The sequence below is a fragment of the Camelus bactrianus genome, chromosome 15 (genome assembly GCF_048773025.1).
Source record: "Camelus bactrianus isolate YW-2024 breed Bactrian camel chromosome 15, ASM4877302v1, whole genome shotgun sequence".
Taxonomy (NCBI): domain Eukaryota; kingdom Metazoa; phylum Chordata; class Mammalia; order Artiodactyla; family Camelidae; genus Camelus; species Camelus bactrianus.
Genome location: NC_133553.1, coordinates 59,455,232 through 59,743,589, shown reverse-complemented (window position 1 = coordinate 59,743,589; position 288,358 = coordinate 59,455,232). Strand labels below are relative to the sequence as shown.

The 288,358-nt window shown below is 40.7% G+C and overlaps 1 protein-coding gene and 1 non-coding gene across 4 annotated transcripts; both read left to right on the top strand.

Annotated features, from left to right (window-relative positions):
* Positions 1-89,853: 89,853 nt before the first annotated feature.
* On the top strand, positions 89,854-241,074 carry PELI1 (pellino E3 ubiquitin protein ligase 1). 3 transcript variants are annotated; one of them, XM_074341220.1, is made up of 21 exons: positions 89,854-89,907; positions 97,204-97,455; positions 97,594-97,826; positions 100,886-100,978; positions 102,158-102,393; positions 102,543-103,011; positions 104,878-107,049; positions 110,536-110,672; positions 114,121-114,176; positions 114,987-115,124; positions 119,857-119,912; positions 123,181-123,253; positions 136,098-136,213; positions 142,843-142,972; positions 163,716-163,844; positions 229,936-230,075; positions 231,571-231,700; positions 235,261-235,362; positions 237,621-237,818; positions 237,913-238,101; positions 238,654-241,074. In XM_074341220.1, the coding sequence occupies exons 16-21, from the start codon at positions 230,005-230,007 to the stop codon at positions 239,218-239,220; spliced, it is 1,257 nt and encodes a 418-aa protein (XP_074197321.1). In that variant the 5' UTR covers positions 89,854-89,907; positions 97,204-97,455; positions 97,594-97,826; positions 100,886-100,978; positions 102,158-102,393; positions 102,543-103,011; positions 104,878-107,049; positions 110,536-110,672; positions 114,121-114,176; positions 114,987-115,124; positions 119,857-119,912; positions 123,181-123,253; positions 136,098-136,213; positions 142,843-142,972; positions 163,716-163,844; positions 229,936-230,004; the 3' UTR covers positions 239,221-241,074. The 3 variants fall into 3 exon arrangements, with proteins under 3 accessions (XP_074197321.1, XP_045370355.1, XP_074197320.1); XM_045514399.2 differs by lacking the exon at positions 163,716-163,844; XM_074341219.1 differs by lacking the exons at positions 89,854-89,907; positions 97,204-97,455; positions 97,594-97,826; ... (10 more) ...; positions 142,843-142,972; positions 163,716-163,844 and adding an exon at positions 191,697-192,160.
* A 21,346-nt stretch (positions 241,075-262,420) lies between these two features.
* TRNAA-AGC (transfer RNA alanine (anticodon AGC)) lies at positions 262,421-262,492 on the top strand. The gene has a single exon. It is a non-coding gene; the product is annotated as a tRNA-Ala (tRNA).
* The last annotated feature ends 25,866 nt before the right edge of the window (positions 262,493-288,358 follow it).

The following is a 288,358-nucleotide window of genomic DNA, read 5'->3' as shown; positions in this document are numbered from 1 at the left end:
AAGAAAATATTCACGCAGTAGACCAGCCCTGTCTACTAGGGCTTTTCATGATGATGGAAATGTTTTCTATTTGCTCTGTCCAATACAGTTCCATAAGCCACAGGTGGCTATTCAACACCTGAAATGTGGCTAGTGCATATGAGGAACTGAATTTCAAATTGTATTTAATTAAAAAGAATTTAATGGACTCATGTGGCTAGTGGCAGCAGTATTAGACTGAACAGCTTTAGAGATTTATGGCTACAGAAAAGGGAAAAAATTGAATTTGTATTCATTTTTAAGAGAAATATGATAAAGTGATTAATAAAATATTTTAATCATAAATGTATATTAGGATAAAGTTCTACAAGGGAAGAGAAATGGAAATACAAATTCAGGGAGAAAAAGGAATAATGTAAAATTTCTGACTGTTGAAGTGCGCCTTCATGATATTTTTAAAAGGATGATGGAGGGTATCAGTTGCTTTAATATTTAAATTCTGTTTGGATGCATTTAAATGAATGACAGTAGTTATTTTAAAATGTTTAAACTGTTAAAATATTTCAGATTTACAGTAGACTTTAATTTTTTTAAGCTATTTAAACCTTAGATGAAAAATTTTAGATATCAACACAAAAATGTTTGAGGGGAGTGCATAATGTTTCAGGATCATATTGAGGGACATGTAGGAAAAATGCTTGAAGACCCCTGAGCTATGAGTTTCTTCATTTTTCCTTTCAATTCTTTAGATTTTGTGAATGAGGTCTGAGAGGTCACTCTGGTGAGTGGGCCCTGTGAATAGCAGGGAAACATCCCTAAGTGTAAAGGTTCTCTTACAAACAAGTGTCCTAACAAAAAACAAAATCCAAACAAACAAGGCCAAAATACAGACTCCCCTGTCTCTCTCTTACATGTATGCATGTACACACATACGCACATACACACACTCTCCTAATAGAGACCCCCCCCCCTCCACTGGTTGTTCTGGTGCAAGCAGTTCATGAACCACACTTTTGAGGAACGTGGGCTTGGTTAGCAGCGTGGGGTGGTCTGGCCACTGAGACATCTCCACAGGTGGGGCGGCCTCAAAGAGGATCATTAACGATCAAAAATTCCTTTTGAAATTGTTTGCATTGCTGCAGCCTTAAACCCCCTTGGCTTGAGCAGCCCTCTGCTACACACACAAGGGTTTCTCATGAGTATTTGGTTTGGTTTTGGTGGAAATGAAGGCAAGGGCCTGAGTTCCTCCTCTGGGTGCAGACCTAGGACAGTGCACAAGGTAGCAAAGTGACTCGAATGGAAAGAATCCAGTGGAAGCAGAAACGGGGAGGCGGAGGTGATCCCAAGAACATAAGTCTTAAGTGGACATGATTGGCATTCATGTGCTTGCATTTGGCAAGGCGTGACGAGCCCAGCTTGGTTATCCTCATTCTCCCGTGGCCGTTCTGTAGTGTTGCTCAACTCCAGGGGTCAGGAATGGCTCAGCATTCCCAGTGGCAGCAAGAAGGCAGGAGGCATGGAGCTGACTGAGCAGGCAGGTCTCTGAGTGACCTCATCATCACAACCAGCAAACCCCCCCCCCCACCACCACCGGTGCTCAAGGGAACGGGGATATATTCCCATGACCCAGTGAGCGCTTCCCACGCAGGTGAGCGCTGAAGGCCAGAGAGGAGGGCTGGGTCCTCCTGGCAAGCGCGTGGCGAGGAGAGCGTCGTATTCATTCCGGACTGGCAGCTCTGACTCAGCCTCTGATTGGCAAAGGTCAGGCCTCCCTTTCCCAAGGGTTTCCACTCTTGGTTGGGCCCTGCCCAGGTCAGGCAGGTGGGAGGCCTGGTGCTCAGCAGCTGGCCTTGGGACCAGTTCCCGGGAGGCAGCAGGGACCCATGCAGCCTTGGCACCATTTTAAAGTCTGGCTTTAGACGCTTATCAGCTGGCTTCTGTGCAAGGCCCAGGCTGAGGTTGCATAAGAATGTGGAAAATGCCAGGAAAGCCAAAATAGCTTTTTAAAAATAAGGCTTAGACCATAGGCAGGGTGCTTCCACACCACTTGGGCTGTAGTGAAGTAAAATGCAAACATTAGTCCAAAGGCGGAGAAAGAAACAGATACCACCCTGTCAGAAGATGGGGGGCTGGCTCCAGGAGACAAGGGGATGCAAAGAAGGGCAGGGTCTGCCCTTCATCTTTTCTTTGTTGTGCTATCTGTCATCTCTGAACGCCTCAGACCCAGCGTCACACCACACGGTGAGTGCCTAGGACAAGCTAAAGAGAGCTGAGAGCCAACCACAGTGTTGATGGCCACTGAGGAAAATTCTGGAGATTTTAAGCTATAATGAGGGACAGGGAGATATTCATGCATTTAACGCTAAATCTCTGAAAAAAAATGCAGAAAAACCAGTCGTTCTCAACCTTTATTTTAATGCAACTCACATGACCTTTACCTTCATGACTCACCTCCTATAGACAGTGCCAGATTTTGACACAACTGTCAAATTTTGTGCAATTCCTGGCTCCCTGGCCCTTATTCCATCTCCTCCTCTCTAGCTTAGCTCAGGAAGAATGCATGTAAGAGTATTGTCATTATAGGATAAACTTGAATTGTTCGATTTACTAAAACAGTAAATTCTTTGCAAACTGAGAATGAAATGAAGTTGCATCTCTTTTATCAGTTCCATTGCTTTGGCTCCAGCTTCATCCCTGCTATTGCAAGGATGGCCTTGTCTCTTTCCCAGGATCACTTGTCCTGTGATGAGCCCAAGAATTCCAGGTTCCCAGGATGATTATCTGAAACCCAACAGTCACTCTGGGTCTCTTGGGCCACTGGAGCCACCTCAGGCTGGGGGCTTCATGCTTCAGGCTTCAGGCTGGGGGCTCCTCAGGCACTGCCACACCCAGGGCTCCTAGGTGGCCACCCCAGCCGGAGGGGCCAGAGCCTGGAAGTGGCTTGCAGGGTTGCTGCAGTTGCTGCCTAGTTTGAGCCCCAAAGCCTGCCCTGGTTGTTCCCACTTCCTCTAATTCTGACGCTGGGACCTGACTTGTTGCTGATCCTGGAGTTTGTGGTACAGCCAGTAGCCCTGGTATAGGTCTCATTGGCAGTTGTCCTTTGAGCACAAGACAGGACAACCCCTGGCCCCTCCAACACTGTGCTCTGCTAAGGCTGCTGCCCACCTGGAACCACAGGGAGCCACTTCCCCTGGGCAGGCTGGGCCAGGACAGCATGTGGGGACATGTTCCCATGTCTGCCCCTGGCTGACCGAGGAGCACAGTTCCCTTCTCAGATGTGTCCTCAGCCCCAAACCAAGCCAAGCTCTGGAAGCATCCCCCATCTTGTTCTCAGATGACTGCGTTGCAGTGTTATCATCCTGTGACATCAGCCATGCGTATCGGTCACAGGTTGTGTTAGTCAAGGTTCCACTGGCTGCTGTAACAATTAGACCCTGATTTCAGTGCTTTAACACGTTAGACGTCTACTTACAGCTCACATAAGAGTTCACTGCCAGATTCCTAGTCAGCAAGTGGCTTTTTGTCATGTGGCTACTTCCATCCTGGGACCTGAAAGTCCTCTGCAAATAATGGACAAATGTACAGAAGTCACATCCTCTTCTTTTTTTTTAATTGTGCTAAAATATACATTAAATTTACCATTATGAACATTTTTAAGTGTGCAGTTCAGTGGCATTAAGCACATTGTTGTGCCACCATCATCACCATCCATTTCCAAGACTTTTCATCTTCCCAAACTAAAACTCTGCACCCATTAAACACTAACTTCCCATTCCCCACTCTCCTCCAACCCCTGGCAACTGTCATTCTGCCTCTGTCTCTGTGAATTTGGCTACTCTAAGTACCTCATCTAAGTGGACTCATACACTATTTGGCCCTTTTGTGGCTGGATTGTTTTGTTTAGCATAATGTCTTCAAGGTTCACCCATATTGTAGCACCTGTTAGAATTTCCCTCCTTTTTAAGCCTGAATAATATTCCATGGTATGTATACACCACATTTTGTTTATCCATGTATCCATTAATGGACACTTGGGGTGTTTTTACCCTCTGGCTTTTGACACCCTCTTCTTAACCTACAATTTTGACCTACAAGTGACACCTGTCATTTGATCACATTCCGTAGGAGAACCTATTTCACGGCCCAACCTACCTGCAAGGCGAGCCAGGAAATGTAATTCCTGACTGGGAAGCCACTTCCCAGAAATAATTCAGCCTACAGTTTGTTTGGTGGATGACTAGCTGTCCCTGCCATCCCCTCACCTTTGCCCTTTCTGTCACGACTTTTTACCGTGGCCCAAGAAAAATGTCTTTTTTCTTCCCAGTTTCAGTTCGTCACAGGACAAAGGTTTTGAGGTCTAAATGCACTTTCAGTAAATAGCTAGAGCTACCATTTGTGTAGTCTTTTGCAGTTTTCCATGTCCTTTTCATAGGGTGTGTGGTTCTGATTCTGTCTCTCGCTTTCTCACTGTGTGATGTTTGTAGAGCCCTAGTGCTACCACAAATCCAATAAATAGTAATGATTAATTTTCACAGCAAAATGAGGTATGATTGCCTCCCCATCTGTATAGATGAAGGCATTGAGGCTCAGAGAGATTAAGTAACTTGTTCAAAGTTACCCAGATCATAAATGATGACTTCATCTCTCTCTACCCCTTGCCAATGGAGCCATCATCATGGGTTTGGGAAATAACCTTGATGTTCTTCAAAGGGCACTTTGAGCCCTCAAACCGAACTCTGCCCCCAGGACACCCTCCTTGCACTAAAATTGATGGACCATCCCCTCCAGGACCCAAGCTGAGCCCCCTGGAGAATGTGGTTGGGGAGGGAGAAGAGGTCCTGTCACTCAGGAGCCTATCCTGTGCTCCTGGCCCCAAGGAGCTTCCCAGGACCCTTGGAGCACAAAAACAATATCTTCTGCTTCTCTCACCACTTTCTAACAACATTTCTGGAGCCCCTCCTATGTTCCAGGCCCCGGGGATGTACGTACGAATAAGAAATGATCCCTCCCCCCCAAAGAGTGCATTGTCCAACCAGTGAGACAGACACGGGAACAGGTGCTCTCAGATCATATGACAAGTGATATAGACTGATGTACGAAGTGCGATGGGAATTTGGATGAAGGAGTAATTAATTTTGCTTTGTCGTGGCAAGCTACAGCGAGAAGGTGACATCAGAGCTGGGTGTAGATAGCTGAGAGAGGATTGGGGAGATCTGATTTAGATAGAAGGGATAACAAAGCCTCGTTGGTGTCAAATAGCATGGGGTGTTTAAGGATGAGGAGTGGGTATAGTGAGGGCACAGCATCCATGGAGACAGGGTCGGGGGAGAGACTTAGGAAGACTGGGTGGGGCCAGGGATAAAGGGCTGTGATTCTGCAGATTAGGCAAGGAGATTATTGACTGGGGCTAGGAAGACCAGAGCCATCTCATACAAAGCTTCCTCTGGCTGGGCTGAACAATGGGAAACGGAAGTAATTACCCATTTCATTCTAACCCTGGTCATTCCCAGAGGGCAAGCTCACCCCTTATCCTGGGGTCATCCCTGATGCCACATGACAGGGTCATTATGGGCAAAGGCCAGAAAAGAGACCACCTGAGGACACTGTATTCCCATAGTGACACTTCTCCCTTAGTCTGAAGGTGATGAGGGACTAATGATAGATATTCTCTGCCCTTGCTTGCTTATAGGGCCAGACCACACCAAACCCCAGGTTGGTCATCTGTAAGCCAGGGTCTCTATCTGACACCTGCAAAGACAGGATCGAAGCCTGGGGGTGCCAGGACCACTGTGGCTTCTCCCCTCTCCCAGGGACTCAGGGTGAAGAAGGAGGCAGAGGGAGATGGGAAAGAAGGTGGGGGAGGGGACAAAAGAATATGTCAGAACTCAGTTCACCATCCATGGCAGGTGCTCACACGAGGGCTGGCCTCCCCACTCCCTTGACATCAGAATGGGATTCCCAGACATGTTTTCTAAGTAATTTGCAACTAGAGGTGGAAAGCAAAGGAATTTGAGGTTGACAGTGGACCTGTGGTGAGAAATCAAAATCTGAAGGCAGCGGCTACCCCACCCAGGAAGCTAAAGCCCTTCTCTCACGGAGGCTGTGGCCAGAGACACGTACTCTGGGCAGGGCCTGGGAGGCTCGGGTCCTCTCTGTGTGGACATGGGCTGGCCTGGGTTTGAAGCCCGCCCCGCCTCACCTCTGTGTGACCTTGGGAGACAGTCTTTCTCAGCTACAGCTTTATTATCTGAAAAACACCCCACAGAATGGCTGTTCTGATTAAATAACAGCGTTTAAATGTAGATCTCCTTCCCTTGACTCGAGACCTCTTGGATTTGCAACGTTGTGGTTTATATGTTCTTAAGATCTGGGAGCCTGCGCCTTCACGTGCCGCGCTCTCTGGGCTTTGCCCGCCTGGAGCTCAGGGATGTGAAAGGAGCTTATCTTGAATTGCTGAAAGTCCTTCTTTCCTACTTTTCCTCCAGGCCCGTTGATTTGCTGGCCAGCAGAAATGTGGAAAAGATCAAAACGATATCAAAGTTGATCCCTGAATTTGGCAGAGCTAAACTCAAACACATCATTCAGCATGTCCTGTGGTATCTTCAGTAGCTACATGGGATGTTGCTCACTGGTGATACATGCTCCTAAGGATTAATAACCAAAATTTTGTAAATTAAATCTTTTAAATCTTGTAGGGGAGCTTATTGTTTAGAAGGGCTTTGTTCCAAATCCTTTTTTAAAGCCAGTAATTCTCTTGTATTGTAAATCTTTTCCTATCTAGACCTAGGGATTTCTGGTACAGGTGTGTTCACTTGTGTAACAGGTGTGCTGAGATGCACAGTGTGAGGTTGAAGTCAGAACACATCACTGATTAACTCCTGTCACCTGGTATACCAGCCATGGAGTGAAATCCTGTTATGAATCCATTTATACAACGAATATTTGCTGAGAACCCACCTATACTTACCCCAAGGGCACAGGAATGAAGGAGACATGCTTCTGCCTCCGAGGACTTCATAGTCCAGTGGCAAAGGCAGGCAGGCACACGGCTCCCTATGGTTTAGCATCCCAGGTGCCGTGCATTGTGTAAACTAATCTCCTCAAATGGACTATCTAATCTACAGACTGGATTATTTGGCATCCCCTACTGCAAACTGGCCCCCAGTGGGATCCATGTCTAGTATTATGAAAGTCACACAATATCATCATTAATTAATCATAAATGACACTGTCAGATTGAAACAAAAATCTATTCAGAAAAACAATCCAGATTCTGTCATCAACATATGCCACTCTAGTGGCAGAAGCTCTGATTAATTGTTTCATTTTCCTCTCCAATTTTATTCTAGTCTTCAAAATGACTTTGTACAGCAATGTTCTGGATTCCTTAATTCCTCTGACCCCTGCCAGGGCTGGGGCTGTGATGGTGTTCAATGGTGGGGCAGCTGAAACATTCAAAATTCAAGGCAAGACCCATGATTGGGTTTCATAAGAAACCATGAGTCTAAGCTGATAGTCAGCATACCTTAACAAAGCAAGTTTTTTCAGATCCAGTATCTGTGTTGAAGGAGTAGAATTGAAGAAGTTAAGAAATGACATTGGGAGGTATAAGGCTAAAGGGCTCTTTGATGAAAGTTAAAAGAAAGTAGGTTTGGGGTCAGAATAAGGAAGAGTTTATCACAGTTGGAGCCACTCAAGACTGGTGGAGGTAGTGGGCTTTCTGTTGTTGACAGAGGTGTCACAAGCAGAGATGTGATGACAGTCGGGGGTTCTTATACTACGTGGGAGATTGGATAAGATGAGCTCTACAGCCATTTGTGCCGAACTTAAGTCTTCACTCTGCTCACAACTGATAGAACAAACCAGGCCTGGCAATGTCATGTCTCCTGGGCTCCATTTTTATCGTTGCTGAGTTGGAAAAAGGGAGCAATTGTCAGAGCCCTCGATGGTCACTGTGGGCAAACTCCAGACCATTAGCCAAGGACCTCGAAGGTGAGTGAGCATAGTCTTGGGAGTTGGAACTCTAGATCCATCAACTCCATCTGATGACTCGGAAGTTCCTTCAATCCCCAATACTGGAGACCAGCAAGGCTGGTTTGTCTTGTTCTAATTATTATTTAGATGACTATTTGGCTCATTCCTGAGCAAGGCTTAAATCAAGCCAGACCTGTTAATTGAATCAAGGTTATATAATCATATTTGGGCATTTAAATGCAAACCAATTATGTTGGAGCGCAAGCATCTTATACACAAGGAGGGAGTTCTATTAAGTGTTGGGAATGTATGCCAATACACAAAGCCTAACCCCTAAAGTGGAGGGTGGAGCACTCCAGGGCACTCCTGTTTCGATGAGGTTGTTGTAATAGTTATTGCTCTGGGCACATTCTGGGAAGATGCTGGAAATCTTTCAAACAAGTATGACGTGATGTTACCCCAGCTTGTCGAACCCATGACATTTGGAACTTGTCTTTCTGTAACATTTGGCTTGGCTTATAAATGCATTGTCAAAATCTGTAGGAGGCATTTCCAAGGAGCCCTTGGTCTCTCTGGTCATCAGACTTCCCTCCTTCTCTCCCTTGACAAACATATCCCATAGGGCCTGATAAGGCTTTTCGTTTTTCACTTGAACCTCTTTCTAGTTTCCCGTCTAAGTCCACAAGCCTCCAAATGTGGCACTCTTCAAATAATAGCCCCCTCTGCAAAGAGAGAGGAAAACAGGGAGGAAGCGATAGAGAAGTCATTGACAAGTTGAAGAGGGGGACTAGTAACATAAACACATCAGGAAGAAGTCACCAGGCTCGAGATTGAAGTGTTTGTCCCTAAACTCTCTGAGACTCACCCAGCTAACAGCCTCAGGGGGACTTCTAGCCCAGGGGCTCCCCATATATTCTGCACTCCTCATTTGGAAGGTGAGGAGCCAGATGCCCAGTTTGTGTCCAGTGTTAAGAACTCAGGCTGAAAAACAGCTAGATGCCATCACTGGAGATGGCATGCCTCCAGAGGAAGAAGTACTTTCTACCTTCACACTTTGTGTCTCGGACATGAAAGCATCTAGTGCCTCTGAAGAGAAGCATTCTGGGGAGAGTTTCCTCTTCACCACCATCCTGGTTCGGTAATCCTTGCAGACTAGAAATTGCAAAACTCAGGGAGGGACCACTCACTGGAGGTGGAGACCTTGCTGCAGGTTTCATTATAAACACGTGGCTTAAATGTGTCACACGTGGGCAGGCAGGCATGCTAGTGTGTCCCAAATCAGCCTCTGGTCAGAGGACTTCAGCAAGACCAAAGGAAACAGCAAGCTGATTTTTTTCAAATAGGCTTCATTAGACCCATAGAGGACTGACCCTAAACCTAACTTTTTTTTTTTTTTTTTTGAGCTGGCAAGAATATTAAGTTTATTTATTTATTTACTTATTTATTTAAATGAAGGTACTGGGGATTGAACCCAGGACCTTGTGCATGCTAAGAACACATTTTATCACTGAGCTAGATCCTCCCCTACCTAACCCTGACTTCGGATTACCCTTTTCTTGCCAGGAGTTATATTACTTGATTCTATCTGGAACTGAATGTTTTGATAGACTTTGGTGTAGCTTCTCAGTCTTTTGAGAGTCAGCTATCAAGGGCTTATATTTATTCTGGGTCAGCCCTTCACCCCCTTTTCCTCTCCCCTCCCAACCCTGCCCTGGGCATCTGTGACACAGACAAGCCCATGACATCTGGCGAGCCTGGCAAGACTATTAACTTTAGGCGAGAATGTGGGTGTTAGCACGTCAGAGTAGATCTGAGAAAACATTCCAAACCAAACCCTTCCACACTGGGAACTCAGTCCCTAAGAGAGAATCAAGATAAGGGCAACCAGCTCACCTGTGAGAGGGCAGTGCAGGGTAGAGACCACCCTGCTATGTGAAGAGCTCAGGGGAGAGACAGGCTCAGCTGGGCCCTGCTCGTTCACTTGATGGGCTTCCACAACCGCTACTCTGGAGACCAGGGTGTGCGAAGCAGGAAAGAATACCATCCCTGCCCTGAGCTCTGGGATGGTGGCTGTAAGCCCCCAAGATGCCTGCAGGGCTGAATGGTGGCCTTCATGTTGCTTGGCTAAAGGGTAATGGACTCAGGCCTAAACTTACTTGCATCATTCACGCAGAGGGCTCTGACCAGGAGCTATTTTCAGATGACACAGATCCCCACGAGGCACTTGCCTCCTGCTTCTGACACTTCTAAGAGTGACTCTTGCCACATGACTGTAGTGACAAGTGAAGCTTTTCTCCAGTGATGTCATTGAGAATTCCAGACTTCCCAAGAAGGGAGAGGCTATGGCAGGGAATACAGACTTCCCAGCACATCCCACTTCTTAGACTCCCAGATCTGGGGGCATAAAAAGAAACCTTAGAATGATGAGGGTCCTGAAAAGAAAAAGAAAAATACTTTTCAAGTTATGAAATCTGGTTGTTATCATTGCTAGTTTAAATACGTGGTGCTGCTTCAGTTTCAAAAACAGGAGGTGGCAAGATCCAGAGTTCCAGGTATCTAAGTAGTTGTTTGCGAGCAGGTGTTTCAAGGAAGTTTAGAGGAGACTCTTGGGGCTGTAGGTCAGTAGTCACTTTCCTAGCAGTGCTCTGAGGTCTTGGGTTTCATAAAAGATAATCATAATTTCTCCTTTTAAGGAAAGTTGAGTCTAATTGTAGTTTTTGCTTCCTCTAAGTCCTAATTTCCCAATCCTATCCATCCTTCAAGACCCAGCTCAAATGCCACCTCCTCTCATAAGCCTTCCATGATTGACCCTAGTTGGAATTTCCCTCTCCCTTCTGTAGTTCCCATGGCACTTTATCTACACCTCTTTGATGTCCACTTTCCACCTTCTATAAGGTGAGTTATGCATTTATTTTATAGTAATACATTTCAAAAGATTGAAATCTTAGAGTATGTTCTTTGACCACAATGGAATTAAATAAAAAATTAATGATATACCTAGATAATTATAAATATTTGGATATTATATAACATATTTCCAAATAACCATCGATTAATGAAGAAATTTTAAGAGAAATTAGAAAATATTCAAATTGAATGATAATGAAAATTTAATATTCCATTTCAAAATTTGTAGAGTGCAGGTTGACTCAGTGCTTAGAAATTAAATAACCTGATCATATTAGAAAAGAAGAAAGGTTTAAAATTAATTATCCAGATTTCCACTTAAAAAGAAAAAAATAAGGAAATTAAACCCAAAGAAAGTAGAAAAAAATAGTAAGTATAGAAACAGAAGTCAATATATTGGAAAACAAACTAGGGATTTTTTTTAATAAACTTGAAAATTGATTCTTTGAAAAGTTTCATAAAATTGATAAACCCCTCGCAAGACTGAGCAATTAAAAAAAGAAAGATAATATAAATTATACATGAGATGGAAGAAAGGATATCATTACCAATCCTATAGACATTATAACAATAATAGGGGAATACTATGAACAACTTTCTGCCAATAAAGTTGATAAGTGAAATGAACAAATTCTTTGAAAAATATAATTTGCCAAAATTTACACAGAAGAAACAGAAAATCTAGAGTTCAGGGTTTCAAGCACAAGCTGCCTGTTCTAAAAAAAAAAAAAAAAAAGAAAGAAAAAGGAAAGAAAGAAAGAAAGAAAGAAAGAAAAGAAAAAATCTAAATAATCTATGTTTTATAAAGAAATTGAATTCATTATAAGAAGCTTGCCACAAAGAAAACTCTATGCATGGATAATTTCACTTGTGAATTAGATTCTTTTAAGGAAAAAAATAATATAAACCTGGCATAAACTCTTTCAAAAAGGGAGAAGGGAAAGTTTTCTAATTTATTTTATGAGGTCAGCATAACCCTGATATCAAGATCTGACAAAGACGTCTAAGGAAATGTAATAGATGGGTATACCTGTGAACATAGACACAAAAATCCTTAACAAAATGTAAGGAAATGAAACTCAGCAATACATAATAATGCATTGTGATCAAGTGGAAGTTCCTCTAGGAATGTACATAAAATGCATAAAACTCCTCTTTAGTAAACCTTCTTTGAACTTTTGAATGTTATGGACATATTTTATCATATTGGTTTCTAGCATCTGTTAAGAACCAGTCTCAGCAGTGCATAAAATCTCCTTCACTATTTTTATAACTTCCTATGTCTATGCTTATTTCAAAATAGTGAAAAACAAACAAATGAAAAACAACAACCGAGGTCAAGAACATCATACCAAATCTTTATTGCAAAATTTTACTTAAATCAAGTATTACATTTCTTGTTGAAATCAACTCTATTACAAAATTTAGAAACCATTTAAATATGGGTTTGAAATATTTGCATATTGAGCAATACGTATACATGTATGAAATAAGATTATTTTCCCCAAACATGCTCTTTTTCTTCATTTCCCACATTTACTCCTAGTTTTAAATGCTTTTTAATTTCAAAATTGCTCTATCTTTGTGAGATAAAACCAGGAAAATTAGTATTTTAATTTCTTGTTGAAAAATAATATTCAAGCCATAACTCGTGGTGGGGGAGCTCAGAATGCAGGTCCAGCTTGCTGACTTCTGTAAAAGAGGCTCCAGCACAGCATCCCCACCTTGTTCCCCAGGAGACGGGAATGGGTCCTATATTTGTGGCTTAGGAGTTGGACTTCATACTCCAGGCAAAAGAGACTTTAATAATCTCTTTAATCTCTGCTAGGTAGAGAGATTAAAAGGTACAGCATTTCTTCTAATCTCAGGTACCTGACTGTGTAACCCACCATTATTATAAGTACCTCTAAGAAAGAGGGAAGTGTAGCTCAGAGGGGTTAAGTCACTTGCCCAAGGTCACACAGGTAGAAGCTGGACCTTGAACTCAGGTAGTCTGCCTCCTGAGCCAGCACTCTTTACTGCCACATTACTATTCAGGCTCACAAAAGGAGAAGGAGGCTGCCAGTGCTGCAGGGATGTCTAAGATGAGGTCATCCAGCCCTGGCACAGGAACAGTTTGTAAAGGGAACGGTGTGGTGAGCAGAAACCAGACTGTGGCGGGTGTGGAGGGACTGAGTTTGAAGAAGTAGAAACATTACTGTGGACCTCTGATGAAGTGCGGCAATTACAAGGAGTTGGTGGTGGTTTTTTTTTTTTTTTTTTTTAAAGGTTGGGAGGCTTACTGGTTGAGGAGAAGGTGGAGAGAAAATAACCAGGCCCAGGAAGTCTGCAGAGGTAACAAGAATGGGATCAGGAGTGCAGGTGAAGGCTGGATTAGACAGGGGACATGTCCTCTTAGGCTGAATACAGGAACCTGGAGCTGTTTTGAGATACCAGTAAGTTTCTGGGAGCAGGGGTTTGAGGGACTTGTACATTGTTTTCTTGGGGGAACGAGGTGGTGAGACCATCAGCTGAGAGTGGAAAATAGGGCCTTGAAGATGAGGATGCTTTGGTATGGTGACTACGGAAAACACGAACGACAGGAACATGGAATGGCTAGACCCCACATTCCCCCAGGAATGTCCTCTGAGACTTCAGACATATTGTGCATTTCCAACTAATTACACAAAGCAGCCTCTGTCCCCAAATGGCTGACTATTCCTGACCCATCTCATCCTGTGAGTCCACGTCTCATCTGTGGGATTAGCTTGGGGATGTGCTTGGCTGGTCCCGTGGCATTAGTGGAAAGCAGATGTGGTTCCTTTCTCTGGGAGGAGTGATTAGAAAAGAGTGTAGGCTCTAGATTCCTAGATCGAATCCTGGCTCCCATAGGCACCAGCTGTGTGACTTTGAGTAAGTGGCTTAACCTCTCTGTGCTTCCTTTCTTCATCTGTACAACAGGGATAAAAATAGTGCCTATCTTATAGGATTATTGTGAAGATTAAGTGAGGTTATATGTATGAAACATGTTAGAACTATTCCAGCCATGTAGTAAGTGCTCGAAAATATTAGCTATCATTATGAGATCTTACTCTGATCTCTTATCCTAGTTGGCCTTGAAAGAAACAGAAAAAGTTCTCACTGAAACTATAGTGAGCCAATAACTCATGGGAAGGCTCTAGAAGTCATTTATTTTTTCAACCAGCCAATGTAGACTTCTCTCTTGCAAGTGTCCTGTCTGACTGCCTCCCACTAGGAGTCTGACCCTGTTTACTTCAGTTAATCCCATAGCAACCCCTCTAGGTATTATTAGCCCTATTTTAAAGGTGAAGCAACTGAGACTCTGTGGGTTAAGTGACTTTCCCAACAACTGCAGCAGGTATGTAGAAATATGGGGAAGTATAATTAGAAGTTAAAGAAAAGTTGAATAAATTTGTAGATAAGATGGATAATTATGGGTACAGAGACTAGAAGAGATGGATATATAAAAGATTCTGTTAAAGATTAGTGAAATTACAGAAGCTTAAAAATTCTTTTACTATTATATTGAGATTTCAATGAAAAAAGTGATTTGAACAAACACTTGGACTCCTTCATTGCACCTCCCAAACCACCATGCTCAAACCTTGTGACAGCTTGGCCTCCTTCACCTCACTCCCCTTTTCTCTTTTCCATCCTTCAGATCAGATTAGATTGTGTATCTAGTTTCTCCTGTGATCTTACGTTCTCCAAATACACACACACCCAGTTTTGTGAGATGAGGCCTCTTTCTGGAGTGTCAGCTCTTTGCTTAGGAAGCCTTGCTCTGATCTGATAATTTTCTGCTTTATGCTCATAAAAACTACTGGGCCGTTTATGGTTCTACATAAATAAAAACATCAGTGCCTTGTTGTCATGGAGATGGGTCCCTGCCACCTCCAGCCTGTGAGTCTGGCTTGTGCAGCCTGGTACAGTAGTCTTCAGAAATCTCCAAGCTCACATGGAGACAGAATTGGCCCCTTAGCATGTCATAGCTTCTGAGATGGGGACAGGTGGCTGTGCCGCTGGCAAACCTCCACTTTCCAGATTGACTTTGCCCACTGTATCATTACAGATATTGATTCAGCTGTTGTAATTAAGACCTGAAATAATAGAGACTTAAACCAAGCAGAAGTTGATTTCTTTCTCCCCTAAACAATCCAGGATGGATAGAGGGGCTCATCCTTTTGGGGCCCAGGTTCTTTCTATTTTGCTGCTTTGTTAAATTTCAGTTATTGGCATCATCTACTTTCTCCAGGATAGCTCACCACCATATCTCCATCCCAGCCAGAGAGATGGAGGAAAGGCGTAAGGAGGGCATAACCCGCCCTGTAACATCCTGACCACGTACTTCACCCATCAGCCCTTGCACAGGCGGTAGAGCTGCACTGCAGGAACGCGGCCACAGAGAGCAGTGGTTAAGCATGTGGACTCCAGGGCCAGACTACCTGGGTTTGAATCCTGACTATACCACTTGCTGGCTAGTTCACCTTGGACAGATCATTATTCACTCAATGTCTGTTTCCTTATCTATAAAATGTGTATGATGATAATAATAGTACTTTTCCCTCAACATTGTCGAAGCTTAAATTGGCTATTATGTGAAAATATGAGGCTTTACCTTTATATATAAATTAAATATATATAAATGATATAGAAATTTATATATTAAATGTGAAACTTAAATAAGCTGTTATGTGGAAAGTGCTAAGAATAGTGTCTGCCATACAATAGGTACTTTATATGTATATTAATTAGTATAATTATCATGGAAGCGTTTGGTGCACATGAAGTGGTAGTGTTGGGGATGCTGGTGATGATAGTAGAGATGGTGGTGGTGATGATAGTGGTGATGATTGTGGTGATAGTGGTGCTGATGGTGGTGATGGTGGTGCTGATGGTGTGATGGTGGTGATGATAGTAGTCATGGTGGTGATGGTGGTGCTGATGGTGTGATGGTGGTGATGGTAGTGATGATAGTAGTCATGGTGGTGATGGGGTGATGATGGTGGTTGTAGTGGCAATGGTGCAAATGAAGAATCAGGTCATGATGGTCCTCATACACTGTGGTAAAGAGTTTGGAATTTGCTCTGAGTATAATGGGAAGCTGTTGAACCTTTTGAGCAAGAGTGGGGTGAACTGACTTATAATTTTTAAAGATCTCTCCCGCTGCTGGTGTTGAATAGATGGAAAAGGAGGAAGAGTAGAAGCAGGAGGATTAGTCAGGAGGCCACCACAGTGGTGCCGGGTGGGTTAGACCAGAATGCTAGTGGAGGAGATGGTGAAGGCAGTCAGGTTTCACCCAGAATGGGTCAAGCTCATTCTCATCACATGGCCTTTGTATGGTTGTTCCCACTGCCTGGAAATTCTTCACCCAGAACATCTCCTGACTCACCCCATCACTTGATTCATGCCTTTTTTCAAATATCATCCCCTCCCAGAGGCCTTCTCTGACCATCTTAGCGAAAACAATAAATCACCCTACCTCATTTATTTTTCTTTATAGCACTTATGTGAAAGCATGTGATTTATTTTTTCATTTACTTCCTTATCTCTGTCTCCCCTACTACAATGTAAATTCCATAAGAGTAGGGACCTGCTTATTTCCCCTCCCATATGACATACATCAGGTGCTCAATAGATACTTGTTGAAGGAATAAACAAGTGAAAATTCAAAGTGCTAGTGAGAAGGTTGGAAAGCATCACCTCCAAAGGCAGCTGCACTTGCAGGAAGAAGGAGCCGTTCAGCCACCCCTGCTGGGTGGGGGTGCAGAAGAGATGTAGGTTGTTTGAATTTAGCTCCGAGGTAAGGTTTTATGACTTAATTGTTTTTTCATACCCCACCTCATTCCAAAAAGGATTACATGTGGCTTAGGAAATGCACAGTGCATTAGTAAAATATAAATGCAGAATAAAATTAGGATGATGGAAAGGACCAGTCAGAATAGATTGTCTGGATGACAGGGTCTTATATACCTGAGATGTTATGGGGTGGCAGATGTATCTCTGAGTTTGCTGGTGATCAAAAGCAGAAGGCACAAAACTTCCTGTGAAACTAGGTAAGGACACAGAAAGGAAAGTGGGACTGTGGCTGGTGGGAGATTATAGGTGGTTCACTGTGGATCTCTTTTGAGGAGCTCAGTTGGTGGACCCAGTCTTACATTTCCCCTTGCTCCAATATTTTGGGGGTGAAGAGGAAGAGAGGGCTGGGAGGGAGGAATAACTTTGAAAATCCAGCTCTGTAGATGGCCACCCTGTTTTGTCCAGCTGTCTAAGTTGGGCTTCAGCAAACCCAGTTGATGGACCCACTTTGAAAACTCCAGCCTTGTCACCCACCTTACCGTCCTCTTGTGAGAGATACATCACCCATATCTCACTTTCTGGGATAAGTTGGAGATACTCCAGGCAGTTACATTTTGTTTTATCCCCTTGTACTTATGTGTCTGACCTAAACTCCAGCTGAAGCTGAGGTTCCCTTTAGCCAATTGGCCCATCAGTTGGTTCATTATTTTGGAATGTGGCAGACGGTCGGAGTCCAATTCATTTTGCAAACTGTGTTCATTACAGGAGGGCCATTGTTCCAGGAGCAGGGTTACTCACTAGACTGAGCTGAAGGGGCATATCTGGGCAGGTCTATTTGGCAGTCAGTCATCAGGCAGCTATGTCTGCCCCTGGCTTACCGGTACTGACTTAACCTTGGTTGCCTCTCCCTTAGCACGGATGCTGCACCAAGGGCAAACAAGCCAGGGAAGTCCCAGCCCCTAGAAAGCTAATCAGCTCTTTCCCAGCAGGGTGTAACGCAGTGATTTGACCTCTGCTTCAGCGGCTAATCCTAAGTGGACCCTGCATACCTCTGAGGTGCCGCGGATCATAGTTCTAAATCACAGGTAATGCAAACAGCCCAGAGTCCAGGAGAATAAACTGTGCTCATCTATACAATGGAACACAAAAGAATAAATAGAATGAACTCAGCAATAAAAACAGAATGAACTACTGAAATACAGGGATATCTTGTTTTATTGTTCTTTGCTTTATTGCACTTTGCAAATACTATGTTTTTTACAGACTGAAGATTTGTGGCAACTCTGCATTGAGCAAGTCTACCGGCGTTATTTTTACAGCAGTATTTGCTCACTTGGTGTCTCTGTGTCACGTTTTGGTAATTCTCACAATATTTCAAACTTTTTCGTTATTATTATGTTTGTTACGGTGATCTGTGATCAGTGATCTTTGATGTTACTTTTGTAACAGTTTTGGGGTGCCACACACTACACCTGTGCAAAAGAGAAAACTTCATCAGTGAACGTTGTATGTGTTCTGACTGCTCCACTGACGAGCTGTTCCCGCATCTTGCTCCCTTTCCTTGGGCCTCCCTAGTCACTGAGACACAACAGTATTGAAACTAGGCCAATTTATCAGATAATTCAGGCCACACTAAGCAACAGATTTTCAGTGTAGATGAAACAGCCTTCTCTTGGAAGAAGATGCCATCTAGGACTTTTATAGCTGGAGAGAAGTCAATGCCTGGCTTCAAAACTTCGAAGGACCGGCTCTCATGTAGGGGCTAATGCAGCTGGTGACTTGAAGTTGAAGCCAATGCTGATTTACCATCATTTACCGAAAGTCTTAGGGCTTTTAAGAATTATGGTAAATCTACTATGAATGGAAGGACAAAGCATGGATGACAGGACATCTGTTGACAACATGGTTTACTGAATATTTTAAGCCCACTGTTGAGACCTGCTGCTCAGAAACAAAAGACTTGTTTCAAAATATTACTGCTCACTGACAATGTACCTGGTCACCCAAGAGCTCTGATAGAGGTGTACCAGATTAATGATGTTTTTATGCCTGCTAATGTGACCTGTATTCTGCAGGCCATGTATTAAGGAGTTACTTTGACTTTCAAGCCTTATTATTTAAGAAATACGCTTCGTAAGGCTATAGCTGCCATACATAGTGATTCCTCTGATGGATCTGGGCAAAGTCAATTGAAAACCTTCTGAAAAGGACTGAACTCCTCAAAATATCAACATGAACAAAGATTTGGAAGAAGTTAATTCCAACCCTCATGGATGGCTTTGAGGGGTTCAGTGGAGGAAGTAAATGCAGATGTGGTGGAAATAGCCAGAGAATTAAAATAGAAATGGAGCCTGAAGATGTGACTGAATTGCTGCAATCTCATGAGAAAACTTTAACAGATGAGGAGTTGCTTATTATGGATGAGTGAAGAAGGTGGCTTCTTGACATGGAATCTACTTCTGGTGAAGATGCTGTGAAGACTTGAAATGACAACAAGGGATTTAGAACATTACATACATTTATTTGATAAAGCAGTAGCAGGGTTTGAGAGGATTGAGTCCAGTTTTGAAAGAAGTTCTACTGGGTGTAAAATGTCTCTAAACAGCAGTGCATGCTACAGAGAAATAATTCATGACGGGAAGAATCAATCGATGCAGCAAACTTCATTGTTGCCTTATTTTAAGAAATTGCCACAGCCGTCCCAACCTTCAACATCCACCACACTGATCAGTCAGCAGCCATTAACAAGCAGCAAGACCCTCCACCAGCAGAGATTACGACTTGCTGAAGGCTCAGATGATAGCATCATTTAGCAAGAAAGTACATTTTTAAAGACATAATGCTATTATTGCATGCTTAGTAGACTACAGTACACTATCGTTTACACTACAGTATAGTGTAAACATAACTTTTACATGCACTGGGAAGCCAAAGAATTCATCTGACTCACTTTATTGCAATATTTGCTTTATTGCGGTGGTCTGGAACCAAACCAGTATCTCCAAGTTATGCCTGTAATGTGGATGGATCTCTGAAACCTATTCTGTGAAAGAAGCTGGGCCTAAAAGTAAATAATGTATGATTCCATTTATACGAAGTCTAGAACCTATGAAAACCAATCCATGGTGATAGAAATCAGAACAGTGGTTGCCCATAGGGTTGTGTATAACCGGAGGGGGAATGAGAGAGAGAACTTTATGGGGTAATGGAAACAAGATGTGTCTTAACTGAGGTGGTGGTTTTGCCTCAAAAACTGACCACCATCTTGCAGCTATGTAACCTCAGGAAGTCTACTTAACTGAAGTTTCACTTCCCTTTTATGTAATATAAGAACACTTCTCTTTATTTTGTATAAATATTCAGCACTTGAGGGCTTACCAAAGCATTTCAACCACACTTGGTCCTACAACCATGCGAATCAAATATTATGTATTTTCTTCATCCTCAAGGAAAACTTGAGCCCTGGTGTCAAAATGCCACTCTCCTGTTCTGCCCTCTGCCCTACGTAAAGTTCTTGTATTCCTTGGTTAGGAGAAACTGTTTTTCTTCAATTTTACACCAAGCTCAAGAAGATAAATAGATAAAACATCCCTGAAGCCATCTGCAGAGAGAAGAGGTCCAGTAGGACGTGACTAAAGAGATAAATATGTGCTTTGACTTCTTCGGAAGAGAGATGCTCTCTTTTACCAAGATGCTATTGAAAACAAAGTTACACTGTGGTGACAAGGCGCAGTTAGAAATCAGCCCGCTTCTTCATGGGCCTGGCTTCTAGTTGGATCACAGGAAAGTCAGCAAATATTTGCAATAAAAGGAACCCTGGAGGTTCTTCGCTCTCATTTCCCTTGTGATGAAGGTTGACCCTTTTGTAGAACTTGGGCCATTCATCTTGTATAATTTGGGTTTGTCTTATGCTTCTACACAAATAGGTTCATGCTGCGCCTCTTGGGTAGTCAGACCAGAGCAATGGCGTTACGTGCTCTGGGCATTGCTTCTTATCAGCGGGCACACAACTTCAATTGTCCCGCGGCGGGTGGTGTTAACTTTGATCACTTGATTAAGGTGGCATCTATTGGTTTCTACATTCTAAATTATTATCTTTCCCTTTGTAATAAAAAAGTATTTTATATGGAAGTACTTTAAGATTGTGTAAATAGCCTGCTTTTTCATCAGTCAATTTATCTATTCATTTATTAATATCAATATGGACTCAAAGATTCCTATCTTATTAAATGGATTATAATTCATCACCATCGTTATTCTTTTTTTTAACATTTTTTATTGATTTATAATCATTTTACAATGTTGTGTCAAATTGCAGTGTTCAGCACAATTTTTCAGTCATTCATGGACATATACACACTCATTGGCACATTTTTTTCTGTGAGTTATCATAACATTTTGTGTATATTTCCCTGTGCTATACAGTGTAATCTTGTTTATCTATTCTACAATTTTGAAATCCCATCTATCCCTTCCCACCCTCCACCCCCCTGGTAACCACAAGTCTGTATTCTCTGTCTGTGAGTCTATTTCTGTCCTGTATTTACGCTTTGTTTTTGTTTGTTTGTTTTTGTTTTTGTTTTTTAGATTCCACATATGAGCGATCTCATACGGTATTTTTCTTTCTCTTTCTGGCTTACTTCACTTAGAATGACATTCTCCAGGAGCATCCATGTTGCTGCAAATGGCATTATGTTGTCGGTTTTTATGGCTGAGTAGTATTCCATTGTATAAATATACCACATCTTCTTTATCCAGTCACCTGTTGATGGACATTTAGGCTGTTTCCATGTAATGGCTATTGTAAATAGTGCTGCTGTGAACATTGGGGTGCAGGTGTCATCCTGAAGTAGATTTCCTTCTGGATACAAGCCCAGGAGTGGGATTCCTGGGTCATATGGTAAGTCTCTTCCTAGTCTTTTGAGGAATCTCCACACTGTTTTCCATAGTGGCTGCACCAAACTGCATTCCCACCAGCAGTGTAGGAGGGTTCCCCTTTCCCCACAGCCTCTCCAGCATTTGTCATTTGTGGATTTTTGAATGACGGCCATTCTGACTGGTGTGAGGTACCATCGTTATTCTGATGCTCAGATTGTTCCAGACATGTCCAGTGGGAGCTCCTTAGAGCTGGCTTCTGTGTCCTGTTCCCGTCATTCTTTGATTACTTCCTTGCTCTCTGGCACAGGATATTCCAGGCTCATGTATTTTCTCTGTTCCAACCCCAGAATTTCCATGGAGCCCTGATTCCTCTAAAGGAGAATGATATTTACAAAGCAAGACCTGGATCTGTCTGAGCCTTGTCCCCCATCCCTTTAAGCAGTCGTCAGACTCCCAACATGACATGGGAACAGGCTGAGGCCTGGACGTGAACCTGGCAGAGCCCCGTCTCAGGGTACACGTGCTCTCAGTTACTGTAGATAAGCAGGCCAGGCCCTCCTGTGCCATTGGTGAAGCCTGGGGTTGCAGGGTGGACCCAACCCATGGGACCAAAGCAGCTCCAAGTCCTTTATCTGAGTCCCTCAGGGCCCCGAGGAAGGTCTGCACAGCCAGGGGCTCCAGAGTTAAACTTGAGGGTCTCCAAGAACACAAGAACAAACTCTTCATTTCTGCTTCCTGCAAACAGCTAAGGAGGGAAGTTACAAAGGAAAAAGCAGGGGTAAAAGGGATGGCGGGCAGGAAGGGGGCAGTCTGTCTGAGATGTAAGTGTGCCTTCACCACATCAGGCAGACTGAAGCTGGAGAGGGCAGTGTACCTGGCAGGCACTTTTCACAGTCTTTGCTTAAGCTCCTCTCTGTGCTGGGCACGGCCCCCAGCTGCAGGGCTTAGTTCCAGCTCACAGCCTAGCAAGACCCAAAAAGGGGACATAAACATTACATAGGAGAGCAAAGGGGAATTGGGACCAGGCTGATCACGAGCTCCACCTGCCATTTCTAACGGCTGCAACAGGGGCAGGGGGATCTTTTCAAGTTCATCTTTGTTCACCTACCAGGGAGAAAGCCTCGTAAGAAAAGATATTGCTGGGCACTGTGGGAGGAAAAGAAGGAAGACTAGGCTGAGTGGATGGGCAAACCAGTTCTGTCCAGAGTGGCTGAGGCTGCTGTTGATTGGGGATGGAGAATCTGAGAAGACACGTGGGCATTACTTTCTCAATGGCAGGGATAGACTGGTGGTCTCTGATTCTGTTAGACCATCCTCAGACGGAAGGGGAAGAGGTGAAAAGGGAAAGATGTTGTCTTTTGAGACTGCAAAGATGAGAACATGTCTAGGCAGATGAATATGAGGGAAGCAAGGTTGCCAGGTCAGAAGCTAGATTATAGGGAGCCTTTGTATGAATTAGGAAAAGGTGCTCCTTCTAGGTACACAAATCAGTGAGCAAAGAGTGCTTTTGGGCAAATAAAAAAAGGATTCAGTCCCATACCCATGCCATACTCAGTTTGGCAAATAGAGCTCTGGTTGAGTTTCAGCCTCCACACATGCCTTCAGCAGGGTGTATTTGTGCAGTATGCAACCTACACAACTGTCCACAGTGGCCAGAAGGGTCAACTGAATTGTTACTGAGAGAATCTGAATTTGCTGCTTTTCCTGAATGGAGAGGAATACACCACTAGGAACTTTACCTTTCCTGCTGGAGATTTTCTCAGCCCACTTTGAAGCCTGGTTTGACTGTGGGGAGAAGTATCAGCAGAAGTTCTGACAGGGGAGGGGGAACTGTGCATTACCTCAGGACCTTCCCAGACTGAGAGGAGGAAGCACATTCCTGGTTCATGATGGATAAACACCCACAAGTGGAGGATGAACCCCAGTGAAGACCACACCTAGCATCATCCAGGGAGGGAGAATCGCCACAACTTCAGGAATGAGGAAGAAGGCAGGAGACAGCATCCCTTTGGGGCCAAGGGAGAGACTCCTTCTCCCCAGAGGTGGAACAGCTGTTCTTCTCCTGTGACAAGGCTGTGGAGGGAGGCACCTGCATTCCCCAGGCAGCAGGTCACACTCTCTGAGCAGGTGTGGAGGGAAAGAGTGGAGGTGACTCGAGCAGGGGAGGGGCCCATCACTGTCAGCCAGGTCTCCAGGCCCTGAGGTGTTTCACTTTCTTTCTCCCAATCCCACCACTTTTCCTGGGACCTGAGCTGCTGGTTATCTGTGTCAGGCTGCCAGCTAGGGCTTACTCAGGCGGGAAAACACAGGCACCCCAGAGTCTGGCTTTACAACAGGTTTCCAGGCCTGGTCACCGGCCTTGACCCAGCAGGCCATGACTGAGGTCAGCGCATGGATGAGAGGATACAGGAGGAGTGCATGTGTGTGTGTTCGTGTGTGCATGTGTGCGTGTGTGTGTACGTGGAGGGGGAGTCTTCACAGAGGGAGTCCTAATCACTGTGTGTCTCCTCATCGGAGCATCTGTACCTGAAACTCAGGGAACACGGCTCCTCAGGTGAGGTAACCCCTGTGGGAGTCACCAACTCTCTCCCCTTCATGTGCTGTGGTTGGAAGGAGTAGGAGTTACTGAAGAAAGAAAAGGCTCCTCTTCAGTGGCTGTCCCAGCCATGGGGCGGGGGCTGTGCAGCTGGACTAGAGGGTTCTGACCTGCGGTGAGCTGGCTGCAGGGCTGTGGCCGCAGGCCTAGCTCCCCTGAGGAATGGAAGACCCACCAGGACCTCCTCCTCATGGTTCACCTTGCTCCTCCCTCCACGAATATTCTCCCTCTCCCTCTGTCCTGTCCTCCATCCGATTTCCCCTCCTCCCACCCGATTTCCCCTCCACCGTTCCCCATAACGAGCCCCTCGCCTGCCTGTGACAGGGGAGTGAGCAGGGCAGGAGAGCAGAGTCCCATCTCCGGGGGCAGGCGCACACGCCCTTCCAGTAGGCACTCCTGTGGGAGGGTGAATGTCAGATCACATCCCTGCCCTGCTCTCTGGAAGCTCTCTCTCCTTCTTTAGGGGCTCTTTGACCCATGAGTGTCCCCAGAGCCTCAGGCCTGGTGTGGTGACCCAGTCTCCCCAGAGATGTTGCTGGAACTTCACAGCCACACTGTCCGCAGTCTGGTTCCTGGGAGCAGGCCCTGAGAGGAGGTTTGTGCACAGGTGCTTTTGAAGGCAGTGCTCCCACAAAAAAATCGAAGGAGTCGGGAAGTAGGCAGGGTGGGGATGGGGATGTGGATGTGACCTTGGTGAAGTCTGGCACCAGCATGGCCCCAAGGAACTCTGGAGTGGAAATTACACCTCAGTGTCTGTACTGCCTTAAGAGAAGGTTCCTGAGCTTATATCCTGCAGTCAGTCCTTGGCTAAGATGACCCTGAAGAGGCGGGGGTTATATGTTCTCAGGGCTTCCTGCTCCTGAAGGAGAAAGTGGCTCCATTAGCCCAGGGGCGGGCCTCTAAGGAAGCCACGGGTGCAGGTTGTTCAAAGTAAAGCACACACAGCTGGGAGGAGGGATCTGCAAGGATGGGGTGGGGCATCATCAGAGGTGAAGGGATGGCTGTTGGCCCCTGGGAACCAGCCAAAATGGGCTAGGGCTGGGCTGGGAGCAGACAAAGGGCTCCCACACTGGTGGTCAGAATGGCCTGTCAGAGTCGAGCGATTGGGCACAGTTTTTGAGATCATTCCAGGCATCCCCATAAGTCCTTTCAATTTCAAGGTTTTAGTGGAACTAAGGGAGTTTCATAGCAGAGTCCAAGGCTTTCTTTTGCAGAATTACATTTCTCCTTCCCACTGCACTTCTTCCCCTTCCTCTTATCACCTGTTTCTTTCATTTTTCTGAATTCCCATATATTACACCATTTGTGCCACAGCCAGGGCTGCTTATATTACTTGGCATCTGGGTAGGGTTAGCTCACAGTCGTGAGTTCTGTCACAGGCTTTGGAAGTGGACTTAGACTTGATGCTCAGCTTAGCCACTTACCTACTGTGTGACCTAGGGCAGGTTACTTAACTTCTCTGAGCCTTCCTTTTCTCTATAAACTCTCATAATAGCAGTACCAACTTCAGGTGTACTGTGAGGATTAAAATGGGAGGTGCTTAGCAATGTATCTGGCATGATCCACGCTCGTTAAATGCCAGCTACTGTTTTGAAATGATAGTCATTATTTTTGTGTGCAGATACGGTGTGCACACTTTACTGCAGTCTCCTTGAGGGCAGGCGCCAGCTGCGGTACCTTATATACCTAAGCAGGGTGAGGGTGCTGGGGGCAGGAGCTTCCTCTCTGAGGAGATCCCGGTCATTTTGAGTAAGCGGCACAGAGCTGAACAACTCCGGCTGCTAACTGGGATCAGCCAGGCAAATGGGGCACGGCCGCCTGTCAGGTGGGACACATGTGCTCAATGTGAGGGGGACTGCAGGTCACACACTCATACATTTTCACACACGCTGTCTCACACACACTCACACACGCTCACACAACTCAACACACACTCATACACATTATCACATACTCACACTCTCACATACACACTCACACATGCTCGCACGCACATTCTCAACACTTTCACATGTTCTTGCATACGCAGTCGGTCACACATTTTCTCACACACATGCTCACACAACTCTCGACACACTCACACTCTCAGTCTCTCACCCTTTCACACACACACTCACACACACACTTTCTCTCTCACACATTCTATCTCACACATTCTCTTCTCACATGCTGTCATACTCCCACTCTCATACACACACTCTCACACACACTTTCTCTCATACACACTCTCACACACTCTCATACACACTCATACACTTTCATACACATTCCTTCTTACACACTCACACACACTCTCTCACACACCCTGTCTCACAGATGGAGGATGGAGGATGGAAGATGGCCACTAATACGCTCCTCTACCTTCCAGGTTCTCAGAAAAACCAATAACCCATAGTCTCTTTCTGTGTCCGCAGAGGGCTGCTCTAACCCAGATAACCTCATTCCATTTCTTTGTGCCAGAATGATGGTAGAACTCACCTTCTCAAGGTCTTCTAGGAATAGCAGAAAGTTAAAACTCTGGGGAAGACAGTGGGAGGTCGATGGGCCCAAACTCCTGCAGTTTCATGGGCAATTTTAAATATCTGAAGAAAATTAGGGGGCTCTCTCTTTAGAGAACATATGCTTAAAGCCAACAGATGCAATGCCATACACACAACTTCAGGGAGGCAAGGATCCTCCTCCCCAAGACCCATCTACCAGCCCTGGGTAGAGACACCCCATTCTGAAGGATCTGGTCCTAAGCACTAGAGCTGCATAAAAGCAAACACAAACAATGCCAGCAGCACCACCCACCACGCCGAGTCTTGTGCCATATATGATGTCATCTTGCGACTCAAAGAATGGCAGGTGACAATGTCAAACCAGCGACACATCCCAAAGAGAAACTATCCTTTATGGAACGCTTGCTTCCGAGGCCTCCAGGACCTTTCTCAGAACCACCCATTTGGTTCCAGACCTCCCAGCTTTCCGGGAACCACATTTCTGGGCCAATGAGAGGGCAGGCTTGGAGTGGCTGATGACACATTCCGGGCAGACAGTCCCCAGCCATAGCAAGCAGGGAAGTGACCTATGGTGGTGAGCTTCCCCGCCCTACAGAGGAGGCAGCAGTAGAACATTGTAAGCTTGGAGGACAATACCGCACGGAGCGCCCAGCATGGGAACCTGGGGACTGAGGTTGGAATGTATTATGATGCAAACACACACACATTGTGCAGCTGATGGTGCCAGGTCTCTGAAGGTGCATGCCAGGGCGTGGGGTTGGGGGCAGCCGTCCATTTCACCTTGCTTGGGACGTGCCTCTGTGCAGGGAGCTAACATTTACTGAGCTTCGTGGTGTACTGGACACGGAGAGGCAGATTCAAGGACACAGCCCTAGTCCTCAAAGCACTCACAGTCTATTGGGAAAGAGAAATCTACACTGAACATTCCAGGAAGGTGCCATATGATAGACAGACGCAGGCCCGAGGCACTCTGGAGCTGAAATCCTACTGCTAGAAATCATCTGTGGTGAGGAAAGCCCTTGGGAAGCTGGTGCCAGTGTGGCCCCGAGTCGAGCTCTCAACCTTGGCTGTGCGTCAGAATCACCTGGGAAGCTTTGAAAACCAGGCCACACCCCAACCACGTACGTCAGAATCTCTGGGGAAGGTCCCAGCCGTCAGCAGTTTTTAAAGCTCTGCCAGTAATCCCAGTGTGTAGCGGGGTGGAGAGCCACAGCCAGTGCTGCACAGCCCCTCTCCCGTGGTCTTCCTCTAGGGAGCCCCCCTTGTTGGGAAACTTCGTGATTGATGAGGTGGGACCTCAGGGGATAGCCAGGATGGCAGATGGACTACTGAGGAAGTTGACACACAAAAAAAGCTTCCAAATGTTGTTTATGTTCGTGTAACTCAGGAACCTGCCCATTACTAGCATTTTCAACGTCTCCAGGCCTTGAACACAGAGAGGGATTATGGTTTCCCTCATATCTAAGGCCCAGAACCACTCCTCTGGGATTGACTGGCAGTGAGAACATCTCTTTGCTTCAGGGGAAACCCTCTCTCCAATCCCACCTGAAAAGGTACGGCCTGGCCCCGTGGTCCCAGCAAGGCAGCCGTCATAGTTTATAGAGCATTTCCCGACGTTCTCAGGAAATGTGTGGGATGTGGGCTTGTGCTGGTGTTGAGGTATGGGGGCCATGATTCAAAATACCATAGGACTGGTAGGAAAAGTCCAAATAGCCCAACAGAAATAAGCCCAAGGAAAATGACACACAGCTGCCTATCAGGATACTGTGCACACAGTGAGTGGGAATAGAACTCTAGGTCACATACTCACACATACCCAAGCCATACATCACACACACACACAGATTTTAGCAGCTGGCATCATCACCCAGGCTGAAGACAAGAATAAGTTCCTTTAATTCTCAGATGCTCAGAAATGCATATCATTCCTTGTTTTGGATTGGTTGGTTGTGGGGCATCCATGAGACACTGAACCGGGAGAAGCCACATGGACAGGTAGTTCTGTGAGCCAGTCTTGGGCTGGAGAGGTCTCTGTTGGTGAGAGAAATCTGGGAGGCAGCAGCATAAACAGGGAATTTCAGGCCCTGGGCACTGATGAGACAACCTAGGGAGGGTGTAGACCGAGGAAGACAGAGGCTGAGACCAAACCCTCGAGTTGCCCCAACGTTTGGTGTTGGGTGGTGCAGACTGAGGAGCCAGGGGCAGGGAGTGAGGAAAGAAACCAGCAGAGAAGCTGAGCTAGAAGCCAGTCTAGGACCCAAGAGGAGGGAATATTCAGGTCAAAAAGGGTTAGGACAAAAACACGACCATTGGACTTGGGCAGCAGGGCAGTTGTTGGGAGCCTTGACAGAGGTCATTTCAGGGGTGCTGTGAAGGCAAAGGCCTCGGCAGTGGGCAGAGGAGTCATTCTAGGAATTTGGGTATGATGGGGAACAGGGAGGTGGGGCTGAATCTGGGGATGTGAGAGAAGGGGAACTTTTCATTTTCATTTTTCACGCGGATGGGAATGATTCAGGAGAGAGAGGGGTATCAGGGCAGCAGAGAAAGAGGGGCCACCCCAAGGAGTGAAGTCCCTGGGAAGATGAGGGGGCTTGTGCCCTGGGAGGGAGGAACTGGCATTTGGTAAGATGAGGGATATCCAACAGTTCATGTGCGAAGGAAGGAAATTAAAGTTTATTCAACTTTGCTGGGAGAGAAAATATTTCTTGATTCTTTTCCTCCCAGGTGGTTTGTGTTTATGGGGTGAAGCTGGGAGAAATCTCCTTTAACAGCAAGTTTCCTGGCAATGGAATGGAAGCAATTCAAACTCCCCTGTCCCGAGCTAATCAGAATTTCAAAAGGCACATTTGGCTGTGCTGTATCACATCAGGACGGTATGGGTGAAGCGTGAGCCATTTACCGCTATCTAGGTCGAACTTATTAAAATACAGAAATCTGAGCTCTCTTTAATCCATGAGATGAAAACAAACATTTCCAGACAGCAGTAAGAGTACAAAGGAACATTCCATCAGTGCGACCCCCAAATCATAGAGTTGTAGAAAAAGTACAGCAAGTGTCATAGTCAAACTGTCAAGGAAGCTAAAGCAACACCCAAATACTGTTTTTGTCTAACTTTATGAAATGGTGATCTAGTCTTTACCCCAGTCACTGACAGAAGAACAGCCAGTAACCCCTGGGAATGCACATATTGATGATTGTGAAAGTGTATTAGATAAAGGGCCCCTTGGACGCAGCACACAAGACATAGCCTGAGATACAGCGCTGGAGGTGGACTGCTGGTGATGAAATCAGTCTTCCAGAGAAGAAGAGGTTTGGATTTTCAAAACCTTATGATTCTTCTCAAAAATGGAGGAAGGGATATCCAAGGAGACAGGAAAAATGTAGGGAGAAATACATTATTTGAGTTGATTCTTGAGTGCCCATCGTAAAGTAGGTACAGATATGCACTGCACAAAGGAAGGAAGGGAGAGGCGTCCCTGGGTTTAAGGAAACTAGGGAAAGTGCTTGGGCTCTTGCTTCATTGAGTAACCTCCCTTCAGAACCCAACCTGCAGCTTCTCTTTCCTTCACGTGGATTTCCTTCAGCGTTTAAGCCTTTGATCCCTGGCATAGCTCCACTGTCTGTCTTTTAGAGCTCTATGGACATTTCCTGTTCTCTGAACACTGGCTGCCACTCATTGCCCCTCCTCCCCAACACAGGATTCTTACTCTTAAATTTGCCTCCACAGCAATCATCACCTTCTTGAACACATTAATTAACACTAGTTGAACTGAACCAAAAAACATGTCTTCTCTAGGCTAGGTAATGCTGCCCTACGGTGGAACCACAAACTCTGCTTTTTCTTTACCCTGTAATCTCCATGTCCTCCTAAATTCGCATTAGACAGAGGGCCCAGAGAGAGCACGGGGATCCAGTCTGCTCTCCTCGCCCTCCCTGCTCAGAACATGCTGTGCCACCTGGGAGTTCCCACACCACTCAAGTTTTCAACAAAGTTTCCGAGGCCCTGTGAAGGGTGGGAATGCGTGGAGAGGTCTGGGAGGGGCCCCTCGGCTGAAAGCCAGAAGGAGGTGAGAGTCTGCCAGCAAGCCCCAGAGGGTGACTCAGTGGGAAACAACTTTATGGAGGAGAGTGGTGTGTAAGGATGCAGCCAAAAGTGGCATGAGGAGAAGACGCCTTTGGCACATTATAAAGCTAACGTGGCGCGGTGGTTCAGTCAGCACGTCTCCCCTGTTGGGACTGATCTCTCTCAGCCCGGCTGCTGCTGGCACAGCAGCTCTGGGCCCTGGGGGGCTCTGCCTCTAAGGGGGCTCCTTCCTACCACTCTCCCAGTGACCTCCTCAACCATGACTAAGAGAGCAAAGGAAGTCTTTCCCCTTGGGAGCAACTGATATCTTGAGGGTACATGGTGACCACAAAAACAAAGAGTTGTGTTTGTGGTTTGGAATGTCATTCCGATGGCAAGGGTGAGTGTAATCCCGAGTATGCAGCAGCTTGCTTGCGGCTGAGTGGGGACAGATTACCAACTCTGTCGTGTGTTTCTAGGAAACACTGATACCCTTTTCTTTGGGGATTATTATTAGACCAAGATGTCACAGGAGGAAAACCCCAACCATGCTGGTGGCCTCAGCCCCATTCCCTGTTGGCCTGATCCTGGGGTATCCAGTAGCACCGACACTAGGCACTGTGCCCATTTGGAAGAGAGGCCTGGATACCTGTGGCACTGGTGGCACTCAAGCATGACATTGGCTCCGTGTTGCCGGTGTCAACCACACACACACAATACGACAACTCTGCCTAGCCCTCCGCACCAGTAGATAGTCTTGTCCACAAGGAGTTGAGTGGGTCCCAGTCTAACTCATAAAACCTATTTTACAATACTATTTTTAAAGAAGCCACAATTGCCAAGAAAGGACTAAAAGTTATTGCCTATTTGTATGTGGGGAGGAGGACCGTGTGGAACAAGGGTGGGAGAAAGGCTGCTCAATGTTTACCTTTTTAGATCTTTTTGAGTTTTGAACTACATGAGCATATTGTGTATATATATATATATATATTTTTTTTTTAAAGAAGAAAAGAAAAAACCTCATTATCTCAGATAATTTCTTCTAGCCAAGAACTTCCAAACAGTGTTTCTTAAAATTGCCTGGTGTACAGAATTCACAGTCCTAGGTTCTGTATCAAGGATGTGCCCTTGGGCTCAAGGTGACCCCTCCCCAAAGGTCAGAGACTCCAACATGTCAAGCAGTGAGGGTGGGATAATGTTGTCTCCACTTGCCAGTAATCTCATGGCCTCTAGAAAGGTGTGAAATGGGATGAGATGACTTCCTGAATCCCTAGTCCTAAAGGACAACCCCAGAGAAACAGAAGTGTCTTTTGGAGACTGAGGTGAAGAATAATCAGCAAGAATCCCCATGCTTGACACACACACCCCACTTCCAACTGGAGACCATCAGATGTGGTTTATTTACCACCTGAGCCATGTGAGGCCATGTTGGAATCCGAGGCAGAAGGAAAGCTGTGCACCCCGTATGCATTTTTTAGGTTTGTTTGTTTGTTTGTTTATTTGTTTGTTTAATGGAGGTACTAAGGATTGAACCCAGGACCTCGTGCATGCTAGACATACACTCTACTACTGAGTATGTTAAAGTAGTTGAAAAAAATACTGAAAGATTGAAAAATAGATACATTAAAACTCACATTATTTTAAGCTCGAATATTTGATTTATACCCAAATAGAATTGACTATGACTTTAGTTCTGCTTAATTAATAAAAAATTACTTAGGATTGTCACTTAGTTAATAGAAATTGTCAAATAGGACAATTCTCTCAGTTGTGAACAGGAGACGCAAAGAAGTAGATTTGGAGGTATGATTGGTGAGTTGGCTTCCACTAAAGCCAGGGGGTCACATTTTTCTTTTTGCCTCAGGCTCCAGTATGGCTCAGCCCCATACTAGACTTTATTTGAAATTTTGATATTTTGTTCAGCATGAATTTTTTTGCATTAATTAATTTTTAAAAATATGACATTAAAATACTATTTTTCTTGATTACTGAGTTTTTTTGCCATCCCCTTGAATTTTGCACTGGAGGTGAGCGCTCCACCCTCATCCTGGCCTGGTTAACCACAGTGGCCCAAAGGTGGCCCTATGGATTGCTTTCTAGACGGCTAATGTCACACTCGTATCTTCATTCAAATCCTACCCTACCATCAACAGCCCTCTCCGTGCGTGTGACTGAGAAGCAACTTGCTGTCTGAGAACTTGTCTCTGCATCACATCCTCCTGATTCAAAGCACTAAGCCCTGGAACCAGCTTCAGTTATTCTTATGTTTCACGTGTAAAGCTGTTCAGAGACTTGCCAGCCATTGTCCTTCAGCCTTTGGCTGGATGGAGTGTATATATATAAATATAATTCTCTTAATCTCTTGCAAGGCCTTTAATCATTCATAATGCACTTGGCCTGATGCAGTTTGCTGAGGGAGGAAAGAGTAAGACCAACGATGCAGGAACTACTAACACCCAACTCCTTCCAAGCCCCAGGTCCCCAACACCATCCCCATTCCTTCTCCCGATGCCTCCTTGGGAGAAAAGGCATTATAGTGACTCTTTGATTTCCCCAGCTCACTCCCTCCTCCGCACCAGCCAGATGTTTTACAGCTGGAAAAAGAGGGTGGGCAGTTGTTTCCTCTGTAAAGAGCTGCGGTATGAATATATTTTCCACATGCTGACTCATGAGGCTGTCAGTGCCCTTGACTCCAGCACACGGTTCCAACTCCTTTGCTGACATTGAGGGTGGGGGTGAGAAGTGACTTCGATCTAGTAATTTAAGTTACTCCTTGCTTTGGTTTTCCCATTAGGAGAACACTTACTCCCTTCTGCAGGCAGGGGACAGACTCAGTGACCTCTCATAGTCTCTTCCAACCACAGGATTCCTTTGGGCTATTATTAGAATCGTCTGGACAGAGCTGCAGTGTGACATGAGGCTTCTAGGGTGTGCAGAACCAAGTGAAAATGTTTGTGGATGTTCTGGGACACCAAACCATCTCTGACTGACTTTCTGACGTTATTCAGCTTTACTAGGGTTTTTTCTCTGAACATTTATTTCCATTAAATGTCTCTGCTTATTTTCCTTAGTCTGTTCATTTCCTTAGCCTTTCTCTCATGTTTTCCATCTTGACTAGGTTCCACTTACATAAAGGCAGAGAAGCCTCATGCCTGCTGGTACCCACCACTCCCTCCCCTCCCATCCTCTGACCGAAGTGAATCCCAATGGCCAAACCCACCTGGAAGCAGAGCAGGGCACAAAAGGGCAGAGAATGGACCTGAGGTGGCGGAGGGGGTGAGGCAAACAGAAGAGAATGTTTGGGGTTTCAGAGGTGGAGTGAAAGGTAGCAACCTGAGCTTGGGTGGGATCTGAACCTCCCGGCTACACTGTCAGCTCCCTGATACCTACTGGTTTGCGTGGCTGACCTCGGCAAAAGAGCCAAACAAATCTCCAGAATACTGGCCCTCAACTGTTTCCAGGGATGGTAGGCCACTTCCAGTTCCATCTAGAAAAGTGAGAAAGTGCAGGTCACCCAAGAAAGCTTTAGATTAATATACCTGGTACTTTGCTGCAAGGGGGTGAGGGTGATTTTGCATAGTCCCGAGGAACCAGGAGCACAGTCATAAAGAAGTCAAAACCTCTTTTTGGCCTTGCCCTTTGAGATGGACCACTGCAAATGTCAGAGAAGGGGTATCTGGGGAATTAGGGACAGAAGGACACCTTGCTTCTCTTCAGGATCAAAAGTTTGCCAAGCAGAAAGATGAAGCATGCCACCAAGTCCAGGAAGACATACTTTTCTCAGGGGAATGGTGAGCAAAATTTTATCTATAATCCACAAAAGGGAATGAGATGATTAAGTATACTAAAGATTTGTTATCAGCCCGTAGATCAGTGGTGTTCAACCCATGTACTGTGATATCCATTCGTAGGTTTGCCACCACATTTTTATTAATACGTACAGTTTATTTTTGCTAAAACACGGGGTGCGTATTACTAGATTGCTATTTGGCAGATAAAACACTTTGTCAAGGGAATTTTCTAGTGTCACATGAAGTGGAGTACAATTCATTGCAAGAGGTACAAGTCATGCTATGGTAACAACCTAGAATGAAATGAAATTCGTGGATTTACTATAACAACACAGGCTAGAATAACAGTGGTCAAAGGTTCAGGCCCTGGAGCCAGCTCCCTGGGTTCAAATCCTGACTTTTGCTAATACTACCCACCCTGTAGATTGTTAGGAAGATCATAATATTTCTAACATGTTCAGAACTTTCCTGGCACATAAACATTAGCATTATCTACTAGATTATACTATGTGTCACTCACTATTCACCCAATAAATATTGAGTATCTATTATGTTTCAGGCATGATGCTAAGCTCTGAGGATAAGTGGTAAGAAAAAAAAAAAAGGACACCACTTGCCCGCATGGACTGAGAGAGAAATGTTAATTAATAATTATACAAATAATATAAAATTGAAACTGTGATGAGTGGTGGTACTGGGACCCTTGAGAGCTGGTAATGACTATCCGGGGGACAGGCCTTTTTGAGGAAGTGCATTTACATCCTATTTGATTCATTCACCAGGTAAAGTTTCACTAAGTACAGATGGGAGGACAAAGACCAAGTCTATCTTTCTTATTATAAATCACAGTATCATAGGCAGGTAAAGACCTGGGCCAGAAAAATCCTTGAACGGGTTGTAGATTCTGTGGGGGAAGGTGACAGCTGGCCTGGACAAAGATGGCAATGAAAACAAAATTAAATGGGACAGACTGTCTCCCTTCTTGGAAGAAGGAAGGAGATGGACCCTACTGCCTGGATGGGCCACGTCCACAGAAATGCAGTGAAGACCAGAGCAAATCCTCAGCAACATCATCTAGGTTCCGAGCAGGCATCGGAGGGAATGCAGAAGAGAAGCCTGGGTTCCCTGGGTCACGTCTGCTTTCTCTCTTGGGGTGTTTCGCCGGGAGCAGGCGTGCTCTTTATGGTGCTGTAGGCACAGCAACGAGGGTGCAGGCAGGGCCGTGTTGCACAGCCCCATCTCCTTCAACCACGAGTGGCTGTGAGTTAAAAGCCTCCCCAAACTGAGACCAGAGCCTGAACTCACATGCGATTCATTCGGTGAGCTTCTAGCTCCCAGCGAAGCCTCCGCAGAGCAGGGTGTGGCAGCCAGGAGAGAGCTTTTAGGTTGGAGGTAAACAGGGCTAGAATTAATAAAGAATTGATAGTGGGGGAGGAGAGCTGCGTATAGCAACTCCACCCCATCCCGTCACCAGGTGCAGACCTGCTCCGAGAGGGGGCGGTGTGGGCCGGTCCTGTAACTACGTAAACCGGTGAGCACAGACCATCGGCATTTTAGCTGCTACTTACTATTATTATTATTATCTTCTCTTATGCATAGAGCTGAATAATTTCACTTCATTTAAGATCTTGGGTAAATGCTTGTGGTGTCAGCTTTTTTATTTTTTGGAGGAGGGCACTTCTTACCTAACGGCTGATTCTTTCCCAGCCCCTGAGGCCTCAATCAATGCTGGGCTCTCCTTGCCTTGGAGAGAAGTCGGACGGATGCCCCCAGACACCTCATTCTCCCACACACGGTCTGGCTCGTACCTCAGAATAATCATTCTGTCTCTCTCTCCTCTTGCCAAAGCTCTCAGGGCAAGAGAACTGTGAGAACTTGTCAGACTATAAACAATCAGCCAGAGGGGGCACTGCCCCTTCCTGGAGGAGGCTCCTGTCAAGGCTCCCCTAGCTCCTTGCAGGGAACCCCACCCGAGGAGAACCATCCCACCCTGGGTCCACAGCAGGCTTACAGCCTTTAAAACCTACCCTCAGGTGGAAAAAAATTGTCAGGCAGCCAGAGGATAGCAAGTGAAATAATAAGGGCCTGAATATTACTATGTATCAGAGCAGTTTAAACACCTTGCATTCCTGTAGGGGCCCTCTGAGGTGAGCATGATTATTACCCCCATGTTACTGATGAAGAAACTGAGGCTGAAAGAGGTTAAGGACCTGGTCAGTGAACAGAGAAGGAATCTGACATAAGCTGTGAGACTCTAGGGCTCATGCTGTCAGTGCTGTTTATCCTGCTTTCCCAAGAAACCCCTGAGGCCAGCTGTCCCCAGCTCTTCTTTCCCTTTTCCTGAGCAGCTGAGTGCACCTTAGTAGCTGGGGACTTCAGAGTGTTAAACAGGAGAACTGCACACACCTCATTTACTACCGAGCCTGGGCATGGTGGGCACGTAACACACACAAGCTTTCCCTACCCCCAGTTGCTTCTCGGCACCAGGCCTTCACTGTGGGTAACAGAGCCCATCCTTCATCCGTCTTCTTCTTTAACCGAACTTGTGGCTGTTGGTGGGAGGTGGGTAAAAGAAGCATCCATTTACCCATTCACCCAACAATACTGATAGAGCACCCACCCCGTGCCAGGCTCAGGGCCAGACACCGGAGGGAAAGACAGACACAAAACCCTTCTCTTCTTGGAGCTGACAACATGGCCAGGGCTGAGAGACAAGCGCATTTCCTGGAGGATAGTGGGGGTTGGCACCTGGGTTGAGGATGAGGAAACAGGATGGAGCAGGGTGGTCCAAGAAGGCTTCCTGGGAGACAGTGCCTGAGCTGAATGCGGATGGGAAAGTAAGTGGAGGACATTCCCAGCAGAGGGAACAGCACGTATAAACACACTGATGAGATAAATAAGAAGAAACGGGAAGCTATGAAGAAAGAAGAGCAACAAGGAATGGCTAGACTAGTAGTTCTCAACAGGGGTGATTCTGTCCCCCGGGAGACATATGGCAACTTCTGGAAACAGTTTTCTTTTTTTTTTTTTCTTATCACAACTGTGTGTGTGTGTGTGTGTGTGTGTGTGTGTGTCCGTGTCCCTGCTACTGGCATCTAATGGGTGGAGGCCAGGGATGCTGCTAAATATCTTACAATGCGCGGGACACCCCCACAACAAAGAATGATATCTGGCCCAAGATGTCAATAGTGCTGACACTGAGAAATCCTGGACTAGATCAACAAGCATAAAAACTTACTATAGCCCTTTGATAATTAAAAACTTCACAGCATATGAGTGGATAGATAGACCAATGGAACAGTTTAGGAAGAATATAAGTACATTTAACGTATGTAAAGGTGGCATTCCAAATCCAGTGACTCTTCAGTAGGTGGTGCTGAGACTCTTAGGTAGCCATCAAGGAAAAAATTAAGTTGAAGCCACGCTTCACACCAAATACCAGAATAAACTCCAAATGGACTCAACATTTAAATGTTAACAATGAAACCACACAGGTACCAAGAGAAAAGGTCAGCAAATTCTTTTACAGTCTTAGAGTGGGAAAATCCTTCCTAATTATAACTCAAAAAACACAGGCTATAAAATAACAAATTGATAAATTCAGCTAATAAGAGTTAAAAAAAAAAATTAGACCTTGTGCATGCCAAACAAGCAAACCTGTATAAGCACAGTCAAAAACAAATGAAAACCTGCAAAGAATATATGCAGCTCGGCAGACAAGGGCTAATCTTAAATTATAAAGATATAAATGAATCTCTAAGAAAAGATCTGTAAAAATATGAGCAAAGAATATAAAAAGATGACACAGGAAAAAAAATAAAATACAAATGACTGTTAAACATGAAAAGATGTTCAACCTCCCTCATGATAAGAAAAATGCAAATTAAAAGGGCTGAGATGGACTTTGTGTTCTTTTAACCTAATAGCTTGGCAAAAAATCCAAGCTTGAAAATACATGGTTGGTTGTGAGAACACAGACATTCCCATCCATTGCTGATGGGCAAATCCACTAGTCCAGCCTAAAAGGGCAATTTAACAATCTTTGTCAAAATAAATGCATATACCTTCTGACCCAGCAACCCTACGTGTTAGAGCTGACCCTTTGGATAAATCTATTTGCATGCATATGAAGTAACATATGTATACGATTATAAACTGCAGCAAAAGATTAGAACCAATTTAAATGCTCACTAATTGCGAACTGGTTAACTAAGTTAGGGGTCAGGAAACTCATTAAACTGGCCCTCTGCCTGCTTTTGTAGGGCCTGTCGCTAAGATTCATTTTGACATTTTTTAATGGTTGAAAAAAATCAGAATTCTTTTCATGATACGTGACCATCATATAAAATTCTAATAGCGTCCACAAGTGAAGTCATATGGAACACAGCCGGGTCCCTTTGTCTACACACCATCGGGGCTTCTTTTGCACTAGAGCAGGGAGGGGAGTGGTTTCACAGAGAATGGATGGTCCACAAAACCTCAAATATTGACTGTCTGGTCCTTAACAGAAACAGTTTGCCAGATTAGACTATATCCAAATAATTAAATACTACAGAGCTATGAAAAACAATGAGAAAGCTCTTCATGAATTGCTAAGGAAAGGTTTCTCAGATATTATTACTCAATTTTAAAAAAGCAAATGTAGAAAGTGTGAATTATATGTTATAATTTGGATAAAAAAGGGAGGATATAGTTGCCAAAGAAAATGTGTGAATTGCATATAATCATTTGGGTAAAAAAAGGGAAGAATATGCATAAAAATTATGGAAAAGAAATACAAGAAGTTAGTAAAGAGTGGTGGTTGGGGGCGTAGGGTATTTTGTGTGTGGGTCTGGGTGTCTACTCAAAAAAATAAATTAAAAATTATTTTAAAAAACACATTGTACCAGATGAGAACATGGATTCAGGCCACTGTGAGTGCTCAGGCCTGGTGGGAACAGAGCTTGTGAGCAGGGCTGGGGGTGGGGAGAGGGTTGGAGAAGTCCGTGGGGCCCGTAGGCTAGGCCAAAGAGTTTGCATTTTCACATATCCAAGGACAAGGAACAACAGGATCAATTTGTGCTTTAAAAAAATGAGATTCTGGAAAACAGAAAAGGGTGTTTGGAAAAGGCTTAGGCCAGTAGAAAGAGAAGGAGGGGACTGGAGGTGGGGGATCAGTGGCTGCCTCTGGGGGAGGACCTGGGAGGCTGGGGACCAGGGGTGGAAGGGAGATTTACTTTTACTCTAAGTACTTTTGTCAGATTTCTGCATGTGCATTCATTTCCATGTGCACTTATTTCCTATAGAAATCATTTTGTTTATTTTTAAAAGAAAAGCCCTTCAGACCAAGTGTGATGGGGCCTGAACTGTGGCAGTGGTGGTGGGTGGGGGTGGAGAGGAAGGGGAAAGGCAGACGTAGAGTTGTCAGGACTCCCTGGAAGTGGGGGTCATGGGCCTGGAACGGCACCCGTACCCCCAGGGACCTGAGGAACAGATTAGAGTATATCCAAATAATTAAGGACCTTGTAGGGAGGAGGGCTGGAGGGTAGAAGGTTCACCTGCCTCTAGGTGACTTCCCTTTGACTTCCTGGGCCACAACACAAACATCTCATAGGTACAAAACATCACTCAGACACTCGGGGCCTTTGATTCCACTTTGGCCCCAACAGGACATCTACAGCCTGGATATGATATAGGGGCAAGCCCCATGTTATGCAGACAATAAGGTCCAGCCAAGTCACCAGGAATCCCCACCCCATCCCTTCCTCCCCCCTCCTCCCTACCCTGCCAACCCTTTCTTTCCTTAATGCTCTAAAGGGAAGCTCCACACAACCAAGCTAGGATTTTGGGCTCCTACACTTTTCTTAGGACTTCTCTGCATCATTTTATTTTTATTTGTATATGTTATACTTGCCCCAGTAACAGTGCACCATAAGCTCTCTGGAGGCAAAGACTTGAAGGTCTTTGTGACCTCACAGAGGCACACCATTTCTTTTCCAGATGGTAGGTACCCATGAATGTGCTGACCCGCTGATTGATGGGGACTTCCCAGTTGGCTTCTTAACAGCACTGCCAACACACCTGCCCTCCCAGCACATCCACCTTCCAACTCTGCAGAGCCCAGCCTCCCGCCACAGAAAACTCCTGCTTGACCAAGAAGTCAGGGATCTGCTCAGTGCTCACCCCTCTTCAGTGGTTCTCCACACTTAGCCTCCCTTTGCCCAGGTGGTATCTGCCAAATAGAAACCCATAAGCCAAAAGCTGTCTTTCAGCAAGTGTTCTGTTTGGCCTCTTGCACTTGGAAGGGAACACAACAGTGAAAATGATAATAAGCAACAATGATCATCACTGTTTCAAAGGGACATCAGTGCCAGCAGCTCCAGTGAGCCCTAGGGTGTCAGTCACTTTATCTGCAGAAAATGAAACTCACCTGCCTCTTCAGGTAATAAGAGTGCTCCGAATGCTTAGAAAACTGCAAATTCCTTTAAAACGGGCACTTAATATTTATTGTTCATAAAAGCTCAGTGATCTCAGCAATCAGGATCCCAGTATGCTCTTGATGTATGTGAGGGTGTGTACTCTCAGTGCAGTGAAATTAAGCAGGTACTTACTGGCCACCTCAGCCCAGATCCCTGGACAGAAAATAAACCCACAACTCAGCTTCTCGGGGCCACTGATGCTGGATGGTCTCACCCAGAGACGGGGTAGGGCCTGGAATGAAGTGGCCTGGCATCAGGGTGGAAATCCTTCAGCTCTCTTCCCAGAGGGAAGGGCAGATGCTGGGCAGCTCACAAAGGAGCCTCACGGATCTTCCCTCCCCCCACCCCCACCTCCTGAGGGAGAAATGTCTTCTCCTTCCTGCCCCTCTGGGCAGAGCAGAAGTTGAAAAGGGCCACTTGTTCCTAACAAGTTATAAATAGCTCAGCAACTGACCGCTCAATCTCCAGCCTCAGGCCTGGGAACTGCCTTCCAGAGCCACACCCGGACAGTGTCCCAGTTAGCAGAAAAGCCAGGGACGGTCTTCTGGTGGCCCTTTATGCTTGTGGCTTAAAGTGAAACAGCCCCTCCCCAGTCTCTGGGAAGGCGAGGACCTTACTGCAGAAACAATTTTCCAGAAAGGGATGCAGCGTTAGAGCTCCCTGAATAACGTGGGGTCCAGCGCCACCTAGTGTCCATTGTAGGATTTGGCAGGCATCCTGCTCTCCTGCTGGGGTGTTCGGAAACTGGCTCTAACCACCAGAGGGACTTAAATGAGGAAACACATTACCCTGAGCTCAGGGCTGTCCTCAAGCCCACGACGAGGGACTATGATTTTGGTAGGAGAAGCTGAGAAGCTACAATCCTAATGCGTCATAGATGGGGGTGTTGGGTGAGGGGCTGGGGGTGTCTTTCTCTTGGAAGGAAGCTGGGGTGACTCACAAGTAATATTTAGTCTTATTCCCAGAAGATTGGCTTGGGTTTGTCTGCTTGAATATTTTTGCTCACACCAAGGAAAAAAAATACTTGTGCTATTTTATGACTTTTATGCTTTTCAAACTAGTTTCTCAGTGCTCCCCCAGAGCTAGAATATGGGCGATTTGCAGAAGTCCTTGCAAGTTGTCTCATCACTGAACCTACTCCTGCTCCTTGCTAAAACCCTCTACTAATCAAAGTCACCATTTGCTATTTCCTTTACATCATTCATCTGAAACTCAGAACAACCCAGAGAGTACATGTTAGTATTCTCATTTTTCATTCTTAAGAGAAAACCAATCCTTGGGGAGGTTAAGTGACTTACCCAGGATCTGTCAGCTAATAAGCAGAAGTGGGATTTGAACCTAGTCATTTAGCACTAAAGTTTTTGTTCATTTCACCAGAGTAGTCCATCTGCACCGCGAGAGGGTAGCCAGCTAGTGCAAAGGAAGCTACGGTATCCAGGAGGTTCTGGAGGCGATAAACACTCCTCCAGCTCAGAGGACACTTCCTACTCTGTACCATCCCCTGTGACCCCAAGGCTTGGCTGCACTCTTGGTGTAAACACCCTCCTTCCTCACAGCATCAGTCCTGCTCTCCCCCACCCCCAACACAAACACTTCTGCAGACTACACTCCTCCACACTTGGAACCAGTCCAGAGGAATGAGAGCAAAGAGCAGGGACTTGGCAAACGTTCAGAATGCCAGGAGAAGCATGGATTTGTCTGACTCCCTGGGCCTTGGCCTCATCCAGTGGAAAACTGGGAAAATTCCCTCTGGTTCTTCCCTTCGCTTCCCCTCCTCCACCCCCTTCACTATTCTCCACCAAATAGGCACACCTCCAGAGGAAGGTTATGTAAGGCCACTCTCTGAATTCCTCTGAAACAAAATTTTGCTTAAATTTACAGATTCAGAAATAAGGTTTAAATGGGTAACATGCTGCGGTGGGAACCAAATGCTGACCTCCCCAAATGGGGTAAATGTTTAGGCTGCTGGCAGTCCATGGGAGGTGGTTGGGGTATTGGAAGAAGCACAGGATTAAGAGACCTGGACTTAAATCCCCAGCCTGTCACCCCCAGCTGAGTGACTTCAGGCAAGTCACTTAACCTCTCTGAGCCTCATTTCCTCATTTATAGAATAAGGGCAATTCTTTTCTTACCTACAAGGTAATAGATGAACGCGTGCTTTGTAAATCACACGTTCTGGGTGGGAGGTAGCATATAAAGGAACAGCAGGCATTAGCAGGATTCAGGTAGATTTTTATTCACTTTCCTTACTTCCTCCACCCCTCAAAAAAAGCGACTATTTCCTTCTACAGAATGGATTTTAACACACACTCAGTCTTGCAGCCCCTGTGGACTCATCACTTTTTCAGAGCTAAATTATCTTGGAAAACAGCTTTTCCAATAAATACGCAGTGGCCAGAGACTGCTGGATGCACTTTCTTTAGAGGCGGCGGAAAAGCAGAAGCAGGAAGATCTATGGCAGCATCCATTATTTGCAAGAGAAAGGCCATTTCCTCTGTTGCTGGCTAATAAAGACGGAAGCTTGTGGCCCGCAGGGGAGCAGACATGTCCACAGCAGCCCAGCAGAGCTCAAGCATTCAAGGGGAGAGGAACAAAACCCTGATGAGGAGCTGTTAGAGAGCCGGAGGTAGAGTGTGGCATCCTCTTTCCCCGGCAGTGAAGCCAGACTGAAAACTTCTTGATTTCTTCACAGGCTCCATGTCTAATTTAAGGTGTCTCTACCCAGTTTGGAAAACTCTGTCCCTCTCCACAGAGGGAGGAATGAGCTTCCTAAGAGGGGCTCGGGAAGAACAAAAGCTTCATTAGGGTCCATCACTCATTCTGACTACAGTTTCCCGAGAATCTCTATTGATGATCTTGGGGACAAATGAAGTGATAATTAAGGATATAATGCAAATGATCTTCGGCTTAGTAACTCCCTCTTGTAATTGAACTTTACTAAATTAAGTCTGAGATTTTTTTAAAAACTGGGTCTTAAAAAAAATTCCCCCAGTTAAAATACCCACTCTCCTCCCTCCCACCCAGCCCTCCTTAACGTAATTAGTTTAAAATAAGATCCACGCTGCGGATGACAGTGCCCTGCCTACGGATACGTTAAAGTTGGCCCTGGCTCTCTGAAATGCTGAGCTCCAGAAAACAATCCCCAGGAAGCGAATGAGGAGGGTGTCTTGCATCAGTGAGCCTGCTGTTGCATTGTCAGATGTGGGACAAGGAAACTGGACACAGGGCTGGTGGCATTGGCGATGCTGGACACAGAGATTTCTCAGCCTCTCTCTCGGTCCTTTCCTCTAATCTGGGGTGAGCTGAGGACCGCTCAGAGGAAGGAGTAAACGATCGCTCTATTGGGGTAGGAGAGGAATTGGACTCTTGCCAGGGTCCTGACAAGGGTGCTGATATAGGAGGCAGAGAGGTTAGGGGAGATCAGAAACCCATCTCTGTTTTCTCAGAGGTCAGAGAGTCAAAGCTCTTGAATTGGAATAGCCCCAGGATGCCTCCGAATCCTGTCCTCCACCACCTGGTGCGACCACCGCTAGCCTTAGCTGATTTCTTCCTAGCAGAGGGCCACTCCCACCATCCTCAGTCTGTGGGGTGGGAACCAGGAGGAACCGTGAGTCCAGAGACCAGGACCCCAGAGGTGCTCCTGCCTCCCCATCCTCATCCCCAGTTTGGGACTGAGGCTGAAAATTGCCCTGAGGACGTCTGACCTTCCAGAAGACCACACTGGCTGTTTCATTGAACTGAGATGAAAAGACCTGTTTGCCTTTGACATCAAGCTTCAGTTTCCTCAAGCAACCACCGGCATAATTGACGTGTGAGAACAGGGGAGAGCCTCCCACAGCCTGCCTCCTCAATCTCTATCTCTCCTTTCTCAGCCCCACCCTTCCTGCGCACTGCTTCCCAAAACTGTCAGGTAAACACAGAAACACCTACCAAATTTGCCCTCACCTACCAGAGTCCAAGGCCAAGGCTGCAGGTCCATCTGAGAACTCAGTAAAACAGCAGCTCTCCGGAAAGCAGCTGGGACCAAAGGAAAATGCTTCTGCCTACTGACTCCACCCCTTTCTTTAAAAAAAATTATTGAGATATAATTGACATATAACAGTGTGTTAGTTTTAGGTGTACAACATAATTATTAGATATAGGTATATACTGTGAAGTGATCACCACAATAACTCTAGGTAACTTCTGTCACCTCACATAGTTACAGTTTTTTCCTTGTGATGAGAAATTTTAAGATCTGCTCAACTTTCAAATATACAACACAGCATTGTTCACTGTAGTCACCATACTGTACATGATACCCCCAGGACTTATTTATTTTATATCTGGAAGTTTGTTCTTTTGACCGACCCCTGCCATACCTTTCCATTGTGTATATTGTGTGTCTGAGAGCCCCTGTTTTCCCTTCATCAGTTCCCATCGCTAGTGTTTGAAACTTCAGTAAATGTTTAGCTGAACAACTTCTGATGGCAGAGACAAGCAATGGAGTTGTTTCTGGAGAACACAACAGGTATTTGTTCCATGAGTAAGTGAGATTAAAAAAAAAAAAAGACAGACAATAGCAATCTTGTCTCCAGATAAGCCCATACTTAAAATGCTGCCCTGAACTAACATGGGCGTGTTTACTGTTGGGTTCCAGTGCCTGGTGTGGGGCCTGGCACATGGCAAATTCTCAATAAATATTAGTTGGATGAGTGCATGAAGAAATGATTCATGTTCAGAAATTTTCGGTAGCTTCTCAGTGGTATAGGTAAAATGCCCTCATTCTAGAATCTGTTATTTAGGATCCTGCAATCAGATGCCCGACCACCTTGCCTGCCCAGCCCTCTCAGACACTCTGCACACGGACTGCACTAGGCCAGTCCCCAGAATCACCTGGAGGACTTGTTAAAACACAGCTAGCTGGGTCCCACCCCTAGAGTTTCTGAATCAATAGATCTGGGGTAGGGGTGGAGAATCTGCCTTACTCACAAGTTCTGGGTGGTGCAGATGCGCTGGTCAGGAACCACACTTTGCCCACCTCACTGCGTGGCCACAAAAGGCGCCCCTCCCCCTGCATTCCGCCAGTTGGTCCAGGACAAATGCTAGCTTGTCAGCAAAACTGAACATGCTAGTAGAAACTACACCAGGACCCTGCCTCCCCACCTAACCACTGCAGCCCTCTGTGCCTGCCCAGACACTTCTTATTTTAGCTGTTCAGCTGTATCTCCCTGCCCTTGCAGGTCTAAAACTCCTGCTTCCCTTGGCTCATAGCTGCCCAATCTTCCTCTTCATTCTCCACATTATGGAATCCCACTCACCCTCTGAGGCCAGCGGAAACCCCACACTCCCAGCCTTTCCAGCCTCAGTAGAGAGCACCACCCCGTGAACATGGAACCATTTCTCCCATGATATGATGAATTCCTCCAGCGCATCAGTGTTCTCACCTCCCTCTCTCTGGTGGAGCTCCTTCAAGGCAGGAGGCAGAACTCACCCCATAGGGCCTCGTCCAGTGTGGCCTTATAACTGGAGTGAATAAAGACATGCTCCTTTCCTGGTCAGATTCCTTCTATCCACTGAGACCTTAATAGATAACTTAATAAAGTGCCTGGTGCTGCACTCGGCCCAGGCATCCAAAGGTGAATAAAACGCAGAAACTGCCCTGGGATTAATGTCTTTTTCCCAGTTTAAATTCACTGCTCTTTATGCCCACTTTGCTTTCCTTCCAGCCACTGGCCTGGGCTGTGGCTGACCTTCACGGACTGCTGATGTCCTTTCTCATGTAAACAAGGGAGTGGGTCCCATCACTAAGACACAGTTCCAGGTTCTCAGCTTCTTTGTAGTCTCTGAGACACAGCAGGGAAGTGTGACTTTCGGGGGTGAGCCATGTGATGGAACGTACCCAGGACAGGTAAGAGGCAGAGGAAAGGAGTCCTGCAGCCTGTTGAAATGTCATTGACTAAGCCCCAGCGAATGTACTGAGGACATTCTCACTTCTCAGTTGTGGGCACTTGAAAGGGCATGGCCTCATCCCTTCCTCCTGCCGTGCGGGCTTACAGCTTCGTGTCCTCACAGCCTCATGATCCTAACAGGACATTCTAGAAACCCAACTCAAACTGCTTATGTAAAAAGGAACTTTTTGCTCACCTTTGCAGCTTAGCCCAGGGTGGCTCATGGAATTAAATAAAGAGCTGCTGTAGAGGAACCTGGATTTAGGAACCAGAATTGGTCCCAGATATGTCAGGACCCTCTCTCTGTCCACTCAGCTTTCATTTCTGCACGTTTTTGTACGTTGGCCTCTCTCTCGCTGCAGGTGGGAGAAAGGGGACCATGGTCAGGCCAGTCTGGGCTCCACGCCTACCAAGGCCACGTGGAAGGGGAGGGGGACTGTTTCCAAAGGAGAGACAGCTGCTAGGCAGCCAACAGCACACATCCACTACGGATAGTTAGCAAATGTTGTCTTAAAACATGCTGGGCACCATGCTAAGTGTTTTACATATGTAATCTGATTTGATCCCCAAGCTGATTCTATGAGGCAGTTCCTATGGAAGACATTTTCCTTTCTTACAAATGAGAAGACGCAACACAAGCAAGCTAGGACCTTTCTGCCAGCTCCAGTGCTGGGTTGGGGACACTTAAAAATATGATCTGGAAGTGAGAACACATTTTCTTTGGAAATAAACACATTGCTTAGGACCTTATAAACCAGTGTTTTAATTCTGGTTGTCTCTATATCAGTAGCTAAGAGGCTAAGATCATAAATGCTTAGCCCCTTATAAATGTTGTTCTATGTTTCCAGTTGTTAATTCTGGATAATTTAGATCTCTCTTCTAAACTACCATCTCTCTGTGAATCTATATTGAAGGGAGGCAAGTCTCATCATGGAAAATCAAAGGAGCTTCCTTCCCTGTCCCATCCAGTCAAGAATACACATCCTTTGGGATAGCATTTAAGACAATCGGATTAGATCAGGATAAGGCATGGGATTCTCCCTCCAGCCAGAGGATATCTGCCATCAGGAAATGTTTTCATGGGTCCTGGGACCCCAGCCAAAGAAGGACCTCTCTCCTCTCTGGCTTTATTTCTATGACCGGTTCTTGCCTGTATTTCCTCCAAGAAGAAATGGGCTTTGAGACTTGCTCACAGCTTCACCACTAAGAGAAAACAGATCATAACAGACCATGGTCACTGCCTGCCCGAGTGGTCTCCTGTTCCACCAGGAGGTATGGCTCTTTGGGTGCCAGGATTCTCTAGGGCTAAGAGCAGCCTCTCCGGGCTTCCTCCAGACTGTGAACTTCATGCATTTGTAGATTCTCCCTCTCACACTCACCATCACATCCCGACTCCAAGCACAGTGTCAGGCACACAGTACATGTTTGTTGAGTAAATGAATGATATTCCATCTCAAGTGATGCCTCGGGTAACTATTGGAATTAATTGGTGACAATAAGCCAGGGTCATTGTGCTAGAAACTCTAGTTATAAGCAGCAGGGACCATCCTTTCTTAGTTTCGAAATAAGAACCCAAGTTTGTCAAAGACACTTACCCCTGGTTAGTCCTGAGGGTCCTCCTACTTTTGGTTTTCATCAATGCAAATGCCAACTCTTTAGGTATGTATTTTCATAAATTCTCTATAATATTCTGCTGTGTATTTGCTCAATATAAACATACTGGCCACAGACTTCAAATCTGTGGCAAAGAACATCTGACTAAAGTGAGATGACCAGAGTTCTCCAGTTCTATGGCCACTAGCAAAAGCCAATATTTACTGAGCACTTACTATGTGCCTGGTGCTTTTATGCATGATCTCATCTAATCTTCAAGAAGAGCCTGTGTAAATGGTGCTAAAATCATTTCCATTTTACCTATGAGTAAAGTGGGGATTCCAGGGCACAAGTACCTAGCTCAGTGTCACACAGCCACAGGATAACCAGTTCACTCAAGGCTCAGACCTGTCTGACTTCTATGGCTGTGCTCTCAAATCAGTCTGCAGCCTTGCAAGTCCTTTAACCTCTAGAGACTCAGTTTTGCCTTCCTTCTAATGGGGATAAAAACCATCTCACAGGATAAATATTATGTGGATGCATTGTGTAAACTGTAAATCACCACTCGCCTTTTAAGTTAACATTGCTATTGTTCCAAATTCAAAGCAAAGTGTTAGAAGCCATCACGAGATTGATCAATGCTTTTTTCCCGTAGTCATCTTGCCAATGATTCATTCATCAACAAATTTAGCCATATGCCTGCTTTGTGCCATTCACACAAAGACAAATGAGGGTGTTCTTACCCTCAGCAGGTCACAACCTTATGACCATTTCCACTGCTCAGTGAGGTTCAAGGTTGGATTAACACTCACCCCAAGAGTCACCATTGCCTGATGGCACCCTGTTCCTCTGGGACAAAGGCAAAGGTGAAGTCTGAGCCTAATGGTCAGACCTCTGGACACAGAGATTAAGAAGTCAGGTAAGGAGTGGAAATAAAGGCCACTGTGGATTTGAGAGTCACCCCCCCAGGGAGGAAGGAAATGCCATCTCCTATAAATGATGTGTAACAGAGCGGTTAAAGGGTTCAAACAGCTCCTTGCTTTCATAGCCACATGACCTTTGGTAAATTACTGGACCTCTTTATGACTCAGTTTTCTCATCTCTTAAAAGGAGTGATGGGGATAATTTTTTTGTATATATATATATTTTTTATTGACATATAGTCAGTTTACAATGTTGTGTCAATTTCTGGTGTACAGCACAATGCTTCAGTCACACATGAACATACATGTATTTGTTTTCATATTCTTTTTCACCGTAAGTTATTACAAGATATTGAAGATAGTTCACTGTGCTAAACAATATGAACTTGTTGTTTATTGGATTTTGTGAGAATTCTCCTGTATTTTGAAGCGAGAGACACTCTGCCAGAGTTCAGTAGGCGTTCTGTGCAGTTCAGTGAGTTTGCCGATGTAATTCTTGGTGTATTTGTGGGAGAGGGCGAGCTGTGAGTCTCTCTACTCTGCCATCTTGGCACCTCCCTCCCCATAAGTTTTTAATAATATGTGTAAACAGTTTAGTTCAGTGCCTGGCACATAGCACACATTAGCTGACGTACAGGCAAAGGCAAGGGGAACAGCAATACTGGCCACAGTGGGGACGAGTGTATGAGCATATGAAAGGGCACACAGTAGCCATTGCCTGGAAGGAGGGCAGACACTCAGGGAAGGACGGAGGGAGAAGCACCCCTCCTCAGTGAATTGGGAGGGGGCGTTTTCAACCAAGCTTTAGCGCCTTTAGACAGCCCTCACTTACCCAAGGTAGCCAGAGAAAAAAAGGCCAAAACACCAAGTAATAGAACCTGAATGCCTTTCCCACACCGAAAACTATTGTTTGTTTGCAGATAAAGAATATCGGGTATTTGTGTTATGCTCTCAAATTCATCATATCATTAGATCCCCAGAAAAACCTCCTAGGCAAATGAGAAGAAAATGATCATGCTCATTTTACAGTTGGTGAAACTGAGATTCATGAGGTGGAGCCATGTGATTAAGGTCACACTGTTAGGAGTGGTGGAATTAAATTAACATCCAGGTCTCTGTCCAGGGTTCAACACCATCTTTCCAAGCAAGTCTTTGTGGAAAAAATGCAGATGCACATCTGATGAAGCTTTAAAACTCCTCATTCCTGGGCCCTCCTGAGACCTACTAAGTAAGAATTGATGTATACAGCAGCCCAGGAAGCTCCCTAGGAGAGCTGATGCAGTTGGGCTGGCAGGGTAGACTGGCGTCTGGAAACCAGTTGTAGAAGCAGTAATGCTGTGTTTGTGGCTATAAGAGGGTTTGGAGGCACATGCCGGCCCCAGGCAAGTGTCAGGATGCTTTTGCCAGTACCCTTCCTGCAGTAGCCCAACAGCTAGGGTTACACCCATCCACAATGCCACTGTGCACCTTCCAACTGCAACCAGCATGAACATATCTCCACCCTCCACTGACCCACATGTTCACATATCCTGCTTAAACCCTCCTGAGTTTTCCCAGACCCCTAGCCTTGCTGACAAGCTCTGCCTGATTCCAAGGCACTATCCACCATTTTCTATTCCCCACAAACCTTTGGTCCCTAGAACTGCAAAAATCCTCTCCTACCACAGGGCTTTTGCACATGCTGCCCTGCCATCTACAATGCCCAGGGCTCCCCATCGCACTGCCCCACCCTTTCCTCTGATTAATGCTGCCTTCTTCTAATCTCAGCATTATTTCATCAAGGAAGTCTTCCTCAACCCTCAGTCTAGGGCAGAGTCCTCCATTACATCTTCTCTAAAAACTGGCTTCCTTTCCTCAGCAGCTCTCATCGCTGATTATAATTATAGTGTGTGAAGAGTGTGGCCATTTTATTAAGGTCTCTCCCTTTTACCACTGGCCATGAAGAGGGGAGACCTTGGAGGGCAGGGACCCTGTCTGCCCTGCTCATCAGTGTCTTCTCAGTGCTTGGCACTCAGTGAACGTGTGTAGAACCATGTCACATGGTGTATATAGTAGAACAGGCCAGGAGCCTGTGGCCTCCACCTCCCCATTCCCAGAAGGCAGGACATTTGTAAGAGGCCAGTGTGATGAAGCCATTTTGACATTAGTGCCCCATCAAAGTGCAAAGTCACGAGGTTTTATTGCCAAGTAATATGCACAATGAACACTCCTGACTTTGTGCAGCTCATAACCCCCACCCTGACCCTGAGGGACTCCCACAGCCTTCTTGATCTCTATTTTGTTTGAATTTTTATGAGGTGAATTATTTTTATAATCAGAAAAGGCCATAAAGAGAATTTGTAAAGTCTGCCAGAAATGGGTAAGACTCTAAGGCTACATTAGTTCTGGCTCTAAAAATCATAATTTGGAAGGAAGCGTAATGTATTTTATGTATGTCTTTAATTGAATGTATTTAAAGAAGCACTAGAAACTTAATTGACATCTTCCTGGTCATTATTAAATAAGAAAAAGAGATAATGTTATGGTTCAAATGTCCTCAAGGCCCCCTGATACAACCATGTGTTGTTAACTTTAATGGATGGAGCAGAGACTTTGAGAGGCGGACCATTAAGATACAAGTGATCTCTGAGTGAAGGGGCAATTGCTGCCTGTCTGACTGATGGCATCTCCTGAGATGAGCAAATGGAGCAAACACAGGAGCCTGGTTCTCTGTGCCAAGTGGTGCCAACCCTTCCCCCTCAAACACCCCCATCCCTGGTCTTCCCCTCCCCTACTACCTCCTTCCCTGACTCCTGCCTCACCCCTAAACCCTGCCCTGCAGATGGGAAGGCCAGGAGTGGAGTGAGATTATTGGATTTTGCAAAGCGTTGGTTACTTTTCAAAGCCTGAAGTTTTAGTAGATGTTTTGGTTTGGCCCTGTTAAATGATCAGCACGTAAAACGACTGCATTCAGTTTCACTCACCTGAACTGGTGCTGCCCGTCTCTCTGCCATGACACTAGGTTCCAGCTCACTTCTGGCTTCTCACTGGTGAGAATCTCTTTGATTACTCAGTTAGTAGAAAGAAATATCAGATAGCTGTTAAAAATTTTGTGCTTCTGGCTGGGTCCGGGGGACACAGTAAAGGGCTGCGTTGACAGGAACAGTTAAAAATGGCAAAAAGGTCAGGGGACGCAGTCCCAGCTCAGTCAGGTGGTTCTTATCTCCTCTAGTGTCAATGAATCTCACCAAGTGACTTTTCTCCCTTTGTCTCTGGTGGACCAGATCCAATGGGATCCCACCTGCTAACCTGTCATGAAGGTGTGAGTGTTGGAGTGGGGGATAGAAGGAAGAAGTTTTAAGCATAACAGATTTTTGGAGAGTCAGAGAAAGCAATACTTCCTGGATTTATGATTGGGTGGGCTGGGAGACTGGCGAGCAGATAAAAATTAACGTGGTGGGCTAGTATACCCTCCTGGTTCTTCTTGGCAAACTGCTGTACAGAAATCTGTAAGCGTTTATGTGAGCGTGTGACCAGCCTTTATTCTGAATTGTGTGTATCTGCCACTTGGTAGTCATTCAGTTGGATGGCTGGAAGGATGGACGAATGATGACAGGTTTACTCTCAGTGGTCATGCACTGTGGCAGACACTGTCCATGCCTTGCCCGTATCACCTCTGCTCTCACTTCTGCACACCAAATGCGGGTTATCTCATGAACCTGCCTCCCTGGCTCTGCAAGCCTTTATCTGGCCAGAGGAGCACTTCAGGCCTTGGGAGCCAGAAGCAGAGAGTTCAGGTCTAGAAGCAGCCCTCACCCCATGGTGGGTAGGGACGTGGTAGGTAATGAGCCCAGCTTCCTTGCGTCTCAGTGGGGTGATCGAGATGTGTCTGTATGGTGGGATTGAACCCAGTTGCCCTCGGTGGTAACGGTTTGATAACATATCCTTTATAGCCTTTCTTTCCTTCCTGGTCTCCCTCTTCCATTCTCCTTCCAGTGTTTCCTGGGATCACCTTCCAGATGAACTGCTTGTCCTGGAATCCTTGTTTTAGAGCATGCTGCTATGGGAGCCCAAACTAAAACACTCAACTTAACTGATTGTTCTGACATGTGACTGAATAGTCCCCAGGTGTCACCCTTAACCTTCTGTCTGCTTCCTGAAAACAAGAATAATCTAGTTGGAAGAAAAGTAACGTTTAACCTACACCTCATTGGAATAGTGTTAAACACTGACAAAGTATAAAAACACTAGATTTCATTGCCAAGTGATGTGCAGTAAAGTAATAAGGTCAGTAACCCTTCCCTGATCGGAGGCACTCCCACAGCCTTCTTGATCTCTGCTTGGTCTGAGTTTTTCTGCAGTGCATTATTTAACCCACACCTAATTGGGATAGTATTAAACTCATTCTTGATTAATTCTCTCTGGAAACTTTCATCTTATTAAGTATTTAACAGAAGTTCAGTTTCATTACTGAAGCTGATCAGATTCTGTTATTTAAAGACTGAAAAGAGGACGAATGTCAGACCCACAAACCCATTTTCCTGGTCAACCTTCTTTGACAACATAGTTTTCCTATCTCTAAGGCAGTCATGTTTGTTAAAGGAACAGTCCCTTTTAGCTTTTTTCTGACTATCAGTTTCCTAAATCTCTCTAGCTCCTCAGAAAACCTACGATAGTTTCAAGCAACACTTTAAAGTGGTGGTTCTCTGCCCTAGGTGTGCATTGGAATCACCTGGGGAGCTTTTATTTCCAGGGACTCTTAGGTCCCACTCCAGACCAAATTACGGTGTCCAGGAAGCAGTAGTTTTAAAGTCCTCCAGGGGATCCTGATGTGCAGCAGGGGCTGAGAACCACTGATTTAAAGGAGCAGAGCTTCCAAGGCTATGAACACCAGCTGCCTCAGGTGCTGCAGCTCTGGACAAAGCAGGAAGAGCTGAAAGTGTCATGGATGGCAGCCTCAGGTGACGACACATGTCATAACAATTCAGTCTCTGCATTTGTGGCCGGCTCCACCCTCCACCCCACCCTCCACTCACGCTTCGCTCCCTGCACTTGAGCCAAGAGGCCTCAGAAAGCCTCTCATCAAACCACCCACACTCTACTGGGAAAACCTCCACCATGCAAGGCAGTAACCTTTTGTTCCCATCACAGAGCAAGGAACTCTGTGCCCCAAGAAGAGGTTAAATCAGGAATTCTGTTTTCTCATCTGAAAATGTATGCAGTTGAGCCACGTGCATTTTTATTTCTCGTGCATTTCCATTTCCCTATCTTCCATTCTGGGTCATTTTTGCTCCTGGCTGGCTGAACCTTCTGGTATTTTATCAGCCTTGGTGGTTGTGGCTGCCTTTATCCCTGGGGTGTCATTCCGGAGAAGGAGTTCCTTATGTTCCCAGAAACAAATAAATCAAAAAAAGCAAAAGAGAAAATGGAGCCTATGAGCGATGACATCACTTTATGAGTGGCTTCTATTAAGCCTGGTCCTTAATGAGCTTAGGGCCCCAGAAGACTTCTTTAAGCCTGATAATGCTATCTCATAAAACTTGAAGAAACCACAGTGACCATTTGGGACTCCAAGCCAAATGGTAACATAATTTAAATAAATCAGTCCATGAGCTTTCTAAGATGTTTGTAGATTTTGGTGTGTACATGCATTTTTCTGAGGAGACAGTCTCAAATTCTCATCCTAGTATGTGACCCCACAAAGTTGAAGAATTAGCAGTTTCATGCTTCCTCCCACTTCCCCAAGAGCCCAAACACAGATGTTTGACTTGAGGGACTCCTGCTGAAACTTTTACACACTCTTGGCCTCCTCCCTCACCCCTTCGCCATCCAGGGGCTCTGGAAAATCACAGCACTGTAAGTTCCTAGTCCAGAGAGAGGGAATCTAAGGTCACAGAGCACCCAGAAGCCAAGGGTCAAAGGGACAAAGTGATCTGGCTCTGAGGATCCAGCAGTCCTTCAGAATAAAGATGTGGTGTGGGCTCACAGGTAGCCCATGAGATCCCCAGCAAACATTGTCCAAGATGAACATACCTGCAGGCTGGGGGCTGGGCTGGTTATAAAGGATGACCTCTCTCTCTTCTGTAAGTATATGTGACCATGAATTCTTAAAAAGGCTTGAGAATGTGGTCGTCTGTCACTGTGAAGCTTTCCCCTGCATCAAAGCAGGCATTAGTGAGCAGAGGGAGAGAGAAACGGGGCCCCCACCCTGGCAGACACTTCACTCCCTCACCTTGGAGAGGCCAAGTCCTATCTCCTCTTCTGTGATGGGGGAGCGATTAATGATGTCTTCCCCTCAGGGAGGTGACACAGGGCTCTATAACTAAGTTCCACAAAGGGGATGGGGACCGTGAGTGTCGATGGGGACATGGTGGGCGGGAAGAGGGGGACGCACAGGGAGAGAGAACCGACATCTAGTGACTGGCTACTCTGTGCCAGCCCTGTGTTGGATCCTTGACCCATGATATTGCCTGGTGAACAGCTGCAGGGCACACTTATACCAGGGAGAAACCACAGCACAGAACCACGCTGTATGACTGGACAAAGTCCCCAACCCCAAGGGACTTACTTTTGAAAGGGTCGGAGTAAATCTTTATATTGCTGGTGACTTACTGCCAGTTGTGCCCCAGTGTTTCACTTTTTTTTTTTCTCTCTAGCAGCACTGCCCAGTAGAACTTTCTGTGGTGTTGAAAATGTCTTATATCTGCACTGTCCAGTGCCATCACCATGAGCCACATGTGGCTGTCGAGCACTTGAAGTGTGGTCAGGCTGACTGAAGAACTGAATTTGAAATTTCCCCTAATTTTAGTTCATTTAGATTTAAATAGCCACATGTGGCTAGCAGCCACCAGGATTGAACAGTGAATTTCTAGAGTAACCCCAATTTTTAGCTGGGCATATGATCACCAAAATAAAGACTGTTTCATAGCCTCCCTTGCAGGCATGTGATTAAGGCCACTACCGAAGGGGTGTGATGTAGGTGACTTCCGAGTTATGCCCTAGGGGGAAGCAGCCCTTCCCCTCACCTTCTACTACCCCTTGCTGGCTAGAGTAGAATATAGCTGTGTGCCATCTGGACCAGGTGATGAACACACCACCTTAGGGACAGCAGAGCAATAAGATGAAAGGAGCCTGCATCCCTGAGAATGACTTCAGGTAGCAGTGCCCCAAGTCCAGCTCAGACATCTCTGTGTGGAGAAACTACAATTCCATTTCAGTTAGCCACTATTATTTTGGGTCTCTGACATGGAACTGCACCTATATCCTATCCTAACCGATACACTGCCCTCCTGTCTTCTACAGAAATTGTGGGGAACAAATGTCCTAGTTGTGGTTTTGATCACGTGATTGCAAAGCTTCTGCAGCTTAAGGGCAGAATCCAAAGTCAGAGGCCTCTGCTTAGCAAAGTGCCTTGGCGAGCTGGTAGATGTGCACAGGTAGACCTGAATTTTGTGGGGAGAAAGAGGTGGAGAGCTAGATGCTATGCATGAGAAAGAAGTCAGAATTTGGAGAGGAGTGGCCCTTACAAAGGGAAGAAAAGCCTAGAAAGGGGAGGAGAGACCTGAGAAATGGCATTGGAATGGGCCTCAGGGATGGCATGACCGGCAAGAAATTTCCGCAGGTGACAATAACTGATGGGCTTTCACATCAATGACGTCCGATGTCCTGGTTGTTTCTGTAACCTCTCCGTTGCTCCGAACACTGCAACACACCACAGGCTCGTGTCATTGGTGCTTTGGAGAAAATGAAGGAATTAGGGCAGTGTCCAGCACGGGACAAAACAGTGGGGAGAACGGAGCAGTTCTAAGAGGCAAGACACACAGTAGCTCAAGAGTGAAGTGGAAGCAAGGAATCTGAGCAAAAGGTGACAAGGAGACAAGGAAGCTCCCTGAGAGTCCCCTGAGACATTGCAGGGAGGAGCAGTCTGGCTCTTACCACACTGGGGCCGGGGTTCTTGCCACTCTACCTGAACACTAGAGAAAAGTGTCACCCAGTAAGTCTGTGTAGCCTAAGATATCCAGGCCGCTGACCCTGGTTTTGTGGTTTGCCATGGCACTCCCTTTCCTCCTGGCCAGCTGCCAAAAACCTGACAGCCAAGCAGGGAGGAGAAACAAATGTTTCCTTCATGCTTGCCCTGCATGAGCCTGGACTAAAGGAGATCTGCTCCTCTTTAATCTAGAGCACACAGTCATTAGGAAGAGTGAGAAAATCTATAATTGGTCAGAAGACCAGAATGGAATAGTGAGCCTGGTGCTTGGAGACGAAGGGAGCAGAAGCTTGGGAATTCCAGATCTGAGAGGAACCAGAGCCCCGTGTCTCAACTGGCTCCTGAGGCAGAGCATATAACACTTGGGAAGAGTGTTTGCAGTTGTTACTGCTAATAGTAACACTTGTGTTCAACACCCAAATATACTCTGTTTACATTTGTTCAAGTGATGGAATTTTAGGAGCTGTACCTGGGCAATAGAAAGGTAACAGGCGTTTCTATGGTAACCTTCCTGAATCTGGTCCTATCACATCTTCAGTCAGGTTAAGGCAGAGACCAAAGATTGGGATCCATTGGGAAAAAACATTTGGGGATAACAATCATTGATGTTTATTGCCTTCTATGTACCAATATCATGCTAAACACTCTATATTCTATATATTCTTCACAACAAGTCTATGAAGCACATTAACAGATAAGGAAACTGAGGCTAAAGCAGATTAATAACTGGCACACAGTCACAAAGCAAGTAAGTAGTCTGACAGGGATTTGAACCCGGGCCAGCTGCCATCAGCATCCACACACTTAGCCACTACCATTTTCTGCCTCTTTGTTCTGTGGGTGTTGTACTTGGGCCTTGGGTGCAGACAGCCCTTCAGAACCATCAGCAGCCCTCCCAGGAGCACAGAACCTAGAGCAGGGGACTATAACCTCAGATGGCAAATATCCTGGGGTGAAACCACATGGCTGTTAAGTTGCAGCCTAGAAGGTTTTGTTTTTGTTAGTTATGTACATCTGTTTATCACCTTAGTTACTGATCACATCATAAAAATCATAAAAGCAGAATGTTTCCAAAGCATTTCTGTCATTTGACCTTTCAAGACGTTTTTGGATTCCAGGCAAGCAAAGAATTGATTGTAATTTGAACAATAAATGGTCATTTTCAAACTCAGCTTTAACTTTACTGAACATGTAGCTCTCTCATCTTGTTATTTGTTGCCTGCCAAAATAATGACACACATTTTCACTAAATTTTGCATTTAGTAGGAAAATTATATTTCATTTAAATACACATGGAGAGTAGTTCTATTGAGTACAAACCTTAATGAAGCTCATTTAAAAACACAGTAGAGTGTCTGAAAACTGTATACATGGTATGTTTCTCTTATGTCCTCTCTTGGGTTAATAAATACTTAGGGACCGTCTTAACTGTCAGCTTAACTCTTTTATTGCATACCCACCCAAGTATCTAATGATTCTGGAAGGAGACAGTTTCTTCCATTTTGAGGTAGCATCTCTTACCCTGGAATTAGAATTCGAGGTTTATCTGATACTGACTTTGCATTGTCAAAAATACTTTGGAGATTATGACATTAATTTTTAAAGGAGGAGGTCCAGGATGGTCATCCTGTTATATAAAAATCTGTATTTAAAGTTTGTAATGTATGTTCAATTCTGTATCTTGGTGTATATTGGACCCATATCACTCCATTAGTAGAAAGCAAGGAGAAGGTTTTTAAATTTTCTGTTATATCAGCAGTTACATCAGATGTTGTAAAGGAGAAGATGGACTTGAGCAGCTTGTAAAAGCACTGCATGGGGTTTTCATTTATTCAGATTTGTAGAGTGATTTGAGGATCTAACCTTGTCCTGAAAAGGCTCCTAAGGGAGAAGCATGTCAGTTGCATTTGAAAAGTGTCTCAAAAGAGCCTTTCCCTGCAGGATCCAGAACTTGTATGGCATCATCAGCTAGTGTCAGTGCCGCTGGGGAAATCTGGTTTCTCAGATAAAACAAGGATCCTGCGAAATGACATTTGCAAAGTGAGGGTCTAGCCAGTTTGGAGCAAGAATTTGCACATTCGCACTGCAGTCCTCACTGCTGGCACAGACCACAGAACTGTGAACATTTTTAGCACGAATTGCTGGCACTTGGCTCTGACCCCTGTGGCTAGAGCCTGTGAAGAAATAGATAAGGGGTTGTACATTTTGCTCCTAATAACCATGTTCTTTTGATGTTGTGGATTTTTGCACAAAATTACCCAGAAAGCGTACACATGCTCCTTACTTCAGTAAACCCTCCTGGGACTGAAAAAATGTATAGTGATCTTTGGAGAGATTGGAGTTTCCATTTCTGAAGTTTTTGGAGCAGACACTAAGTTTATTCCCACCCAGGAAAAATAGCTACAACACTTAGGGGTAAAAAAGGAAAATTTGTTTTCAATATGAGTTACGACAAACCAAGGGATTAGAAATTTAGGAAGAAGGAAACTTATCTGAGTGAGGATAGTGGCCAAAAATCTCAGAGCAACATTGGGCAGAAGCTCCTTTTCAGGCTTATAGGGGATTCCTGTCCCACACTTTGGGCTCTGTGGTGCCCCAAAGGCTCCCCACAAGTCTCCTTTTAGGAAAAGTCACATCTCCACAAAGGCAAGTAAAATGTTGTCTGGAAGGAGGGATACGTTAATCCAACGTTAATGATTTTCGAATTATCAGAGTCCCTAAGAAAGAGACTAAGAATGAGTAAGTTTGGGATGTGGGTATTGAGTGGAGAAGGATAAGGAGACCCAGAAATTGGTCCAGAGTATGAGATGTGTCAGTGCCAGGCAGGAAGGTGGCCCTAGGTAGCCCAGGAAGCCTGGTGCCTACATTCTGGGAACAGGTGGTGGACAGAAGCAGATCATCCCTGGCTGCATCTCCATTAAGTCCTCATTGACTATGGCACAGGTACACAGACATTTTTTTTTTAAACCAGTTTTTCATCAGCTGTTTTTATGCAGCACTTGTCTTCATCAGTCACGAAGCCTCAAACCTCGCTGTACCACGCAGTGGCGCGACTCTTTCCATCAGGTCTACACAGCTCTGGTTTCAGTGTCTCTGCCAGTCATAGCCATTTCTGGATTGTTTGCTTCCAAGTTGCTCTGAGCACAGGACCAGCCTGAGTGCTTGAAATCCACAGAGGCAGAGACTCATTGCAACCATCAGCCCTCACCTGCTGCCATGGATTCTTCCACCAGAGCTGCCCATAGTACCTTAATGAGCAGGTAACATACCCCCTCTGGCTGCACTCTGCTGCCTCTTGCCCTCTAACAAGGGCGGGAGGTCAGAGGAAAAGGGTCAGTGAGTCTGAATTATCCTCAACTGGGATAATAAGCCCTGTAATAATCAGGAAACATTGGGGTTCCCCTAGATATTTGTTCAGCATTCTCCCTTCATGCTCTGCTTTGCACACACATCACTCATCAGGCCCTGAGTCATGGATAATTCACCAGCTATTTTACCGGCCACATTACTTTGCAGTGGGTGGAAGCTTCCAGTTGGCCTGTAGCCCTCCAAAGCTAAAACAAAAAGCCTATTTTCTACCATGTTGAGCTTTTAGGCTCTAGCAATGAATATACCTGAACCCCAAAAGGCATTCTTGAAATCGGAGAGCTACAGCTAGTAGCCCTGACCCATAGGCCTATCTGTTTCTTGCCTAAATTTAAAAAGTCCCAAGTCTATTTTTCCCCCTTTTTCTGGGAAGCTGACCTAAATAAGCAAGGGTGTGCTACAAATGTCTTTCAAGACTCGACTTGTAGGTTCTAATTATAATTAAGGCAATAATAATACTATTTTGTATTTTCGCTGTGCCTTTCTTTCAAAGTGCTCCGAGCACTCCCAGCTGCGTGAGGGCAGGTATGACAGGTCCATTTGTGTCTACTTGCAGATTCTAATTACACCTTCTTTGGACTTTGCTTCTAAACTCAAATTCCTTCCAAGAATTAGGGCACAAGGGTGCATGACCCAGGCTAACTTTCCTGGGTGTTTGCCTGCCCTCCACCCATTATAGCTGATGGAGGAGCTTTTCACCTTGCCGGCCTCTGGTGGCTGGACCTGACCCTCTGGTGTTTTCAGAAGCTGCACAGGCTCCCCCCAGTCCCTTCCCGCCGGGAAGCCTCTGCGCGGGCGCCCCCACTCCCCAGACTCCCCGGTGCCAGGGAGTGAGCTCGGCTTCCTGCCTCTAAGCCTGGGAAGGGCCCCTCCTCTGAACCGGCTGGAAGCCTGCCCTTGGTGGACTCTACACCCTCCCCTCATCCCAGCTCCAGGTCAGGAATGGGTTTGGGCTTGCTTATGTCCCTGACTTTGTGCCAGTGTGACTGGGAACAGGCGTCATCCAGAAGTTTTGTTTTGTCTTCCAGGATCCCTAAAACCTTGCACGGTGGGCTCTTCCTCTGGCTCTGGAGGGAAACCCAGGCAGACCCTCTGACTTTTCTGGTCCCTCTTAGCTGAAAAAGAGGCCTGAAGTCACTGAAGTCACAAAATAGAGTCTCAATCCAGAAATAAAAATGCCCAGTCCTATGTAATAATAAAAAGTACGAACCGTACTTAAAGTTGAGGCCTCTCCTGGCTTCCAGCTCAGGCCACCCGTGCGAGGGAGGGCAGCTGTGTTTGACTCTCTCCCTTCAACTGCTGACTGCAGTTTCTGACCCCCAGCTGCACCCCCAAACACACACACACAGTTGGAGGAGAAGGGAGATCTGGAAAAGGGAGCAGGAAAGTTCTAGGGAGGGCCTTCTCAGGGCTTGGCCAGTATTATAGTTCAGTCTTCTTCAGAGACACCCCACCACCTCCCTGGCCCGCACCTCAGCGTCCCTGGGTTCTCTCACCTGTGGGTCTCAGGACAACGTGGGTCAGTACATCTAGATCCCAGCAGTTGCTTATACTCCCTTGGTTCCTGGAAATTCAGTGATGTCTCTGCTTCTCTCAGCTGAGGTCCCTTTACCCCACTCCGAGGTGACTTGGGGGACAGCATCCAAGTCCCCAGGCTGGTTCTCTCATCATATGTGGTCTGCTGTCTGTATTCTTTGCCCTACACCCACTCTCCCAGTCCTCTCTCCTTGCTCTGCTTCAAGGCCACCAGCCAGTCCACATGGGTTTTCCGGCCTCCTCCAATCCACTGTGTCCCCCAAACTGAAGGTGACATACATGAAGTTCTTCGTAAGCCTCTCTATTGTGAGGGGAAGGAGGTACATCTCCACCACTTGTGTGCAAGGATGGTGGGGCCCACAGCATACCGTCAGCCTTCTCCAAAATTCTCACTGAAAATCTTGTCTCTAAACTCCCATTCTCATCTCTTCTTTTAAGTTGAATGTTGAGAGGGCATTAAGAATAATCTAACTGGGCTTTTTTCCTACCTCTTTGTAACTAATTTTTGAATTTTGAATGTTGTACCTCATTTTGAATTTCGGTTTTTCTGGATGTAACCCCAATTTGGTAAGAGAGGAATGCACCAGCAGAAATCCTGCCTGGACTCCCTCTGGGATTTTCACATCACATGCTCAATAGAGCCTTGATTGTTTGAACACAGATTTTCCCCATTTCTAAGTTGGAGTTTTTATGAACCCATGATGTTGAATCGCTGAAGGAATATGGAATTAGGGTTTCTCTGTTTTCCTGTGAAAATCAGTATAGCCAGTCCTTGTTGGCCTCCACTAAAATGTACTTAGGCTTCCCAGTAAGGGCAAGAGAGCCATAGTATTTGAGTCCATATTACAAATGCATCTTGTGAATGCCTGGTACCCAGAAGGAGTCTGTCCCATCCAATCTCAATTCACTTCCCTAATTAAGACAGCTATGGTATGTCTTGGAATATCTACCCCTTCTATTAGTATCATCCAGGTGTCTGAAAGAACAACTTGGAAAAGCATCTAGACATTTTGAAAAATCATGGTCAAAGACAGTGCCCAGTATATTACCTAATGTCCCTTCCTTATAAGGGTAACTATTTGATAAAACTCTACTAAAATTCAGTACCAGAAGGTATTTCTGTCCATACTCAATCTTGTATGCTTCCTTTTGTTTGCCATTGAGAACTCTGTAACTTGATGTATTTCTCATTTTGCTTTGCTTTGCCAGGCAGCTCAGTACTAAATTGAATGTTCCAGTGCAGCAACTAATTCAGCCCGGCAAGCAAGTATGTTTATCTCATTTCACTTTTATTTGGTTTCCATTATTTCTTTCTCTCTTTAAATATTCTGTTGTGTTTTTCAATATATCTTTACTCTATAAACCACCTCCAATCCTTTTTTTTTTTTTTGAGGTCATCAGGATGTAAATCCTAAATAAATATGAGCAAAACTTACATTTGTTTATTCCTTCAAAAATATTTCACCCTCTGTGTACCCAGCATTTTGCAAGTCTCTCCGCAGAAGTGGAGAGGAGGTGGTACCCCTAGCTGCCCTCCGTCCGTCCTCGTGGTACTTTAGCCAAACTGTAGAGAAAGAAACAATGGTAAACAAACAGATCTTTCTCCCCTCATAGAGCTCCCAGGGCATCAGGTTCACATGCAGAGGGAGGGGCACTGAAAACTCAGGACAAAGGCAAGAACCTGAGAAGGAAAGTTAGGAGACAGCGGAGTTATGGAAGCCAAGGGAAGTGAGTTGCCAAAGAAAGGAGAATCCCTGATACAAAAAGACCAAGGGAGACAGGAGATGTGTCCACTGAGCAACAAGAAGGTCACCAGTTACTCTGCCCAGAGCGGTTTCATTGGACTGCTTGGATGGGAGATAAAGAAGTAGAGACAGCAAGGGTAGATAGTTCCTTCAAGAAGTCTGGCTGTGGCAGGGAGAGATAGGGTGGATGCTGGAGGAGGGTGTGATGGCTGCACTGAGAGTGGACCCAGCCCCAACAGGGAAGACCATTTTGGTAACTTCAAATGGTTATTTGAATTTCTGTTGAGTTCCAAGTCTTCTTGTGCTTAGGGTCAATACCAATTTCCCAGAAAAGAGAGGGTTCCAGGATGCCTGAGCTATCGGGTCAAGGAGATAAGGAAGGGTGCAGGCACTTAAACTGCTGGCTGGTTGTCTGTCTTCTCTTCTCTTAACTGTCATGGTGGCTGTGGCTGCCATCTTCCCTGAGCACCCTGGATCCCAGGAGCATCTAAGGATTCTATTCTCTACTCTGATGTCTGGCGCAATTGGCTGCCAGCCCACAGCTGGCCTCCATCCCAGCCTTCCAAAATCTGTGCGATCCATTCCCCCACACAGCAGAGGAAAGGGGTTGCCAACAAGCCCCATGAGCACAGGAAATACATTCACATTGCACTTTTCCAGCCCTGGGTTCAAGTCCCACTGGATTTGTGCTGGTTGCTTCCTTTATTTACCCTGCATTAGCTTGATTCATCTTAAGGATGGCTCTGATGACTTCAGAAAGCAGTCTGCATTGTGGTTTTAATGTTGCAAACCTAAGAAAGGGAGCTGAATATCTTCACAGTAGACAGAGGGGCCATGTGAAGCATTTCCAAATTTACTTTCCCAAATGATGAAAGAAAAGTGGTAACTTTCTCCAAAATCACAGTGACTCAATATGTAATAACATGATATTTCGCCTACCCTTGCTTCTCTGTCATGCACTTAACTTGTACATCACATCAACATTCAGTCAACTCTCTCCTACTTTATAATGAGATTTTTACATTGCTTTCTTTGTCTTGGCTGCCAGGAGGATCATATTTCGGTTTTATTTTCAGATACAGCAACCTTCTTGACTTTTTTGGCTGGCGTATTCATTTATCCACTTTCTTTGGCTCTTTTTTTTAACTTTGCCATATTTTACTTGGTTCCTGTATATGGCATTTTTGGAAGCTGCTTTATATCTTTTTTGAAAATGAAGTAGAGAAGAAATAAAAATCAATAAATGGTTATGCATCCCCTTTTTTGTGAGTTCATTCTACTTCCAGTTTACTCTCATTTGTGGTATAGGAGTGATTCTTAACCTGTTTTCAGAGATAAACTTGCTGTTTCACTGAACTTCAGGAAGGGGTGTGTGTGTGTGTAGCAAGACACATTATAGCATCATGGTTACGAATGTGAGCTTTGAAGACAGACTGCCTGGGTTCAAATCCCAAATTTTTACTTAGCGGCTAAGTGACTTCGAGCGAGTTCCTTAATTCTGTGCCCTTCAGTTTTAATTATGAGAATAATACTACTTACCACATAATGTGATTGTGAGGATGAAATGCTAATACATTAATAGATGTAAAGTCCTTGGAAGAGGGGCTCCATTAGTGTTAATGGTTATTGGTAAGGTGGGGTAGGCAGGGAGGTGATGCCAAAAATCTAGGTCCCTCTTCTTGGGACCCTTAGAGAAGAAAGAGAGGACTGGGTAGTCGTAAACGGCTTAGAAATCACCACTCTGTTCAGCAGGCCTCATTTTCCTGGTGGAGACACTAGCTCTACGTAGTCTCATTCTAATTTTCCTGCTTTATTGGTTGGACCAAAACCTCCACAGGGGGCTGTGTCTATTCCTCAGTTTAATCCATTACTTGAGCTTTTAATTCCAGTGGCTTAATTGTTTTATTCTTAGATTTTCAGTTTGGTTCTTTGTTATTATTTGTCAGTCACAGAGTCAGTTTTTATTGTTATGAAGCTATATATGCTCATTGTTAAAAGAGGCAAATAGTCCTAAAGGGAGGTCCTGTGTTCTCCTCCCCAGAGGAGATACTTTCAGCTCTTGCAGCCAGTTGTTTGAGATTTACTGCTCTAAGTGTTGTTTCTTGCAATCCCCCTATGGAAAATAAGAGTTTAATTCTCTTTCACCTTCATGCCCCACCAGTCACCCATGCTGCCCTGAATTCCATCCTTCTAGTAGTTATATTATCATTTAATTAAATTGCTTTGTGTTTCCCTGATGATTAGTGATATTGAGCATCTTCTAGTGTGCCTATTGGCTATCTGTATGTCTTCTTTGGAAAAAATGTCTATTCAGGTCCTCTGCCCATTTTTTAATTGAGTTGTTGGTTTTTTTGATGTTGAGTTGTATGAGTACTCTGTATATTTTGGATATTAACCCCTTGTTGGATATATTGTTTGCAAATATTTTCTTCCATTCAGTAGGCTATCTTTTCATTTTATTGATAATCTCCTTCACTGTGCAAAAGCTTTTTAACTTGATGTAGTCCCATTTGTTTCTTTTTGCTTTTGTTTCCCTTGGCTAAGGAGATAGATCCAAAAAAGTATTGCTAAGACCAATGTCAAACAGCATGCTGTCTATGTTTTCTTCCAGGTTTATGGTTTCAGGTTTTATATTTAAGTCTTTAATCCATTTTTTTAATTGAAGTATAGTCAGTTTACAATGTTGTGTCAATTTCTGATGTATAGCATAATGTTTCAGTCATACATATACATATATATATTTGTTTTCATATTCTTTTTCATTATAGGTTACTACATGATATTGAATATAGTTTCCTGTGCTACACAGTATAAACTTGTTTATCTATTTTATATATAGTAGTTAGTATCTGCAAATCACAAACTCCCGATTTATCCCTTCCTACCGTCTTACCCCTCCACCAGTAACCATAAGTTTGTTTTCTATGTCTGTAAGTCTGTTTCTGTTTTGTAAATAAGTTCATTTCTGTCTTTTTTTTTGGATTCCACATATAAGTGATATCATATGGTATTTTTCTTTCTCTTTCTGGCTGACTTCACTTAGAATGATGATCTCCAGGTCCATCCATGTTGCAGCAGATGGCATTATTTTATTCATTTTTATGGCTGAGTAGTATTCCATTGTGTGTGTGTGTGTGTGTGTGTGTGTGTACCACAACTTCTTTATCCAATCATCTGTTGATGGACATTTAGGTTGCTTCCATGTCTTGGCTATTATAAATAGTGATGCTAAGAACATTGGGGTACATGTATCTTTTCAAATTAGAATTCTATCTGGATATATGCCCAGGAGTGAGATTACTAGATCAAAGGGTAAGTCTATTTTTAGTTTTTTAAGGAATCTCCATACTGTTCTCCACAGTGGCTACACCAAACTATATTCCCACCAACAGTGTAGGAGGGTTCCTTTTTCTCCACACCCTCTCCAGCATCTTTAATCCATTTTGGATGTTTTTGTGCCAGCTCCTTTTTTGATCATCCCATTCCTTTCTTTATCTAGAATACTTTCTCTGTAATGAATCAGGTTGTTCTCATACAGTGAGTTTATTTCTAAGTTCTCTTCCATTCCATTGGAATGATCTCTTTATCTGCCCCACCCCCATCAATTCTCCCCTCCTCCAAGTCTTAATTGCTAGAGTTTTATAGCCAGTTCTTGCCATCTGGTAGGTCAAGTCCACTTCCTCCTCCTCCTGTACTTCTCCCTCTTCAGGATCATCTCTCTTTCTGGACATTTGTCCTTTCATATACATTTTATAAGCAGCTGGGATTTTTCTGTAGAATATCCACAAAATATCCCCATAAAAATTTTGATTAAAACTAAGATAAACTTGGGTAAATTGTTCTTAATGATAATGAATCCTCTTATCCTTGAACTTGATTTATCTTTCATCTTGGGGCCTTTTTAACCTATCTTTTATTGAACTCATATTTTTACATCGAGGTCAAGACAAGCTTTTAACATTAATATCACGGCTTGGGTTTCCATATTCTATAGATAATATGAGGGTAGATCTCACCATATGCACAGTACAACTCCCATTCACCTCTGACTTTTGAGTTCTCATTTTGCTTCCGCAACTTGGTGATTTTCCTTTCTTGACTCCATGCCTAGTTATACATTAAAAACATTTTGATTGTATTTTATCCAGAAGTTCTTAAGTATTTGGAGTGAGTCAAGGGCTTCCACTTGTGTGTGTCTCATCTTTAGCTGAAGTCCTCCCTAATTCTCCCAATTTCACAAATGAACCACAGCTTTGGAAAGTTTGTGATAGAGATGTTACGACTTTCTATCATTGGCCATGTCTGTCTGGGCTAATGTCCATCATTCTCCTTTTGGGCTTCCTTAGTTATATGAATTGTCAACAAGGGCACATCTATTTCTTCAACATTCTGATTACTGTTAAGAAGCATTTGTTGGGTAGGATACAGCTCAGTAGTAGAGCCCATGCTTAGCGTGCACAAGGTTCTGAGTTCAATCCCTAGTACCTCCATTAAAAAATAAATATATAAAACCTAATTGCCTCCTCCTCACCAAAAAGAAAGTAAAAAAAATGTTTAAAGATCTTTTAAAATAGAGAAGCATTTAATCATAGTAGAAATAAACCTTTTAACAGCTGACTGTTAAGTTTGCATATATTTTACTAGTCATTTCCTTCATGGATGGAAAAATTCAGAAACATCCATGGTAAAGCCAATAGCAGAACTTTTCTAACTGCAGATCACAGGTCTTCATCTTCTCCTCTCTTTTCCCTCCTCATTGTAAACAAAAATGCCCATTAACCCCAGAGGCTATCAGATAAATAGCCATCGTGCCAACCTTGCTTGATTCCTTTTAGGACATCTGCGCACCATTAGAAATAATTTGCAGAGCTGTGATCCCAGCCGGCAACTACAATGTCAGTTTTCAGCAAGTTCTTGCTGAGTAAGAAAACATAAGATTTAGCCATGTTGGTAAGAAAGTCAGATGTTTTACTTATAGGCCACAGCATTGTGTTGCTGGCTGCCTTCTGCAGAAAAATCCCAGGCAAACCCTTTCTTGAGAGGTTCAGACTCCACAGACCCGCTGTCTCTCCCCAGAACCCAGGACAGTCAAGTGAAATAACTCACAGATGAGTTGCGAAAGTTCTCTTAACAGCGAAGGGTAAGCAGAGGACATTTCGCAGAGGATGTAAAGCACTGTGCTATCTTGAAGGGAGCAGGAAACAGAATTAGAAAACAGACCTCTGTTTCTCAGTGGATCTGAGCTAATTTTTGCTCTGTGCATTTAGATCCGTTTGGTACCAGAATGAATGGGATTCTAAGGCTGTTCATGACTCTCAAAAGTATAGCAAAAGAGCCCTAAATTCCTGAGACAAGATGACAAATCCTGTTCAAATATAATAATGATACTGGAGTAAAAAGGGAAATGAAAAGGGAAATCTCCCGTGGAGGGAGAATACTTGGTGTTTGGAGGAGCAGAGGCTGAAGCAGCCCTGTCTGGCCCCCTCCTCCCTTCCAGGAAAAGAAGACAGTCCCCAATCCCGAGGAGAGAATGACAGTGGTTTGGGCTCAGGAGTCTGAAGGGCGTTCATACAGTAGAGTCCCTGCTTCTCTGCAGCCACCAGAGAGATGTCTCTGTCTTACAGGAGAATAGCTAGGTGGTAAACTGGAGGGCTGGGGAGGACGGGGCGGGGGCGACCTGGGAGCTGGGGCTTCAGGCCACTGCAAACACTGCGACCCGAGGCAAGGAGTCGAAGCAGCAGAGCAGCCCCGTCTGAGCACCTGGACAAGTTGCACATCATTGAGTGACCAGTGTCACTAGGGGCCAAAGAGTCTGCCGGGAAGCTCTGCTCTGCGTGAGGTTCCTCGGACCCTCTCATGACTTGAGGAGAATACTCCAGCCCCAGTAATGAATAAGATGTAGAAAGTAGAAATTTAGGATAATATGTAATTTGATTTAGAGAGTAATTGGGTAATTTTTGTTCCCAAGTGTGGTATTTGAAAACACATACCTGCCATCAAAGCCACTTTTTTTCCTTTGCACTTAGATGCCAGGTATGGAGCTAGTGTTCACAGCCTTCATTCTTTTTTTTTTTTTTTTTTTTTAAGACAGAAATGGTCACATCTAATTCTTTCAAAAAGCAAGATCCAACTATATGCTTCCTACAAGAAATATATTTTATATGTAAAGATACAAAAAGCAATTATATTTTTATAAACTAGCAATGAACAGTTGGAAGTTGAAGTTAAATGATACAGACACCATAGACATTTTAACTCCACCTTTTATTACCTTCTTGGCATACTGATAACAAATGATTGGAAATTATCATTATCAAGTGATGGAAAAGCACTTCAAAGCTTAAAGAATAAGTTAATTAGAGAAATTACCAGCTGTCTACAAGTGTGTCAGTTCCATATAACCCTCTTTTGAATGAAGCAAACTGCCCTCACAAATAGTATTGTTTGTTATAACATCTCTTAAGTAAGGAGGCACACACAGTGTTGATTAGCACATCATTAATTCTTAAAAAAAGTCATTTCAATGTATGTATTACTATCACTTTAGACATGACTTTGAAGGGAAGCAATGTTGACATCCCACATGCTAAAGGGCAAAAATATTTAAACTGTTGAAAACAAGGCAGTGTGTGGATGTTGTTACGTAAGTAACCTAAACTACGTAAAGTAAGTCACATTTCTACTTGTTCTTTGAGTTTGCAAACATTGCCAGCTTCTCAGGAAGATAAAAAATAAAAATGAAGAAAAACAATGAGTACCCTCATAGGAGAGGATGAACAAGAGTCAGCAGGATCCTGGGTTTTGGAATGAGCATTTAGAATGATGACCACACAGGAACTGCCCCCCATCAAAATCAAACACTCTGGTCATGCGATCCCTAGGATCCTCCCCACTTTACAGATGAGGGAAATGAGCTGCAGAGAGGTTAAGTAGCTGCTTACAGTCACACTGCTGATAATGAAGACAGGAGTTGAACTCAAATTCATCTGATTTCCAAGTGTATGAAATTTTATAGTTGAAGTCAGTCCTTCCCTTTCTCTACCTCCCCATGGTGTTTTGATGACTTTCCTTGAGATTTGACCACTTTCTTTAAGATTGTTCTCCATCAGAAGAACTGCCTCTTGGACCCCTGCAATGACCTTCCAGATTGGAAGCAAGAGAAACAATCGTAGAAGCTGCACTGATATCCCCAGAGTTTTCATTCTGTCTTTCTGGAAGGAAGCTGGTGGTGGAGGCACACAGAACTACAATATCTTCAGCTTACTGTTCCCCAAATGCCATTTCAGAGCCACTTCCATCCCCCTCTCCTCCCCGCAGAACCAGCCAGACGTCCTCCCGCCCACCCACCATGTGCTGGCCATGTGCAGTTAAGCTGTCTGTCCCTAGCACCTCAGCGGGGTGGCAACAGCTCGGTCCTATCAGCAGTCAGCTGCAGAAACCCCGCTGCTCATCAGCCCCCCTGCATCTTGAGCTAGAAATAGCCCTGGAGTTTCCATGTACCATAAAGAGCAGAACAGGGGTGGATGTGGGTAATTTTTTTTAAAGCTATTTGGCACTAAATGGTTTTTCTTTTACGCTGTGTACCTGAATTCTTTCCAGTGTCGATAGACCCCATCCACGTTTGGGGAGAGGAAGCCTTATGCTGTTAGCTAGGACTGAGACCTGGGCCGGCAGGCAGCAGCCCCATTGTTGGCCATCCCAACCCCCTTCATCTCCAGGGAAACAGGGTGGCTCTTTTCCTCTTGCTGACAGTTTGGGTTTTAGATGTCCTCTTACAAATCTCCCTGCTCTTACTAGGAGACAGCCCTTATCACTCTGAGAACTGGATGTACTGGAGTGGGTATAAGGGGGTGGAGAGGTGGGAGGCAGTCAATGGTTCACAGAATGAGGCCATCAGAGTAGGCAACACTCCTCCTCTCTGCTTTCTGATTGAATGCTAAATGTGGGTTCCTTCCACCCTCTCTCATTACTTTATCAGTCTTCCTAAGAACGTGAGGATTCCTCACTGGACTACCTCCATCCTTGGGACCCCTTTGACATAGCCTCTTGTCAAGGTTCATTGTCAGGAAGAAGAGCTTGCCAAATTCCAGTCTCTACTTACCCCCTTGGCTGGGTGCCTTGTGCAGGACACAACTTGCACAGCTGTACAAGGAATGCCTTGTCCTCTCTGCCCACCTCCTCCTGCCAGTGTACAGATAGGCATTTCTCACATCCACTTCTGCTTTCCACGGTCCATTTCCTCAAGGTCAAAGAATCAGCTGCATTCTATACATCCTGTCTCCTGAGCAGTTTTAATCTGAGAGCTACCAGAAAAGGAAGGGTCCTAGACACCGAGGATCCACACTACAAGGGAGAATTCTTGTTACCAGTTTGTTGGCTCAGGCAACAGTCACAGAGCATGCAATTTTCAAACACTGTGGGACATTAGTCACCTAGCTTTCAAAATGTATTCTTGCCTGAGTCGCCTATAAAATCTCCTTTTGCAGGGAAGGATGTAATAAGGGTTAAGGAAAAACAGAAGAAAGACAATTGAATAGACTGAAAGATCTTTATTCATTATTTGTTCACCAAATATGTATCAAGTGCCCATAGTGTGCCAGGAACTCTGCCAGGTGCTAAGATATAAGAAGGAACAAAAAAGACATGATGCTTGCCCTTATAAAACTGATAAAATGGGGAAGAGAGAGATTGAAAAAAGAATCCCACGAATGCATATAGTTGCAAGCTGTAAATTTTCATGAATGAACAGTACTCACTGCCCTTGAGGACAGAGATTATGTCTTATTTGTCTTGATATTTCCAATGCTTGTTCCTCAGTAGGTGCTAAAGAAATATTTGTAGAATCAATGGATGGGTGGATGACCATAGGAAAGAAAGAATGATTGAATAATATAAGAATCATGTAAAAGTGCATCATTAATAAGAAGTTGTGAGGATTGAGAGCCAATATTCCGGGGCAATTTTCTCACCTTGGTTATTAAACTTTCATTGTGATCTGAGATTATTAAATCTCTCTGCAGGTCAGCTGTAAGTTGGAGTGGTACACAGAGTGCTAGGCATGCAGTATCTCCTCACCAGGCCTTGTTTGTTACTCTGAAATTCTCTGACTAAACGTCCATTTCTGGCAACCAAGTAATTTAAATAGTTTTTCAGTAAGGAGGGGCAAACTCTGCTGCAGGTGCTGTGGGATTTCTTTCACCTTTAGTCTTCATAGCCTTCTTTAGGCTTTCCTTTGGGCTTATGTCATTTCAGTTATCTCTGAAGCTCTGATTTCCTACTTGTTTGGTTGAAGACTCTTTGATTATAAGATACTGAAGCACACTTAAAGGAACTTAAAAAATTGGAATTATAAGGAAAGAGAGGAAATCTCCTAGCAGCCAGTTTAGAAAGGGGATGTCACGATTCTGTCTCTCCCTCCCTCTCTCTCTTTCTTCCCCCACTCCCCACCCCCTGAAACCATGATGCTTCTCATCTCTTCTTTGCTCTGCTTATCTTCTCCATTATCTGTACAGGCTGCCTTTCTCTGCAAGGTTCTTGTTAGGATTACATTGAATCTATAGATCAAATTGGGAAGGACTGACATAGTGACAATATTGAGTCTTCCTATCCATGAACATAGATTATCTCTCCATTTATTTAGTTCTTCTTCAATTTCATTCATCAGAGTTTTCTGTATAGATTTTGTGCACATTTTGTTAGGTTTACACCTAAGTATTTCTTTTTGGGAGGAGTGCTAATGTAAATGGTATCGTTTTTGATTCCAGATTCTACCTATTCACTGTTGGGTATATAGGAAAACAATTTTGTATATTAACTTTGTATCCTGCAAACTTGCTATAATGACTCATTAGTTCCAGGAGTTTTTTAGTTCATTCTTTTGAATTTTCTCCATTGATGGTCATGTCATCTGTGAACAAAGTCAGTTTTATATCTTCCTTCCCAATCTGTACACCCTTTATTTCCTTTTCTTGCATTATTGCATTTGTAAGGACTTTCAGTATGATATTGAAAGTAGTGGTAAGGGGACATTCTTGCCTTGTACTTGATCTTAGTGGAAAGCATCTATTTCTCACCATTAAACATGATGTGAACTGTAGGGTTTTTGTAGATAGTCTTTATCAAGTTGAGGCAGTTCAGCTTTTTAAAAAAAAATTCATTTTTTTTCTGCCTTTAATTAAAATTATTTCAGTTAGCATCTTCCCTCCCTTGGCTTAGGCTATTCTCACTGGGTCCAGTGCAAAGGCTGGTTCCTGTCTATTCTTGCCACTCAAGGACCTGCCTACATTCGTGGGGAGTAAACCCCATGGGTAAGAAGCTCTGGAGGCTGGGAGGCTAAGCAGGCAGCCAGTACTGGGGAATGGTGGGGAAGCTGATGCTGAGAGGGGAGTGGGCAGAGCCAAAATTCAAATCAGGTATGGGAGACTGTGGAGCAAAGTCAGAACCCAGAGATGAGGGCCCTATGTTTAGTAAAACATGGAGGAGCCCCAAGGCAGCTCGAGGGAGGCAAAGAACGAATGCAGAAGATCAAACTGACAGTGATCAAAGTGAGGAAGAGGAGGCTAAGCAGGTAGGTGGGAGGGCTCACCAACCAGAGGCTGTTGCCCAGGGCAGATTTCTGCATGCCTGGGGAGGCAGACCGCACTTAATGGGCACGAGTGAAAGAGCAGGTGGAAGGTGATTAGAGACTGACTAGAGCAGTTCTCATTCCTGGCTGCACATTTGAATCACTATTTTTTAATATAAAAGCTCCACGCCCCATGTCCAGAAATTCTGACTTTTGTTTTTGTCCTAAAGGGAAGGAGAAACTGTTCACAATTTTAAGAGGTGGGGTGTGTGTGTGTGTGTGTGTGTGTGTGGTGATGTTTATTTGGATAACAGATTGGGGAGATCAGTTAGAAAGGTATTAGGCATGTGACTGAAGAAGAGGTATTTTGCAAAAGCATCCCACACATTTAAAATATGTGGTAGGGTTGGGAACCACTGTTCTAAAACAATAGTCTTTAATCTTGGCTGCACATTGCATTCATCTGGGGAGCTTTAAAAACTACTGATGCCCAGACCTCACTCCCCGAAATTCTGATTTCACTGGTTGAGTGTTGCCTGTGCATGAGGGCTCTTCAAGACACCTCCAGATGTTTCTACAGTGCAGCCAGAGTTGAGAACCACTGCTTTAGAGACTTGCCACTCAAAGTGTGGTCTGAAGACCAGCTGTATATACGTCATCTGGGAACTGGCTAGAAATGCAGAATCTCATCCAGGACCTACTGACTCAGAATCTGCATTTTAAGGAGATTCTCTAGGGGATTCTTGTATATAAAAGTTTGAGAAGCACTGGTCTAGAGTAGTGATTCGCAAACTGTGTTCCATGCAGCAGCAGCAGCAGCAGCAGCGCTTGAGAACTTGTTAAAAATGCAAATTCATGGGAGACTCTGGAGTGTTGGAGTTCAGGATTCTGTTTTAACAAGCCATCCAGGTGATTCTGGTGCATGCTAACATTTCAGAACCAAAAATCTAGAGGAATAAAGCAGTATTTCAGATTGAGAATCCACTAGGGAATCTGGCCAGCTGAGTATTCTAGAGTCTTGGGGGTTAGCTCAATACCCTAACCTCTGTGTATAACTTTGGCTTCCAAATAAAAAAAAAACTGAGATGAATAACAGTTTCTCTTCTTTGAGACCCACCTTCCTCCCATCTTGGGACACATCCAGTTGGAGTAGGCTTGACATTATTATCATGGTCTGGTCTCTCTGATCTCCCACTCAGGATCCCTGCCAGAGGCTACATCGTCTCCTGCTCAAAGACTGACTTGCTGATGAGTTTCATATGAAACAAAGAAAAGACGGGGGCAGAGCAAACGGGGAAGGGGAGCAGCACAGCTGTGGAGACTTAAAAGTGCAACCCAAGAACTAAGGAAGCGAACACTGTCTGCTCACAGGAAGCAGGTATTCTCTGCGGCCCAAATGCACAAAGTGAGATCTGGGGAAGTGGTCTTGTGACTTAGCCAGGCTTTGGGCAGACAGCAAGCTGTAGTAAAGGTGCAGATTTTGACAAGACAACTGGGAGGGGGCGGGTGGCAGGACTAACATCTCACACCAATGAGATCTAGGGTGGGCTTTCCTCTGTTTTGTGGATTTTCAAGCAGTGTTCAGAAGGATCTGTAAATGTGCTTCAGGGACAGGTTAGAGGGCTCAGTCTCCACTGGAGTATTTAATATGGTACAGGAAGAAGTTTAATGTCCTCATCATGCTCCTCCCCTAGTAGGAAGCGGCGGCGCAGTGGAGGGTGGTCCTTTGGCGAGAGTAAACACACCGATACTTTGTTAGTATAAGAATGTCATGTTAATGGGGATCATATGTTTCTATGATGGGATAATTGAGGTATTATTTTGAGGTTTGTTCTTGCTATTTTTTTCTCCCCAATTCCAAGAAGGTAGCTAGGCCCTATGGGGTTCTTTCTGCCAGAAAATTTTCCAAAACTTGGAAAGAGGCAAGAGGGAGTAGTACTAGATGTTAAATGCAGTGCTGGACTTGACTTTCTATTTACTAAGGCAATTTTAGAACTCTGTAGAGGTGAGATTAACTTACAGATTTTTATTGAGTAGAGACACAAATAATGTCTGTCCAGCTGAACAGATAACCACTCTGCAAGGTTATGATTTATGGCCCTGTTGGACATTAGCCAGTTGTGTTTCTAATCCAGCAGTCTACGAACTTGTGCACAGATACAAGATTCTCAAAAGCTCTTTGGACCAGCCTTATCAGTTCTCTCATAAATTGGAGTTGAATGCAATTCATTTTATGTTTATGTGAGAGTCATGGTTTTTAATCTTTTGAAAATTTTACACTCCTTCAAAAATGGTTTCTATTATAGACAACCTCTCTTTCTGGCTTTTGTTTTTCAAAGGCCTGAGCTGCTTCTGAGTTTATGCAAAATGGGGAGGAAAATAAAGCAGAAGCAGGGAGACAGAGTTGGGGAGATTCCCCAAGGTTATGTTGACCCCGGGCCCACTCTCCCACAGAGTCCTGGGAAAGTAGCAGGATTTCCAGGGGGGAGTACTGAACAGGGCACCTCGGAGGCTGCATCCTAAGCACGGGATTCCCAGCCTCCACAAAGTTCCAAGTATAGAGCGACAGTTCTGATTAAAGTCACTGGATTGAAGGGGCCTTCAAGGGAGACCTGTGTGAGCTAAGCACTGGAGGGTCGATTAGGCTCTTCACACCACCCTGGAGATCTCCAGCAATGACTGAGCTCAAATTTCCCACCAGCCCAGTGGGCCAGAGACAGAATCAGAAGCAAATAAAGCAAATTAATGTGGTATTTCTCAGGTCCCTGGATAGTGTAATAAGATTCCTGCCTGCTACATTAGCGAGAGAAAGTTTTGTCCTATGACTTGAAAGTGTCTGAAAGGCCCCAGAACCCTCCCACAAAGGGGAGAACAGAGCAGCTAGTAGGGAGGTGTCCCTAGTCCCCTGGGGAACCTGATTAGCCTCTTCAAATCCATCACCAATGCTTGAAAAATAGTTCTCACCTCCCTGGGGGGCAGTATCTGGTCTGCTGCAAGGTAGGGTCAATCAAGCTTGTGCATGTGGTCACCATAATTACTCTAGGGTGCTTCAAGAGAATGCTTGGGAGGGTCCCTTGAGCAAAAATACCAACCTCAGCACCTAAGTCAGAGCTTCATTCCTTCAAATCTTCAGATTTTCAGATTTCAGTACACATATTCCTGGGAAACCATGAACCTAAGCATTTGTATTTAGTGTTTCTCAGGTGTGTTCAATGAAAATAGTTCAATGCATCAGAATCACCTGGGAAACTTGATAAAAACGTGTATACCTGCACCCTGCCCCAGACCTGTTGAATCTGCTCCTCCAGGAATGAGAAACGGGGCAGGATGTCTGTACATTTAACAGGTGTCTTAGGTGATTCTGACACCCTCTCCATTCTGAGACTTTCTGGGGTGGAGTTAGGGTAAGGGCAACAATTTGACCATAAGCATTTGGGGCAGGGGCACTATCCTGGGGGGCCAAACGACACACAAGGAGTGAATAGCCTCCCCTGTCTCTGTAACACCCACCTGGTGTGAAGGATCTGTGCGTATGGGCCGATAGCCTTTTCCATGGAAGAGTGGCCCTAACCCCATCAGGCCTTTCAAGCCTTGCTGTTCACAGCAGGGTCAGAACAGCATCAGTGTCAGTACAGCCCTGGAACTTGTTAGAAATGCTGACTCGCAGGCCCTACTCCAGCTCTAGGGACTCAGGATTTGCATTTTAACACAATCCCCTGCTAATTCTCTTGCACATTAAAATTTGAAAAGCACCGGTCTAAGGCCGGGCGGGGACACTGAGTGGTTTTGTGTAATAGCAGACGCCCTCTCCGGGGCTCTTGCAGTTCCAGGATCCCTGGTCTGCTCCTCTGTGCCCTTCTGTGGCTCAGCCAGCCTGGGCCTCCCACCCGGCAGCCAGGACCATCTCCCCGTCCCGCTTCGGGCACTCCACCACGAAGAGGAGGTCAGCACGGGGCTGCAGCGTCTCCCTAGCTCGCCTTCCCGGGCAGCTGGGAGTGATGCCCGTCTGCTCCCACAGCAGGGACAGGCGGCTGCAAGGCCAGTCCCCTTGGAGTGGCCGAACTGAGAGGTGGTAAGAGAAAAGAGTGAAATTGCACCGGACCCCTTTGGCTGCAGGCTGTGGAGGCGAGAAAAACAAAGGGGACGCGGAGGTAGAAGCCTCTCTTCGCCCTGGCCCTGCAGCCTCCCGCTGGGTTGGCTCCCTCTAAAGTCGGTCCTGGCTGCCCTCCCGCTGCTCAGCGCTCGCCCACACCGTCCTTCCTCTTCAACGACGTCTGCCAGAAGACTCGTTACTCTGCTCCCAATATGTGGCTGGCCAGGGTCCAGGGTCTGGCTGCCGTCAGACTGACTAACCGCTTAGCCGGAGCGACGGCTTCCCCTCCACGCGCGGCGGCGGACACCGCCTCTCCGGCCCGTGGGCGTGGCCGGGGCTGCTCCGGTCCCCGGCTTCAAAGGCTTTTTAGCTCCATTCTCTGTGTGTCACCGCTTTCCTACCTGCCCTCTCCCTTCCTCTTCTTTCTTTATCCATCTCTAATTCCTTCTGTTGCTGTTTCTCCCTGCCTCCTCACCTAATCCACTGTCCCCATTGACACAGGGATGCACTTCAGTATCGCCCAGCTATCCTCCTTTAACCCCACGTACCCGTCTAGCCACTGCCTAGTTTTCTCTCCCCCAGCGGGAAAACTTGTAGCAACAATAGGCTTCATGTATTATTTCCATTTGTCCCCTTACTGCAACTTGCCTTTTATCCGCAGTGCTCCACCCAAACTGCTCTTAGAAAGGACCCCGTGCCCACCACTGTGTAAATCCAACAGTCACTCTAGTTTTCCTGCCGTACATGACTTCTCAGCAGAATTTGATACAGTGACACACCCTCGGTCCTGAACCTGTCTCCTCGTGTCTCCCCTGGCATCCAGACTCCGCTTTCTTCCGAGCTCCTTCTTGGCTGCTCCTGTCAGCTTTTCCTCTTCTACTCAACCCATAAATGTGGCAGTTTATCTGCATTCAGCTCTGGGCCCTCTTTTCTCCCTGCCTTCTTTTTTTTTTTTTTTTTCTCCTAAAATGTAGGGCTCAGATGATTTCATTATAGAAAAATAAAGTCATTTTTTTTTTCCTAGAGCGTCTCAGGGAGGCTGACAGTCATCTCTAAAGAACAAGCAAACATAAATCTTCATTTCTAACCTTGATAAGTACTTTGAAGGAATTTTAAATCGAGAGAGCCCAGTGGAGAGCCCAACCTTGCTGAGAAAGCAACATTTAAGCTAACACCTGAAAGAAGAATGGGAGTTGGGCAGGTGCAAAACAAAACAAAATGAAAAACAGCAAGAGCTAATGCTGAGGACACCCACAGTCCTACCTCCAACCCAGACCGCTACTCTGTGCTCTGTTTATACCTTCTGGACATTTCCACAGGGTTGTCTCTCAGATATCTCAAACTTATTATGTCCACAACAGAAATTTGGGTTTCCTCACATGTGCTGGTTTTCTTCCATACTCACCCACTTCAGTAAGTGGCTTCATTTTCTACTTGTTGCTTAAACAGAAAGCTGAGAGCTCTTTCTGACCCCTCATTTCCCCTCACTCCCCAAATCCACCCCAATGACAAAACCTGTTGTTCCTACCACTAAAATATACTAAGAATCCATCCCTATGCTCCACTGCCACCAACCTGGTTTGAGCCACCATCTTCCATCACGTAGATGATGCAGTAGCCTCTCATCTGCTATCCTAACCTACATGCAAGCCCCATCCGTTCTCCATGCAACAGGCAATGTGTCTTTTCAAAGTTGGGAAGTGCTTAAAATCTATCAACAGCTTCCCATGTTACTTACACTACAAATTCTCTGACATACTGCATGCAGGTGTGCATGATCTGGCCCCTGCCTACCTTCCCAACCTCAGCTTGGGCTACCTTCCCCTCACTGACTATATTGCACCATCATGGCCATCTTTCAGTTCCCCCAAGCCATCCCACTCCTATATGCTGCTTGTCACAATTCAGGTGACTAAGACATATCTTTTTCTCTAAACCATTGAGTTCTTATTCTCCAGAGTGGTAGAAACTTATCTAAGCCAACTTGCAGTTTCTTTGGTGGTGTTTATCTTCCTGGATGTTTAAATTGTATCAGGACATTGGGTTGGTGAAGGCCCATTGATCTTGAGTCCAACTGACCACAAGGGTATCCTCTGAGACATCCTTTGTTCTCCTAGTTGTAGGCCATGGAGACCTGCTGGTCATCACTGAGATGAGTTCCTGGTTTCTTTGCCCCTTCATGAGTGGTCTGGGCTCTCCTTGTGGTTTTCATGTCTCATTTGGGAGCCAGGACTTTGCCTGGCTGTGTAATAACTGTTTGTCCAGACTTGTGGCACAGCCATTCCCTAGCTAGGGTCTTTCTTCCTCTTGACCCACCCCTCCACACATGATCTTCAGGACCAGCAACATCTCTGGCCTCCTTATGTCCTGTCCCCCCCACCCCCACCCCCACCCCGCCAAAGCCTGGAGTATCTTTTCTAGTCCAGAGAAAACACTGCTCTTCTGAAACCCCACATCTCCCAAATATTTTGCCTCTGAACAGAGTCCTTCTAGTCCCCTAAGAGCCACTGGGCTTTTGGAAACCAAAGCAAGAAAGATTCATTTCTTTCTATTACATCTGCTGTAAAGCAACCGAGCACCTTGGCTGGAGGAATGGGCAAAGGGGAGAAATAATAGAAACATAAAACACCAGTAAAATTTCAGAAATGTTATCCCACCCCATTTCTTCAATGTCCACCTCTCCCACTGTATTAGTTAGGATTCTCCAGAGAAACAGCACCAATATTGGATGGATAGATAGGTAGCTGATAGAATGATAGAAGATAGATAGATAGATATTCAGGAATTGGCTCACACAATTGTGGGGCCTAGCAAGTCCAAAATCTGCATGGTGGAATAGAGACCCAGGGAAGGGTTGATGCTGCAATCTTGAGTCCAGAATTCCTTCCTCCTTAGGGGATCTCAGTCTTTTCTCTTAAGGCCTTCAACTGATTTGATGGGCAGGGAGAAGGAGGGATTTGTCCTTGCTTCGCTGGTGGCTGAAGCGCATGCTTATTCTGCTTTGTGGTTGATCCTATATGCCTAATTCCATGGTAGTGTGGAGTTAATGGAAAATCTGGCAGACTCCTAGCTCACCTGATTATGGCTGTCATCATAGTTGTGGAATCCCTGAGTCAGTCAGTTGCCAAGTCCCAATTATGCTTCCAAACAGCCCTGATGCCCAGTTGCACATGGATACAGTCTGCATTTTCTAGCAATGTCTTTCAAGCTACAGCTATGTAAGTGTAAGTCACATCCTCAGATCCCTTCTATGCAAAGAAGAGTATCATTTGTATAGCAGTCAGTATATAGTCAAAAGATTAAGAGATTAATCCAAGTAGGAGCTGGAGGACAGTACTTTAATAATCTCTGGAAGCAAAAATGGGAATTGAAGTAGTTAATAAGAGCAAAAGCAATAGCTACCAGAATCCATGTACAACCATATCATTCTCTTCAAGGTCCACTTTGCTTTGAGTGCTTTAACTTAAATCCTAAATGGTAACACTAATTCCTTTTATGTTACACATTATGTAACCAAATAACAAGAATCAGGCAATTCTGGTTTCAGATTTCACTCAGAGTCTCCGCTACCCTGCTTAGCTGGTAGTGAAATGTACAGACAAGACTTGTCTAACACCCTGATGTCTAGAACACAGGCAAGTATGGTAGGAATGGAAAGGTCATAATGGAAGGTCATTCTATGAGTTCTTGAGAAAACAGAAGGTCTGATCAGATGATTATCAGCTCTCTTTCTCCTCCTCCTGAGTTGGAACACTTTTAAAGTGTGTTTTTTAAATTAGTTGTACATTCCTGAATGTTCCAAGCATTGGAAAGAACTGAACTAGACAGATTTTAAACATTCACAGGTTGATGGATCATTGTGTTTTCAACTTTGACCATTTAGGAGCAACAGGTGCATTTGTGTTCTGTCCCGCTAAAAACTAAGCAAGTGATTTTTCCCTTTCCCCTCTCTCCCTCCAGATTTCTGAAGACTAAATCTAGGTTCTATGAAGTAGTGTAGCTCTGATATTGAGATAAAAATTCAGTCAATTTTTATTTCCTGAGGGTAGGTTAGATACTGAACTATTGAATGATCCAATTTTTAAGGTAAATGACTTGTATGACCTAAAGAACATTTCAGTAGTACATCCCAAGTCACGAGAACAACAATAATAAATAACAAAAGACATAATATAGCTGCAAATCTATTTGCTAAGATAATTATAAAACTAGTCTAGAAAATAAAGTATGAAAAAAAACTATATAATTTCTTTAAATGGCACTTTTTTTGCTTGATCAATTGATGAAGCAAATAGCTGATAAATTAATTAGATCTTTAATATAGAATGAGTATTTTCATTTATGTCCCTAAGTTTGTAACAAGTAGATTAATTCCTATTTGATGTCCTTAAGTTTGTAAGTGGAGAATGTATGACAGTGTATCGTATCATGTATATTCTGGCTCTACTTTTAATAATGGGTATGATTAATTCTTTAAAACCATTCTTTTTGGAAGTTTGTAAAGAATGGTCTTCTGTCTCAAACCATGTGACAAAGTCTAATGAGGAAAGTAAGAGTGCTACAGGGTGACATTTGTAATTACAGGTACCAGTTTAGTGGTGATACCTACAAGGGTCCCCATAGTTAGGCAATAAAAGAAATGTAGAACTGAGTAATAGTTTTACTATTTGAAAGTATTTTGTTTGGGACATAGATGGCTTTCCCTACACTCTTCCATCGACATATGAAAAATTAGGGCAAAAGCTATTTTTTCATGCCAGCAAGTTGAGTTTTCTAAAAAATATCAGTTAAATTCCTAATTGTTTGACTAGTACCATCCCCAGTTAAAAGGTAATATTCATAGTTTTCAGTTTTCATCCACTTAGGGAAACACTGGGTAATGAAAACCAATCTCAAAGGGAAAAAGAAGCAACAATAAGAAAGTCCCATTTGAAATGGAGCCAAGTCATCTGGAATTGGGTTGGGTTCATTTTGTGGGTGGGCAGCTCTCCCAAATGCTTTCCTGCCTTCTCCTTTTGCATTCCATAACTCCTGGGGGGGGCTGGAAAGTGGGGATTCTGCCTGCAGGCTAAACGCTAGAATAATCTGTACCACCAAGGTAGAAAAAGAAAACCGCTCAGAATTCATGCTGAGAAAACTGCAAGGTGAGCCACTACTGCTGATCTTCTACCAAAACAGTTGAAGTGTTATTTCTCCAGGCTATTTCTCTTAAAAAGAAAAAAAAAGCTACCTATCTATATCTGTATCTGTATCTATATCTATACACACACAAACACACACACACAAGGGAATATACATATATGAGTGAATGAAATGATGAGGTACAAGGACCACCACCCAGATGCCAAATTCATTAGCCAGTAAGTCTGAGATTGGTAAAAAGTCCTGCTGTTGTTTCCTATATATGCCCTGCCTCAACAGATGACTCACTCAAATTCACACTGGGCCCAGTCACAGAGGAGGCAGTCAGTGGCTAAAAGTGACTAAACGCTTTAGGAAATTAGCATTTTGGTCTCTCAGTTGGTGGGTCCAATTATATTTTTGCATCTTAGGACCCATCTCACTATGGCCCAGCCTCATCCAAAGGGGGAGAGGGGATGTGGGGCAGGCACAAGAGCCTCCATGGCTTGAAAAGTTCTTTGAGAGACCAATTGTCTCTGGAGATGAATGGTTACAGTCACTGGGCTCTCAAAACTGGAATGCAGCTTATGAAGTAGAGCATTATTATTCCCCAACCCACATTCTGCAGAGGAAGTGGAACTTCTCCAGCTGGTTGGTGAGCTTCTCAGCTGTTCACCTCTGGGCTTCATTTCCAAGGGGAGCTTATTTCCTACACCTAACCAGCCACAGGGAAAGAAATCAAAGGTCTAATTCATAAAGAGGTATTTGATTTCAGGCACCACCTGGCTTCCCAGGATGTCAACGTCCACCAGAGCTCAGAGAGGCTGTCTGGTCTATTCCTGCCCCAGGTCTGAGCTTTGTGGCCCAGTAGAAAGGCAGGCCTCCCTGTGGGCCTCAGAAAGCATAGGCCTGCTCATTTCAGATCTATTGCTCTGTCTGATGAACCAGAGACTGGTCCCAACCAGACCAGCTAGAAAGGGGCCAGGGTTGATTCTCATACCATTTTGGGGCCTCTGAGCCCAACCCCTCCCAGTCAGGACAAGTTCTCCATTTCATAAAGGAGTTTGAAGGGTCTCTTCCTTTTTATTCTCCTTTACATGAGGGTCCTAACCCCAAAGTCTAGGACTTAGAGAAAGGTCTTCCTTCTTCTTCAGATCCTTTTTGGAGCAAAACCCTGGTGGTGATCCCTCGGATTTTCCGGGTCCCTGAATCAGGCAGGCAGTTCAGTTCTGGCTACTGCCTTCACTGTAAACAGGTATTAGGTACCCTGTTCATGACAATACTTGCAGTTAAATACAGGCATCTTATTCAAACAGGAAATTTACATTTTTCACATTCTTTAGCCAGAGCTAAGGAGGATGCTACAGAAGCAGCAGTGCAGATTAGGAATTTGTGGAATGTGAATGTTCTTCATGCTTCTCTCTATTGGAAACAATGGTATCTTCTTAATCCTCTTTATCCACCCTGTGTGATAATGGCCCACCTTCCATTGGGCCACTAGAAGGTAGCTCACTCTTCATCTGGTGACAGCTCCGAAAGGACTAGAGCATGGCATGGTGCTTACAGGATCAGCCTTTGGCATTAGAATAGACCCACTTTCAAACCTCCAGGCCACTCCATCATTTAAAGGATAGGACTTGAGGAGGACTAATCAAGAGAAGAGGAGAACGAGAAAGGCCTGGTATCTGGAAAGCCAAGAAAAGAGACAAGGTCTGCTGCAGAGTGGACAGGTAAGACAGGTACATGACGGATCATGAAGGAATGGACTGTTTCCAGGAACTTGGCTGTGAGGCACAGGGACAGTGGTGGGCAGGCTGGGGAGAGAGGTTATGTTTTAAGGGGGAGACCTGACCATGTTTCTCGGCTGCAGGGGAGGGACCAGAAGTGGGGAGAAGAAGTAAAAAGGAGAGAGCAGAGGCCCAGGAGAGATTGGATCCAATGTCCCAGCAGAGGCTCTGGGCAGGAGAGAATCCAGCCTTCCCTTTGCAAAAGCTGGAAGGTGAGTGTGATTGCAGAAGTGCCTGAAGTTCGAGGGTGGGAGTGGAGGGAGTTCATGTAATCGAAGCTGTTATGGACTAAATGTTTATGTCTCCCCAAATTCATATATTGAAGCCCCAAACCCCAATGTGATAATTGTGATAATATTTAGAGGTGGGGGCCTTTGGGCAGTGATTAGGTTTAGATAAGGTCAGGAGCGTGGGTCTCCTATGATGAGATTAATGTCCTTATAAGAAGAGGAAGAAACCAGAGCCTTCTCTCATTCTACCACCTGAAGGTACAGCAAGAAGCCAGCCATCTGCACACCAGGAAGAGGGCTCCCACCAGACACTGGAACTGCAAGCCCCCTGATCTCGGACTTCTCAGCCTCCATAACTGTGAGAAATAAAAGTCTGCTGTTTAAACAACCCCTAAGCCTATGGTTACAGTAGCTTCTGACTAAAACAGAAGCCTTGGTCATCTGCGGAGAGAAGGGTGGCCATTGCTGAGGAGGGGCCAGGGGTATAGCAGTGAAGGTTAAAGACTGCAGCTGGGAGAATCAGGGGAAGAAAGGATGCTGATCAAGGGCTGTGGCTGTGCTGAGAACCCGGCAGAGGTCAGAGGACAAAGGTTTGTCAAACCCACACCACAAGATGGTGAATTCCTGTGCTGCTCTCAGGAGCCCTTGCATAGAAAGAAAGAAGGAAAATGGTCAGGGGTGATCCACAGAAGAGGGTTTGTGGGGCTGACACAGCAGGAGGAATGGGCAAGGAGGTTGGGGCTGGTCACAAGAGAGTGACAGAAGAGTTGTGTCCTGGGGACCAGCCATGGTGTCAGTGATGGGCTGGAAATGAGGGGAGATGAGCAGCAGATGAACTGGGAGAAGGGGGTGATGCACTGAAACTGAAGGAATAAGGGTGAGTGTGACTAGGGAGAGAGATGATAGTAGGTGGATAGATAGACAGATGACAGGTTGAGCAGGTCTGAGTTGCTTAAGTGGAGTAGGGTTGAAGTATTTTGGTAAGATGTTGTCAAATAATCTTCTAGAAGGTTAATCTTTTTCTGGAAGAAAATAGAGGAAGCATACCCCTTAGAAGGCTAATGTAACCATCCAATTCAGAATGCATGCTGCATTTTCCCTCCTGTGCCCATGGCAGTCGGTCACTATTAATGGTCAACCACATTCTTTCCTACTAAACTCAAAATCCCTTTCAACATAGGGTTCCAGTAGCCACTACCAATTAATTGGAATTGGCCCATGAGATGGAAACTGCTTTCAGTTCTGGTCCAGATGAAAGGTAATAAGCCTGGGCGAGGATTTTAAGCAGCAGGGACGAAGTGATAGCAGGATGAAGACCCTTCTTTATCTAGGAAAGGACACCTCACAGCCCCACCTCCTTGGTTCACAGAACCCTGAGAGAGCCAAGGGTAACTCTAGAGACAAGCCCAGAAGTCAGAATTGCCCTGGGGACACATGTAAGACCAGTTTGTACTGAAGCCCCAGAGCTCACCTGGACTGTCCCTCATTGTCCCAGATGGAAACCCCAGGTCGGTTAGCCTTGGCTGGCTTCCAGAGGTGGAGAAGGAGGCAGACCATGGATCTCATGACTCAGTGATCTTCCACGTCGGGGACAGATGAGGGTTTCTGGCCCTGGCTTGGTAGGAGCTTGAGAGAGGATGCAGTTAATTCCCTTTAGTCACTCTGGGTCTTAATGTCCTAAAAGAGAGACCCAGCCTGAGGCTATAATAAAACAGAAGCAGCTTTGGGCTCATCTCTGAGAAACACCTGTCACTTTATTTAATCCATTTTCCCTTTGGGGGAGCAGCTTCAGCTGGCAGGAAGCTTCGTTTCCTTCCTCTCTGCTGGAATTCCTCGATATTAGGCCTTTGTTTTCTTCAGCCATTGAAAAACTGATCTCTGATTGCACAATATGACTGACACTATAGAATCCCATTATGCCCAGTGGTGGTAATAGATCAGATATGCATGTAAAGAGTTAGGAACATTAATCCCTGACTTGTCACCACAACTTCCTTTAGACTGTTATTATTCAAAAGATTAAGTCATCTGTATGCCATCCTGGTCTCCACTTGTTTAGGACTTTTAAAATTGTTGTTCCATAATGAAATGGCTTCAGTATGAAGGCTTCTGGGACTGGTTTTTGCCCTCTGTCTCTTTGTTCATGTCTGTTTCTTCTTTGGCTCTTACCAGGAGAGCCAGGAACTGGAGAGAAAGGAAAACCTCTGCCTGTTCAATGATCCAGAAGGGACTAGGATTTCTTTCTTTCTTTCTTTCTTTCTTTCTTTCTTTCTTTTTTTCTTTAACTTTTTTTATTGAGTAATAGTCATTTTACAATGTTGTGTCAAATTCCAGTGTAGAGCACAATTTTTCAGTTATACATGAACATACATATATTCATTGTCACTTTTTTTTTCACTATGAGCTACCACAAGATCTTGTATATATTTCCCTGTGCTATACAGTATAATCTTGTTTATCTATTCTGCATTTTAAAATCCCAGTCTGTCCCTTCCCATCTCCCGCCCCCGTGGCAACCACAAGTTTGTATTCTATGTGTCTATGAGTCTGTTTCTGTTTTGTATTTCTGTTTTGTTTTGTTTTTCTTAGATTCCTCATATGAGCGATCTCATGTATTTTTCTTTCTCTTTCTGGCTTACTTCACTTAGAATGACATTCTCCAGGAACATCCATGTTGCTGCAAATGGCGTTATGTTGTTGGTTTTTGTGGCTGAATAGTATTCCATCATATAAATATACCACATCTTCTTTATTTAGTCATCTGTTGATGGACATTTAGGCTGTTTCCATGTCTTGGCCATTGTAAATAGTGCTGCTATGAACATTGGGGTGCAGGTGTCTTTTTGAAGTAGGGTTCCTTCTGAATAGATGCCCAGGAGTGGGATTACTGGGTCATATGGTAAGTCTATTCAGAAGGGACGAGGATTTAACCAAAACATATAGATCTATAGAACAAAGGCTTATTGAAAGAGTTACAAAGGAGCACAGCACCAAGATTGTGTGTGTGTGTGTGTGTGTGTGTGTGTGTGTGTGTGTGTGTGTGTGTGTAACACAAGGGCAGAAGGAGGGAGGATGAAAGAGCAGAATGGCCTTGAGTGGGCAGATGGAGGTGTGACTTGAAACACCTATGACCAGACACACACCTAGCTGGTTTGAAGCCTGAGATTAACACACATGCTCCCTGTTACCCATCACCTAGTATTTCCTCAAGGTTGAGCTGTATTGGCATTCAGCCTCCCACACTTTTTTCTGTCATGTCCTACTCTAATTATTAAAAGATTAAGTTCTCCAGAGTAAGTGGCAGAATTGCTTCAGGTGCAGTTTCTTTTGGCTAGGACCAAATATGTAACATTACAGATAGCAGTAGGAATCCAGTAATTAATTTAAAAACGAGTCAACATTCAAGATATATGCAAAAGTTCCTAAGGCTGTAGGCCGTATTCCTAACAGGGCTTTAATAGCTACAAGCAAGCTTCTGGTCCTGCTCCCTTGCACTTTAGCAGAAGGATCTTTCCTTAGATGATAGGTATTAACTGAGCACCTATTGATGAATAGGAAGGATACCTGGATTAAGAGAAGCTGACCTTAGTAAGTTCACAGATCTTAGTTTACAGACTAGTTAGGAAGGAATATTAACATACCTTGGGCAGTAGGTGCCTGCTGTATATATGGACTGATTGTGTCCCCACAAAATTTGTGTATTGAAACTGAATCCCCAGTGTGATGGCATTTGGAGGTGATGGCCTTTGGGAGGTGATTAGGTCATGAGAGTGAAGCCCTCATGAATGGGATTAGTACGGTTATAAAAGAGGCCCCCTGCCCCTTGTGCCGTGTCAGGACACAGTGGCTAGTCAGTCGTCTAGGAAGCAGGCTCTCACCAGACACCAGTGTGCTGGTGCCTTGATCTTGGGCTTTCCAGTCTCCAAAACTGTGAGAAAGAAGTTTCTGTTGCTGGTAAGCCACCCAGTCTGTGGGCTTCTGTTATCATGGCCTGAATGGACCACGGTGGCACCTCTGTGATTCTATCCACAGGCTCCAAAACACGTGCAAGATGTGCTAGAAGGAAATGCGTGAGGTTCAGAGAAAGAAGAAAAGTTTTTGGAGGAGGTGAGCTATGAACTGATTCTAAATACAAAGCAATGAACTGTTTTTGTTTTTAAAATAGCTTTGGAATTTTTAATTATAAGACTAATAACTGTTTATATTAGAAAATACAGGTTAGGGAAAAAAAAGTTTAAACTCCCAACTATCCCAACACCCAGAAGTAACTGTCGGGCGGGCATCACCCTGCAGCCCAGACCCCGTCTTTTTCCCGACCCCCTCCCCGCCCTGTCAACCATTCTGGTCGGATCTACTTCACACCGACAAAGCGTCCTCATTAGATTTCGTTTCACAGAATGTTTTTACTGCTGCAGCAAGTTTGAAAACTACTGCTAAACACCAGGACCGGGTAAATCTCCCTGAATCCTGATTTCCTTGCATCACTCTCCTTCTGATCAACCGCCAAGGGCACCCTCCTTAGCTTCTGCTTCTGGCCACCATCTATCTTTGCACCCTGGTTTCCCATCAACCGCCCCCTCCACCCCAAGACCCTGCTTCTAGAATACGATGTGCACATTCCTACTCCCTATCTTTTGCTCACATCTTTCTGCTACATTATAGGCCCAGCTCTTCTCTTCGAATATTTGCATTCAAACTCTATAACCTGAGTTTGTCTAGCTTTATTGGCCTATGACTCATAGCAATAGCAGCTCCCTACGTTGCCCCATCCGAGTGAAGCAAGATCTCTGAGGCCCTTCAAAGTCACACCCCGAAATTTCACCCCACGTGTTGTTTGACTGTTCCCACTCCAGCCACCTTTATGCCCCATGTTTGTGCTTCTAGCCAAGGCCACTACTCCTTACGTGCCCTCCACAAATACTGTAATGTCTTTTCTCCTGATGGACCCAAGACTCAACCCTCGAGGTGCCAGCACTGTGTCCCCTGGAGTCCTCAAAGCACAGGTGCTAGGCCAGCCTCCACCCTCTGGACTCCAGGGGACACTATTCACAGCTCTATGACGCAGATCCTTCCTGAAAGCAGTTCTTGGGCATCTGCCCTCTTTCCACAGGCTCAGACCAGAGTCCTTCCCAGTCTCCCCCACAGAGGCACCCTTGACAATTTCTCATGCAAATACACATCCGAGAGCTGTTTGTCCGTCTGTACTTGGACGTACTCGGATATACTTGGATGTGTTCTAGTCTTGCTGGTGGAACTAGTTAAGGTTCAAATCAGGAACCCCATTACGTTCCCTTTAAGACCGTCAGACTCAGCACCAACCTTTATAAAATCTTTTTCTCAGGCTAAATAAACATACAAGCCTCTGTAGCAGTCATGGTTGTACAATTGATTTCGTAATTAATCATGTTTTTTCCTTATGATAATGCTCTGTTCTTTCCTCAAATTGGTGTTAAAATTTTTATTGTACCAGAAAAAATATTTTAAAGGAATATCTTTCTGATTCTGAGGATATTAAGCAATGAAGGATATTCCTCTTCTCTGTCAGTCCTTAAGAACATAGGTGTGGCTTGAATATTTAAAAAGCATCAGCATTTCACCTTTATGTCTTGTGTCATCATTGTAAGGACTATGGTTTTCACTGCTTTGCGTTTATAACCATGCCTGGTAGTCAATAGGCACTCATATACCAGTTGGCTTTTTCATTTCAGGGAGGTTTAAGGTCATTATTTGTACCTTAAGATAGCAGAGGTAAAAAGACAAGACAAAATAAAACAAGTTATAAAAAAACATTTTCAGAAAGAATAACCATGGAAGAAAGTTTACGTCAGCATTTTGGTGATAGACTAAAAGATTCCTGAAGTTATCCTCCTTGTAGGCATTGCTTGAAAAGTCACACATTGAGTATCTCATTTGCCTATTCCATAAATGCATGTTAAGCACCTACTGTGTATCAAACAGACAACATCCATGCCCTCCAGAAACTTCCAGGTTAGTACAGAGAGCCAAAGACTAAGCTAGATCCTTTCAGACTGTGATAAGTACCTTGAAGGAAATAAACAGAATGGGAAGTAAGGATGCAGCTCTTTTGGATTAAATGATCAAGGAAGACTTTCTGAGGAGGTGATATTTAAGCTGAAACAGATGGATGACAAGGCACCAACCACAGGCAAAGTCAGGAAAATAATGTTCCCAGGGACACTACATGCAGTCTCACAGGTTGTGCACTGCTCATGAACTCCATTTACATGGACAACAATGGCACCCCCTAGAGATGTGCAGTGCAGCAGCAGCTCAGAGTGTTCCAAGCATACGTGAGTCAATTCACTTGTATAGTTAATTTACTTTTCTCAAGTCAACTTGCACATCTATTGACAAGCACTTAGTCTATCTGGACGCAATGGCAATCAAATTTAACCATGTGCTGATTCAGACAAGTCAAGAAGATGACCCTCAGCAAATTGCAGGCTGAAGTTGATGATCAGCTTATGACAATATGGTCTCCACTTCTGCAGATGTGAGAGTGAGCCTAGAAATTGACACAGTTTAAGTGGGAAAAGCTTGAGATTATTTCAGGCACCAATCCATTGTCTACTATAGTCATAATGCCGGGAAAAAGAAAGATGAGTAATTGCTGCCCAAGTTTAAATCTGGTTTTCTTGGTGAGAAATCCTTCCTCTTCAGGAACGATCAGATGTGAGATTTTGAAAATAGCCTTTATAATTAGAGACTACTATTAAAGGCATACCAAATTAACCATTCGACTCCATGGCATGGTGGTATCCCATAATGACAGGTTAATGGAGTCCATGCTTAATAAAAAAACAAAAGGGACCATTAGACTTCTAGTAAAGTCAACACTAGCTGTTTGCTGGCCACACATCCCCTGTTGAACTGACCTCAAGAGCAAATATACAGAGAAACTTTGAGGTTTAACGGATTTCACAGAAGGATTCAAAGGTAGCTTTCTCATCAACTTAAAATTAGGTAATGGAGACTTAAACAGAACTGATGTGTTGACCTCAGGTTGCTCTGGAAATGAGACATCCAGAAACCAATGTCCTGTTCCCTGCGTCTCTCAGCTGATTCTACTTCCTCTCTGAACTGTGCTCATCAGTGTTTGAATCTGTCCAAGTCAGTTCTGAAGAGGAAGTTCCAGTCACTCCTCCCCCTATACTTCTGCGTGGAGAACCCAACGAGTTCAAGGGAGAGGGGAGCTGGCAGGAACACAGGGCAGGACGGGGCAGAAGTGGTGCTCCCAGGCAGGTGCTGAGAATAGAAAGTCGTGCACAACCAGGGGAAGGAAAAATGCTGGCCAGCTTTGGCAGGTGGGATTACCAAGGACCTCCAGTTGTGGGAATCGGGATGGAGGTGTCCATCCACTAGTGCCAGATGGAGCAGGGTTATTCTGGGATATCTGATTCAAAATAAGTGAAAAGACAGGTCACGATTCAAGACCTAAACAATGAGAATTCAAGAACTGTAGGCTCCACATAGCTACCCAGAGCATGCTTGCAATCTTTACTGTGCATATGAATCACCTGGAATCTGCCTAAAAATGCAGATTCTGATTCAGTAAGTCCGGGATTCTGCGTTTCTCATGAGCTCTCAAGTGATGTCAGTGTTGCTGCTTCATGCATCACAGTTGGATACAGGGGCTCCAGTACAGGGCAAGGTCCCTCCTCCTTTTTCTCCTAAACTTCAGGGTCCCAGTGGGGAGGCCTGGAGATTGGGCAATAACACCACCATTGCCCAGCAACATTCCTGACAAGATGCAGCAGCACAGGGACTGGGAGCAGTCAGAGCCCCTTCATGAATTCCACGAGCAACTGGCTGAGGCTCAGAGCAGAAAGAGCCTGAATCAATGGGCATAAGAAAATGGACAAATTATAAACAAAGGTGGGTTATATTAGTGAATCAAAGGGAAAGCCTTAAAAATCTCTGTCCTTTTTAATGCCTCAAATAAAGGATGCTCATCACTCCCGCTGTGGTTCGTGCTCTGACTGAGTGAGTTCTCTCAGCAGAGTAAAAGTTGTCTAAGTACATTGAACAAACACTGACGCAGGCCAGAGGGTGGGGTTTATGGGTTATTTCTCTTTCATACTAACCTTCTAGGGAAATGCAAAGGAAAGACTTCCTCCAGGGCCACATTCCTGGGCTCTAAATTGGACGCCATGATGGTTAATGTGTGGACTTGGGCTAGATTATAGCACCCCGTTGTTCAATGAAATAACAGTCTAGGTGTTGTTGTGAAGGTATTTCGTAGAAGTAGTTGACATCTACAATCAGTTGACATTACATAAAGGAAATTATTCTTGATCGTCTTGATTGTCAATCACTTGAAAGGTCTTAAGAGCAAAACTGAGGTTTCTCTGAAGTAGAAATTCCACCCATTAAGTGCAGCTTCATCTCCTGCCAGAGAGTTTCCAGCCCCCTCTCTGCCAGTCCCCACAATCATGTAGGCTAATTGCTTTAAATAAATCTTGTTCTATATCCATTTGATCTTCACTATTCACAGATTCTGAATTTTTGAATTTGCCTACTTGCTAAAATTTATTATAAGCCCAAAATTAATACCCGTGGTGCCTCCACTGTCGTTCACGGAGATGCGCAGAGGGGTGAAAAATTTGTCACCTAGAGCACACGTTGCCTTCTTGTCCAGCTCTCAGGCTGCAAACAAGTGTCCTTTACATGGTCTGTGTACCGCCATGATTTTCATACTTCTGTTCTTTTTGTTGGTGATTTTGCTGTTTACAATGGCCTGTAAGCATAGCGCTGAAGTGCTGTCTAGTGTTCCTAATGCCAGAAGGCCGTGATTTGCCTTGTGAGAAAATACGTGTTAGAGAAGCTTTATTCAGGCATGCATTATAGTGCTGTTGGCTGTGAGTTTGATGTTAATGAATCAACAGTGTATATTCAGTCAGATGTCTTTAAACAGAAGTCCAGATAAAACAAGGTTGTATTTTCATCGGTTGATGAAAATGTTGTGACTAGAAGTTCACAGGAACCTAACCCTGTATTTCCTCTAGGAGCAATGGCTCAGTATTTGCTAATTCAGTGTTTGTGGCAACTTTATGGAATGTAACTACCATGAGTAGTGAGAATTGACTCTGTGTGTGTGTGTGTGCGCGCACGCATGTGCATGTGCCCTACTGGCTCTGTATCTCTGGAGGTACCCTGACTGATGCAGGTGTGGTTATCACCCTTTCCTTCAGGGCTAGCTGTGCAAGGCACAGAGGGTGAGGGTCTTCTGTCCTTTCTGCATTCAGATCTCTGGCAATATTCTGCAGAAGGAAGAAAGGGGTTCATGCATAAACCATCTAGTGAATGTTAATAGTCCCCTTTTAAAAGCAAAGTTTTTCTCTTACTAGTCGATATTTAAGGACACAAACTATACACAAGCCCTATAATTTAGACGTTACTCCATCTCCCTGATAAAGTGAGAAGTAGGCTAGATTAGGTAATAACTGGAATGCATTTCAGCATTTTTAATGTAATTTGGATGATGAGCCCCAAATTACTTTTCCAATATAAACCAATCAAGTCTATTCCAGTTTGAGCGACTTTACCAAAAATAAACTTCTTTATGAATGCATAAAAAAGAGAATTAGACTGTCTCCAAGGCATTGGGCCTCTTCCCAAAAGTGGAGAGAAGCCAGCATGTCTCAGAGTGACATGGAAGCACCAATTTAACAACCCACTGCCCTTCCTCTCTTCACCCAACTGGTCAGTTTTAGTCTTCTCAGAGGCTGTGGTTATGAGTCTAGCTTGCCTGGTCCACAGCTGCAGGCTCCACTGCTGAATTATAAATTTGTCATCCTCCATGTCACACTGTCTGATGTAGGAGGGACTGGCAAAAAGGAGTAATGTCTTAGGTCAAATCCCACCCCGCTCCTGGTGCATCAAGCAAGCTCACGCCCTCCGTGGTGAGTCAACAGTGCCGCTCTGTGGGGACCAGGCACTTTCCTCCATGTGCCTCCCCACATCTGAATGAGGCTTGAAAAGACTTCCATAAAGCTCTCTTTTTTCTTGAAGAACATGTCACAGCTAAGACTGAGCACCATGCATCAGCTACCATTGATCCTGAAATAAAATACTGTTTGGACAAAAAAACCCCAAAAAGCTTCTTTCTTGCACAGCTTCAAGGATATCAGAACACCATCCACTTCTCAGACTATCCATCACGTATTTCAAGTGTCAAAAAGTGTTCAGCGTAAACAGAGGAAGGGGAAAGCATAATATAGTGTGAAAGTTTTTTTGTATTCAAGTGTTTCCCTTTTAATGTTTAGCAATTTCCATGATATGACTAGTGCTCTAAGCTGTTAAATGGTAACATGAGAGCTGACTTGCCCTGTGACTACTAAATTGACACACTAAATAAGAATGATATACTAAATAAAGTTGAAATGAATGTCATCCTTCCACCAAATGAAAAAATTGTAGAAATATCTGTAGTAGACAAAGTGATTGAGTCAAATAATTTTGACCAGGAAAAAAAAAAAGTCTAAATGTCTAGACAGGACTAACTCTTACGCAATTTGGCTTATAGGGTCCATCTCTGCCTGTGGCTCTGGGTCCCGCATTTTCACACCTGACTGGTCACCTCCCCTCCCGCACACCAGGTGTCAGGTGCTCTTTCCCCTGTTCTCAGCTGGTTGCTCCCTTCAAAAGAATTCAATTAAGTAAGGGGTTGGAAACTACAGCCCACAGGCCAAATGCAGCCCACCTCCTGTTTTTGTAAATGAAATTTTATAGAAACCCAGCCATGCTCATTCCTTCCGTACCATCAATGGCTGCCTCCACCCTATAGTGACAGAGTTAAGTAGCTACAACAGAGACCTGATGGCCCATAAAGTGTAAAATATTTACTATCTGATCCTTTACCAGTCTGCTGGTCCCTGAAATCAAGTCCTTCACACAAAGGTATTACAGTTTTGATATGTTACTTCTCCAGGAGAAGAAATCCATTACTTGGGTTTTAATAGGTGGTAACTTCTTAATTTGATGAAAGTAATGGCTAACAGCAGGATTTAGGTCATCAGCAGTGGGATACTCAGGAGATATTTTGGGTTGGGGGAATTTCTTAAGTTCAATGACTACCTATTCCATCTACCCATCAACCCAGTTGGAGGGCCACCTACTGAGAATTTTGATAAAGTTGGGAGGTTATGGCTGGTTTGGAGAAAGACTCAAAAGAGAGGTCAGTCTGAAAGGAGTTTGGGATGGCTGCAGATGGCATTCTGGAGCGGGAAACACACAACCCAAGAGATTGTCATTTGTCTCAGTCTGATTCAAATGTTTACTCTTATCGCTTATAAACTAACAAAAATATTTTGAGGTCCATTTAAAGAATCAGATTCTTGACTTTGGTTGTCCCCTAAACTTTGGCCTTTCTACTTTTCACAGATATCTAACTTCACGAAAATAAATCTTTTTTATGGCACAGAGAAGATTTTCTCTCTGAAGTTCCCATAAGCAGTGTTATTTATCTGTGAAGAAGTCTCCTCCCACAAAGCAGCAGCAGTGAGCTCGTGGTACAGCCTGGCTTCCAGAGCACAGAGGCTGGATTCTCATCGACATTCTTAGGCAGACTTCACAAGACTTTGAAGTGGCCGCTGTACGAAATGGGAGCAAGAATATCCAGTTTCCCAACTCGAGGTGATGCCTGGGAGTGATGATCACTCCTAACATTCGTATTTGTTCAGGATATTACATCCCAAAATGTTCTCCAAAAAATTCTCTTGTTTAATCCTCAGGACGGTTGTTAACATGAAAATTGTCACCCCCTTTTTGCAGGCAAGGAAACGAAGGATCTGAAGGGTTAAATGACTCACTTCAGATCAAACAGCTGTTGGAGGAGAAATTCAAACAAAAAATTCAGGTCTTCAGAGTCCTCTCAGGGTAGAAGGTTTATTCTCTGAGCTCACGTTGGAGGGAACCTGGGGCATCATCAAAAGCAGCTACACCAGTGTAGTCATTTATGGAACTCTTAAAGGTCAAGGTTTCGTCGCTGTTCAGGTACAAGAGCGGTAAGTGGCAACCTAAAGAGGTATGGGCTGCTTTCAGGTGTCCCCATGAGCTACCCAGGATAAGTACCAGAATGTCATCACATATGGTTCCTGGACCCTCCTGGGATGGTGCTCACATAGCACTAGCACTTCAGGGGGGCTTTCTGCAAACTAGAAAAATGCAGACCAACTACACAAAGATGTTCCCTTACTCCAGCTGACCCAGCCTTGGGCCAGGGCTCAGCTCAGCAAGCTGAGCAGGCTAGATCCAGCCCCTGCTCAAGTCCTTCATCTAGACAAGGCATCATTGTCCAGGCACAGCTGGTACAACCATCCTGTGCCCACTCAGTTCAGAGAGCTTCCTTTACCAAGAGGGGATGCTAAAAAGAAAGATAACCTTCTTATTTTTTTTAATGGAGGTAGTAGGAGGCCTCCCAGGTCCTCATGCATGATAAGCATGCACTTTACCACTAAGCTGTCCCTAACCCCTAAAAGGTAACCTTCTTGAGAAGAACTGAATCCATCCAGGACAGTAAACAATACACCATTTACGAAGAAGGTGACAGAGTCGAGACTCGGTATGGTTTGGGTAGTGATGACAATCTTTCTGAGCTGGAGAACTCGAGCTGATCACAGTCCAGCTCATCTCACTTCTACCTGCTTCTCCCTCTTGGCTGAGCCCCTCTCCGTGTCGCACTCAAGCCTGTTTCTCCCGTTAATTCACGTGCTGCTACACTGAATGGAAACATCCTTGAACTGGAGGGAACATATGGCTAGCAGAAGGGCGGAATTATTCTTTGCGAGCGGGTGGGTGGCCATCCCCTTCAGCGCATCTCTGTCACTATATGACAGGCAACCCTGCTGGGATAGGACACCTCCTCCAAGACTACACATTTCCGAGAGGCCTACTGCCACCAGAACATGCTGGGTCTCTTCCCGTTCCTCCTCTAAATGTTCTTGGGAGCCCATAGCCTCCTCTTGGCCATGGGGCAAAGTCCAGCTGAGCTCATTAATCACATTACAGCCATCTTTCCTGCTCAGAGATCAAAGGCAGCAAGAGCTCACAATCCTCTTTTGAATTGTGTTTTCATAGGATTTGAAGGAAGGCTTGATTCAAGAGCAAAATGGCAGCTCCAGCTAATCCTGGGAAAGACCAGTAAGGCTAACTTAGGGTGTAGCTACCAAGAAAGCAGGAGGAGAGGGAGCTAGGAGCCACTCCTATTCATGTGCCGAAACCAGGTAGTACTGAGAATAAGACGATAAAGCAGGAGTAGAAGTGGATCCTCAGACTAAAAGGTTCGATTTACACTGAACACATTCAGTTGAAAGGTGCCCTGCCTTGCATTTATCCAGTGTGCCAAGAAGGGTCACTGAAATCATGTCCAGTCTCGTTCTGATAATTACTACCACCGTGGTCCACATAAAAATGGTTGAGCAAGTGGATATGCTTCAACGACTTCCTGTCTCCTTTTCTATACCCCTCCCTTTAAAGTTCTATGTTCTACCATATTCAGATTTGGGTTTTAATTATTCTGTTATAGGGTTTGGGGTGTAGTTATTATTTTCACGATGTAATATTATATGGTGCATATAGTGGCCCTGGATCATCTCCATCAACTTTTGACAAATAATGAGGTGTCTAGAGAACTTTGACATTCTCCTGTGTTTTCCAGAGTATATCCTACTCCAGGTTAGAGTACGCCTTTGCTGTATTTACCTGCATCCGTCCAGCCAAGATTATGTAGGTAAAATATAGCTGAAGTATGTTTTCTGATGACATAAGAGTCTGTTAAAACAATTTATAAGAGGGTTATGGTTTTTGAAAATTATACAGAAACCAACCTTTTGATATTATGTATAAACAGAGTTAAGTCACCAATGGGGGTACACTTTACTCCCCTTCCTGTGGTAAGTGATAGCGGTGCCATAATGCTGAAACTGTGGGGCAGATGAGCTGGTAATATTCAGCTAATCCAGCAGCATGCTATGAATCAGGGGCTATATTAGCAAACAGCCATTACTAGAACATCATTGACTGGCATAGCGCCACGATATGCTGAACAGAGAATTTTGGCAAGGTTGCTGCTTTATAGCCAACCAAAGATAAACTAGAATTTATTGATGTGCTATCGCACAGCACAAAATCCTAGGTAGGAAAAATAGATAAATGTGTGGTTCTGGAAAATATCGATACTAAGAGGAGATCTTAGTCAGTTCAGGCTGCTGTAGAGTACATAAACTGGGATGCTTATAAACGGTAGAAATTTATTTCTCATAGTTCTAAAGTCTGGAAGTCTGAGATCAGGAGGCTAGCGTGATCAGGTCCCGGTGTGGGTCCTCTTCTGGGTTGCAGGCTGTCGGCTTTTCCTTGTAATCTCACGTGGTAGTGAGCAGAGAGAGGAAGCAAGATGTCTCATGACTCTTATAAAGGCACTAATCCCATTCATGAGGGCTCCATCCACATGACTTCATCGAATCCTAATTACCTCCCAAAGGCCCCACCTCCTAACACTATCACATTGAGGGGGTAAGTTTTCAAGATATGAATTATGGGGGTGATGCAAACATTCAGGCCATAGGAGGGGGCATCAAGGAATATTAAAATATGGCAAACAAGGTTTTCTCTCTTCATCCCAAGTACACAACTGGACAAAGAGTAGGTGCTCAGAAAATAACTGTTAAGGTAAACCAAGTTATTTTTTTCTGTAAATAGTGTGATTATACATATACAAATTGAGTAATTTGTATGATTTAGAGGCAGATCATATTTTGCTATCAATTTCTTTAAAAATATGTCAACAATATTCTTAGCCAATAGGCCCTTTCCAGAAGAATGGGTTTATACCACCAAAAAGCCACCAATGGTGCAAAATTACCTAATTTTCACAATCACCAGGGAAGAGGCTTTTAATTTCCCACAATGGAAATACTAAGGAAAAAAAAAACCTCTCTCAAGGCATTTTTTTTTATGTGGGGAGAATTTCAAGAAATAGTCAAACAGGGTAAAGGTTAGGGGGGCGTCCTGCCTAAGACTCACTTCCTGCCATTCATACGGTTCCCACGCTTTCTCTCCTTCATAGATGCCTGCAGGACAGTCCTTTGCATGCGAACCCTGCCGGGTTCCAGGAAATGCTCCTGGCTGTGCTCTGTGGCCGGGTGTCCCACACTGACAGGTCAGTGTACAAAAGCTGTGAGCAAACAACGTGGCCTCCGCTTTTGCTTTCAAGCTGTCTGGGGGAAAATGCTGACGTCTCTCGCTACCTCTCTTCCTGTCTCCGTCTTCCTGTTGATCTGTGTGTGCTTTCATAACTTCCCCACACATGACTCATTCTACTTCATCCCAAAAGAATAGCGAAAAGGAACAATGAATTCAGACAGCCCGTTCGTACCAATTTAGGTGAGCCCTTCTTAATTAAGTCAGTCCAGAGTCAAAATCCCAGATTTAAAAAGATGATGGACAGATTATGAGGTGATTAGTCACACTAAAAACGGTTTTGGAACTCAGAAGGGTAAAGCTGGGAAGGAGTCTTAGAAATCGTTCATTGCACTCACTCTCTCATTTTGTAGCTGAGAAAACTGAGCCACAGAAGGAGAATGACCAGGCCAATGACCTTCTCATCCCTAACTCATACTTTTCAGAAAGGAAAGTTTCACCACAGGAATTTTCATTTTTTAGAGCAATCAAAATATGATTTATTTTGAAAATATTTCTCTCATACAGACATTCTTAGGAAAATACCTATGTAGAGTGAAGGACACGGCTCTTGAAAGGGAGTGTGAATTTGAGTGGTACTACAGTTATATACGCGTTTCTAAACCCGAGGATGATGAATCTAGTTTTCCCCCGGGTCCTAATCTATACTTATTCTTTTGTTTAGTTTTTAAATTGTTTTTAATTGAAGTATAGTCGGTTGATGACACTGTGTTATCCAGAGCAGGTTTCCTACTCCCTATTAACAACTATGTTTGGAATAAATACATATTATGAACAGAACCACCCAAACAGGTAGTTAATGAACATTCGTGGATTATATATTGACATAAATGTATTTTTAAACTTCGAGAGGAGACAGAGGATTAACAACATCAAGGTCACCTCGTTTGCTCTTGATAACTTTGGTGGGCACCCTTTCCGCTGCCTTCTTAGCACCCTCCCGCATCATCTCTACAACTTGCCTGTGTGATTTTTCAGGTAGCATCTGTGTGAGCAACTAGTCATGTGCATGTCCACATGCACACACACACACACACACTCACATGCACATATGATGCTTCTATGAACAAAAGCTGGTGCAGAACATTAACTCAATTCAATAGAAAAGAAAATGCTTTTTTCTTTCTTTTCTTAAAAGCTTGGTGCAGGCACCCTTCTTAGGGGCACGCTGTCAGTCTGGGCTTTTGTCCTGGTTGGCTCCTGGTTTTTTTTAATGCATGCTGGAAGTGCCACTCCTATGAACGTACTCTGCAGAGGCCACTTTGGCTTGCTGCCACCTGCCCTTACTGGATTAAGAAGCGTGGATCCATTGCTATTATGGAGCCTGAAGCAGAGCCAAGAAGAAGTCTCAAAGGGCCGTCTCCCCAGACAAGTGTGAGTAGAATAAAAATGAGACACAGATGACGGCACAAAGCCTCTAGCACTCTTGGGGCAAAGTAGGGGGTGGGGTGCTGTGTTGTAGGCTAGGAGGATGTTCTAGTTCTTGGGAAAGAAATGAAATTAAAGCATGTTTTCCTTTACAGATGAAGATCCTTCAGACCTGTTATCAACAGGGTGGCTCTTTTTCTGTTGTTTATCCTCAGAGAGGGAACTGGAACTATTAAAACAAAGGCACACATTCAAGGCTGGGCAAGGCTGAGTGGAGAAGTGTCTCCATGACTTTCTAGTTATCCAGAGTCCCCATCCTGATGATCAGATAACAGAGGAAGCAATTGAATATACTCATTTATACTAAAGTGTTAAAGACTTGATGTGTTACTTCTCCCAGAGGCACCTACACTCCAGAGGTAATTACTTTCTAGAGGCCAGTGGAGGGCAAAGAATATTTAACATAAATGAATATACAGAACTAATGGTAGAAATTCAGGCACCAGCACTTTCAACTCACCCTACCCAGGAAACCATCTCTTAATACAAGAGTGGATCTAAATATATCTGTCTGATGCGGTGACAAGAAAAAAAGGGAGTGTCATGCGCAGCAAACCTAGAAGGGTAAGTCATGACGTCTGCTATTTTCCCTTCCTCCTTCCTTTACCAATCATTCTAGCCCTCAGAATGTTTCCTGCAATTGCATGCGTCCAATGCCTTTTTGCCCCGTGACTAAACCAGTTCTGAAGAATCAGCAAAGCCTGTCACATGTTTTATTAGCCAAGATAGACTCAGTGCTGAGTTCAGTGCAAAATAAAATTAGAGGTCAAAAACAATGCCATGGAACAGAATAAAATAGAACAAACAATCAAACCCCAGGAGGAAATGTCAGGCCCCACAAGAACTATACAAATAGCGCGCAAAGGAGAGAGAATCATTACTGTTTTTAATGAGAAAGAAGGACACTTAAGCTAATGATGCTTGATTATTTTTCCTTTTTACTATGAGAGTAAGAAGAGAAAAAAATCCATTTGGTCGTATCAGGGTCAGAGAATTTACCAGATATTCGCCCACCAACAGCCTCTCAGTGCCTCTCGGTCATTCCTTCGGACGCCTGCACCATCGCCTTTTACTCTGCTTTGGCTCCAGCAAGACACTATCATGCGATTCTACTTCGTTGTGGTGCCAGGGCAGGAGAAGTGGTCCATCCCAGGAGCAGGCCCTTGAGGGGTGCACAGCCTGGAGAAGACTTAAAGACAATCATAAAACCAGCAAAAAAGCCAGTCTGCTTTCTATTATTGCCAAGGCAAGCAATTCTAAACAATGTCAGTAATAAACTGCTCTCTCCCCACCAAAAAAAAAAAAAAAAAAAAAAAACACAAAACTTTCCTTAGTCTAGGTTCCAAACAATTGCTGCAATTGCTGTTGAGTTTTAACAACATAAATGTAAGCTTCAGTTTAGCACATTTTTTATTGCTTCTCCTTTAGTAAACATAGCCTACATGGAAGTTGATTTGGAGGATTAACTGTGCATTTATTTTGAGAGTAAGTGCATAAGAAAGTTTGCTTTGGGCACAAGTGTCCATCCTCTCTGGTCCTTCAAATCCCAGTATTCAAACAATTAATTCGAAATAAACAATGATAGCACAGTGATTGTAAAGACAACTGAACTCGAGTTATTTCAATACCATCATTCTGTGTGACCACTTAAGGTTTTTAGTTGTGTTTAAAGTTTCTGGGATTTATTATCAAATAGGATTTTCATGCATCCCTGCCAAATGTGTCCTCAAGTTGAAGACTTTTCCTATTTACTTAAACCGTTGCTTCATGTGAAAGAAATCTTCCAGAATTAAAATTAGTGAAAAGTGTTCTTTGATCAAAGATGGATCAGGAATATGGGAAGAATAACAAGTTTGATGAAGTCATTGACAAATTTGCAGAAGTTAATTGCAAAAACAGAAACTATAAAATTACTCTTTATTACTGTAAAAGACCAATAGGTAGGTCTAAGTTTTCATCTCTTTCTTCAAAATAACATTAATGAAATTGAAAGTATTACTTATAACCCTTCCTTTTTTTAGATAGTGACATCTATTGTATTTTTTTTGTTGTTGATATGATACAAAGCTTCATAAAAGAAAATACATTTTCTGGGGCTTATTATTGGTTTTATTGCATGATTATTACTAAAAATAATTCTGTCATATAGAAAGAAGGTGCACTCTGGGTGTCAAATATTAGCCCTAGCACCTCAACCTGTTACCCATTCTGTTTAGGGGCTCCCTGATTCTTTCCTTCCCACCCAGCCTCATTCCCACCCCTGCCTCCAACACCCCCACCCATCACGCCAAGAAAGGTAGATCAGATGTACTTAAAATCATTCATCCGTCCTCCCAGGTTCTTTCATCTTTCTCCTACTTTTTCATGTAAAGAAGGGAGTTAGGTTACAAAAGTAGGATTAAAACTTGTTCCTCTACCCTTTTTTCCCAGTTGTTGCGAGCAGAGATGAGCAGAAGACTGACCCTCCAGGAGCCACGTACCCACATGAGTGAGGCTGGGGAGACCATGGGAGGCAGGATGATTCAGCTAGCACAAGCCCTGCTGGACTCGGACCCCTGTGTCAAGCCATGTCCAGCCAGGAGCACTCAGGGGTTTTCCTCTCCAGAGGAAAGAGTCTGATGACCCAAGTCTTAGCACCCTCCTGATACCGCAAGAACACTTGGTCCTGAGATGTGGCTTTCATCAGCACTGCCTGGAGCCCGCACCCCTCCTGCCCTGCACACCCAGGCCCCTAGCATCACCCTTAATCCCACAGAGAGAAGGGCGTTTACATTTCAATCCACATACATCTCCCTAGCCCCTTCCCAGCTCTGCGCAGCCTGTTGTCCCTAATTCTGAAAAAAAATGTTCCTAAGTCATTTGATAGTGATTCGTTATGGCATTGTGTCACATTTCTTTCATGTTGATGATGGGGAAAACTTATGATACTTATTTTTCATTTTTACTTAAAAAATATAATGAATTCCACTGATGACCTATTTCTGAAATCCACCAATCAAAGGAAATTGTAAAGTTCACCATAGTAACAGCTCAGCTTCAGTCACCCAAGTGAGAACCACATAGCTTAGGAGGCCCCGGCCAATTGCCGGGCAGAGCAGTGTTACCATCTCAAAGCAACCAAGAGATCTGCATGGCAACATCAGTTGCTATGTAAAAGAAAAATTAGAAACAATATTCCCCCAGGGAGAAATAAAGGTATTAACTGTTAAGTCATACTTGAGTCACGGTTGTGAGGACCCATCCTAAAATATCCACCTAAATATAGCTCAGATAATACCTGTCAGATCCAAGTGTCCACATGCTAGGAACCCTCCACCTACCACCACCTGGAATGAACGAGGGGCAACTCTCTATAGAATAGACCGCTTCTGAATAGGAAGGGAGAGAGTCTTTGAATACTAGAAACTGTAAGGCCTGTTAGGATGATAAATTACGCATGAATCATCACGTTTAATCCGGTGAGGGAGGCAGGCAGATAGCATTATTATCACTAAACTCCCCATCTCTCCCAACCCCAAATCTTTCTTCCCTTCCGGCTCCCCCACAGCTTTCCCATCTCCACTAATGGCAACACAATTCTTCCAATTGTTCAGACCAAAAACCTGGGAGGCCTCTTCGACAGTTTTCTTTTTCATGCACAATCCAGTCCATCAGCAGACTGTGTTTTTTCTGCTTTCAAGATATATACGAAATCCACTCACCTCCACAGCTACCCCTTCATCCAAACAACCATCATCTCTCGCCTGGAGGCAGCAGCCTCCTAACCTGTGTCCCTGCTTTCACACCCTTGCCCACCCACAGTCTATTCTTAACACAGCAGCCAGAGAGACCCTTCCAAACATAAGGCCTTGGCTCATGACCCTCCAAGGACTTCCTCACAGTGAACCCAAGTCCTCGACATGACCAAGACTGCACACAACTTAGCTCCCTCTTATTTCCCTCTGCCCCCATATGCTGCTATTGTCTGCTTTCCTCACTGCTCCAGCCACACTAGTCTCCCCGCTCTTCTTCCAGCACATCAGGCTCCATCCTACCTCAGGGCCTTTGCACTAGCTACTTCTTTTGTTTGGAACATTCTCCCCAGCATGTACCCTCAGGGCTCACTCCCTCACTTCCTTCAAGTGTTCACTCAAATGTCACCTTTTCAATGAACACTTGTCTGACCTATTTTAAAACTGGACTTTGTACCCACATCCTTTACCCATATCCTCTAATCCTTTTCTCTGGCACTGTGGGTACCTAGAACCATGCCTGGCACTTACTAAGCACTCGATAAATATCTGATTATGAATAAAGGAAGAACTGTTTTACAGGTAAAGTAATTGCGCTTAAGAAACTAAATGATTTACTCAGAGGCTCCAGAACATATTAGAGCCCAGACTTGAACTTAGGTTTGCCAATGACTCCCCAAAATGTTCCACCCATTCTACCACATTTTGGTTTCCTTTTCCAGATCTACCACCTCTTCTAATAAGTGCCTTGAACACATTAATTCCCTGGGAAGGAAGAAGGACTGCTGGGCTGAGGGTGTGGCCACAGCAGGAGTGAAGAGTAGGGGTGAGCTGGCCCAGAGCCTGAGTGATGCCCGAGGGACACTTCCAGGTGAGTCAGAAAGTGTGGCTGAGGCCATGTCGACTGGACTCTGCCAATGACACCCCACAGGAGATGACCTCCCCCATGAAGCCCCCTTCTTGGGGACAGACCATTCAGCACTCCTATCCCTTTATTCACTCAGGTCAAAAACAAGAATTTAAATGGAATTTTTAGTTTATAAAATGTTTAATCAATTCTTGCTAGTGTATTCTCAAAGAGTCTCAGCGTTGTATTAAGTATACATTGCGTGACTGGTTGAAAAAAAGTTTTAAATCCAGTCACCAAATGTTTTTTGGCCTATACAACAGTTTTAGGGTTTGTTTTGTTTTTTAAACATAAACCACCTAGTGTTACTGGATTATGTGGAATGTTTTTGATTAAAACTATGCTGAAAACTGATAGTTTGCCCATATTTTCTGCCCTAATTCTGATAGTGGATGGTAAAGGGTGGAGGATGAGATAAGTGGGTTCTGGGGAGAGACCACCCAGAAGCAGGGCACAGAGAGGAATAAACTTAAAGCAGGAACATTTTTTCTATTGACGACTAGAAAATGCTGGTATAGACACAAACACAATCAGCAATCTTGTTGGGTACCTGTTAAAGAAAAAAAATCGTGGCTCTTCCACCAAGAAACTAGAAACATGAAAGACAAAATCAAGAATAGTAGCTACCCCTTTTGGGGCAGTCACATCGTGGCAGGCATTTTGCTAAGTTACCTTCATACAGTTTTACTTTTTAACTTCTCAGAAGCCCTGGATGGAAGGAGTTACGTCCCTATTTTGCAGAGTCAGCTCAGAGATATGAAATGACTTGCCCAAGGTCACACAGCTAGACAGTGACAGAGCTGACCCACTTGCCTCCAAAGTCCTTGTTCTTAACTGTTACATGACATCTCTCTTCAATAAGATTAATTCATGTGGTATAAATAAACATGGAAGAAAGAGAAAACTTGAAGGTGACATAAGGAAACATTAAAAAAAAAAAAAAACCCTCAGCGAAATCACTGATCTATTTAAAGCATTCGTGTAGAGAGAGTTAGTCAGGTGTATGAAGGCCCTGAAAGGGCCGTGTCCTCAGTCCTGCTTCTCAACTCAAAGGCAGCGCCATCATCCCCTTCATTTAATGCCACAAAGTTAGCTCAGTACCAGTAGAAAAGGAAATGTCAATGCCTTGCTCAGAAAGGTTCTCATTGCCAGAGGTTGTGGAACACGAATTATTCTGTAATCATTTCCCTGTTGGCATAAAACTCACAAATAAGACGTTTCGCTACACCAACAGCCCGGATGGCCAGCTCTCTCCACGTAGTCAGGTAATCAAGGGTGGGCACCAAAAGTGAATGGAATATGGGGAGGTGAAATGTTCCACTGAAACTGGTGGGGAGGAAGGGGTGGATTTGTGTTAAAGCGACCACTCCTGCGTCACATTCTTTCTAGTATTTTGCCTCAGAAGCAAATCTAAACCTAAACAGAAAAAATTAAAGACCTATTACGGATTCCTTTTTTTTTTTTTTTTAATCTGGCCTAATTTTACTGCTGAATGTGAAGTCAACATGCTGTAGGATCTGGCATTCTGACATAGTCCAGGGCAGTTTCTACCCAGACTAAACTTTCTGACTGTTTAGCTTGAGAAGCAGACGTTCCTCTGTTAAAGGTAGTTGTAGCTGCATTACCTAACATCAGGATCACCTTTTAGCTCCTTTCTACATTTTTCAAGCAGCAGCAGCTCTCACCTTTGCAGTGAAGCCACCTTTGACCACCTGTACCTGAAAGTCCTTAGCATTTGTTGTCTGGACCAACCATTAGGAACTTGTGTATTTACAAATATTGTACAAGCCAAGATGCCCTAGTGGAAAGGGCCCTGGAATCAGACAGCTGGGAGCTCAAAATTCCTGCTCTGAGATTTGCTGGTTGTGAGATTTCGGGCAAGTTACTTACCCTTTCTCTCTGCAGCTCTGTCATTATAAAATGAACACAACGACCCTGAACTTACGGAATTTTTTTTTAGTGAGGAGTAAATATTGGGAAAGGGCCTAGTATAGTGTCTGGAACATAGCAAGTGCTTGATTATTATTTTAAAAGCAAACTACATAAACAAATGAACCAAGAGTTGGCCAAAATGGGAATGTAGAATTCTAACTGCATCTCAATCCTTGCTGAACTATCCTAATTAATTACAGATGTATCCAGTTCTCAGGAGAGAACTGGAGTACAAAGCAACCCCATTTGGAAAAAAGGACACACTCCCTCTTCCCAAGTTTTGAGACGAGTTTGCTACACTTCCTTCGAAACTGAATGATGGTTTTCTTCTCAGCTGACTCAAGGACCAAATCTCTCAATCTAGTAATATTAAATATTCAATTTAAGCTCAACATGTCTCTTCTAATCTTTACAACATTCGACCTCATCTCACCAAAGCCATGGTTACAGGCAGCAGCATCTTTGTCTCAGTCTCCACAGGTCTTTTGTTAACCTGTCTGTCCATAAACAGAAACTACCTGTTATAATCAAAATGTAGATTTCAGGCTATAAATCCTGTTTAAAGGCACAAGCCCAACCCTAGAGTGTGTTGGAATAGTCTTTTGACAGATGAAATCTCAATTTTAAATGACATAAAACAGAGCTATATGTTAGCCCCTCCCTCTTCCTCAGACCGGCTGAATAAATTATTTGGCACAGCTCTCAGGTGAATTGGATGGATGCCCTCCAGGCACTGGAAATAGAAAGGCCAGTGTCTTCCCTGGTGCTCCTGTGAGTTTATCATTAGGAACTTGGGACAGCTTTATGAAGCAGTTGGACCTGTTGTCTGATGTTGTTGGAAAGCTGAGCATAAACAATGGAAGTGGGGGTTGGGAAACAGTAGTGCTGATCTGCAGGCCCTTTCAAGCCCTTGGCTACTAGGGTGGGGAGCAGGAGCCAGGTTTACTTGCTGGAGGGCCCAGTGAGCCCTGAAGGAAAAGAATGGAAAAGAGGACTTTGGAACTGAAGCGACCCTGGGGAATGGGGTCAAGGACCCAGATGCCTGAATTCTGCCCTGGGGGCCCTGGCTGAGTGTTGGTGTGGAGGGATGCTTTTACATAATACACACGTAACGCTACCCAAACATCCTCTGAGCCAACTCCATGTTCCCCAGAGAGAGGCCTACTAGGGAATAGAAAAGATAAGTCTGTCCATTTGGGATGCTAATGAAAGAACCATTAGAAAGAAAATGCACCTTGAATCAGAGCAGCAGATTAAGTCTTCAGACAGCAAAGCAGGGGTGGCCCCAGTGACAGCTGCAAGAAAACTTTGGTGACTTCCAAGGAGAATCTGTAAGACACACTGCCCTTAGAGTCAGGCAAGAGGAAACCATGCTTTGGAGGGCCCCATATGTCACAAACACAAAGAAAAAAATTTAACAAACACATGGACGGCTTTGTCACTCAGGCTCTGGGTTTCAGCTGTGATGCACTAAGACCCTAACATTAAACATCTTCTCTCCTGACTTACTCTGTTCAGGCCCTGGGGAAACGTTTCCCTGCATCTTTTGCCCTGCATCCAAATGCCATCACGGATAGTGGGTATTGCTGCTGTGGACTTCAGAGATGGATACTGCTTCAGAGGGTGGATAGGAGTTGAGTAGCTAAAGCACTTAGGTAAGTGAAGAGCACAAGTAACTTGCCCAGTCTTTCCTCTCAGCATACATGGGATAGATTATTGCAGAACAAAGTACTATTTTGCTGAAAGACAGTTTTCTTGCTTTTTTTTTTTTAATGTTCCAGTTTGTCATTCCAAGAGCAGCACATATTTTAGAATCTGTTACTTTGATTTAAAACATTTTTTAAAAGTTTAATTGAAGTATAGTTAATTTACAATGTTGTGTTAGTTTCTGGTGTACAACATAGTGATTCAGTTATATATATGTGTGTGTGTGTATATATGTCCCTTTTCCTATTCTTTTCCATTATAGGCTGTTACAAGATATTGAATATGTTCCCTGTGCTAAACAACAATAGGACCTTGTTGTTTATCTATTTTATATATAGTAGTTAGTATCTGCAAATCCCGAACTCCCAGTTTATCCCTCCCCAATCCCTTTGCCCCTGGTAACCATAAGTTTGTTTTCCATGTCTGTTAATCTGTTTTATCTTTTTTTTTTTTTTTTTTTTTTTTTTTTAGATTCCACATGTAAGTGATATTACATGGTATTTTTCTTTCTTTTTTCTGGCTTACTTCAGTTAGTGTGATAATTTCTAAGTCCATTCGTGTTGCTGCAAATGACATTATTTCATTCATTTTATGGCTGAGTAATATTCCATTGTGTATATATACCAAAACTGCTTTATCCAACTTTCTGTCAATGGACATTTGGGTTGTTTCCATGACTATTGTAAATAGTGCTGCTATGAACACTGGGGTGCATGTGTCTTTTTGAAATAGAGTTTCCTCTGGATATATGTCCAGGAGTGGGATTGCTGGATCATATGGAAAGTCTATTTTTTAGTTTTTTAAGGAATCTCCATACTATTTTCCATAGTGGCTGCACAAATTACATAATTCCATTGATCCCATGAATGTTAGGCTGGCCCTGTCTGTGAGTGACCCAGGACCCAGCCACAGGAAGGAACAGGATGGGAACACTGGTGGCAGTGATTCTGCTGTCTGGGGATTCCTTAGCTTTGCATCTATCATCTTGTATGTTCTCTCCCAGAGGGTGTGGCCTGAAAAGGCCAGGGTTACCAAACACTGAAACTAAAATCACTGTCTTTGACAAGCATTCTCTTATTTTAACATAGATCCTACCTGCTGGCCTCTTCCAACAGGTCAACTGAGGGAGCACATTTGACAGTTGACTTATTTGAGTAGCAGGAACATTTTCATATAGAACTTTCACTCTCCCCCCTTTTTGAGGAATGATGGAACAGGAACCTCCAATTTCTCTCCCCACTACTTGCTGTTGCTGCCCAAGGGAGGAATGGCTGCTTCTTAAGGATGGTGGGGTAGCTGAATGTCATAATAGGAAAAATAGATTCTTTTTGACTGCTCCTGTGTTTCCTGTCTCCATAGTAGGAATCCAGGAAGGGCCTCTCACAAGGGGAGGCCAACCATCCTCCTTCCCTCCCTGTTCAGCCCTGGCTGGGTCAGTGAGAGGACTTTTGACCCCTACAGCTGGTAGGTTAGTGTTGGAATCTGCACTGCAGGTCTAGTCATGGGCCTCTAGTCACACTTGACACCTGACTTGATGACTCAGCATCAGAAACAGAAGATCATAGGTCCAAGTCATAAAAATCTCTGTTTTTTGAAGTTGGGGCCCACTAACTCAGAGAGAATATGGAAGACCAGGTCTCTTGTGTTTTGGTCTAAGGTGACCAGCTCTGGATTGGCAGACAGCCCTTCTCCACATAGTCATTTGAGGGCTCAGGCTGGCAGTGCCTCTGTCATCTTCAGCCCGTGGCTTCGAAGGCTGCTCTAGTCCATCCACCCAGAAGGGAGAAGAGTGAATTTTGTATTTAACATCCTGTACTAAACTTTCAGTCAAGTCTTACCCCAAACTGCAGCCTCGTTTCAGCTGTGCTTTGGGGAATTCAGGGGAAGAGCCTGCATCAGGCTTGAGATGGAGTAGGAAAGAAGAAAATGTAACTTCCCTGCCAGTGCTGCAGGTAGAGGCTGGCTGGGGTGTGGTGGCTCAGCAAGGTGGCTAGAGAAGAAGCTATTGGTTCTATTTCTAAAAACACACAAGCTCTCACTCTTAGGGCCCCTAAGAAATATCTGGGGGTATTTGATGGGGTTAACTTCCCATGAAGCCTGGCAGAGGCTCAAAGCTATTATAAAGTGGGTGTCAAATGTGACTCAGTTTTGTGGCCCCAGACTACAAAGGTCAATACATGTAGGTCAGATGAGTGTTTCTGTTCCAGTTTACTTTAGTTGCTTAAATTCATTTATTCATGTTTATGGAGCACCTACTCTGTACGAAGCACCCACTGTTCTAGGCACTAAGTATAAAAGACTTAAAAAAAAAGAAAGGCAAATCTGACTTTATGAAAAAGTCTCTGGCCACAGAGGGGAAAACCACATTGCAAGGTACATTGTATATCTCTTAAGTCCTAATCAGGAATAGAGAGAATTATCAATATTTGAATTTTTAAAGCTATGATTTAAATATGCTTTCGCTAAATTATAAGGAAATCTGATCCAGTCCATAAGAATTAGGATGATATAGTAGATGTGGCACATCAGGAGGATTTAGGAGTATATCTTCACCCTAGAATAACTTTCTGAAAAGTGAAAATGCCCTCTAAAGATTTTTAGCTCTTCCGTACCCCAACCCCCAGTAGTAACCATTGAGATTTCCTCTTGGCTCTTGGCCAAAATCTAAATACTATCTTGGCCACTCACATCTGAAAAAAAACAGAACAATGAAGTCCTAGAAACAGACAGTCTGTAGATATTTCTTTTGAAAAGAACACTAGAATAGAGCGTCTAAATCTTCTAACTGCCATTGCTAACGTAGTCTGTGTAAAAATACAATAGTGAAGAGGCAAGGACCAGAAAGTTCCAAGTTGTCAAACATCGACAAGATACTACAAATCATCGCTCTTAAAAAATGTGGCTGTCAGAGCCTGTGATCCTGATTACCAAGACATCTGTGACTAAATAATGCTGGTTATGGAAATTGCTGAAAAGTTATAAATAAATGTTAAATAATACAGTACAGCTCATTCCCCAGGTGTTGTTTCTCTTCTCAAGTAAGGATCTACAAGAACCAAGTGACAGCATATGCAGCTTTGCTGTGGGTGTAAAGCTCTAGAGAGATTGTTCAGTCACATTTGCTTATGTACGTTTACTCTATCAGCCTCAGTAACATTATCATTTCTTGCTTTGTTATTTCTTCTGTCCAATCTACATCAGTAGTCTGTTCTCATAAATAATTCAGCATCTGCCTGGGCATTTATTTGTAATATTATCTTACGTGATGTTATGTAGGAAGAGGGAGGTTAGTAATGCTTCTATATGGGGAAGTAACATTTCTTTCAATCTTTCATATTTGCAGAGTGGTTCTCTCACATCTTTGCCTATGAATTTACACTGAACTTTCTCTTCCAGAAAGCCTGGTTTCATGCACTTAAGCGTGCCGCAACATTTGATACAACTGAAACTTGGTAAGAGGGTCCAGTCTAGTCAAGTATGCCTACAAAATGATCTACCACACATTTAGTGCCTGGTGAACCTGCATCTATTTATATATACAAACAAGCATTGAAGGAAGTGAATCACATCTGCATACACTATGGGGCAAGCGGAAACTTTTTTTCCTGCAGCAAAATAATGGTGATTAAATGCTGTCCCATTCTGAATTAATCTCACTTAATACCAAAAGAAAATATATATATATATAGTTAAAGATTAAGAATGTTGAGGATTTTATGAATGCAGAACACTGAATTTAACCTGAGTTTTTTTCCCAAACAGAATTTGAGGTAACATTATTAAAATTTCTAGGACAAATTAGATCTCAGAGCCAGGTGTTCAAATTTGAGATTTGTAGATTTGTTGAAATCTTGCTGGCTTACCTCCTACAAGATATCCTACATATATTTGGAGCTATTGGGGAGTTCACCATAATTGCAACAGACATCCTCCAGTTTCTAAACAGAGTTAAGGAAGATAAACTTTGAAAACAGAAAGGAGTCCATTTTGAAGGAGGTATACTTACACTTCTCTTGACTGCCAGTGACTGAGTAAGAGTATACTTTTACTAAATTATGAAACCTGCTGGGGTCCAGGTCAAGCGTTCACTCAGAGACCTTTACGCACGCTGTTCCCTCTGCTCTACCCCAACTTCCAACCTAATCTCAATTCACCCTTAGGATCTCAGCTTCCCTCACCTTAGAAGAGGTCAAGTGCCCCCCTATATGCTCACATGGTACTCTCTATCTCCACTTTGTGTCACTATCTCCTCTTTGTTTTAGTGGTTGATTGCTGTCTGCTTCCCCCGACAAACATAAAGAAGCCTTAGGAGAGAAGAACCACATCTCCCTTATTCACCACTTGCCAGCCATGTTCAAGATTGTTGTTCAATAAGGATTTGAATGGATAAATCAACGCATGTGAGTAAAAATAACAATATCATTTATATGCTTGCTTACTATATGTCAGGCTCTCTGCTGAGTATTTCACGTGTGAAAATGAATGAATGAATGACCATCAAAAGTGAGTGCTAAGAATGTTAAAATTATCTGAAAGAATAGTAGATCTCATCTTAAACAAGTTATGTGTGAAGTCTTTTTGTTTACGTAAAATTTAGGGGAACGTTCCAAAGTCAGTATTACATCATCCACCTAACCTGCAAACCAGGGAGAAACAAATTTTATGGGTAAACTGCCAAGGGCAAAGGTTGGAAAAGACCATCCAGGATAAAAGAGTAAGGTGCCAGCCAGTAGTAGCCAGAGAAAAGAGCAGTTAGGAGGCCCAGAGTAAATGTACATTTTCCTCAGATTTTCAGAGAGGTCTGTGGACCCTAGAAGGGTTAAAAACTAATGCTGCTTGTACTATTTTGTGAACTGCATTGTTCATTCAGTTCATCTTGATCATCTTATCACATGATCAAATGTTCTTCTGCAACGTCTTTTCAAGTGGCTACAAGAATTCTGTTGCATACACTTGCCATTGTTTATTTAACTCTTCCTCTGAGATTGGGCAACCTAAACATTAGGTTACCTCCATTTTTTTGCTATTATCAATTCATAGTTAAATCTTTGCCCTTATCCTTATTTACTTGGAGTAAATTTAATATATTGAAGGGATCAAATTATAGGGGCCAGTGTTTCCAATTGTGTTTGAGAAGAAAATGGATTCACACCCAGGCCTGAGATCATATCCTTCCTTTAATTCACAGAGCACAAAGCTAACAACTTCAAAACATTTAACAGCATTAACAACACTTAGCATTTTAATTTACTTTCATTGAGTTGCTTTACCATTTCTTCATCTTGCCTCAATCAAAGCAGCAAAATGTTAGCAATGTTAAATTAAAAGAAATTCTAAAGGAGCCATCTGGGAATGGCAGGACCTTGGTCTATGGGACATTCTTTTCTTTGGAGGGGGGGAGTTAAGTAATTAAGTTTATTTATTTATTTTTAGAGGAAGTACTGGGAATTGAACCCAGGACCTTGGTATGCTAAGCATGCAGCTCTACCACTTGAGCTATACCCTCCCCCTCTATGGTATGTTCTTGACTATGGATATTTAAAATACTTGTCATGATATTTCTTCTAACTCTGGAGAGTTTTTTAATGTGTGAAATTAAGTGATAATCTTACAAAGCAATCGTGGACCCCTCTGCTAAGAAAAATCTCTAGTTTTCTACACTAGTAAGAATTTTTAAATGTCAAAACAGAGTACTTTTGATTTCTTACCTCCTAAAAGGCAAACCAGGCCATTCGGTGGCTTGTGTGGTTCAAAGAGAAAAGAGGTTCTAAAATCAGTATGAAACCAGTCCTACTGTGACATAATAATGAATAGAATCACTGATTTCAGAAATAACAGAACTCAGGGTCTATGAGAAAGTCAACTTGGCTCACATTCCTAGAGGAGTGAAAGTTAATGCCAGAAACTATAGATGAGGAATCACAATGTTTCCGCTAAATGAAACCTTATTGGGCAGGATGCTTTTCAGCAGTGGCCGTTCTTAAAGGACAACTGCTTCTCAGATACTAAAATACAGTACAGCTAATGAACCTCGTTGAATGACTTTGTCTAGGATTGCTATTTTGTGATGCCAGGCCTTCTGGCATGTCAATCATTACCTTGAAAAGCTTTTTCAAATAACTGATCCCAATCTCTGAAAACACTAATAGATTCCCCAGTCTATAAAACTCTCCATCCCGTCTTTAATCTTTCAAACCTACATGTTGTTATAATGGATAAGACAAAGCCCTTAAAATGTATTTGGATCCCTTATAATAAAGATCAGATAATTAAGGGATCTGGGAAGGAAAAGTACAAAAGACAAGAACTTGTCTCAAAAGTTTTACCCCATTTTCGCATTTCTAACAAAATTTGGTTTCCAGGGATGATACCAGAAGAGCTAGAGAAGTGGCCTTAACAATACTTCTGTGGATTTTGAGGTTTTTATTTGTTGTTGTTGTTCTAGGTTGTTTTGTTTCGTTTTACAAGTTTGAGTATTTAATTAATTGTTGTTGTTCTTCCAAAATTGTAGTGTTTCTCCCTTTAGTCCATTACAGCAAGTCACTGGCTATCATGTTTTGAACAACACTTAGCTCGGGTCAAATGCTTTATGAAATGGACCCCACTCAAACTTGAAATGGAACATTAAGACCCACAAGGGCGCTAATGGTCCTCCACTGATGCTTCTCAGGAGTTTTGCTTCTGGTCCACAGGGGTGCTCATTCTTCTTTATGCATTTTTGACTACAGTACAGATACTTTGAAGATCCTCCCCTTGTATCCCTGAGATAACTAAGTTCCTGAAACATTTGCTACATTAATTAACGCCACCCAAATAGTAGAGATTAAATCATCCCAGACTTCCAGCCAAATGGAAACTCCTCCCTCTGGTAGCTCAACAAAGAAGGACTAGAAGCAACTTTTTACACACATGTAAAAATACCCATCAATTCCAGAACTGCTCACAACAGAGTCCCAGAAAGCTGTCTTGTTACTAAAAGATCCCAAATGAAAATATAAGGAAACAGGTTCAGACAAATAGGGTGAAGTTTCAACTTTTGGAGATTCTGGATTTGTTCATGGCATGCTGTTCTCTCTTGGATTGGCACAGAAACTAAGGAAGATCTGACCTGGGAATCTCAAGAATGCTGTATCCAGCTCATGGATGCACTTGGCAGAGAGCGCCAAACACAGGAAAGTTCTGTTGTCATGATCATGATCTCACTGTGGGAAGACTCAATGTTAGGTCCGATGCCATGTTTGAAATCAAAAATAAAAAGTATGCTCCTCTGAGCTAATAGCATAGACCTGTATGGATCATGCCACACTCCAACCTAGAGAAACATGACCAGTTTAGTAGAACAGGAAGAGGTCTTTTTCCAAACATGTGGATGGAAGTAAAGGCATTCTTAGAGATGGGGTGGAGTCTCACAGAGGTGCAAACGAAGGCAATGTTTAGAATAGTGTATCCACATGCCAGGCACATCATACCTCCCCCTGCTCTGCAGACTCAATACATGTTTATTAACTTGAGTTAATATGCTTCTTAGTTCTAAAACATAGTCCAGGGCCTCATTAGCTAGTCCACACAAGCCGTTGGGGAAGAAGGTCATTCTTAATACACCTCCATTTTATATTTGGAAAGCCAGAGACATTAAATGGTTAAGTGACATCCTCAGGTCACTGTTTGAGTTGGAGGCAGAGCCAAGATGATTGTCAAATGCACACCTACCAGCCACCACTGACCTGGTCAACCACTGACAAGGCCACTTGCTACTGAGGGAGGAACTCCACGATAAATGGAATTTGAAGTCTACACTCAGAGAATTCTCAGGTCTCTCAGCAGATGAAGAAATTTGAAATTAACTCAAACTCTCCTAGGGTCTGGCTCAGGAAATTGGAACTTCCAAGTTCAAGTAAGAAGTTATGGAGGAAATCTCTTAAGATGGCACAAAGGGGGACTAACTGAGGCGTGGCAAGGTCCCACAGAAAGGGCATGAGCGCTGGAGGCTCTGGATCCAACTCTACCACCCACCAGCTGGGACCTGAAGCAATTTACTAACCTCTCCGAACCTGTTTCCTCATCTATACAATGAAGATCGTAATCACCATCTTGCAGGGTTGATGTGGAAACTGAAGTTGTTATATAAGCCCCTAAGATGCAGACTAGTCCATAATAGGCACTGAAAGACAAGCCAACAAACAAAACGCTACTACAGCCATGATTCCACTAAGAATTGGAAGGTATCATCCATTTAGAGGACGTGAAGGTTTCCGACGACTTGATGAAAGAAAATCTAAAATCATGAATAAGCACATGGACAGGGCATTCAATCTGCAGATCACAAAGATAATTTTTTCAGTATGAGAAAAATGCTGTCCAGCAGCTTATGAGCAGATGTCATCCTGGACTGGTGCCCTTGACACAAGGCAGCCTGCCTTTCATTGTCTGTTCTCCTTCCTCTCTGTCTCTCAGTTGTGACTTTTAATATATGATGTTCATCAGATACACCACAGACTGCATGGGGGTATACCCAGATGCCATACAGACTGTCAAGATTGAGGGCAGATGTAATAGGCACTTAAATTTGCCTGAAAATTTAAGAAAGGTTTAAATTATTTAATGCTACATCTGATGATAGGATTTGTGACAGAATTGGCTACTGAAAATGCATTTGGGGGTTCTCACCTTTCAACCCCAAACTGCATTAAACCAGTATGGTGAACTGCATTTGGAATTTTATCTGACAATATGATGGATGATAGTATCTATATCTCCGTATCAAAGAGAAACCACCCTTTTTTCACAGGGAACTGATTTCAAAGGGAGTTACACTTCTGAGGGAGAGATACTCCAGAGATCTGGACCTGGGAGCCTCCAAGACTATGGATATTAAATAGTATCAGTGTTGAAAGAACCTCAGTAGTCTGCTGATAGCCTTGAAATATGTACAGTTACACCTCTCTTGTCCCATGAAGATAGTCCTGGTGCCATTTAAAGATCTGCAGCAATACGGTGACCATTTAAAATAATTTAAGAATTACCTCCAAAGAGCAATCGCATGAAGAAAAACAAAACAAACAAACAAACAAAAAAACAGAGGGTAGTGAAAACAATCACTTTTAAATCCTTGCAACTTTCTCACTCCTTTAGGTTGATCTAAGCCAGAAGACTTCAGGTTGAGGAAAGCCAGGAATATAAAAGCTAAGGTAGGCTTTTAAATTAAATTTACCAATTTATGGTTTCCTTTAACATGATCAAAGCTAAACTTTTGCAGGGAAGTTTTCCCAGTAATAAAAGCAAGACATTCCACCTTCAAAGACATTTTCGTGTCTGTTCAACAGCTTTGATTGCACAGTATCCTGTTTTCTTCAGAATTAAGTTTCATGTTTGTAAATTTTGGTCAACAAACTAGTGCCAGTTTCCCAGATTTCATGCTCAATCCTGAATGGCCTAGGGGGACACTGTGAAGTTAGGGAAATTTATAAGGGCTCTGCCTTCTCTGCCTTCCCCTAAATGCAGGGGTTTCACTAAGCTCTGTCTTCCCATCTTCCACCTTCTTATCTTACTTTACAGACTTTACCTGGGTGATCTTGTCCACAGGCTGATGACTCCCAACTGTCTACCTATTCTAGCCTCTTTTCTGAGCTTCAGACTCCAAATGCCTGCTGGACATCTCTGCCTGCATATCCTGTTCTTAAATTCATCATGCACATTAGGGAGCTCTTCTCCACAAAATTTCTCCCCTTCCTCTTTTCTCTTTTTCTTTTACTGGTGCCAAGATCCATTCAATCACTCAGTTCAGAAACCTGAGCACAATATAAGAGCACAGAGGAAACTCCAAAAATAGTAGCAATTTACTGCAGGGTAGGAAATAAGGAAGGCATTCCAAGTGACATTAAGGGAGGCATTCCAGGTGACATAATGTTATTATAGAGACACCCAAATGAGAAAGAGTAGAGCATGTGTATTATTAGTCAGGATAAGATAGGGTCTGCTGAGATAATAAATAAACCCCATAATTTCTATAGCTTTCCTTCTTATTATTTAAAAAAAATTCCAACCCCAGTTGGTCAGCTTTCTTGCAACAGAAGCTCAGGATCCAGTCTGCTTCCGTCTTGCAAACCACTGTCTTAGACTCCTGCACTTCCTGACTTATAGACAAGAGAGAATGACCATGAAGAACTCAGATGCCCTCTTAGTGTTATATCCCTTCTGCTCATGTTTCTCTTGTTAAGAATTTGGTCATTGTCTCAACCTAACTGGGAAATATCTTCTCATCTGTCCAGGAAAATGAAATGAAGTAGTGAACACAAAGCATTGTTTCTAAAACCACATGTTTAGGAAACCATAGGAAGACTGGGATACTGTAGGAAATCAATGAGGTGGTAAGGGTAATAAGTCTTGTGGGGAAAGGGTGGATAGATAGGAATGTAGGAAAAGTCAAAGCCAACATAACTAGGATTGGGTGGGGTTCAGAGCCTGAGGGCTGTGCTGTGGGTAATGGGATTTTAAAGATGGGGATAGTGCAAAGACAAGGAGATGGGGTCAATGGAGGATCCTCGAGCTAAAACTTTTCAGCCTGAGATCCCCCTAAGTAAAGGGCCAGCTCCTGCTCCCAGGGCCAACCTGAGGTTCCTACTGTTTTGAGATTCAGTGGAGTGCAGGCTAGCGTCTGGGACTCAGCCTAAAATCAAACAAAAAGTGTGTTGTGGTACTGTGAACTCTATCTCTGCAAACTGTGTGGTCCTTCTTTAAGTGACTTGGTTCCCATGCTTCCCTGCTGGTACTCCCTTCTATGTTGCATCCCAGCTTTCACTGCAGGCTGACTTCCCTGTTCTCTCTGGATTCAGCTTGAATTTCTTCTTGGTTTCTTGCCTCCTTTGCTTCTGATGGGAGTCCATCTCCAGGAGTTGTACCCTAGCTGACTTCCGAGTTTTACACTCAGCTTTCTGACACTCAGCTGTCTTCTGCCACTCTTGTCCAGTCAACAGACAAAATAATGACAGTAACTAACATTTACTGTGTTTAATATCTGCCTGGCACTTTACAAGCATCTTGTACTTAGGATAATATATGTATGGATAATACATGCAACCACTACATACTAATACGTATTAACATGTATGATTAGTATGTTATATAATAAAATATCATACTTTAAACACCTGTGTATATAAATAAATAAAATAAAATTTCATCTTCACACTGCCATGTGGTAGGTTGTATTATTACCTCCCATTATTTTACAGCTGAAGAAACTGATGCAAAAGCAGTTAACTTGCCACATTGGTACAGATTGTAAGTAGTCAAATTGGAATTTACATTCAGGATATCTGTTTTTTAACCGCTACTGCTATACTACTACTAAGTAAAAATGATGGAGAGGAGAGGACACAGACAAGATGGCTTGATGATCTTTTAAAAAAAAAATGTGAGGAGCAGTTGTGATTAGCCCTGAGAAGGCAGAAGAGTTTTCACTGGGAAGAATTGCAAAGAAGGAGGTGCCGCCAGAGGATAAAAAGCCTCCAATTACTCACACAAGGGGTATTTGTTTTCTTAAAAAGAGACAAACTCCTGGAGAGGATAATGCCAGAATTTTTATCAATGGAATTTCACAGCCCTGGCAGGTGGGTGGCAGGGAGATTTGAGCCCCTCAAATGACAGCTCCCAGGCCCTGCCTCAGAAAAGTCCATTCGTCTTGGCAGAGCCCCTCCCACGCACGTACAATGTGCGGTCTCGAGCCGGCTTGCGGCTGGACATCTTGTCAGCCTGGCGCACAAAATGAGGACTGTTTCCCCTGCACGCAGCTGGCGCGCCCTTTCAGCGGGTCCCAGCTGCCCGGAGCCGCGCACGCCACGGGGCCACGCCCCTAGATGAATATTCATAAACGCCTTGTGCTCAGAGACCCGGATTTAAAAGCCTCTGAAGGGATTAGAAGAACCATAGGGGCTTCCAGATAGGAAGTTAGAAGGAAAGAGGGGGTGGGCTTTGTCAAGGCTTGCTTCTGAGGACTACAAAGAGGAGAGAGCACATGGAAATGGAAGCCCACGGTTGCTAATCTAGGTGAAGTCAAATTTATAAAGGGAGCTGGCTGCTCCTTTTAGTTTATCAAGTCTTTCAGTGTCCCTCCACACCAGCAACGTGCCATTACTGGTGTTTCGTAGACAAGCTCTCTTTGTAGCCCTGGGAAGCATGAAAACAACCCAGAGTAAGTTTTTAGCTGGATGTTAAGTGCTTGCTTCATAACCCGTAACCAGCGCACCCGTCTCACACAGGGTCCTGGCAGGTACGTTAATTTGCACTTTCTAATGATCTGATCTATGAGTTTGTATGGGTGTCAGGCTATGTCATAGGCTAGAAACTTATAAGTAAACTTTTAAAATACATATACTCTTAGATCTAGTTGGGACATTATCAAGGAAACTAACCATACCTGCTAATACTCATATTTGACTCTCTTATTTTTATTAACAGAGAAATTTCCCAGCTCAGATCATCTGAAAGAGTAGATAGTGCCCAAATGCGTTTCACTGACCTATAATACAAGGTGAGTTTGGGGCAAAGTGCATTTATTGTCTGTTGTTGTTGGGGCTGTTAGAGTTCACTTTAGAATCACTTAACAGAATTGCTGGCAACTTTGTTGAGTACATCTATTCCATTAATCCTCCGTTAAGAGAGAGGCTCTGTTTCTTACCTACAAATTGGAAATGGAAGAAATAACATTATTGACAGGAAATTGTTTTGAAAAGACAAGGGAATATGGTATGAAAGCACTTGGCTGCTTTAAAGGAGGGCAGACTCCCTCTCCACTGCACTTCCACCCCAGAGAATGGAACACAGATGCAGATGTGAGGGTGGAGCCACAGAGAGCAGCCATGAGATCTTATGGGAAGTAGGGACCAGACAAAGGGCACAATCTAATATCCCAGTAATCACGGATTCTGGAAATTATAGACTGATGAACTTGCCATTAATCCCCAACAAAGTTCTAGACTGAATAGTTAAGCAGGCAGCTGGTGGGCACTTAAAAAAGAGGACCACTGGGAATCAACTTCACCAGGAACTGGTCAGGCCAGTTTACTTCCTTTTTATTTATTTAAATGAAGTGCTTGACTGGTGCATCAGAATGCTGGAAACAAAGGACATCTTGACGAAAGGACAGGTTATTTATCTCCTCCCACATTTTTTTTTTCTGTGATGGATTCAAGATTTAAAAATTATCAAATTGAGCATTTTGGCACCTAAAAGAGAACAGACTCTAGAGCCAGAAAGAACTGAGTTTGATTCCAAGCTCTGCAACTCAGTAGCTCTGAGACATTGAGCATATCTGTGTCTCAGTTTTCACAACTATAAAATGGGAATAGAATATCTACTTCATAGGTATGGAAGGAAATACAAATAGAGCATGCAGTGCAGGTACTCAAGAGAGGGCAGTTGTTATTAAGATACAATTTAAAAGGTAAAAATTCAAATATGAACTCAGGAAAGAGAAGAACTTAATTAAGTAATTCATATAAAAAATTTTTTTTTTACATTTACTAAAAAGTTCAGTGTGAAATAAGCAAATGACATGTTTCAAGTGTAAACTAAAGCTTGTTAAGTATGTGAACCCAGTAAGAAAGAGTCCCAGTTAATTCCAGTTGGTCAGATCCTGTCTAAAATTCTTTGTCCCTTTCTGAGTAGCATACTTGAAAGGTAGCAAGAAAAAATTAAGTAATATCCTGGATGGTAGGAGCCTCAGAAACCACAATATCTGAAAAATAAAAAACAAAAAAATGGTGATGTTTATCTAGGAGAAGAGATTATATAATAGCTGTCTTCTGATATGTGAAGAGCTATGATGTGGAATAAGGTATTAACTTGGTCTGTACAGCTCCAAATAGTAGAAATGGGACAAATGACTGGAATTTGCAATGATAGATTTTGAACTAAACATGTAAGCTCTTCAACAATGCAATGAGCATTCCTGAAAAATAGCAAACCCACAATTACCAAAAGTACTCCTGCAGTGGATAGAGGCCAGCATTCAAAGATAATGTAGAAGAGATTATTGCACTGGAAAAGAGAACGTCCTGGTCTTAGCTTAGAGTTAGTAATATACCATTTACATGCCACCACCCCCAACCATGGCAGGCATGGCTAATCAGTGAAAGCTCTTTTTCCCCACTGAGCTAAACTCGGCCTGGCAGGCCTTTTCAATGCAGTGCTCCAAAGCCATCACCACCATTTTATCAGAGTTGACAGCCCACCCAACCCAGATGATCCCTCAGAGTCTCTAAGATCCAATAACTTAGAAATTTCCCCCATAGTATAACTATAAAATATGTCTGTAAATTAACTAGAAGGAGAGCCACAGTTAAGTGCAAAATATTTGCAGATATCTATGTATGTGTATATATTAATGTCTGTCTGTGCACCTTTGTGTGTACATAGATATGGGATAGTACATAGATTCCTTGGTCCTACCCTAAAACAGGACTCACATGAGGGAAGTAACTCATTACACCCAAGAGCCCTTAAATAGTGAATCCCAGTTGAGACATGCCAATAGTTAGTGACACTGCTTTGTGAATACCCACCCATTTCTTTTGTACAAAATTCGAAACTTTTCTTACCCTATCCCACCCCTTACAGAATTTCAAATTCATTTTGCAAGTTGTGACTTTGGGGACATCAAGGGCAAGTTGATTAAAAAAGAGAGAGAGAGAGAGAGAATTTAAGGAGTTGGCAGAGATGGGACTGTGTTACTTAGTAAACTGTCAAGAAAAAGGAGAATTATATCACTAATAACCAAAAAGAGGTCAATAAGAGACTAAATTACAATGTCTAAAGATATAGCAAACTAGAGTCCAGGCTAATGGTTGGGCAACGGGGACCTCCTAAAAGGGATAGTAGTTGAAGCCAGGTGCGTGGTAGCTCACAGTTTGGTTCCCCAGCTAGAAATGAAAAGGAACAAACTGGAACTGGGTTCTAGTCCAACTCTCAAGGAGAGGGACAAAGATGCAAAGACAATCCTTTGGAGAAAAGAGAATCTTCTCACTAAATAGTGCTGGAATAATTGGATATCTATATGCAGAAAATAAAATCCCTCAATCTGTAGCTCTCACCGTCTTTCAAAAATTAACTCAAAATAACTCATTGACCGCAATATAAAACTTAAAACTATAAATCTTCAAGTTTTCTTTTTCAAAAGGATTAAGCTATTTAAATTTTTAAAGTGAGTCCATTTAAATCTATTATATATATATATGTATATACACACTTATTATATATTATGTAAATGAGAATATATACAGGTGGGGTACAGATACGCAAAAATCATTAAGGTGGCAAGCACTGCTGCCCTTTGCCACACTGCCTCCAAGGGCTGGGGACCGTAGCTAGCCCCATCCAGGCAGGGTGGTGTTTAGTGCAGAACTCTAGTCTCAGGAGGAAAGCCAGAGTGCAAATAGCGTGTAAACTAGGACATTCTCTGGAACCCTGTTGTGTGGGCGTGGGAAATTCTGTTGGAAGGAGGGTGAGAGGAAGCTGCTGTCTGCAGCCCAGCCCTTCTCAATTCCCAGGATCTGGAGTTCAGGAGACAGGAACATGAATCCTAGATGTCGCTGGTCAGTGCTCATGTGGCTAATTTTTAGCAGCCTGGCCTGACAAAGTGGGCTCAGATGAGCAGGCCAGAACCTGAAACGTAAGCTGTCAGAACCCGCAGCTAAGGGAGCTGAGGAGGGTGTGTGCTGCTCCTCTGACGTCTTAATTCTTGGACGTTAGATTATGACACAGGTTACAACTTCCTTTAGCAGGATCAAACTCCAGTATGTCAAGAATTATCAAGCAGGTATATAACAAACATTTGTGAGGGACCACCCCACCCTATCAATTGATTTTATAAAAAAGTTACAAAACATTCCTTCCTTCTTTACCCATAAAATTCTTATTAAGGCAACACATTGTAAAGCTTAAAAGCATTAGCTATGGTGTCAAGTTGCCTGGGTTTGAATCCCAGCTCTGTCTCCAATTAGATGGGTAATCTTGGCCTCATTTCTTAAGCTCTCTGAACCTCAGTTTCTTCTTCTGCAAAATGTGGATGGTTAAAAAAAGAAACAAAAACAAACAAACAAAAAAACCAAACCAACCACCCTCCCAGAGATGAGACGATAATCATGTGAGGGTGCTTGTTTTCTGGTGCATTTAGCACATAGGAAGCACTCAGTGTTAACAGAGCTGGGAAGGGACTTAAAGATCATCTAAAACCTCTAAAACCTCTTATCTGCTGTACTAGTAGAGCAAGGCCCAGAGATCCTGGTGACCTACTCAACATCCTGCAGCTAAATTAGGGGGGCACACCTGCTTCCCCAAAATTGCAGTACCGTCATTTTTCATTTCGGTTTCCTTTCCTTGGTGGTTGGGATCATTTTCTTGGTACCTCCTCTTCTTATACCAGGCTTAGAACAACTTGCACCGTATTTTACTCTGATTTTCCATGGCTTCACTGTGACCCTACATTCTTTTAGCACTCCTACATTGTGAAAACGGAACGCCATCTGTCATTTGATCAGGGCACAACAGTCCCTCAAGAGCTGAGTAAATGCCTTTTCTATGAAGCATCCTTCCCTTTTAAGCATAATGCAGTGTTATAATTTAACTTTCAAGATCCACTCAGGAGAGAAGGTTGATAAAACAGGTCCATACCATAAACATTCTCCCCCTGGGCAGCGTGACTGTAAATATACCAGGATGTGCCCTTCTTGAGCTAACAACAAATTACCTAATGATCTTCCACTTTCAGGCTTTTAAGAGCCCTTCTCTCAGAAAGAAAAGATGGTGTGTTGGTTTCTACATGATCTCTTCATATAATGAGCCTAAGCTATTATTTCAAAAAGATCATCTAGGCACAAAACTAATCCAGGTGGAAATCTCCTTCGCCCTCATATTTTCTCAAACTCTATAGGGTAGAGTCATAAACTAAGGCAGGTTTTACTAATAACAGCTCACCAGAAGGACACGCTATTTGGAAATTAGGTCACATCTTAGGGCTTTCTGCCAGACTCACACACAGGAATAGTAACATCATTGCCAGAAGTATCTTTGAACACAAAGCACAATGACAGATAATGTTGTTCTCCTGGGAAATGCTGAACGGCTGGATTCCTTATAGGGTTTCTTGGAGTAGAAGTTTCCTGACAAAAATAAAGGGGTTGAATGGAATGCTTTCAATGTCTGCCTTTCCAAAATAGACTACTTCTCTGTCCATGTTTTTTTATTGTGTTTATATTTCCTGTGCCTGAAGTGCCTGGCACGGAGTAGGGATTGAAATGTGCGGAGTAGAAGAGTGAACAATCTATTTTCTTTCTCTTCTCTGTTATCCCATCCCCACATTGCCTCCGAGAAACATAAATGCAGACAAGCTTTCCCAGTGAAGAGTTCAGACTCTCCCTTTGGGTTCTGTTCTTCATGTTTGTGGGATGTTTGGTCAGGGCATCCTGTTATCTGGGGCCTTTGAGTGCTTAGCACCCTGCCCTTGTCACAGCACCTGTCCTTCCTGCCTTGGAGAGGGATGAGTTTAAAATCCTGCCCCAGGTAACACCTGGGAGCATGTGAGAACTGTGGAATCGCAGGTCTCACTCCAGAATCAGAATCTGTGCTTTAATGGGGTCCCCTGCAAACTCATGTGCACATTCAAGTTTGAAAAGCATGAGTATAAAGCCTGCTGGAATGATGGGTTCTCCAAATACTAACTGCCTGCTTGTCTGTTGAGATGGATAGCTTCGGAGTGCATTTCAGGTGGACAGCTGTTTCCAGAAAGGAGAGAAGGATAAGGGGCCCACTAGATTTCTGGTGCTTGCAAATTGACAGGAATCATCAGATCTATGGCAAGGGACAGAGCGTCTGCTTCAGGGGACCGAGGCTCACAGTCAGCACCAGCAGTCCGGTGAGATTCTCTTCTGTACATATCAGCAAGACTTTGAAACTATCCAGGGCCTCTTGCTGTTTTTCTTCTGTGTGTTTCCTAAAAACTGTTGCCAAAGCATTCAAAACTTAAAATTACAACTGATTGCCTAGTTGTCTAAGTAAAAGAATAAAGCTCTTTGGGGGCCACAAATTTCCATTCCAGAAGAAATCAATAGAAAATTTTAATCTGTCAGTGATAAATCATTGTATGTATTGATTTCCATGGCTTTTAGGGCTCTTAACAGCAACAGGGGGAAAGGCTAATCTTTCTGGAATGTGCGTGCACTTGGAGCACAGCCCCCAGGGAGCAGGGAGCTTGCTGGTTAGTCAAGAGTGTGTTATAAACAAATTATAGGCAAAAATTCCTTTAACATGATAGAATTCTCCATTTTGGCTACTCTGTAGCATTTTAGAAGGCAGACGATACCGAGGATGGAACAAATGTTTAACAGCCATCTGCTTTGCATGCACAATTGGTATAACCAATTCACATGCAGCGTGGTACTTCGGTCTTTCTTTAAAAATACTGCCAGCAGCATTGTTCATTGAAACCCTCTCCTTCAATGCAAACTCGAAAAAAAATGTGCCCTACTGCTATTCTACTGGTGATGTTTTTAGAGACTGATAAACAACTGATAACGAATGAGGGAAAATACTGGAAACATCTGTGGTATATGTTCTCTGTAGATTGAATTTTACCTCCATGTATTTGTTCATAGAGTTCCCACTGCCTGCCTGCTTCCCCCACCCACCTCCACTGGTTAAAAATCCTGCTTATTCTTCACAGAGTTCCTCTGTGTAACCTTCTCAGAGCTTACAAATTAGAGTTCTGTTTGCTTCCTCTGTGTTCTCGCAGCCAGTGATGTGATCTCCTAGTACACCATGGAACTCTTTCTACCTTACATTAGAGTTATTTGCCCTGCTTTATCTCCACTGCTCCACTGCATGCTTCTTTAGAGCTACGCCTTATTATCTTGGTGGCTTTCCACCCAGCACAATACTTGATACATTGTGTACAGTCCCTAAGTAGTCTTTGATTTGAACAAATGAGGGTTTATTGAGTTCTCATTATTCAGTATCTCATAGACCAGTGTGACCAGAGAGCAGTAAATATGGAAAAGCAGATATTAGGGGGAAAGCAATGGGGCTCCACTAAGGTCTTAATTCTCTTTGTCAGCCAGTCAACGAATACTTAACTAGCACCTATTGCATATTTGGAAAGAGGAAATTATAAAACAAGGAAGAGGAAGTTACAATCAGGTTATGAAGACAAAATGTTCAGGGCACATACAGGCAGGACTATGACGCAGGCAGTTTTATTCACCATCTATCTACACCGTCTGTCCCCCTCCCTCTGATTTCCTGCTGTCTTCACTTTCTTGTCTCCTTTGCTATGTCCTTATATGTGCATCTAAGTGTAATTCTTATCACTCCGTATTATAATTAAGTCAGGAAATTAAGTTTGAGCCTGGGCCATAGTTGGGGTTCAAGTATGTCGGTTTCTCACCAATGACCCCAGGACCAGGCCTAAGTTCTTAGAGAAAGGAGCTGAGAGAGAATTTGAAAAAGGCTGTGATCACCAAGGACTTTGGAAGAGGAAGGGCATTAGGACCCAGAACACAAAATGTAGCACCAGTGAGGCAAGTGGCATTCTTCCCATTTCTGAGCAGAAGACTGCTGGGTCACAGTGAGATGTGGACTGAAGGGCAAACTTAATATTGGCATCATTCATTCTTTCATTCATTCTATGTTCACATATGTCTTGAGCTGCTAGTAAGTGTCTGGCACTGTTCTGGGCCCAAAGAAGACAACACTGAAGAAAATGGACAAAGACTTTGCCTTCTTGGAGCTCACTGCTGCTATGTGATGACCAAGAGGCACCATCTGTAGAAATTCATGTTCTTTTAAAATCTACCCCAAAAAAGGAGGGGCAAGTAACTGAGCTTGAGAAGAAAATATGGCCTCAATCACTCTCCTGTCTTTTAGCTCTTCGTTTGCTGACTGGGTTAAACTTGCCTCTTCCTTTTTGCTGCAGGGCAGCCTGGAAAACAGTAACAATTTTCTGCTCTGAACTGTTCCAGAGACGCTGGCTTCTAGTCAGGCTGCTACTATATTTATTCCCTGTAAAATTGTTTTCTAGAATTTCTTGAAAACAATGTGAAAAGTCTTAAACTACTATAATATAGTATTGTTTTCTTCCATCATTAAAGAAAAGTTTTGGAAGTCAAAAAACAAAACAAAACAAAACAAAAACAACCCCAAAAACCTGTCATCCTTGGGGCTTGAAAGCAGCAGAGATCAGCAGGGGAGACCTGAAATGGAAACGTATATGTGGTTAGTGTGGGAGCCCATGTCAACAGCCTGGCAGGAGGCTGCGTTCCCACGTAGGTAAGTAGGGCAGAGCTTGTGAAATTTGGGTTATTTGTCTTAGGAAGACCATATTTGTACTCAGGGACTGGTGAAGCCTGCACAAATTTGGGTTACATGATAACTTATTTATTTACTTTCTCCCCTTTCAAACTATGAACACATTGATAATAGGAACTTTATCTCACCAGCAGGTAGAAGAGTTAAAGGTGCATATTAGGCATAGCTTCTCACATAATATATATGTGAGAAAGGGAGGGGAAAAAGAAAATACTCGATGATTGCAAATATTTCAGATGTATCTGTTTTTTTTTGCAAATGGCAAGAATTCATTCAGAGCCAAGCCGGGTGACAGTGTGATAGATCTCCATCAACATCAGATACTAAAATAAGGTGGGGAGATTGGAGGAATTCTGAAGATACTTTGAGAAATGGCCACATTATTGGAATATAACTTTTAGTTGCAACTGCATTTAAAAAAATACATTGGCTGTCTGAGCAGTGGCATGTGTGCAAAAATCTTTTCATTATTTTATAGTCATACCTCCTGTGGCAAGTGCTAGATTGTGTGTTATTGATCATAAGGCCTGCAGGAATTCCAAAAAGAGCTCATTATCAGGGAAAGTTTTTGTCTACCCAATTTTTTAAAAGGATCAGTATTATAATTTTGGCACTGAAATACTGAATTTAAGAAATGAAGAACCAAAAAGAAGAAATAATATAAAACTGATCAGTATCTTAACAACAATAACAAAAAGAGTAAAATGATTAAAGCAGTAACCCAAAATGAAAATCTAAAAAGAATGGTGAAAATACTTTTATTTAGAAATAACAGAAACAAATTCTGGCTGGCTTAAGTAACAAAGAGGACTTAATAGAAGGATAATGAGAGTTTCAGCCAACTCACCCCAAGATAACCATCCTATGTATTTATGGTTGGGTGGTGTTTATGCTGTACCCTTTGTTAAGTATTTCAGCCTTCTGCTCTGGACACTTGAGTTCCTCATAGACTCCCAGGGCAAAATGCAGCTGGCCCTCAGAAATGGACTAGGGCCTGTGTGTCATATATGGTAGTTTGGGCAACAAGGGACAGAAAACTCTGACTCATGTTGGCTTATAACAGGGATTGGCAAGTGACAGCCCACAGGTTGGTCACCTGTTTTGCTGGAATATATTCAGAACCATTCATATGCGTATTTCTTAAGGCTGCTTTAGATCTACAATGGCAAAGTCGTGACAAAGACCTCCTTGTTCATGTCCAGCAGGAGAAAGAGTAGCCTCCCTGCTAGACATCGGATATAAATTTTCAATCAGATTGAGCCAATTTAAGATGCATGCCCATCACTGGGTCAATACAGTTGACAGGGGATTGCCACATACACATTGCCTTAGCCAATCTGCAGCCCCCTCTAAGGACGGGGCATCCAGAGCATCAGCGTTGCTTACAAAGGAGGAAGTGGAGAGTGGATGTTAAGTAAGCAACCAACAGTGCTGAGACAACCAGGCATCAGAGGGGAACCTAGACATCTCTGCCTCCATCCCTAAATCTCTGCTTCTCTCTTTGTCTCTGATTCATTGTTCTTTCTCCTCACAGCTTGTTTTCTTCTACTTCTCCCAACACATGGTGGAAAACAAAGCTTCCAGTAGCTCCTGTGTTTACTACTACAGTCTGACAATTCAAAGAGACTAATCTCTGTTTCTCCTTTTTATTTTCAAGTTCCTGAGGAAAGATTTTGATGGGCCCAGGTGGGGTCAGGGGCTTATCCTTCAATCAAAGGTGAGGTCATGTTCTTGAGCTTAGAAACTCCCACTGTAACCAAGTGGATGGTGGCAGAGAGAGAGTCAGTTCTGGGAAATGGTGTTGGGCAGGTGAGCGAAAAGGTGTCTGCTACAGTATGTTTATTTCTCCATGTCAGATTAAATAGTCCAACATTTTCCATTATAAATGCATATATGAGGATTATTTTTCATTTTGAGAAACATAGACCCAAAAGAGCATGCATTCAGACAGGGGAGTTTATCTTTCTTTCATATAAAACTCCAAGGGTAGGGAAGCTGGTATGCCATTTCTGCCCACCCATCTACTATGTTGCCCTTGTCTTCATGGTCCAAGATGTCAGTTAGAACCCCTGCTAGCATGTCCAGAATTGTAGCAGCAGGATGGAGGAAGGGACAAAGAAGGGGCAAGAGGTACACACCAACTGTCTCTTAAGGAATGTTCTAGAAGTTGCCATATAAAACTTCCACCCAGTCCTTTGCAAGGGAAACTGGGAAACAGCCTTTTTTCTTACTGGACAGCTACATGCCTAGCTTAAAAATCAGGGGCTCTATTACTGTGGAAGAAAGGAGAGCACATATTAAGGGACAAAAAGCAGAGTGATCGTAGTCTCTGTATAGTGATTATTCATTTTTATAATACATAGGCCTTTAAGCTAAAAGGGTTTCTTTTTAACTCAGAAAGAAAAAAATAATAATCCTCATTAAGAAACATAAAGGGGAGGTTAATAATACAACTCATGTCTTGTACTCCCGTAATTGAAATTTGAATGCATTAAAGTAGCAGAAAAATATACAAAATACAGCTATTGTTTGCTTGTGCATGTATGGCCTTTGAATAAAGGCAATGCTGTGTCCTAGTGAAGAACTGTCTCCTAGATACTGACAACCAGTTCATGTCATTTTAGACAAAATTCTGTGGAATTCTGTAACTGTTGTTAAGGATGTGCATGCCTTAAATTCAGACTCAGAAACACGAAGTGCTGAAGAGCTATTATTTAAGCCCAGGAACCTTCTTCCACTGGCTAAGCTATCAAGATGGAAATGTCCAAAATGACCAGCTGTATTTCCTCATCTTAAAAAAAAGCATTCCTGGTTCTTCTTGCTGCAGTCATAGCTTGAGAAAGTTTCACCAGAGGATTTGTAACTTGCCTTTCAAATTATGATCGAAGGGCCTACCCTTTCCATAGCCAGTTTCCTATGGAAAAGAGATTCAAATCATATTCTCCATGCTGCCAGGGTCTGTTCTTAATGGTGACTATATAAGTCTGACTCAGTCCATTTAGATTTAGAAAAATAAATAAATAAATAAGGAAGTTCAGGTCTCTTGCCTGTGAATGAATGGGCCGTAGAAAAAGGGGATTTTTTTAGTACCTGAAAAATTCCACTGAAACCAAGCTTTGCTGCAGAGGGTGTGCCAGCAATCAGGTCAACACCCTTCCCACAGTCAGGGAGTACAAGTGCATGTACTCAACTATTATTTGGTGACAAGAATAGAACACTATTCTGAGCAATAAAGTGTTATTCAGTTTCTACTAAAGTACATAGATGCTGTAACATGGTAATTATTCTAAGAAAGAGTGTTTAATTTAGAAATTACCTAACCTTTTTGGTTTCCATTTTTGATGACATTTGTCATCTAAATTAGCAACAAACCTGTGTCTCTTAGGCTTTTACATCAGACTCCAAACCTGATTCACAATTTTATTTTAGGACTATCAACCCATTTTTTAGCGTTCAGCCTGTCTCAGAGATTTAAGGACAATCCAGACCCAGGTAATCTGCAGACAGAGTAGAGAAGCAAAGGAATTAGTGCCACTGTCTTTAAGCAAGGCAGAAGAGTGACCATGTCACCGCTGGACTGTCATCCCCCAGTATGGTACTTCTAGATTTCTGGGCAGAAAAGGAAGTCACAAAACAGCTGATGGTTGCCAAGTGCTGGGACTTTGGCCTCTTCCTGTGAACCAACAAAATACCCTCAGTGTAGCACAGGGCCTGGTATAGACAGGTGCTTAAAAAATTACTGCCAAATGAATGAATTAATAAGTGGATTTTCAGGGGATCTAAGACTTGATTAAATATAACCAACATTGGACTGATTATTCTGTTGGTTCGCAACTGATCCTAACAGTTAGATGGGGTTACAGGTAATTTTTTTTATTGTCCAAACTTCCTACAGTGTTATCATATTCCTGTAATTATTTTATATTCCTCTAACGCTTTTAATAAAAAATACAACAGTAATATCAAGCCCTAGTGTTAAAAATTGAGTGATAAATTTTGATCTATCCAAAGTTCCTTTAAGTAATAGAACTGCCACTATAAATAACAGTTGCTTTTTAAAAATTAAATCAATTATTTAATCATAATAACAGATTCTATCTATCACATGGATAACACAGTTATAGCAAATCCACTTAAGGCTTCCCTGGAGTAAAGAAAAAGGCATAGGTGAAAACTAGAGAATAAAATAGCTTTTACTGTTTTAGGCCATCTGTAGAGAAGAACATTGAGATGAGTGACCCTATTTTAACCTCTGTACCAACCATGTTATCATTTACTAAGCACCCATCATGCTGTGGTTAGGCTTACCAGGAAACACTTACCAGCAACCTCAGAAATTCTGTCATTAGTACATGTAGTCTACCTCATACTACTGAGAAAAGTACTTCTTGAAATGTCTCAAAAAGGAAGTATTATTATAAACATGTAACAGCTGTGGCGGCCGTCAGACCTGGACCAATGGTGTCAATGCTTTCACCCACAAACCGACTTGCTGTCAGAATCCCTCCCACTTTCAGCGGAGAAAACAGGTCACATGAATTCAAGGCTCCTCACAGTACTGTGAGCACTATGAGTCCCGTCCAGATGGGAACCGTGAATATTATCCTTCAAAGACAACAGAGAATAAATACTGAGGTGTTGTTTTGACCGTGAGGTCTGATAAATTCTATCCTTCAGCTAAATGCCTTTCTGTCCAGCAGAAATAGCCAGGTTATTTGAGTATTTAAAAGGAGGTTTACCAAAAAAAAAAAAAGGGGGGGATAGAAGGACAAGATGTTTTATCAAGTTCTTCAAAACCAACAGTTGAAGTGAACAAACTGTTGTGGGTGCTTTTAACATGTGAATTTATGAAGTTGTATGCTCATTTCTGTCATCAGGAAGCAAGAGATAAAAATCCCTTTTAAAATCACCGAATCAACACAGATATGATCTTTGCAGACTTTTTTCATTTCTGTCATTTCTGTGTCTGAAGATCTGAATTTTCATTCATTCAAACATATTTGCTGATTTCCTGCCAGGTGGCTGACACTGATCTGGAGCTCGGAATACATCCGTGAACAAAATAAACAGATCCCTGTCCTTATGGAGATTACATTATAGGTGGGAAACGGAGAATGAACCATAAACAAAACAAGTAAGTAACGTCAATAGACATTAGGAAGGATAAATGTTATGGAAAATGGAAATATTAAGCCAGAGTAAGATAATCAAGAGTGCTAGGTATGGAGAGGGAAGGCCAGTTCAGTTCAAACAGGTGGCAGAGTGGCCCCTTTAAGAAGGTGAAAACCTGGGGAACATGAGAAGGAGAGGGAGTGGGCCACGTGGCTATCCAGGGAAAGCATTCCAGGCCAAAGGTCTAGGGTGTTTGAGGAACAGCAAGGACACCAGCATGGCTGGAGGGGAATGGTTGAAGGTCAAGTTGGTAGCAATTGGGGCCACAGAGGTGATGGGGTTGTACAGGCCTTTGTGGACACTTGTATTGCTCTGAGTGACACAGAACACCATTGTGAGCTTTTTGAGCAGGAGTGGCATGGTCTGACTCTATTTTTGAAGTATCTCTCTAACTCAATTCTTGAGACTGGCCTGTAGGAGAAGCAAGGAGCAAGGGTAGCAGCAGGGAGGCTTGAGAAGTGATGGCAGTTACCCAAGAGAGATGATGGTGGCTCAGACCAGGCTAGTGGAGGTGGAGGTGGTGAAAAGTGCTTGGATTCCACATGTATTTTGAAGGAGGAGCCAACAAGATTTAGATGTGAGAAAGGAGACAAAGGGAGAGGAGTCAAGGATGACGCTGAAGTTTTTGGTGGGAACTAATTAAGGATCAAGTCGCCATCAACTGAGGTGTAGACGGTGGGTGGAGCAGGCTTGAGAAGGGAGAATGAGGGTTCGAGTTTGGACTTGCTAAGTCTGATGTGTCAAGCCAGCAGTTGGATAAAGTTCTGGAGTTCAGGAGAGGAATCTGAGCTGGAGATACACATTTGGCAGCATGTTTAAGGCCGTGAAATTGGGTGAGATCACCAAGGGAGGGAGTAAGGAAGAGAAGAGGCCCAGGAAGAAGGCCCCGGGGCCCTCCAGGGTTATGAGGTTGGGGAGGAGAGGAGGGACCAGCAAAGGAGACTGAGAAGGTAGAAAGTGAGGAGGAGGAAGCCCAAGAGAGGGTGTGTCCCAGAAGCCACGTGAAGAAACTCTTCCAGAGAAGAGGGAGGAATCAGCTGTGTCAAATGCTGCTGACACACACCTAAGCTGAGGCCTGAGAACTGACGGATGGACTTAGACAAGTGTAGTCATTGGCGTCTCTGGGAAGAGTAGTTTCAATGAGGCGTTCATGGGAGACACACATGTTTGAAGTGAGTTTTAAGAGATGATAAGAAGAGAGAAATTAGAAGCAGCAAGTATAGATATCCCTTTAGAAAACTTTTGCTTAAAAGAGTACAAAGAAATGAGGCTGTGGCCCCCCATTTTTCATATGTGTTTTCTTCATGTATTAGCATGAAAAATTAATAATTGCCAAATGAATGCCCTGTTTTTTTTCAAGCAGGCAAGTATGTCCTAAACACAGTTATTTACTGTGGAGTTATTTAATAAACCATTAATATTACTTTCTGTACAAGGCCATTTCCAGAGATTATAAAATCATCTCCATTATAAAAGATCCTTGAGGCAGAAGGAGGCTTCTCAAATTGATAGATGCTTGGGTGTTTCTCCCATTCACCGGTGATGGAATAGCGCCGTGAAGCAGGAGTTCAGCTCCCTTTGCTCCTTATTCCCAGGACCTTGGGAAAAATCTTGCTTCCAGTGCCTACTTCCAATAAAACAGGGGAAAAGGGAGTGTGAGTCAGTGTGAGGGCACCATGGTGTTGGGAAGGTGAGGGGATGGGAGGAGTGGTGTCTCAGAAGTCAGATCTAATCCCCGTGACTGATTTTGACTATAATTTGGGTGTTTTGTTTTAATAAGGCTACCTTCAGACCCAAACAAATGGGAATCATTTTGTCTACCTTCATAAGCAAGGATCAAGTCAGTTAATGCAGGTAAATCACTCAGCAGCTAGTAAACTCTCAACAGTTGGTGGCTCTCGGAGTTCACTATTTTGATACCAAAGAGGGTATGGTCAGGAGCCCTCCGAGACAGAGCCTAGAGAGGAGGAACTGCTGCAAAGTGTGCGGTGGGAAAGGGGCGTTAATGCAGCAGGTGCATGCCGTTTCTTAGAATCTCCTAGGAACTGCTGCATCAGTCCTGGTGCTGCCCCAACACCCTCTCCTGTGCTAGTAACTTCTCTAGTGGAACTGAAAATACATGGAGAACTTGGCAAATGTCAACTGTGGCTAACATTCTGTCCCACTAAGAAATTCGTACCACAAGAACACACGCACGCACCCATGCACACACAGACGCTGATCTGGCTTCAAAGTAATTGAGAATGAAGGAGATAGAGAAATTCTAAAATGTCATTTTCCCCTAGGTCAGAGCAGGGTCAGAGATATTCTGGGACCTGTTCTCAGGGGAATTATTTCTAAGAACCTTGATAAAATGTACAAAGCTAGGGGGAAAGTAGCAAGGTGAAAAGCAGTGGTTAGATAGAAGGCTTCTCTAAGAGAAAGGACTAATTGGTTTGATTGGAGTTTCTTTTATATATTGATGCCTACTCTCAGGTCAGCGGCATCACTTTCCAGGTGACATGAAAATAGTGAATATACAGCAAAAAGGGCCTGGCAGGTGCACAGAGCTAAGCTAACAACTGTCAACCCTGCCCATAAAATATTTTTACCCCTGATTTTTGGGGGGTTGCTACTTCTCAGTGTCCTCTGCACTACTTTACTGGTAGTAGCACCTAAAAGAGCTCTGAAACAAATCCCAAATTTGGGACAAATTTATAGCTGAATGAATAAAGCGCAGGCTTTGGGATTCCACAAAACTGGAGCTCTTTTAATACCAACCAGGAAAATTTGGCTAAATTACCTAACCTCTCACAGCCTTGGTTTGCTCCTCTGTTTATGGGTCTTAATAAGGCCTGCTTCCCTGGGTTGTTGCCAGGACGGAGTGAGAAATGGATGCAAAGCCCCCAGCACCAATGCATGACACACAGAAAGCGCTCAAGAAGTGGTAAAGTATTACCATCAAGTATTACCATTTTTTAACGATTTCTTTTCACATAGGAGTTTCCATCCATCCCAAATTCAGGAGGGCTATTCTAATAAACCAGTGGTCAGTGTGGTTTGTAATTTCAGTGTCCAGCCCACTTTCCTGAGGAACGTTTAGTGTAATCGAGGTGAAGCCCTCAGCAAGGTCCCTGGGCCGGATCTTCAAGTCCAGTATTACTAATGGCAAAGAACTGGAGGAGATTGTGAGGGCGATCTGGCTGCGACAAATGTCACCCCACTGATCGCCAGGGTTGATTCAGGCGATCTGGCTGGCTAGGCGGGTGTCCCCTTCCTCCCTCACCGCTCCATGTGCGTCCCTCCCGAAGCTGCGCGCTCGGTCCAAGAGGACAACGGTCCCCGATAGAGGAGGACCGTTCTTCTCCGTCAAGCGTATACGAGTAGCTGCTCTCCCCTGCTAGAACCTCCAAACAAGCTCTCAAAGAACTGGAGGAGGGGAGAGGAGCACCACTGTACCAGATACAGCCCCCTCCCTTTTTTCTGAAGCCTGCTTGTCCCTTTCTCTCGAACGCTCTTCGGTTCCCAGAGAGCGGAGGCTCCTGGGAAACAGGAAGTAGCGAGAGGCCTGTGAGAAAACCCCCAGATGAGGATCGGCAATAAATCTCACCCGCCAACAGTTTGGTCAGAAGAGGTAAATTCCCCGCCAGCCCTCAAAAACAGTCCCTCAAGAAAGCTTAGAGAAGGTTAACTTGGGAAATCCCCTCAGAGGCCGCAGAACAGAAACGGAAATCTGCTTCTTGAGAGAAATCTGAAAGCAGCAAGCCAATTAGCGGCCGCCCGGGTAGCGCTCTGTGAGAAGCCGCACTGCTGCTCCCACCCGGCTTCCCCCTTTTCATCCTGATCCTGAGGGCAACCCTAGAGGGACCCGGTTGTCAGAGCCACTTGAGACCCACTCTTCCCAGGTTCCCACCCCAGGGGGCTGAAAGGAGCTCCCAGCCTCTTGACTTGGATGTCTGCTAAGCCAGGCTTGCTTCCCGTTAGGACCCCCTGTAAACCCTCTCCTCCGTACCCTTGGTAGGATCGCCAGCTACCACTGTCATTCTGTGAGTTTCCTTTAGAGGCTTGCAGTAACAAACCCATCAGGTTTTACTGGGTTCTAATCTGAATGTGACCTTGGGGTCACATTTCTTAGCTGCTGCTAAGCTCCAAGAGACTGGGAGGAATCCTTCCCACAAGGAAAGCAAAAAAAAAATCACATAAGCCTTGTCCTTTGAAAGGCTTAGAATGGAATATCCGCCAATGAGTGGTAGCAGAGAAAATACATAAACACTAATGGAAAGAGGCCTGGGGGTGGGGGTGGGGGGACTATTGGCTCTATGGCTTCCTGATTGCTCCATGTATTTGAGGCCCAGGTCACCCAGCTCCCCACACATCATTCCTGTTCACATAGGACTTTCATTGGGTGTTTTTTTTTGATCTGTGGTTTTAAATGACCATTTCAGGAAGATGACAAAAAATAAGATTTTAGTAGAAGAGAGAGGAAAGTAGACAGCTAAAACTTTCTTTACTATATGCTTACCCAAAATAGATGTTGAATTTTGGAAAAGAGAAGTTTTTAAGGGAGTAAGTACTCTAGGTTTAAAGTCCAATAAAATATTATGCTCTGCTGGAGCGTGTGTCCTTTTACATCATAAGGACCTCACCATCGTATGATTCACAATTACACATTCCACTTTAAAATACTTTTTGACTCCTAGACAACAATCCTGCCAAAAATTTCTTTCCTGGTACCTTCAAACAAACATGATTCTTAATAACTTCAATTCATGTGGCTTTGTTAAGATTCTTTTTCCAAAAAATTGTAGATTCTTAGCCACCTGTTTCTCTCCATGCTGGGAATAAGCCAGAAAACTCCTTTTTGGGTTTACATGTTTCCAGGCAATTAGAATAAATTCATTCTGCATACACAAATAATAATAGTTACATTTAAATAACTATCCTACTTGAAAATTCTTGATAGTCTACATACCCTCCAAAGTTATTATTCCATATTTTCATTTGGGAGTCTAGGAGGTGTTTAATTCTCAGTTCCTAGCAAGACCAAGGAATATTTCTGACTTCAGGGTAAACGTTCATCTGTTCTCAGCACTACTGCAGTTATGAATGTGAAATCAATTAAATGATGATACACGTCAGCAATAAAACCAGCCCTTTAATGCAGACGCAGATGAAACAGATTCCAACATGGGCCTGAGAGTAATAAATAAACTAATAAAAAAGGAAACCAGGGAGCAACTTTGAAGGAAGTAAGCTGTTTGCCTTTGCCCTGGAAAGTTTATAGTGTTTTAAACAATTGTAAACATGTCAGTATTCGTGGATACCGTTACCATAGCAGCATAACAACAGTTAAGAGTTTCTCCAAACATACCCAAAAGGAAACTAAAAATAGCTTGTCTTCAATATCAAAACACGTACATATACATATTCAGACAACAGTACACAAAATGATGTGTGATTAGAAGTCCTGCAGACACCAACCTTTTACAAGAGCACATTGCAGTTGACTTTAAAAGCCAATGAGTTCAGTTCCTATAGAAATGGGTAGGGACCAAAGAGTCCAAGAGAGGGAAAGGTGGACACCACCTTGAATTCTAAGTTCAGAGGCTCATGACCCCAAATGCCTCCAACCATTGTTTTGTCTGCTCCACCTGACACTTCCCTGGCCCCCAAGGGCTCCTGTGTCCTAGTCACCTTTGGCTTCTAACAAAACTGGAGTTGAGTTTATGATGCACACTATTATCTCCATTTACTGCAGTATTTTCTCATCTTTTTAAGTTTGCCAGCAGATTTATTTCATCCTCCCAACAGAGATTGAATAGTAGTTGCATTTAAAAAAAAATAATGTAAAACCAAATGCCACACTTTACCAATGAATTTACTTTAGTGGACACACAGTGACAGGAAGAGTGATTCCAAACTGAAGACACAGTATCAGTACACTTTTTGGACCTTCACTGTTTTGTACTTTTTATTTACATTGAAGAATTACAAGTATTTCAAAAACATCATCTAGTGGGAAATATTGCTGGGGCATATATAATTTATCAGCTAAACTGGGACACTTTTGAGAATGAAAGGGGGTGTTATTTATAATTACATTGGGGAAACAAGTGTAAACCAAGATTGCCCCAGGCAGGCCCAGATAAATGGTCACACGATATTATATACTAAGTATCTTGAGGGTGGGGGTGATGTTTACTTATTTTTGTATGTTAGCACCTATTAAGAAAAGAATTCAATAAATGCTTGTTAAGTGAATGAATTTTATAATTGGATTATATTTTTGTAAAGCTTTTAAAAATTATAAAATCAATTTTTATACATAATACTAAGCTGAGTGTATTTCTTTTTTTATTTCAGTCCACAGTCTATGCATTAGGGTTAAATGAAATCCAACATAGCTCTGAAGATGAATCTTCTTCATCCTCTGATCTCCTTGAAAGTAAAGAGGATAAAAATGGAAATACATCTATGAGTCATAAAAAATAATTCTCTCAGTGTGAGATGGTTTATGAAAGCACTAAAGAAGGGTTAGAGTATAGATTCAGATAAGAAGCAATTTCAGAATCTCTACAATGGTTATTATCTTGGTTTCATTTTCTCTGCCAGGAATGTTGGCCACTAGGGAGAAACACCAAACAAGCATTGAATGAGTACCCTCCCACTAGGAAGAAGGCTATTTGTCTTTCATGGTGAGTTGAGAAGAGTACTAGCCATCAGTGAACTCCCAGGAGTAAAGGTAAGAGCCTCTTCACTTTCTACCAGGATCTCCCAGGAGCATAATGTGTGCCTTACACAAGTCATTTTCCCATTTGATGGACCGCCAGCTCTTGGTTTATAAGCTGCATGAAAGGATTGCTGTGGAAAGTAATCATAATACTCAAGAGAAGCACTTAACAGTTCTTCTATGGAAAGCACTATAAATCTCCCTACCCCCACTGTGGAGAGGCAGCAGAATTTGGGAAGTGATATTGCCTATTTCTGGGACCTCAGGATCTCAGTCTGCGTTATGCTGTTTGTTTGGGTTTGCGAGCCAGATTGTCTTATACAGTGTTGCCTAAACTTTTGGGGCTCTGGTTTCTTCATCTTTCAAAGAAGGAAAATAACCATCATACCTTCTTAAAGGGTTGTTTGTGAGGGTTAAATGATGTTCATGTAAAACACCTGGAATATGAAAGTGAGCTATTATTCTTACTCAGCTTAATATTTCTTTGGGCATTTGACAAGAGTTCTATTGGAAAAATTTTTTAATTAAAGGCAAAAATTATGCTTTTATGTTTTTAATTCAAATAAATCTAAATGTGTGTACCTAATGCCAGAAGCTTTTTAGGCCTAGGCCACTTATAATCTCAATCTACATCCTGTTCTTTTATCTCTCTCCCCAGAATTTGTTTGTTACTCTAACACCAAGGGGACTTTGTATTCTATGATTACGATTATGATTATTTCATTAATTCCATAAAATCCAAGCCAGTTTGTGTGCTGGACCATAACTAGTCACTTTATTTCAGGGGAAGCTGAAAGCCTGCACCAAAAGAATGATACCGCTTCTTTAATATCTAATTTAGAGACTAAGAAAGCTACAGAGAAGTGAATTTCTTTACAGAATTATGTAAGGTTTTATATGTAGTGAATTTCTGGTGTCTGAGTGGAGGGGGTTGGGAAATGGGCCCTTTATAAATATCAAACCATGTTGTTATCTGCAGAGAGTGTGCCAGTTGGTTAAATAGAGCCAAATTCTGTTCAGTTTGATAATTACCGAATTTGACATTCACAGAGGTTCTTTTTTAATTCTGGGAATAAGAAATCTACAAACTCATTAAATTATGAAATGTTTCAACCCTGTTATCCGGATACGATTACCCCATGGACTCCACTGTTGCAGGAAGTCTTTGAGACAGCTTCTGATGTTTAGAAAGACTCAACAATGGGAATTTGACTCATATAAAAGCCACCACAGTGTGGTTTAAAATATGAAATTGAACATTAATCCATCTGATTGAGAGTTATAGTTAATGATTCTAAGGAAAGATATTGGGACTCACACGCAACACACAGTCTTCTGTTGAACAAATCTACACTGTATTCAAAGTGAAGAAGGGCAGAGGAAACAGGATCCAAACCTGTTTAAGACTATTTGGAGGGGGGTAAGAGAATTGGCTACAATATCTGTCTGTTTCTTTTGAGTAATAATAGTAATAATTCATATCTAGCAGTGTTACCATTTATTGCTTCCTTGGCCACACCAAGGGAAATCTAATTATTTCCTGTGAAATAGGAGTTTCTAATGAAACTTTTATTTCTTAATGCATTTAATAAACTATAAAGGTCTAAGTGGCACCTAGATTTTCTTAGAGTCTTTAGAAACCCTGGCTTCTTCACATCCTACCTGAAATGTTCACATGCTAATAAATGGAACCAGCATAGCAGAATGAAAGTTCTTGGTGCTAGGAGTTGGAGAAACAGGTTCCTGTCACAATTCTGTGACTTATTAGCTATGAACCTGGGCAAGTCATTTGGCAGTGAAATGTTGTTGGAGAACAGCATGGTCTCAACATGGAAATTAACATGGTCTCCAAATGTCACCGCACAGAGTATTTCTTAGTTGCAAAGGGAGAAAGATGCCTGTACATTGGAGAAACCTGATAAACACTACCTTAACCTAATGATCAAACTCAACATTGCCAATAATTGGCAAACTGACATGATGTGACCCCATTCCAAGACCATAGCAGACACCATTAATCGTTCTCAGCACAGTTTCTCATGGAGCCAGGGCACAGCCTTAGAATCTTTCTTAGGATCATCTGCATCATCCTGGAGAAAGAGTTTGAGAACTGAAACATAATGCTGATGCCTCCCAGTCTGGCCTGCAAGTACTGGACACAATATAAAGTGGTGCCGTCTCTGCAGTGATGGGGACCTCCAGGACATTGCCCAGGTGGCTCTGAGATCCTTAAGTAGATGAAGGACTAAAGATCCTGGGGCCTTGCAGATGGGATAGTTAAGATGGCTCAACCACCTGGGGAGAAAATTGGGTGTGTTTGTTTCATCCAAAAGAAGAAAAGAAAGGGGTGTTCCTAATTGGTCAGGACGACCAAGTGAGATACAGCTTATTTGCTATCACAGATTATTTGTGGTAACTGAGGTATCACTCTCTACAGCTATCTCACTTAGCTGATTAGGGTCACCCTTTCATATCCCACAGAAGGAAAATTTGCTGTGGGAAAGTAGGCTTTGCCCAGTCCAGTCAGGCTTCAAAATTATCTTCCAAATTAAAATTTATTTATTTGAATACTCCTAATGATGGCAAGTAGACATCTTTAACGGCTGAATTTGTGCTTAAATATCACCTTTCCCATTTAACAAACTGGTTTCTTCTGATTATTTCTCTAGCTCAGCTTCTTATCTGTTTCGTTTATACCACTTATCCCCACTGGCAAGTATTTTTCAAATTTGTTACCGTGATATTGTGGGGGTGGTTTTGGTCTGTCTTTCTTATTATAACATCAGCATCAACAGAGCAGGGACTATTTCTGTTTTGTGCATCAGTGAATCCCCAACTTCTAATACATAGCCTGGCACAAGGGGCACCAAGTGGATATTTATTAATTAAATGAATCAATGGATGAATGATTAAATTAGTTTTTTTTAATATCCCAAATTATTTAAGTTAAATCCAAGGGGAAGAAAACAAGTAATCAGTCTTCTGTGTCATGGCTAAAAATTGAGGTAAAATGCTAAATATTTAGCCATAAGTGGTTCACAAACCTTAACCCTGGTTTTAAAGGCAACTCTGAAACAAAAATTTCCAAAATGCTTTGAGCAGTGCTTTGCTAGGATGAGTATATATGTCTTCCAATATGACTCTTAGAAGGATAAAGACTAATTTGAATGTATAAGTTGTGTCATTTTTTTTTTTGGTTGTGTCATTTTTTAAAGCAAATTTTATTATTGCCTCAGAGTCCTGCATACCTTGAATATCTTACATAACACATGGAAAGGAATGTTCTCTCTATAACCCTTGCTTTAGAAAGCTCTCTGGTTGTCAGCTGAAGCTCATGAACAAAGTGTTCTTTCAGTGCTGAGCAAGACCACAGCTGAATAGCAGATCAGATTAACCAATGCCACCATAGCTGTAATGACATCCCTAGAAACTTGAGAGTTCTCACTGAAAGAACAAAGATCAATATTTAGTTTCTTATATCCCTTCTGGGCGTTCCATCACTTTTATGGCCTCCTGTTCTGCCAGTTCCCTCACCCCTAACTCCAGTTTGCTCTTTTGGGAAAATAGACTAGAAATAATAGAAATGCAAATGTAGAGGCACTTTCAACAAAATATAAAGTTTGAATCACAATACTTACGTTTTGTTAACACCAAGATTTGGCTTTTTTAAATCTTTTGCTATTGTATTTTTGAACATTTCAATGTATTTTTAGTATGAACCAGGTGGACTTTACTCTTTACTAACTTCCTTTCAGGTGAAAGGAAGAAGCAAAAATTACCTAATTACTTTATATCCCTGTTGTTCACTGAAGCCTGTAGTACTAAGCATGCCACAGTCTAACTCTTGGTTTCAACTATTCCCACATTTTACACACTGCTGCCAAGGCTTCAACTCACACAATACACCTACCTCCCAATTTTCACACATTTTAGTTTAATTTTTTAATAAAGCAAAGAAGAAACTTAAGACTAGTTTTGGAATAATAAGGCCAGTTTTGTCTACCAGAATATTCTGGAATTGGAGCTGGTGGTGTAGTTTGGGAGTGTTGGTAATAGGCAGGGTAATGTGGTACAGTACCACATTCAGTGAGGAGCAAAGCTCAGTCCTGGTCACCATCTACCTTTTCTGATTACAGTGCATCCATTAACATCACCAAGAGGATGCTAAGTTAAGAAATAGCAAAAGATTATTGCCAGGGTAAAAATGGAAGTTATCTGTCATATGGAATATGTTGAATGAATGACCAGTATCACTGGAGTGAGGCCACAGTCAGAGGATGATGGGACAGGGCCGGTGAGATTTGTAAAAGAGCCAGGTAGTACATAGCACGGAGTATGACAAGACTTCCCATCCCGTGCTGCTGTGGTGGGTGCGAGGGAGAGCATGGAAAATGGCAGATTTAATGGTTGCAAGCTATTGCCTCTGCAGCTTAGACATCACCAAGGACCTTTTCCTCTAGTTTATGAGTAATCATTTTTATGTTTTGTCTTTTCCCCATAAACTTATTGTATGTGGAAATAAGTCCTCTGGTCATGATAATAAGAATCACACACACAAACACATACACAAAAACACCTAACAATTTTTTTCACCTACTGGAGCATATTTTCGTTTTTTTCTTGATAAAATTAATTTTTTTTTTTACTCACTTCTCAGGAGCCTAAACATCCTGTCAAACAAGACAGTTAAGAGTGTCCTGCCCAAGGTGCCTGGGTATTAGGTCGTTGGAGCCTCTGGGCATTTGGATCACTTTGGCTCCATCACAAGCTTTCCTTTCTATCCCTTCCCACATCCTATCCCTCACACCCAACCAGCATGCCCATCTCCAAGGGCTCTGGAACTCCAAAATGACCCTACCCCTTTCTTCCAGCATTTCCAAAAGAGTCCAGCCACGTGAAGGGTCCAGCCTGATGCAAAAACGAGAAGTGGAAATGTTCCTTTGCATCTACCCTATTTGCACCTTTCTGGGGCTCCATCAAGGAAGAGGGGGCAAGCAGGGGCAAGTGGTTCTAGGGTTGTAGGAACATGAGAATCTTTGTTGGATCATCTCTTTCTTTGGACTTCAGCCCACCTCCTGACAACAATTCCATTATGGAGGGAGGAAGATGAATTTGGGGTGATCACTCAGCCATTTCTGCCATGCAGAATTTCAGACTCCCTACCCTGGGTGTGCTTAGGCTTTATTTCTAGACCCACTTAAACTGAGATTGGAATGGCCCCAAAATATTCAGGATCTCATGGTTTGGTTTTATTTTTGTTGTCGTTGTTGATATAGATCCTACTGACTCAAATAACAAGGCATCATCAGCTATTTAGAAAATTGCCCTGTTCCTTGTTTAAGATAGATGTCTACCCCGTCTATCATGTTCCAAAATCCAAGTGTGTAATTTTATTTCTTGATAGTCCAGAAGGGAAAACATTAGAAATGATTTTCACAGGTTGCCTATTAATTTTCCTTTTCCACCTTGGGGTTACACAACCACTAACACAGTTGTGTTTGTCTCCAAACCCCTGAATTTGCACATGGCAATCATTTAGTTGCCTAACTACCCCCGTGAAAAGAACAACAACCGGTCATGTGCAAGCACAGATTTGTGAGTAGGAAGAGGGACCTCACCCAAATTAGGGGGCACATATATAGACTAAAATTGAAAATTGGCCTCAACGATCACAGAAAGCTAGTTGGAAGAATGTAGTTGCTTCTGCAGTCAACTGATAACCCTTTACCACCAAATCTCCCAACTAAACTGCGACCACCAACACCCTAGCACAGGCCTGCTACTTCAGCTTCTCTAAACCTGCTGATAGTTGCCCAGATGCACAGAATGTTGGCCAGGAGCTCATCCACAGCCATAGCCTAGGGCTCCAAGAGAGCTTTCCTGAATTGCGCAGTCACATTCTGTCTTGCACCTTGGTTTATATACAATTCTTCTCTCTTCTTCTAGATAGTAAATTCCTTGTGAGAAGAACCTATGTTATGCTTAATGTCCCACAACACTTACCCAGCACATAATCAATGCTTAATATTTACTTGTTGATTTGAATTAGGTCAAGTCACAGATGAATCTGGGCCCAAACCTGCAACTGAGGCCACATTAAGTTGGTGCTTCCACTAATTAAGCTGCTAGACGCCCACGTTACATTTGCTAGGTCGGGTGCCTCCAGACTGCTAATTCCCTTCCTACGTACCTCCACTTCTGTCTTCCTTTTCACCAGAGATGCTGATGTCATTGAATCTTGCTTCTGCAGCATCATGTGCTAGAAGAGAAACTTGAGAGGGAAAGGGAAATCTTTATCCAGACCTCACCCTCAGCTTCCTTTTTTCCTTGCTTGATTTCCATCTTGGTTGTGTGGCAACCGTAGGAAGATGTTTTGGAGCTCACTGTAAGGTTCCTGAAAATGTGAGGAATCTCTCATAAACCTCTGGGCCTCTTCTGTAGTCTCTCCTTATCCTCACATTCAGACGTCACTTTGTTTCCTCCAATTCTTCAGAAAATTGGAGTCTAAGCCCAGACAGGCCTATAAGATTTCTGTATTGTGAGACTTTACACATCTCGGTAGTGTCTGTGAAGAAACCAGATTCTTGAACTTACAGCAAAGGAAGAGGAAGGAACCATGGGGAGCAGTGATGTGGTGGAAAGAACCAGTCAGGCAGGAGTCAGAGGATCTTAGGTTTGATCTCTGGCTCTATTCCTTTTCATCTGACTAACCCTGGACAAGCCAGGGCACCCATCTGGATCTCACTCCTCAGTACAGAAAGAGTGGGCTCAGTTAGACTCCCTCTAATGTCTTCTCCAGGCCAGGAAGTAGGAGTCACTACTATGGCACACAGTGGTCATTATAATGGAGCCACCATCTCCAGTCGGCCAGAGATGTGGTTTTTCAACCCAAGCTTCCGTGTCTTAAAACGATCACGTTAGCTTTAGTTTCACCTTATCCGCTTCTGTTTGTAATTCCCTCTGGTCATTTCTGTCCTTTCATTTAAAAAATCAGGAGTCTTGCATTAGAGGGGGTGTGGGGAAGTAAGGCCTCCTTCACATCAGCTCCCAGCAGGGGCCACCCAGAGGGAGCAGCTAGAAGTCAGGGGCCCCACTGGTGACTTGCAGTGATGGAATCAAGGGCCCAAGGAAGAGATAAAGGTCTGGGGGTGGGAAGAGGGGAAGGGAAGATATAATGGGGACAATTAAGTAGCTGACAGGAGGCCAGTTCCCTTTGTGGTTCTCAAAGTGTGGTCCCCAGAACAGCCCCACCAGCATCACTGGGAACTTACTAGAAATATAAATTCTCAGATACCCCCTCCAGACCTACTGAATCAGAAACTCTGGGGGTGGGGCCCAAACATCTGTTTGAACAAGCCCTCCAGGTGGGTCTGAAGTTAGTCAAGTTTGAGGGCCACTGAGCAAGCTGAAGGTGACCCCAGGGAGTGAGGAGCCACCCTTTGAGTGATAAAAGAAAGTAGAAAGCGGGGGCTTCATAAACGAAAATTTTCCACTCTAGTTCTTAGTCATCTTCAAAATTTTTCTTTTAGATCTTAGTAGTATAAACATTGCTCATTTTCACAGGGGAGAAAAACAACACAGCAGTCAAATTTGCTGAGTACAAAGTGAAGGGAAGTCTGCACCAAGCTGGCTAATTAAGGCCATGTAAGTAACTAAGGCAGACAGGTCAAGGGCAGTAAATCTCAGACTTGTCTTGGCTGGTTCTGCTATCTTCACCGATCACCTAAAGCAAGCAACCAGCACTCCTTTATTTTTTGCTGTGTAGACACTGTTCATAAAGTATTCCTAATCTATACCAGAAAGATTAAGTTATTTACTCAAGTCCATACGTAGGGAAACTGAATTACCTATTCAGGATTACACCATCACCAACAGGCAAGATCCAAACTCCAAAGTTCTGCCACGAAACTTGCAAAGTATCAAGTTCAACTTCTTCCTCTTTTAATTCTTTCCCTCTTTATGAAACATGGTAATTTAACTTATAACTCTAATTTTTTTCTACTTATGAAGCATTCACAATGTTTGTCCTGAAAACCTAATAAGATAAGAGCAAAATTCAGACTGAACACAAACCCTTGGGTAACAACCCACTTCAGTTAACCCATTTTGCTCCTTAGGCCACTGCCAGGTGTATGAGCTTGAAAAACCCTAGGTTAAAATTGAGTTTCCCTATGATGCTTTTCTCAGAGTTAATTTCCGTCCAGGGACCTATTAATCATAGACTAATTATAGAAGATACTAGACAATAATTACTTTCCAGTAACTCCAGCTCTAGTTCCTCCCTAGGTTACACTATGAAGGTAGACTCCAGTGAACACACACCAAGGATTTTTTTTCCTAACCAAAATTAGCCAAGTTTGTTGTGATTTAAAAAAAATTTTTATTTGAAGTGCAGGTGGCTTACAACATTGTAGTAATTTCAAGTACACAACATAGTGATTAGATATTTTTATAAATTAAACATCATATAAAGTTATTATAAAATATTGGCTATATTCTCTGTGCTGTACATTACATCCTCATTTATTTTATACCTAGTAGTTTATACCTCTTAATCCCATGACCTATCTTGTCCCACCCCTCCCCACTGTTTATTGTGATTTATGTTTTGGATTAAATGATTACACATATGTATTATTCTGGTTTTATATCTCAAATGACCTTGTATCAAGTGTTTTGACTCCCTTGGTAAGATAGGTAGCTAAGATTAACCTAAATGGTTATTGAGTTCCCTCTCACCCCAGGATTTAAATAATAAAAATTAAAAAAAATTTTTTTACGTTGTTATCCCCCTTCTACTGGGCCAGCTAACATATCACATTTACAATAATTTCTCCCCTGTGTTTCTCAAAAGCACATTCTGGCCTAGATCAGATGTTGAATTTCAAGTCCTGTGAAGTCTTGACCATGTAGTTATTTGGAAGCTTACCTCACCTTTCTTCTTCTCATGGGCTTTTTGATCAGATCCTGCTGTAAATTGGTACAGAGGCCTGCCCCAGGCCAGCATGCTCTCTCTCGAAACTCAGATGCAGGCTGACCCAAGACCTAATGAGAAGGTATTCCTGCAGAAGAAAGGAACTGCTCTTGAGTTGTGCACGCTCTTCAGGCTTTGCAACCAAATGTTTTGTAAAGTTCCTTAATTGCCTTTTTTTGAACAAGTGAGAGAGTGAGCCATTAAGCATCCTATTATATTACCAAGTAAGGGCAGATGTAAGGAAAGCCTTTTTTAAGAATTCTTCTTGTTAGTTGTAACACTGAATTAGCCAAATAATTCACATCTAGCGGCAGATGTAATCCTTCTTAAGAAAATTTCTTAGGCATCTCCAGCCTTTCCGAGCACAGACGTACATGATTTTACTCAAACTATTAAGTGATATGCAGTGGAACCTCTATGTTCCATAGTAACCATGTCTTGGTACAAACTGTAGACAAGCTAATCAAATCACATCATAAAAGCAAGCCTGAGCTAGATAATAAGAGCTAATGTTTATTGAGTTTTTTTTTCTTTGGGCCAGGTACAGACTTAAGTGTTTTCCATGTATTCATTTAGACTTCTTAACAACCTGATGACATTTTATAAAGGAGGACAGTGAGACCCAGAAAAGTTAACTTGCCCAAAGTCATACTGCTGGTGAGTGGCCAGGCCAGTTAACAAGAGCCCTAATAAATGGCTTGCAAAGATCTCCCCCTCCCTCACTCTTTTATTCTACTGCCTCCCACCCCCTCTCCTTCCCACACACACCTGCCCCATACATTTTATACTTTGGGGTTAGCCTGGAACTCTGGTTGCCTGCAGATTTTTTGTTTCCCCAAATCCTGTCTTCCCGATAGATAGCCACATCCCTGCCCCTGGCTGGAGTCTCAGAGAAAGTCGGAACATCTGACACGCATTGGTCACGCCTCCTCCCTTTGGGGACTAATTTCACGCTGTGCTTAGTAACGCATGCAAGAGCATTATCTCCTGCTGCAGGCAGCAGCCCTTGGGCTAGAAGTGTATTCTCCACCATGGCTAAAGTTGGGGAGAGCAAAACTTGGGGAAACTGAGACACCCTAACATACAGGAGTAATTTAATTCCTCACATGCTTACATTAAAGATGAGATAAGGACCAGATGAATATATTTGGCTCGTGTTTCAATCTGGTGATTCACCTATCACGCTGCCCACCTCCCTCAAGCCTTTCTCCACCTGAGGTCCTCTTACTGGGGAGTTGCCCAGCGCACACCCAAGCCAAAGCCGACTGACTGGCAGAGCACTAACAGGGCACCAAGCACCGTTTCTGATAAAGGCAGGTGGCTACTGCTCCTTCGTCTCTCCCTTTATCTGAGTGGATCAGAAGTCCGGGTGCCCCACAGGGTACAGGGTGTCTGACCTGTGTGTCCTACCTTGAGGACCCTGTAGTATTAATGAATTACTGTTAGCTTCCAAAGCCTGCAGGATAAAAAAGAAAAGAGCCCATTTGTGAATAGCAAACATACTCTCCTTCTCCACTCCCCACCCCACCAAATACTTGTGTCAAAAGCAACTGGAGGGAGCAATTGTTCCACTCAACATTTGTCCAGCTGAGACCATCTCGGGGTCTGCTTTATCTCTGCCAGCGTCCAAATCCATGGGGAGTTTTAGGATGTGACAATACTAGGGCAGGTTTATCTTTGCCACATGTGACTTGGACCATATCAAGATTATTATCTAAAACTTACTTGAGGGGTGCTTACTATAATACCCAGGAGTTTGGAGATCACTTAGGGAAAACTTTAACTGTAAGAATAAGGACAAAGCTAGGTTCCTGGTATAGCTGAACTGGGGCATAAATAATTTCCCCTTATTCCACAGTCAGCACAGTTCTATGACGCCTGCCAGGTGCTGGGCCCTGAGCACGTAGAGGTGAGTGCCACGGACAGAGGTTCCTTCCCTGGTGAGACTTTCCAGCGGCTTATCCTGGGAGATTCTTGGACATCAACTATTTGCTTTCCAGAGATTCAATGGGAATTATTTAAATTTAACAAATACTCATGACAGCCGGTTCGGGGGCAACTTTTCCAAACATGCTGTAACAAAATTGGCAGTTTTAGCTAAATCACACCCTGTTCTTCAGACACTTGACTTAGAGTTTTCTTTTACTACAGTGGATCTCTGTTCAGAACAGGGAGACTTGTAGGGACCAGCCACTCCAGCTCAATCTTAAAGACAAGTTTTTAGGCTGGACTGCATTTTCTAGAAGAACAAACCCTTTAAATATTTTTATTCAAAGAGGACAGTGATGACAAACTTTCATAGCCAACCTGAATATTTTAGAGGAAGCCTTTCTAGGCTTTTGTATTGGGATAACCAATGGAACTAATAGACTTAGGAAATGCCAGAACTTTTAATAAGGAGAAGGAGAAAAAGAAAATACATTTTCTTAGAGGTTTTCCTCAGACCTAATTAGGCACTGGACACTGCCTCAGATTCTGAGTGGCTTAATATATTGGAAGTTTTATGACTTATCCTTCATGTTATCCAACAACTACCTATTCCATGTTCATTATATATCATGCACTAAGCACTACTTTTTCACTTAAGATCTTCCAAATTTTATAAATTTTATACATTTTTGATGTTGCTATTTCTATTGGTGCCTTAGTTGTGCCTTTAGGTATATTTTTCTGCTACATCACTAGAATTAGTGTTACCAAAAAGTCTCTGTGTATTATACATCCCTTAAATAAGTATACTAATTTTCCGTTTGATCACTGTTCTTATACGTGTTTAAAATAAAAGTTCATCCTTCCATTGTTAACTCTCCCACTTAAAAAAATTCCCAATTATTGAAAACTACATATTTCTTAGGTTCTGTTCTGTATGATTACAACAGCAATAAGTGATTGAAAGGAAAGATATTTTCCTTAAAGTTTTAAGGAAGGCCCTTTTCTATGCAAAATTTCAAAGAAATTTTAATGAAAGTCAGGCAACCCAGCGATTACAAAGAATTCCTCTTCAGTGTCAGATGCCCAAGTTGAAATCTCCAAACCCCACCTCCACCTCTTACTAGTTATGTGACCTTGAATAAGTTACTTAGTTTTCTAGAGCCTGGCTTTCTCATCAACAAAACAGAAATGTCTACACTGTTCTCAAAGTTACTGTGAAGATTGATTAGAATAGTACTTGTATCCTGCTTAATCCTGTACCAGCATATAGGAAGCTCTTAATAAGCAGTTGCTAATAGTATTACCAATGTGTAAGACTGCCAACCATATGACAGGCAGTGCTGGGAGATTTCACATATGCTATCTCATTTAATCTTTCACAATCTTGTGAAGCAAGAAAAAACTCCTTTCGCTTTTGTAAATTAGGAAGGTAAGAGTCAGAGAGATTAAGTGACTTGCTGTACGCAGGGCTAGGCTTTGCAGCCAAGCCTGCCTGACTCCAAAGTCCATTTTCTTCCCCCGTGGAAGAACATTGTCCTTTCCAAGCTTCTCTTGTTGTTCCAAGCGACATGTGGATAGCCATTTTCAAATTTGTATTTTTTTAATGCATAGCTAAAAGAAACCACTGCTTTTCTCTTACATTATCATAAATAACAAATACATCTTCCCACCATATTTAAGTCCTTTATCATTCAAGATAAATATATTTTCCCTAAAGATTGCTTTGGCCATTTGGGAGAAACTCAAGTTCTCTACTTAAGATTTATAAACAGAAGGAGTAAATCACAGATGAAGAGATGTGTGTTTCTTTGATTCCTGGTGCTGGATGTGTACCTATCTTAATCTGAATTTGGATTTTAGTCATTGTGACACATCTTTGTTCATTTCTTCTTTCATCCAACATGTACTTACTGAATGCTGGATGATTTAGTCCTAAGTCCTGCCTTCAAGGAACTAAAGATTTGGTAGGAAAGATAGGATGTACAAAAAGACCTATAATTGCAGACAAGAAGTGATTGGTGCTAGAAGAAGGGTAGAAATAAAATGTTAGGGAATCTCAAGGATCATAGTTTCTTCTCGTTGGGAAAAGAAGAGTCAAAGTGAAGAGTCAAAGTCAACTTTAGGGGAAACGTGACCTCCTCTATTAACTGCTCCATCTAAGTGCAAACTATTCATGAATTTGCTTCAAGATAATACAGAAAAGGGTATGTAGGTAGGGGTGCAGATGAAATAAGACTGGACATGAGTTGATCACAGGGAAGTTGAGTGATGGGAGTACATAGAGCTTTATCCCACTAGTATGCCTTGCTTTCGGATATGTTTGAAATTTTACCTTATAAAAAGTTAAAGTACCCCACAAGATCATTTGCTTATGTAATAAGCTACATACAAAAGGCTACAAAATGTGTAATATAATAGTTTGGGCCTGGATGAGTGACTGGACAGAGAGGGGTTAGTGACTACCAGTGAAATGAACTGAATTCTCCTCCCCAAACTGCTGTTCCTCCTTGCCTCCCCTCCACACACAGAGAATTCTTCCATGTGAAACTATAGATTAGAAAGCCTGAGTGTAGGGTCGTAACAACCCAGGGGTCTCCGAGTAGCTATGCCTGCCTCTGGGGAGGGAGCATGTATTCTGATGAAAACAACAGTCAGTGTTGGTTTTATAGAAAATTGAACTCAGCACAATCAATTAAATTCAGAGGCTTCAGGGTATCTGAATTGAATTATAGAGCAGTGTCCCATCTGTCTCATCACTCATGGAGATCTTCCTTGTTGGCTCAGGGAAGGATATATGTCAATATTTGTAGGTGAGACAAAAGCATTCAACACTGCATTGACTCATGAGTTCCTAGTGGCTCTATCCAACACATACCCCTGAAACGGTCCATAGGTATGTAATGTAGTGATTTCTGTTAATTAAGCAGGGTGTAACAGTGCTATAGGCATGCCTCTAGCCTAACTCAGATGCTCTCAGACATGCCAGGAAAAGGGGGATGGAAAGGGACTAGAGCTCAGCCATCTGGCAGCATTTCCTAAAACCGGACAGATACATGAAGTACTGCACTGGGGGAGGTGCTAGATACACTTTCTTACTCTTTTGAGGATGATAGAGTATACTTCTAGATATTCTGCCTGGATATTTTTACAAAAATCAGAATATTTTGAAGAGGCATTGCCACCCTGACTCCAAACCCCAAATTAAAATTACAGATGGTAAAATTAGAGAGTGTCACATGCTACTTTAATTCTGTGCTGCTGTGCTTTAGTGGCTTCTCATTTAAGAGTACATAATTATTTTCAAATCATCATATATCATTTCATGGTTAAATTAGATTATCAGCTAGAACTTCCAGGGAGATTGGAATTCTACATGCAAACTAGATTCTGATGACTATTTATGCTCCTTTTGGATAGTTTTGTTTCCTGAACCTTCAGAGCGTCTGTTTCACAGGTGACCACCATAGGGCACTGGGAAATATTTCGGTGGAAGAGATCAGTGCTGTTTCACATGGCGTGTTTACAAGAGACGTAGTTTGTCCATATCAGAAACTTACCTAGTATTCAGGACGGGTATAGGTTTCTGAGAACATCAAAATATTTCTTTAAGGAAGTGTAATTTACCTAACTTCTTATTTCTTAATTATACCCAGGCATGCGTGCGTGTGTGTATGTGTGTTTTCTACACCTTACGTCAATAAAAGAGAAAGAAGCACTTTAAAGAGTCTGTGCCTTTATGTGCCTTTATTCACTGTGAGACAGAATGACTTGGAAACTCCCTGGATATACTGTGATCAACTGCTCTACTTTCAGTTTTGACAGCTTTAATGCTTCTAAGCCACCAGGCTCCTGGTATTCTTCCTCTTCTTTCTGAAGAGAAACAGTGATTTTGTTTACACGTGTAGTCAGTCTGATACTTATCTAAATTTGTTTCAACCAGCCCTGCTTGATCTCTGTAGTGTCAAATGATAAAATCTATCCTTTTTCAAAATGCCAAACATCTTTCAGATCCCAGGTCAGAGGTCACTCCCCTGGGGGAAATCAGAAGACTTTAAAGCAGTTGAAAGCCTGGATTTCCTCACAGAAATCAGCCACATAGGATAATCTTACAGCCCTCACATTCTCCTAATTTCCACCAGCTGTGTGATTATTTAATTGGTTTTCATTTATTCCATGAGACAGTATAAGCTCCATGAGGGTAGGGCCCTAGTCAGTTTTGATCATCATATTCTCAGTGCCTGAAACAAGAAAGGTGCTCAAGAAATATTTGTTGAATTAATGAATGTAAAAATATATAAAACATGTGCATGAATAAATGAGTGAACTAAAGAATTTGCTGAAAGGGCCTTTATCATTAACACTCTGGAACTGTACTGTCCAATAAAATAGCCATTACACATATGTGGCTTGTTAAATTTAGCCTTAAATTAATTAAAATTAATAAAATTTAAAATCCAATTTCTCAATTGCCTTAGCCACGTTTCCAATACTTAATATTCACACATGGCTATTGGCTACCATATTTGACAGTGCAGATTATAGAGCGTTTCCATCATTGTAGAAAGTTCTATTGGACAGTCCAGCTCAAGTAATTCTAAAATTCTAGCCCAAGGAGAATATTATTTTTCCAGGCTCAATCAGCTCATTATTTCTGCTGCTATTGTTAATATTAGCTATGTGATTTAAACCCCTTTCCTATAAAACTATTCTCTACTCAATGTTAAGTATAAGCTGAATATTTCACCTCTTTTTCTTCTAAAACATTGACAAATCATTTGGCTGCTTTGATTAATGAGGATCCAAGGGCTTATAGTTCTATACACTTCCCTGAGTGCTCAAAAGAATCTTTGAAATTGAGAAAATCCACTGTTCTAAAAGTGTGTTTATTACACAGGCCAGGCCTCTGTGTACTATGCTTAGAATAAAAATGGGAAAGATATAATGTATTTTAGGAGTCATCATTAGTGTGTGAGGAATCTGGGTTTGTATTAATTTACTCAATTGTGTTAAATGCATGGTTGCACACATTCTGAAATTCTAATTATCTGTTAAACTGGTATAGTTTTCCAAATAAATAATATTCTATACATTTACTGAGATCTTTTTATTTCAGCACTTAAGTATTTTAAAGAATCTGAGACTCTAGTTACAACCATCTAATTCTGTACTGTATAAGCAAGTATTTTTCTTTTGAGAGCAGAGATTGGAAAGTTGCCAGGGGTTAGGAGAACAAAACTATAACATTTATACTTATTTAAAAGTAATGATTTGACTCAAATACCTATATAAGCATAAGCATCTGTAGTGATGTAAGTGTTAGAGAGGATAAGAGAATGGTAAGGATGATATGGTTCTCAGATTCAGGTACATAAACCAGGAAACCAAGCACACCAGGAGAAGTTTGCAAATACAAATCCCTAGGAGGCTTTGCTTCTTGTGATAAACGGCAAGGTTCTATGCCTCCTTGTAGCAAGCTAGACTCTAAAAATTCTATTTTTGTCCATATCTTTATATAAAAAAAAAAGATTCTCTCTAGTTAATATTATGGTTACCTTAACTGCACCCACATGTTTTAAATTACATACCACAAACTTTTGTCAATCTGTATCATACACTACCGAAACCAGCTTTTGGACCAAATGCATTTTACAGAACCATCACTTTCATGTCCCAGGTTTCAGTGACCATTAATAAAAGTGATGACTACCAGCGCTGTTTTTGACAGGTAGCCACCTCAATGCCAAACATGCTTGTTGACATCACTAAAACATTATCATTTATCATATTCTAGTACCTTCAACTTTTCATACCACAGGTGTTCCAAACCATAGGAAATCAAATATTTCCCTAATAGCATACCTTAAAACGTCAAGCCCTACAAACTGAAAGTACACAATTAACCCTTTTTCAAGTGCATCTGCAGGGATTGCACCTGCTTCTACTTACTAGCATTGTTAGAGTTTCTGCTTCACTCTTTCAGTACTTAGTCAGCCCTTATATCTCAGGATTTTTTGTCTAAAAAACGCATGTCACATTTGGCAAAGGTGAAATTTCATGGTTTCACCACTTGGCTTTTGAGCAATTCAGATTTCGCTTCTTAGAAGGTAAACATAGGGGTTGTCAGAATGTCACACAGCATAAGGAATGGGTGGAGCCATGAGGGACCAAATGAGTAGAAAATAGAACTGGGAAGGTCCACGCCCCACATCTCTGCTGATTTCCATGTGGAAATCCAAGACCAACCAATCTCTTTGAAATCTGTGCTCCTAGAGACCATTACTTTGCAAGTGTTGGAAGCTCAAATGCCTTTTAGGTCAAGGCACGTAACATCAATGAGTGAAGTAAGGCTGACAGAAAATAGAGATGAGTGGAAACTGTAAAACCCATCTGAAAACATGTAAATTTTTGGAAAATGTTTAAAAGACTGAAGAAGCCCATTGAGAGCAATCTGTGGAGTTACAGATTTGGAGTTTCTGCTATAGGGAACAGCTTGAGCTTGGGGCAGGGGGAAGAGGGTTACTGGCTGGAATAAACTGACAAACTTTGCGTTCCAGTAAAAGTCATGAGTCCATGTGAAGCAAGTTTTTCAAGTTTTAGGTTGTAAAATGAGATCTATTTAATGAACGAACTTTAACCTTTCTTCAACTTTTTTCCATCCCCCTCCCTAAATACCTCACTTTTCTGTTGGCTTGATCAAGGCTGCTTTGCCCAACGTTGCTGCATACTGAGTTCTTTCCGACCACTGACATTATAGTCCAGACCATGGAGGGCAAGTTTATAACTTGTCCAAATTTTGTGTGAAACGATAACAGGAGTTCTGAGATCCTTTGTCAGTTTTGAAGGTGCTGTGTTTCGAAGATGACCTTCCTGTGGGTGGTATTCCCACTCTTAATGGAAACAGAATAACTAAAATGGGCTTACATTATGCCACTCTCAACTAGTACTGTCTAAATCTTGTGCAATTTGGGGCAAATAAATAACCTCTCTAATTTCCTCATCTTTTACTGTGAAGGAAGATGATAGCTAGCTTATAGAGTTGTTATTAGCATCACATGTGTTGATGCATACAAGAGGTCATCTAGTAAGTACTCAATAAATAATATCTGTTTTGTTATTATACTTCCCACATCATTTACTAATTATCCTGAATATTGATGATACAATGACAATGACATTGAGAAATTTGGTCAGAGTGCTTAGCTAGAAGCATGCAACTTAAAAGGAAGTGGATTACAAAGAGGGGGAAATGACATTGAGCATTTAGTGGATGTTTGCAGTGTGTCAGATAAGTGCTGTGATAAGTGCTCTCCTTACATGTGTTGTCTCTTACTTTTCACATCTCCATGAGTTATGAGCTCTTAGTAACTGCACTTTGAAAATGACTTACATGATGGTTTGTACTATACAAACCTGGGTAAACTAGACCTAAGTTCCCCAGAATCCTCTTCCCTGTATGTTTCTGAGTTTGATTTGGCCAAAAGTGGAATTTGCATGAGATTTGGAAGGCAGAATAAAGCAGCAGCCATTACTCTCCGAAGGTCCTCATGGTTAGATGCAGCAATGGGCATACATGGCGGTGCCAGTAGGTTCCAGCAGTTTGCTCTCCTCTAGTCCACATCCTGCTCTTTGTGAGGACCTCTGGCCCTCCCAGTCAGGCTCAACATCACCAGATGCTTGGATGCCAACCTTTTGAGGCAACAGCTCCCCACAGAGTTCTCCACCAGCTTGTCTACTCACAGGCATGTTCAGGCAGTCGGATATGTCTGCCTTCTCAGATGGACTGATGGGTGACCCCTCTGATCTTCCAACTCCCCCTTCAGACCTTTACTTCCCCAGTGCCTCCCACACTAGGAGTTCTGCTTCCCTAATTGAACCTTGACTGATGCAAAGTAGTGGCGACAAGGCGAGATGAAGTAGCTTACCCAGGGTCACTTAGTGCACAGTGGAGCTGGAATGGGAAGCCTTGATCTGCTTCCAGAGCCCGTGTTCTTCATAACCACAGTGCAGCATTGCCTTGAAGAGGGGGACAAGGAAGAAGGAGGTAGTGAAGTAAGCCAAGACGCGAGGCTTGAGGGTTATATCTAAGGAGGGAGGGAACGTTGAGAACTAGGTGGGGAGAAGAGAAAAGTGAGGAGGAATCAAAGATAAAGGGGGATGGGATAGCAGCATTCCCAGCTCTACTTGCTCTGCCAGTACTTCCTTTTTAGCACAAAGGGGGAATTTTAAGCACAGCTAATACATGCCAGAGGACTGCTGAGCTCAATTGTTTTTTAAATTTAATTATTTTTTAATTTGTATGTATATTTTATTGAAGTATATAGTCAGTTTACAATGTTGTGTCAATTTTTGGTGCACAACATAATGCTTCAGTCATACATGAATATACGTATATTCATTTTCATATTCTTTTTCACCATAAGTTACTGCAAGATATTGAATATAGTTCCCTGTGCTATACAGTATGAATTTGTTGTGTATCTGGTGCTCAATTGTTGAGGAAGCAAATGCCCTTTCAGTTTTACCCTTCTGTTAGAAATTGAATCCAAAGTTTTAGAAAAGGGTTTTTTTTTTTTTTTTTTGGTTTGGTTTTTTTTTAACAGAGGACCTGATAATTTCTTAAATTCTTCACTCTTTTTTTTTAGCCTTTGTTAATCAATTTTTACAACCTTTCTTAAGTCGCTGGTAAATATCAACTTCTAAGCCAACAGCTGTTATTACAGACTTTGTCCATGAGTTGAGACATCAGATATTTTTATGCAACAGAACAATGACTAATAATTTAATTTGGGAGCATCATGTTCAGCTAGGGTAATTATCAATTTAACTATGTGATACTCAGCATGAGGGATGCAGCAAACTTTGCACATAATTCCAGAATAGAGGTGTGAAATACCATTTTCCCATGTGACTACTTGGTTTCCCCTAGATATTTACTATGTATAATATTATACCTGCCAAGGAGGCATAGAAATTAATTAAAAATCTTACTGGGTTTTCTTTTCCACTTTGAGGCAGCTAAGACTCTAAGGCACAGAAAGCCCTCTTCAAATGTCCTGATGTGCAAACAGGTGAGAGGACGTTGTGCTTGACTCTAAGGACAAATCGTGTCATCCCTGCCATCATCCCGGGTGACTGCCCATGCACTGCTCCTGACTTGCATTTTAAGCGTTGGTTAGTATGCCTGTGGCAAGACTATGCCAGGAAAACAGGTTTTACGATAATCTTGCCCCACACTGTTCTTTCTCTTCTTTCACCTTGTCCTTCCTCCAAGCTCCATGATGCCGCAGTCAAGGGGCCAGGCTGCAAATGGATGAGGGGACACCTCACTTGCTGTAACAACCGATTGCTCTCTTCCTATCCCCAGATGAGGCTGAGAGAGGCAGGAGCAACTCATTGTATTGTTTAAAATGTATTGTTTTGCTTTTCTTATGAGTCCTATAAATCTATTGTAATCTAGCCATAGTAGGAGAATGCTAATATCTCACTTTGTTGTAAATTCAAATCTATTTCAGACATCTAATAAAAATTACCATAAAAATGTGGGAAAAAATACAGTTGTTTTAAAAGACTACCTTGCTTCTGGATTCATCTCACTAGATTTTGGTGAGTTCTGCCTCTTAAGAGGTTATCTCGGAATAGAGAAGATGGCGGAGTAGAACAACACTGGAATTTGACACAACATTGTAAAATGACTATAAATCAATAAAAAATGTTAAAAAAAATAAAGATTATCTCAGAAAGGTATCAGAAGGCAAATTTTTGATTTATTATTATTTATGTATATATTTATAATGATAATCAGTATGGTTGTGAATTATCTTATAATTATATATCATTGTATCATAACAGATAATTGCTCACAATTTACTATCACTGTGAAAAGAAGGGGAAATGTTAGTCCCTTGGAGTTTCTGGAACGGGGCCTGGAAAACCGCCTTCAGCCCCTCAAGCCCCACCCCTCAGCAGCTGTCACCACAGGTAACTGGGCAGCGGAGCCCTAACCTTCAGCCTTTGTTCTGTACTTCTTTGTATATCCCAGCTTGCACTACTTTTCCCTGCCAGTTCTGAGCCCTCCCACATTCTGGCCTCCTGGGTTTTCCTTCTGTCTGTAGTCTCAGGCATGACTGCTTACTACCTCCCTGGTGCTGACCTCTGCCTCTCCCTTGTTCACAATCTGGTTACCTGGTGAGACCATGGGCTCCCACTCCTCAGCACAGACCCTCCCAAGCTGCCACTTCCTAGTTTACCCAGCACCAAAGAGGAACTGAACACAAAGGCAGAAAGCTGAGAGACATGGTGTTCCCTAAGTAAGCCTCAATTCCGGGGACAGCCATTAACAACTTATTCTCCAGTCCCTGCTTTGTCACTCTGGGTGACAGTATGGCCATCATGTTATCAATGTTATGCTTGCACTAAGAGTTCCTCCATGTGGCTGTGGGCTCTTTACCTGAACTCTGAAACGCATGGCAGGGCAGCTGGAGAATGTGGACGGGAAACCTGAACAGGGATGTAAAACAGAGAAACGAACATTCAGAGATCAAGTATTTGCCTTGCCTGGGTTTATACACAGGTAAGGCACTCCTGTACCTTGGAGGCAGCACCCAATAAAGACCCAGTTTACTACCTTGTTAATGGCTTCACTTGGGACCTTTTTTACTCGATTCAACTTGTACTCTGCTTCCATACTTGGTCTTGATCAACTGAAATTCTGAGTTTTTGACTCATCTCCTCAATAGTTTGAGTTGTACCCCTTGGGTTAGGGTTAGATACTAATCTTCTCTTACAGGCTTTGATTTACCTTCTTGGGAACACTTCAAACATGCTCTGTGGGACATATGTGCTACTTAGACCAGCCCCAGCCACAATCCCTACTGCCACTCCTATATGGGACTCCAGCCCCCAGCACAACCCGGTTTGTTCCAATCCCCAAGAAAGGGATTTGAACAATTGTAGAGTAAGTATAGTGAGGAAGAGAGGAAAGGGTTACTAACATTTTTGAGTACTTATATAAGCTTAGTGTTCTTCTGGACATTTTGTTCATAGTATCACCTTTAATTTTCAGGATTCATTAGAATGTAAATTCCTGAAGTCAGAGATTTTTGCTGTTGTTATCTCCAGTGCCCAGAACAGTGCCAGACATACAGAAAATGCTCAGAAAATATTGGTTGAGCATCTCTATCACCAAGATCTTGGTTTCTAAATGCCATTCCCCAATAAAAGGAACCAGGGCTCTTTGGAGAGATGGCTGATTCTAGGATGGGGCGGAGAAAATTTAAGATGAGCCCAAAGCATGTTATAGTCCTAGAAAGGCGTGCTCCAAAAAACGAAGTATATGGACATATCAAAGGGACACAGGAACCATTATGAAAGGGCTCCCCATAGCCAAAGCTAGAACAATTTGAATAGCAAAATAAATAACATAGCATTAGATTATTACCTAAAATATAAAATATACATAAGACCATATGAATGAATGAAGCTTTCCCCAGTAACTGTAAGATTGTTTACTATGTCTACGAGTCTTTCTGTTTAGTAGATGAGTTCATAGTGTCTTTTTTTCTTTTTTTTTTAAAGATTCCACATATGAGTGATATCGTATGTTATTTTTCTTCCTCTTTCTGGCTTACTTCATTTAGAATGACGATCTCTAGGTCCATCCATATTGATGCAAATGGCATTATTTTATTCTTTTTATGGCTGAGTAGTATTCCATTGTATAAATATACCACAACTTCTTTATCCAGTTATCTGTTGATGGTGTCCTAAGGTTTCAATTGTAACATATTAATTAAGGGACTACTATGTGTAGGCATATATGTTCATTACTATAGTCCCATAAGTATTATTATCATTCATTTTTACAAATGAGGAGACTGAGAGTCAGTGAAGTTAAATGACCATATTTGACCATATAACCATAAATGACCACTTGACCATATAACTGGTAAGCAGGAAAGCCAAAATTTAAACTTATTCTGATTCTTATGCCTTTATTTTCCCCACTGGGCCATGCTACCTCACAGAAAAAACTGAAAGTCATGTAGATACAGTTTTCCATGCACAAAGCACTCTGAAAACAGGTAAAGCTAAAATTATGCCACCAATTTTGTTTCAGATTCTAGATGTGTGCTGTGCTCTGTCTCTTGCCTGATGATTTACTTTCTGTACTTGCCTGACAGAGAAGGTAACAGATGCAGAGTGTGAAAGCAGAAGGAAAACAAAATGTGTCCTGATGCCAAAGTCAAAATTAACTCTACCAAGAGAGAAAAGTTGAAGAAGGCAATTTTCTTTGTGATAGAGCTCAGTTTAGATCCCCCATGCTTCTATGACATTTTACAAATCATAGAAGATACTAGGACTCTACCTTAGGTTTGTGTTTTTTTTTTTTCAATTGTTTCTTTAATGGAAAGGGTTGCAAAATTTTAATGAATAGATTGTCTAATGTTTCTTATTTGCTTACATGCCTTTCTTTCACTACTATGTTCTATGATCCATGGAGACCTCTATGTCTTATTCATCTGTTTATCCCCAGTGCCTGACAAAAGTAGGGACCCAAAAAATAATGATTGGGTGAAGGAACAAATGAAGGAAGGAACAGGGAAATTGGTATCTAATGAACAGTGATACAAAGGTGATTGGGTCTCCAAGGATGAGGCCTTTTCTCTCCCAACTAGAGAATTCTTTCCAGTCATCTATCAGTTCTCTTGATAGGACAGGAACCTCTTTCCTCAAGTCTACAGGGTGCTTAAAAGGCTGATTCAAATTCAGCTAACACCCACTGAGAACCTGCTATGTGTCAGTACAGTGTCTTACGTAAAACATCTAATAACCCTGTAGCTATTTTTATCCCCATTTTTCAGATGAGAATGCTTAGGCTCAAAGAAGTTAAAGGTTTTGCCCGGGGTCACACAGCTAATAAGGGGGAGGGTTGGAAACGGAACCTGGTGTCAGTGAAAGATCAACACACTTGCCACTCCCTCACTGCAGCTTCCCCCAGTGCACCAACCCGATGTCCACCCTCCACCATATTCCGGTAGAATTTATGGCACACTTCTTTCACAGCTTAACATTCCTGAAATGGGGATGCATTTTGTAAATGATAGTCTCTTAAATTACTTGAGATGTGGTGATAGTTTCTTAAAAAATATTAAATTCACCATCCCAATCCTGTGTCATGACTTCTGACCCAGAGCTAGAGTTGGGGATCTCTCTTCTATTTCTAGTGTCAAAAAGAAACTGAAAGAACCTAACTGCAATAATTTAAAGAACAGGTGGAAGGCATCTCTGATCAACAATGTTTTCTGCATTGTTTTTATTTCATCACTTAACTATCAGCAATTCTTAGCTTAATTTATAGCAGTTTAATTGGCATAGTTCCTTTTAGTCCCAACTGAGATCATCTCAGAGGCAATGAGGATTTTGACCGGGCATGAACTGGAGGGCAGTTAGGGAGTGGAAGCTCTTTGAAGGGTCAGTGAAGTATTTGGGGAAAGATAAGAAAGTGTCTCAGGGGAATGGGGGCTGGGTTAAGGAGTGGAGTTTAAAATAGAATAAACATTTTAAGACGGTAAATAAATACAGTCCAAACAAAGACTAACATACATTAAAAAGAATATTTGTAAGAGGCTATGGCAGGATGATGAGCAGAAGGAAGCTCTTATTTCACACTTATGAGTAAGTTAACCCAATGCTCAGGGTGAAGTGAAATAGTCCTTCATTTATATTTTGATGCCAAAACCATTTTAAAATCACTAATTACTGCACTACTCTAAAATAACGATCACCTTTTGTGTCTATTATCAACCAAAAAATTTCTCAAAATTAAATATCTCATTCTTGATCAACAAGCATCTAGGAGGCCAGAAATTTCCTGCATTTGACCCAGGGTCATTGGATCCACTTTTCCTGTCTCATCTAGGAAGACTAATCAGCTCAACAAAAATTTTTTCCCAACCCAGAAGTCACAGGTCAGTTTCTACATCAAGACCAGTGCATCCAGTTCTGTGCCCAGTGGGCAAAGCACTGAAATCTTAGCCTCTGTCTCACTCACCTGAAGGGTCTGTATCCCAGTTTACTGTGCAAACCAACACAGTGCCTACCATATCTACAGCACCATCTAACAGCACTTCAACCTACAGTTCCTGACAAGGGGATGGCAGGGGATGTGGAGGTCAAGGGAGACCCCAACCTTTTCCTTAAGCGTAGGTGGTCATGTTTTGTATCTCATGACATAATCTCATGGTGTTTGCTAATTGGACCAGAGGAAGGCATCTGACTCAAGGAAAGCCGATTTGAAGACTATTTAGCAGCCTATGAATTCATCTGGTTCAAGAGCACTTTCTGATGGTGTCGAAATGAGTTCTAGCTCTTTGAAAGACGAATGGAACAGGGATGCAATAATGCAGAAAAAGACAACTGGCAATCATAAGTAGGAGGAGACCGACACAGAAAGAGCAGATGCAAAGGGAGAATCTAAGTTACTTTAGTAGTGGAACAGGAGTGATCGACAGCAAGGATCCTGAACACCCCTCCAGTTCTATTTTCTGAGACCGCTGGCCATGAATACTGTTTTTCCTGAGATGTCTTACTTATTCAGATTCATCCTGAGTTTTCCTGAGCCCCAGTGCATTGGTCAGAACTGGCTAAGTTTTGTAACAAGGATGAACATCTCAGTAGTTTAACACAACAGAAGATTATCTCACATTTTGCAGGATCTGCTCCAGGTCGAGGAGACTGTCTAGGGCATATGTCCTTCAGCATTCCAGACTTCTAGCTGAAAACTGATCATTGGCTTTTAAATACTTCTCCCTATGTGTGATCTATTACTGCTACTTGCAGCCATTGGCCAGAGTTTATTACAGGGTCTACTCAAGGAAGATGAGAAATGGGATTTTTCCAAGGACTGAGGAGAAAACTGGAAATATGGGTGAATCAGGTTATTAAATATGGGATACTTGCTACCATACCTTTAACCTTTCCTTCATGCCTTATGTTAATCATTTTAGCCCTTCCTGTGCTTCACTGAAACCCATCAGGTAGTGTTACATTCATGTCATTTACTCACCTTTGATTCACTCTCAAACACACCTTAGCCACACCTCTTGCCACTAGCAAATTTGATGCTTCACGAGAAATAGCAAATCTTATAGCAAGCAGGGACTTTCACTGTTGAGTAGATGCTTTCAGTAACCCTTTTATCCCTTCTAAAATAAGAACAGTAGCAGAGAATGATAGATTTTTGCCATGTGGTAAGGAGGAGGGAGAAGATAATAAGAGCTAATGAGATCATCTCAGTAGAACCAAACTACTGTAATTTATTTCTTTGCAAATTACTATAAAAAGAGTAAGTTCAATCTAAAAAGGAAAAAAAAAGAGCTAAAATTTACTGAGTCTCCATTATGCACCATACTTCACACAGACATTATCTCATTTATTTACCACCAAACAATATCGATGGGCTAGATATTACTATTTCTAAGCTGATCAAACCGAGACATGAAGAGGTTGTATGATTTTCCCAAAGTCACACAGCTATGATGACAGAATTCAATCCGGTCTTCTAAATCCAGATCTCCAAATCCATGCTTTCACAATTTCATGAAGCAGAAGCAGCCGCAAACCTAAAATACATTCTGGGAGAGACATTCCAGATTTTCTGGGGCTCTTCCTAGAAGAAATAAGATTCAGGAAGGATTGAATTGATTTTGGGAAAGCCCCCAAGGCTTTTGAAGATGGTGATCTCATGCATTCACTTATTCAGAAAGATTTAATGAGTGAGGATGCAAAGGAAGTGAAGGTGAAAAGGTTGAAAAATCCTTGTTCTCAAGCTGTTCACTAAATTTAAGCAGAGCCCCACGAGGAAACAGGCAATTATGATATAGTAGGATAAGAGTTATGATAGGATTAAGCAAGTGGTGTTGAGGGTCCTAACCCAATGTTACCATTCAGTTCCCTGTGAAACAGACTTTGAGATGGAGATTTATGTGCGGAAGGCTTACTTTCATGATCAACACCTGTAGAAAGGAGTGAAAACTGGACAGAAGAATAAGCTCGGCTGTGATGCAGTTGCAGCAAAGTCCCCAGCCTTTCCACGAGAGAAATATGGGGCTAGGATGGCCTGCAGAGTTATCCCAATTGGAGCAGTGGGACCAGGCACTTATACCTCTGTATGCTTCTGTGATTAGTCATTGCATATGAGCTGCCCCTAGGAAGGAAGGCATGACCTTAAGTAAGTGGCTCTCTTCAACCAAAGGTAGTCTTCAAAATGAAATCTGGCAGAGATGTAAAGTGCTACCAGCACTCTCAGGAGTTAGGAGAGTGAGTGTTTTCGTCCTGAGGAGGGTAGGGGAATCCAAGCAGCTCACCATCACATCCATCACACCCACCTCCAGGGAAGGTTTCCTGGAGAAGGTGACCCTGGAGCTGAGTCCTAAGGACAAGCAGGAGTTACCCAGGAGAAGGGCATGTACAGAGACGTGGCAGCCTGGGGAGTGTGCATTCAGGGCAGTTTATCAGGCCTGTGGGAACGAATAACACACTAGGGAAAGAAGTAAGGGCTGAGGTTTAGCTGCAGAGGCCAGACCCTGCAGAACATGACCTGCCGTGCTATGGAGTTTGGACTTCTTCCTGAAGGCAATGAGAAGGCATTCAGAATTTTTATTCAGAGAGTGATATAATCAGATTTGCTTTGTAGAAAGATCATTCTGGCAACAGGTAGAGAATATATTAGATGAGGATGAAACTGAAGGAGGGAAGCAGGCTGATTAGGACGCTGTGACAGTGATCCCAGAGAGAAGAGTGATACTTGAACTGCCAAGCAGCGGTAGCAGCGAGAATGGCTAGAAGAGGACAGACTATTCCCAGGGATATTCAGTGGGCAAAACTGAGAAAACTTTAAGACATCAATTAAATGTTATGGGTAGGGAAAATTAAAAAGTCAAGAATGACTCAGAGGTTGGTTCCATCTATTTGCTGATATAAATCTGGAGGGAAATAGGCTCAGTTCAGTTCTGAATATATTGTCCATGGTGCATTCATGTGGAGATCTCCAGCTACAGATATGTGCCCTCCTCTGGAGCTCAGGAGAGAAATTTAGGTTGGAGATAGAGTCGGAATCCACATGTGGATGGTAGTAGAAGCCATGGAAATAGACAAGATCACCCAAGGAGAATATTCTAAAATGTACATCGATACAAAAGAAAAACAGTATTTAAGATGGAGGGGAGTCCACAAAGAAGTGCTAGAAACTGTAGGAGGAAAATCGGGAGACAGGGATGTCTTGCAAGAGAAAAGAGAGGAGAGTATTAAGAAGTTCCAAGAGCGGTGAATGCTGCTAAAAAATCAAGCCAGACAATTTTCCAGAGGAGTGAGTAAGTAGGGGTTCACTGGTGACCTTGGCAAGGCACATTTCAATGACATGGAGACATGGAGGGTCAGAACGAAGAGAATAAAGGAAACAGGGCTGAACCTTGAAGATACTATGCTAAGTGAAATGTCAGTCACCAAAGGACACGTACTGTATGATTGCCCTTTAATGAGGTACACAGAGCTGTCAGAGACAGAAAGTAGAATGGTGGCTGCCAGGGGCTCATGGAGGGGTAGGGGGCAGGAGGAATAGAATTATTGTTGAATGAATATAGAGTTTTAGTTTGGGAAGATGAAAAAGTTCTGGAGACAGATAGTGGTGATGGCTGCATGATAATGTGAATGTACATAATGCCACAGAGCTGTACACTTGAAAAATGTAAAATGGCTAATTTTATGTTATACATATTTTACTAAAAAAAAAAAAGAATAAAGAAAGAATAAAGGAATGAATGAAGGATGAGAAAATGGAGGGACTGAATGTAGCCCTCTCTCAGGAAACTTGACTGGGAAAAGAAGGAGAGGGGTAGGGTAAGAGCTAAAGGAAATTGTAGGTCCCGGAGGGCATGTTTAGGAGAGAGCTAGTAAAAAGGATTTTTGGAGATATCAAAGGTATAGCAAGAAGAAGCAGTACTGTGAGCTGTGCGAGACGGAATGATGGTAAATAGGGACCTTGCAACCTGCTGCTGAATCTCATGCTGGTGAACGAACACGAGGGAAGTAGAATGACATAACCGGAGAATGAATTTTGACCCTAAAGGATGGCAAGAGGTCTTGTTCAGCCCAAATGATGAACTTACATTGAGAAAATTTAGTAAATCACTAATGCTCTCTTTAAGTTTAAAAATCAACATCTAGTTCATTGTGACTTTTAAGCGGCAAATAGTGGTCACACAAGTCCCTGCCAGATAAATTGGTCAATCACATGAAGTAGTGTGTCATATATGATGAATAGACACAATGATAATACCGTGATATATAAGGTTTTATTTGTCAATTACATGTGGAATGATGTTTTATTTAAGAAAGGGCAAAAACATTTATGAATTTTGAGGCTCACCAAAATTTCAAGGATGAGTAGTGTCTAAATTTCAAGAAAGAGTATAGTCTAAAAATTGCATTCTTAAATATTTCCCTATTTAATTAAATTTGAATTCACTATATGTTATTTTTATAGTATGTTATTTAAAATACCTACAAGAAAAATATATTCAAGTCATGGGTTCCCTTGAGTCATAGGGGAAAAAATAGTTAAGTAAAAGAGCAAATTATTTTCTCCAGAGTGAAAAAAGAGGGGCTCTGTTTAGAAGCACCACATTTAATTCACATATTTTTAGTCTGGCTAAATGGCCTCTACAAATTATTATCACACACAGAGATATAGCTCAAACATTGCACTGTATTTGTTTCTGTCTAGACATAAAAGTTTATGAATTACAAAGACAGGAATCTTTGCTATATCTATTCATGAACTTACACATATACTCACAAGTGCTTGTGGGAGATTTGGCTGTTGGCCATGATTATGTGAATTCGTATCATTTCTTAGTTATATAAAGACACAGCACCAGGAAATCAAGTACAAAATGAAGTGTTCTTTCTGTTCTAGTCTCCTGACTTGAATTGAGTCTTGGGCTTTCTGTGGTAGCTTTTAGATCCAATCTATATGAATATGTAGATGGTTTAAGAGCCTCCCTGTTTGGTACATGTGTATGATCTTGTCACTAAAAAATACCTTCAGGGTCATACTATGAGTCAGTAATAAAGACACTGATTTCTAACTTTCTATCTCTATGTATAATTATATATAATATATAAAAATATAATTTTTAGGGGACATCTATATGCATTATCTCAAAAAAGAAGTAAATTTAAAATCTTTATTGGAGATGTAAGAAGTACATCATAACTGTCACAAAAGATATATAATACAAGTATGACACAAAGATAAGTATGTCTTAAGAGCCACCAATATCACATCTATTGTGTATGCATGGACATCAGGAAATTGAGGATATGCTACATTAAAAATGAAAGAAGACATTGTCCCCTGAGGTCTGGAACATGTGAACCAATTAAAAATTGTAAGGAGAAAAAGGAAAGGAAATTAAAAGATTAGTCTTTTCTGAGAAGATGTCAAGCAGGTGGAGATAAGTTTCCCTTTCAACATTTTCTTTAATAAGCAGGAAATAGGTATGTCCTGTCTTTCTACTTCTGCTAAAATGCTTCCTTTAAAAGGGGAGGATACAGGACATTATGTTCTCTTAACGAGCCTACCATCTGAGCCCCATCGAAGTGTGCGAAGTACCATTCTAGGCCAGTTACTTAGTTGTTGCTTTGACAAGTCCTGCCATTCTGATTCAATATTTAAATGATTCCTTAGAAAATATAATTATATTAAATGTTTTTAAAAGAAGTATGTTCTCTTACATGGTTGAAATAATAGATGATAGACTCTTTCTCACGTACGGATTAATCAGTATACATGCACCGTATGAAGATCTAAGCTGGAAGAAAGAAATTTCAGAGTATCTCTAGCATAAGAAAGCTTCGTAAATAGATTTCTCTCTATTGTTATAAACTCAGATCCTATTTCATAAAATGTATGAAGTCTATCGGAAGACCTATTCAAAATCAGTTACTTTCAATTAATTATTTATTCTAAGTTTCTAATGAGTGTGGAACCTAACTTTAGAAACTCTGATGTTCCTAAATATCATTAGAAATCATAGTAAAAGTAAGATTTTCCTAAAAAATATTTAGACCATTATCCTCTATGATCCAAACATTTTGAGACAAAAATCAAAGTGAATGGTGTAACGTGATTTCTAAGCAGAATATGAACGTTGGAACTCTTTTGGAAAATTTAGAAAAAGTGAAGGCTCAGGAAGAAAATGTTTTCCTTTCTCTTGTACTTTAAACTACATCCATTTCTTTGATTAAAAAAAAAACCCACAATTAACAAGAGGGCTGGAACAAAACTTAACCTTTATTTGTAATTATGTTTTTGTCATTGACATAAAGCACCACCTTTGAGTTCACAAATATATGGGTCTAAATTAAGTAATTATCTCCCACACATGGTTTTCTTGCAACACAGTAAAATGTTAAAGCTATTCAGTAACGAATAGTGTTTTTGTTTGTTTGAATGTTGTCTGTGATCATTGACCAATTGAAACAATTTTAGTAGCTATTTTTAAATTATTACAAATTTTTATTAAAAATACGTCAAACACCTAAGCAAACACCTAAGCAGGACATGGGACTTCAAAGGAGCATTCAAGTCAATAAAACTAATATGCAACAGATGAAAACATGGTTTTCTTATATTTCTAGGAATACTTTCCATCAATTCTTTTTTCAAATGCTCCCTTGACATTACTGGAACGTAATGTTTTCTAACTAATATTTGAGTTATCTGAAAGCTACTTGATAAGCAATAGTTGGCTAATTTTTTTAAAAGATTGAAATAAATACATTACACCCAAATTCTGTTGATTGTAGTTTTTAGCTTCTTTGCCTTTCTAGAGCTCAGAAGGCACATTATGGATCATAATTATCATGATGAGACCAACTGAATACAGCCCTGTACATGGGAAAGTGTAGGAAACACAGTTAACATTGCATTTAACACATGCTGTATACACTGTTCTTTAAAGTAAACCCTTTGTTTACTTGGCATTGATTACCTGAATTTTAAGTTCAGAAGCCTTTGAAGAACATCTGGTGTCCTTTTTTTCCCCTCCCAGAAATATGGCATGGCGGGGGGGGGGAAACCCCATTATTTTACCTTTCTAATAGCTTGAATTCCTGATAAATTATAATTTCTTATAACTTGTAGAAACACTTTTTAGATGCTGTATGATTCATTATTAACGCAGAATCCAACTTGGTATTAAAGTATTGGGACTATTTTTCTTGAGCCCTGTGACACAAAAGAGTGTTAACCTTTATTTGTCTATTAGTACTACTTCCAAACATAGAAAACTTTATTTATCTGGTCTCATTAGAAAAGAGATATTCCAAAAAATTTTCCAGACACTTGAAGCTCATCTCTTTAAACCCACAAATTAGTTTTACTTTCACCATGTCTATTTTTAGACTTTGAAAAATATGCTGTACATTTTCTTAAACAGAGAGTAATCAACACAATGTAACTGGTTCTTGATTATTCAGGTCTCAATTCTACACATTCTTTATTGTACCATTTTACACGTAACCGTTTTATGCATTACACAAGACCCTCCTCGCAGGCTGGTGTAGTGTGTTCAGGGCTGTTTCCTTTCATACAGAGTGGTCTAGACTGAAATGTTAAGTTCCTCTGTTTGGAGGGTTTTGTTAGAGTCATGAGGTGGAGGAGAAAGAAATTAAACTTTTAAGTCATGCAGACCAGGATTCCAATCGTAGGTCCACTACTGACTAATTATGCAATTGGGGGAAATTTGTTTAACTCTTTACAGCTTCTGTTTCTTTGTCTGAAAAGTGCTTATGCTAGCTTGCAGAATGGCTGCAAAGAGGGAGTTACATAATAACTGTAAAGGGACTGGTGCTCCCCAGCCCTCAGCCTCCTACCTTGTTCTGCTGTCAGTGTCAGTTCTGGCTCCTGCCAACTTTCTTCTCTTGCATTTCCTCACCTCTTGTAGACTGTACAGCGGGAACCCCCCTGACCCGTTCATCACCTGACGTCTTCCATGAATACCTGACAGTGTGGTCTCTGGGAAAACACTTGTATTTGAATCCTGACCCTATCAGCTTCTACTGTGTGATCTTGGGCAAATTTATCAACCTCTCTCCACCTCAGTTTCCTTGTCTGTGAAATGAGGCGACTCATAACACATACTTATAGGATTGAATTAGCTATATATGTAACTGTCCCTCAGACATAGCTAACACACAGTAAATGTTATGTATAATGACTGTAGTGACTGGAGAACAAAAAACGATTTACTGCTTCTAATCTTCTGTGCCCCCTGAAATGAAATAATCAAGTTTATTTAAATAAGCTTAAATATTAGAAAAATTACTACTAATAAAGTGTGTGCTTTAGTATTTGGCTTTTTAAACCTTTCTTTCTTCCTTCCTTCCTTTCTTTCTTTCCTTTCTATCTTGCTTCTTTCTTTCTTTCCTAATTTTTTTCTTTAGCAGCTCAGAAGTTCTACTCTTACCTTTGGGTTAGGGGGTCCTATTTTGATTGCTAGATAAATGATCTCAAGATAATTGGAATTTTTACCATATAAAATGTGAGATAACCTATGTTTTTCTTTTTTTCTTACTATGTTATTTGATTCCATTTTCTCTGTTACATTTATAGAGATAGATATGAAGTTTCTCCTAAGCTAACCAATTTGCCTGTGTTCTCACGTACTAACGTTTGCCTTTTATTCACATGGTGTGGCCAACCGTGTCAATAGCCAAGGCACAATTCAGCATGTCATCGGTAAAAATTCACAGTAGTTCTATTTCTAAATCTCAACACCTAACTCGTTTCATAATCGTATAGAACTGTCAGATATTTACATTATGCATTCCATTTCTTAAGTGTCACCTATCTGTCTTCAACTCTTAGCTCCTTCTAGTCCTCCAGGTGAATAATCTGTTGGAATTTAGAAATAGAGAGTAAAAACTGAGAGCCGATAGCTATTGCTGAAGAGTGAATAGTAACAAATTGTTGAGGATAGCAAAATAATCTTTTAAGTGGTACACATTCATGGTTCAATTAAATTGAATAAACAAAAATTGAATAAACAAAATTGAATAAACAAAAGTGCTAACTGAACCTCAAGTTATGAAAGGGATTATTTTCTTATTTTGTATCCATCTCACTACTCTATACCTATAAAGCAAGGTATTTATTGTGTTCCTTCTTATGCTTATCAATCAAAACATAACTTGACTGTTGATCCTAACTCAGTACTCTAATGGCAATTTCTTTCCTCTACCTTAAGAGTTACACATTAGCTCTAAACAGGCAGATGTTATCACCAATGTGCTAATTCTCTTCTGTTCCCTGGACATGTTTGGTTACCCATGCGATCTAAGGGACCTCTTGAACCACACACTTGTGAGGTTTGGTTGGCCAGGATCTAGGTGCGGCAAGCTACAGACTGGAAATTCAAAAACTTTCCCATGGAGCAGATGAGAGCTTGAAAGAGGGAGGTATTCCTGACAAGATCAGAACATCCCAGAAGGCATTTGGTATTTGCTCAGTGATTACAACACACATAGCAGACATTTTTTCAAGGGGGAAGGTGAGAGGCAACAATGACTGCCAGTGAAGACCATCCTCAAATCTCAGATCTAACTCTAAATTTAGCATTACACACAATCACTAATCAAGCCCTTTGTTACTCTCACAGCTTTACATGAGGATCTGTCTTCAGAGTAATTTGACCTGTTCTGATTTTACTATTACATATCACCTAGTTGTCTGCTCTCCCTAGCCCAGTCTAAGCCTCCATTTGTATTATCTGTTGAAATTTGGATTGGAGAATAAAAAATGATAGCTTCGGTTGAGGGGTAAATAGCAACAAACTGCTTTGGATAGCAAAATAATCTCATAAGTGTTATTATAGGGATTTTTACTGAACAATGGAATTTAGAAGTGGAGTCAACAAAAGTTAAATTGAACCTGCAATTATGGAAGAGCTTATTTTGTTATTTTATATCAATCCCTCTACTTTGTATGGACAGGACAAGGTTTTTACTGAATTCTTTCACTGAATTTATTCTTCTCAATCAGTAAAACTACTTCTGAGTGGCAGAGCTTTCTTGAATTCTAATCTTCTGGGAGGTAAGAATTACTTCCCCCAATTTTCCTAAATATTGTTAAGTCTGGTCAGCCAGAAACTAAAATGTAGGTGTCTATCATAATAATGATAATCTTATTAGCCAAGTTGCTTTCTTTAAAAGTGTATAACACTGGTGGGCTTTTTCAGCACTATTTTCCCCTCTATGTCAAGGGATTATTTTTTTCACTTCCTATATATAGTCTTTGAAATTCTTAAATCCAGAGAGAAACCAGTGAGTACAAGTAGGATGTCCAGTAAACAAAGGGAGACCCAGGCAAGCAAACCGTGGTTTAGGGCATGCTAATATGAGAGTGTGTAGACGAGGAAATTATAAGGGCTTTATAGGAATTCTGGTTGAGGTTGGAAAGGAGATTGGAGTCTCTCAGCATAGGGATACAAGTGTTGTGGTCAAGGGTAGCAAGATGGCACTAGAATGTCTCTGTGACCTGACTCCAAGAAATGCCTTTGTCTGGCTATCTGACCTAGAGAGAAGTTTTAAGGATGAGTGCAAAGCAAAAGTATAGTGGTATATTTTCTGTTGTCACCTTCTAAGAGAATAGTTTCTGGGGTTAGAGGTGGGAATGGGTAATTGTTATGGTAATGTTTGGAGAACGTGGCCTTTATCTTCTGCATCCCCTCTAGAACGCCAGATAACATTCTTCACTCCAGCATTTGGTTACTAGGTGAAGTAGAAAACAAAATGTATGACTACAATTTACAGATGTCTTGGGAGGAGTAAAATCAATCTCAATACGTAAATCACAGGCATTCAGTTTTATTTATTGTAGTAATTTAATGTCACTAAATTAGTTAATCAGACTCAGAACAAATTGTTCTCTAAGGTTCATGCCAAGATTGAGACAATTTTCTTTATCCATATTCTGCAATCACTTAGTCTATTCTTACTAAGGCTTCCCATATATATATACCCTCGAGTCCAAGTCAGGACTATTTTCCTTTTCATTGGTGAGGCAAAGTCTTTTCTGTTTGTGCCCCACCTCTACGTCTTAGCTCCCAGGTAAACTGATTCTTCTGGCCACCAGACATCCTCATTAGGTAGTATGTCTCTCAATTCCCATTCATTGAAATATCTCAGAACTAGATTTTTTGCCTTTATTAAGTACTCAATCCTCAGTCTTCTCTTTCTTTCAAGTCATATATTTAGCTAGTTTCCTTAGACACTTTTATATTTATCTTTCTAGACCTCATGCCATTTCTGCCTCTATATATGATTTTTTTGTCGTTTAGGCAGGATTCTTTTTTAGTAAAAATGTTAGCATATCTAAAACCCAATTTACTTACATCTTCTCCTATCACAGTGAGTCATGGTTACCCTTAACTCTATACATATTTGGGAGTAGGATACCAAATCAAGCCCAAGTCTCTTGGGATTATAGTCCATCAAGTTCGCTGAAAATAGGAAACCTTTCTACTTGCCCAATTTCTGGGGATTGGGAAGAGGTGAAACCTCCTATTTTATGTATACAACCAATCCTTATTATTCACGAAGTACATATTTGTGAACTTACCTACTCACTAAAATTTACTTGTAACCCCCCCACCCCTGCAATCAATACTCATAGTGCTTTTGCAGACCCTTCATGAACATATGGAGAGCAGCCAAATTTGAATCACCTGGTGCTCACATTATAAGCTAAGACTGAGTGCAGCAATGCTCAGCCTTCTTGTTTCAACTCTCATGCTGTAAACAAGTTTCCATTTTGTGGTCCTTTTAGTGCCAAATTTTTCACATTTTTGTGCCTTTTGTTGGTGATTTCGTTATTTAAAGTGGCCCACAAACATAGTGCTGAGGCTCTGTCTAATGTTCCTAAGTGCAAGAAAGCTGTGATGTTGCCTTCAGAGAAAATATGTATGTTAAATAAGCTTCCTTCAGCGTGAGTTATAGTGTTGTTGACTGTGAGTTCAATGTTAATGAATCAACAATATATATTAAATAAGGTGTCTTTAAACAGAAGTACACATAAAACTTGTTTAGTATTGATCAGCTGACTAAAATGTTGGGACCAGGCACTCACAGGAATTTAACCCTGTATTTCCTCTAGGAGCAATCATTCAGCATTTGCTAATTAAGTGTTCACAGCGACTTTATAAAACATAACTACCACCAATAATGAGATTTGGTGGTGTGTGTGTGCATTTCCGTGTAGTAAAATTACTGCAACTGGTTAATACCTCACTAAACAGCATATTATAGTTTATAATATGCCCCTGAAAGTCCTATAAAATCTAGTGAAATTATATGTACATCTAACTTTTGATTCAGCAATTGTATTTCTAGAAATCTATCCCAAAGTTACAGTGGTAAATAGAAGGACATCAACCACTATGAATCTTCTAATGGAAGTGCACAACACCACCTTTGAAACAGTCTCAACAAAATTGAATATGAATCTGATTATGCCTCTAGATATAACTACCAATTTGTAGAAAATTTAAGGGACAGAGGAACATGTGAAACATATGTGAGTGCAATCAGCAGAATCCAGAATCCATTTGTCCAGAAATTCTATTGGACAAATGACCTGGATTCTTCAACAACTAACAACCTCCATACACACACATATACACACAACTTGAAGCTAAAAAGAGATTTAACTACTGGTAGTTTTATATAAGAATGTTCTTAACAGCTTTATTCTCAATAACCAAAAACTTGCATTAAGCAAATATCCAACAACAGGGGAAAGGATAAACATATGTAGTAGTGATAGTAATTATAAGAAACAAATTAATCCAGCAATATGGATGAATCTCACAGGCATTATATGGAGAAGAAGATGGACGTAAAATAGTATAAAGTTCTAGAATAGGCACTAATCTAAGGTTTAAAAAATATCAAAGTAGTGGTTGCCTGTGAGGAGGTAAGAGGCACAAGGGAACCATCTAGGGAGATGGAAGTGTCCTGTGTGAGAAAAGAGGTGTGGGTTACCCTGGTATATTTGTTTGTCAAAACTGTACCACTGGGATTTGTATATTTAAATATATGTACGTTTTACCTCAAAAAAAACTATAAAAAATTAATGGAATGGAAATTGGAGAGTGACTGGAAGTATAGATGATATAAGAATGATAGACTGTTGATCACTGTTGAAGCTGGGTGTTGAGCCCATTTATTATTCTGCTTACTTTGTATATGTTTGGAAATTTCCACAATACAAACTTGTTTTTCTTTTTTTTACAAAGAGAGAGACTTAAGAGATGTAACAACCAATGGTATGTATATTCCTTTTTGGATCTCAATTCATAAAAACTGTCTGGATATTTAAAAATATTAAAGAAATATTCAAGGGAAAGTATTTTTAGGTGTGATAACTGCATTATTATTATATTTTTAAAATAAAGATACTCACTTTTTAAGAGACACATCTTGTAATACAGATGAAATTATATAGCATCTGGGATTTGCTTTGTAATGAACCAGTGGGGGGAGGTAGAGATAAAACAAGATTGACCTGGAATTGGAAATTGTTGAAGCTGGATAATGAGTCTGTTAGATTATTCTCTGTCATTCTGTGTATTTGAAATTGGGGTTCATTAGACTATTCACTGTCATTTTATGTATTTAAAATTTTCTATAATAAAAAGATTTTCAAATAATAAATTTTTTAAAAATACTCTCATAAATTGAAAAACTCCAGGCTGGCCAAGTCTAGTCAAATGGATGGAACTGTATGTCTACTACTGTGCAACTGTACTGTATCTGAGATGAGTCAGGGTAGGTTGAGGACAGGAGCCTGGGCTGGTAACACTAGAAGGGGATGTGTGGTGACTCAGGTTGGGAGGCTAGGGGTTTTGTCCCATGACACAGTCACGTGAGGTTGTGAAGAAACTGATCTCTGAGAGGCAACTGTGGAGGCAGGACAAGCAGAAGGAGACACAGATGATTAAGGCAGGATGTGAAACTGCATGGGGGAATTACTGGAGAAAATATTAAAGCAGTGGGGTTTAGGAGAGCTAGTTGTGAAGAATCAGTCCTCAGAAAGGCAGAGCTAATTGGAGTCACCTTTCCTGATACAAATATGTGGACATGGTGGGTAAATATAACAACAGAAACAAGAATGAAATACATAATTGAGCTTGAAAGAAATCCCTATTGCTGGGGGAAAAAAAAAGTTGTGTCATGGGGAGGGGACTCGAAACCAGAGACCTGAATCTAGGCCTTAGGGGCTGGGAGTCAAGGTTCAGTGCCCACATGGGGACAGGAGATGTGTCCTCCTGCCTGGAGTACAGAGGTTAGAACTGGGTCTCCTGCTAATGCCAGGAATTTTAAAAAGCTGCACAATCCATGAAAAGTAGCTGGGAGAGCTTTGTCCACCAGACTAGACAAGTAGCAAGCAGTTTGTTTTCTGTTCTGAGCTCTGAGTAGAAATAGAAAAAAAAAAAAAAAAAAAAAAAAAAACCTCCTGGGAGAAATTTAAACCCAAAGCTCCATAATTGGTGAGTGTAGCGTATGAATTTACACTACCTTCGTGATAAGAGAATCCCAAGTTAAGAAACGTGCATGAAAACTAGTTCAGGTGGGTGAAAATGTATATATTTGATAAAGGACCTATAACTAGAATATCTAAAGAACTTCTATTAATAATAAAAGAAAGAGTATACTAGAAAAATGGGTAAAATTTTCACTTATACTTTTCAAAGAAAGGATTCTCAAATAGCCAATATTCTTATAAAAAGTTGCTCAATTTCATTAATCATCAGGGAAATGGAAATAAAAACTACAGTGGGATACTACACACTCACTAGAACAGCTAAAATGAAAGTAACAGAAAATAAAGGTTGGTGAGAATGTAGACACATAAATATAAATAAGCATTTACTGTAAAAAAATGACAATGGCAACTGATTTTTAGGGAGTTAAGAATAAGGTGGAACTAAATACTAACAATAATATGGAAGGTGGGACAGACAGGGTATATCAGAATCTTTCTGAATTCATTGTATTGTTTGGGAGTTGCTTTAAATTGTTGATTAACTTTACACTTTATTAACTGAAGTATACCCTATTAAAAATCTAAGGGTAACCATTGGAATGGTGGGTGTGGTGTGTATAACCATCATTGCAACAGGCATTTTGAGTGAGACAGTTCTCTATGCAGTCGTCTGGGCCCCGCCTAGGAAATGCCAATAGCAGTGCTCAGTCATCGAGAAAAACAAAAAATGCCCTCACATATTTCTAAATACCCTCTAAGAGATTGGTGACCCCACTAATTGAGAACCATATTATGAGAAAGATAAAAGGAGGGAAATAAAGAAAACATGAGCCAATCTAGGGAAAGGGGTGGTGGAAGAAAAACAAGGAAGAATCAATTAAGGACATTGTCACATCCATTGGTTTTATTTCATAGACTCTTAAATTTAGGAGACATCTTAGTTTATTTAAAAGAGCACTCATTTACCATCTGGATTTTCACAAGAATATTTTGTTTTGCAAAAAGAATCCCATTTCCTGTATCACAGTCAGGGTTATTGTCCTTTTCCTGTGAAACCTTGTCTGAAAAACTGAACTGACTACAACCTAATGAACATATATTCCTCAATAATATATCCATTAAAGTGAATAATTAATGGAATATCTCAAAGCTCTAATATTATATGTTAATGATAACCCTTACCTGGTCTGAATCTAGAAAGCATTAGTTAGTTTTTCATCACCATGTAATTTATTGGTTAGACCCAGGTCTAATTTTTAATTTTTTTTCTTTTATCAGATTTTTAAAATCTTGAATAAGAAAATAAAAAATTCTGATAAAATAATATTTCAAAATTTCTTATTTCTTTTCATTGTCAATATTGATATACTTCAAAAGAAACTGCTTTGGAAAAACATACTAGGACCTCTTAGCTGCCATATGTAATAGACTCTTTCAAACCTCATTTTACCCCACCTCCCCTATTCTAAAACACTTTTCTCCTTTAGATTCCTTGATAATGCATAATGGGTTTATTCCTACTTTCTGCTCTTCCTTCTGATTCCTTTATGGATGCCTCTTCCTTCCCCTTGCCAGCCCTTAAAGTTGGTTTTCCTCAAGATTCTTTCTCTGGTTCTAAGGGTCAAGCTCTGAGCTCAGACAACCTGGATTTGAATTCTAGATCCACAGTTTTGTATAGTTGAGTAACCTCAAGCCTATAAACCCTAGTTTCTTCAACTGTTAAAGGAACAAGTATTCTATTAGTCAAGGTTCTCCAGAGAAACAGAAGCAATAGGAGATAGTTACACACACACACACACACACACACAGATTTAGTATAAGGAATTGGCTTACACAATTATGGAAGCTGACAAGTCCTAAGACGTACAGTCAGCAAACTGGAGACCCAGGAAAGCTTATGGTGTAATTCCAGCCTGAAAGTCTCCAGGTTCAAAACTCAGAAGAGTCAATGCTTATGTTTGCATTTGAAGGCAGAGAAGGTGGATGTCCAAGCTCAGGGCAGTCAGACAGGAGGAAAATCCTTACTTGCAGGAGTGTCAGCCTTTTTGTTTTATTCAAATAAGCTTTCAACTGATTGGATGGGCCCACTCACATGAGGGAGGGAATCAGCTTTACTCGATCTACCAGTTCAAATGTTGTTAATCTCATGTGAAAACACCTTCACATACACACCCAGAATAATGTTTGACCAAATAATGTTTGGCAAATATCATTGGCCCAGTGAGGTTGACACATGAAATTGACTATTACATATCTCATAGGGTGGTAGCAAAGATTAAATGAAATATTATATAGCGGATGCTTGGCACAAGTAAGATCTCAGTAATGCAATAAGTGTTAAATACTGTCATCATTATTACTCTACACACTTCCTGGGTGATCTTATCCACACTCTTGGTTTCAGTGATGGGATGAGTTCTAACTATATATCTCATGTTTACTGGTTATCACAGAATTCACTTCAGGCTTAACTGTTGAAAATGAAATTTATCACTATCCTGGGAGGCAGGGGGATGTATAGCTCAGTGGTAGAGCTTATGCTTAGCATGCATGAGATCCTTGGTTCAATCCCCAGTACCTCTGCTAAAATAAATAAATAAATAAACCTAATCACCTCCCCCCCAAAGCGAAATAAATAAAATAAAATATTCTTAAAAAGAGAAATATATCACTATCCTTCTATTCAAAGTTGCTTCTCCTCTAGTGTTCACTCTACTAGTGAATAACTCCAACATGTAATGCCCAGTTACACAATCAGAAACCTCAACATTATACTTCTCTTCTTTTTCCCTCACCTCCCACATCCAATCAGCAATCAAGTCCTGTTCATTCTGCCTCTTAAGTGCCTTTGGTATCATTCTCTTCTTTTCATGCCCCATAGCTACTTAGTTTCTCCCTCATTTCTCACCTGAATTATTGCATATTCTCTCCACTGATCACCATGCTCAAACATAAATATGACTTATGTCACTCCTCTGTTTAAAATTTTTCAACAGTTCCTCATTGCCAAACTCCTTGGCAAGGCATGGCATACAATGACTTCCATGATCTGATCCCAGAGAATTTCCCCAACCTCATCATTCAGGGTGCCCACATCATACCCTATAATCTGGCCGTACTGAACTGCTTGTAGTTCTCTAAACAGGCCTGGCTATTTCATTTTTCCATGTCTTTTATTAGAGTGATAGCTAAACTGAAATGTCCTTGCTTACTTGGTGAGCATCTACTTATTTTTCAGGACTCAGCTCAACTACCAACTACTCTTAGAGGTGCTTCCTGACTGCATTCTCACACAACATTGATTATTCCCGTCTGCATTCTCACTATTCCCTAAACATCCTTCGAGAAACGTGCCCATAAAATTTGATTGCACTTATCCATTTACTTGTTTATAAGGTTTTTGAGGGTTGGGAACATGGCTAATTCATCTTTGTGTCCATGGCCTGGCTCCACAGTATATGCTCAATAAGTATTTGGTGAATGAATGAATGCATGAAATTTGAGGTACAAAAATACAGGTAATTATTCCAAGAGTAAACAAATCAATAGGGATGGAAACACAATCTAAATCCCCTCTTCTTGAGTTTTCCACTTCTCTCATTATTCAGTATTTTTTAAAGTTCCAAAATAACTGTTGGCACACATGTTTGTTGAACTAATGCTGAGAATATATAGGCTGCATTCTTTGGTGTACAAGCGTATTCCTTTAAAACATTAAAATCTTAACTAGCTTGTCTTTGACATTTTCCAAATATATCTGAAATGTCAGAGCCAGCATTTGGGGCCTACAAATCTTTTGAGTGAAAGCCCAGGCCTTCAAATTGTGTGCCATTCACAGGTTTAAAATAGGAACATGTTCCATGTTGACTGTGAGCTATTTGGAGACTTTGAGGACATTAGAAAAGAAAAATTTTATTTTGGGGAGGAATGTTGGAAGGTAGAAGTTTTGAGAGATAACCTATATCTGAATATTAAAATGAACACACATGGGCACACACACACTATTGTTCTCAAATCCAAGAATCTCAGCTAAAGTTTAGTATGCAGTCTAGGGCCTTCCTGATCCCGAAGAGAAGTCTGCCTGCATTTTTAGTAAAAAAAATAATAGTAACTCCAGTATGCGTGAACTAACAGGATATAATCATTTGTTGGTATAAAATATGCAAAATTTGGACTAAACATGAAAAGAAATGTTCCTTTGCAGCAGATGAAACAGTTCCAATAAAAGGAGAAAAATAAGTCTGCAACAGTTCTAAGTCATAAGAAAAGTTTGGTGTGTCCAATTTTCTCTGCATCATTTACTAGTAAATTAGACTTATTGCATGATGTTTTAGAGAAAGGTATTAATATTGTGATTTTTTTTCCTTATGTTCATATCCTAAATAGCATTTTTATATTTGTTTGGGGGAGACTAGAGGCATATTGTTAGTTGATTTTTATATGGTCATATGGTAGAGAGAATGTTGAAATTTACTGATCAACTTGCTAAAATCAAGAGCTTTTTAGAATTTAGGAGATCTAAATAATCCAATTTATCAGTCCCTCAAGATTCACTTTCGTACTAAAATGACTAGATATCTGAATATACCAAATCTGAAACAGCAGATAAGCAACAAAAAGATGACTACTTTGGTCAAGGGAATGTAGGTGTTAAACTAGACAGGTAGACTGAGTAGATGGTAACTGGAAGTGCACTCATTTTCCATGACTGAACTGTCCTCTAGTCAAAGGACTGCAGATTTTGAAGACCGATATGGAACTGTGTGGTGGATACAATGTCAAAAAGAGATTCACAGATTTTTATACATAAGTGAATGCCACTCAGATTTTCCACACCTGACTTTGGAGTACAAACCTCACCATATTTCTAAACTGTGATGTGTCTACCTTATTCTGGTGGCTCTGCTTCAAAGTAATATATACTGACTGAGCATTTACTATATTCCAAGGATTACACTAAACAATTTGCATGTATTTGCTCCTTCAAGAAAAACTGATTGAATTAAGTGATGTTCATACAAAAGATGACCTATCCCTGGAATTCTAGTGACAAATATCTGAACTCCAGAACTTTGCTGATGTTGTAGGCCATGTGACCAAATGCTGGGCAATGTATGGGGCTACCTGATTCTGGGAAGTACAGTTTATTTCTACTTTAGGCTTCTGGGTGTTCTGATTAGATTCAGCTATGCATATCATAGGCTGAAAAATAACTTCCTTTCAACAAGATAGAAGTTTATTTCTCTCTCACTTAAAGGAAGTCAGGCAGTGGAAAGTCTAGAGCTGTATGTCAGCTCCATGGTTATTAGGGACACAGAATTTTCCTATATTTCTGTTTTTATTAGCTGTACTTGTTATTAGCTATACCTGTTTATTATTATCTTATTAGCTATACCTGTTTGTTTTATTTCTGATGGCTGTTTTAATGTTCAAAATATGCTTTTTTAATTTATCACAATTTACCTTCAAATAATAGTATAGCACTTCACATACAATGTAAATTCTAACAATGTAATTCCATTTCCCCCTTCCATCCTTTGAACTGTTATTGTCAAGCACTTTACTTCTACATATGTTATAAGTGTTACTTATTTAATTTTTTAGTCAATTATCTTTTTTTTTTTTTTTCGCTTTAGTCAATTATCTTTTAAAAAAGTCTTTTATATCAACTCACATAGTTACCATTTCTGGCACTTTTCATTCTTTAGTATAAATCCAAGTTTCCATGTGGTATTGGTTTTTTATGCCAAAGATACTGCTGTAACATTTCTTGTAGTGCAGTTCTGCTGGCAACATTCTCTCAGCTTTTGTTTTCTTTAGCTTTCATTTTTGAAAGATATTTTCTCTAAATATAGGATTCTAAGTGAAGCCTTTTTTTCTTTCAGCACTTTAAAAATGCCCTTTCATTGTCTTCTGACTTGCATAGTTTCTAAAGAAGTTTACTGAATTTTTGCCTTTATATCTCTATACATAATCTACCTTTGTTCCACTGGCTGCTTTTAATCTTTTCTTCTCATCACTCGATTTCAACAATTTAATGATGTCTTTTGCAGTGGTTTTGTGTAGTGTGTGGGAATGTGTGTGCTTATCCTGCTTAGGGCTCACTGAGCTTCTTGAGTCTCTGGGTTTAAAATTGTCATCAAATATGCAAGTATTTTCACCTGTATTACTTCAAATAATTTTTCTATCACCTCCTCACCCTTCTTTCATCTGGAACTCCAGTTACACATATATTAGAATACTTGGTATTATCCCACAGATCACTCAGGCTCTCTGATTGTTTTTTCTGTTTTGTTTTGTTTTTCTTCTTTATGTGCTTTATTTTGGCTAGATTTGACTGTTATGTCTTCAAGTTTACTCATCTTTTCTTACGAGTGTCTAATCTGCTTCTGAGTGTCAACCCTATGTAGTGAAATTTTTATTTCAGAAGTTGCAATTTTCATCTCTAGAAATTCTATTTTTTATACATTTAATTTCTCTCTTTCAGCATATAGAACATTTATAATAATTGTTTAAATATTTCAACTGCTAATTTTACCATCTGTGTCATTTCTGGCTTTGTTTATTGACACTTTTTTCCTGCTTATAGATGACATTTTCCTACTTTGTATGTCCCAGTTCTCTCACTAGTTCCCAGACATCCTCATGATTTTCCCACCTACTCTTTAAGTGCAGGTGTTCCCCAGGGTACTATTATTGACTCCTCCTTTTCTGCTGTGCATACACTCCCTGGCTGATCTCATCCACTCTCATAATTTCAATTACTATCTATGTGATGGTATATTCCAATTGTATCTTCTGACTAAAGTCATATATATGACTGCCTACTCCACTTCTCCACCTAGATCCAGAGCTATCTCAAACTCAGCATATCCAAAGTGAACTCATCAAATTCCCCCTCAAAAGCTGCTCAATGTCCTGTATTCCCTAATTCGGTGAATGGCAACACTAGCTCATAATCATACAAGCCAAACATTTATGACTTATCATCCTTCTCCTTCCTTGCAGTAGATACTGTGGTCCCCCCCTTCTCAGCCTTCTTTCTTGTTTTTCTGGGTAGTCACCTCAATTTACATTGGGATATCCAACCTTCTCATCACAGCTTTGGATCTAGGTGCAGGGCATATGTCTTTATCCTAAGATAACTAGCCTCACGCCATCCCCTGGCCACCATGATTCAGTTCTTGAGGCTTCTAGGAAAGGAGTTTTCTCTCCTTATTGAAAGGTTGACTCCCTCTTCTCTTTTTGGGCCTGGATGGTGAAACTTACAGCCACAAGAATTGTTGGCAACCATACAGCCAATGCTAAGGAAGGAAAAACAATGAAACAAGAAAGAAATGTGTCCTTAATGACATCACTGGGCTGTTGAATCATTCAGCCCAATAGCCTGTCTTTTCACTGGACTTTCTATCTAGACAGGTCAATATTGGTTTATTGGTTAAGCCAGTTAGAGTTGGGTTTTTTGCTGCTTGCAACCCAAAGCATCATAATTGATAACCTTCTTTCACCCTTCACCCTCAAACACAGGTAAATTACTCACTAGGTTCTATTAATTCTATTCCTTAAATGTGTCTGATTTCTCTCAGTTCTGTCTCTTGCCACTGCCAGTGTCAGTTCAGGCTCTCATCTTTTTTTAAATGAAATGCATTTCTAAAACGCGTATCTTATCAAAATTTCATCTGCTTCCAATTGTGCTTCCAATTGTGGCATGGTTTTCCATTGCTTCTAAAAGAGTCTGCATCCCTTAGCTATTGTACAAGAGCCTTCATGATCTGTCTCCTTTATCTTTTCGTGCCTCTTATTGCCACTCCCTTCAACCCCATCCTGCCACAAGCAATGCTGAACTCTTTGGTCTTATGCCTCTTTGCTCTTGCTGCCCTCCACTCCTGCCCCCAGTGCTCTCACTAACTTCCCTCTTGTCCTTCCACCACCAAAGCACACAGACACACTAACTCCTAGTCATTATCAAGTTTAAATATTCTTTGAAGCATTTCCTGACCTCGCCTGAGTCTGGAGGAGCTGTGTGTCAAAGCACCTGGTTTACATTCCTATTAAGGTATTTATCACACCGAGTCTGTTTATTTACCTGTCTCCACCTCTGCACAGTAAACACTTTGAAACAATAAATTTCTTTTACATTCTTGTATCTCTATTTCTGAGAACTAATAAAAGTGCCTGAGACATAGTATACTCAATAAATGTTTTTTGAATGAATAATTATGTGGTCTGCAAACATAAAGATCGTTGATCTTGAAACTCTGTGTCTGAAACCTCAACTTTTCCTGTGTTTCTGATTTCTCAACATTAATCTTTTTCTTCCTAAGTATGGGGTTCTAGGTAGGCTGAGAAGGATAACAAAAGAGGTTGGGACAGGCTGCCTTTAGTCCTCTGAGGATCCAGTAACATGTCCTACCTTTCACCACCCTTCTGCACCACCTGTTCACACCTGGGTGCTCTGTATGGGTGTAGACTTAGCTGACCAGCCCAACAGCATACTCAGACCTTGGTTCAGACTTCTCTCATTGCCAAATGAACGTTTGCCAGTGTATATACAGTAAACAGTTCTCAACTTTCCATTTATCTTTTGGACTTATACTTTTAAGAAATTTGTATTTCTTAAACATTGTAGGCCTTAAAATTAAAAAATCTGGATTATTTTGCACCGATCAAGTAAGATAAGTGATCTTAATCCCGAACTTTACCTTTGCTGGCCTTAAAGTTAGACGTGACTAATTGAATGAAGAAATTAACTAGGGGAATCTGATAGTGGTGATATTCCTAACAGTTTTGCAACCTATGTTAAGTTATTGAAAGCAACTATATTTTTACAAGTTTTAGGTTAAAAAACCAAAAACGAATACATAAAAAAAACCTTGAATTTAAGGCATAAAGGAAGGGAGGGATGTGGGTATTTGTGATTTGAAATTTATGGGATAAAATTAAGCAACAGGGAAGACAAAGATATGGTGAAGAAGTCAGATTTCACTGGGCACTTGTGAGTGGTGAGGCTAGAAGTTGGGGGTGGAGCGAAGGAAGAAGGACTAGCTAAGAGCAGGATCCATAATACAAGGAGGGCCTTGTTCAGTCACCAGCAGCACTGAACACGTTCCCTTCCTCGGTGTGTCGGTGACCATAGTAACAGTGGGGCCGAACCTCTCCCCCCGAGCATGCGCAGTGCAGAGCGAGCGGGACGCGTCCTCAACAATGTATCCCTTCTTTTCTCTGGTGGAAGAACTACAACTCCCAAGAGACCACTCGGCGCCGCGACGCCGCCTCCCGCTGTGGCCCTGCCCCGTCCCCTCCCTCCGGCCCCGCCCTCCAGCTAGTCTCCTCCCCTCCCTCGGAGTGTGTGTCAGTGACCCAGAGGCGGTGTGAGGCGGAGGGACCGTCGGGGGGCGCCGCCGCCGCCGCCGCCTCCAGCAGCAGCACCAGCCGCGCGGCGCGTTCGGATTTGCCTCGAGTCCTCCGGGAGCGCATCACAAAGCGGGCCCCGCGGCTCTCCCTCAGCCCGCGGTTCCTCAGTGCTCGGCTCCGTGGCCAACTTCCCCTCACCGGGCTCTGCCGGCTGGTGAGGAAGGCGGCGGTGGAACGCCGGGCTGTCTGCTCGCGCTCCCCGCGCACGCATACTTCACCCCCTCGCTCCACGCCTCGGGGCCGTGCTGGGATTCCGGCCACCAGCAATTGTCCGGTGAGTGTGGCCGCAGCGCGCCACGGGAGGGGTCGCGGCGGGGCCACCGAGGGTCACGGGCCAGGCGGGCGCGCAACTTCCTCGGAGGCTTCCCGGGCGGCCGGCCGCCTCTCCCCGCCAGCCTGCGCGCCCCCGCGCCGTAGGCGGCCCGGGCGCTGAGTTTGCGGCGCCTGCATCCCGCGCCCTCGCAGGAGGAAGCGCCTTTGTCAGGAGCCGGCCCGGCGCGCCCTCCCCCTTCGCCTGAGAGCGGGCGCGCGGCAGCCAAGTCCGAGCCTCGAGCCCCGAGCCCCGAGCCCCGAGCCCCGCGCCCTGCGCCCGGCGTCCGGCCGCCAGCTGCCCGAGAGGAGATCCGCGGGGGCGGGGAGCAAGACAGAAATGAAAAAGAAACAAAGGGGGCGGTGGGCTTTTCTTTTGTTTGTGAGAATCTGGTAACTTCTTTTTCCTTCCTTACGTAACACAGACTTCCAAGTTAGTCATTCTTTTTATTGTTATGATTATTGTCATCATCTCTGCGTGTCCCTCGCGTTTCCTTTCATCTCTGGATCTCACAGCACTTAAAAACATTAATTAATTACACCTCCGGGGCCCCTACGAAACAAGTTAAAACACCAGCTTCCGTAAGTGGGTAAACTGAGGTCCAGAGGAGCTCTCTAATTGATGGATATGCGTGATCTACCACCGCGCCTGGTGTCTGAGGATCTGAAAGCATTTATGAGTAAGAACTTGTTCTCCAGTGCCCCGTGGAAAAGTTAAAGATACTCATTTTACTTACAGGTTAACTGAAGTCTAAAAGAAGTCTGGGTAATTGTTAGGTAGTTCAAATAATAACTCTTATTACATAGTGTTTGAATCTTAAAACCTCAAAGGACTCTTGAAAAATGTTCCGAGTGGGGAAAATACTGTACATCATAAACTCACCTCACTCATCTACTTTTATTTTTGTACATGCAGGTCTCGTAGGAGGCAAGAAAGCCATGATGGGGGTGGGGGAGACGGATTTTTTAATGTAGGTTTAACAGATTTTAAACTCTACACACAAAGAAATGTATCTTGGTTTTAATAGCACCAACAGTCCTCCTATCGTTTAGTCATCAAATAATTGAGTGAACACTATCCATAAGGCGCTGGTTGTGCTAAGAACTGAAGCATTAAGTGTACAAAAAGGTCATCTGTTTGTTTTGGTTCAAAGGCTGTGTACTTCTCTTGCTCTGTAAAATGTTGTTTTGTTCTCATAGCAGCTGATCTTTTGTTTCAGAACTGGCTTTGTCCTTTTCTACATTGAATATGTATTCTATAACTGAGGAGAAACGTTAAAGAGTTTTTTGTTGGGTTTTTTTCTTTCTCTTTTTTTTTTAGTTTGCATAGTAGTGTAAATTTAAAGTTTTGAGTTGTGGAGGAGGTTCAGTTTCTTCAGTTTTTCTGTTTCAGTTTATGACGTTTTCTTTATAACTAACACAGAAAATGTTTTCTCAGAGTGATCAGATTTACATCTCTCAAAACATTGCCCTTGTACAAATACAGCATATGAATTCCTTTTTAAAAAAAATTCACACCAACAACTTCTTCTGGAGTAAAATACTTAATTCTGAGGACAAGTTTGTTTATTTTGGTAGTTGAACCAAACTAGAAGGTGCTGAAAATTTAAATCAAGCATCATTTCTACTAGCTGTTTCCTGAGGTGAATAATGTCAGAACTGCAGTAACAGTACTTTCAATTATCTTAAATTCTCTTGAATTTAATTTTGTATTTTATAGCCACCCCCGGATTTTAGATTCTGGTGATTATATCAAAAAAGAAAAAGATATTTGTTATTTTGGTTTTTTTTCCCTCAACCCTCTAACCTATCCCCTTTCTGTAGTATGTTAAAAGAAATCTTGAGTTTAAAGTGAACAGTTGAAAAATAGAACAGTTAAGTGTATGGAAAGTTGTACCTAATAAAGTGGTTATAATGCTTCATCTAATAAATATAAGGATTTTTAAAGAGAAAACTCACCTAGGTTTTTAGTAGTGTTACAGAAATGCTGTAATGTAATAATAGTAGTGTTTATTGACTTGGGAAAAAAAGAAGTGAGCTGGGAATTATGCCTTAGTGGCAGATTTGTGGGGGAGAGGGGAGAAATCTGTGCTCCCCTTAAAATTGCATTTAAGTGACCTTACAGTTGGTTATATTGAACTTTTTCTGTAGCATTTACAAACCAGATTTACCAGAGGCATTTGTACTTTAAGGAATCTACTAACACACTGTCTGCTCAGTCACTGGAGTCCAAAGGCAGAAATTAGTGTTGACTGTCAAAAACTGGCATTGCAGATTTCCTAGTTTCTTTGGGATCCCTTAAAGGAAATAACTGAAAAAGGCAGAAAGACAGGGCAGGTACTGCTGAATGCTGCTGAACCAAGTTTCAAGGGGAGGCTTAAATATGTTTCCATCCGACTTTGTTTCAGCATCCTTTCAGGTTGTCAAAGTGTCACCAGTATGTTGAGGTCTGTCAATTCAGAATATACCTTATGGTGATTGTCCACTAGGTCAGCTGTTAAGGACTATAGTAATACTGCTTTGTGAGCAACTGTTTTCAGACAGAAACTTCTGTAGCTGATAGAGATTTTCAGCTGGAGGATTTAGAATTGAAAACTATCTTTCTAACAGTCTCACATACATACATTTACTGTGGGACATCTATATAGACCTCTTCTCATATTTATTAAATCACACAGGCTTATATGGATTATTTTATTACGTCTATTTTAACTGCATATCTGAAAACATAATGACACGTACACAATGGCACTGAGAGATGATTCTAAGCATTTCTTTGGAAAAGTTATTCTGTAAAGTTACATTTATGTTTTTTAATTTTAACTGAGGAGAGTAAGACAAATTTAAAAGCCAGTAGAAAGAAGGAAGAAAATTAATAGAATGAACGAAACCTACTGAAGACGTTTTTAAAGAGTACAGTATTACAGATTCCTGGCAACATTACACAGGGGACAAAATTCTAGCTAAACTCCATAAACAGTGAATTCCACTTAGCACTTTCTGTTTATAGATCTCTAGCCATCTTTCCCAGATTCCCTCTAAATACATCACGCAGGAAAAGTAAATAGAAATCATTCTTTCAAGGGATTTTGGTTGTTGGAGATTTGCTTTACACATGTGGTATTGGGGAGGTTATTGTTTTTTCTTCTAAGTTTGACCTCTGCCAGAGAACAATTTCCCCCAGACTAATGTGTGGGAACCTCAGAACAAGAAGTAATGGACACAGAGTTAGATATAATTTCAAGTTATACCACTAGCTATTTTTACGTTCTCTTGAAAGACCACTTCTAATAATTGTTCTTTCCAAAAGTTGAAAATAGTTGACACTTAGTAGGTCCTACTATTTTTGTTGTTTTTTTGTTGTTGTTGAATGAATTTGAAAGTAATAAAGAGAAAGCACAAGATTTCTTGAGTGAATGTCAGGGGATTTCTGATTTTTAAATAGAAGTAAATGAAACATGAACATCTAGTTGGAGCCTTTCAATTAGCATAGCTTCCTTTAGAAGTAAACTTAAGAGGAAAAGAGCTTCATCAGGTAATTTAAGAGAAGTGAATTGTAAACAAGTCTAAGAAGACCTGATTATTTTTTCAGAATGTTGTACATGATGTCTTAGATATTTTTTGCCACAATGAACTCCACTTGAGAGAAATAGTTTTAGATAGTACTCCTTTTATCACCCCTAAAATACTTTTTTGCACCTCAAAATACCATTTACAGAAAAATAGAATATGTTGCTGCTGCCTGTAAATGGGAAAATCCTGACATTAGTCATTCCCCAGTTAATCTTGACCATTCATGTAGTTTAAAAAATAGTTTTTAATGGAATACACATGTAATTTACTTCCTTTTCAAAGAATTTATCGCTGATTTTTATTTTATAATGAACCTCTTGGGATGTTGCTAGTTCTAAAAATATGTAGTGCCCCCAGTTTCCCACCATGTTCCACAGTTTCTTTTTCTGTTAATTTTTTGGCTACAATTTGCTTTTTCCCCTAAATTGTCAAAATAAGGTAAGAAATGTTATACATACTTGACAAGAAATATAGTCAATCAAATAGTCAAATTTATTATGCTAAACTTTAGCTAAATTTCAACATACAAGGTATGTTGAATCTATTTTAGAGATAGATGTATACTTACTTCTTACTTTGCAGGGGGCTAGAGCAAGGCTGTATAGCCAATAGATTTCACCTTGGGTATCAAATCTGATTGCCTGAAAGTGACTACTTGGAGTGTTACGTTTAGAAAACTGGGAGCCCTGGTTCAGACTCAGCAGGAAAGAGTGCTGTGATTAGCAATTTCTGTTGTTGGATGGGGAGTGGGCTTTTGGCATGAGTGCCAAATATTCATTTAGTATTTATCAATGCCTTTTATGTTTCAGGCTCTGGTTTAGATGTTAATATCACCCAGACTAAACTCTCTCCCTTATGGTATTTACATTCTAATAACAAGACACAGGCAATAAAACAAGTAAAACATTTTGTGTTTTAATGACAAATGACCTATTTTTTGCAAGAAATAAGAGAGGGAGGGAGAATATAAGATTAAAAGCAACTAAAGGGGCATATCCACCACCAGATGCATTGTATGGACCTTATCCTGCTTTGAGCAAATTAACTATGAAAAGACATTGATGAAAAATTGGAGAGATTTGGACATTGATGGAATATTTGATAAAAAGGAATTGTTGATTTTGGAGGGTGTGATAATGTATTATGTTTTTTAAACAAGAGTCCTTACCTTTTGGAGATACAATGTATTTATGGAGTAAAATATGATCCCTGGGTTATGTGAAATACTTTGAAGAGGAGAGGAGCAAAGATGAAACAATATTGGCCACATACTGAAAATCGTTGAAAGTAGGTAATGGATCCATGAGATTTCTTACAGTCTCTCTACTTTTTTATATGTTTGCAAATTTCTATAATTAACAGTTTTACACACATACACAGAGATAAAGCAGAGAAGGGAAGAAGGAATCTGTGGGGTGTCAGTAATGGGATAGGAAGAGGATGCAGAAAAGACTGACTGAGAAGGTGATAGATATTTGAGTAAAGACCTGAAGGAGGTGAGGGAGTAAGCCTTGCGGGTAATCTTGAGGCAGGACATTCCAGGCAGAGGGAATAGCAAGTACAGTGGCCCTGAGATCAGAGCTTGATTGAAACGCAAGGAACTGCAAGAAGCCAGTGTGTCTGGGTCAGAGAGACTAGCAGGAGGTAGTCAGAAAGATAAAGGGAAGGTAGAGGAGACCAGATTGTGTAGAACCTGGTTGCCTGTCTTTCCTTTAAAGTAAGAATATTTATTTTATACATTTATCTAAAATAAGTCTTCTACTTTAGTCACCCTGGAAACTACACTTATTTCAGCAATTACTCAATTTGGAATTTTTTTTAATTGCCTTCTAAGCCAGTTTTAGAGCCACACATGAAAATAGCTCATTATTTTCTATTTGCTCCTTGCTTTTAAGGAAAAAGAGGGTATTAGCCACGTGATATCTCATTTTATTTATCAGATATGACTAAGGATTTTGACAGAAAGAAAATAGGAAATAACTTCAGGCTATTTCTAAAAGTCAGATCCACTCTGAGAAAGCAATTACTGTTTTTAAAAATCAGATCCACCTATAGACTAAAAAGGAGTTTTAATAATGTTCTGGACAACTGTTGCACCATTTAGAATAAGGATATAATTTATGAGAGTGACTTAATATGGAAGAGACCATACTTATTTGGATATTTAAGTTCTGTCTTATACATTAAAACACATACACATGTACATAGAAGACCATGTACATTTCCTAATACTTAAGTACTCAAAACAGTCATTGCAGATAAGTTTCATTTGTGTCATACATTCAAGACTAAAGAGATAGCATTTATAATATAATGAAATTGTATAACTTTCTTGTTGCTATGGCATACACTTGGGAACTGAAAGACTAACACACATTTAGTTGGAGAGGAGTCTGGCTTTCAAGTCGTCTTGTATTCATGCATCAGTCCTCAGATTAGTAGTTGTTTCAAGAACATGCTGATTTCCCATAAAGAACTCTTTTTAAAATCTTTATTAAAATTAAAGAAAAATGAAATCTCATCCTCCAAATGTTTGAAAGTCCCCCCAAAACCCCTCCATAAATATGGATTTTTTTCAAAAAAACCTTCTGCTTATAGGACAATATACATGTAGAGATTACTAGTTTTGAATTTTATACTAGTTCATTTTTTATAGGAATAAGTTTTCCAACCTGAGAAACTAAACTTATTTCAATGATTTTTACTCTATTGATAAGATTGAATAAAGAAAACATTCTTTTTCTAGTTAATTATGTGTAATGGAGGGCACAATATTTTCTTCAACCAATAATATGTAGAATTTAATGGGATTAAGTAGAATGTGTGAGATTTTATTATATAATAAATTGCAAAAAGTGACCACTAAGCATATAATATAAAACTGTATAAGGAATACTTTAACAAAGGTTCTGTTTTAAGCATTTTTTCAGAAAATTGTTAGGAATGTAGTCTTTAATTCACTCAAAGTTTTTATCCTATAGGTGGGTAGATAGATAGCCAGACCCTTTCTTCATATATTGCATATACTATCAGGATTAAGCTGATAGGCTGGAGTATTTAATGTGTTTTAAACATTAATCCGTTGGCATGGAACACAGAGCCTAAGTTTAATTTCTGGGCTTTCTGTTACTTCTGAAAGTCTTTAACAAGCTATCTTTGATTCATCTATAAAATAAAATGGTGGTAGTTTTTCAGAAAGGACTTTGAAATCTAAGACGGTGGTCATGCTGATGTGTGGCTCAATTTAGAAATAGCTTTCAGTCTTTCGATTTGGTGGTAGGATTATGAATCTGTTTTTCATTTCTATTTTTGTGGAATGAATAAATAACCTATGATGGAGGAGAAAGAGGGAGAGGAGAGGGAGCAAGAAAAGGAAAGAAAATAAAAACTGGCTCTCACAAAATAGTAAACATGACCATGAGTAAATAATTCTTGTAACTTGGATCTACATAAGTGTCTGTGACCTAATGAGCTAAGACACAAACTTACAAAGTAAAGGATAGTAATGATATTACAGCTTCCATTGCAAGGGGGGAATAGGTTGCTTTGCATAAGGGACATTCATGTTGACTTAAACATTTTGACCATGATAAAACCTATATTTCGTTTTGGAATTAATAATAATAATGATGATGATAATGATTAACAAGAGTTAAGAATTATTTGGAAATTCAGGTTATTACTTAGGCTCTGTAGATGTTTGCAGCATCAGATTCCTTTTACCTTGTGTGTTGCAGATAACTCATATTCCATGTCCCTGTCTCTCACTTCATCTCTCTCTCACTTTCATCTCTCCATCACTCCACCACTAGCTCTGTTTATCTTCCTTTGCCAGCTTGGGTAGTGCCCATTGCTCTTCTGCAATGTTTTTTACATTTGTCTGCCATTTTTTGTACTTATAAAGTGCTCCTGGAATGAATTAAGGGCCTAAAGAAGTGACATGTAGATAGCAAGTATAATTTTCTATTCGTGTCTTACCTACTTAGCTTCTTTTTATTCTCTTTTCTTGCCCCTTTTTTATTTTGGTGTGTGTTCTGGTGGAGAGATGTTATATTCCATCAGCTAGACACTAAGTGATAACTAACCAATGGGATGCAATACTTTTTGAATTGAGTAATGTAGGAAATAGTAATAAACTCATTGATTTGAAAGCCTCTTAAGTTAATCCTACATCCATCTAGAACTTATACCTAAACTAGTGTAGTGGAATTTTAAAAGCTATTTTCAGCTGTTTTCACTCTTGGTGTATGTTGTCTTTTCTGAAAATGTCAAACAATCGGGGACTTCGTCATCACTGTAGTAATAGTCATAAATGGCCTTGGGTAAAAACTGTATCTGGACTTTTGTTGAGCTACTTTTTGACAGTCAAGAGGAAAGGATAAAAAGATCGGTAATGTGGTAGAGTCATTTATAACTTCTTCTTTCCATGGAGTGAATTAAGAGATGACTGGCCCTGATTTTTTGCTAGCTGTAGTGTTCAACATGTCAATTGGCTTAATCTTCAAAAGGCACAATTAAGCTTAATTTTATTTTTTCACAATAAGTGAAAACAATTGGAGATGTATAGTTCTTCAAAACCTTAGTGTTATATTCCTGGTTCTTGGCAGATACTATCCACAGTACTTCATGTTCCTCTGGGTTTATGCCAGATTTAATGAACTGCATGTACTGGAAACACTAAAAGCTGATTTTCTTTGATTTTAGACTACAGTTAATGTAGTGGATTTTTCTTTGAATTGTTTCTCACTACCATACTTTAAATTTACCAGAGGACCAAAACGTACAAATTACAAAACTAGTTAAGTTTTTCATGAGACAGCATGTGAAATATGAGTCTTGAATAAAGTATTGGCTGCTCCTAATTAGAAACCACAGTCCTATAGACAGACTTCATGTATCTGAAAGCTTTTAAAATTTACTTATTGCTGTAATTTTCATTTAAAATGGGATGATTCAGTCTGTAAATTAGTCCTATCAGCTCACTGAAGGAGTAATGAATTTTGAGGTGAGACTCTTAAGCTATACAACACAGAGCAGATCTGTGACTTCAGTTATGCCAGACCTTTTTAAAAAAATTCATCACTAACACTTAACAAAAAGAATATCACATTTTGCTGAAGCTTCTTGATTGTATCTGTTAGAAATGGCTTGCCACTTTATTTGCATATAGTTCAGCTCTTAAACACCAGTCTTTTAAGGCCTTAGCCAGAATTTGCCTCCTGAAGTTGTCTTTAAAATGGCTTCCAAAAAGGATTTGCTAGGTTTCAAAACTAAGTAGGCTGTTAATGATTCAGTATGCCCCCTCATTCTCCTCCTACGTCTTAAATTGAAAGCTCCTTCATAGCATCTAGGTACCTGAGTCATCATGGCTAAACTCTAAAGAAGAATTGTCACATGGAAAAACTCACCATGAAGTAAAATTGTCAGAAAACAAGCTGAGTCAGAGATCATTCATTGATTACAATGATACAACTTAGAGGTTGTAGACTTCATTTAAATCTTTGAATGTACTTATATGTAAGTGTTTATTATATGACTTGTACATTCTGAGGACTTGTTTATTCCCAGTTACATGTTAATAGGGTTTTTTTTTATTATCTATTACCTGAAAAGGATTCTTTAATTGTTATTATTGAATAAATGTACCAGAAAGAAGCAGGATGATGCAAGATAAAAACCACTATACTATAAGTCAAGAGACATAGAGTTTTGGTCCATTTATTTAGGATGTACCTCATATATTTCACTTAACCTCACTGAGACTTAGTTTCCTTTTCTTTACAAGGAAGTTCAGCAACTTAATGAGAGTTCTCTTTGAAACCAACTGATGGCGGATATAGCTAATGGCTGACCCTAAACCAGCTTTAGACTTCTTTTTGGGATGGCACTGTCAGCAGCTATATGGTTGGCCGTCTAGATGAAATCCACCTGTCACCTCAACCTTGTAGGGTCTCTTCCAGCTCTATGATTCCATGACTTTAAACAATTTGTCTATGGGAAGTCTCTTCTTTTCGAGTCTTTACTGTCTTTTTATACAAGTGTTCAGAGTTGAAACTTACTTTGCAAATTTGAGAATTCTTTTTGGTCAGGGATAGCACATTAATGTTTCACATAGTACTACAGACTAAATGTTTGTGTTCCCCCAAAATTCATATGTTAAAACTTCATCCCCAATATGATGGTATTCGGAGGTAGGGCCTTTGGGAAGCAATTAGGTCACCAGGGCCCTCGTGAATGAGATCAGTGATCTTATGAATGACCCCAGAGAGATCCATTGCCTCATCTGTCATGTGAAGACACAACAAAAAGATGACAATCTGTGAATCAAGAAGTGGGCCCTCACCTGACACCAGATCTGCCATTGCCTTGGTCTTGGACTTCACGGTCTCCAAAACTGTGAGAAATAAATCTCTGTTGATAAGCCATCTGGTCTATGATATTCTGTTACAGCAGCCCAAATGGTCTAAGATATGTTGTGATGTTAAGAACAAACGATTGGAGAAAATTTGTGGGGATACTTAAAATTCCAAGTCGAGTGGCAACAAGTCAGAATGATCAGTAATAATTTGAGCAACTCATTTCAACTCTTAAATGTTTCTATGGCAGAAACCTCAGGTTAGTGAAGTTCTAAGTGATGTTGTGTCTGTTTGGAGGGCACACAACGAAGTAGAACGAATACTAAACTGAGAGACAAGAGGCCTGAGTTCTAGCTCTGCAAACTGTTTTTTGACATGGTTAGTGTTTTCATCTCTGTAATGGTATCAGACCTAGTGCTTCTCAGACATTAATATATTATGTAGATTATCTGGGTCATGTTAAGATGCATGTTCTGATTCAGTAAGTCTGGATGGGCCTTGAGTTTCTGCCTTTTTAACAAGGTCCCAGATGTGCTACTGTTATATGCAGTGGACCACACTTTGTTTTATAAAAGCACAATGATAATATGAGGTTCCTTCTGGCCAGGTCTTTAAATCTTAACTCCACGTCTTTCTCCCCAACTGTTTTACATCAAGTTTCATTAAACTTACTCATTTTGAAGACCCTTGTTCCTAGACTCATTCCCTGTTTTCTCAGTCTGACAGCTTCTTTAGTTTTGCTGTTTTTCCCTTTTCAGAACCAACTTGATAGGTGATTATTCAAGTTAGAGAAAGGTAGTGTAATAAAAAGAGGCTTTGATTTGAAAAAAAAAAAAACAAAACCATTCAAATCCCTCCCCCATGGAATAGCAGCCCTAGCGCCTTGGGCAGTTGACTCAGTTTACTTAATCTCTCAAAGCTTTGAATACATTTTGAAATACTTTGAAAGAAACAGAAGTAATATATAAAACCCTCAGCACAGTGTGGGGCATAAAGTAGGTGCTCAAAAATTAGAAGCTATTTTTATTATTCTTATTGGCATCCTGATTTGGTTTTGTAGAGGAGGGAAAAAGAGAGGGAAGTAGTATAGTTTTTTTATTCCTCCCCCTGCCCAGGGCACCCCCACTTACCCCCCGCCTGCCCCATATGCTACATTTAAATCTTCAACTGCCTACTTGACATATTAATCCAAATTCTTTGAACTTACCATAGTCAAAAAGATCTCTTTCTTTTTCTTTCCGTATCTGTTCTGCCTCCTCTAATCCTGATGAGAGTTAATGTTTCACTCTCTACATGTCCTAGCCAGGAACCTGTCAGTTCCGCCTCGCTTCTCAAATACTGCTTTTCTCCATCCTAACTTAAACCATCTTAGGTAAGCTGCTCATCTCCTTTTACCTGACTGCTTTTGTCTGATCTTGCTGATGCTAGTCTCCTCATGTTCCTCACATCCTCCTCCTCCTCCTCACACATCCTCCATACTGCTTTCAAAATTATTTTCCTAAAAATTCTTTCCCTAAAACCACTATTTCTTGAATGCCTACTAGGTAGAAGGCACTGTGCAGGCATTGAATATATGGTGAGAGAACAGAATGAGACAGTTCCTTCCTAATGAAAATCACAGACTACAGAGGAAGATAGATACTAAAAACAAGTAAATACAGGTAAATACAAAAACAAGGTGCTATGAGAGAAAATAACAGGAGGGGATCCTGTGTTATATTCAGTGGTTAGAGAAAGCTTTCTAAGGAATTAACACTTAAGCTGCTATCTCAAGTGTGAGAAGGTGCCAGCCAGGCAAAGAGCAGGATAGTATTGTGCCAGCATGAACAAAGACCCTGGTGGGGAGGAGCTAAGTGTCTTTTAGAAGTGAAATGATAGGGGGGAAGTTACAGCTAAGGTATAGCTCAGTGATAGAGCACGTGCGTAGCATACACAAAGTCCTGGGTTCAGTCCCCAGTACCTCCATTAAAAATAAACACATAAGTAAACCTAACTGCCCCCTACACACACCAAAAAAAAAAAAAAAGTGAGATGATAGGACATGGTGATGGACAGGTTACGGAGGATGACAGAGAGGAGTTATTAAGGACTTCCAGGTTTCTAGTATGAGCAGTTACTGGGCTAATAGTGGTGCCGCTTACTAAAACAGACAGATTAGGCAAAGGACAGGCTGGAGGAGAGGTAGAATCATGGCTTATTTTGTTAAATTTGAGAATCTGAAAAAAAATAGAGTTGTCAGTCCCCTCCCTCTGGTTCCCCATTCCCTACAAGATGTATTCCAAGTTCTATCTTGTCTTATAAGATTCTTAAATAATTGACTCTAACCTACCACTCTAGCTTCTCCCTCAGCTTCTCTTCATTACTGTGCTTAAGCCAGAATGAAATTCATTTTGAACCTTTGCATATGTTATTCCCTTTTCCTGGAATAAACATCTCTAGCTGAGTCGTTTCCATCCTTCAAAGCACATCTTGAATATTACTCTTCTATAGAATGTTCTCCAGCTTCTCTGTTTAGGTTAATGTCTCAACCTTTTTACTGACATTTGGTTAACACCTCTGTTATTTCACTTATCACATTGTATTAGAATTTCTCTTTTAACATATCTGGATATACTTCGCTCAACCATAAGCTGTGTGGGTACAGAGATCTAAAAGCTTGTTGTTTTTGTGTTCTCAGGGTCTAACATACAGTGTATGTAGTTTCTCAGAAAATGAATGAGTGGGTATTGTTCTTACATAAACAGTCTGCCCCTATTCCCTGAACTGAGACAAGTGTTCTTTGCTTCCATAGTGCCTAGACACTGCTTTTACCATATTACATTGACACTGAATTGTTTTATGTAAGTTTCTTAAGAACAAGATTTTCCTTGTCTCCTTAGAACCTAATATGGCGCTTAGCTTGCAATCAGGGAAGTTCCATTAGACCAGTCTCATTGTGGAATAGCTAACCAGTATAGCTCATAGGAGATGGGTATTATGGAGGCTGGAGGGGAAAAGAAGGAAGATCAGTGTAATTACCAACATATCTCAACTGCTAGCTTGCTATTCTTGATAAAAAGATATACACATATGTTCAAAATAAAATAAAATCGTATTGTTCCTTTGAAACAGCTGTGATCACTTACCTCCATATAGTTAAATTCAGTGACACTTTTTCATTATTCATCTTACCTGACTTCTCAGCAGCATTTGTAGACATTGTTGACTACTTCCTACTTTTTGAAACATTTTTCTTCACTTTCAGGACACAGTATACTGCACACGAGCATCTTGATGCTGTTGCTTTTTTTATCTCTTTCAGAAACTGCTAAGTTCTTTCAGACTCCTAAGGTTTTTAATTCCTCAAGGCTGTCTTAGGTTTCCTTCTCTTACTCCATACTCTTTTCATCTGTGTGTTGAAGGTTTCCAAGTTTATATTTCCAACCCAAGCTCCAGACTTGTATATATAATTGTTTCTAACTCTTCCCAAGTATGTCTCAAAGGTAACTCAAATTTGAGTAACTGATGCTCAGGGTCTAATGGGAGCCTCATTAGACCACAGAAGTTTTTGAAGATGATTTGTTATCCTTCGTAAAAATCAATTTCCAGCATTGCACCCCCCCCCCCCATTCTCTTCAGGAGGAAATAATTTGTATATTTAAGTAATCATTTAAAAATAATTAACAATATAAGTATTCAAGTAAATAGAAACTGACTGTGAGAAGAACTGTAATGACAAACCTTTATTGAGTTACTACATTGTACCAGGCATTTTGTTTCATTCTCATAAGAACTCTTTGAGGTAGGTAATACTGTGTTGTTGACAGGTAATAGACTGTAATGTTTACATTATAGACTCTTAACTAAGTCTTCTCAGGTTCCCATGCCAGCTGCCAGCCCTATCACCACTGATTAGCTGTATGAGCTTGGGTAATTTACTGATCTAGGCCTCAGTTTCCTCATCTATAAAACAGATGATATTATTATTTATTTCCTAAGAATGTTAACATCTATGAAGGAGTTAAAAAATTTGAAAAATGCCTGGCACTTATGATAAGCACTGCATGCATGCTAAGATTATTACTTATTATTATTTTAGGATTACAGAGGAGGAAACTGAGCCTCAGTAAAGTTGGTCCAAGTCTCACACCTATTAAATGACAGTGCCAGGAGTCAACATAGGCAGTCAGGCTCCAGAACTGCTTTAACCACTCTGTTTTACTTCATCTCAACTACTAAGAATTTATTGTATCCTTTTTCACACAGACTACAAATTAATGGTCTCATTGTGATCCTAAGAGTATCATAATTCATTCCAGCACTCACACTTGGTGTTTAAAATGTAGAAGATCTAAAATACGCAGGTAAAATTTCACTTCAGTAAGATCTGAGAAGCACAAAGATACACATCTTAATTCCATTTTGCTTCATGTGTATTATTTCTTTTTCTCCCCTTGTTGTTAGGAGTTAAGTCACCAAAATCCCTAGAAAGTGGAAGTACTAATTTTATATTACTCTTAAGTGACTTTAGTTGTTGTCATTTACTTACTCTGTTAAATCCTCTTTGGCTAAAATTTTTAGAATGACTTGGGGGCGGAATAGTATGTTGTATGCCTAAAATCAATAATTTTTTATTTTGATTAATTATTACCTCTTTTGAAATTATGTAGGGATTTGTCTGTTTTCAAAAATCTTAACATCTCAAATTCCCAAGGAGTTTTTCTTTGAATTTTAATTTTATCAGCTGTTTTTTGAATAGGAACTTTGATTTTGGTATTTTGATGTCTTTGTATTAGATTCTAGATGTAGTTAAATCTACTTGTTTTTATAAGCTTTAGTCTCTGACTCATTTAGGCCTTTAGTAAAAAAGCACATCTGGTTTACAATTTCTGTAGATTTATTTACAGTTTCTATAGATGATTTGCTTCCCCCATCCCCCAGTTACTTATTTCTTTTTTCCGTTGTTGGTTTTTTATTCTTACTCAAATTTTTTTCTTTGTAAAGACAGTATGAAGGTGTAAAGACAGGCAGAAGGTATAAAGTCTTTCGAAGCCTTTGAACTGAGTGGGGGGTGGGTGCTTGCAAAGAAGAGTAGGCTTTGAAAAACCAGAATCATCTGTGAAGGAAGAGTGTTTTTACCTTGTTTTTGGAACTGAATTCTGTGACCTAGTGTATTTACTTTTGGTGAAACACTTAAAGTAGTTGTTGTATCAGTTAAGACTCTTTCTATTGTGACAGAAAACTCCACTCAAACCAGCGTAAATGGGGTCGGGGGGGGCGGGGGTAGGGATTTATAATGGTTTATGTAAACTGGTCCAGGATAAGTGTGGTTTCAACAATGGCTCCACCCAAGGCTCAAATAATGTGATCAAGACTCAATTTCTGTATGTTTCTTAGCCCTTCTTCCTCAGTGTTAGCTTTATTCTCCAGCCCTACATGAGCAAAAGATAACTTCAGTCCCTTCAGCCCCTAAAATCCTCACGTGTATCCAGAAAGATTAACCATCTTTTTCCTAGAAATGTAGCAGAAGTCTCACTGCATCTCTTTGGCTCATACTGGCCCACTTTCCTTGTGGCCAAGGGAATGTGAAGCTCAGATTGTCTGGGACAGAGCCATATACCCAGCCATTGAGTTTGAGGGTGTAGTCAGCTCCACCAGATACACATAAACTGTATGTATTTCCAAAAAGGAAATGAAGATATCATTATACCACCAGAAGGGTGAATGTTTGCTAGGCAGTAGAAAATAGATGTACTTAACACTTGATGGTACCTTTTCCATTTTAAGAGTTAGCACTCAACTAGGGAAGACCAGCTTGATTATTTTTTTAACTTAATATTTAGTGGTAATTTGGAATTTGTATGATTTCACTTCCAAATTACTGTTTTAAAGCAATATATAGATAGGAATTGCTAGGACTTTTTACCTCTGAAGAACTTTGAGAATGTATCAAAATTTTAAATTTGGTGCTGCTTTAACAAATACCATACTATTAATTTTCCTATTAGCTGTAGTAATCTGATTTATTGATAGCTGGTTCTTGTGATATAGGGCTGTGTCTTTTATTGGTTTACATGTTTTCTAGGTTAACACTTCTTTAATGTCTTAAACAGACGGGGTTGTTGGACCAAAAAATTCATGAAGAACCATAAAATTAAAGGTTCTCTCTTGGACACTTAAAGCCTTGGGGAGAGGAGGAGTAAGGAGTGATGAGGGACACTAATGAAGGCTTTACATACTGATTTCTATGACTGATTTCAGTCAGAAAATGAAAACTTGATTCTTACTGAAAAAGAAAATAAGATACCCGTTGTAGGGTTACTGTTGCTTTTTTAACACCAGAAATAAAAACTGAAGTGGAAAATGGTATTTACATTTCAGTCCTAATATAATCATTTAGATACCTCCTTCTAGTTCTTATGTCACATAAATATATATACAAATGAGTACACCTATCCCCTTAAGGCTTTAACATTCTATAGTTTCTAGGAAGTTTCAGTTTTTTTCTTTTACGTTTCTTGACACCAGAGAAATAGTCATGATTTATACATCAAATTAAAATGAAGATGCTATGAGATCTAATGTAAATGTATATTTACCATCATCTTTTTCTTTATTGTTAAGTGCTGCAAAATGAACAGAGCAGTTTTTCTCTTGGAGGAGTGTTCAGCTTTAATAGTAGACAGCACAAGGTCATACATAACTATAATGCAAAGCTGGATATAAGGATCAGAGTTTAGGGGTTAAGGAAAGACTTCCTGATTGGAAAAGGAATATCAAACGAGTCTTGAAAGGTTAACAGAATTTTTTACAGGTACATAATGATAACATTAAAATAATTGTTGTTTACTGAGCACTTAATTTATATTTAGTTTAATTTTTGTCAAAAATGTGTGATACGTGTGACACAGAGAGGAACAGCCATGTCATTTTGTACTTGGGGAAAAGTTGGAAAGAATTTGAATTACAGTGGTTCCAAAAGACACATGGTTTAAAACTTAACAATTGAAAGTAATGGAGTTTATTGGGACACATCAAATGGGCTGCTTTCTATTTCAGCCACTACAGTAATTTTTCCTGGTATAAGTAAGAGTTGAGAATCATTTGTAACAAAAATTACATTGTTTCTTTGTAGGTAGTCAGTGATTTGAATAAAAATTTAATAGTGAATACCTTGCCTTAGGAGGTGCTAAATTCATTTTCTAACACTGGAGTCATTATTAAGGAAATTCCTGTGACTGTATATGGATCAGCAGTCTTAGAAATTGTAGACTGTATTCTCCATCTTCTAGAATCAGCAATGTATTAATTTGCTTGGTTTTTATATGGGTATCAGTGCATTTTACAAATAGAGGATGGCTCATTTAAAGTGGTTTTTTCCCACAATATAATGTGATATTAAATGAGTGGTCTTGGAAAATTTATAAATAGCCTAAATATTTACTGAAGAACATTTTCATAAAAACAAAAAAGGGAATAATATATTTCATGGGTTATTAAGAATTTAAATCTTTTTTTTAAGTATTAAAAAGAGCAATTATACAAAGCCTATTCGAATGTCATTCTAATTGTAGTTTATTGAGTTATATGAAAAAGAGCCCAAATTAGTTTAAACAAATAAGATCCGAATTTATGGTATTCTGAGCCTAGTATTTTTTCATTGAATACCAGGGGTATATTAAAAGTGCCTGCATTTATGTTTCTCTACAAAAGATTGTTCTGACAGCATTTTTAAGTCATTTTCACAATTTATTGCTGTCTAAAAATTTCCCTTGACTTCACATTTTGTTCTGAATGTCTTGGTTTCTTTCCTCCACCTACACAATATTGAAGGCAAGTGAAGCAAGAGTTGCAAAGTAACAGTGAATTTAAGAACCCTGGCTTTTTTTCTTCAAATCAAAATAAACCTTTATTATAAGATTGCTTTTTATTGATACCAAAAAAAAAAAGGCTTTTTGGCAGACGTTCAATAAATGTGTGAATAACCTAATTGATTTAGTGGAATGAATAGGAAGCTTTGCTGTTTGTCCTTGTGGATACTTGGCTCAGTAAACACAGTGATAGACCAAATGTTATATGGTCAAAGGTAAAAAAAAAAACCCTCCAAACTTATAGATCCAAATAGAATTTTATATCTATGTCAGGGCCTTCAAAGAGAAAGAGCAATATATTAATTAGAATCTTGTTCATTTCTGTCATAAAAAAATCGTGGTAACTTACAGAAAACTCAATGCTTTGACAAATGTTAATATGTGAAAAATATTAATAGAAGAGATCCTTCCTAAGAATTGTAAGCTGTATGAAATCCAAAGATATGTGTGGAAATTGAAACATACTATCATATACTGTACAATAAAACTCCAGTAAAGGCAGGAAGCATAATTAGGACAAATGATTAAAGATAACAATGGAATCAAATTAAGAATTTTTTAAAAAGCTCATTATAGATGTCATATTAGTTCAATCTGTAGCTCTGGATAAAAAATGTAAAATTTTAGGAAATTTTTAAGGTCCTGTAAAAAAATATTCTTCAGCGGGAGAGGAAAAAAGAAAGAAATGTTGGTGGCAATTAAAACGTACACAGTACTTTTTAAAAGGAACATTTACAAATCTGACCATTTAGTTTTAAAAGCATAGAATTGTATCATATGTAACAGTATTTGTTTATAAGACCATTATATGATTAAAAAGAGAAAGTCTCAGAAAAATTCTAGCAGCAAAAAGTGTTTTTTCTGATATTAATGGCTCATTTAAGATAGGAATATTTTTCATTTAATCTTTATAACTCCTAGCACAGTACCTCTCCCATAGTAGGCAATTCCTAAATGTTTACTGAACTAACCTCAATTTTAGAAATTTCAGGATAAGACAGTATAATTTTTCTGTGTTTTAAAACTAACCATCCCCCGCAACAGACATACACCTTTATATCTCAATTTTGATATACATAGGTTTTCAGTTTTGAATATGAGGAAAACTGATAGTTTTCATTTACCCAGTTTTAGCTTGAGCTGAAGTTACTTAAAAAGGAACTTGATTTAATAGCATTTCTTCTTTTCAGGTATCTGCAGTCTAGGCTATACAGTCTAAATGATATGAATGGGAAGAATCTGTTTTCATCTGAGATAACTGATTGGGGAAAAGGCAATAAATTAAGGTGGAGAACTGGTTTCAAGAAAGGATCTCTTCTTGTCTAGTGGTCAGTCCTAACAGATGTAGTTAGAGGGAAGCTAAATTCTGACTTTCAAATGTAAACTGAGGCAACAGCCTAGATTTTCCAGATTAGTTCCAGTTTCAGGAACAGAAATCCTTGCACAACAAGGAAAAGAGCTATTAGCAAAATTGCAGCATTGCCATCAAAGTCTGATTAGAAATAGGGTTCAAGAAAAACAGTTAAAACAGCATTAAATGGAAAAAAAAAAAAAACCCAGCATATAGTTTTAACACAACAAAGTTCAGAAGGCATCCACTTCCAATTAATTCATCAATGTTAAAAGCCTGACTCACTTAACATTGTTTAGGAAACGTTGCTATGATGTCATAATCTACTAAAGAATAGTCTTCCAACAAGTTTATACAGAATCATAGTCTTTGAAAAGTTTTCAAATCAACTCTTAATGGCTTGGATTTGATGGATTTTGTGCTTTCTTTCTCCCTTGTTTTATTGTTGTTTAATAAATATCAGTGAAAGGATTGTGAAATATCCTGGGCTTTTGCAAATTAATATGCTTTAAGAGAACATTTGTTCTGGTCTTGGTAGTCTATCCATGGTTGAAAAAGTACAGTGTAAAGAGATTTTCTCTATTGTCAAGATGCAAAGAGGAATCAGTCATTGTTGTCATACTTTTTCTTTAAGCTGAACTATTTTTTAAGTGAAGTTTTATATTTTATTATTAAAATATTAAAAATCATAATTAATGAGTGATCTCTTTAGTTTTCTTCCAATCTACCCCACCCAGCTCATCCCTAGAGGTCATCCTTAGTCAAGTTTATCCTGGTTCTCAGTACCTAAAAATATGAAAACTATATCCAATATCAAACAGAATCCTTTTGATCAATTTTGGCCTGGCTAGTTTTAAATAGTTTAATAAGCATTCTTCAGCTTTTTACAGCTTCTTATTTACATACTTGCTTTTCAAAAACATGTGTGCAGTTGATCTCACTTGAGGAGAGAGCCACATTGCTGGTCTGTTCTTGATCCATCAACCTGAGAAAAAGGAAAGGTACAAACCCATCTCTGTGTGGTGATACTGAGGATCTCCTGCCTTCCTTAGGGAAAGCGCCTTTCCTCTGGGAGAAGTTGAACAATAACATACACAAATGCCAAGGGATCCCACACTAGCCTTCTGTATTCATCAATATAGATTTTCATAAATAAACAGTAAAAAAAAAAAAAATCACCAAAACATTGTGAGGAGAATCAGTAACTAGAAGAAGTAACCATGCTGCCTGTGTCTTTTGTGGGCTTTCTGTGGCTTACATCAATCATTTCATCTTAATGCAGTGGCTAACCTAACCCTCTCTATCTTCAGATTAACTTCTTTTATATCAGTTTAACCTGTTTGGAAAGATGACTCTTTCTTTGAGATGACTTCCCAAGAATACCCAAAGTGAATTTGATGTGTTTACTACAGCCTATACTTTGGGTCAGACTATCCCAATGTTCTACCCAAATTTGGCAAAAAGTCATTTTACTGTAATGTTATTCAGTATTAAACATTTATTCGCTACTTGCTGATAGGCATCAAGCTTACAGAAGGTTACATGGTCTTTGATTTTCACAGACTTAGCTGCTCATTGGTCTCCTAACCAAACCCTTCACTCCTGGGAACCTACCCTTTTCTGAGCATACAATATACATTTTTTTCCCCTTGCCTTTTTTATCTTGATGCATGTTGTTTCTTTCACCTGAAATCTCCCCACTTACCAAAATCTAGCTGTCTCCTGAGACCCAACTCAGATACTCCTCCTTCTGTACAGTTTTTCCTGGATCCTCTTCCACCAAATTGTAACACTTTTCTTTGAAGTCTTACATTACCTGTGGTCTTTTGCTTTAATATGGTACCAATCCTATACTAATTTGGGTTGGGCTAATTGATTTATACTTTTTTTTTCATGATTATAAGTAAATGAGTGGTAGTGTAGGGAATAATACCTTTGCATTAGTTTGAGTAGTCCCGTTGCCTCTGGCATTGTAGTGAATGCTCAGTGTTTGTTGGATTAGTAATCGCATTATTAGTGACTCTAGATGCACAAAATTAAAAGCAAGGAGACCACAAGCCTCAGTTTGAAAACTGCTCAATCATCTAAGTTAATTAAAGTGCAAGGAAGCCTGCAATTGCTGCTGTTAGTAGAAGAAATCATTCGTAAGCATTTAATGGAAAATACTAGTTTAGAATATTGGGAGAAGGGTGGCTCTTTATAATCCTGGTGTGGAGAGGTATCATCATCTGGTAACCTAGAAATACTAGTTTTCTAACTATTTTCAGCTGTTTAGCCAAATAAGACCGTAAGTGAATATTTCTAGCTAATATTTCCTTTTATAATAAACTCATAAGTGTAAGTTAAGTGTTTTCCTGAGTTGTGTGAGCTGTACTAGTAAATTATGGGACATGAGGAGGTGGGCTTGGGAGCCCCAAATTTATAGCAGAATGAAGGGTAGTCTGAGACTTGCAACTGAAGTGGGGGGTTTTGTGGGCCTGAGCCTTTTAACTTGTGGAATCTGAGCTACCTCGAGGTAGATAGTATCAGAGTTGAATTGAATTGTTGAATTCCCAGTTGGTGTCAGAGAATTGGTAAGTTGGTTGGTGTTAGAGGAAACACCTCTCATTCACATTCATTCTCATTCATTGAAGGTAATGTAAGATGTCTGCAAAAACATAAACCAAAAAATCCATGTCTGTAATTAAAGGTAGATTGAAACAGAATATGAGATTAGAAATTACAAGCCTAATTGTGAATTTTGTGATTTCTGGTACAAAAAGCAGTTGGTTTGGGAAAGTCTTCAGCTCTGTTTGTGAAAACTTATGTATCTTGTAGAATGTGTCAATGATTCTTTCCCTCAGTTTCTATGGTTCAAAAAGTAGCAAGTTCAAGATCAGTGTTTGAATTCCAGGTGCATGCTAGCATCCAGTGATCTTGAGTCTATGGCATTTTTTTAAAAAATGTGGTAACGCTTTGTTTGTTATTGTAAGTTTTATTAAGATTGTAAGATTTATATACCATACAGTTTAACCAACATAAGGTGTGTACTTCAGTGGTTTTTAGTTATAGTCACAGAGTTCCCCAGTCATCATCACAATCAATTTTTAGAACATTTTCGTCACCTGAAAAGAAAGTCCATAGCATTTAGTCATCACTCCCCAAGCCCCATTCCCCACCCTCGACCCCAGCCCTAAGCAACTACTAATCATACTTTCTGTCTCTGGATTTGCCTACTCTGGACATTTCATATTAATGGGATTATATAATATGTGATCCTTTGTGGTTGGCTTCTTTCACTTAGCATGTTTTCAAAGTTCATCCATGCTGTAGCACATATCAGTACTTTATTCCTTTTTATTGCCAAATAGTATTCAATTTTATGGATGTGCCACATTTTATTTATATTCATCAGTTGATGGACGTTAGGGTTGTTTCTACTTTTTGGCTTTTATGAATATTGCTGCTATGAATATTGGTGGATGAGTCTTTATTTGGACATATGTTTTCATTTTTCTTGGATATATACCTAGGAGTGGAATTCCTGGATCATATGATAACTTTATGTTTAATCTTTTAAAGAACTGCCAGACTGTTTTCAGAGTGCTTTTTGAAAAACCATTTTTACTTTCCTACCAGCAGTGATTGAGGATTTTAACTTTTCCACATTCTTGACAATATTTCTTTTTGATTATAGCCATCCTAGTGGGTGTGAAATGGTATCTCATTGACATTTTGATTTACCTTTCCCTAGTGGCTTTTGATGTCGAACGTTTTTTCAGGTAATTATTAGCCATTTGTATGTCTTCTTGGAAGGAATATTTATTCAGATTCTTTTACCAAATTTTAATTGGATTATTTATATTTTTATATTTAATTGTGAGAGTTCTTTATGTACCTGTATCTGGATATAGATACATACCGTTGTGTGGATTATCTAAGGCAGTGCTTTTGTCTAGATTTCTTTGGTTTGTTTAAGGACACTTCCAGGTTAGCAAAGCCAACAGAGTGGGAATGTGACCAATTCAGGGAAGCAGGACCCAGCTGGAGGATAAAATGAAATAAATCTCCATGGTACACATACCATCAAACTTTTATTTGTCTAATTTTTAGCTTTTTCTTTGTGGTATAAAATAACACACAGCAAAGAATAGAGCTTAAGTAAATACTTGGCCATCTCATGTGATAATACCGTGGTACAAGGTATGGGTTACTTGTTAGCAGACTGCTGTGTTTTTCAGTGTTTGAGGTATTGCCTCCAAAACTCATGAAACAGCCTAACAGAAGTCAAAAGATCTATTAGCTGGCTCTCCTACTTAGCCCTATGATTTCATCAAATAACTTACCCTTTCTGGATATAGATTCTTCTCATCTGTAAAATGAGGAAATTGAAAATTGAGTAAGTTGACAGGATATTCCTTAAGGTTCTTTCCTGCTTTAGTGTGTGATTATATGATACAGTAATACCAGTGACTTTTTTCTTCTTCTTCTTTCTGTCCCTAAAAGGAAAAATTAAGCTTTGTTAAAAATCTTAGGCCGCAAATACCTTTTCCTCAAAAGGATTAGAGTGAGAGCATTTGGCAAGTAAAAAACTGGGCACACGTAGGTATGCAGTAAAAACTTATTGTGGAATATCCAAGGCCATCTGTGTGACTTTGCCTTATGGGTTAGAAGAACATGATCTAAGTGTCACCAGTGAGGTAGGACTAAAGGAGGAAATCATTTACACACCTGCTGTGGGTGTGGCTAGAGGTAAAGGGACTATGAGGAATGAGTCCTTGGTTGCATCCTTGGAAGTATTCAGAGATCATTAGAGGAGAAGCAAGGTCCCAGAGATCAGTTGTGTCCAAAGCTGAAATCAAAGCCTAGACGACAACGGATAGGAAGGAAAATAGGACTTAAGAAAAGAAACATCGGAAAAGGCATAGGAATTGTGAGGTAAGTACACTTTGTTTTGTTTAGTTTTCTTCTGGATGAATTTTTTTTTTAAGTGTTCAGGGTACTGAAGATCTGTCATTGGTATCTGAGCCCACCTGAGATAAGTGCCAGAGGTTCATTTATTGTAAATGAAGACAAGAAAATTTAAGACAAGACAAGCCAGGTACAGAAGGAGAGTGGGGGAAAGGTCATTGAGATTAAGGTCCATTTGCCAAAGTTTGTTGACTTTGATTCCTAACAGCCAAGAAAGTTTCTTAAAGTTTTGTTTTTGTATTTGACTCCATGATGTTATTTAATCAGACATCATTGTAAATGAAGCACATGTGAAAAGCAAAAAGAAAGTTCTTTAAAAAAAAAAAAGTAACTAGTCAATTCAGATTGGGAAAGAAAAGCTTAAAAATTTAATTCTAGCCTTTCTTTCCCTTATGAATATGAGGCTTTGTCCCATTTTAAAATTGCTCATCATGCTCACTTAGGAAATAGGGAGATTTTGTCTTCAGTGTTTTCATAGAGCTCTTTAAGAAAAATATATTACTTTAGGAGATTATTTGGTAGAAACAGAGCTTGAAATATATAAGGAATTTTTATACTATTAATGCTCTATTTTTAATCAGTAAGGTAGTTCATGATGATAGTGTATGAGCTATTATCTTGATTGCCTTAGGAGTTGAGCAGGAAATAAAATTCCAAAAAAGAGTCAGGATATTGTCTGAAGAACAGCATGTCCTCAGGTTTTGTTGTGGAGTCAAGTTTAAGGCTTAGAGAGTCAGTCACAACTGCATTCTGTGTAGTATGAGTATTGGACCTATCATGTCCGGCTTCTTGAGCAGTTTCATCAGCTTAGAATCACATGACATGGCAGGATCACCAAATAGCAAAGTGTTAGAATATCATTTTTACAAATATGTTTCCTGCACAGGACAAAGCAGGCTACCTGAGCTGATTTACCTCACAGTAACCTAAGTGGGCCTGCTGCCAGCCAAATGAGCAAAATAAACATTATGCAGATTTACTCGAATAGCTTCTGGGGATATGACACAGTTACGGAATGCTGGGTAGCAACAGAAGTAGACATGTAGCCATAAGATAGAGGAGGGTTCATTTTGTGACAAGATATTATTAGACTTAGGGCCACCAAAAGTATTTTCATATAAAAGCATATGCCCCCTAGACTCAAGGTGAACACAGTTTAATGGGTGAAGAGTATGGATGGCTTGCATATGCAGCTTATTGAACAGATATGCACCGGCATTTGGTCTTGTGACTTAAATTTAGCATACTTTAAAAAATCTTAAATATAATTAAGCACAAAGCAGATTCGCCCTTAGCAAGCAGAGGAATAGACGAGTTCCATGTACAACCCTTCACCATAAGAAAACATTTTTTAAGAAAAGGTACAGGGGAATTTAAAGAAGCAGGCAGTAACTCTTCAAATGGAGCATACGAGTAGGATAATCTAAAAGCAGCTTAAAATCCGTAAGTAAGGTGCCTTCAATAGCTGTTTGGTGAAGCTTGCGCAGTGCCAGCCCCCGCTGTGTACTGCTGTCATTTCTCCATGTTCATGAGCACCCAGTTGATCTGTTTTAAACTATAAAGCTGGAAATAAGCAAGCATGATCAACTGAAAATGTGACTGAATGTTTACCTATTCTTATGCCTGGGATAATGTAGTATTTTATAGCAAGACCAAAAAAATCTGCTTCATTTCTTAGTGCTAAAAGGGCAATGTTTTCATTACTGTGAGTTGTGTTTGATGCTTTTGTTTTTTATAAATGGATTGTTTCTTACAGATTATAATACTAAATCTGTTAAAATAGGCTATTACTCTATCATGAAAAGGTAGTTCAGTATCTTTCTGACATTTATAGAGCATTTATGTAGTTAATTCATTCAGTCTTTTAAGAAATAGAACACTCCCTTTTGAAGTACCTTATTCCATAATTTGAAATTAAGCCTGTGTTAAAAATTGTTCTGTGCTTTCCTCTTACTTCCGATTCTTCCCTTTTGGGACACAGACTTCCTTAGGGAGGAGATGAGGGAGAAGTGAATTCTCACTTCAGCCAATAGAATCTAGAATTACATCGTGTTTACCTATTTTGCATAACACAGGCCCACCCACACACATTATGAGGTGCTTAAGTGAAAAAACACCGAGCACACTGCTATTCTGTGTGTGATTCCAGCGTAATTGGAAGATGCTTTAGTACTATCTGGATTTTATCCTCTGGTTAGAAGGTTGTTTATCTAGCTGTGGTGATAGCGATGGAATAAAGAGGTAGGTGTTCTGTGGCTTGATTTTAAGTGTCACATTGTCAGTGCTTAACGTTAAATGTAGGGTTGTAAAAGGAATGATTTGAGTCATCAGATGGTTTATGTTTAATTTTTTCACATTCAGTTTTAGAAATGTGTTCTGTATAAGTTATATTTCCTTTCCTCTTAAGAGAAGGGTTGAATAAATCTTAGGCTCCAAGGCTTTTGTGTTTTTAGGGAGGTTTGTACTGTTAATCTCACCTCCCATCAGTCTTAAAGAAAGCATAAGAAAAATAACTACAGGGGTTTATTGCCTGTTGACTGTTGGTCAGCAGAAAACTGAAAGCTCTTCATTTGCAATATTTTTCCAATCCAAGCTCAGTACTTAGTTTTTAACATGCTTTGGAACTCAGTGTTGTCCATTGTTTTCTTTTCCATTATTAAATTTGAGAATTACATTGCCCTCCCAAGGAAATTGTTTGGTAGCCAGAATGATGATGCTGTTCATTGTACTTTGGTTAACTGTTGACAGTTTATTCAGAATCTAGTTTTTCGATCATAAATTTCCTGAGGTCCTCTGAAAGAGATCTAGGACTTTGAGTTGACTAGTTTACTATTTAAACATTTTTACAAGATAGGGAAAAATTATAAAGAATTTTAAAAAAATATTGAGAGTCTTGCTTTATAAGAATTTGGGTAATGTGTCTACCTGAATGTTTTGTTGCTCTTCCTCTGATGTGATAGGAAGAGATTTAATAATTTTAGATCTGATGATTGATTGTAGGGGGAAAGGGCTCTTTCTGCTAAACATTGAACAGTTATAAGTTTCCAGCAGTGTTCTTTTCTGAAGCATTTTATTTTCTTTAAAAGAAAAGGTATAACTGAGATTTTTCTTTTTATAGAAAGTCATGAAAAACAATGTTTTTGCTAGAATACTTACATACTGCTGAGTAATGTGTGTTCATTTTTGATCAAATTTTCTTATCTATTTGTGAGGGAGTAGTATTTACTCTTGTTATGTATACCACAGAAGTTAAGTCAGTGACAAGAGAAAAGTTGCAGATTAGGAGAAAACATTGATCATAATAATTGGGGTATAATGTAATACATATAACAATAATCAAGAGTGGAGAGAGATTTGTAGAAATATCCCAGCTATATGTATGTATTATGTTCCTAATGAAAAAAGTTAAGTAGAAATACCATACTGAGTGATTTAAAATATTCACTCTGCTAAAAAATAGATGTTCTTAGCCTCCCACATATAATGTCTCTGAATTACTGCTATAAAAAATTATGGGAAAAACTATGATTTGGTCAGAGAAAGATCAGCTGCCGTTACTTTTGAGAACTTTGCATGAAGTGAAGAGAAAACTAAAACTCACAACATGAAACTTGTTCATTAGTGAGATTATAGTAGTTGTCATCTTTTAATAATGACTTCTCTCTATAGGTAGCTGATTTTACTGTTAGAAAAAATATTGGAGATTCATTTGTAATTTGAATTATGAGTTGTATTTTTCTTTTCCCATTCCTTTTTAATGGAGCTTATGATGGAATTGTGAAACTATAAAAGAATTAAAGTTAACTTCCTTGTAAGAGCAGGGACTACATATACTGAATCTTATTTGATTTAGATACAGTTTTTTTCACTATTGAGTATCAAACATTTATATAGTATTCAGCCTTGAAACTAATTGCAATGATCTTTGAGGCTTTTGATTATATTTCAGAGCAGTAGAAAACTAGAACTTTCTTCATCGTATCCGAGTGCAAAGAACAGATTATAAACATTTGTTCAGATACTGAGAAATAAAAATGCATCTCTGAGAAAATGATTAAATCTTAAGTGATGAGGCAGCATCACTACAAATTAACAAAGTATTATTAAAACCAACTTTGTATGCCTAACAGTACATTTAACAAACTCTTGATTTTTTTTTTTAATACTACATTAGGTCCTTGAAAATCACTGGTTTAACTCTCATGGTTTGAATAGTTTTAAGAGACTCAGAATTGTGTATCTAGTGAGCGAATCAAGCAGATGGCCCAACATACAAATCTCAGTGCAACTTACTTGTTCTCATTCAGTTCTAGTGACAAATCCTTTGAGGTGTGGAAAATATTGTCCCCATTTCGTAGGGTGAAAGACCGCGTGCTGCAGAACTGGATTGTAAATCTGAGAATTCATGAAGGACTCTGGATGTAGCCCTCATGACGGTCAAGGGCCAGAGTTCTCAGGGTTGACCCTAGACGGTCATAACTTAGTCCTTCACAAGTGTTTCTTCTGGTTTGAAGAAAACACTATCATAATGAAATAATTAGTGAGTAGTTCAGGAAAATATTTGACTTTCTGACTCTTCAAAATTTTTTTTTTTAAAGAAATGTGTCAGAATTATCCAGGGCTGCTTTTCTCCAACTCTTCTTCCTGCCAACTCCCCTTTTTGTTCCCTTTCTTTTTTAAGACTAGAATTCATGTGTATAGGTGGACAGAACTCAAGTAAATTCAAATGCTGTTAAAGGTTTCAGTGCATAGCATTAATTCAGAAGCTATGATACAGTTCCGTATATGAAGAGTTATAGTAGGAAAAGAGTTGGAGGATTTTCTTGTTTGTTGTTTAGTTTCTCAATGTGTTTCTCTCCTCCCCACCCCTCACCCCCATTTACTTTAATTTTAAACTCAATTGTTTCAGCAGTTCCAGAGCGCTAGCTAGAGTTTGAGTTGTAACCTTGGTTTTCTTGTCTATAAAAGGAGGAATATAATAGTTCCTACCTCATAAGGTCGTTCCAGGGATTAAATCAGTTGACATATGTAAAGTGTTGAGAATGGTGCTTGGCACAGAGACAGAACCCAGGAGGCGTCGGACGCTATGAAGAAAGGGTGGCGCAAGCACGAGCTGCCTGCCAGTGTTGGATGCTGACTTGAGAAAAGTATAGAACTTCCCATGAATATACTTTTATACAATGTTGTTTGTTCAAATATCTATCTAATCCCACCGAATTTGCTGCTTTCTGCAGATTTTTGTTCGTAACTTTAGTGGTTAAACCTAGGGGAAGTTCTAATCTTGCCTTCTGAAAAGCATATTATCATTCTTGGTACTTCGGTAATCTAAAAGGGTTGAATGCAGGCCAAGCATTGGCAGAGACAATAAAAATGAGTCCTTAGCTGTATCTTCCCCCTCACCCTTTGTGTCTTTTAAAATACATTTTCTAGATGTGGGGAGTTAAGTGGTCATTTGGGGGTAGAGTGGCAAGGTTGTATTTAAATCCCCTCCCCCAGTTAGGAATACTGCCCTGCAGTTTTCTCTTGGCTAGCACTTTCCTGGGAGTACATGAAGCCTCCTGTCCCTAGGCTATCTGGACTCATTTCTTTTCTTCTTAAAAAAAATTTATTGAAGTATAGTCAGTTTACAATGTTGTGTCAGTTTTTGGTGTACAGCATAAATGTTTCAGTCATACATACACATACATATATTGATTTTCTTGTCCTTTTTCATTATAGATTACTACAAGACATTGAATATAGTTCCCTGTGCTACACAATGGAAACTTGTTTATGGACTCAGATTTCTAATACGTGTTTTTTTCCTTCCTGTTGGGGCCAGGAATTTGTCTTAGTGTAATACCCTGTTTTTCTCCTTGGGTTCCTTCCTCCCCTCCCCATTTTTTAAATAAGCTTGCAAAATCCACTTCATTTACTGATTTTTATTGTTGTTCACTACCAGGAAGCAGGGTTGACAAATACAGTGAGCATTGAGGAAGTGACAAAGGTTCAAATAATGTCAAAAAGCCCTAGTCATAGTTGCACAGTTGTTATTTGTCTATGCTGGAGTGTAACTTGTCTAGAGGTTGTTTTACTTTCTAGTCTTTCTCCCAAATGGTCTCATAATAGGGTCTCTTACTCTTATTTAGGAGTCAGCCCCACCCAGGCTTGTCTGGGGTGTGATTGGTTGGTATCAGAAAACCTAAATTAGGAGTTTGGGATTCACAGATGTACACTATATAAAATAGATAAACAACAAGGACCTACTGTACAGCACAGGGAACTATATTCAATTTCTTGTAATAAGCTATAATGGAAAATAACCTGAAAAAAAATATATGTATATGTATAACTAAACTGCTTTGCTGTATACCTGAAACTAATGTTACAAACCAACTACACTTCAAAAAAAAAAAAAAAAAAAAAGGGACTACTTAACTTCTAGGAGCATCAGTTTTCTCATTTATAAGATAAGATAAATGATTATACTTGATATAGTTGTGATAGAAATTAAATGAGTTAATGTATATTTAATACATGTGTTTCAATTCTGGCTCTGCCAAATATTGTCTGTTTGTCCTTGAACCAATCACTAGCCTTTCTGACTGACAATCTCTGTTTCTTATCTGGAAAATGGAGTTAGTAAGACTTTCCTACCTAATTCACAGGATTATTGTGAGAGTCAAATAAAATAATCTTATGTGAAAGCACTTTACTAATTAACATTCTGTGTAAGTGCTAGATAGACTTTAATCCAAGGTTGATTCAAATTGATACCCCTTTTGATTTAAAAGCATTCCCCCATGCTTTCCAAAACCTGCTTTTAGTTTTTCTAGATACCGGTTCCCTAGGTCATTCCTTATCTGGCCTTCACAGATTAGTCTTTCACTAAGTGTCAGGATTGGCCAGCATTGACCTTAAAGCTACTTCTTTGGGCACCCCAACTCCAGTCCCTTTCCTTCAACCACTTGAGAGAGGTTGCTACAATATTAAAGTATTTCAAATGCACAGAAATATTAGTTATTCATCACCGTCAGGGTAAGATGATAGTTCTCCCATTCTCACTCCCAGCCATTCTCACCAAATGTAATAAAATACTGAAACTGCAGCTACTTTTAAAAGCCATTACCTTCCCTATCCCAAAGCTTAGTAACAACCTTTTAAGACATCAGTATGATTATGGTAGTAAGCAAACGCTTATTAAATACCTTACTACGTACCAGTGTTATGCCAAAAATAAGGGAAATACCCCTCCTAAAAACATTGTCTTCTCCAGCTTGAGATTAGAGCAGTGGTTCTCAGGGTAAAGGATGGGAAGGAAGTTAGGGGGTGGGGGATGGGAAGGTGAGACTTTCTGACTATCACAACTAGGGGTGCTAATCTATCTAGGGAGTGTAAAGGTCAGGGTGCTGCTGAACCTCCTACTATGCATAGGATTGTAGTCAATATGTAGTCAGAATATCAGTAGTGGCAAGGTTGAAAAACCTTACTTTAGAGGAACAAATACTGTCTGTGGGAAAGATGTTAATTGCTTTCCCATCAGGATGAAAATATGCTACCACTGTAGCTGATAGAATATCAGCATGTCATTTGGCCACCCGGAAAGGGGAGGCTGGGAGTTTGTCCAGGAAGTGCCCTGTATCTTGAGAAGGAGAACATGGGCTTCAGTTCCTTCAGTGCAATGCTGAGAAGCTGGAAGACAGCAACAGAAAGTAAAGTAGTAACTTCATACTCCTACAGCTGATACCATTATTTCTCCTATCCCTCCTCTCCTTTTATGGAAAAATGCTGCTTATTATTCCTGCTGATTGTGAAAGAAGGAAGAAAGTGATTAAACTTTCACTCTTACCGAGAAACTGCTATAAATTTACCTCCCTCCAATCATCAGCTAAATTGGTTTCGTAAAATGGCTCCACCACAAATATACCAAAACAGTTCCTTCTGTTTGAATCATCCTTTTGAAATCAGCCACAAGGGAACTCTAGTGTAGATGGAAGTATGTTTCATCAGAGGTAATATATGCAATCCACATTATATTTTTCACCATGAAGAAGCATTGTAACATTTCCATATTTTAAAACATTTTCTTTTCTTCCCCAGCACCCCTTATGCCTACTCACTTGCCTGCAGTGTTCAAAAGATTATGTAAACATCTTCATAAGATCTGCTTTGTCTCTTGCTTACTGTTTGTTTTGCTTCTATTTTTCAGGACAGAATTTTGTACTTGGATTTAGTAGGTAGTTAGTAAAAAGGCTGTGTGCAAGGTAGATAATAAAAGAAAAAAAAAGTGTTGAGGGAGCAATTTGGACAAAGATTGATTTCCCAGTTTTCCCTCTTTAGGTAAAACTGACAATTACATGTTACAGAAAGTCTTTCCTTTGGGAAGACTTGATATGAAAACAGTTGTCCTTCACTGGCCTTTAAAGAACAGATTTTTAGAATGTATCAGTCAAATTAATGAGACTATTTCTAAGAAATATATATTTTATGGCTAACTTTTCATGGTTTTCCAGCCCACACAGAAAATAACACTATTCCAGAATATATTTCTTTTAAAAAATTTGCTTAACTTGGGAAGGTCCCTCCTGATTAGAACAGCATGCTTAATTTTCAAGAATCAGGCAAAGCTTCAAAGTAATAGATATTATAGAAAACAGCCTTATATATCTTACCAAGATTTTCTCTATCACTTTTTTCCAGTCTCATGTAGAATTCATGGTGCCATTTCATGTTTGTGCTAGATCACATTGGGATAGGACTGAATATATGGGGTCAGGCCAAATGATTGAATACCAACAGGTGGGACCAGTAATTGAGACATTAGAATATACTTTATGTACATCTCATTTCATGTTCTCTAGAGCATGACTTCAGGAGTTGATTTTGAAGAATTCTGTATCTTTTCAGAGTTTAAAATACAGAGAATGTATAAAAAGTGAGCATAAGTGCACTGTCCAGCTGCTGGGCTTTAAGATTCTAAACCATTGTGAAGATCATGAATCTTTCTTCAGAACACCCAAAGATTACAGCAACTTCTTTCTAACAGTTATCTGTCAACATGTATTAGAATTGCAGAGAAAGGTTCCAGGAGAAGTAGCTGTCATGGCACATTTTATTCATAGTTTAAGACTGCCAGTTATGTATCGATTAAATGCCATTTTAAATTTAATAGAACTTTATCTTGGGTCATGTAAGTGTATAAATAACCAATACTACTGAAGTGTTTTATTACAGATTTTAGATTATTAGATACAGAAATAGGAGCCAAGTTTGAATGTGTTCCTGTGATTGAAACTTTGAGAACACTGACAAAATGTCCCAAGTCAGGCCTTCTAAGGGACTTAACCAGAGTAAGAATAATTGGGAATATGTTATTTTTCTTGACTAATTTGGTCAAGGGCTCTAGGAAGTATAGAATGGTGGGCATATGCTAGCCCGACTCTAATTCCTTGTCAAAGTTAAAAATTGTTCCTTTGCTGTAGAGGCAATAGGACTAGTAGTTCTATATGCACATTACTTGTAAATTCTTATGTTAGGACCAGATGGTCTCATATATTTCCACCTCCAAAATTCTCTTCATTTTACTTTAGTCTCTTCATTTTTAGAGGTGAGGAAACAGATTGCTTTGTTCAAAGAGAGCGGGAACTAGAACATAGGCTAATACTTGCTAGCCATGCTATAGACTAGTGTCAGCCAAATATGGGCATTCTCGTATCACTTTCAGATTTTTGCCATATCTATGTACTCACTAATACTATTTAATGCTATTGAAATTGGCTTCTTTAAATAAGTTTTTTTAAGGAAATCTTTTGGTACTATAAATGGAAAACCACCGCTTCCTAAAAATAGAAAGTAACTCTAAATAGGAATCCAAATCAAGATAACACAATGTTACTAAAATTTAATTTAATTTTTAAATTTATTTATTATTATTAAAATTTTAATTCTTACTGTCCTTGATCAGAAATGTGTCAAAGCAATGTTTTCATGTTTGATGGCAGTACCTTAATTGTCTTAAGAAATGCACAGTTGAAGCCTCTAATTAAGCTTCTGTTAGGCTTTTTTAAATGGGCTGCTTCTTTAGGGGGGAAGTAAAAGGATATGGGTACATGTTCATATATTGAAATACAGTCTAGTGTAGATCAGAAGGTCTTGTTTTATGGGACAAAAATTATTCTTTGGTTAATTGTTCTTAAAAATACTTCCACATTTTTACGTTGCAGGTTTTTGTTAGCTTCACATCAGTTTCTTTTCCTAAATGGAGAATTTGATCAGTACAGTTTATTTTACTTAAGTGAACATTTCTGCACAAACCTAATGTCTCATAATTATGATGATATACCTAAATACCAGTTTCTGTAAGCTTTGAGCAATCTAATATATTAAAATCTGATCATCAAAAGCAAATTCATTTGGGGAAATGAGAAAATTTTATAGCATATTTGAAAGGAGGAATTGTTTTTCTTAAAATAGTTCTTGAGAATGTTTCATTTCTTTAATTTAGTAAGCAATTTTAAAATTTACCAACAAAAATAGTGTGTTTGAATTGCTGGTCTAAATGTATATGTCAGTTACAAGGTATAAAAGAGGGGTCAGAATAGCTAAGCCTTGTCCTTTTACTTGTTCTTATTCATTGGGCTACAAATATTCTGTGTTGCCATCTCTCCATAAGTGCTGCTATACAGGCATATTTCACTATAATGCAGGAAAAGACAAGTAGGCATTTTTCATTCATGAGTTGCCTGTGAAACCAATTGGTGCAAATATAAAACCAGGAGACTTTGATGGATTAGCTAGAAGAGTTTTCTTGTGAAACCTTCATAATAGGGCTAACAGGAAGACCAGGGAGAGAATAGTTAATAGGAGATACCTGGTCCCATTAAGCTGCTGATAAAATAGACATGATAGTACTGTGGGGATTGTTTATTGTAGTGAGTTTTCTAGCTTATCAGAAGGGCTAGTCTTTTGTTTTTCATACTTGTGTAAAATTTGTATTTTTTAATTAAAATTTTTATTTTGAGGTAATTGTAGATTCACATGCAGTTGTAAGAAATAATAAGAGAAAAAGAGAGATCTTGTGTACCCTTTACCCAGTTCCTCCCAATGGAAATATCTTGCAAAACTGTAGTACAATATCACAGCCAAAATGTTGATACTGATAAAGGTATAGAACATTTCCATCACCACAGTGATTCTTCCCTGTTACCCTTCTGCAGCCACACCCACTGCCCCTGATACTCCCACCCCTCCTCAACCTGTGGCAACCACTAATCTGTTTTCCATTTTTGTAACTTTATTGTTTCAGGAATGTTATGTAAACAGAATCATTTATGTAACCTTTCGAGCTTCGATTTTTTTTTAAACTCAGCATAATTCTCTAGAGATTCATCTGTGTTGTTTCATGTACCAGTAGTTTGTTCCTTTTTATTGCTGATTGCTATTCCACAGTGTGGATGTACCACAGTTTAATCATTCGCTCAGTAAAAAACATCTGGGCTGATTCCAGTTTTGGGCTATAATGAATAAAGCTGCTATAAACATTTATGTACAGGTTTTGTGGGAACATAAATCTTGATTTCTTTGGAATAAAAATGCCCAGAAGTGTAATATATATATTGCCTTAAATAATTGCCTTAAATATTTCCTTTACATAGATTTGGAACCACATCAGACAGTGTTAAAATTTTTGCTTTGACTTTCAGACGCAATGTAGAAAATTCAAAAAAAAGGAAAGCTTATAATGTACCAAAATTTTTACTACTATGTTCTTCTGTTCTGATGTTCCAGGGTTTTGTTTTATTTTTTTTCTCTAATGTTATTTCTTTTCTGTTTAGAGAATTCCTCTAGCCATTCTATTATAGTAGATCTGCCAGTGACAAATTGTCTTAACTCTCCCTCATCTGAGAATGTCTTGATTTCCTCTCCATTTTTGCCTGGTATAGGAGTCAGGGTTGATAGTTACTTTCAGCACCTGAAAAAAACATGCCACTTTCTTCTGGCTTCTGTAGTTTCTGGTGAGAAATCCACTGTCATTCTAATTGTTTTTCCCCTGCAGGAAAGGTGTAGTTTCTCTCTGACTGCTTTCAAGATAATTTCTTTGCCTTTAGTTTCCTAAAGTTTAATTATGATGCATCTTGTCATCAATTTTTTTTAGTTTTATCCTGTGTGGAGTTTGTTCAGCTTCCTGAATCAGTGGTTTTGTTTCTCTTTCCAAATTTGGTGAGTCTCAGCCATGATTTCTTTGAGTACTCTTTCAGCTTAACTCTTTATTCTTTCATCATGGGCTCCAGTGGTACAAATGTTAGATCTTTTCCTGTAGCCCCACAGATCCATCAGGCTCTGTTTTTGGGTTTTGTTTTGTTTTTTTTTTTTTCCAGTCTGTTTTCTCTCTGTTGTTCAGATTGGGCACTTTCTATCATCCAGTTCATTGATTCTTTACTGCATCCCTTTCATTCTGGTGTTGAGCACATCCAGTGAGCTCTTTTGTATCTTCTGTTTCTTTGCAGAGACTTTGTCCCAGACATATTTGTAATTGATTATTGAAGAATTTTGATCATAAGTGGTTTAAAATCTTTGTTAGATAATTCTCAAATCTCTGTCATCTCAGTTGTGGCATCTATTGATTAGCATTTTTGCATTGTTTTAATTCTTTCTAGTTCATGATACAATAAATGGTTTTCTTTTGAAACCTGGACTTTTTTTGTATTATATTCTGACACTCTGGATGTTATCCAAACCTTCTGTTTTCATGGGCTTTTCCAGACATAACTCTGTCAGGGGAATATGGGGAGCCTCCTCATTACTGCCAGGTAGACATGGAAGTCCGGGTTCCCTACTCAGCCTCCATTGACACGTGAGGGTCGGAGATCACTGCCGAGTCAGGATAGAAGTCCAGGCTCCAGGGGTCTCCACTGATACCACTCAGACAGAGGGGGTCACACTACCAGCCAACTGGGTAGAAGTCCTGGCTCTCTACTTGGCCAGCTCTGACACTACCTATAACAAGGGCGGGGGCCAGGGGAGGTCAGGCCTCCTCATTATGGCCTCATGAGGTAGAAGTCTGGGCTCCCCATTCAGCTCTTGCTGCCGTGGGTAGTGGTAGAGTTACCATGTTTTTCTGTGTTGTTAAGCTGCAGTAAAGCAGTTACTGTCAAAAGTTTTCTATCTTGCCAAGGGTGCCCTTTTTTTGTTCCTTTGACTAGAGAGAGCAGGCATTGTTGGGTGTGTTTGTTTTTTATCTCTGCCAGTTGGCATTTCCAGGTTGCTGGATTCTTAAACTCCAAGGCCGGGATATACAGGCAAAAAGAAAGCCCAGATAACTCACCACTGAGTCCTTCCTTGAGCCCTGAGGTCTCTAACTGGTCTGCCTTCTCTCTATTTTTCAGAGTCTTCTTATTTTTTTAATATAATGTCCACGGTTTTTAGTTGTAGTTAGCAGAAATTATAGGAGAAAGTATATCTACTTCATCTTCCTGGAACTAGAAGTCCCCAGATTTACATTTTTAATCTGTTTAAACAGATGTATCAAATATATAACCATTATTGGGGGAAATGTCACACACTTTATATATTATGTGATACTTTACATAATATTGTACTCACGAGAACTGCTAGAAAGGAACATCTTTATTTAAACTGAAATTCATTGTTCATATTATTAATGAGAACTTTTTCCCTCTAGGAAATAATGCAAAAGGTGTCCCAAGGCTCCTGACCAGTGAACAGAGATTTGAGAAAAACAGCCAAGCTCATGTTTTCTCCTGATCAAGAAAATCATCCATCCAAAGCACCAGTAAAATATGGTGAACTCATTGTCTTAGGGTAAGGTCTCCCCATCTGATAAGCATAAAATTGAATAATATATGGTAACTTGAACATCTAGGTTAAAACTACTTTTTTTTTAGAATTTATATCCTGCCTGTTTCCAAAGAGGATTTAAAGCTACAGAGAAATATTACCAAATCAAGAAAGTCTTTTAATTCTCATTTTTATATCATCTTTATAAATACTCAAATTCTGCATAAACTTTGCCTCACTCACCTTCATCCCTAGAAGTGAAGTGAAAAATGTATTTGTCTGAAGTCACATAGCCAGTCCATCTGTCTTCCCTATCCCATCTTTCAGAGAAATTTTCCTCAGCTGACTTTACCAAAAATCCCTCCCTCCCTGCTTAGGTCATTTCATGTAGGTGTTAGTGTTTGTTCGTTCCTCTGCCCTCTGAAATAGTTGTTGCTTTGTGCTTATGGTCCTGTACTTGAGGAAAACAGTTGTATAGACATCATGATGTGATGATTCTGAAGCCCAGGACCTTGCTGCTTGTTTGCTTCAAAAGTTGATTGAGGAATAGATGATTCCGTTATTTCAGTTCATTCATTCTAAACTTGCCACAACTGTCAAAATTAAGACACAGTGTTAGTCTGTTGACTAAGAGATCTCAGAAACTTGATTGTGAAATTTACTTTCACCCAACTGTTTCTCTCCTGCCTAAAAAAAAAGGAGCTCTAGACACGACAATAGGTTTTAGAGTCAGGTTGGTACAAACTTTTGTTTAAGTAAGAATGTGTGTCCATTGTTTCAGATAAAAATGTAAGAGAAACTGGGGAGATAATATAGAGTTAGTGCCTAATACATAGTAAACTCCCAAATGTTTTGTTTTGAACTTTTTCCCTCTTAGTTTGGTCCTTGCTTACTTGCTTACCTTTAAGGTATATATGCGTTATCATGGAGAAATGGTCATAAGATCAACAAAAGTATGTTTAACTACTAGTTAGTTACAGCTCAGTTGGACAGGTTTTGCGAGCATAATGTGAATGTGTACTTGTGAGTAGCTGAGACTTAACAAACAAGTCTAAAAATTCCTCTTCCAAAGTTCAGCTATTTATAAAGTGTTTGGTTCATAATTAAAGGAGATTCTGTTTTAAACAATTCATACATACTTTTAAAGGTTGTATTAGCACATGCAAACACTCACCTTTAAAAGAAAATAGAATGAGTCATAAGAAGTCAGATATGCCATTAATCAGCTCTTGATTATCTTGACTAAAAGAGGGAAGGAAAACGTAGATAATTCAAAGGTATGTGTAACCCAAAGGTACTTCTCTGTGATACTGAATGTGACCAGGAAGAATCTCATTTTGTTTCACACTTAGGCAACTGGTCTAGGGATCAGCAATTGCTTAAAGTTAATTCAAGGTATTTATAATGTGCTATTAGATAATTAACTGGGGATGGATGCTCTAAGACAAAGTAAACCATTTGTTTTAGAATTGTATGGTTCTTAAAAGAGATCACCTAAACTTTTTTTTCCTTCCATCAGGTATAATGGGTCTCTCCCAAACGGCGATAGAGGAAGGAGGAAAAGTAGGTTTGCTTTGTTTAAAAGACCTAAGGCAAATGGGGTGAAGCCCAGCACTGTGCATATTGCTTGTACTCCTCAGGCTGCAAAGGTAAATAAAAAGCTAAACTAAATTAACTTGGAGAAATTGAAAGACTGGTACATGTTGTTTATATTCTCTAGCATTCCCTTCATGTTCTATACCAGAAGTTTCCTTTTGTTTGGATGGGAGAAGATGCTTTGGAGACGTGACGTTTGAAGAGCTGCTATCTGGAAGGGCACTGGACTTTTTTTTCTGTGACAGACTGGGATAAGTGGGTGGAAATTAGAAGGAAACATTTCCTTTTCCTATTAAAAAAAAGTGGGAGTGGGGTAGGGCTGGGACTTTATCTAGTATTTACAATTGTGCAGCTGTCTGCCCTGAGAAGTAGGGTGTTCCCACTATTACTAGAGGGCCCTGCCTGGGCTGGGCAAGGAGTGTGGTGCATAATATATGTATTCAGATACTAGAAGCATGTTTGGATGAGGTAATTTTTAAACTAAGAATCTTTGTCAAAGATTCTATGGATCCTCTTTGTTTTTATTGTTTGTTTTATGACCCTCATACCTTTTAGCATGGTTCCTTGAACAAAGTAGACCTCAGTAATTATCAGATTGAATCAAAGCTATGAAAGCAAATACCCAATTGTCTATAATATAACTTTTCAATCTCCTGGCCTATTTCATGCTTCTAGCCCCCTTTTATTTCCCAACCAGAATCTCCAGAAGCTGGGCCAGCATTTCAGGACATTTGGACTTTTCCCAGAGTGGTAGAAAATAAGGGGAAATTTCAGATCTCTCTGTTTCCTGTGAATTCCTCTACTTCTGATTTTATAACACAGCTGAATTTGATACTTCTATGAGCGAACAAAAATTACAAAGCATTCTTTGACTTCTGAAAGCATCTATATCTTTAGCTTAGCAGCCCCAGAATATGCATTAATACTCCACCATTTCAAATATATCTTTCTAAGTTAAATAAACAAGAAACAGAAATTGGCGTATGTTGTTTTAGTTCATAGCTCCAGTCCTGAAGTCAGATGGATTTTTGACACTGTGTTATATCCAGTGTGGTGTCTAAACAAGACACCGCATGCCTTCAGTAGATCTCCTCTTTTACTATTTGAGAGCCAGTGAGTGTAGAAGAAGGACAGTTTCTTTTAGGTGTTTCTTTCTGTTCCTTTGCAGAGAAGGGATGTGCTAATAATAAGCAGGCAGTGGAAGTGAAGGGCTTATTGATCCAGTCTAAGGAGATGCTTTCCAGTGTTTCCCCACAGAAGTGCTTTGGCATTTGGGATGTGCCAGTTCTTCATGCAGGACTGTCCTACATGTTGTAGGATATTTAACATTCTTAGTCCCCACCCACTGAATGCTATTTAAGCCCTCAAATCATTGTGTCAGCCCAAAAAATGCACCTACGTATTTCCAAGTGCCCTTACACAGCTAATATTACCTCAGATTGAGAACCACTAACAGGGAAAATATATCTGTTCTAATGTTTACTTCTATAATATCCAATTCTGTACTTTTCTTCTTAGTTTTACTGTCATCCTCCTAATGTTTTCATTGTTGGCTCCTTTTCATCTTTACTAGGCAACAAGAATCTTAGGGATCAAAGAGTGACTCTTTCAATTTTGGAGGAATGCAGTAATGAGGTCATGAAGAAAACTAATTGTTTAGTCTGGCAGTCATCTGGGATGAGTGGTTAAACCTGCCTTCCAGTCTAGGGAGAACTTAACTTGACATAATTTCTTATTCTCGATCTAAGAGTAGGGTCTAATAGCTTAAAAAAAACCAGCTAGTGGCAGGGGGAGATTACAATCCCAAAGTACACAAAAAAACCTGTGTTTTTAAATCCCTTTAGCGATTAAGAATTAACTTCCAAAATACTGAGTGAGTATTTCCTTGAAAAGTCAGCTGCTTAATACTGAGTTAAAGTAATTATACATTTTTAAACCTTTAAAACTATTTTGTAATGTTTGTGAACACACAAATGTGTAATAAATCATGTTAAGCACATGCATGGAAAAGACCTCCACTGCACTCTTGAGGATGGATACCTCTGGAGAGGGGGCAGTAGGGAAGGACAGGTCAGCAGCCTCCATTATTTCTGTAGTTTAATTTCTTTGAAAAAATTAAACCAAAATGGCATTAGTAAGCTTTGATAAAGTTGGGTAGTTAGTACCCGAGTGTTTGTTTATCCTCTTTGTATATTGGAAAGTTTCACAATCTTTTTTTTTTTACTTTGTTTGTTGGAGGAAGGTAATTAGGTTTATTTATTTATTTTTAGAGGAAGTACTGGGGATTGAATCCAGGACCTTGTGCATGCTAAGCATGTGCTCTACCACTTGAGCTATATCCTCCCCACCGGAAGTTTCACAATATTAATGATCTTAAAACTATTATTTTAGGGCTTTAGCAATTACAGATAAACTACAAATTGAAACCAAGTAAAATTTTATAATGTCAAAATTTTAATTAAGAAAATTTTTTTCATTTAGCCTCTTTGCTGCATATAATCATTCTTTTGTGCCTTTGTATCTGTTTTACTTTTATGCAACTTATTTCCACTTCCTTTGTGCAGGTTCCTCGTCCCTCCCCAATATTATTTTTGTGTGTGTGTGTGTGTGCGTGTGTGTGTGTGTGTGTGTGTGTGTGTATACACACCAAATATATATAGAAAATGCCTGAAAACAAAACTGAAAAGTTCTTTGTAGCAATGTTTTTAGTTCGGAATAAGTCAGAAGTACAGTCATAGGCATTATATCCTATACCCATTATATCCTATTAAATTTCCTTTGGTAATATTTAGTCATTCTATGAATTTCTCTGTGTCTAGCTCAGCATATAGCAAGTATTTGTCATCTATAGATTCCAGAATGGTTAGGAAAACCAGATAACTCTGCTTATTTGTTAACTTTATATCTCTTTGAGTTACTTTAAAAAAATAAGATTCCTCTTAACTTGCAAGATTTTTGTATTTTCTCCTTATCAGAGCAGTACTGACCACTGATTTCAGTTCCTACCTGGGATTTGGTTTTGATTATCTTATAATTTGAAACACTTAAAAGGGAGACTCAGATTTGATACTGTTTTTAAACAATAAACTTACATTCTTACTCTATAATTGCTTCAAAGTACAGGTATACCTCAGATATTGCAGGTTCAGTTCCAGAACACCACAATAAAGCAAGTCATGATGAATTTTTTGGTTTCCCAATGCATATAAAAGTTGTGTTTATACTATGTTGTTGCCAGGTGTGTAATAATGACATTATGTCTAAAAAGCAGTGTGCATTCTTTATTTTAAAAATACATTATTACTAAAAACTACTAAGCATCATCTGACAATGCAATTGCCACAGACCTTCAATTTGTAAAAAATGCAGTATCTGCAAAGCGTAAAAAAGCGAAGCACAAAATGAGGTCTGCCTGTATTATTCTACATCCCACTCACCTTGAGAACCCACTGTCACAGTTGAGGTTATGCAAGAGTTATTAATCTCTACCCTAAATTTCAGAGGGAAAATACATTACATATGTAATAAATTATGTTTCTTTTTTTAATGAAGAGATTATCTGATTTGATTGACCTGCCTGCTGATTCTTGCTTATTAATCTTTTCTTTCTTAGGCAATAAGCAACAAGGACCAGCATAGCATATCATACACTTTATCTCGGGCCCAGACAGTGGTGGTTGAATATACTCATGACAGCAACACTGATATGTTTCAGGTTAGAACATCTGAATTTTTTTTTTCTTAAAATGCAAAAAAGTTAAAACCCCGTTGTAAATAACTTATGCTGTGGTCAGCTTAAAATACATGTTTTAATGATGTATTTTATTAGCATACATATTGATTTCTAAACCCCATATCTAGACATCCATGTAGTGTGGTTAAGAGACGGGTTCTGGAATCAGAATTCCTGGTGAACATTACTTAGTCACTCTCTGCCTCAGTTTCCTCCTGTAAAGTGCAGATATTAGAGCTTCCCTCAGATGACTATTAGGAGGCTTAAATGTGTTAGTATCTAAAAAGTACTCAGAGCTGTGCCAGGTACCTGGTAAACACTTAGCTATTAATAGTACTAGTATAATAACAACTCTGTTAGCTATTATTATCAGAAAAAGGAATCAAGAGATATTTCGCACAGATTTATGAATTTTTTTGCTATTACTTCTCACCTTCCTCTCTAGGCAACTAAAAGAACAGGCAGTCTCTAACTATTCATATCATATATGTGAAGTCAAACTTGTTTCTCAGCACATATTTGGTCAAAGCTACTGGAGCAGTAAAAGTTTTTATTTCTCTCATTTTTTGTACCAATCCAGTGCTGATGTTTTTATACATTAATAGATGACAGAATAGCCAAACCCAACGATGTAAGCAAAATTCATGATATTCATGATACCTTCTCCCTTAATATTGGGTTTTGTAAAGCCTTGGGCTTTTTTGAAACAAACTTAAATAGGACATAAGTATGTGATAGTGTTGCTCTTAAAATTATTGTCCCAGTGGCTTTTCAATGTTTCTTTATTTTACAAGATTAACTGAAGGTAAAAAAGCCCAGAGGTGTCTTTGCTGTAGTCAATAACAAAATATTTATTTAAAGTCACTGTTCCCACCCCACCCCCAACTTTTTTAATGGAATGCTGAATTTTTTTAGAATAGTGGAAATAATTTTTAGTTCCAAAGTCTGAGACCATTTTCTTTGGATATCATATTCTTAAAAATGGAGAAGGCACATCCAATGTTACATTTGTTAGCCAAACAATTTCCCCCTAAAACTATCCAAACTAAATAAAGACTTTATACTTGATGATAGGTTAAAAACACTGAAGAGTTTTACTTAAAAGTGTGCTCATACAAGGAATTCTTAAGGCTCAACTATGCAAAGAATGACTTTTAAGTGTCATCATTTTTTAAGAGGGTCAGTATTTTTTCTCAGTAACCACATTCTTTAAATTTTATGGTATTACTTTATAACAAATACATTAATAAACTGATTCCTAAGCATTTAAAACTCTGTGACACTTGTCACTTTTGTCATCTAGTACACTGTTTTCCTTTTTTCTTTTCAACTTTGATCTTTCAAAATGAAGTTAATTTATTTACCATCTAGTACCTCTGAAGGTATTTTTGATTCACTGACACCTCACACACCAGAACTTCTTTCTGGGTACCTTGTCTCTGAAATATGGCCAACAACCAAGAAGAAAACAAAAAGGGCATCTAGGCATCTAAGATAAATGCCACAAAGCGAATGCACTGAAATTCCTTTTCCCTGCTCCCTCGAGAATTCCTTAGGCATTCACCATGAACCTTTTGAGATACTATTCTTTGAAGTTTGGTTATTTGATTTCTCAGCCCATAGCAGAATAGAGTAACTGGTTAGAGGAGGGGTATGCTGCTAGAGACAAATATGCCCAACAGCAGGAAATGATAGCTGACAGTCTGATAGAAAAGACACAAGAAAATCTTTGAAATATACATAAGACCTCAAAGCAGGGTTGTGTATGCCTTTAATGTAAGTACACCTTTATAACAGCTGACATCACTGCATTTTAGCTTAAAATCAGTGATATTCATAGTGTAATGCCCTGGAGTCCTCATAAAAGATTTACTTTTATGTTCACTGTATTCTGTTAAGGAAACTAGAGTAATACATGGTAGACATGTTTCTGTCCAAAGGGGTTAAAATTAAAATCTGCTGCCACCTAGAAATCTCAGTCACTCCAAACTCTTCATTCCCTGAGGGTTTCATGTGTTCTGAGTCATAAGTTCCTACTTAATTCTATGCTCTAAGTGATTACTACATCAGAGGAAATCTGACAGATTGATTTTCAAGGGTATAGATGCCCCAGAGTTAAGTATAAGTTTGAGCTTTAGAAATGTCACAGGCTTAATGATTTCACCTCATTGTGCCTTTCTTGAATGGATTTTCCACTGTGTTCCTTTGAATAGGTTTATAGATATTTCTTTTTTCCTTAGATTGGTCGGTCGACTGAAAGTCCCATTGATTTTGTGGTAACTGACACAGTTCCTGGAAGTCAAAGTAATTCTGATACACAGTCAGTGCAAAGCACCATATCAAGATTTGCCTGTAGAATCATATGTGAACGGAATCCCCCCTTTACAGCACGGATTTATGCTGCAGGATTTGACTCATCAAAAAACATCTTTCTTGGGGTAAAAAGCTTCTTTCCTAAATGTTGGCATTATGTTATAGCCACTTTTATTTCCCAATTACAAATAAATGGAAGCTCGATATTTTTCCTACTAGGAGAAGGCTGCCAAATGGAAGACATCAGATGGACAGATGGATGGCTTGACCACTAATGGCGTTCTTGTTATGCATCCACGCAATGGGTTCACGGAAGACTCCAAGCCTGGAATATGGAGAGAAATATCAGTGTGTGGAAATGTATTCAGCCTGCGTGAAACCAGGTCAGCTCAGCAGAGAGGAAAAATGGTAAGTACAGAGATGTAGCTTCTTATTTAACTACAGTAAACTCACAGGGTGGGTTGGAGTGAATACATTACATATTCCTCAGAATGGCTAAATCTTTTGCTGATGTAGAGTACTAAGTCTGACTGTCAACTACTATGCCAGGAGGATAATATCTTAATGTTTCAATTAGGACTCTCTAAAAATGTATTTTATATTATGTTAATATATTTTAAAACTTAAGCTTTCCCAAATTAAACAGCACTCTCTGTATTTTCTACTTACATCTGTATATCTTAGATCAAGATACTTACCAAATTGGAAATATTAAACTTACTTATTAGCCAGATGTTTTAATCATAAATTATCTCTACTATAAGGCTGAAAAGAGTTAATGTTACTGCTCAATATTTTATCCTTGAATTTAAAACATATTTTCATAACTGTCATAAGAGTTCCTTAAATGTTTAGTAACAACAGGAGGAAATCTCAATTCTTGAGTAAGGAGTAGACCAAAACTCTTATGTAAAAATCTAAACACTGCGGTGAATGTTTTTTGATTCTTGTTTCCTCTAGGTGGAAATTGAAACCAATCAGTTACAAGATGGCTCACTAATTGACCTCTGTGGTGCAACATTGCTGTGGCGTACTGCAGAAGGCCTTTCCCACACTCCTACAGTGAAGCATTTAGAAGCTTTAAGACAGGAAATCAATGCAGCGCGACCTCAGTGCCCTGTAGGGTTCAACACACTAGCATTTCCTAGTATGAAGAGGAAAGATGTTGTTGATGAAAAACAACCATGGGTGTATCTAAACTGCGGCCATGTGCATGGCTATCATAACTGGGGAAACAAAGAAGAACGTGATGGAAAAGATCGTGAATGTCCTATGTGTAGGTCTGTTGGTCCCTATGTCCCTCTGTGGCTTGGATGTGAAGCTGGATTTTATGTGGACGCCGGCCCTCCAACCCATGCGTTTAGCCCATGTGGGCATGTGTGTTCAGAAAAGACAACTGCCTATTGGTCCCAGATCCCACTTCCTCATGGTACTCATACTTTTCATGCAGCCTGTCCCTTTTGTGCACATCAGTTGGCTGGTGAACAAGGCTACATCAGACTTATTTTCCAAGGACCTCTAGACTAACAGACAGTTGTCCTCCAGGACTGCATTATAAATTTATAAGCTAAGTGATTTGCGGTTTCCAACCTATTGTCCATGTCACAGTTTTTCTGCTCTGGTCATTTGCATTAAGATGAAGAATTTTTTTAAACATTTATAATAAATAGTAGCAATTTCTGAGCAAAAATCTGAGAAACTCAAGCAGAGGAATTTCCGAAAGTACCAGACTTCTGAATTCTGAGTTTTGAAAATATATTTTGAGGAGAAAAAGACATAGTCTAATTTGATGCCTTCATTTTAGTGTTTTTGAATCACCCATCCTCGGTGTTGAAAATTTGTTTTGTATAACTGAGGGTACTGTTGGTTCAAACTATGTTAGTTTACAGTTTGTTGCAAACATTGTAAAATACAGCAACATGTATATTAACTTTTTTTCTATTTATCTTTATTATGGAAAATATCTTAGAATGTTCTTGATAGAGTAGCATGGTAATGATGGTCTCACACTCTTGGTGTGAATGGTAGTTTAGCAAGCATAGCTCAAGGGTTTGCAAGGTTAGAAAGAAGGACAGGAGAGCCTCTCTCCCCACCCCCATCTAAATATGAAATTTGGTAAATTAGAATACTTTGTAAAATTCATATTAATTACCATTGTGTAAGAGGTGTTTGTTTTTAACCACACTGAAGATGATCGGGAAAGATTTTTTCCTTAATGTTTCTCTTGAGTGTAGTACTATAACAAAAACTTAATGCTAAGAAACATTTTATATGCTCCTTTGAATATGCAATTTAATCTAGATTATCTATTTTTCTCCCAGGATAACTAATCTGTTTTTAGTATCAGCAACATTTGGCAAGTTTATTTTTTTGATATAAACTGTGGTTCATCTGTTCACTGTTTCTAGAAAAAAAAAAAATCATTCCCATGAGAAAAAGCATAAATTAACCAGAAAGCAGAGTGACTTGATTTGCTTTTAGAAAAAGAAATGCTTAATTAATTAACTCCTCTGTATTTGTCCTTATCCCAGTGTTAAGAAATTTAGAAAGATATAAAGGGTTGAATGACAGTGCTCTTTTTCTTCTTCTTCTTTTCTTTTTTAATCTAACAGACCAGCCTTAACTGTGGGCTTGAATCCTAGAAGGAGAGTTGCCACAGTGTGACTCAAGGAAATGTTTGGTTGGCAGATGAGCACCAGTGACAGCCAAGTGGAGGGACATACTTGCATGGTCAGTTTATTCCTTAATCCCAAAAAGTTCTTTGCTTTCAAAAGCAAGAAAACGTTTCTCCCCCTAGCCTTTTTTTTTTCTTAACACACCATAAGGAAAGTATAGACAGTTGCACTACATCAAACCCTTTGTGACACTTGTAGAAATCAGCATACTTTAGATTAGACAGTATCTTTTTTTAATCTTTTGATTTGTTTTCCTTTAGTTTGAAAAGTTGTATAATACTGAATTGACTGTAGCAAATTTTCATATGTGGTAGCATAGCTTTAATTTATCCTATTGAATTTTCTTTTGGTTTTTAAAAAACAAAACCTGTTACTTAGAAGCCATGAACTATTTTATTTTACTTCAACTTGTCAAAATTTCCTTGTTTTAAAAAATGAGCATTTGGGTTCACTCAGGAAATGCATGTCAGGAAACTTGTATTATAAGTTGACTAGTTGTGATGTATCAGTAACTGCTGTTACCCCTTTTTCAAAGAAATATCATTGATTTTGAAGTTTTCTAGATTGTCACATGCTTTGTGACTAATGCAAGGAAATCAAGTCCTGTGTTGTATTTGTTCTAGTCATTTCTATTCAGGCTATATATTGTAGCTATTTTTATTTGCAATTAATTTATTCAAACTAAGTAAATACTTTTCAAAATAGATATTTGAATTTGTCTCTGTGAGTTCATTTTTGCATAACTGAGGATGGGAAACCAGAAGTGAAAACCTGTGGACAAATCTAGCCCACAGTCCAAAAGTATTCACTTGAAATAGATGAGGAGTTTGCTTTTAATGTAGCTGTTAAATCTCCAATTCTCTTGGGAAAGAGTCTCTTACTTATTAATAAAGAGCTGGTTTAGTGGTTAAATAACTGAAATCTTTTTCTAAGTTAAGTCCTGCTAGAGAGTTGGCTCTTTGCAGGTTGCATACTGGACTGTTCAGTGCCACAGTGACCATAAATGGTTCTTCCTGAGGTGCCCGAGTTTCCTCCTACCAACTGAGAAAAATCTGGCTCATCTTCTATCAGATTGAAGTTTTGAAAACTCAGGTAATTTAAATCATTAGTCAGGTGTTTTTCTGTTCAAGTATTTTGATTATTAGTTCTGTCACTTTGCCATTGCCTGATAAAATGCTTTTACTTACTCAGTTGTATTAGGGGAATGTCAGTATTCTGACCAAAGAAAAAAGTTGTATTTAGGTCTCTTGAACGTATTCTCAAAAAAGATCATCTTTATGGCTTAATTCTTTTATTAAAGTGATCATAATATCTAAATGTTCCTAAATTTGTACAGGGAAGTAAATGTCCCTTCATCTAAAGCATTAGGGTCGTGAACCAAGACAGGGTAAATATCTTGAAAGAGGAGTCTTTAACCAGGTTATCTTCTTGAATTTGGGGTTGCTTACCTTCATCAGATAATAATCTTCTAGTGCATGTAAAACAGAAAAGGAATAAATAATAATGTAAATGTATAGTTACATCTAACACGAGTACTCCCACGCCACTCTTCCATCAGAACCATGTGTGATGGGTGGCCTTCTGACACATAGACCGAGTGAGGGCACCAGTGAAAGTCCATCTGTTATTTCTTTAAATTTATAAGATAAATGTAATTCCAACATGTTGACCCTTCATCCCAAGGGATCATCTTGTTCTGCCCCACTTTAGAGACCCCTGGCTGAAAGATCTGTGATCCATTCTTTTGTATTTGTGTTCTAAGCATTAACCTTGTAGCAGTCAGATCACCAAAATACTACATAACTCAGCTGTGTTATTCTATCTCCCATTCCACTTTCAGAATTACTCTTACGTAAGTATACTTTAAAGCCATGCCCTCAAATTTGACCCACACATTCAAACAACAGATATTTGAATATCCACTATGCACCAAGCCCTATTCCAAACATTGGGCGGTGTAGCAGGAAAACAAAAACAAAACAAAACAAAACAAAAAAACCCTGCCTTTGTGGGGATTGTATTCTATGGGGGAAGATGGAAATGAACGAGAAAATTAAAAGATACAGCATGATAGTGAACAGTGCTGAAGGGACAAATAAAGCAGGAAAGGAGATACAAAAGGTCTCATGTGAAGTGTGTGGGTGTGTGAAATGTTTGCAGTATTAAGTAGGGCAAGAGAAAGCCCCACTGGAAAGGTGATATTTGAGTAAAGATCTGAAGGAGCTGAAGGAAGTGGCTACTTAGGAGGCATTTGCAAGGGACCTGACATGGAAGTGTGCTTGGAATATTTCTGTAACTAGTTGTGTGTGTGAAAGGGAAGCGGAGTAGGTTAGGTCAAAGGGGTAAAGCGGCAGAGAGGAAGTGGGGTGTGGGGATGGAGCTAGATCTCTGAGGGCCTCTTGAGACTCTCGGCTTTCATTCTGAGTGAGATGGGGGCCTGTGGGAGGACTTCGCGCAGAAGACTGAAATGATCCGACTTACATTTTAATAGGATCCAAATAGACTCAAGTGGAGCAGTGAGACCAGTTAGGAGACGATTGCAGTCATCCTGGCAAGAAATGATGGTGACTTAGATCAAAGTGGGGGCAATGGAGCTGGTTTGAAAAGTAAGCAGAATCTGGGTATGTTTTGAAGGCAGAGCTGACAGTAATTGCTGGCAGATCAGATAAGGGGTGTGAAAGAAGGCAGAGGAGTCAAGGATGACTTGGCTTAATTAGCCTGAGTAACTAGAAGGATTGAATTGTCGTTCAGTAAAGCAGAGAAGATTACAAAAACAGTCTGGGGGGAGGGTGCACTGGTTGTGGAATCAGAAACTTAGTCTTGGACATTAGATGGAGACTCTTCTTAGACAAGATACTTACCAGTAACTGTCTCTCTCTGCTTATTTTTAAACTGATGTCCAAGTTCTTGTTACCATCAGCATTCTCCATATTCCCTATGCTAGCTTAGAAACAAAGTATTCCTACTGATTAATGCCAGCTTCCTCTCATTGAAATAGAGTTGGGATACGTCTCATGTTTCTCTTTGCTTTGGCTGCACTCTAAGGAAATGAAGTTCTGTTTTCAGCTGCGGTAACTTCCTTGAGCCAACATGTTCTGATACAGTTTTTCTCCCTTTTCACTCAGGTACACCTTTCTCCTTAGCTCTGGCCTTCTTTTTTAAAAAGTTCTCTGTTTTATTGACGCTTAATATTTTGCTGCTTCAGATCCTTTCTGGCAATGACAGAACACAGTTGTGTTTGGTTTTTTCCAAAAAAAAAAAAAATTGAATACTTAATGGAAAATAGAATTCTTAAAACTATTTTGTAAGTCCAGGTTTTAATATCCAGCTTCCCTTAAGGAAATATGCCTGTATTTGATAATATTATCAGCAGAAAATGCAGTAAAGAAGATCAAAAGAGTTTTCCTAGTAATCATTGTAAAATATGTCCAAACATTCTGTTAGATGCTATCATAGGAATGCTGATTTGTTCAGGTTGACATTAGATTGTAAACCCAGCTATGTATGTTAAACTGCAGCATAAAAATTCCTCACAGCTAACATTTGAGTGTTTGCTGCGCAAGCACTGTTCTGAATGCACTATTTTAACTATGCTGCTGATATTATTTAAAACTCAAAACGGCCCTGTGGGTTAGGAACTGTTGTCTCCATTTTACAGTAGAAACCAGCTATGACAATGTCTAGTAATGTGCCAAGGTTTCACATGACTTGTAATTAGAGGAGTCAATTTGAACCTTGAAAGTTTTGCTCCATACCTGTGTACACAGCCACCACATTTTGCTGTCCATCCACTCCCTGCCCCCCACCTTTTTAGTGGAATTTGAAGTCTTTCTCTAATCATAATTTTTCAAAAATGATATCAAGTGGCCTACAGAAATTATAATGAGGAATATGAAACATCAACTATAAAAATCTTTTAAAGAAAAAGAGAAGATAAAGAATTTGGTATTATAAAAGAATGAGGCAGAACCAGAAGTGGTATTTGTACATGAATAGATTTAATGAAGGCCTATAAACTTGCTAAAGGTGAGCCGCTAATCTATTTAGTGCAAAGGTGTTTTGTACATTATTCATAAGAGGAACATGATCAGTTACAAGATCCATGCAGCTGCCTGGAAGGTGGTAACAAATCCACTGCTACAGAAATTCATAATCATTTCTGGTCCTGCAACCAGAGAAATTCACATCCAGGAAGCAGTGCCATGTTTTCAAAGAAGTAGATTCATGCAGTATTTGTGGCTCGCTTATTTCATTTAGCATGGTGTTCTCAAGTTTCATCCATATTGTCACATATTGCAGGATTTCCTTTTTAAGGCTGAATAGTATTCCAGTGTGTAATATATATATGTACACACATATATATATAAGCACATACACATATATACCATATTTACTTTATCAATTCATCTGTCAGACATATAGGTTGTGTCCACTTTTTGACTCTTGTGAATAGTGCTGCAGTGAACAAGGGAGCGCTAGTATCTCTTCAAGATCCTGATTTCAATTCTTTTGGATAAATACCCAGAAATGGGATTGGTGGGTCATATAGTGGTTCTGTTTTCCATAGTGGCTGCACCATTTTACATTCCCACCAACAGTGGGCAAGGGTTCCAGTTTCTGTACTTCTTCACCAATACTTCGTTGTCTTTTGTTTTTTTGATAATAGCCAACCTGACAGGGGTGAAGTGATATCTCATTGTGGTTTTGATTTGCATTTCCCTGATGATTAGTGACATTGAGCATTTTTCCATACACTTGTTGGGCATTTGTATGTCATCTTTAGAGAAATGACTATTCAAGTTCTTAGCCCATTTTTTAATCAGGTTATTGGTTTATTTTACTATTGAATTATAGGAGTTTCTTGTATATTTTGGAGGTTAATCCCTTATCATACATATACTTTGCAAATATTTTCTCCTTTTCTATAGGTTGCCTTTTCATTCTGTTGATTGTTTCCTTTGCTGTGTAGAAGCTTCTTAGTTTAGTGTGTCCCACTTGTTTATTTTTGGTTTTGTTGCCTGTGTTTTTGGTATATTTGCTGCTTTCCTGCTTTAATGATGGAACGAACACATTGAGGGAATTCTTTCCCAAGTTGATGAAAGACTGCCATGGTCTCTGGCATGTGTAGATGCTCAAAAACTACTTCTGAGATAATTACAGAAAACTGTGAGGACTCTGAACCATTAAGCTACCAAAATAGTCTCTGAGTAGGAGCATTAACAACAACAGTCAAAAGATGAAGGTTACAGAAGCGATTTATTTAATCAGAAAATGTGTTTTCATTGGCTGAGAAGACAAAAATGGAAAAGTGGAGATACTACAAAAAGTGACAAGGACTAGAAGGTTGGAAGGGCAACAAGGAGAAGACCCCTGGATGGTGTCTGAGGGGAACAAAAAGAGAAGAAATAGTTACAGCCGAAAAGCACGTCACCCAGAGATTGATTCACGTTTTTGAGCCTGTTACTGATCAGGAAAGGCACAGAAGGACAGCCAAGACTGAAGGGAAAACTAAGATCCACCCAACCTGGAATTTCCCGAAGTTGTACTATATCACTATCAGTATAACTATTAATTAAAATTTAGAATGTAAACTAGAAGAGATCTTGGCAATTAAGTTACAGATGAGAAACCAAGGCCTCATTAGGTAGTAGCTACTGATTGATAAACCTGGTACTGGAACCTCAGTCCTCTGTGTCCCTGTTACCATCTACTTGAGTCACCAAGATTCAGTTAAATTCTTGTTTGTTGAAGCAGAGATAAGTACATTGTACTTCAATGATTTTTATTTTTAAAGTGTCAGAGTTAAAAAACATCAACTCTCGTTGTCAGGTAAACAATGGTTCCCAAATACAGGGGATGGTTTGCTTCAGAATCCTTTTCACTAAAAGGCTACATAGTTTGGAAATGAAGAGTTGTCCAGTAGTTTCACTTATAGCCCTTTGGTCTTTGCTTGAATCATTCAGCCAACAGGAGTGCTCACTCAGTGACAAAGTTCTTATTTTACTTTTCTATTTATTATGAAGTTAGCACAGTTGTTTTGCATACCCCAGCTCTGCAAGAATGCAACACATTCAGATACTCTTCACTTTCCATAGGCTTCTTTGTCAATTGACCTTTGGAAAATAAGTTATTTGAAATGGTGATTGTAATGTCTCATTAAAATGTTAAAATTACTATATTGTCAGGCAACTCAGAATTTTTCTCAATCCACACTGTAATTGAATAACAATAGCAACCTGAACCCCAAGTCTCAAGTGCCCATAAAGTTATCTGAATCTTGAATCATGAGGGGCAGATCTCTCAGTGGAGAGAGTGGAGCTAAACTGGGCCAGGTGTCCAGGCACAAGAGAAGGAACTTCCACAGAGTGGCTGTCAGAGGTCTCTAGCAGGTAGGGGCTCCCAAAGCAGGGATGGGCTCCGGGGGCAGCTGAGGGGGCTTATGGGAGGAATTTCCCACTATGGGTTTGGCTAACATGTTAGGATCCCTAAAGTAATTATTTCCCAAGTTGAGTTTGCACAAGGATTGGGGGTGGGAGTGGGAAGTTAGAGAACTTGTAGCCCCCACCAGAAAAACCATAGTAATTAGCCAAGTGTCCAGGTATGGAAATTACAGGAAGGAATCATAACAGCCAGAGACAGGCATTTTGTTGGACTCCCCCCTCACCACCTCTACCTCTCTGTCAGTCAGTTCCTTTCTTTCCGCCCTCATACACCGTGAACTCCTGCTCCCAGTTTTGGAATAACTATTTCTCAGGATAATTTTTTGAAAGAAACAGTGCTCACCTGAGTGTGTAAATGCTGGTGTCTGTTAGTGTACTTTCTGTATTAGTCACACTGCTGGAATGCAAATGTTAATTCTATTTGTGATTGATTTTATTCAAAGAATTGAACTGTGGCAAGAAGCCCTGAGTCAGGTATGCTATGCAAAGTTGGTATCTAATTGCAGAGGTAACATAATATAACTGTGAAGTGATACTTGTGATGAAAGAAAAGTCAAAAGATATTACTCTTGGGATATTGCCTTTCACAGAGAAGCACTAAAAGAATGTATACTGTGGGGGGAGGGGATAGCTCAAGTGGTATAGTGTGTGCTTAGTATGCAAGAGGTCCTGGGTTCAATCCCCAGGACCTCCTCCAAGAATAAATAAATAAACCTAATTAACTACCCCTCCCCACAAAAAAAATTAGAAAAAAAAAGAATGTATACTGCTTTGGTATATGCTGTAGGAGTTTTAGTTTGAGCATTAACAATCAAGAGTTTGTTCTAAAGTGCTTTTATGGTTTCGTTATTGCTACTAACTTCAAATATGGCCCTATTTATTTACCAAAGTGTTTTAATTCCTCTTTAAAGTACAAAAGAACCATTGAAAGTGTTGTCTGGGTGGAATTTCACAAACACAAGGAATTCTTCAGACGAGGCACGAGTCCAAGCTTTAATCCAGTCTGGCCTCGGATACCAGTCCTTAGGTGTTCCTTTATCAGAGTCAGTAACAATGGGCAGTTATTCATTATAAATAAACTAGAGACTGAGTGAGGGGAGTGAGAAAATATCAAGATATACAGTCCCCCTTCAGAGAGGATCCAGTTATACTAAAGCCAGTGTTTCCTGTAATTTTGTAATATACTTTTTGTTTAACTCCTTGACTCTATCTGTGGTCATGAATCTCATTACCTGCTATCCTATGGGGCAAGAAAACCCAACCCTTTTACATCAGTTAATTAATGATGTAAAACCCAACCCTTTAATCAGTTAATTAATCAGTTAATTAACTCATTCTACCTCATCTTAGTTCCTTAGGACCTTGGTACTGGTCCTATGTATGGAACTAGACTTGTAAGAACAGATGGTCCCAGACTAATAAATTTATGGCCTCTTCAGTTGGGAAGCTCAGTAGCTTCTTTGAAATTCAACAGAGTCAAAGAATCTTAAATGAATTATAGAGCTATCTTTAGTCTAATGACCTTTTTAACTATTCAATGGCTAATAGAAAGGATATTCTAAATTATTCATAGCTGAAAACACCTCTGAAAGGGCATAGTTTAGAAGACAGAGTTCAGGGAAGTGACCCAACATGTCAAATATTTCTAACAACAAATTCCAAGGAACTGTCTATAAGCCTGTGTTGGAATTTAATTATATATGTTGACTTGTGACACGGTTTGAACATCTTTTTGATCTGCAAATATGCTTGGTTGTAGTCGGAATTCAAACAGAAACCTTTTCATGCATTTCTTCATTATGATGAATTACCCCTGCTTACCATTGAGATACACTACAAATTGGGAGAGATATGAGTGAAAGAATTAATACAACATGTACTAGTTTAAATATTTATTCTGAGAATATTGCATTAATTTAACTTTTATCATTTTCATTGCTCATTATGGCTGATACTTTGAGCCACCTATTAACCTTCTGGATTCCCAAATACCCTTGATCTGATTTGTAAGCCACTTGTAACCAGAGGACCCAGCATTCACTAGAGAAGATTTATACACAACAGGAAGCTCACATCTTGTTAAGTGAGAATATTTCCAGAAAATCTGCTTTATGACTTTGTTTCTTTAAAGTTTCTCTTTATGTGGAAAGGTGATTGAAGTCTATTTATTTGGAGAACTTGGTTCAGTTAACAAAATGGAATCGTATACAGTGAACATCACCTTCCTGACTGGCAAGAACACATTGACTTTCAAGCCCTCTTTTCAGTTGCTTCCGTTTGCATGGTTCATTTCCAGCCAACACAGCATTTCTGAAATGCCAGCATTTGCTTTGTGTTTTCTGGTGCTGTATCCAAGCAAACTAAACTTACATGGGTGCCAACAAGGTAATGCCACATTTTATTGAAATTCCAGAAGGTCAGTTCTCCAAATGAAATTGGAGATAGTGGAGTTAGTTTGCTATTTGGTTTAAAATTTGATCTCCTTCCTGGACCAATTGTTTTCTTATGGAGAAAAATTATTCTATGACCAGGGGTTAATATATACTGGAATGAATGGATGAGAAAGTATAAGTTGTGCGATGCATCATGATCAATATGATTAGAAAAATAGCTCAGAGCAAAATTCTCTTTGCTGTCTTAGATGAGTAATGTGATTTGGACCCGTATGGCTGGATCAGAAACTTTTTATGTGATTTCATTCTGCTTCTTAAAGACCAGAGGGCCTTTGGCAGTAGAGTAGAGGCCCCTCTCTTGGACGGAAGTCTGTGCAAGAGAATAAAATACTTGCAGGAGACAAAAATTTTAATCCTTCAGAAAATCTGAAGAGATTGTGAAAAACAAGAGGATGTCTTGCATATAGTCAGCCTTCAGTTAAATATTCATTGAATATTTGAGCAGAACTGGACCCTTCACCTGAAGCTTCATGAAGGATGAAGTTTTTTTTTAATCTAGCAATCTTGAGATCACAAGATAGGGGAGAGGACCTCCACTCAAGTGGAGCAGGAAAGTAATGAGGGTCTTTGCTGACAGTTGTGATATACCTTTCTCTCTCTCTTTCCTTCTTCTGTGGGAGTCCTGGGGAGACCTCAAGAAGAAAGGCTGTTGACAACTTAAATTGGAATGCCAGAGCTGATTTGGGGTGGGGGGAGGTTAGGGGGGTGGTAATTAGTTATTTTACTTGTTTATTTTACTTTATTTTACTTATTATTTATTTTACTTAGATATTTTTATTATTTACTTATTTTAGTGGAGGTACTGGGGATTGAACCCAGAACCTCGTGCATGCTAAGCATGTGCTCTACCACTGAGCTGTACCCTCTCCCTTGCAAGAGCTGATTTTAATTTGATATTTTTCTCTACATGAGCATCACAGTTTATAGTGCTCTATTAAACTCAGTGATTTAAAAAAAAAAAAAAAAAAGACTAAAATGTCCAGAGAGAGGGATTCTTTCTTTTCAGGCATCATGAGAGTGGTTGTTCCACTGAATATCTCCTAATTGCCTGACTAGTCAGATGTGTTTATCCACCTGGAAGGGAAGCATGTATTGAATACAGAATGCTTACTTCTGGCTCATTTATTTAATTAAAAAATATATTGACCATCTACTAAGTGAGTGGCACTGGAGATAGAAAGATGAATAATTCAAAATAGACACGGCCCCTACCCTCACAAGATTGAAAATCTAGCAGAAGGCAGTGAGTAAATAAGTGATTACAGTGTAAGTGCTGTGACATTAGAAATAAAGATCCTTTAATAGCACATAGGAGGGACACTAAACCAGACTTGGGAGGTCAGAGAAGCCTGACCTGAAGGGAGAGGGAGGCAGCCGAGGATGGGGGAGGGTGGCAGGTGTAGACAGTGGGACGAGTATTCCCATCAGAGACGCTAGCTTGTGCAGAGGCTCAGCATCCATGGAGAGCAGCGCATATTTGAGGAGCTGAAATGCAATGTGACTGAGTGGAGAGTGAAAGGAGGGGAGGAAAAGATACAGGCAGGAGATACAGAAGATGGGGCTTTTGTAAGAAAAGCAAAATGATGAGCTTTATTCTAATAGCCTCATGGGAATGACGAGGTCAGATCTGCACTTTGGAAAGCTCACTCTGATTATACAGCGGAGAATGGATATGCAAGCCTGGATGCAGAGAGACAAAAGGTTGCAGAAGAGCCCAAGTGAGAGACAATGGAGAACTGCATAAAGGAAGTGGCCCTGGGAATGGAGAGAGGTGGATGGATTGCAAATATATTTAACATACTTAAGACTAAACTTGGCAGGACTTTCTGATTGACCACATGATACAGGAGCCATGGCTTTGGCTTGAGTAACAAGATAGTAGCTGGGTAGCTGATTCCCTGTATTGGAGTAACAGAAAAGCGGGTTTATAGGGAAGGACACTGGGAGGGATGTAGTTTGAGATCACTGCAAAAGATCAATGAGTCAGTTCTGTTGGCAGTTGAATGTATAAGTCTGAAACCCCAAAATAAGATTCACCTTGGAGATACGGATTTGGAGACTATCAGCCTGAGGTCCTACAAGTGAGTGAGATCATCCCAGGAAGCTGTGACCCAGGCAGATAGACCATTAACATTAAGGGGTGGAGTGGAAGAAGAGAAACCCCTGACAAAGACTGAGAAAGAGATGCCAGAGGAAAAAGGAAAACCAGAAGAGACCGATGGCATGCAAGAAGGAGAGGAGAATGTATTAAGGAAGGGTGGACTACAGTGTCACGTTACTGAGGAGCAAAGCAAGTTGAGGGCTGAGAAATATTCATTGGATTTAGCCACAAGGAAGTTGTCTGTGACCTTGACAACAGCATTTTTATGGAGTGGGAGAAGCAGAGACCATGCTCCAAAGGTTTGAGGAGATCCTGAGTGATGAAGAAGTAGAGACAGGGAAAAGTTGTTTGGTTATGGAGGGGAGGAGAGGGAGAGGAGAAAGGAAAAGAGATGGAGAGGGAAGGGAGTAAAGATGCCAGAGAGGAGAGGAGCAGGGGAGGGGAGAGGAAGGGTAGGGAAAAGAAGGGAAGAAAAGAAAACTGGACAGGGATGCAAGGTTGAAGGAAAGATTTTGGTGTGTTTGCTTTGCAGATGATATTTACTTAAGGATGTTTGAAAGCTAAAATTAAAGAAGGAGCCAGTGGAGGAAGGGAGGAAGATAATGGATAGAGCAGTAGATGGAGGAGCCTGGATCCACTACACATGGGAAGGAATTAGCCTTAGACAAGCTAATTTCATTGTAACTGGAGGAAAGGAAAAAACAATAGTGTGGATATAAGTAATCTTGGAGGTGGGCGATTGAGGGGGAAAGTTCTTATCTACTGGTTTCTTGTATCTTCCCTCTGGAATAAGCAGAGGTCAACGGCTGAGAGGAAAACAAGAGAAGGAAGGGTGAAAGTTTGAGGAACAAGAAAGAGGTTTGAAGTGGCTACTGGAGAGAATTGGAAACAGTACTGAGCAGCTCTAATGACCCAGGTGAGGGTGGAGGGGATATTAGATATTGGCACTGGTCTGCTTAGTCATGCAATTTGGCCACTAGCATTTAGAACCCCCGGTGTTGGTGTGGGGAGACAGTGAGATTGATCCAGTATTGTTACATAGTTATGTTTGGTTGCAAGTGACAGAAAAACCCAAATAGCAGTTGCTTAAACATGAAAGAAGTTGATTGCTCTCATACATAAAAATCTAGGTAGACTAATAAGGCTAGAATAGAGCACCACTATGTCAGAAATCAAAATTCTTTTCTAGCTCTCTACTTGGCCATCCTCAAGATTTGGCTCCCATGTCATCCAATGGTTTGGACCATCCAATATGGCTTCTCCAGCTCCATCAATTTTGTTTGCATTCAAATCAGCAGGGAGAAGGAAGGGCCAGGGGAAGGGCATATGCACTTCTGCCCAAATCCATTGACCATAGCTTAGTCCCATGGCACATCTAGATGCAAGGGAGGCTGAAAATTTTAGTCTTTATAATGGATGGTCATGTGACCAGTTACATTTTAAATTAAAAGTTTGAGCCCAGACCTTGGGAGATACTAAGAGTCACTGCCACCCAGATAGGATTTGTCTGGGTAGGTACAAGAGAATGGGGCTAGAAAGTAAATGATATTGTTAAGAGGGATTTAAATGAAGACACAAAGGAGCCAATAAAGATTAGGAAGGAGCTGAGTGATTTAGTCATTTTTGTTCAGATATCCATTCACCCTAGTGTGGCTTATGAACCTCAGAGGAAAGTAAACTCCCAGCTTCGGGTTGTGGACGGGTGGGTAGGGGGTTGTGCCCTGATGGTCTAAGCCAGCATTTTTTGGCAGAGACACTGTTGGCATTGAGGCAGGCTAATTCTTCATTGTACAGGACTGTCCTGTCCGTTGCAAGACATTCGAAGTTCCTAGCTCCCCACTAAATGCCAATGACACCCCAAGTCATAACATTTCCCAGTACTCCCAAGGAGGTGTTGCTGCCCACAGTTGAGAACCACTGGTCTAAATTAATCATGGTAATCCCATCTCCCTTGCTACTGTGATTGGCTCAAGGGTGGACAATTTAGACCTGAGTGAATTAGCACATGGCAATCTCCTAGTCACCATCATTGGCTCATGCTATTCCAATTAATGGAAGGTTAAGATTTTTGTTTGCTGATCATAGACTCACTCCCTCTCAGTGCCTCTGGACATAACGAGGGATTATGTGGGCCCAATTGCTACTGACATCCAGACTATAACCACTAGAGGAGTCAGTGCCGGGATGAAGCTGACACTGAGGGTTGGAGTGGAGACACAGAAAGAAACAGGTAACAAAGACCTTGGTAACTTTGAACTGCAACCAACCCAAGGCCTTTGCCATTGCTGAACTTTCAGTCCCTTGAGTTAATAAATGCCCTTAATACTTAAACCAGTTAGACCTGAGCTGCCTGTTACTTGCAAATGAAACATTAATAAAAGAGGGAAGCAGAGGAAGATTGGGTCAAGGTAGTAAAAATAAAGGGAAGGATGTAAATGAGAGTAAAGATTATGATAGATGAATGCAGGGCCATATGTCTTGGGTAGAAACCAAGGAAAACAGAAGACGTATGCTGAGTTTGGCTGGATGTAAGATTTTATAAAAACTAGTCTCTGTTCTCTTGAACTGGGGGTTGAGGGTAATCAGAACAGTTCTAACATTGTGCTAGGATAACCCAATGAGGTTTGTATTAACTCTAATGTGTAGAAGAAGAAACTCAAGACTCACCAAAGGACCCAAAGCTAGTAGCTGGCAGAGGTAAGTCCTGGTGAGTTTGACTCCAATACTCAAGCCCTTCCCCCTAGTTCCCCATTGCTATTTGCTGCCAAGGGGGTGGGAATAACCAGATCCACCCCTCATCAATCCATCCTTTCCTTGCCTCAGTCCAGGATGGCAGGCAAGACTGGGTGGGTAGGATTGTTTTCCCCTGTAGGATGGATGCCCTACCTGCAGGATGTGTGGTACTGTGTCTAGGGTACAAAGCACAGATGGGACATGGGCTTCCTGGAGGGGCAAGACAGACACTGACAAAACCAACATCAGCACAACTGAAAGGAACAACCCCAGGGTGCACTGAGAAGAAGTGGCTCAGATTCCTGGTGAGATGAAAAGTATTTAATGTTAATTGTCAAGCACAGAATATTAGATTTTGTGCATCTGCATTTTTTTTATTTCAGAAACTTATTTTTCCCATTTTACTTTATTTTTTGAATAGTTAATGCCTATATGTGGTACAAATGCAAAAGTTACAAAAGGTATACAGTGAAAAATAAGTCTTTCTCTCTCGTCTGTCTCCCAGCTACCCTCCCTGGAGGCAACCAGTGTTGACAGTATCAACCCCTGTTCCCGCCTCTCACCCTCCCTGCTCCATTGTAGACTGAGGTCATAAGCTGAGTTCTCTCCATTCAGCAAAGATACAGACCTTCCTAATATAGCAGCCTTGAAATGTACACACTTAAAAAATCAGATTTGCAAAAACATATATACAGTAACTCTGTTCTCTATAATGACTTGCTAAAAAGCCCCCATTGTAGGTGGAAAACACTTGATCTTGCTGATTAAAGGTATCTCAGTCTCTTTAGGTTTAAAACAGTCTCCTTGGGAAATCAGTCTTTCAAGCTTTCTCCCTCATCCCAGAGTTCTCATCTCCCCCTTCCCTTACCCAAAATGTTGCCCAGGTGGAGGGGAGGCTATAGGGGAGGTGTGGGAGAAGTCAGCCAACCACCAGGCCTTCCTGGCCTCGAGGTCTTGGTGAGGAAACTGTTCTCTCTGGCCTTTGACTCCAGCTACTGACAGCCATGGTCCCTTCCATGGCCCTCAGTGGTAAAGGCCACACCCTGTGTACCTCCTTAGCCTAAGGCCAGGCCTCCTCCCCCCACGTTCCCCTAGCCTTCGTCGTCGTCCCACAGATCTCCTGCAGCCCACGCGCAGACCCGGGAACTGTCTCAAGGCCTCTCACTGCCTAACCCTCGCATTTCCACTTCTCTGTTCCGAAGGGAAAGCAGGGCACGCCTCCCTCCTTCTTCAGGTCTCCTCTACCCCTCATCTGAGACAACCCTGTGCCTACTCCCTCTGACTCTCACAACTTCCTGCCCGCTGCTTAAAATTTTATCTTCCTTTCCAGTCATGGGAAAATGGCTCTGACATCATATCCTGTGTTCTTCCTGGCACTGTGATCTGCTCAGGGGCAGTCCTCCAATCTCTGCCTCATCCGTGTATATAAATACATTTTTTTTTCCTTTCAACAAAGCCTGGCTTTTACTAATCAAAAGCACTTAATTTCAAACTATTGTCTTGCTATGAATTTTTTTAAAATCCTATTTTGAAACTCAAAGCTAAATGATGACTTAGCCATTCTTGGCTGGGTTTTTCCTCCCCGTGACTCAAAGCATGTCATTGACTCAATGGGTGGGGGAGCCATGGGGACAGGGTTTACTGGGAAGGCAAACATGCTGGTTGAATATTTCACAGATGTTATCTCCATTACATCAGCATAAGTGCAGGCTGAGGGGAAGCCAATGTCAGTGTGGTAAATGTTACTGAGTTCTCAATTGTAACATGGGTACACCACCCACTTCATGTGAAAACTTCATGGTCCTCAAAGTGAACATAAAACTGAACTCCTGATTCTACCATGATCCACCCAACTAGGCAGCGAGAGCATGAGTCATTCTGGATTCCTCTCTTTCCTTCCCACTTCATATATAATCCATCTGCTGTGCCGAACCACCAAAGGGGATGGGAGACTTTTTCCTGTCACAAAAGTGCTGTCTGGGCCAGCAGTGGCCTTGTTGCTGAAAACCTCGGCCTAGCCACCAGCATCTGTCACTGGCCTTCTGCCATTGTCTCCTCCCTGGTCTCCCTGCTGCCATGTTTGATCTCCTAAAATCTCTTCTCCCCTGATCAGCCAGATTTAATCTTTTTAAAATGTAAAATAGATCCTATCACTTCCTGGCTTCCCTGCTTTAAATCCTCCAATAGCTTCTCCTCACTCTTTGACCTGGCTCTGTCTCTCTCTTCAACCACATCTCTTCATCTCCTTCCAAGCCTTCCCTGTTACCTTGCTCCGGCCACACTGCCCATCTTTCTGCCCTCAAATACATCAGGCTCATTTTGACCCCAGGTTCTTTGCACTTACCGTTTCTTTGCTAGCAGAGCTTTTCCCTAGATTGTCACACTGCTGCCTCTTTCATAGCCTTCAGGTCTGAACTGAGATGTCACTCAGGAACCATATCCCACCCCAGGTACCATGGACGAATGACTCTATTTTATCTTCTTCATAGCCCTTAGTTCCTGAAATTGTATTATTTGTTTACATGTTTATTACTCCCCCCCCCCCCACTTGTCATGCACCCAGCTTGGACAGGGACTTGGTTTGCCTTCTTCAGCTCTGTATTGTTGCATTAAACAGTGCCTGGCTGATAATAAACAGTAAATATATGTGGACCGAAACCAACTCATTTCATCCAGAAGGGAAGAGGAAAAAGACAATATTTTTTAACTTGACAAGCACTCATGGATTCCTTTTTTTTTTTTTTTTTTTTCAGTTTACCACATAGAAGAAATCATTCAATTCTACTAGTTTTTATGTAGAGGAATCATAAGATTAACGTGGCTTTCTAGTGAGAAACTTGGCTTCAAGACAGAACTAGCATCTCTCTTTATGTCACAGAAAAGGAGCTTTTTCAAATAATCAAGTCAGATCAAAGTATAAATTGTTAGTCTTATTTGCTGGGGACAAAATTTGAATGATTGCGAGTGTGTTGCTGTGTTCTTAACCTGCTGCAGATCACCTGCTATTTTAAGGTTCCCTGATTGCTGGAAGTTGTTTACTTGATTTCTTTCATTTTAAGTGTAGCTGAAGAGGCAGGGCTGATCAGAGGCAAGACGTAAAAAGGGTGGCAATAGTAGTGATTTTTCAGGCACACTATAAAACAATTACCCACAATCTTTAGGTACTTCTTGTACTTTCAAAACTAAAAATAAGCTTTCCTTGATACGAACTAAAATTTTTTTGAATAAGTGATACACTGGAAAGCCCTGAACAGCTGCACAAACACTGAAGCAGGGACTTTAAAACTTAGCTCTGAGTGACATGTTTTAGAACAAAGATACAGGAAAAGTAGGCCTCATCTTGGTCAAAATAGATGAGGTCAAACATACTTCTCCATTCCCAGTGTCTCAGAGTCTGAAAGTTCTATCATTAGAGCTTCATTTTTTATCCTGGAGTTCTCTTTTAAAATGCATATATTCCTGGAAATGTATTAGACTAATTCATGAAGCTATTGAAACCAATTAGATCCATTTCCTTTCAGTGGGAGAGATCAGCAAGAGAGCCCTGAAGGAGAGGGAAAGAGATGCACTTAGAGAGATTAGAAGCACTAACTCTGGCTTTGCTGAACCTAGAATGGGCCAGTACAGTACAGTAGTTGTTGAAGTACTTTAGGTAATAATATTGTGAGGCAAATAATTTAAGAGTTTTGTGATGTGAGTTACTTAATCTGAGAAAATGGATTTTTTAAACTTCAAGTGTTGCTATGCAATATGAATTTTGATGAATTTTTTCCAGTTAGGGTCCCAACAGGAAACAGATGGTGCACTTAAATTAGGATACGTTGAAGAGAGTTTCATTTCAAGGAGACTATTTGTAAGGGGGTTCTTGGGCTGTAATGGAAACCCAAGGGACAGTTTAGGAACTAGGGGTTAGAAGGGACAGAGGGGTTGACACCCTTAGGCCCTAAGGGATTGATTATCAGACTCCGGAAAGGGAGTGTTGTCTGGAGCAGACCACAGTAAGGGGAGCAATGACCTTGACCCAGACAACCTCACCAGGAAAAAGCCAAGAGATGAATACCTTGACCTCATTCTTCTCCCTTCCTCTGGTCTTCGAAGCCAGAGAGAAAGGGAATACATTCATACAGGGTCAGCCTCCCTGGGCGAAGAGGAAGCTAGAAAACCATGGAGAGTGGGTCTCAGGAACAAAAGGAAGTTAACCAGCATAATGACATTTCCATTCATTTGACAAGATGTGCTGAGGAAGAGCCATCCAACATCCCTCCGTCTTCCCACTGCAAGCTTTCAGAATGAAGCTGTTTGGGGCTGGAGGAAAGGAAAAGATGTGTTCTTAAAATCAGATTTGGAGTTTTAATTAATATCTTAGACTTATTTAATTTCTGCTTCAAGACTATGTTTATAACTGAAATTGACAGTCTCTGACGCCAGAAAATTTAAGGGCCTGCCAGAATTTTCATCCTAGAGCAGAGAAAGATGACCCTCCATCCCCCTTACCACCTGACTTTATATATGTGTAAGGGAACAGTGGAGGGTATACAAGGTTGCTTTTCGATTAGGTCAAAGAATTGTGCTTATTTAAGAGACCACGTTTGTAATCTTTACCAGCTTTCTCACATTACGAGTAATGAAACAATTTCAGAGACCTTGGTTTACATGCCCTAGTTCCGCAAGCCATTTCACACCCAAGTCAAAACTAGAATTATGAATTGAGACATATATATGGTATGCAGTTATAGGATTATGGAAGCACTTAGCACTGGAGCCAAACAAGGCCAAAGACACTGATTAGCTACCTTTGCTCTGTCCCTTGGCTGCAGACATTACCTTTGGATCACTCAGTATTTGGTGAATGGTGAAGTCTCAGGCCAGGCTTCCTTGTTATAATGACTTGTACCTCAGCTCTGAGGTTCAGACCTTACTTTGGGATGCAGAAACTCATTTCAACTGTTCACCCAAGAATAACCAGGTCCTGGTGAACTGCCAACCTTACAACAAACAGATTAACTGGTAAATAAAAATGTCTATTGAATTACCCTAAGAAATGTTACTGTCAACAAGACAAAATTGGTGTCAGCTAGTCAACAGTCTATGCCTGAATTGTTCAGAGAAAGAATATAGACAAATCAGAAATTCACTTTCATTCTCAAGAAAATAACTCAAAGGATAAATCTCATTGATATTGGGTCAAAGGCATAAACGTCACATGTAAATGACAATATGTAACATTGATAAATTGCTTTACTGACAATATATCCTGCATTTTTTTTCAAATTCCTGGATGTTTTTGATGTGTATATACCACAGTGTGGTGAAACCTTGGCATCATAAATCTTTGACTAGCCAAAACTTAATTAAAACCTTTAATTTGAAAGAATTTCTTCTGAGACATGTTCCAGTTACCAATTTATTTCTTCTCAGCTCCACAAATCCACTCTTCACTGCCCTGCTTTGTGATGTTGGAGCTGAATCCTGGAAACATTTCTCCTTTGCAGCTGGTGTGATGTTTTGTCAGTAAAGAACACGGGAGGGCCACTGCAGGAGGAAAGTGCATCTCTTCTTTGTTCTGACATAGTTTTCCTTCTGCAGTGCGTGGCAGCCAGCGGGAGCCAGAATCCCAACCACACTCAACCACCCAGCAAGTCTCACAGGTACCCCAGGAGGTGATTTCTTGCTTCCCTACCCTGACTTGCAGCACCTCAGTAAATCTCTCTACCATCTAATGGGTGACAGCTACACCCTCTTTAGTGAAGGCCGAATCTCAGCTTTGGAGGGGAGAAAGGGCTCTTCCAAATTTGTTTCTTTCTTAGGTACTTGGCCTTAGTCCTAGGGCAAGCATTCTTAGCGGGGGTAAAAATTGGTTTGGTGGGGTGGTGTGTGTGAAATAATCTTAGGTATTACAATGGTTTATTGCCCTCTGAAAGGCCACAGCACATAAACAGATATACAGTCTAAATTTAAATACAGTATTAAAATTTCATGAAAGGGAGCAATAAAGGGGAAAAATATCTAAAAAGTCTCCTTAGGAGAGTAATAATGAAAAAAAATCTGAGTAACACTTCCCTAGACTCAGTAGCTGCTCCCCATTTCGACTGTTCCCATATTCTTTAGAGGTCTCTTTACGCCTTAGTAGTTAATCCCATTTTTAGTTAATATACTTTATATTAAACTTTCCCTGTTTGAATTACTATGTCGTTTCTGTCTTCTGCCTGGATTTGGACTAATACAGTACTCTTGACATCCATGGGGAAAAAAGGCATATAGTAATTGAAAATATACTAAAACCAGAGGCTGAGTTTTTAAAAAAGTCAGGACATTTCCTAGAACCTGTAGAGATCAGTCTCCAGCTACTCAAGTCATATACAGTGAGGATATGTGTTCAGGATGATGATCTTGGGACCATGACAGATGCTGAATGACCAAAGACAGGTTGTAAGTTTAAACTTAGTAAAGCAAAAGGCAGATTAAAAACTAGGGTTGAAACAACACAGGTTTTCTGGCTAGCCTTTAACTAGTACAACATGTACTATAGATAACACATTTTTTGTCTGTAACTGTTTTATTAAGTGCCAAACTCTGTAATGATAATGATGACTATAATCATAAAAATAACTAACATTTATTGGGTACTTACTATGTGTGCCAGCACTGTTCTAAGCTCTGTCACTCTGACAAGAGGGCTGAGGATGGATAGGAAAGAGGCGAGGATAAGCCTGGAGGTTGGTTAGGAGGCTGCAGAAGTCCAGGCATGACATGGTGGTGGTTGGGTTAGAGTGATAGCAGGGCTGTTGACTTACTGATACCCAGACCAGAAAGGGCTTTCCAGTTTCTTCAGCCACCAGATAGTCTATGCCAGCTCAATCATTTAATTCACTACCAGAGAAACAGGAGTAGAGATGAAAATAGAATTATTTATTTATGTAAATTCCCACTATGTGGCTATACTGTTCTACCAAATGTTAGAGGTACCCAGTAGCAATAACCACACCTTTTTAGCACCTCATAACCCCTTGTAAAGCTACAAAATGGTACTGCTAATATAGGACCATGTAGAATATATTTGAGACTTTGGGATAGGGAAGAACTTTGTAAATCAGATCCCAAAACACAAGCCATGATGATAAAATTTTGATAGATTTGACGGTACCAAAATTAAGGATTTATGTTCAGTGAAAGCCATCATAGATAAACTTATGCAGACAGAGGACAGACTGAAAGAAAATACTTAGAAGATATTTCGGACCAACAAAGAATTAAAACCTAACATATGTAAGGAGTTCCAGCAAAGCAAATGAACTACTCAATAGAAACTGTTAAAGAAATAACACTTCTTAAAGATGGCAGACTTTATTCAGGACCATCACCTGGCTATGGGGACTACTACAATGGGAGTTTACAGTGGGGGAGAGAGACTGGGCTCAACTCCAAATAGAAGATGGGTAAATGGGCAGGGTTGCGGTGGGTGGGGGGAGCAGTCAGTGAATGGAAAATTACTAAGAGGAAAAGCAGGGGTAAGGGATGTTCTGGCTAAATCAAACTAACAAGATGTTTGGTGAAAACAGGCCAAGGTGATCAGACAACACCTGGGAGGTGGTGGAGGCTGAGGAACCTGATCAGATATCTGGTTAAGCTGACTTAGCAGGGTTCTTGCTAAAACTAGATTTCACAAGTGTAGAGATGGGCCTAGAAGAAAGTTCAGGAACCTGATGAAACTTTGGTAATGTAAAGAATCTTTGGTAAAACATTGACAAAAAGAATATCCAGTTCTCAGAAACAGAAGTCCAAATGGCTAAGAAGGGTTGAAGAGAAGTTCAATGTCACTAGTAAACAGAGAAAGGCATATTAAGACTGTGTGAAATATCACCCTACACACAGATTTGTAAAAGAAAGTTGGACAGTCTTGATTTGGCAGTCTTGGCAAAGATACAAGGAAACAAGGATCCTCATGTGCTGCCGGTGGGACTGTAGATACATACAGGTATTCTAAGAGCACTTTGGCAGTATTAAATGTGTGTGTGTGTGTGTGTGTGTGTGTACCAATGCACGTGTGTTCACATGCACACATGCAACCTATGACTTTGAAACCCTCTTCACACTGGTTCAGAAGGAGACATGTATGAAGATGTCAACAAATAAACAAGGTTGTCTGTGGTACAAGGGAGTTAGAGGCAGTCCAGGTGTCCCATCACTAGAGGAATGGATATGTTCAAAGTATCTGACACATGATATGGAACCTTATGCAACAGTTCAAAGAAGCAAGCTGGATGTGTGTAAAGGAACATGGAAAGAACTTAAAAACAGCACTGTGTAAAAAAGCAAGAAACAAGGGGAGGTATAGCTCAGTGGTAGAGCATGTGCCTAGCATGTACGAGGTCCTGGGTTCAACCCCCAGTACCTCCATATAAAAATAAATAAATAAACCTAATTACCACCCCCCCCAAAAAAAAGCAAGAAACAGAATAAGAGCCATTAAACAATAGAGAATTAAAACACATACATTCATAAAACAACATCATAAAAAAAGCAACTTGGGGATTCATGCATATCCAAGCACATATTAAATACATCAGAGTGGCTGCCAATGCTGGAGATGAAAGGGGAAAATAATAAAATAAAATAAAACAAGAAAAAGATAAAGTGAAATAAAACAAGAAGAGACCTTGTATGGATGATCACATAACATCATGAAACTGAGCAGGGTGATTAACTCCAGTCTATGCACTTAAAGTCCAAAAGAAAAAAATAGCTGTAACTACTGTCTTTCTTGAAGTTCTTTTCATTCTGTAAATGAAATGTGATACCTACCTTTTGAGATAATCCATGTGAACTGTGTGTGAACAGCTCCTCCATCTAGCCACACTTGAGCAAAGCACACAACCTCGGAAAGCCACACAATGGGAATTAAATAGAATGGAGGATACACCTATAAACCAAACTCTATAAACCAAAGCTTAAATGCAGCCTTACTGATGAAACCAGAAGTGCAGTGTGGGACCAAGAATGAACATGTCACGTGTGAGGTCAGATCAGTGACCTCAGCCTGGTTATTTCCATCAAGCAAAAAGAAAAATTATTTGAAATATTATCTAACTATGAAAAGCAGAAGAGAACACAAGTAGCTCCAAGACATCTGCAAAGACAATTTAGTTGGCAAAGGTGGATTATTTGGTGTCATCAGGCGATATAAAATGCATAGTTTACATATGTGTGTGTACATAATTTTTTAAGTGAATTAATTTCAGGATTCTATTCGCTTCAAAATGCCTTCAGTCAAACAGGAAGCACAAAGTGCCTGGTCTGATTCCAGGACGCTTCCTTTTTAAGCCTGCCAGGTCTATCCCCGTGCAGGGAATGAGTGCAGGCAAGGCTGAATATTTCTCTGTGTTTCTGAGAAAGGCTTGTCTCGCCCAAATCCTTGCAGCTGCAGACACCACCTGTGGAATGAATCTGCTGCCCTTTTTCAGTTCATTCTTTCTCATCTCCAACTGCCTGCCTAGACAAATGATTGCTGGGAGTTCACATGCCTTTTATTTTTCCTCAGCTCTAAAACTATAGCCATCTAACTTCAATTACACTCTAAAGTTAGCAGGAACTGCTTTTAAATGGAAGCCTAAGAGGTGGGGAAGTGAGGGAGGGAGGAATGAATTCTTGATTCTCTGATGCTATATTATCACCTGATTCTCTGAACTGTTAACTTCTGTACTTAAAAATTCCTTTATCTGGCCATTAAAGTGAATGATTCTAGGGGGAGGGTATAACTCAAATGGTAGAGTGCACGTTTAGCATGCATGAGGTCCTGAGTTCAATCCCCAGTTGTTTCCTCCAAAAATAAATGAGTAAATAAACAAACGTAATTACCTCCCCCCAAAAATTTTTTTAAAAGAGAATGATTCTATAAACTGTAATCCACCAGCATATTTAGATATTTGAACACATTTTTGGCTACCATTTCATAGTGGACTCACTACAGGTTTAACTAAAAGTATATCAAGATAACCTTTAGCAGCATGCCAAATTTAAATAAAATTAGCTTTAAAATGTATATTCACTTAAAAGAATATAACTTTTTAAAAGTATATAAAGACAGACGATTAAAGTAAAACTATCACAAAGTCTTAGAATTTTGTAGGAGAAAAGAACCTTAGCAATTACTGGCCGGTTCTCAACCTCTTTTTCTCTCTCTCGGCCATTGCAACGTGCTCTTACCCAATGAGTCTCACCTGGGAAGGACAAACATCCACACCGTAGTTTGAAAAGATCCCTCTTCTCTGTCCTCACACTGAGTTTATTCATTTTTCAAAGACCATGTGGTGCTAACTGATAATAAAAGTAATAGCATCATTCAGACTGTTCCTGTTTTATGGGCCAGACTCTGCCTCACCTTGAACCGAATGACATAGAGCAGGCATCTATGCAGCTATTGTCGTAAAACAACCGAGTCCCCACCTACAGAGAAGCACTGAGTCCCTCAACACTGTTTATTTCTCCTTTTAACCTTACAACTTAATTCCACACTTCCTCTGCTATTGATAAAAGTATTATTTAGCACTCAACTAAAAGTTTTTTATTGGCTAGTATTAAAGTATTTGCTATATTACCAAAAGCCTATAGTATTATTAATCAACTAACAATTTTTATGATGCAGTATCTGGCTTTGATTTTTTAAAAATATTATTATGCATATTCATGTAGAAATGTTACAAAATAGAGCAAACATTTTGAACAGAAATGAGAAAACAAAAAGGGAAAACATTCTTCATAATTGTGCCACCTAGAAGAAACAGCATTTTCCAGTATATACTTCTAATCTTAAATAAGAATGTTTTCGTGTTAAGCAAGAATATTTTACTTAAAAATTTTCACCCGAACAGACTTGTTTCTACAAAGGTGAGCGTCTGAGAAACAGCTTCTCTTGTGCACACAGCAGGTTCTGCGTTGGGGGAAGGAAGTGGCTCACATCCTGACAAACAGGGCATCATTGTTACTCTATCAGAACTGGCATAAAGCCTTCTTCAGCCAGAAAGACAATTATGTGACAGAGAAACCAAGAGTTGCCCTGTCTTAGGGGAAAGTGGCTTAAAAGCAGATTTTATTCACATACAGAGTATGCTAGGCATTTTCCACGTCTTCTCTCTAATTATTACAACCCAGAAAAACAAGGGGTTGAATCTGAGCTTCTCCTTACAAGCCAGGTAACCACAGATAAGTTCGAAGCCTCTCTCTGCCACATGTTCCTCATCTGTTAAATAGGGACAATAATAGTTTTTGCAGAGACCAATGAGTTATTACAACAGAGCCCTTAGTGCCCGGCCTGCAGTAAGATTTCCACAAACAGCGGCGGCAGTGTTGTTATGGCTGTGGATTCATGTGAGAATCATGTGAAATACTCTATTTGAACCCCCTGCCACACTTAGGAATCATGTGAAATACTCTATTTGAACCCCCTGCCACACTTAGGAATTATTATGACAATACTCAGTATTGCAAGGAGAGTTTGTTCTTGACCACTCACCTTTTCACTTGGCAGGACTCCCTTGTTTTTCCTCTAGTCCAGTGCTGTTTAGTAGAACTTTCTGTGATCATAGAAATGGTCAGTAATCTGTTCTATCCAATATGGTAGCCACTAGTCAAATTTGGCTATTGAGCTCTTAAAACGTGGCTAGTGCAAAGGAGGAATTGAATTTTTTGTTTTAATTTAATTTTAATTAACTTAAATAGTCACAGCTAGTTCCTTGATTTCTATCTCCTATGCCCATCTCATCACCTCATTGCCTTTAAGCACAAAGCACATTCATCTGTAGGGACTTCAGTAAATGTCTCCTTATTCACAGTAAGTTTTGAATAACATCATTTTACATAAAACTTTCTGAAATTGAAATATAGGTAACATAGTTCCTTCTTGATAAACAATAAAGTGCAATCATACCGTTAAGAAAGTAGAGACAAACTGGGTATGTATCCAGTGTTAAGCTTCCCAGCCAAATCTGGCTTTCTTTTAAGCACTTTTGCAAACTTGAATGAGAAGAACTTAATAATATTTCCAAAAAAAAAAGCTTGGCAGATCAGTTTAAAAGGCCTTTTTACATGTCTGGTATGATAATGAGATACTTCTGCTATCAAAGCCCTTCCTCACAATATACAGCAGGGTAATTCTTGATCTGCCTTGCTTCTGTGTCTTTAGGTCAGTCTTTACCTCCCTAAGGACTCTTGCTCAGAGCCTCCTTGTGAGCCTCAAAGCTGATGCCTTTATCCACACCTATTGGTGTTGAGCCTGAACTTGACCAGGCTCCTGATGGCAGCCACTGAGAACTCAGAGCCAGTGACTAAGAAAGGGGCTGGGTCCTGGAAGTGAGTCCACACCCCCTTTTCCGGGTTCCAGGGTCCCTGCTTATTTTCCCTCTGTTATAAAGCCAACTGTAACTTCGAGTCCTCGATAAATCACTTTACACTTACATCAAAGAAAAACTATAAAGCCAAAAAACAGTTTTCATTAGGTAAGACTAGCTCTTCCTTCTCTCCTGGGGAAAGGCTGCCACCTGCTGTAATATGTTAGCATTGGGCTTTTCCAAGGTCACCGAACAACCACTTCCTTCATACAAATTAATGAATGCACAACCCCACCTGCCTTCGCCTCTGTGTGTCAGGGGTGTAAATAGGAGGGCAAACCAGGAGGCATTCCTCTTATTTCCTTGACGTAGGGCACAGAAGCAAACTCATCCATATGAACGGTGGCCAGAAGGATTCGGCATCACTCTGACTCTGAACATAAGAGCATCCTTTCTTCACCACTCAGCAACACTGTTTTTCAAACTAGCTTCTAGTAACCCTCATAAAGTGACCACTGCTAAGAGGCTTATCACGTTCTCCATCCTCCTAGTTCTGTGTATGTTTACTCTTCACAGCCCTGCCAAGTCTTTGGTAGGTGAAAGGATGAGAGAAGAATAAAAAAATTGATAGTTTACAGAATAGCATCCCTGAGCCTTGCACTCTTTCTGCAAAAATCCCAACCTCCCCCCTTTCCACCCGACCCTGATGCCATTCATCGCCCACTAACTGTTGTGGTCTACCTACACACACACACACACACACACACACACACACACACACACACACACACAAGTTTTAGGAGTGGGTTTTGCTTGCCATTATAGTCCGAGCAAAAAGTGCTCCCCTCTCCCACTCCCCTCCCTAAACTATGCCTTTGTACCTGGAACTTACCAAACTTAGAATTGCTTAGGGATTCCAACATCGAGTAAACTCAAGTATAAACAAGACAACATTTACAACTAAAACTCCAATGTCCAAAAAGTTTGCAATATGAGAAAAATGGAACCAAGAACCAATAACTTTTAAGCAGAAATAGCTGAAAGAAGAATACCTCGATGCCTGGTTTTAGCTTTGTAGGATCCATGCCACTGATACAGATGAAAAATGTCTGCATGATGTTTGCCACCCTCTTCAGGAAACTGTTCTTTTCCTCACTGTAAATCACTGGAGAGCTCTAGATTTCCACCCTGTCTCCTGCCTGCATTTACAGGCAGGAAGAAGCAGGCTATGGAGGCAGAAAAGGACAGAAATATTTTTGTTGGGTAAGAGAAGGCTTTTTAAAAGTTACATCAATATTCAAAGAAATGAACCCTTACAGTATCTGATGCTGCTGCGAATGTGTGTGTGTCTTTGTGTGTGTGTGGTTTTTAAAATAAGTTTTTTTATGACAACATTTTACTTATTGTAATATTTTAAGTACTAAATATTTAAAATTTATTTCATTTTTATTTAGCTTTTATTTCATTTTTCTGCTTCTATAGTTTTTTAATCTGCATTCCTTTTACACACAATTTTGTAATCTACACAGCATTTTTAATGTTTGAACTATTCCTCTGAGCTATTATATCAAAGTTTTCGTAGTTATTCTCCAGTTGAAGATTTAGTTTCCAAGTTTTTCATTTTAATTACTAAAACAAATATCTTTGTAGAAAGTGCTTTTTGCTTTTTTCTAAGTTGATTTCACCATCCATTGCAGTGATGGGCATGTAGTAAATGCTTAGCAAATATTTGTTTGTAAGTAAATTATGTATAATAAATTATCAGAAATGAGAGTATGGGATCAAACAGTAAAACAATTCTGGTGTAAACAAACTTGACGTTTCTTGTTATAGATTACCGAATAGCTTTCCAAAAGAATTTTTACTTATTTGCAATGTCATCAGACAAGTTGTTCAGCACAGCATTTCCATCAATACATCTGTTTAAATCTTGTTAATTAACAAGAGGTCAAGATTTGACAATAGTACGGCTAAAATCAAAGGACATGAAGAGTCTGAATCAATATGAAGAGTGTGGTGATGTTTTTCATTGTTTTTAAATACTTAACTATAGTTTAATTATTTCTTTAAGTCCTCATTCTTACTTGCTGGGCAGAACATATAATGGGATCAGTTTACCTCTCAGATTTGAACATCTTAGGCAGTTTGGATTTGTTAGCTTTAACTCAAAGGACAAAAGTGGGAGAGAATTTTTTAGACGGTGAAGTATAGGCTACAGGGAAAGGACAAGAGGAGTAGAATTACTGACTGTGGTCCCCAGACCAGCTGCATCAGCATCACCTGGGATGTTAGAAATGCAGACGATGTTGGAACATTATCACTTCTTAGAAATACAGGAGCTCAGACCTACTGAATCCGAATCTGCATTTTAACGAGAGCTCCAGGTGATTCTTGCGCACAATGAGTTGGAGAAGCAGTGCTCCTGATGGTGAAAACTGCTGCTGCCAGTTGCCTGGGGGCTTTAGCAGAAAGGAGAGCCCACCGTGAATATTAAGAACATGGATCTAAGGACAGCAAAGAGCCTTCTATAATGTTAAATTGGGCACTGATTCTCAATAGTATAACCTGGCTTTTAAAGAAAAATATTATGGAGAGTTTTAAATATAAGCTTATTAGGTGTCTCAGTAATTCAGACCCGCTTCTTTTTCAAGTACAGATTTATTTAAGTCATCCTAGCAGACAATGAATTATCTAATTTCTAAAATCCCCTAGAAATGATTTTTCAGCTCTCTTTTCTAAAAGTTTTCCTGCTGCCAATTAAAATAACTTGCTTATTTATGAGATTTAAGTTACTTGAAAGCAAAAAGCTTTGTTTACTTACATCAGAGACTGTCACAGCTCTTTGATCCACTTGCATCCACTCACCTATTGGGTGACTTTAAAAATGCAAACATTTGGGCCTTAATTCATTCCCCTAAATCAAAATCTCTGGGTTTGGAGCTTAAGGATCTGCATTTACAAGTTGGTTTTAACACAAAATGAAGTTTGAAAACCATTGTCTTTCAAGTTTTAGCAGAAAGCTGAACACCTGAGCAGTGATTCTTACTCTTGGATGAAGAATGGAGTCACCTGGAAAATTTTAAAGAAACACTGATGTCTGGGTCCCACTCCCCAGAGATTTTTGTTTACTTGACCTGGGCATGGAGAACCACTGAGCAGGTGCTTTAATAAATATTTGTCTCATTGTACTTGTCATTCACTTTGTGTGGAAAGAGAAGCGGCCAGAGGTTTGAATATACATAGTCATGAGCAGTGGCAAACGGTTGGCCAACTGATGAAGGCCTGGAAGAAGAAAGATTGGAAGATCAGGGAGGAAGAGGTCTGGGGTGGGATGCCCACATGGGAATGCGGATAAAGTGGGTGTGAGGATTGCGTGGGAACACCCACTCAGAGCATCTACCACGGAAGAGGCACTAAATAGCCAGGAGACAAAATGGCTCAGCTGGTTGATTCGGTCAGCCTCCATCATCAGTTTCTACTCCAATCTAATAGCTGTATCCACAGAGCAGCCAAGGGGGCAGGGTGCAGGCTATTGCAAGAGCCCAAAAGCATGGCTCTCTGTGGGGTCAGTTGAGTAGCTGGTTGAAACTGCCTCACAGCCAAAATATTCCCTTTGTCCAGTCCTGCCAACTTCCTTTCGTTTCCTCAGTAATAATCCTTTGATCCTAATAAACTCCCTGCATGATAAGTTCCTTCTCAGAGTCTACTTCTGGGGAACTCAACTCATAACAATTGACAATGCCAAGTGTTGATGACGTTATAGAACAATTCGAATTCTCATACACTGCTTGCGAAACTGTAACTTGATACAAAAATTTTAGAAAACTGAAAGAATCTACTAAAACTGAACGTAAGTGAACCCTTGCATCCAGTGATGGTACTCCTAGGTATACACACAAGAGAAAATGAAGGCATATGTGCAACAAGACTTGTACAAAAATGATCATAACAGCCCTTTTTGCAATAGCCAAAAATTGGAAACATTCCAAATATCTATCAATATAATGGTTAAAAACCTATGAAATTTTCATACAATGAAATACTATTTTAAACTGAAGGAATTTGAGAAACAACAGAGCAGGAAGGTCACTGTGACCTTCCCCTTCTCACCCCACCTGCCACCCTTCTCACCCCACCTGCCACCCTTCTCCTCTGGAACAGGTCATAAGACTCTCGTGTGAGAGGTGTCCTCCGTCTACCTGGAGTAAAGGTGCATCCTTATCTTGAAAGACAGAGGGACACCAAGAAGCATCCTAACAAAGAGACCTTGTATATTCCCCTCAGTTTACTACATTACCTCCTGCTCCTGAACTGATCCTGTCCCTCCATGACTGTCCACTTTTCATCAAACCTAGAGTTAAAATACACAGCTCTGTTTCTTTGGGTCTTCACTTCATTAGGAAGTTTCCCATGTCATGTAAAATTTATATTAAATAAATTTGTATGCTTTCCTCCTGCTTATCTTTGTCAGTTTGTCAGACCCAGCCACGGACTCTGAGAGGGTCGAGGAAAGCTTCTTCCTCCCCTGCAGTATTAACCTGGAGAAGACAGAAAGGGGGCTTCTGGAGTATTGGTATTGTTCTAGAATTTCTTGATATGAGATATACTTACATGAGTGTTTTCATTTTGTGAAAATTAATTGACCCGTAAATTTTAATGTCTATATGTTATACATCAGTTAAACGCCTTTGCTTGTTAGAGAAACATACTAGAGTATTCATGAGTGAAGTAATATGATAACTGAGACTTTATTTTAGAAGACTTCAGAAAAATAGTTAGGCATGGGACAAATGAAACAAAAATATAGAATGTTTATCATTTTTAAGCTGGGTGATAGACACCAAAAGTTTCATTATCCTATTCTCTCTGCTTTTGTGTATTTCAATTGTTTTATAATAAAAAGTTTTAAAATAAGTAAAGTTTTAATTTTAAGGTGGAGAAGGACACAAACCTAAAAGTCATGGATGAAAAAATTGATGATGGCTTCAATATCCATTCTAGCCCCCTTCCTCCCTGCCTTCCATTGTAAAAGCTGTAAAGTAAAATGCTGGCTTTGTAAGCCCCTGGCACTGAGCCTGGCTATGTGACCTAATACAGTTTACTGAGGTGAAGGCAGAAATCATGCATTATAACTACATACATAAGCAACACAAATCAAAATAACAATGAGGTGTCATCTAGTCTTCACTAATTAGATTGATAAAGTTCAAAAAGTTTGTTAATACCAAGTGTTGACAGTTCAAAGACAAAGTTGTTCTCCTACACTATTGGTGGAAATATGAATTTATATAAAATATTTTGGAAGGGTAATTTGGAAATACCTATCAAAATTCTGAAAGCAAAAGTAACATTTGGGTAGTAAGAGGTGATAAAAAGGAGGTGAGGATAAGAGTCTGCGCAGAGTCAAAATTGATCAGTTAGTTGACTGATTAAATATGGAGGAAAGGGTCCAAAATTATAGGAACTTTAATAGAAACTGGAAAGTCAGGAAGAAGTTCTCGTTTGGGAAAGCAGATAATTCTGTTTGAGATATGTTATATTTTCTGTTTCTTCATAATGAAGGCAATTTTGGGGGTCCATCCAGATCTAGAGTCTAGATGTGAAGACATACAGTCAGATTAATAATTTCATCAAGCAGCAATCCAGGAATTCAATAGGAAGCAAACTGAGAGAATGCCATTTAACCTCAACTATAAGTAGGATGCATTAAAGAAAATGTATTTCAAATAATGGTTGGAAACCACCCCCTACCCCAACCCCATCCAACTGGTAAAGATTTGAAAAAATTAATCTAGGTTGGCAAAGATGTAGGGAAATGGATACACGCCATATAAGCTGGCAGCAGTAAAGGGGTAACCCCTTAAAAACAATTTTATAGTATATAGCAAAAATCTAAAAGATGTAAGGCTTTTTGAGCCATCAACTCCAATTCTATCTGAAGAGTGTATGCAAATATTTTAATTTAATATTTAATGTTTTTTCATCAAAGTAATAATGCATATGGTTTTTAAAAATTAATTATTCTTAAAGACTTTTGTGGGGATACAGTTGGACCTCTGCTCTATCTCTTACCCATACTGCTCTTGAGAGGCTGCCACTTTCAATATCTGGCTGTTTTATCTATTATTTACCACTTTGTGTTTAAGTAATCTGCTCGTTCAGCTATTTCTTGATTTATCGATTTAAGACATTGTCTACTGACATCCTGTTATGGTGGTTGAGAATTTAGCTCTTTTACTCAACTTCCACCTCCATTTCCTTTCCCCACCTCCTCCTACTATAATGTCATCATCATCTTTAAATGTCACATGGCAAGACTTTTTGGCAAAAATGTCATACGGCAAAAACGTTTTAATTCAGTAGCCCAGAATTTGTGTATAATTATGTGTATAATTATGTAAGATTTTCAAATCTCAAATGGCTAGCAATATTTTTTCCCTAAATCTCCAAACAGAAAATCATCAAATAATCTATCAGTTCCATTTTTTTTCCCTCAAAAAAAAAAAAATCCCTCTGTCTTCTTGATCTAATCAGGACTGGCTGTGCCCTCAGCTTTGAGGCCTGGTTGTCATCCCAGGACTTCTTTCACCATCCTCTGGGTTTGCTCTCCCATTTCCTGGACTCCTTGTCATCTTTCTTTCTTGACTGCCTTATATCTCAGAGATAGTAATTTTCTTAGAAAGGGTACAAATTTTTGAGATCTTGAGTCTCTGAAATTGTCTTTATTCTATTCTTACAGCATTTATTGGTGGTTGGGTATAAAATTCTTAGCAAAACATGATTTCACCTCATAATGTTGACGACAATATTCCATTGTCTTCTAGAGTTGGGTGATACTATTAAGAAGCCCTTAGTTATTGTTTCTTCTTCCTTTTAATACAGTAATTTCCCTGCTCTTTGGAAGCTCTGATGATCTTTACTGTCAGTGCTCTAATGTCTGGTCATCGTGTCTTTGTTATTTTTTCATGCATTGGATATTTCAACCTGGAGATTTATGTTCGTCACATCAGATAAATTTTCTCGAATTTCATTTATAATTTTTTTTCTGCCTCATGTTTGTTCTGTACTCTCTGGAACTCCAACAGGCTGAACAATGGAATTTCAATTTGATTTTTTTTTTTAAGTTTCTTACATTTTTCTCCTAATTTCCATCTCCTTGTATTCTTGTTTGACTTTCTGGGAGGTGTCTTCAACAATCTCCTCCTGATTTTCTGTAGGACTTTTTATTTCAGTGATTATATTTTTAATTTTCAAGTGCTTTTTTGAAAAAAAAAAAAAAGACTTTTTTCTGCATCCTGTATCATCTTTGTTTCCTCCAAGTTCCTTTTTTGTTTGTTATTTATGATATTGTGGGCTTTTCTTAATTGTCTGGTGATTCTTGGGTCTCTGTTGTTTTTTTAGGTGAAAAAAATCAACTGAAGAAGTAAATTGAAAGCTCTTGCTGGGGTGAGGGGAACAGGTCAAATGATGGGCTTCTCCGAGGGTGATCAGTTGGTACACCAGCGTTTTTATTGGCCAATTACCTAATGCCAGTATGTGAAAATGTTTTTTCTGAGGCTATGTAGCTCCTCCATTGAAGAATCCTCCATTCTTCTATCTTAAGTATTTTGTGAGCAAAATGTAGAAATGGACCTGAGTAACATTTGAGTTATTATACTTACTGACCTTGTTTAGGCTGGTGCAACCAAGGAAATTCAGGTTAAACCCACATTAAAAATAGGCGGGAAGTACACACACCAAAATTTTAAAATAGTTGTGGGTGATTTTAATTTTCTACAAAATTAATTATGTGATTTTAAACAATTATTTAAGTAAAACAAACCATAAGACGCAAACCACCTAATTTTTTAATGGAAAAAAAGATTTCAACAGATATTTCACCAAAGAGGATGGATAACAAGTAAGTACATGAAAAGATGCACATCTTTGGTCATTGGGGAAATACAAGTTAAAACCATGATAAGATACCACTGCATACTCACTAGAATGGCTTCTAAAAGCAAAACTAATAATGCCAAGTGCTGGTTGGGATGCAGGGCAATTCTCATACATTGTTGATGGGGATGCAAAATTCTGCAGAAACTTTGGGAGACAGTTTGGTAGTTTTCATGAAGTCACATGCTTACCTAGGAGTAATCCCACTCCTAGATATTTAACCAAGAGAAATGGAAATATATATTCACACAAAAACCTGTATGTGAATATTTATGACAGATTTCTACATCATAGCCAAAACCTGGAAACAATCCAAATATCCTTCAACTGTTAAGCCTCTGTACCATGGAACACAGCACAGCAAGTAAAAGAAATAAATTCTTGATATATCAACAATATGAATGCATCTCAAATGCATTCTGTTAAGTGAAAGATGCCAGACTCAAGAGGCTATATATTATCTGATTCCATTTATGTGACATTCTGGAAAAGGCAAAACTATAGGGACAGAGAACAGATTGGTGGTTGCCAGGGAGTCATGGTGAGGGGATGGGCCAACAAAGGGACAGCATCAGGGAATTTTTTGAGTGATGGCATTATTCTGTCTTGACTATGTAAGTATGCATTTGTCAAAACTTATAATGCTATGTATCAAAAAGAGTGACTTTTATTCTATGTAAATAAACTTTTTTTTTAAAAAGCAAACTATCCCTGTGTATTAAAAGTAAAACAAAGTACTTAAATTAGGAGTAAATATTTCAAAAGGATCCTATATTGTTCCTCTACATAGCAAGACCCCTCTGGCATTAAAATACAATTAAATTTATAAAATTAATTCAGATAAAGATTCTGAAACATATCTATCATATGCTGTCTTAATACTGGCTTTGCTTAGCCCAGGAAGTCATAAGAACTGCATCTTTAATCTTTGAAAAGATGAGACATTGGTCAAAGAGAATCTGGATAAGACAAAGTTACATCAGTGCAACTCCATCTCTATTACTCCATTCATTAAACACAAATGTATAATTATTTACAAATATTTGTTGGTTGCTTAGTATATACAAGAAGGAAATGATAATGCAGAGAATACAGAGGTAAATTGCAAATCTTATGCTTAAGTTCGAGTAGGGGAAACAAGCCCCATAATATATGCCCATATCAGAAGGCAGAAGGTGACTAGCACCTCACAAGAGTTATGGAGGAGGGTTAAAGAGGAGAGGCTTGCTTTTTCTTAGTAGTGAGTTCAGGAATCACTTTCTGGAATAAACTTTATTTTAAAAAGTTTCTTTGAAGAAGAGGTAGAATTCGGATATGCAGAGTTGGGGGTGGGGCAGGTGGGAAGAAGCCCAGGGAAGGTAACCCAAGAAATAGAGAAAAACAAAAGAAACTCAGAGAATTTTTTTTCCCAAGTAATGGGGAAGTAGCTGTGAATACACCAGCTATCAACATCATGTGAACAGATCAGAAATATTGGCAGCTTTTCTCACCAGGCTAATTTGCTTCCAACCTTACAACAATAGTTATTGTTGTGTTCTTCTAGCAGAATCTTCGGTGTTAGTCCACAAGTTCTTGGATTCTAGTCACCTGAAATTTGATTTTGTTGACTTTGTCATTAAATGCTAATATGTGTGATTACTCAGTTAAAAAATATATATATCTGATTTCAGCCTTTTTCTCCATGCCCCTCATTTGCCATTGAAAGTAGTACCCCTTTAAAAAAGTCTTATGAAATCATACTTACTTCTCTAGTATTTCCATTAATATTAAACTTTATTTAAAATTTTCTTGCTCATGCATTGTTCAACCAGATTAAGAGGAGGAACAGAGCAAGTTTCATGTGCCCTCTTTGATTGCAATTTTCAGTACCTCAGTCATGTTCCTTTATGGTCTTTTCACTTTTGCAGGCTAAATAATCACTTTGAGTCAGTTGCTGCAGTGAAACTTGAAACCTGATCATTGAAGAAGCCTGCAGTTCAGCAGAAAACAAGACAAACCAGGATCTTCTGCTCCAGCAGCACATTGAGGATTCTAGTCTCTTTTTGAAAATGGCCTTGCATTTCTAGTTGGTTTAGTTGCTATGATTCTTCCCTTAAACAAGTTTGCAAAGTTGTTCTTTTTCAAGGATTTATACTTGCCCACAACTCCTAGGCAGCTCCCTGTAGTCACAGGATATAACACCGCTTAACCACAATATGTGGGAAATGACATGTGCTAGTTAAATGAATTTTCTGGTAAACCCTATTTTTCTATCTCATTACACAGTATGGAATTTTGAGTTGCTTCGTTTCTGGAAATGATGCTGTTATTGAGAGGAGGACACATGCTGCTAGTTGTTGTTTTGATGCACCTCTGATAATATTGTGGTGGTGGTGGTGGTGTTGTCATTTGTTTCTTTCTATTAAGGGCAAATTCTCTCTCTCTCTCTCTCTCTCTCTCTCTCTCTCATGTGTGTGTGCGTGTGCGTGTGCGTGTGCATGTGCATGTGTGTGTGTAACTGGAGGTGCCAATTACTGCCAGTTGATTGGGTTCTGGTCAACTTGAGGTTTTACTGTTAGCAGACCAAATTACCCCAGCTCTAAAAAGACCCAGAATAAATTCCCTGATTTTTTTCTCCCATAGTCACTAGGCCTTCTAAACTAAAAAATATTCTTCACAAAGCCATGTCACCAAACTCTTTGTGAAACCATGTTTTTAACAGTTATCAAAAGCCCCTTCAATTTTCTGACTTAATAGCTGCTGGCTCAGAAAGGTAATATCCCTTTAAGTACTAAGAGAGAACACAGACTTTAGGATATGAAGAGGATATGGGATACGAGGGCAGATTTAGCAATGATTTGCATGGTCTAATGCCCTAGACAGTCAGGGAAATGGGTGGTGTACCAAAAAACCATCACCAACACCATTAATTCATCCAGCAAATTTTTTTTTAAGTCTACCATGTGCAAGTCACTGTACTAGGGGCTATAAAGGGACAGACCATGGAGCAATAGTCTAATATGGGCACTAAGAGGCCTGAAATAGCTCGAACAGGAGCTAGTGTATTGTAAATGTCATGTCCAGGGCTCAGGAAATAAATATGACAATTATGAAGAGGAGGATGTCACTTCTGGCTAAAGGATAAAGGAGCATTTCATAAAAGAGATGACATCTGAGCAGATCCTTGAAGAAGGGATAAGATTTTAGTAGGCAGGGTTGGCAGAGCCTAGCAAAAATGAAGAGGCAGGGAAACTCAAGTCTGTTCAGGGCTTGTGAGGAAAGATACATGAAAGTGAGAGGAGGCTTAGAAAGGCAGGTGAGGTCCAATTACAGAAAACTTCTGCAAGCTAGAGTTTGAACCTTCTACAAGTAAATGAACATTTTTGACCAAGGCAGTGGCCAAGAGCCCAGACTTTGGCACCAGATAGATCCAAGCTCAAATCCTGACTCCTCTTAACTGTGTGTGATCTTGAGCAAGTCATCTATCTTACCTTTCCAAGCCTTGGGTTAATAATGTCTACCTCACAGGCTGTTGCCAGAATTAAATGCAGTTGGGATATAAAGCATTCATTCATTCAGAAAATATTTATTGACTCTCCACCGTGTCTGTCCCAGACAGTGAGCTTTGTACTGGTGATAAAAAGATACAGGCCAAAGCCTGTCCTCAAGGAACACATGAGGCAATGGGAAAGACAGGTAAGTAAGCAGAAAATTACAGTATAGTGGAGGCAAGCAGAGTCAGAGGAGCTGAGTAAGTTAGATCAGGGAAGGTGCACCAGAGGAGGCCGCCCCTGAGGCACCTGAAAGGAGCCTCTGAAGGGGGTAGAAATAGAAGTTATTTTCCAGGGTCTGATTATTTTTTATATCTTTTTGTTACACTGTACTTCCTAGCAGATGCAGGCCCTTAAAGCTCTAACTGTATTTTTGTTGTGTTTTGTTTGTTTGTTTGTTTTTTGGTTTGGTTGATTGTTGTTGGCTTATCTCAAAGCCAGAGAAGCCGAGAGTACCCTATTTCTCAGTTGATGAAAGGGAAGAAAAGAGCCTATTTGCAATCATGTTAGCAGTGGAAGAGGTAAGCAAGTACAAATCCCTGAAACGTGTCATAACCGAGAAGAGATTAAAGGGAAGTCGACCTAATATGAAGTAGCAAATCTGAGTTTTCACTTGCTGGAGAACCATTGTGCACCTTTCCTGGGTTTTTAGCCCATATTTATTTTTTCTTCTGAAATGAGGCCCAGTTTTGTTTTGTTGTTTTGTTTTCTCTGGAGAATCACATCTTTCCTTATTTTATGTGTTCCTGTGAAGTTGACTCCATTTCTTTCTGGTTTTAGGGTTGGTTGTGACTCAGGCCTGGCCAGTCAGAACCTCATGCTGGCCTCAGTAATTGGGATGAGTGCGCCACTCAATCAGAGCCAGAGAGTGGCAATATGGAACTTTTGTTGAGCCTGTAAGAGTCAGCAAAGAAGGCTGCGTTGGCTTCTGGTTTGAACATGGGAAGTTGTAGAGTAGGAGCTGCTGGCAGCCATCTTCCTATCACTTCCCACCACTGGAGGCCTGAAATTGGAGCCAGCCAGCAGAGACAAGAGCAGGGACCTTTACAGTAGAATATTAAGTCCATGAGAGCAGGATGCTTGGCTTTATTTTAAAATCTTTTTATTGGTAACATCACTCACATACAGAAAAAACGTGCAAAACAAATTTGAGTAAAAAAATGATTACAAAGTAAATACACATATTTAACAACCACCCAGATCAAGAAATAGAACATCACCACCCATACTCCTCCCAATTACTGTCCAAACAGTCACCAAGTACTGTCAATTCTGTCTCCTAGGATACTTGTCAATCTGTTTACTGCTCTTTGTCTTTACCACCACCACCTTAGCCCAGCACCTGGACCACTCAGACACTGTGTTAGTCATCTCAGGCAGCTAGAACAAAATACCATAGACTGGGTAGCTTAAACAACAGATATATAGCAGTTATGAGATCTGGGAAGTCCAAGATCAAGGTGTCAGCAGAAACGTTTCCTGATGAGAGCCCTCTTCCTGGCTTATAGCCAGCCACTTTCTTCCCGTGTCCTCACATAGTGGAGAGACAGCAACATCTCTCTCTCTTCCTCTTCTAATTAGGACAGCAATCCCATCATGGGGACGTCACTCCCATGAACTCATCTAAACCTAACTACCCTCCAAAGTTCTCACCTCCAAATAGTGTCACACTGGGGACAAAGGCTTCAACATATGAATTTGGGTATGAGGGGCACAAACATTCAGTCCATAACTTCTAACTGCTAGTGCTACATTTTCTTGGTTGTTTCCACTAACTTATTCTCCAAAGAGTGGTCAAACTAATCTTTCAGAAATATGCTTGTGTCATCCCTTTGCCCACAGCAAGTTCCTATCTACCATGACCTATAAGTTCCTGAATGGTCTGGCTTAGGCCTACTTCGGCCTTTCCTCTGTTCCCTCTGCTTACCTAGCTCCTTCATGTCTTCTTTCTGCTGGCTGTTTCCACTGCCTGGAACTCTTCATTACCACTGTTCTGCTTCTCTGGCCACTTCCTATTCATTTGTCAGTTTAAATGCTGCTTCCATGGGCAAGGATTCCCTGTTCACCTATATTGAGTTATACTCATGTTGGCAAGCTTCTTTTACTTTTCCAGGACACATATCTCAACTGTTGTTGAACAATGCTTGTAATTATTTGCTTAATGTCTCTCTTCTATACTCCCTCTCCAGCCCACCCCAGATTGTGAGTGCTATGAGAGTGTGAATTCAATCAGTCTTGCTTACCACTAGCATCTAGGAGCCAGAAACATCTTTGATAAATACCCCCTGAGTGTGAGTGGATGTTTGGATGTCTACGTGAGAGTGAGGATGACTGCAGGGGGTTAGGGATGATTGGTATAGGAACGTCTTCCCTACCTCTTCATTATAATAAGAGATTTTGAATCAGAATATTTCTTCCACCATTAAGAGGAATAAAAATTTTGACAAAAATTAACCTCATTCTGGGGGCAAGTAGTGAGTTAGCCTCTAACAAACTGGGGCAAAATGAAGGCAGCTCAGGCAGGCAGTAAAGAATCAGGCAGACAGAGGAGAGCCATTTCCCTCTGGATGCCATTAACCAGAGAGAGATGCTGACCACCTGGAATCAAAGCAGCACTCACTGGCACGCATCAGTGAGCCAGTTTAATCATGAAGACAAAGCCATTTACACAGGCTTTTTGTTTGCTCACTGATTTGATATATGCTTGTTGTAGGGATCTGTGGGGGAAATAAAACTATCACTAGTCTGTCTTTCAATTTGTAATAGACACAAAAATACTTAAGTTTTGTAAATGTGTCCTGTATGCAGTGCTTTACCATTTCTTTTGCTGTGCATGTTGAGCTGCAAAGTAAAGTTAGGATAAACTCAGAAGAATGGAAATAGGCTTTTGCATATTTATAAAGGAAGAATACACACAAAAAATAAGCTATACATTTTCTAAAATACTGCATTCTTGCAACCAAATATGGGAATTGTCTCTTGGATTTGTGAATTGGTAAAGAGTACTTAAAATAATAAATTCATCTACATAGATTACTTGTTACTAAGTTATTTAATACTTATTACCAAGTAAAACCTTCCCTAAAAGATTTTTTTTTCCTTACAAGTAATGAGAGGCTTCAAATTCTATATTTTAGAGAAAGCCTTAACTTTTCTCTGGAGGAGATGTGGAATCTGATAATTTTTTTGGATTCAAATAACAAGTAATTCCCTTTAACATAATTCTTCATTTTTTCAATAATTTGTTACTGTAGCATTTCCACAATATAATGTGGGACAAAGAATAGGGATGAGAAGTCCCTAAACGTGGCTTCTGATTGGAAGTCATCTGCCACTGCTAAAACATTATCTGTCTCAGCCCTTTGGACCTTTATTTCCTTGTCTGCAAGTGAAGTCTCTTCTGTTCCAAAAGTCTTTGATTTCAATGATGTTTTCTTTCTTTTGAGTTTATTACTTTTATTTTATTTAGATCCTTAAAAGGTAGTAAATACAAGTTTGGAAGGGGAAAGTGCTGTTCTAGATCTAAAGTTAGATTTTTGAAAATAAGACTTCTAGATTGAAATCAGATTCTGATTAAGAGCTTGTTTTTATTAACGCTTGGGAATTCATAGAAGTAAAGAGAATAAAGTGAGAAAACACAGACATTTTACTTCCTGGTAGAATGGGAACCAAAATGACCAGACAATAGCATGAAAATTAAATGGCCTTTCTAATGCATTTTGATATACAAGGAAAGTCTATTATGTAATTGCAATCCATTGTTATGTTGTTAATCTTTTACTTTGGATTATGTTGTGAAATTGTCCTGGTTTATTGATACTCAGTGGGTTTTTTTCTTGTCTCTGTTTATTTTGCTTCTAAAATATTTCCTGTTTGATTTTTTTCCCTTCTATTTAAAAATATTACATAGCAGTGTAAGAATTTGTTTTCCTGCTGCTTAGGGAGTTCTTTCTGAGCAATGGCTGTGGGTGAGTCATGTCACATACCCAGTTGGTGAAGAAGCTGGTTCTTGAGGAAATCCTTTGAGAGGCCAACTATGACTTCTATTTCTCTGAAAATGTATGGCTTCTAAATTGACCACATTTTTCCTCAAAAAGTTTTAAATGAAATTTCTTCCTTTCCTAGGGAGGTTTTCAATGAAAACTTTTTTCCTAATAAATGTTTAACTATCCTGTCTTTATACTTCATTATAGAATTGCATATTTTAAAAATAATTTCCTGTAGTTATTACTTAAAATACTCCAGATGTAAAATAAGCCAAGTCTGTCATTATTCAATAAATTAATAGTGGCTTACAAAAATCTTGAGCCCTATAACATATCAGTGGCCAGTTGTTTTAAGACATTAGACTAATTGGTCACTCTGCTTAATGTATGGGAAAAAATGGTTTATGTTTATAAGCACCAGTTTGTCTTTATATTTCATTCATTATTTCAACAAGTATTTATTGAGCTCTCAACTCACACCAGGCACTGTTCCAGGTACTGGCGGGGGCTGGGGGTAAAGCGGGAAACAAAAGAGACAAAACCCTCTGTACTCATGGAGCCTGCTTTCCTGTGAGGGAGATTCAGACAACAAATAAGTAAAACATGGAGGGGTTAGATGATAATAAAGGCTAAGGAGAAATATAAACTCGAAAAGTAGGCAGGGCATGGTGTTGCAATGAAAAATACAGGTGTCGTGGAATGTTTCACTATGAAGGTAAGACTTGAATAAAGATCTGAAGGCGGTGAGGGAGTTAGCCATCTGGATATCTGGGGTAAAAGTATACCAGGCAAGAGGGAAGAGCAAGTGCAAATGCTCTGAGGCAGGAGCATGCCTGGCATCCCATGAAAAGTGAGGAGCTCACTGTGACTAGAGCAGAGTGAGAAATGGGGGGAGCAGGAGGAGACAAAGTTAGAGAGGTAAGAGTGGGCTTTTAGTATGAGTAAGACAGAGCCACTGGAGTCTTTTAAGCAGAGGAATGACATGATCTGACTTAAATTTTAGTAGGATCAAGCTGACTGTTTTGTTGAGAATAAACTGGTAGGGGACAAAGGCTAGGAGACTTTGTAATAATCCAGGCAAGTAGGATCACTGCACTACACAACTCTAAGAAGCATCATTCACTGTTCAGTCTCTGTGAATGGGACTTCCTGTCATGAGCAGTGTACATAGTCCAGTAGCTGTAGTTAGCAGCCCTGCAGGCAAGATGGACCAGGATGGATGCAATGTGAGCGGTGCTAACTGTTTAGTCTAGATATATTTTGTAGGTAAAACGAATAGGATTTTCTAACATGGTAGATGTGGAATATGAGAGAGTCAAGTATAATTTCAAGGTCATCTATTAATTTCATGAATTATTAATATTCATTATGCCAAATACCATTTACTAAGGGGGAGTAATTCATATTTATTTTTTAATTCAGTAAGCATTTATTGAAAGTCAACTATTAGTATATTGTTCCAGATTCTGTAGGATATTTTAAAAAGTACAATAACAGCAACAACAGAAAATCCTGTCCTAGAAATATTTATCACTTAGTTTGTTAGACAAAACTTCCATAGATAAAATAACCAAATGAAACAATAAAAGACCAAATATTACATGAGGCAACATAGAAAAAATATGATATAGGATTAATAAAATGGTATATGTATAACCACTTCTCTAGGGAAATGGTCCAATTTGAAAATAATTTTACATTTGTCAGGATATGCCCACATTTCCAACTACTAGACTTTAATCTATGCAACAATTTATCACTATTTTCCAATTGTAACAGGACTCGTGTGTTTCCTATTCCAAATGCTGGATTAGATGTGTTCTATGGTTGACTTCTGCTCCAGGAGAAAGTACATAAGAGGCTTCATGTCTGAGGTTTCATGTGATCATCTCTTGCTAATGTCTTAGGTTGCATTCCTCACAGTTTGCAGTTTGGTTGTTCCCTAGTTCCTATTTGTCCAAGTTCTGACTTGCAAATTTTCATGCTTCTGGCCACTTACCTAACATATTGGCCTTTTTGTTTTATGAGGACTTTTGAGATCTCGTGGGTTCTCATGCCTCACTTCACCCACCTCATTCATAGTCATGTGTTACTGCTTCCTGTTCAGGGGTTTTCATTAACACAGCTTTCCTAATAATAATAAGATAGTAAAGATTATAATGATAAGTATGATCGCTAACAATTTTAAGTACTGACTATGAGTTAGGCACTAAGCGATGCTATTTAAGTACACTTTAAATGTAATCCTTACAGCAGGTCTGTGAAGTGGGTACTATCATTCCTGTAAGGAGTTGAGCTTTAGAGAACTTAACATGCCCAAGGATACTCAGCTAGGAAGTGGCAGAGCTAGGATGCAAACCCAGAGAACACGGATACTACTAAGCTGTAACATGTCCTTTTGTACTATATGCATATTAAACATGATTCAAAGGGAGGAAAAAAAAGCCAATCCCAACAAAGTTCTCTAAACTCTCAAAGCCTCTATGTCTAATAATTGTCTTTCTAATATTATGGATTTATCAGTTTTTAATTTTGCCTAGTTGAAATTACAGATACAATTTGCAATATTTTTATAGATTTGATACTAGAGTTGATTTTGCACAACCCTACTCACAGGTATACACACATGTACTCTACACACAGGCTAACAAAGTAGCAGCTGCAAGTAGAAATGACAACGGGGACTTCCAGTAGACCAAGATTAAAATAAAAAAGAGAAGAGGGAAAAGGAAGAAAACCAGTGTTTATTGGGCCTTCTGTGTTAATCTTTTACTGGGTTAAAATGCTTATTTATTCCTTACCACAATTTTATTATTTATCATGAGAAAAATAAAGTAATAAATTACTTCTATTTGGCAGATGAAGACACAGGGAATTAGAAATGGAGATCAAAGTCACATAGTTAAAGTGTCAAAACCTAGCTGAAAACCCAAAGTTAGCTTAATTCCAAAGCCTGTGTATAATTAATCACTGCAGGTGGTAGACAAACTTTAGGGTAGCCTCCATGATTCCCACTTCCAGGTGTTCACAACTTTGGTTAATCTCCTCTCCTTGAGCGTGAGCAAAACTTGTGACTTGCTTCTAAATCACAGAGCGTGGTGAAGATGATAGAATACCACTCTACTGATAGCTGACTCACTTTAGAGACTTTAGAGATACTCCTTGCTGGTTTGATGAAGTAAGCAGCCATGATGAGAAAACCTATGTGGCAAGGAAATGCAGGAGGCCTCTAGGAGCTGAGGGCAGCCTCCATCCAGCAAGAAGCTAGGGTTCTCAGTCCTGCAACCACAAGAAAAGGAATTCTGCCAACAACATGAATGGCCTTAGAAGCAGATTCTTCCCTAGTCAAGCCTACAAATGAGAACACAGCCTGACTGATACTTTGCAGCCTTATGAAAACCCTGAGCAGAAGACCAAGGTAAATTGTGCCCAAATGCCTGACTCACAGAACTATAACATAATAAATATATGTTACTTTCAACCACTAAGTTTGTGATAATTTGCACACAGTAATAAAAAACTAATACACCATGCTACCTTGGTTTTCCGTATACTTGGAGCACAGTAAATTCTTAGTAAGTGGTAGTTGCTATTATTAGGGTAATCAAATGAAAATTTGGAATATCAGCGTTAAAGAAAAATGTAACAGAGTTAAATAATTGTTTCTAAATTAATCAAGCAGCTGATTTAGAAGACACAAATAAATGATGGTATAATGAAAACATGTATTTTACTCCCAGTAATGATTGAGTGTAGTGTTACCACGTGAAATATTATATTTCTATTGTTGCTTCTACCCACATTTAGTTTTAGTGTCTTATACCATACTGGAAGTAAATTGGAAAGTTTTCCAATAGTCTTACATTAGATATGAGGAAATATTAAAACATAGTTTCAGGTTCCTTTCATATTGTTATAAATTGTGATTTGAAAACACTTTAACATTTAGAATAGCTTAAATATGATGGATTAAATAATTCAGAGCATTGAATCAAAAAAACAAACCCGTATGAGAAACAACTACCAGCATAATACTTTCAGTGCATGAGTACATGTGGATTTTGCTTACTAAAGGTATTTTATACTAAACACACAATGTAATTATACATATTTAGCTATGGAGTAGGTTAGAGAACTTGAATGGGTTTCTATTGGATAGATTTAAGTTTTGCTATTGTGGAAAAAAGAGGGGCTAGTCTAACTAAACTGCAAAACAATTTTTCTTATTGTTCCTTCTACGAGTGCCCCCTTTCTCTTCTGTATTTATATTGGCATATGAATGTATAGTTTCTGACAAACATTAAAAATGGTATTCATTGACTGAGTAAACATGTTAACCTCACTACTGCCACATACACAAATATGTGCTGATCATATAGCAAAGATAAGCCTAGGCCTTTATAGGTGTTGCAGCATTAGAAAATTTGCCTGTTCTCCATATAATGAGAATACATGACCCCAATGACTATTCCCATTCATAATTATTAACAGATTTAACAAATACTATTCCAGACACAACATTAATAATAGGGTAGCTAAATATTTTCTTCATATTTGCTTCTTCTGAGGGCAATGATGATTTCCATCAGTTTTTCTTAATTTTCTGTGATCCGTGCTTTCTGAAAATTAACACTAATAATATACCTGTACATATTTATTTGTGACTTGGCTTTTCTTTCTAATACTGAAATGATTCAAGGTATAACAAGTGAGCATATTAATTAATTTGAAATTTATCTACTTCTAAATTAAATTACTTGCCTAGTTAACAGTTTTTGTTTTGTTTTGTTTTTGGTAAACCAGATCATTAGCATTTACTTTTATGTTTAGATTCATGATTATAAATTATTCTGTGGAAAAGGAAAAGTAAAATCATGCTGGATCCCTGAAAGAACTAAGTGCAATACTCAAATGTGTATTTTCTTCCTATGGTATGTTATTTACAGATGGATAATGAGGAAAGCAAACCAGTTGGTCTTGTTCTAGCGTCTGAGAGATACTTCATGGCTATTCTCTAATCCACGTGCCAACTAGAGCAATTTAGAATTTTTTCTGGAATAAGGTGGGGTATAAATGCAAATACTTTTTAAAAGGCCAAACCACCAGGTTTAAGGCGGCTTTCGAACTATTGTTGACTTCCTGATGTGGTTTCAAAATATAGGAACCTGCCAAATCCATTTCTTAAGTATAATCTATGAACTGATTCTAGACTTAAAGTGAACTTATTTTTGTCTCTGGCTTTTGATAAAATTTGGTGATTCTTTCTTTGGTATTTTTGTGAGATCTGGTTTTATGTGAGATCAGAGATTTAGGAGGATTCCTTTATTTATAGTTATATTTATTTCATATTGGAGATTGATACTCGCACTCTCCTTATTACAAAACTGTAGAGAAGTGAATTTAGAAAAACGTAATGTAAAAAATCTGTTATTTTTGTTGCTTCCTTCTCTCTTGTCCTTCCCATCCTCCAATTTTAGTTCTTTAGTGGGTAAAATTATTTTACAAAGAGTTACGTTTGCAGTTTTCAAAATGACTTCTTAGAAGTGAAATTTGCATCAATTTTTTTTTCCAATCCCCAACTGTGTTACATTTTCACTTTTGATTTGTTAAAACACAGTCTTATAAATGCCTGAAACTTTGAGATGTTTTTAGGCAAAGAAATGATTTGAAAACTGAAAGAAATCTTCCTAAAATTAAGACACAAGCGCTCTAATGGCCCTGATCTTTCTTTCAAATATTCTAAACATTCCGTTTCTTGAGGATTGTATTTTATTAGATTAAGATCACCAGCCCTCTGAAACCAGGCTGGATTGGATTACTGTTAAGAATCACAGTGAGGAGGTCTTGATAATACACACATTTCAAGTATCTCAGTCAAATAGCAGGAATAACTGATTTCAGCGCCAGAGAAGTTTGATAGGTGCCTGGGAGAAAGGCCTGGAACTAGGGAAAGACTTAGGGGCACGACGTGGTGGGGGAAGGCCTCGCTAGAGAGACGATGCAGTTTCCAGAGTCCAGTGGATTGTTGGGGAGGGGCTGGCCTTAAACTTATCGAAGGATACTTATTCGGGAAACTCTCAACAGCCTTCACTTTGAAGGGGTGAAAGGACAGGTGGAATGTTGTGGAAGTATCTGCTTAAATAGGTGCTGGGTGACTGAGGGATGTCTGGAGTTCGCTGGGCCGGGGAGTGGAGGGTGGTCGGGGGCCACGCTGAGGGGTCGCCGACCAGTCCCCGGGCAGGCGGCAGGCGGCACCGGGCTGCTCGCGAGAGCACCTCGGGGTGGGGGAAGGGTCGTGGGGGAAAGTCGAGTTCCGCGTGGATTTCTGTCTGCGTGGAGGCCCATTAGAGGAGGCGCCGAGCAGCTGCGCGGGGTATTCCGTGCTCCGGGGGAACGGCGGCGGCGTCCTCACCGGCCCGGCCCTCTCCCGAGGCAGCAAGCGCTCCCCCCGGCCCGGGCCGCGGCCCTCCCGCCCCCGCGGAGCCGCGC

Bases quoted from the DNA above. Each gene is read 5' to 3' on its own strand.
- PELI1 (XM_045514399.2), top strand. From the start codon at position 230,005: ATGTTTTCTCCTGATCAAGAAAATCATCCATCCAAAGCACCAGTAAAA. The intron at 231,701-235,260 runs GTAAATAAAAAG...TTTCTTTCTTAG, and splicing joins GTACTCCTCAGGCTGCAAAG to GCAATAAGCAACAAGGACCA. The intron at 235,363-237,620 runs GTTAGAACATCT...TTTTTTCCTTAG, and splicing joins GCAACACTGATATGTTTCAG to ATTGGTCGGTCGACTGAAAG.